We start from the raw sequence: 288,358 nt of genomic DNA, 5'->3' as shown, positions 1-288,358 counted from the left end.
GGAGTGGGTTGCCATTTCCTTCTCCAGTGCATGAAAGTGAAAAGTGAAAGGGAAGTCGCTCAGTCGTGTCCGACTCTTAGCGACCCCATGGACTGCAGCCTACCAGGCTCCTCCATCCATGGGATTTTCCAAGCAAGAGTACTGGAGTGGGGTGCCATCGCCTTCTCCGTGAAACGTTCCCTTGGTATCTCTAATTTTCTTGAAGAGATCTCTAATCTTTCGCATTCTATTATTTCCCTGTATTTCTTTGCATTGATCACTTAGGAAGGCTTTCTTATCTCTCCTTGCTATTCTTTGGAACTCTGCATTCATATTATGTAGTTTTCCTTTTCTCCTTTGCCTTTTGCTTCTCTTCTTTTCTCAGCTATTTGTAAGGTCTCCTCAGACAATCATTTTACCTCTTTGCAATTCTTTTTCTTGGGGATGGTTTTGATCACTGCCTCCTGTACAATGTCACAAACCTCTGTCCACAGTTCTTCAGGCACTCTGTCTATCAAGGAAATCAGTCCTGAATACTCATTGAAAGGACTGATGCTGAAGCTGAAGCTCTAATACTTTGGCCACCTGATGCAAAGAACTGACTCCTTAGAAAATACACTGATCCTGGGAAAGATTGAAGGCAGAAGGAGAAAGGGATGTCAGAGGATGAGATGGTTGGATCGTATCACTGACTCGATGGACATGAGTTTGAGCAAGCTTGGGAACTGGTGATGGACAGGGAAGCCTGGCGTGCTGCGGTTCTTGGGGTCACAAAGAGTCAGATATGACCGAGCAACTTAACTGATTGACTGACTAAGGGATTTTCAGGAGTCTGGTAGTGAGGGAGAAGAGTTGAGCACTGATTTCTGTTTTATGAATAGGTTTCTTGGGAATAGGATCTGTCCTATTTTCATGGACTATCTCCTGCCAGTTCATTTAAGTATCCCCTAGTTACACTCTGGGTCCAGTACCAGGTAGAATCACCAACTTGGTAACTCTGACATCCAGGAAGCCAAAAGATTGCTTTACCACATACAGATATATGCATTGATGAGGTCTGCTAAATGTTGTTTGATTTTGAGAGTTTTGTTCTTATCCCACACAGATTGATTTTATGGTAATTGAGAAATAAACAGGAGGTTCAGATATAAATGAAAATATCTTACCAACTTATATCTGATAGAGCTGGATTAGAAAATCCCTCTTGCTTCCGAAACCAAAATGGGTGACTTCCCATGTCTAGGCATGGAGACTTACATTTGGAAAGAGTTGGGTCTGCAAAGCACCATATGCTCTATTAGCTGCTTCACATTTTGCCACACACAGTAAGCTCTAAAGGAAAGGTCACACATGGCTTAGTAACCTTGAGAGTATTGACATTGAGCATTAGAAAAAAGAAATGTAGATCAAAGCAAGTCAGACTCCCACCATCATGTCCATTATATAAATCACTCCCCCCTCCAAGGAAAGGAACAAGTTAAAGGTCAGAGAAAGATAAGTGGTCTCATTGTAATATTTTTGAGAGAGTGGAAGTTCCTTATTTGTGAAGGGAGTAGGACATGGGAAAAGGGGCTAGACAGTTTGCCTTGGGATGGGAATGAGGATGATAACTTTTAACAGATTAATCTGAATTTATCCTATGAGCTGAATGTTAATTTTTTCAAATTAATGATTATAAAGCTGGGCCTTATCTTATAATTTTAATAGTACTGCTCATTGCTTCTGTCTTCAGAATATGCATAGATTCCTTCCTTTAGGAGTACAGTGGTGCCCTTAAAGAAATCGTGAAACATTTGAGGAAATAGACAAGTGAGTAAACGGCTTCAATATACATTGGAGAGTGTTAGAAGAGAGGAATGGGAAAAGAGTCACCGAGGTGTTGCTACTGAAATAGAAACTTGAAAGATGAATAGGAGTTAAACTGTCAGGCGAAGAGAGCAGAAGACATTCTAGGCAGAAAGACAGCAGAATGCCCAAAGGTGTCAGAAAGCTACCCTACTTCAGGGACTCTGGGTAATGAGTGTGGTTTGCCTGTAATTTAAGGGACACAGGAAAAAATGTATTTCTTCATCTGCCTGAATTACCATATTGCCACTTCCTTCCTAAGACATCATTTCACACTTTCGTGTAAATGACTGATACCCTCTTTCCCCTTCAAGATGAAAACAATAACAAAAATAAAGCAATACTATTCTTTAATGCCTTTTTCCACTTTCACAAAAAGAAAAGTACAATCTATCAAGGTCATGTTTCATTTCTTGGTAGTCTTTTCCTTCATATCTGTCTTTGGGGGGAAAAGTTTTCTTATATGTATAGTTTGTTTTGAGAGTAAGCCCAACTTACTCTTACTGTGTGTGTGTGTGTGTGTGTGTGTGTTTTAATTGTTTAATTGTTTTAATTGTTCACTGCTCTGTGATACATGCAGAAGTTCTTTCTTAGGACTCTTGTTTGCCCAACTACACTTTAAATTCCACAAATTCATAAGAAAAATTGTCCTATTAAGACAAGCAGAGGTCATGAGTGTACTATGCCTGAGAATTCATAATATAGAGAGAAAACAGGGCAAAATTTGAGCATGGAGATTTAGGCAAGTGTCAGCTTTTTAAAAGCCTTGAGCTTTTCATAAAGAAGTCATTTGAAGGAAACAGCATGATCATATTCGTATCTTAAAAAAAGTTTGTGGGGAATGGACTTTAAGTGAAAAGACTGAAAATGTGAAGGGAGACTAATTATAAAACTGCTGCCTGTGGCTCAGCTGGTAAAGAATCCACATGCAATGTGGGAGACCTGGGTTTGATGCCTAGGTTGGGAAGATCCCCTGGAGAAGGGAAAGGCTACCCACTCCAGTATTCTTGCCTGGAGAATCCCATGGACAGAGGAGCCTGGTGGGCTGAGTCCAAGGGGTCGCAAAGAGTCGGACAAGACTGAGCAACTGAGCACTCATGCATGAGTAGAGAAAAATACTGAATTTAATTCTGGATATTTTTAGCTTGAGTCCCTTATGGGACAATCAGATCACTATTCTTTTGGAATATTTCAAAGCCAGTAAAAGGTGCTATAGGAGCAGATTCAATTTTTCAAACACTGACAGTTACTTTAGAAGTGGAACTGCTATGTAAGTGTATTTGGTGTGAAATTTTCTTTTGTTTTTGTTTTCTTTTCTTTTATAAAAATCAGTTACATATGTGGTTTTTATAACCTTACTATAATGCAACTTACTTTTGAGCCCAAGTTGTAGCGTAGACTAAAGACTCATGAAAGATGGGTATGCTTAGGCAATCAAAAATGAGATTAAAAGCCTAGGGTCAAAAATAAAGGAAAAAAGTTAGCTGAATAAAGACTATTTCAGTCAAACCTCCTCCACTTCCCTTTCATCTGCTTACTCAGTGCCATGCCATATTTTTATCTGTCAAGTCTCAGGTAATATTTCCAATGAAACATTGTTTCTTGACACTTCATAATGTCTTCCACAATGAGATAAAATTCCTTTACTGAAGTTCCATCTCCTTTTTGCAGATTCTAAAATAAGAAGACTTTAAATAATAGAAGAGAAATGCATTCTTAAATATATAAATTCAGAAAGTGGTCAGTCTCTTAGGATGTTATGAATAGCCTGCTTTCATGGACTATCATCAAGAATTATCTGAGAATTACTCTGAACATTAAATTGTAATTATCTATAAGAATAACGATGAGATCTTAAAATACTATATTTTTCTTCAGGGGATTAAAAATAAGCAAATGGATGTACATTACAAATCTCTTCATCCACATAGTCAAGGTCATCAACCACTGTAGAGAAGCTATTCACAGCCATATTCTTTTTGGAAATATTGCATTTCCAAAAGGAATAAAATTGTTGTCTTACAGCTTTTTCAGACTGGGTTATGGGTGATATTCTCAGGAGACCTCTGCTTGGCAGAACAAGTGATGGTTGTATTGAAGTTTATCAAAATGCGCAATGGTCTAAAACATGGAAAATAAATAGAGGATGGCTATATAGTGTAGAATCATAGGAAAGTTTTAAATTCCTAAATAATAATTTTTAAGACTATAGAAACTTTTTACCCTGAAAAAACAGATAAATTTACTATGTTATTCCCCAAGCCTACATTGCTGTCTTCTACAGATCCAGTTTCTATAAATATGTAGTATATTGGAAATGGCCAAATAACAGTCTTAATTTATAAATTCAATGTTAAATAAATATTTGGATATCATGTAACAATCATATGCTAAAGGAGTAAGTTTTAGATTAAAATCTATTCCATTTCATAAGGCATATGAAGTGATATGTTCATTTAACAAGTTTTTAATAAAAATAGAAATACATTTATGTAATAAAAAAGGCAGTGAAATAAGAATTAAGTCTTCCTCCCTCCCCATCCACCCGTACCCATATTCTGCAGCCTCCCCAACCTTCCTCTCTACCAGTCTACCCTGAAGGACCTACTGTCATCAATTATGAGTTTTTTCATATACTCTACTGGAAAAATCATCCAAATATACAAGTATATATCATCTATCTATAGATCATTCAGAGATAGATCTACCTTTTAACACTAATATAGGCACATCATCACTCATTATGAAGTTTAATTGTGTTTTTAATTAATATATCTTTAATATTGTTTCATATTAATGAATAAAGAACTACATTTTTTTCATAATGAAAGCATGATGTTCTATTATATAAATGAACAATGATATTAGAAATAGCCTTCTCCTAATGATTGGGCTTCTCTTGTGGCTCAGCTGGTAAAGAATCCTCCTCCTATGTGGGAAACCTGGGTTCTATCCCTGGGTTGGGAAGTTCCCCTGGAGAAGGGAAAGAAAGGCTAGCCACTCCAGTATTCTGGGCTGGAGAATTCCATGGAATGTATAGTCCATGGGGTCGCATAGAGTTGGATACGACTGAGCAATGATTTCCTAATGATTATATAGGTTTGGCTAGAAACTATACTAGCCTTTGAAAGCTCAAGAGTGGAATATTCACTTGCTGTTCAGATCAGTAGCAATTCCACTTCACTTCTCTGAATAATTTTATAGGTAAAGGAAGAGTCCCCTCACCCTTTTCCTCCAAAATATAGGAGTCTCGGATACTCTGCTCTGCCTTGGGGAGTTTTAATCTTACAAATACTGACTTTCAAAAAACTTAGATCCCTGGCATATTAAATTTAAAAAGTCATTGTAATTACAGTTAGATATTTCCTCTCTCTTTGTACTTAATCTGAACCTTCTAAATGTTATATATTGAACATAATATTCATTGGGCAACTTTTTTTTATAAACAATAATAAAATAAAGAATTTCAAGAAGATTGCAAGGTCAGGGGAAATTCTTGATCAGAGGAAGTTCGTGCATCTGACTGCTCACAAGAGTCACAGATGCCGTGGGTCAGCTTCTGCCTGTTGCTTAATAGACTGGGATTCTTGAGTCAGGAACTGAATTCCTGAGATAAATAATCTGTGGGAATTTCTGTGTCCTCAGATTCTTTTTTGAAGACCATCAGCAAAAATGATTTACCATAACAGAACTTAAGGAGAGAACTGGTTTCAAAAGTTGACTCAGTTCCTAAACTTCTATGTCATGAATCCACAAAATCAACGCCCACTATCAGAGCTCACAGACCAGTAAAAATATCACAGACCTGCTCTTCCCCAAACACTTTTCAGAAGCCCCACAATCTGCTTTGTAAAGATCCTGGCTCCTCTAATTTAATAAAACGGAATCTCTGTGGGACAGTGTGTTTCTCTGACAATATTTTTCTACATAAATTTTCCTTTTTATTCTCAGAGAATTAATCATTAAATAGCACTTTATTGAAAATAATACTGAAACTTGATAGTATAGGCTTCTATTTTGAAGGATTACAGATGGAGAAAAAGAACTTGGTGTGTGTGCAAGCACATACCTTTATTTAGGGAGGAATGAATATTCCTAACCACATAACCAATTCAGTACAGCTAATGCTTGAAGTATGTCCCCTTCCCAAAAAATTTAGCTTTCCATATGTTTCATGTTGAGCCAGACTATTAGAATTCAGCCTGGGTTTCCTCACCTAGGATTCAGTTGTTCGTTAATTCTTCTAGATACCAATGGTTTTCTATCTGGCAGTGAAGTGTACTGAATTCAAAGCTGAAGGTTGTGGACCTTTCCTGGCTCTGTATCCTGTCTCCACACTTCTGTCCACTGTTCTCCTATGTAGAGAAAGTTCTCCTAATGTCCAGTATTTGTCTAGAATTCTGCTGCATTACTGAACCCACTAGGCTAAACCACCTGATATTAATGAACACATATATTCATGGGAGCTTGCTATGCCCATCAGGCACTATGAATTGGGCAGCCTATGCATGGAACAGTTTGCTGAGGCAGTTATCTGTGGCTGAATGAATTCGCCCAGTTCCTTCCATGCCTTAATCTTTGATGAGATATTGATTATCCTTTCCTTAACACCTTGCATTATCCCAGATATAGAATGTAAAGTTCTGAATTTACCTGAGTTACCAAATTTACATTTGAGGAAATTCTTCATAATAATTAGATCTTCCTTTTCTGACCATCAGTCATATCCAGAGTTGGCAGTATTCCAGTTGATAAAACCATGTTCTCAAGAAAGCTGTTCTTGATCGTGTAAGACAGGACTGACTGCCTTCCCTGTTTCTGCCAAAATACCTTCTATTTATGCCAGTTGGCCCTTATCACATTGTATTGTAACTGACTGTCAAAACTGTACTCTGCTCACTGTTAGAATCTAGCGTCCAGCACAACACCTGGCTTGTAAAATGCTCCATGAATATTCACCAAATGAGTAAGCGAATGAAAGCTGGAGTCAAAGAACAATCAGAGAGGGATATATGAACAGAGAGGAGTAGAGGTGGGACATAGCCACCACAGATAATTTCTCTCAAAGTATGTTTATGTTAGAAGTTAGTCTGACACATAACCACAAGTAAACCTTGTAGAAGCCTGTCCATATATGGCAATATGGTAAGTGATGAAGTGCAATGGATTCTGAGATAGAGAATGGGGTGAATTTTGAGAGAAAATGTGTTATAAAGAACAGTTGGAGAAGAAATATAAATGCACTTTATCACAGATTGTTTTAAAGGCATTAACATGCAAGATGGCAAAATGATATTTAAAGAACATGTAATCTTATGTGATTTGTGTGTGTGTTTCTTTTGGAAGTAAAACTTTAGTGAAAAAAGTATGATATAATGTTAACTGGAAAACAGTGATGCAAATGTGTGAATGATCCAAATACCTCTACCACAGCAAAAACATATGTGCAGTGAAATAAAAGGGAAACGTCTCAAAATATTAATAATATGTTTGGTAAAATAATTATGGGTGGCATTTTTAATACTATTCACTATTTTCCAAATTTTATTACTAAGTGTATACTGCCTAAGACATTTCTTTTCTTGCACAGGTTAATCTAGTGAACAAAAGAAAGTAGTTCCCATAGCAACTAGACAAGTTGAAAGTCTCTTTTTTTGAGTAAACATAATTTAACTGTTGACTCTTATCAACACAAAAAGCAGTAAAACTTCATTTAAATCAATTGTTAATGCTAAAACCAAGCATATCATTATATCTTTAAGATAAGTACTATTTATTATTACCAAAATAATTTTGTTAATGTTGTAAGTTGCTTGCAGGCAGAGACCTGCATTTTTTAATTTTTAAATAACAAGGGTCTCCAAGAAGATGGGGCACCAAAACACAGTGAATAATAGTTTTCATCTATCTTTTCCCATATATAAATGCACAATTATGCAGACATGAACATAAACACATAACACAGTCATACTGCTAGTGTCATATATGAACACAGTGCTCATTTCAAGAAGAGAGACAGTGTATAAATGGGATTTAGCTGAGCAAACAGACTGTACCATACCCATACTCTGAGTGAACATGTTTTATATGTATATGTAGATACTCTGTGTACAAATTTATCTGTGTATGTGAATAGACAGATGTATAAGATCTAAATATATCATAAGATATATCAGAATAAACATTTCTCAACTTTTATCAAAAAATAGTCAAGATTTTTGTTGTTTTTTACTACCAAATTTGGTTTGATTTTTTTACTACCACAATTTTACATTGCACCCACTTATTTTTAAAATCGAGTTACAGAAGCTTTAAAATAAAATTCTAATTATTTATATAAAGATAGAACTATTGATTCTGGTCATAATATCATAACTATAACCACAGATAATATCATTTCAGGCAAATGTCACTTGAAATATGGTCTTACTTGTACAGCATTTTGCTCACCAGCAAAATTACTAGAACATCAATTAGTAGAACATCCTTCCTTTTAATTAGTTTTAAAAATTGTAAATTTCCATTCTGACCATTCATTTACAGAAAAAAAAATTCTTGAATTTTAATGGCTTCTGTAATGCATACTCTGGCTTCAATAATTAAGTTTCAAACTGACAAAAATTAATGGGTTTTATAAGGGAATATCATAGAAGTTAGTTTTTAAAACACATAGAAGAAATAATGTAATGATATTAAACTTTATCTTTGAGATTTAATTAGAAAGTGCATGAATATCAGGATATCATAGTTAATCCATATAAAATTCAGAATTTTACTTTTAGCTTGTGTGGTTAATATTTTATTAAATAATTTTTATGAAACATTTTGACAGTTGGCTAACAAACTTCTGAATTTTATTCTCTTCACATCATAGAAGTTTCTTATTCATGTAATAGTGTGATTCTAGTTTTTATCATTTCTACATCAGCGACTTCCCTCCATCTGATGTTTCAAGGGCCCTGCATTCTTCCACTTTATGTCTCTTCACCTCTAATATTTTTATAGGAAATAGCAAATTTCATTTACACACAATAACAAATTGGAACTCATATATAAATATAAATCCAGTAGTAAAGATTTTGTTTAAAAAAGTAAAGTAATATTGTCTGCATCATGAAGTAACACCTTGTGCTTCTTTGAAAGTCTCATTTTTGAAGTTTTCATATGTGAAATTATTTCTTCATTAGTGTTTTCAAATGCTTACAATATTAGAAATTGTAATGCTTACAAATATTAGAAATCCAATTGCTATATCACACGTTTCTATCATGTAAAGAAATAATTACCAAATGAAAAGTCAATTTTGTCTATTGGCTAATAGTTCTGTTTTGATCATTTTAACCTAAGGACTTTGATAATCTCCATCACTGTGCTTTAGATTTGAGCTAATTTAAGAAAAGGTTGCTACCTACTTGACGATTGAGTTGCCAACATTAGGCCATTAAAAACATTATTTTGGAATGACTAAAAATTTGCAAAAATAGTTGCAAATTTGCAAAAATTTGCAAAAATAGATGCTGAAGTTCTATTTTTTAACAGACTGGTTAGAGAACAATTAACACACACAAACTGAAAATAGGGAAATCATTATTTCTCTTTTCCGTGTCTCCACATTATCATTTTTTATTCTATAATTGATCTTGACCAACTAATTAATGTCACTTTTTAAAGGGTTTGTCATTTTCTAGTGTTTGAAATCCATTAAGTTTGCATTTGGCTGCTTTCTGCAAAAACCCAAGCTATAGGGGTTTAATCAGTTAGATTGTTCATTTTTCTCATATAACCATTTGTCTGAGGGTAGCAGAGAAGGCAATGGCAACCCACTCCAGTAGTCTTGCCTGGAAAATCCCATGGACAGAGGAGCCTGGTAGGCTGCAGTCCATGGGGTCGCTAGGAGTCAGACACAACTGAGCGACTTCACTTTCACTTTTCACTTTTATGCACTGGAGAAGGAAATGGCAACCCACTCCAGTGTTCTTGCCTGGAGAATCCCAAGGACAGGGGAGCCTGGTGGGCTGCAGTCTATGGGGTCGCACAGAGTCGGACGTGACTGAAGCAACTTAGCAGCAGCAGCAGCAGCAGCAGTCCAGACTGATGAGAGAGGTCTGTGATGTCATCAATTCCCCCTTTATTTTCTGCCTCCACCATATGAAACATATATGTTTCCATCCTCATGGGCGTAAGCTGATATTATACCTCTAGTCATCATGTCTGTGTTCTGGGCAGGAAGCAAAGAAAAACACAAATACCAAAAGTGCTTTATCATAGCAAGCTTTGCCTTTTTATTGAGAAATGGAACCCTTTCCGTAGGGTCCTCTTCTCTCCGTAGGGTCCTCTCCCAGTACATATAATCTAGTACTGGATCTCAAAGCCACTTCTAGCTGCTAGGGAGTCTGTTTTTAACTGAAAATATTATTACCTTAAAAACAAGAATCAGAGTTCTCTGAAAAAGAAGGATTCAAGTAGTTAGGGTATTTTGTTTCTTAAGAACCATATTTAACATTTTGACAATTTCTTATTAAATTTTATATGTAAAGTTAAGATAAAAGCATGCAGACACATCTTCCTGAATGAGAATAATTTATTATCCTCACTTTCCCTAGATATTTGCAAGTATATTGCAGAGTTGTCTTTGAATATATTGTCTGTTTTACAGAAATAATTTTTTGCCATTTTTAAACTTTTCTGAAAAAGCTAATTTAATGAAGATCGAACTTAGATTCTATGAAAACTTAATTTTGATTTCTGAATAGGTTATTATGTCAGTCCTGAAATGGGCTTTATTGCTTTAAATAGTATTTGCAATTTTTATCAAAATCCTTTGTATTTGTATGTCTTAGGCTATACGTTTTGAAGAACCTGCCATATTCTGACTGCTTACATTCAAATGTGCCCAAATGTTCACAGTGTAGTGAATTAGTATGTAAATACAAAGAATACACACTATTATTTTATAATTCCAATTTATTGCCTTTTAACCTGCCTTTTTCTGGTTTTATTCCATAAATAAGAATGAAAAAGTTAGGTTTACATTTCATAGGATCATCATGATTATATTTTCACAAAGATAAAAATATAGATAGTCCTGCAAAATTCTGGAAAACAGTAGTAGATGAAGATGATGTGGGGCTATGTGCTGAAATTTACAAAGAAGATGCAATTTTGAGATAATCTCTACATTTAGAGTGTATGTCAAAATAGGCCTTACCATCATTGCTGAATGTGACCTAACTACACACACAAGCCCGATCTAAGTACTTTTTATATGTGGTCAAGAAGTTAGTGTTTCACCTTATCTTGATGCTGGAGTCTTGATTCAGACTTTAAGAAGACTTCTTTGAATAAATATAAAAAATAAAACCAGAAAGGAGAAAAGTTTTGATCAATAAGACATGGTACTTCATTTCTGGTTTGTTCACTGAAGATTATTTCTTGAAAATACAAAAATTGACATGATCTAGCTCCAGGTAAAGTCTCAAAAAAATTATAATTACTTTTGGTTCATGTTTAATTATTCTTAGGTAGGAAAAAGTGTATTTTCAGTGATTAGCCACCTATTTTTAGGTTCAATTCTTTATATAGATGCTTTCAAAGATTTTTCCTTATAACTAATACTTAAATATTATTTGTTAGCTTGGGTAAGAGTTCAACTTTGGAATTATGAGAAAACTTCAAACTTGGTCATTTTATTAACTTAAATTCTCCTTGTTTCTATTGAAAAGTATACTATGTATTGGTCTACATTTAAATAGACTTAAATGTGTTATTAGTGGTCATTAGTTTTCCTACATGTTTTTACATGTACAATAGAAAGATAATAATACCATTTATTAAGTATTTTCAGTATGTCAAGTCTTGGGTTAGGTACTTCACATAAGTTATTTCATGTAGTTCTCACAGTAGCTCCATGTAATAAGTACCATTTTTAAACCCATTTTCCAGAAAAAGAAAACCAGTGCTGAGAGGACTAGGACAACATGGCCAAGGTCACAGCTTATAAGAAACAGGGTCTATAAGAAACTATAAATTTACAAGTTATAAGGAAACTGTAAAGTGTATCCCTAATCAATCTAATTTGATAGTAAAACCTTTAAGAAGTCTGGAGAGGTGAGTGATGAAAAACGTGGCTAATAATTTTAAAATTATCTCCATCTGTTGATATATGAACTATATTATGAAAGTTTTGCTTAATCCTAATCTGATGCTGGGAGGGATTGGGGGCAGGAGGAGAAGGGGATGACAGAAGATGAGATGGCTGGATGGCATCACCGACTCGATGGACATAAGTTTGGGTAAACTCCAGGAGTTGGTGATGGACAGGGAGGTGTGGTGTGCTGTGATTCATGGGGTCACAAAGAGTTGGACACGACTGAGCAACTGAACTGAACTGAACTGAACTGAATCTTAAGAAAAGGACTTAAAGGAAATGATTATGATACAGAGAAGGGTGTTTGGTTTTTAAATCATGAAGACAAGCCAGATAATGTTATCTCCAATGATATCATATTTTAATTAAAGTTTACACTAAGGTGGTTGTTGTAGAGTTTGCTAAAATTCATGTCCAACGAGTCAGTGATTTCATCCAACCATCTCATCCTGCCCTGTCTTTACCAGCATCAGGGTCTTTTCCAATGAGTCAGCTCTTGGCATCAGGTGGCCAAAGTATTGGAGTTCAGCTTCAGTAACAGTCCTTCCAGAGAATATTCAGGGTTGATTTCCTGTAGGATTGACTGATTTGATCTCCTTGAAGTCCAAGGGACTCTCAAAAGTCTTCTCCAGTACCACATTCAAAAGCATCACTTCTTTGGTGCTCAGCCTTCTTTATGGTCCAAATGCTAAATGATTTGAATTCTAAAAAAAATCAAGGAAATATGCATAATAGAAACTGTTCTGCAGGTATGAATGTGTATTCCTACAGACTAATACCTTTTTCTGATCAGGCGACTTTGGGAGCACTCTGGATTCTAGAAACAGAGGGAAAGGAAGTAGCATACAGATGATCTATAGGAATTCTACCAGCTAAAGAGAAGCTATTTTATTTGCTCATTCTTAGAAGTCCAAATATCTTCCCACCAGATTCTAAGACTAGTTCTAAACTGTCACATCCTTGTGTAGCCTTGGGTTTGCAAGATCAGTAAGAGGACAGGGGCTGCTTCAGCATCCTTCATCTTAGGTAGGCAGCTTAAACTGGTACTGAGGCAGCTTGACAACCAATAACTTTTGCTGCAGACCTTAGCCTGGGGAAATATTTAATTTTGTAGATGTCTGGATTGTTTTCCCATGTTACGGAAAGAGTGGAAAACTGGAAGCTTTGTTCCTTGGGTCATTTGCCCAGACTAGGAATCAGGATATTAAATTCAGATATTCAATGCCCTTTTGACTGAACTGCCTTATCTCTGACTTCTATTCCTCTAAATTGGAATTTGCCAATATGTGAATGTCACAGCATGAAATACAAAATAGATTTACAGCAAAAAGATTGGAGATTGAGTTCACATTTTTTAAGTGTTGAAAAATAAAGGGGTAGACTAGCAAGGTTTGTTGTTGTTCCGTTGCTCAGTCATGTCCGACTCTTTGCCACCCTTGCACCATACCAAGCTTCCCTGTCTTCCACTGTCTCCCAGAGTTTACTCAAACTCATGTCCATGTACTCTTGCTTAAGAAATCTGATGGACAGGGGAGCCTGGTGGGCTGCAGTCCATGGGATTGCAAAGAGTCGTACATGACTGAGTGACTAACACTTTTTTCTTAGTCACTCAGTTGTGTCAGGCTCTCTGTCACCCTTTGGACTATAGACCAGTCTGCCAGGCTCCTCTGTCCATGGGTTTTCCCAGGTAAGAATACTGGAGTGGGTTGCCGTTTCCTCCTCCAGGGGATCTTCCAGACCCAGGGATTGAAATCTCTTCTCCTGTGTCTCCTGCATTGCAGGCAGATTCTTTACCCACTAAACCATCAGGACTTCCCATTAATCATCAGAGGAAATGCAAATCAGTACCACAACGAGATGTTACCTCACACCTGTCAGAATAGATATCATCAAAAAGACAAGAAAGAATAAGTGTTGGCGAGAACTTGGTGAAAAGGGAACCCTCATGCGCTATTGGTGGGAATGTAAATTGGTGCAGCCACTATAGAAAACAACGTGGAGGCTCCTTGAAAAGTTGCAAATAGAAACATCATATGATCCAGCAATTTCACTTTGAGTATTTATTAAAAATAAATACAAATACTAACTTGAATAGACATCTGCATTCCCATGTTACTGTTTACAGCAGCCAAGACATTGAAGCAATCTAGTGTCCACTGATGGATGAATGAATAAAGAGGATGTGGTATATATACACAGTGGAAAACTGCTGCTGCTGCTAAGTCACTTCAGTTGTGTCCGACTCTGTGCGACCCCATAGACAGCAGCCCACAAGGCTCCCCGGTCCCTGGGATTCTCCAGGCAAGAACACTGGAGTGGGTTGCCATTTCCTTCTCCAATGCATCAAAGTGAAAAGTGAAAGTGAAGTCACTCAGTCGTGTCCGACTCTTCGAGACCCCATGGACTGCAGCCTACCAGGCTCCTCCGTCCATGGGATTTTCCAGGTAAGAGTCCTGGAGTGGTGTGCCATTGCCTTCTAGTCTTAAAAAGAATGACACCTTGCCATTAGGGCTTCCCTGTTGGCTCAGCTAGTTAAGAATCCGCCTGAAATGTGGGAGACCTGGGTTTGATTCCTGGGCTGGGAGGATCCCCTGGAGATGGGAATGGCTACCCACTCCAGTATTCTGGCCTGGAGAGTTCCTGGGCTGTATAGTACATGTGATCGCAGAGTCAGACACGACTGAGTGACTTTCACTTCACTTGCCTTTTGCAACAACATGGATGGACCTGGAGAGCATTGTGCTAAATGAAATAAGTCATGGGAGTTCTCTGGTGGTATAGTGGTTAGAATTCTGGGCTTTCACTGCAATGACCCCAGGTTCAATCCCTGGTTGTGGAACTGAGATCCTGCAAGCCAAGCAGTGCAGCCAAATAAATAAATAAATAGATGAATGTTGGCATGCCCAACTTTTTAGAAAAGATGTCAAACAAGGGAAGACAAATCCTGTACGATTTTTTTCTTTTTTCAATTGAAGCATAGTTGATTTACAATGTTGTGTTAATTTCAGGTGTACAGCAGTGATTCAGTTTTATCTTCTTTTCCATTATAGATTATTACAAGATATTGAATATAGTTCCCTGTGCTGTTTTTTTTTTTAATATAGTAGTGATCTTTTATATGTGAAATTGTTTAAAAAAAAAAGAAAACAAACAACAAAAAAAGACAAGCTCAAATCATAGATACAGAACAGACTATTGGTTGCCAGAGGCAAGGGCTGGGGGGTTAAAGAAGTGGGTGATGGGAGTCAAAAATAGAGTAAAACTTAAAATATGGATTCTTCAATGGCTAAGTGGGTAAAGAATCCACCTGCAAGGCAAGAGACATGGGTTCTATCCCTGGGTTGGGAAGATCCTTTGGAGAAGGGCCATAGCAATGACAGAGGAGCCTGGTGGGCTACAGTCCAAAGGGTCACAAAGAGTCAGACATGACTGAGTGACTAAGCACAAACATACATAGAGTTTTCACTGCCATTAGCCAATTTTGAAGTGTTCACCAGCCATGCGTGCTAGTGACCGCCTTACTGGACAGCTGAGGGAGACCATTTCCATCCTTGCTGAAAAGTCCAATTGGACTAGTATAGTGAAAAGAGTACAGATTCTGAATTTAGACAAAACTCAATATCAAAATCAAGTTCTTCATCTATAACACTTATTTGGGAGCTGATTCATTTGAGGCACAACTTCAATTTTTAATATAGAAATATTGTTTTCTGCTTTTTGTCATTGTTATTAGGATTAAATGTTGTGTCTTAGATCAGGAAAGCCCAGTTTAGGAAGGCAGTATTGTCAGAGAGTTTGAAGCATAGACCCTGGAATCCAAAGAACCTGAGTTTGAATCCAAGTTCAGCTACTTACTAGTTCTGTGATTTGGGCAAAATACTTAATTTTCTAAACATTAATTTTTTTTAATCAAGTTCACAGAAACCACTTTATAGGGGTTTTATATGAATTATGGGATTATCTGAGAAAATACAAGTATAATACTTTACATCAGTTCAGATCAGTTCAGTTCAGTCGCTCAGTCATGTCCAACTCTTGGCAACCCCATGAATCGCAGCACACCAGGCCTCCCTGTCCATCACTAACTCCCGGAGTTCACGCAAACTCATGTGCATCAAGTTGGTGATACCATCCAGCCATCTCATCCTCTGTTGTCCCCTTTTCGTCCTGCCCCCAATCCTTCCCAGCATCAGGGTCTTTTCCAATGAGTCAACTCTTCGCATGAGGTGGCCAAAGTACTGAAGTTTCAGCTTTAGCATCAGTCCTTCCAATGAACACCCAGGACTGGTCTCCTTTAGGATGGACTAGTTGGATCTCCTTGCAGTCCAAGGGACTCTCAAGAGTCTTCTCCAACACCACAGTTCAAAAGCATCAATTCTTCGGCACTCAGCTTTCTTCACAATCCAACTCTCACATCCATACATGACTACTGGAAAAACCATAGCCTTGACTAGATGGACCTTTGTTGGCAAAGTAATGTCTCTGCTTTTTAATATACTATCTAGGTTGGTCATAACTTTACTTCCAAGGAGTAAGCGTCTTTTAATTTCATGGCTGCAATCACCATCTGCAGTGATTCTGGAGCCCAAAAAAATAAAGTCCGACACTGTTTCCACTGTTTGGACATGGTAAATATTAAAAAATACAAGGTAATAGGTGTTAAAATGTTAGTCACCTATCGTACCCAAGGCAAATCTGTATGCGACAAAGAACTTCCATAAATTCCATAAACAAAAATGTAAAAACTATAAAATGCTACCAAGTACAAAAGTAGCAATAATAGTTGTCACTGCTATTATTGAGTGAGATGTTCTATTAATTCAATTAGGTTGCTACTAAAACATTTTCCTGATATCAATGTTTTAAATAATGCTTTTTATTTCATAACTAGCTTTACCCAAAAGAAAGTGAAAGTGTTAGCCACTCAATCATGTCCATCTCTTGGTGACACCGTGGATGGTAGCTGGCCAAGTTCCTTTGTCTATGGCCTTCTCCAGGCAAGAATACTAGAGTGGGTAGCCATTTCCTTCTCCTGGGGATCTTCCCAACTCAGGGATCGAATCTGGGTCTCCTGAATTGCAGGCAGATTTTTTACTATCCGAGCCACCAAGGAAGCTTTACCTAAGTGAGAATAAATTAATAAATAACCATTAAATTGATGTTAAAATAAACTTAATAAAGTAGGATTTCTCTGCTGTAGTGGTACTTTTAAGTAAACTTTACTGACAGAATGTGGTCCACTGGAGAAGGGAATGGCAAACCACTTCAGTATTCTTGCCTTGAGAACCCCATGAACAGTATGAAAAGGCAAAATGATAGGATACTGAAAGAGGAACTCCCCAGGTCAGTAGGTGCGCAATATGCTACTGGAGATCAGTGGAGAAATAACTCCAGAATGAATGAAGGGATGGAGCCAAAGGAAAAACAATACCCAGCTGTGGATGTGACTGGTGATGGAAGCAAGGTCTGATGATGTAAAGAGCAATATTGCATAGGAACCTGGAATGTCAGGTCCATGAATCAAGGCAAATTGGAAGTGGTCAAACAGGAGATGGCAAGAGTGAATGTCGACATTCTAGTAATCAGCGAACTAAAATGGACTGGAATGGGTGAATTTAACTCAGATGACCATTATATCTACTACTGTGGGCAGGAATCCCTCAGAAGAAATGGAGTAGCAATCATGGTCAACAAAAGAGTCTGAAATGCAGTAATTGGATGCAATCTCAAAAAAGACAGAATGATCTCTGTTCATTTCCAAGGCAAACCATTCAATATCACAGAAATCCAAGTCTGTGCCCCAACCAGTAACGCTGAAGAAGCTGAAGTTGAACGGTTCTATGAAGACCTACAAGACCTTTTAGAACTAACACCCAAAAAAGACGTCCTTTTCATTATAGGGGACTGGAATGCAAAAGTAGGAAGTCAAGAAACACCTGGAGTAACAGGCAAATTTGGCCTTGGAATACGGAATGAAGCAGGGCAAAGACTAATAAGAGTTTTGCCAAGAAAATGCACTGATCATAGCAAACAGCCTCTTCCAACAACACAAGAGAAGACTCTACACATGGACATCACCAGATGGTCAACACTGAAATCAGATTGATTATATTCTTTGCAGCCAAAGATGGAGAAGCACAGTCAACAAAAACAAGACCAGGAGCTGACTGTGGCTCAGATCATGAACTCCTTATTACCAAATTCAGATTGAAATTGAAGAAAGTAGGGAAAACCACTAGACCATTCAGGTATGACCTAAATCAAATCCCTTATGATTATACAGTGGAAGTGAGAAATAGATTTAAGGGACTAGATCTGATAGATACAGTGCCTGATGAACTATGGAATGAGGTTCATGACATTGTACAGGAAACAGGGATCAAGACCATCCCCATGGAAAAGAAATGCAAAAAAGCAAAATGGCTGTCTGGGGAGGCCTTAAAAATAGCTGTGAAAAGAAGAGAAGCAAAAAGCAAAGGAGAAAAGGAAAGATATAAGCATCTGAATGCAGAGTTCCAAAGAATAGCAAGAAGAGATGAGAAAGCCTTCTTCAGTGATCAATGCAAAGAAATAGAGGAAAACAACAGAATGGGAAAGACTAGAGATCTCTTCAAGAAAATCAGAAATACCAAGGGAACATTTCATGCAAAGATGGGCTCGATAAAGGACAGAAATGGTATGGACCTAACAGAAGCAGAAGATATTAAGAAGAGGTGGCAAGAATACACAGAACTGTACAAAAAAGATCTTCATGACCTGTATAATCATGATGGTGTGATCACTGACCTAGAGCCAGACATCCTGGAATGTGAAGTCAAGTGGGCCTTAGAAAGCATCACTATGAACAAAGCTAGTGGAGGTGATGGAATTCCAGTTGAGCTATTTCAAATTCTGAAAGATAATGCTGTGAAAGTGCTGCACTCAATATGCCAGCAAATTTGGAAAACTCAGCAGTGGCCACAGGACTGGAAAAGGTCAGTTTTTATTCCAATCCCAAAGAAAGGCAATGTCAAAGAATGCTCAAACTACCACACAATTGCACTCATCTCACATGCTAGTGAAGTAATGCTCAAAATTCTCCAAGCCAGGCTTCAGCAATATGTGAACCATGAACTTCCTGATGTTCAAGCTGGTTTTAGAAAAGGCAGAAGAATCAGAGATCAAATTGCCAACATCCGCTGGATCATGGAAGTAGCAAGAGAGTTCCAGAAAAACATCTATTTCTGCTTTATTGACTATGCCAAAGCCTTTGACTGTGTGGATCACAATAAACTGGAAAATTCTGAAAGAGACAGGAATACCAGAACACCTGATCTGCCTCTTGAGAAATTTTTATGCAGGTAAGGAAGCAACAGTTAGAACTGGACATGGAACAACAGATTGGTTCCAAATAGGAAAAGGAGTTCGTCAAGGCTATATATTGTCACCCTGTTTATTTAACTTATATGCAGAGTACATCATGAGAAACGCTGGACTGGAAGAAACACAAACTGGAATCAAGATTGCCTGGAGAAATATCAATAACCTCAGATATGCAGATGACACCACCCTTATGGCAGAAAGTGAAGAGGAACTAAAAAGCTTGTTGATGAAACTGAAAGTGGAGAGTGAACAAGTTGGCTTAAAGCTCAACATTCAGAAAACTAAGATCGTGGCGTCCGGTCCCATCACTTCATGGGAAATAGAGGGGGAAACAGTGGAAACAGTGTCAGACTTTATTTTTCTGGGCTCCAAAATCACTGCAGATGGTGACTGCAGCCATGAAATTAAAAGACGCTTACTCCTTGGAAGGAAAGTTATGACCAACCTAGGTAGCATATTGAAAAGCAGAGACATTACTTTGCCAACAAAGGTCCATCTAGTCAAGGCTATGGTTTTTCCAGTGGTCATGTATGGATGTGAGAGTTGGACTGTGAAGAAGGCTGAGCGCCGAAGAATTGATGCTTTTGAACTGTGGTGTTGGAGAAGACTGTTGAGAGTCCCTTGGACTGCAAGGAGATCCAACCAGTCCATTCTGAAGGAGATCAGCCCTGGGATTTCTTTGGAAGGAATGATGCTAAAGCTGAAACTCCAGTACTTTGGCCACCTCATGCGAAGAGTTGACTCATTGGAAAAGACCCTGATGCTGGGAGGGATTGGGGGCAGGAGGAGAAGGGGACGACAGAGGATGAGATGGCTGGATGGCATCACTGACTCGATGGACGTGAGTCTGAGTGAACTCTGGGAGTTGGTGATGGACAGGGAGGTCTGGCGTGCTGCGATTCTTGGGGTCACAAAGAGTCAGACATGACTGAGTGACTGAACTGAACTGAACTACTCTTGAGTATGCTATGGTGTCTACACAGATATTGGGCAGTTTCTATACCACATCTCAGTTTTGAAGGATGACTTGCACTGTAGATTTCATGACCACAAGAGTTACATTTTGAACAATGCAAGCATGGGATTATTTTATTTTTAGATACTTCTATGCATGTACATTAAGTTTACTCCACAGAAAGTCCTTCAGTGGCTTTAAATTTTGTTTGGAAAATCCTTGAAACTTAAAAAGAAAGATTTCCATGTGTTGGTTGTTTTGTGGTTTTACCACCATGATTTTTATATGTGATGATTCTTTAGAGATGGTATTTAAATTTTAAACTATGTACTTTCATATCTTTTAATCTGTAAATCTTTTACACTGTATATACTTTATTAACCGTAATTGTGTGTGTGCTCATGTACATAGTAGCTTAGAGCAATAAACTATATTAGAGAAACTTAAGGTAAAAATGAAGTGATTATATGCTTAGTAAAAATTGTAATATTTATATAGTTTATATAAAAAATATTTAAAGTGGAAGACAAAAGCAGCTTTAAATTGTAAAGTCTTACTAGAAAATATGGGCAAAGCATTTCGTAGGGTATAATTATTTACAAACACTATTTTGAAAACAGTATTTCTGAAAAAAAGAAAAAATTCTGTGGTGTTAGCAATTCAATATCATAGTTTCTAGGTTGACTAACATGGAAATGAATACAATCAATACTATGATAATAACTTTCTTAGCTTAAGTTGGAACACTCATGTTTAATGTCCTCCAGAAACACTTATTTTCTGAAATGAAAGATTACTACTGCAGTAAAAGCCAACTTAAAGTTTCCCAGGGCTACTATTTTAGTACTGACAGTATATATTATTAAATAAGATAAACTTCATCTTTATCCAGTCTTTGGCCAGTTTATGAACTACACGTCATCTTTGAGTAGAGAAAAGCCCAAATTTTAAACAAGTGTCTGTTCTCATTGCACCTAGATCATAATTTCAAAATCCTGCTCTTATTATTTGTCAGTTTTTTAAGTGAAGCATTCTTAAAAGGCAGAGGAGGAAGACTTCATAAAATCTTATTTTTTGGCTCTCTTTTCAAAAAATATCTCTGAAAGATCATTATATAATACATAAGAAAGTATTTTTCCTTTATAGACTGAAGTTAACAAAAAAAAAAAAAGATAGAAAAGAATGAAACAATTCATTAAATATATCAATTAAACATCATTTGTGTCCAAAACCCTGATGTTAATCACTGTAGTCTATACAGTGGTAAATAAGAAAGAGTTCCTGGACATAAAAGGGTAGTCCAGAAAAGGAAAGTAGAATTTGTACTTGAAGGGCAAGAAGTAATAGGAGGAGAGTGTTATAAAGTCCTGGAAATGGTAAACATGAGGAATGTGCTGGGTATACAAAATATTTCAGTTTGGTTGGAATACAAAATGTTAGAGAATGTTTGAAGTTAATTGAGAAAAGATTTATGACTCAAGATCATAGAGAACCTGCATACTGGGTGCTATATTGAGTAGAAAGTTAAGAATCCTAAAATCATTTGGTCACAGAAGCAACAAGAAGAGTGTTTTTGGAAGCCAGAAAGAAACAGGAAGGCAAGAAGAGATTAGATCTGAAACCTAATTGGGTGATTTGCAATAGCCCATAGACAGAGTGGGGTAGACCACAATCAGGAGGATAGTGGTAATGGCATTGAGAAGGCATGTGGAAATGTGCTCTGGAGATAGAGTCAGTAATGCCTGGCAAACAATTAGATATGGGTAGCAAGAGATTTCCCTGGAATTCCCTGGCAGTTCAGTGGTTAGGATTCTGTGCTTTCACTGCCAAGGGTGCAGTTTCAATCCCTGGTTGGAGAACTAAGATCCTGTAAAATTTCTGTGTAGCCAAGTTTTCTGAGCTTCCTGGGTAGCTCAGACAGTAAAGAATCCTCCTGCAATGCAGGATACCTGGGTTCAATCCCTGTGTTGGGAAGATCCCCTGGAGAAGGGAACGGTTATCCACTCCAGTATTCTGGCCTGGAGAATTCCATGGACAGAGGAGCCTGGCAGGCTACAGTCTATGGGATCACAAAGAGTCAGACACAACTGAGCAACTTTCACTTTCAGTTGAAAAAGAGAAAGAGAAGCCAAGGAAGTCTGACGATTTGGGCCTGGCATTTAGGAGATAATGGGAACACCAACAGAACGAGAGAATTCAGAAATGTTAAGCGTTCAGGGGTGAATTGATGTGTTGAAATGATGAGCTTAATTTTTATTCGTACTTTTAACAAATATGTATTGACATCCTATTATGTGACAAAAACCAATACATACTGGGGATAAAATATTGACATCCTATTATGTGATAAAAACCAATACATACTGGGGATAAAATATTGACATCCTATTATGTGACAAAAACCAATACATACTGGGGATAAAATACTGAACAGGAACCGATAGATTATATTTTATTAGGGGTGACTGCTGGGCTATTTGATAATACAAACAAATATAAACTTAAAAGTATAACAAATGTGACAAGCACTACCAAGGGGAGATACCTAGTTACATTTGAGGCTACAGTAAAAGGAATGCTTCTGGTGCCTCTAGGGGTTGCTACTCCCACTAGAATGACTGTTTATCTGATATCTGAAGACTAGGTGATGGGAGCCAAATAGAAAAAGAGAGCAGCAAAGGGCCTTTGAAGTTGAGTGTGTGTGTGTGTGTGTGTGCTGTAAAAATAACTGCTATCACTGCTACAGCACCTTGTGGAGAAAAGGAGGGACAAATGGGAAGATGGCCATGTCATGTTGCTGAAGTGGAGGCAGTGAGAGAAGGTGGAGGGTGGCGGAGAGTGGGGTGGCGGCATAGGTGTGATGTTGGACAAGAGGGTCAAGAAAGAACTCATCCATGCAGACCTTTGCTGTTGTTCAGTTGCTAAGTCATGTCCAACTCTTTGAGACCCCATAAACTGCAGCACACCAGGCCTCCCTGTCCCTCACCATCTCCCGGAGTTCACCCAAGTTCAAGTCCATTGAATCAGTGATGCCATCCAACCATCTCGTCCTCTGTTGCTCCCTTCTCTTCCTGCCGTCAGTCTTTACCAGCAGCTGTTTGTATCAGCTGCCAAAGTATCGGAACAGACCCTTATGGTTAAAGCAATAAGATGGCTTGAAAATGTTTAAGCGTGAAAGTATCATAATCAGGGAATGAGGTTGTAACACAGACTAGGAGGCAGGGGAGAAGTGAGCTTGTTTAAGAAATATTTCAGAGGTAAAAAGAATAGAACTTTATGATGGCTTGCAAATTGACCATTAAGGAGAAGGAAGGGTCGAGGCGAGTTTCTGTATTTTCGTATCATCCAATGGGATGGATGAGATGGACATTAGTGGACAAGGTCACAGAAGAGGAAGAAACTGTGAGCTAAATTTTGAACATATGCAATTTAAGGCACTAAGAGGATTTCCAAATAGATGTATTTGTAGCTATTAAAATTGAAGAATAGATGTTCTTGAAATAGGTGAAAAATGCAAGTGAAGACTAGAAAGTGACTGACAGGGAAGTGATAGTTGAAGCCTAATTATTAGAATGAATAAGATCCTAAAATACATTATAGAATGAGATGAGGGAGACCAAAGACAGAACTTTAGGAAATATCTACATGAGGAAACAGAAAGAGACAGAAAGTGGCAGAGGAGGAATAATCACAGAGGTAGAAGTAGAGCCTGAATAATGAAACACCATCGAGCTTCATGAAGATGTAATTGCCCACTGTTCATGTGTAATCCCTGTTATTTATTTAATGATACGAACAGTTTCAAAATGTGCAAACATTGCCTTTTCTTATCTTCTAGCCACCCTTTCCCCACCACTCCAACACACACACACACACACACGCACACGCACACGCACACATACACACTCCTCCTGCTGTTAGTTAACTATCAATAAATGGTTATGAAATAGGGTTCTGTTCCTCAATAGTAGGTCTATATTCAGACCAACACGTTCTTCCCATGTTTTATTGTGATCTAAAAAATTAAAAGAAACTGAAAATTACCTCTAGCATTAAGTATCAAGAGACTATAGCTATTATTTATCTCAGATAATATGTTGAGATACTGTGGCGTAGGGCCAGCTTAACTGAACAATGGATGGTATCAGCATGTAACAACAAAGTCGCGGGCTCACATGAAAACTATAAAAGGATACTCACTGTATTGTTCACGCCCTTGGAATGCTTCTTCCTTCCTTTCCTGTTTTGTTGCTGCCATAGGATGTCAGCTCAGATTTACTGTCATTGTTGTCATTTGGCCAATGAATATCATGAAATGTAGTGGGCACTTAACCTTGGGTGAGTCCATGAGCAGGCAGTCTGAAGTCTGAGTCCTCTAAGGAGGTTATCACGTTGACTGAATGCTCTTGGAATACAAATGCGACGGTGAGGTTTGTCTTTTTTCATTGCCAAGGGAAATGCACACTTCAGAATTGCTTTCCATCTTATACGAAAGTTATAGCTTTGAAGAATATAACCTGCCTTCTCACAAATTTTCAAAACTCACCTATAGACTTAGGTAACATCCTTATATTTCATAAAAGCTTCACTAAAAACAGAGACCTATTTCCGTGGGAATAAACCTAAGGCCAGGTTTCTTAACCTTAGCACTGTTGCATCTTGGACCAGATCATCTTTGCTGTGGGTGTTTGTCCTGTGCCTTGTTGGATATTTAGCAGCATCCCTGTTAACTGTCATCTACATGTTAGTGGCACAACTCTCCCAAGTTGTGATAATCAAAAATATTTCCAGACCTTGTCAGTGTTGGGGGATGAAGGACCCCTTCCAGGGCCCGAAACTGGGCTCTTGTCTAACACTCAGAAATGAATTGTCTGAGGAGACACATGTGCTGACAAAGCAAGAGACTTTATTAGGAAAGGGCACCGGGGTGGAGAGCAGTAGGGTAAGGGAGCCCAGGAGAACAGCTCTGCGGCTTGGTTTGCAGTCTCAGGTTTTATGGTGATGGGATTAGTTTCTGGGTTGTCTTTAGCCAATCATTCTGACTCAGAGTCCTTCCTGGCAGTGCCAAAATGGGTGCCAGAGAGAAGGATTCTGGGAGGTGGTCAGACATGTGGTGTCTCCTTTTGACCTTTCCTGAACTCTTCCGGTTGATGGTGGCTTATTAGTTCTGTGTTCCTTACCAGGACCTCCTGTCATAAAACAGCTCATGCAAGTGGTTATTATGGTGCCTGGCCAGGGTGGGCAGTTTCAGTCAGTGTGCTTCCCCTAACAATAGGTCCCTGAGGCGGGGCAGGGGTACAAAATCACCTCAGGTTGAGAACCACTGGCCTAAGAGAAGTGCCTTAATATAAAGGAAGAATAAATAGATTCTGTAAGATATACATTGTGGAAACATAATTTCCCTTTGTCTTTCTGTCATTACAAAGTATAATTGTACCTACAGGATAAATCTATGGATAGTAATAACTTCTTAATCTTTTCTGTCCTAACGAACAATTGGGTAAACAGCCTGAGGTAGTATTTTTCCTGTGGTGTTTTACGTTTTATATACCAGTTTCATTCATTTCCTGGAGAAGGAAATGGCAACCCACTCCAGTGTTCTTGCCTGGAAAATCCCATGGATGGAGCCTCGTAGGCTACAGTCCATGGGGTCGCAAAGAGTCGGATACGACTGAGCGACTTCATTCATTTACTCGTTCAATAAGTATTTGCCAGGCTCCCTCTCTGCTCCAGTTGTTAGATGTTAGGAAAGAAACAATGAGTGAGATGAACTATGGTGCTGCTGTTCTCAGAGCTTAAATTCGAGTGACAGAAAACACAGTGCACAAATAAAACGCAGAGAATCAAAACAGTTCGGTGTCATTGAGCAGGCATTGGTAAACTATGCTGACCTGCTTTTGCAGATAAAGTTTTATGGGAACAGAGCCACACTCATTTATTTACATATTGTCTATGCTGCTTTCCTGTTGCAACACCAGTCAATTAGTTGTAACTGTGAACATGTAGCCAGCAAAGCCTAAAATATTTGCTATCTGGTCCTTTACAGAAAAAATTTGCAGACTCCTGTAAGAGTGTGAGCTTGGGGGGCCATTTTTGATTAAATAATTGGAGGACAGTTTTGATATTGAGATTTATGATAAATATGTATTTGATCTTTGCCCATCTTGGCAAACAGCTCCCCATACTCTTGGAATTTCTTAAGTGATTAGAGCTATAAAGGTGTCTTTTGTTATTTAGAACAAGCCCCTTTCTACCACACCTGGTTATTTATGTTAACGAGGAGACTTTGGAAAATCCCGAAGGAAGGGGCTGACTGTTGGGGGAACAAACCGAGTAACTAGACACGACTAGATCCGCTTCAACCATATAACCCCACTTCTCACCTGTAAGATGGGGAGAGGGAATAGAGAATGACTTAATCCCCAATGGCCAATGATTTAGAAGTTTCAAGGAGCTCTGGATTGGTGAACAAGTTTATTACCCCCGAAACTCCACAGGGACAGAAGCTCCTGTGCTCTGGACACTTCTGTACGTCGCCCTGTGTATTTCTTCATCTGAATGTTCATTCATATCCTTTAATGTTCTTTGTAATGATAAACAGGAAATCTAATCAGTAACAGTTTTCTTGAGCTGTGTGAGCTGCTCAAGGAAATTAGTAAAACCTGAGGGTAGGGATGCAGTGGGGAATCATGGGAAGCTCTGATATCTAGCCAGTCAGGAGCACAAGTATTAACCTAGATTTGTGATCTGTGTCTCAGGTGGGGGTGAGGTGGGGTAGTCTAATGGGACTGAGCCTCTAACCTGTAGAATCTGATGCTAACTCCCGGTATATGGTGTCAGAAGAAATTGAACTGTAGGACAGCCAGCTGGTGTCCATCACAGCTGCAGAATTGCTTGATATGGGGGAAAAAACTCCTACACGCTTAAGAGTACATAAGTATTGAGTGCGTAGTAGAGAAATAACAAGTAAGTTTTTCCTAGACAACAGCATTCTGCACAGATGACATTTAAACTGATAGCTGACTAGAAGGCATCCATTCTGAGAAGATGAAGTCGAAGAAGAGGCAAAAGGAGAAACTGGAATGAAATCCCTAAAAATGAGCTAGCATGGGAGAGGGATGTGTCTGACTCTTTGCGACCCCATGGGCTATAGCCTACCGGGCTCCTCTGTCCATGGGATTTTCTAGGCAGTAGTCCTGGAGTGGATTGCCATTTCCTTCTCCAGGGGATCTTCCCAACCCAGGGATTGAACCCAGGTCTCCCGCATTGTAGACAGACGCTTTACCATCCGAGCCACCAGGGAAGTGGTGGGAGAGGGATAGGAATGGTCTAAGATGAAATCTGAAATAACTGGGGCCTGATTAAGTAGGCCTTGAAGGTAATACTAGAGATGAGGGTTTTTACTCCAAGTAAAAAGGGAAGTTGAATGAGACATGAGAGTTTTGTGTGATGTGAACTGTCACATTTTAACAAGATATTCTGGCTGTTTTCTGCAGAAATAGGATATAGGAAAGGAAGGAAGATCAATTAGGATGCTCATAGTCAAGCCAAAAGACAATGGTGTCTTTGGCTGGACTGTTAACAACAGAGACAGAGAGTGAGCATGAATTTGGAGTAAGTTTTGAAAGTAGAATTTACATGACTTGCCAATAATGAGGATTTGAAGGATGAAGAAAGAAGCAGTGTCAAGAGTAATTTCTAGATTTTTGTCTCAAGTATTTGCATGAGTTGCAATGCTGTTTATTAATGGTGGGGGTGAGGGACTCAAGGGAGGAAGTGTAACCAAGCAGGACCCTATGGGGCCTTCTTGGGGAAGACCCTTCCCCCATATCCTCTGCTTTAGCTCTGCTCTGAAGGACCTAGGTAATAGCTTCTGATGACTATTTCCTGAGTATTGCAAATGCTAAAATACCACCAAATGAAAGAAATTAACTATTCAATACTTGAGGATCATAAGCATATAGCCCCCAGACCTTCTAGCACCTAAGGATTGATGACCATCAACCAAAAATCAGAAAACTGTACATGAGCTGATCACACACTGGGACACTCCTGTCTCACCTTGCCTTTGAAAATGTTTTGTTGAAACCCTTGGGGATTTCAGGGTTTTTTGAGCATGAGACACCTGTTCCTCTTGCTTGACACAGAAGTAAACCTTGATCTGCTCCAACTCACATGTTTCAATTTGTTTGGCCTCACTGTGCATCACAATGAGATATGTGAAGAACTCATTGAATAATGATAATGAACACACAAACTTGTGTTCATTAACAGAAGTAGCGTTGAGAGTCTATGATTATCAGAGGTTCCGTTTCAGGTTTATTAAACATTAAAGTGGAAATATTAAATACATATTTGGATATATGTGTCTAGTATTGCAGGGAGAGGTCAGAGTTGGATGTAGGTATTCAGAATGGATATATGGATGGTATCTAAGTCAATGAGAGTAGATGCTGCTGCTGCTGCTGCTAAGTCACTCCAGTCGTGTCCGACTCTGTGCGACCCTATACACAGCAGCCCACCAGGCTCCCCCGTCCCTGGGATTCTCCAGGCAAGAACACTGGGGTGGGTTGCCATTTCCTTCTCCAATGCATGAAAGTGAAAAGTGAAAGTGAAGTCGATCAGTCGTGTCCGACTCTTAGTGACCCCATGGACTACAGCCCAACAGGCTCCTCCATCCATGGGGTTTTCCAGGCAAGAGTACTGGAGTGGGGTGCCATCGCCTTCTCCGAGAGTAGATGAGGTTGTTTAAAAAGATGTTGTAAATGGAAAACGGCAGGAGGTGGATAAAGGAGAGAACGCTAGTTAGTTCCATATTAGAAATTATCTATAAGAGAAGGATACAGTGGAAGACAAGGAGTAGCTGGACAAGCAAAAGAAAAACTAGGAAAATTGTCATCTTGAAATTTTCATTCAACAAACAAAATACTCCATCATCTTGTAAGACCAACATTTATGTTTTCACTTTACAAAAAACCTGAAGGTTAATGCGATTGGGTAGCTGAGTAGAAGGTAGTGGTCATTAGTGTGAGAGCTAATTTCAGATCTTACTCACCTTATTTCTTATAACCACAAGATACCTGACGGAACACTTAGTTGTTGTCCAATTATCATCTAGACCTTTCTACTCCACTCTCACTCCATTGAGACTCGAGTGAGGCCTTCTGTTCAGCTCTTCTACTTTCTGGCTCTACGAACTGTTTGGGGGATGGATTTTTTATATAAACCAACCTAATCAGAGTCTTCTCTGGGAGCTCCCTCAAACAGTGGGCAACAGAGAGACTTTTCACAGGGAAAATAAGCTGTGAGAGTGAGAAAAATTTAGAACTGCCAGTGGCGAACTTATTCCCATATGGGGAGAGCTTGCTTACAAGTAGGACCAACACAATGGGTGTTTGAGCACATGGAAACCATGCAAGTCTGAGCCCAAAGCACCATTCCCTATACCCTCTTTCCTTCTAATGTTACTTAAATGGATTTGAATTAGGGTTTTACTACTTGACACAAAAAATTTTGAATACATACTTTTTCTTGTTGACTTTTTATACCAGCATACCTCCCTTTGTACATAAAAGGTGCCCAATAAATGTGCATTAAATAAAATTGTAATGTCAATGTTTAATGATAGTAACATTTTGATTTAAAATTAAGCAATCAATTTAGCTATTTAACATATATAAATTAAATAATTTTGAAAGCTTTTCTTCCCATTACGACTCAAAAGCATTCAGTGATGGGAGAAAAATAGCTTCAACCAAAATTGTTGGTCTACTAAAAACATCAACATTTTGAGAATGGAATAGCTTCGTTTCATTTTGATTTAAGACCACTCTCTTCTTTTCCTCCCCTTTGATTTTATAGTTTTATGGACAGACAAATATTTTGAGGCAACGTTCTCCTGATGGTTTCATTTGCCTTTCTATCCAATCTTTAAAAGTTTACTATCAAATTAACCCTCTTTCTTCCCATTCCTGCCCTTAAGGTCCTCATCATAAGTGTTTAATATGATGCTTTTTGATCCTTAAATTGAAAATAAATTTCTAAATTTATAAAAAAAAAAAGTTAATGTTATTATGATTGTTGACATAATGTTACCATTATTATTATACCCAGCTGTTGGCCTGAAAATTCTGCTTCTGTAAGCCTGTATCAATATACTTTCAGAGAAGATAATTAGAGGTACAGGTAATTCATTGTTTAGAGAATGGAATAGGATTTTCAAGTATTTCTCATTTCATCAAGATCATAAAGAAAAATCTTATTTCTGTATCTAAGGGTAAATACAAAGACCATTGCCTTGGAACCATTATTTCCCTTCTGAAATTATAGACACTGTTTCCTTTTTTATTAACAGGGGAGAGTAATCGACTAATTTCTGGGACTATTTTTAGGGCAAAGATAATAAAATTTTAACACCCTATAGAATCTTCACTTATAAGTGCCCATCTCCAGGGCCTGTTAATATTCTGATTCTAGCTACCATAGCTTTTATACTTCGAATGTCTTTACATCAGAAACTATAAATCTGGTTTCTGGCTATGAACAGTGTGGTTTCCATTGATGTGCAAGAACCACAAACCTCTACAATCAACTTTAGTCCCTATATAGCTCAATCCCTCTGCAGCTATGTCTTTTTTTATCTCATAAAAAGTTATTAATTCAAGCTCTATTCACACTTCTTCTGGCCTAATCTGATTTAGTTTTTTTTTAACTTTTTATTTTATATTGGGTTATAGCCAGTTAACAATGTTGTGATAGTTTCAAGTAACAGCAAAGGTACTCATCCATACATATATACACACCCATTTTCCCCCAAACCAAACTCATTCCATCAAGTCTGCCCCATAACATTGAGCAGAGTGCTATTTGGTAAGTCCTTGGTTATCCATTTTGAATACAGCAGTATGTATGTCCATCCCAAAGTCCCTAACTATCCCTTCCTCCCATACTTCTCTCTGGCAACTATAAGCTTGTTCTCGAAGTCTGTGAGTCTGTTTCCCTTTTGTAAGTAAGTTCATTTGTATCATTTGTTTTTAGATTCCAAATATAAGGGATGCCATGCAATATTCTCCTTCTCTGTCTGACTTTTATTTTTAGCATGTTGGGTTACTGATTAAAATTACACTGAAATAAAGAACTTTCTGTCAATCTCTGGAACCCTCTCTAATTTTTTCACTATTTGGAAAAGCTAGCATGTATTAACGGAGAAGGCAACGGCACCCCACTCCAGTACTCTTGCCTGGAAAATCCCATGGGCGGAGCAGCCTGGTAGGCTGCAGTCCATGGGGTCGCACAGAGTCAGACACGACTGAGCGACTCCACTTTCACCTTTCACTTTCATACATTGGAGAAGGAAATGGCAACCCACTCCAGTCTTCTTGCCTGGAGAATCCCAGGCATGGGGGAGCCTGGTGGGCTGCCGTCTATGGGGTCACACAGAGTCGGACACAACTGAAGCGACTTAGCAGCAGCAGCAACAGCATGTATTAAATACTTATTTTCACACATATTGTGCTGTAATGGCTGTGCTTAACTCCTGTTCTAGTTTAACATGGATTTTATTATAAAAACATCATTAAGACCTCTTTTGAATGAATCCCACTCTCCATTTCAGACTTCAAGTAAACATTTTTGTTTCCACAGTGATAGGCTTCCTTAACTAGTTAACTGTTACATATTAAAAGCAATTCTAAAAGATGATGCTGTGAAAGTGCTGCATTCAATATGCCAGCAAATCTGGAAAACTCAGCAGTGGCCACAGGACTGGAAAAGGTAAGTTTTCATTCCAGAATGAATGAAACATTCATTCCAAAGAATGTTCAAACTACTGCACAATTGCACTCATCTCACACTCTAGCAAAGTAGTGCTCCAAATTCTCAAAGCCAGGCTTCAACAGTATATGAACCGTGAACTTCCAGATGTTCAAGCTGGATTTAGAAAAGGCAGAAGAACTAGAGATCAAATTGCCAACATATGCTGGATCATTGAAAAAGCAAAATAATTCCAGAAAAATACCTACTTTTGCTTTATTGATTATGCCAAAGCCTTTTTGTGTGAATCACAACAAACTGTGAAAAATTCTTAAAGAGATGAGAGAACCAGATGAACTGACCTGCCTCCTGAGAAATCTGTATGCAGGTCAAGAAGCAACAGTTAGAACTGGACATGGAAAAATACACTGGTTCCAAATCGGGAAAAGAGTATGTCAAGGCTGTATACTGTCACCCTACTTACTTAACTTATATGCAGAGTACATCATGTGAAATGCTGGGCTGGATGAAGCACAAGCTGGAATCAAGATTGCTGGGAGAAATATCAATAACTTCAGATACACAGATGACACCACCCTTATGGCAGAAAATGAAGAAGAACTAAAGAGCCTCTTGATGAAAGTGAAAAAGGAGAGTGAAAAAGTTGGCTTAAAGCTCAACATTCAGAAAACTAAGATCATGGCATCCTGTCCCATCACTTCATGGTAAAGAAGGGGAAATACTGGCAACAGTAAGACTATTTTGGGGGGCTCCAGAATCACTGCAGATGGTGACTGCAGCCATGAAATTAAAGGATGCTTGCTCCTTGGAAGAAAAGCTATGATCAACCTAGACAGCATATTAAAAAGCAGAGACATTACTTTATCAACAAAGGTCCATCTAGTCAGAGCTATGGTTTTTCCAGTAGTCATGTATGGATGTGAGAGTTGGACTATAAAGAAAGCTGAGTGCCAAAGAATTGATGCTTTTGAACTGTGGTGTTGGAGAAGACTCTTGAGAGTCCCTTGGACTGCAAGGAGATCCAACCAGTCCATCCTAAAGGAGATCAGTCCTGGGTGTTCATTGGAAGGACTGATGCTGAAACTGAAACTTCAGTACTTTGGCCACCTCATGCGAAGAGTTGACTCATTGGAAAAGACCCTGATGCTGGGAAGGATTGGGGGCAGGAGGAAAAGGGAACAACAGAGGATGAGATGGCTGGATGGCATCACTGACTCAATGGACATGAGTTTGAGTAGGTTCCGGGAGTTGGTGACAGGGAAGCCTGGCGTGCTGCGATTCATGGGGTTGCAAAAAGTAAAATACAACTGAGCGACTGAACTGAACTGATGAAAAAGCACAAATCTAAAATATCTATACAGAATTAAGTATATTCTTCTCAAATCCTTAGTCAGCACACCTCTTTACGTGCTATGTATATAGTTATACATGATAGATCACAGTAGTATCATAGAGGCTACCTTAGTATTAATAAGCCATAGTCTATAAAATGGCTAAGTCCAACTACCCTCCGTAATGAGACCATATTGGCAAGAGGCTTCATATCTGAACATATTTTTTTTTCAGATTTAAGAAACTTAGAGAAGTTTTAAGTTTATACCAAGATTGAGAAGAAGGTACAGATATTTTCCATATGATCCCCTTGCCCCCATATATGGATAGCTTCCCCCATTATCACCATGCTCTACCAGAGTGGTACATTTTTTACAATTGATGAACCTACATTGACACCGTAATCACCCAAAGCCCATATTTTATCAAAATATCTTACCTATTTACATGTATTTATTATTTTAAGGGAAAACAGATAAATTGGAGTGTAGTCAGAGAAGAAACACCAAAAGGTGAAAGGATAAAAACCAGATACTTGAGGACTGACTTAAAGTCATTTATCCTAAAGACTAGAAGGTGCAGGGGACTCTATGCTGTTAAATTAATATACTGAAGAGCTTTCAACAAAAGGAAACTTGTATTTTTCTCTATGTTCCCAAGTGACAGGATTGAGGTCACTGAGGTATCTCAGGGTACATAGGTTGTGGCTCTGTATAAGGAAAAGCTTTATTCTCACATTCAGAAGCTTTATTCCCACATCCATGTGGGAATGGGATCCCCCCTTAATTTGTTTAACCAAAGGCTATTATATCACTAAGTGGGGTTGTGTATATTGAGTTGAAGCATTGGTGTTTTTAATCTAGAGATTTCTTCTATCATATTTCCCCATCTATTAGACTGGTAATTATTTAGCCAGATATTGGTAGATATTGTGAATAGAAGAAGACAGTGAATCTCTGTGAAAAAGACCTCATTAAAAAAAAAATTTAATCATTTTTTATTGAAGTTTAGTTGTTTTACAATGTTGTACCAATCTCTGCTGTATAGCAAAGTGTCTCAGTTATACATGTATAGATATTCTTTTATAAATATTCTTTTCCATTATGGTTTATAACAGGATATTGAATATAGTTCCCTGTGCTATAGAGTAGGATCTTGTTGTTTATCCATCCTATATATAATAGTTTACATCTCCAATCCCACACTCCCAGTCTTTCCCCGCATCCCCCCCATCCCCACCCTTGGCAACCACAAGTCTGTTCTCTGTGTCTGTGAGGCTGTTTCTTTTTTTGTGGATAGGTTCATTTGTGCTATATTCTAGATTCCACATACAAGTGATATTATTTGGTATTTGTCTTTCTCTTTCTGACATACCTCAGTATGATAATGTCTAGTTGCATTCCTACTGCAGCAAATGGCATTACTTTGTTCTTTTTGATGACTGAGTAATAATACTCCATTGTATACATGTACCACATCTTGATCCATTCATCTGTTTCTGTACTTGATCTTAGCCAAAAGCCCAAGAAGTGATCCATTCATTTGTTAATGGACGTTTAGGCTGTTACCATGACTTAGAGCGTGTGACTAGTGCTGCTATGAACATAGGGGTATACATATGCAAAAGACCTCTTTTATCGCCTAAGATAGTCTCAAGCCTCAGTTCAGTTCAGTCGCTCAGTTGTATCCGACTCTTTGCAACCCCATGGGCTGTAGCATGTCCAGCTTCCCTGTCCATCACCAACTCCCAGAGCTTGCTCAAACTCATGTCCCTCAAGTCGGTAATGCCATCTAACCATCTCATCCTCTGTCATCCCCTTCTTCTCCTACCTTCAATCTTTCCCAGCATCAGGGTCTTTCCAATGAGCTAGTTCTTTGCATCAGGTAGCCAAAGTTTTGGAGCTTCAGCTTCAGCAACAGTCCTTCCAATGAATACTCAGGACTGATTTCCTTTAGTATTGACCGGTTGGATCTCCTTGCAGTCCAAGGGACTCTCAAGAGTCTTCTCCGACACCACAGTTCAAAAGCATCAATTCTGAAAAAAAAAACAAAAAACAAAAGCATCAATTCTTTGGTGCTCAGCTTTCTTTGTGTCCTGTTCATTTTCTACCAATAAAAAGACTTAATTGTACATGTTGTAATCTGCATTCCACAATAACATTGATTTCCTACTGCTGCTGCTGCTGCTGCTAAGTCGCTTCAGTCGTGTCCAACTCTGTGGGACCCCATAGATGGCAGCCCATCAGGCTCCCCCGTCCCTGGGATTCTCCAGGCAAGAACACTGGAGTGAGTTGCCATTTCCTTCTCCAATGCATGAAAGTGAAAAGTGAAAGTGAAGTCGCTCAGTTGTGTCTGACCCTTAGTGACCCCATGGACTGCAGCCCACCAGGCTCCTCCATCCATGGGATTTTCCAGGCAAGAGTACTAGAGTGCGGTGCCATTGACTTCTCCGTCTCTTTCTGCTGTTGACATTCAATTCAAACAATCCTATTATTTATCCTTTTATGTACATTTAAAAAATCAATGTTCACAATTTTGATTGCCTTCTTAGCAATCTTTTGGTGACCTGTGAGAGTAAGATGCGGAGAAGGCAATGGCAATCCACTCAGATACTCTTGCCTGGAGAATCCCAGGGACAGAATAGCCTAGTGGGCTGCTGTCAATAGGGTTGCACAGAGTTGGACATGACTGAAGCGACTTAGCAGCAGCAGCAGCAGAGAGTAAGATGGAAATTGAAAAGAGGTCATTTAGAGAGCAGGTGCAGGGGAAAGAAGAGTAGGAAATCAATTATGTTCATCACCTTAGTCCCTTCCCAGAGGATGCCTTCCAAAATGCTATCTTTTATTTTTGAATTCATTTTTCTTCATACTTAGATGTAACTGCAGCTATTAAGAGAGCTTTTGATCTATATTCCACAGATAAATATTACTCATGTGTTTTCCTTTTCATTACTATAGAAAATATAAGCTGCACATATGTCCTGGCTGAAGTCTCTTCCTCTTGTTCTTGCCTCCTAGCCATGAAACCGTATTTTAAAAATATGCCTGGTTTCACACTAATAACAAAAATTAAATAGCAACATGAAGCCTTTGTGATCTTCCTTTGTAATAACAGAAATAGATATTTTCTTCTGGTCAGAAGGCAAAACAAGAACAAGATGTGACAGGGAGAATAAGAATGGAAGTGGTCTAAGTGACTTCCTTCTGGGGAGGTGTCTGATGTGGTGGTGATGGTGGTGGAGGGGTGCGTGTAACCAAAATCATCAATCCTACTACCCAAGCCTGACACTGAGTAAAACACTACCCGAAGAGGACATCTTTATTACCCTGGAATAAATGTAATTATTTGGAAAAAGATAATACTTTGATCTAGGATGTAGGAGAATGGGGAAGATAGAGAAAGAGAGAGAAGTGTAGCTACCCTCAAAAAAATTGAATACAATCTGAATACAGGGTGTACAGTGGAGGTACACTGACATTAAAGAGCACAGATAGATGCGTCCTAGAAACTTGAGATTGGTTAAGTAAAGTGGATTTGTTCAGATGGGCCACACGAAGGCGTGTGTGTGTGTGTGTGTGTGCGCGTGTGTTGCGATGCTGGTAAATGTGAATGGGGTAACACTGTGTGAGGATGGAGTGCTCAATGGGAGACCACTGATAATGACCAGATGATTTCCATCATATTCAGGTTCAGTTCTTATTGAAAAGACTGGAAATCTAGTTCATAAGTGGTGTAGTCTGATAAGTCTCTTGAAAACTGCAGACAGTTGATGGAAAGAAGAGTTTTGATGATGAACTTAACACTGTTGATGTTTTTAGATGATCATATGAGAGAGGTTGGGCTTGATTAGTATTCCTTTTGATTCTTCAACATGCAGCATCCAGTTAACAGAAATGAATGTGTGTTAGTTGCTCAGGCATGTCCTACTCTTTGTGACCCCATGGACTGTAGTCCGCCAGGGTCCTCTGTCCATGGGATTCCCCAGGCAAGAATACTGGAGTGGGTTGCCACATCCTCCTTCAAATGGAAAGGAATACTGCTGGTGAATATATGCCCTTTACCCATAGGTCAAGGAATTAAAATGTCACATAGTTGGGCATGCAGATGGCAACCACTCTAATTCTTGCCTGGAAAATCCCCATGGCAGAGGAGCCTGGCAGGCTACAGTGCACGGGGTTGCAAAGAATCGGACACAACCGAACCGGTCAGAAAGAATCGGCACAACACAGCACAGCACAGGGCATGCAGTAGTCCAGAAGGTTGTCCTTGGTGTATTCTGTTTCTGTATGCCTTCTCTAAAGCCACTTTCTTTTTATGTGATTATTGTATCATGAAAGGGCATGTACAAAGTTCAGTTCAGTTCAGTCGCTTAGTCGTGTCTGACTCTTTGCAACCCCATGAATTGCAGCACGCCAGGCCTCCCTGTCCATCACCAACTCCCGGAGTTCACCCAGACTCATGTCCATTGAATCGGTGATGCCATCCAACCATCTCATCCTCTGTCATCCCCTTCTCCTCCTGCCCTCAATCTTTCCCAGCATCAATGTCTTTTCAAATGAGTCAGCTCTTTGCATCAGGTGGCCAAAGTATTGGAGTTTCAGCTTCAACATCAGTCCTTCCAGAACACCCAGGACTGATCTCCTTTAGGTTGGACTGGTTGGATCTCCTTGCAGTCCAAGGGACTCTCAAGAGTCTTCTCCAACACCACAGTTCAAAAGCATCACTTCTTCTGTGCTCAGCTTTCTTTATAGTCCAACTCTCACATCCATACATGACCACTGGAAAAACCATAGCCTTGACTAGACGGACCTTTGTTGGCAAAGTAATGTCTCTGCTTTGTAATATGCTATCTAGGTTGGTCATAACTTTCCTTCCAAGGAGTAAGCATCTTTTAATTTCATGGCTGCTATCACTATCTGCAGTGATTTTGGAGCCCAAGTTGTTAGAATATACAAATGGATAAAAAGTAAAGCCTTTTGGGCTTTAAAATGTCTTTTATAATCTGGGGCAACTCATACATTTACAAGTAGTAAAATGAATTTAATAGCTTTGTTTTTTAATGTTTAGTTATTTTGTGAAAAACACATAACCACAAATATTTCAAAGCAATATTTTATTAATGTGAGAAAGTATATTATTTCCTATTTTACTTGAATTGCTGGAATATAAAATTTTCTACAAAAGAAATATAGTATTTAAAAACATTTAACTATACATAAAATTATCTTGAGTGAACTAAAATGCCATGTATAACAATGTGAAAATTTTACACAAGTGCATGCACACACACATGACCAAGTGGAATAATTTCTTTTGGGGTTGGATTATTATGAGATGACTTTCCTGGGAGGTTGAGGCATGTGCCCTGTTAAAAAGATAACTCTGTTCTTTTCTATGCACTGTTGCTTCCTTCCTGGCCCATCTCAAGCCCAATCGTTGATCATCTGTACTACTCTTTCATCAAAAGCCTTGATCTCTTTCATTCTTGTATTGGGTTGGTCAAAAAGTTTATCCAGCTTTAGGTAAAACTAAGATACATTTTTCATTTTCACAAAGAACTTTAGTGAACAGTGTATTCACTAACTGAATGAACTTTTCAGCCATCCCAATATCTCTGCAGCATCTGCTCAATCAAAGCACAAAACTGTTTTGAAGCTACAACCTTCCTTTCCCAGAGCCTGGCTGGAGAAACTTATAAATCCTGCTAGGTTGCTCAGAGGGTAAAGCGTCTGCCCGCAATGCAGGAGACCTGAGTTCGATCCTTGGGCCAAGAAGACCCCCTGGAGAAGGAAAAGGCAACCCACTCCGGTACTTTTGCCTGGAAATTCCCATGGACGGAGAAGCCTGGTAGGCTACAGTCCATAGGGTCACAAAGAGTCGGACACAACTGAGTGACTTCACTTCATTTCAGGTTGGCACCACTACCCAATGCCTTATCTTCAAACTCCACTGAATCTTTAGAATAGATTCTCAGTCTTTTATTTAATACTTGTCCTTTTCCTTAACTCAAAATCTTCATCATTCTCAAGTTTCCTTCAATCCGAGAAGACAGTTATGTCTGTTACTTCATCCAGTAGAATTGGAAGCCATCGAGCATAGTTGGCATCAACTTCTTACCATCTCTAGAAATGTATTTGTAATAAATCTATGCCTACATAGTTTTATAGATATCATTATTTATATATTTCCCTGTCTTCACTTTTTTTTTATTCTCAGAGGTCTTTTTAAATTTTGGGGGGTTCATTCTTATAGGATAATGTGTCCTTTAATCTTTCTAATTTATCCTATAAGAATGAACCAAAAAAAATTGGTTCTCCCATTCCTGTCACGGAGAAGGCAATGGCACACCACTGCAGTACTTTTGCCTAGAAAATCCCATGGCCTGAGGAGCCTGGTGGGCTGCTGTCTATGGCGTCGCACAGAGTCGGACACAACTGAGCGACTTCACTTTCACGAATTGGAGAAAGAAATGGCAACCCACTCCAGTGTTCTTGCCTGGAGAATCCCCGGGACGGGGGAGCCTGGTGGGCTGCTATCTATGGGGTCGCACAGAGTCCGACACGACTGAAGCGACTTAGCAGCAGCAGTAGCAGCATTCCTGTCAATCCATTCTTTGATTAACATTGTTCCCACCAAGGTCCCAAGTGATCTCTCAATTGCTAATGCCATTGGATATTCTGTAATTTTTTTTTTTTTAATTGGACCTCTTCTGGATTGTTGTTCGCCCCATGGAAACATTGTACTTCCCTGGTTTTTAGTATAACCACACTCAACTGGTTTCTTGTGTGATCTTTTTTGTGTGTGATTTCTTTTTTCTCTGCTTTTCTCTGAATGTTGATCCTCAAGGTCCAGCTCTCAAGTCTGTGCTCCTCTTATCCCATACAATCTCTCTTTATGACTTAAGTCTCAGGTATTAGTCATTTGTCAGTGTTGCCAAACCTCTGATTATATATATGCCATCATCTAACTAAATTATCCTTCAGTTTATTCAATGGATGTCTTATATTTTTTATTTTTAGAAATCAAATTAGTTCTCCCTTTTCCCTAACTAGACTGTCTTTTGATATTCTTTATGCTAGTTGTTGAGGCTGTCTTTTGCCGAGTTATTAGACCTGAAATATTGACCATCACTCCCGACTCTTCCGTTTTCTGCACTTTTCCTATTTCTGTAATTATCAGTGACTACAGAAATCACTAATCTGGTTAATTAACTGATCTGCCTCAGTTTCTATTTAGGGTCAATTGGGAAGCTTTAACATTATCCTAGCTCAATTAAAGAAGAAACTCTGATATTGGGGCCTGGAAATTTGTTTTTCTAATGGCAGACAGGAATAAAAACTGCTTTTCTCTATACTTCTCAAATATGTCACTCACTCATCTTTCATCTCCAGTTCCACTGTCTCATTTTAGGTCATCATCATTACTTATTGCCTGTGTCCTGACCAGCTCCCTGCCTCAGTCTCATCCTTCTGCAATCCATTATCAATCTGACCATCTGTGTGAACATTCAGAAATATAAATGTTAAAGTGCCATTTCCTTTGCTTTTCTAATGCAATACACTCTCCCCTGGTCTAAAACACTTAATGACTTCCCATCAAAAAAAGGATCAAACCCAAGTACTTCAACTGGGTACCTGAGGTCTTATTTTAATTTACTTATCACTTGACACATTTTTGCCTTTTATTTACCTTTCTCTGCTTCCCACAAAATGGTCCCACTTATTCCTGTACATAATGTGCTTATTTTCTTTCTTTTTTGCCCTTGCTCATGAGGTCTCTGACTAGAATACCCTTTTGTGTTTAACTTTAATCCTATTTACTTTGCAAGTCTTGACTTTGTGATCACTTTTTTCCAAGCTGGCTTAAGTGGCTTTACTCAGTTTCTTGTGATGATCTCTGCCTGAAGAAATTACTGTTATTTTATTGCTTGATTTTATAATAATCTTTTATACACCTGATTTTTTTCCTGAAACAATGACTGGTACTTGATCATCTTTGTATTCCGTGGGGTCTAGCATATATCAGATGCTCAAAAAATATTTATTGAATAAATGAGTCAGTGAGCAGTTAGAAGTTATAGCTGATAAGATAAAGATGGATGCCTAATAGATCTTGTGTCCTGAAACAAGAGATTTAAATTAGAAAAGGATAATTATTGTACACTGAGAATAGGAAACTTTGAAACCAGTAGAGAAGACTTTCTGTAGGGTTAGAATATGTTAGATCTTTATTGACATTATTAGATTTACTCCTGCAGATAATTTATTCGATTTATACATTCATTTTGAGAATCAGTAGTCTTTATTTGGCTTTTTTGAGAAGAAAAAGGAATATATAACCGGTATGTATTAATACTGGTCTGATTAGCAGTTATATTTCCCACACAATTGTTTTTTATACTACACATTAATGTCCTGTGAATTTGAGTTTATTGTCTATGTTTTTTAGGGTCCAATCACCTTGAATAAGTTTGCCAGTTTCCAGATTTGCCAAACTTAGCAATGTGATCAGCACTGCGATCCCCTTCAGCCTTGAAATTCTGAGTTTACATTTTGTTTAATTTGAAAAATAATTCCATTGTTGTATCTGTGGTATAAATCAAAAGGTGTAAGGACTGTAGATAAATTATTGTGACACATTCTATCACATTTCACATTATTTACACAAACTCTTGAGGGAAAAGAAAATTATCCATGTTTCTCTGAATCAAGGCATTATTGGAAAATGTACTGTGAAATAAAAAGAATGCAATTGGGGTACAAAAGAATACAGACTGAGACAAAGCAGTAGGTTTATTCATCACACATATGCTTATATCATATGTACCCTGTATATTTAAATGTCTCATATACATCTCATATATCAACAAATATCAGTTCAGTTCAGTCACTCAGTTGTGTCCGACTCTTTGCAACCCCATTAATCACAGCACACCAGGCCTCCCTGTCCATCACCAACTCCCGGAGTTACCCAAACTCATGTCCGTCGAGTTGGTGATGCCATCCAGCCATCTCATCCTTTGTCGTCCCCTTCTCCTCCTGCCCCCAGTCCCTCCCAGCATCAGGGTCTTATGAGTCAACTCTTCTCATGAGGTGGCCAAAGTATTTGAGTTTCAGCTTTAGCATCAGTCCTTCCAATGAACACCCTGTATGTTTATATGTATATAAGCATACTATATAAAACATATATATGTTATTCTGGTATTTCAGATTTTTATTATCTCATGCCACCTGCGATCTCAAGTTGTTTTAAGAACTGATCTAATAATCGTAAGTTTATTTCTTGAACAAGACCTTTGTAATAGTATTTGTTGGTGTTCTGCTAAACATTTATTCACTTCTTTCTCTTTAGAAACAAAACTCAGTGTTTTAGCTGGTTATATTGTTTTCTATAATAAAAAGTACATTGCTTTCCAGACATTTTAGCAACTGAATTTGGCCATGAGACTGAATTCTGGACTTAAGCTATTAAAGAGAAATATTTGTGGGAGTTCTCTTAAAATTACTTAAGGGAAATTGATTCAGGGAGGAGTTTGATATACCCTTCTACCTTTCTTCTTAGCTTTTAACCTGAAAATAAGTGGTGATAGCTAGAGCACCAGTGGCCACTTTGGAACATAAGGTGATCGGAGGGTGAGAAACAAGGTGTTGGGATGATACAGAGGAAAGACAGGAACTTGGGTCCTTGAAAAAATTGTGGATCCATTATCCTTACCTGTACTTCCTAGCTTCAGACATTTTCTAGGTGTAAAAGAAATAAGATTCCTCTTGTTTACAGCATTGTTATTTATTGTTGCTTTTGTTGCTAAACAAGAATTTCAGTTGATCCCAAACTAGTATTCAGACTTAGGTAATATCTGATAAGTTCATAGATGAGCATCCCTCACTGCTAGCTACTGTATGTGCTATTAAGGAACGATGGAAATCTATTCCCCTTAACAAGGTGGCAGTGGTGGTTTAGTCGCTAAATCGTGTCTGACTCTTGCGATTCCATGGACAGAGGAGCCTGGCAGGCTACAGTCCATGAGACTCTCCAGGCAAGAATATTGGAGTGGGTTGCCATTTCCTTCTCCATAACAAGGTAGGACTTGTAAACCAAAATATGACTAGGTAGTAATCCGCTTATCTATCTCTAACCTGTGAATCTGTATACCTGGGGGATTAATGTTTTGTGTTGTGTCATTATGATTTTGAGTTGGAGGGGCACTGTAAATCTACCCGGTAGGAAAAGTAACATCTTGTTTGAAATTGTGAATAAAGTGGACTCTCCATTACACAGAAATAGGAAACCTTATACTTTCTATACAATAACCTTAAACAGTCAATTCATTCAACAAATATTTTTTGAGGGGCTATTTATAGATCAAATAAGTTACAGGGAGACTTTGTTATTTAGGCAACTGGTCTAGTATCACATGGGTCACCTGTGAATTTGAAGAAAGTAGAAAGAAGAAAAATTGAATCAAATGGAAAAAACTGTAAATGGTTTCCCCAATAGGTGTCTTATTTTTAATTTTTTTCTCCAGGTTTAAAGACAGGATTCTAAGCTGAATTTTCTCAAATGGCACCAGCCTGTGAGTACAAGCATTAATGTCAGGTATTAATGCTCAAATAACAAGGGTTCATGTCTGCCATTATAGTTTCTCAGCACCTCTGCCATAGCATCTCCCAGTTTTTTTCTGGGAGTCCTGAGGGAAGAGTCTCACATAAACTTACAATCAGTTTGTTTATATAATTCACTTCTTGGCTGTTATGGTGCATGGAAGGAAGGCTCTTTGTTAGGAGTTACGCCATTCTCCCTCATGCCAGGATCCTCCAGAAGAACACTCCTCCCCTATAAAGGGTGTCACACCCAAGTTCTCTCTAGGTCACAAATATCCATGTTTCTGAAGAATAGCAATTCACCTTAAAGTGCATCGTGTTTGAGATCGACTTGTTCCATGTAGAAACGAGCAGTGTATTTCTCTAGCCAATTCTGTCACCTTGAAGTACTAACGCTTATGCTCTGAGTATCACAACGTCTCCTGTGAAAACATTTCCTTGTGCTTTTATTTATAGCCCTCAGCATGCAGTACTTTATTATATTCTCTCTCTTCTGTCTTCATTGGAAGCATCTGGGATGTAAAGTTTCATCCCAGTAGGTCTTTATTCTCCCACAGACATCAACTGCTCATGCTAATAGTTTGCAGGGAGGGCTATCACTCCGTCAGTTCATCAGTTCAGCTCAGTTCAGTCACTCAGTTGTGTCCAACTCTTTGCGACCCCATGAATCACAGCACGCCAGGCCTCCCTGTCCATTACCAACACCCAGAGTTCACTCAGACTCACGTCCATCGAGTCAGTGATGCTATCCAGCCATCTCATCCTCTGTCGTCCCCTTCTCCTCCTGCCCCCAATCCTTCCCAGCATCAGAGTCTTTTCCAATGAGTCAACTCTTCACATGAGGTGGCCAAAGTACTGGAGTTTCAGCTTTAGCATCATTCCTTCCAAAGAAATCCCAGGACTGATCTCCTTCAGAATGGACTGGTTGGATCTCCTTGCAGTCCAAGGGACTCTCAAGAGTGTTCTCCAACACCACAGTTCAAAAGCATCAATTCTTCAGCGCTCAGCCTTCTTCACAGTCCAACTCTCACATCCATACATGACCACAGGAAAAACCATAGCCTTCACTAGACGGACTTTTGTTGGCAGGGTAATGTCTCTGCTTTTGAATATGCTGTCTAGGTTGGTCATAACTTTCCTTCCAAGGAGTAAGCGTCTTTTAATTTCATGGCTGCAGTCACCATCTACAGTGATTTTGGAGCCCCAAAAAATAAAGTCTGACACTGTTTCCACTGTTTCCCCATCTATTTCCCAGTTCATTAGACACAAGCAAATCCTGAATCCTAGTTCTGGTTCAAATGGGAGCCCTACTACACCAGAACTTAACTTGGACTCAAGATGATTTAATAAAATACCTAGTGGAGAATGAAGCTGTAATTTATTCGTAATATTTATAATATATAAAATAAATTATGTGTGCATTGTGTATATGTGTTGTATATATATCTATATATACATAAAACCATATCCCACAAAATTTGTAATTTGTATCAATGTGATATGCTTGTACCATAGTCAGTGCTATTTTCTTACTAAGTCATCTCTTTCAGTTGCAAAGCTAACACCAAAAGAATGCCACATGCTATAACATGTATTTTATTTATTTTGCATTTATCTAGATATGAATATGAGTATAGAATTAGAGTATATGAGTATGAATATGAGTATAGAATATGAGTAAGAATGTATATACTTAGTTGTAATGTTTCCTTAAGCTACTCTTTTCCTACGTCCTGAAAAATCTTTTATATATATATTCTTTGGGGATTTATTTAAATCGTGACCCAAGTTTGTTTTTTTTTTTTCCCCTTTTGGAGTCTCTCTAGTAAATTTAGCTACTGTCACTGTGAGTAAAGGAGATATGCATGGGTGGAAGAGATATGGAGAAGCCAGTTCTTTTGCAGATAAACACAATGTGAAAACAAGGAACTACTCTTTAATTATTGGCATAGAAATAATGGCAAAGAAACAAAATTACTTCCTGAACCACATTTTATCACCTGACCAGCTGCAAAGATAACGTTTTGCCTGTTTTAATCAAATGAAAACTTTAACCATCTGTATTTAGGGCTGTAAAGAATGTTAACAAGAAGTCAGGATCCTTGACAGTCATTATCACTAAAACGGTTATTTAACTAGAAAGTGGTTAGAACCACTGAGAAACATCTTATCAGGTTCACTGGTTTAGAGAAATATTTTTTAAAATTAACAAAGTATTACAACATCTGAGAAACCGAAGGTGTAAAGTTTATTCCACACTGCCACTGAGGTGGAAAACAATTCTGAAGCATAACAATCTAGAGCAATTATTAGTAGCACCTGTGGTGGGGCTGGAGCTAATAGAAGACATTTATTTAATCTATGATCTTGTTGAAAGAAGGGCCCCAGAACAGTAGCTTTTTCTTTGTAAGACTGGTCAGATATGGGCTTTTCTAAAGACATTGGGGGTGGAGCCACAGATAGATTACAAATGCTGGGAGAGAATGGCAGACACAGAGTAAAGGTGACTCAGACAAAATACAAAAGCCGTTTCCTCTTCAGTCATTTACACAGCAACTTGCAGTAAATAAAAAGGTGCAGTGTATACATTAGCAGTTCCTGTAGTCTGGTTCTTCTACTGCCCTGGCATGATTAGTGCAGACAATTTGGCCTGCGTTGTCAATTGTTTACTTTTTCATCAACCTGATGTTTGATCAGCAATTCCTCCAGAACTAAAAGCAAAAGGGAAACACGTTCAGAAATTAAGGAAGCTTTGGTTGGCAATCAGGTGTTAACCCTAGTCTATTCTGTGAAAGGCTTATACTTCATTTTAGAAGCTGAAAGACTGTGTGCTGTTTTTTGCTAGTCCACAAGAAGCCATGCTTTAGACCCGTTTGGCTGCTGTCCCGGGTAGAAGTTTGGCAGCCCTAAGGAGATGAATTCTTCAGCCTCGTATCCGCCCAGAGTAAAGAAGCAACACCCTCTCAGCCACTACTCTGTTGCTATGAAACAAAAGACTAGGAAGGTGAGCGAAGCAGGAAGTCCCGCCTTTTAGCCAGAGTCCGCTTTGGCTCCGTTTCCCAATGCTCACGCCCACCCGCCCACTCCTTATTGGTTAATTCCCTAGTGCTTTGCATCTTTTCTTCCATTTCCTTTACGACTTTCGTTCTCGGGTGAATCCAGTCCCCTCATTTGTCTCCGAATCCTTTTCCATTTGGGACGTGTGGCGAGAGGGCCTTCCTCTGGGGCCATTGTGTACTGTGGGAGACGTGGACCGGGTGGTAGTGCGAGGAGGACGGGCGCCTCCCGTCCATTGGCGCCGCCCGCTGTCGGGTAGGGCAGGGCTGCGCTTGATTGGCCTAGCCCCGAGCGGCCCCGCCCCCAACCCCGCCCCGCGCCTGGCTCTCTCTGTGTGTATCCTACAGGGGTGGGGTGGCCAGCGAGTGGTCTCCTCCTCCGGCTAGTGCTGCTGCGGCGTCCCGTGGCCTCCCTGAGAGTCGGGCGGGAGGGGAGAGCGGGCGTGGATTGGTTTTGACGGTAATTGTTGCGTTTCCCCACCTCGGTGGCCGGCGTCTCTGGGTCGCTCCTTCCTTGGGAGCGGGGCTTTTACGGTGATTACACACACCCTGCCGGGGCTACCCACGCACCCTGGGCTCGTGCGCGTAGAGTCGGACCCGCTCACCCGCGTGTCTCTACGGCGCCGAGACGCCGGGAGGGAAGGGGGTGCCGGGGAAGCTCGGCGCTGCTTTCCGCCCAAGGGGCTTGGGGCAGCCCGACGCGGGCCTCCGAGGAAGAGGGGACAGCCCCGGTTTCCAGCTGCTGTCGCCGCCGCCGTCACACTTTGAAGAGGGGTATTTAAAGCCGGGACCCGGGCTGGGCCGGGGAAGGAGGAATAGGGAATCAGGGGAGCCAGGGGGCTGGGATTGCAGACAACCCAGCGAGGAGCGTCCTCCGGGGAGCCGAACGCGGAGCGCCCCAGACGCACGGGGCTGCGGGTGCCGGAGCGGGAGGGGTTCTTCGTCCTTTCTCTGTCCACCTCCCCCGCCCCGCCAAGCTGTGGTCCGAGAGTGGCAGGGGAGGAGCCTGAGCCGGGAGGCACAGATGTCCCGAGACAAAGCTTTGGACCCCCTACCCCCACCCGACTTGGATGAGATGAAACGCAGGAAGCCCAAGAAGTGAACTCTCTCTCCTTTCTGTGCCCGCTCTTGTCAGTTTCTCACTCTCTTTTAAAATGGGCTATTTGTCTGTTGGTTCGTTTGGCTCTTCACTTGGGAACAACTCCTCAACCGCGTTGTTTGAAGAACTGTGTGCTCGTGTGTTCATGAGTCCGAACTTGTTGGTTTTAGCCGGGAAAATCCAAGTCCTCAGCCTTTGATGACAACAGTCGTGCCCTTTCTGCTCCTGTAGAATAATCTTTAGGTTTATATAACTTGGCGAAATCACACAGTGAAAGTGCAGTTTTTGAGTGAGGCTTCCAAAGTGTTTTCTAGGGGCTTCAGTTCTGGTCTTTTAAATTGGGGTTAAGTCAGGGAGAGGGGGAAACTGATGTGTTCTAACGTAGATAGAGGAAATCTAAGTTTTTATTACTGTTGTTGTGAGTTATGTATTAATCAAGCCTTCACTCTTTGCCATGTGAGAATGATGCGTCTTTAACTCTTAGTGTTCCGAAAACAGATCTAAGGTCATTGCTCCTAAACCTGTGTGTTGTGTGTAAAGATTGTGAGTGAAAAATTCACACGGTATTAAAAAGTTGAATCTGGGACCCTGGATTTTGTTCTCAGTGATGGAGGAGGATGTAATGGGTACAAGTTAACCTGTTTGCTGTTGCATAAATATTTTCATGACCAACTAACTTTTTTTTTCTTTCTTTCAAAGAGCTAAGATTCCAGATGGCAAATTCTATGAATGGCAGAAACCCTGGTGGTCGAGGAGGAAACCCCCGAAAAGGACGGATTTTGGGTATTATTGATGCTATTCAAGATGCAGTTGGACCCCCTAAGCAAGCCGCAGCGGATCGCAGGACAGTAGAGAAAACTTGGAAACTCATGGACAAAGTGGTAAGTTCTGTCTGACTGTGTCTGTACAACAGCAGGGTTGACCCTGGATGTGGTTTTCTCCAGTTTTGTTTGTACTGTCATTTAGTAATAATTATTGGTATGGCAACAGTATTTTGATTCGGATTGACTGTGTTTCTTATATCTGCTCTGGGTGTTTTGAAAAGTTGAATTCAGAGCCAAGACTTTTTTTTTTTTTTCCCACCTTCTGTCCTACTCTTCAAGGTTCAAAGTTCCTCTATATGACTCAGATATGCAAAGCTTTTACTGTTGGCTGCTCTTTGTTGGTGCATGGCATAGAATCTTTTGGAAGTGTTTGTTCTGTCTTATGTAAGGTTGTGTTGCTCTTAGATAACAAAAGAGTGCATACAAGTAATTTAAGAAAAGTCTCTGACATCCACAGTGTGTGATGCTGAGAATGATTACTGGGGAAAGAACCATATTAGTCTTAAAGTGAGGAAGCAGTATTTGAGAGTTTCCATTTTCATCTTTGAGAATTCATCTTCATTAAGGAACTTTTTGGTTGTTAATGGTAGAGTCACAGTTTGTTTCATCTATTCCATTTTGAAACAGGAAACCTTTTTGATTGCACATTGTTTATTGTGAAAGGAAAATTTATGATGGAGGTGGTGGGACTGAGAGTATCAGAAACCTCTGTGGTTTTTGCATGTTGCTTTCAGGTGAACTACAAGTTACAAGAAGAAATGGTGCTGGATGTCAGTACCCAGACAAGTCTAGGCAACCTGAATACTTTACAGAGGTCTGCTGAGAAAACTGTAGCTGTCACTGTCCTGTCTTACTAAGTGGGATTATGAAATAAATATGATTAAGATGTAGCTTGTTTAGTCGCTAAGTCATGACCATATGGACTGTAGCCCACCAGATTCCTCTGTCCCTGGAATTTCCCAGGCAAGAATACTGGAGTGGGTTGCCATTTCCTTCACCAGGGGATCTTCCCAACCCAGGGATCGAACCCCAGTCTCTTGCATTGGCAGGTGTGTTCTTTACCACTAAGCCACCAGGGAAGCCTAAGATGTAGCTTGCTGCTGTGCAAAATTAATAGTTCTGCTTTTGCATCAGTAGTACTGTAAGCTATATAATGGTAAATATTTGTAGCCCTTTATAGTTTCATTTGATAGATATTTGGGGCTAATTATAAAATTAATTGATGCAGGGCTCTTGATATCTTTATATCTGCAGAAATGGAAGTTTTAAAAAAAATATTTCTTTGTAGCTGTGTGCTAAAGCCTTCATGAAGTCATATTATGAAGAGTAAAAAGTAAAGCAGTTACCTTTACTTTTTTCGTAACTTCAAATATTTTCCACGAAAAGCCACTGTTGGAGGTGGTAGCAATACTGGAAGGGGATAAGATTTACTTTATTTTTGTTTATCCTTATGAAAAGCACAGATGGGTAGATGAACGATAGGCCTGGCATTCTATGGCTGGTGGCACTAAAGGAAGAGCCAGAATATTTTTGTCAGATAAATATCCTTAGTTTTGGGCTTCAGTGTGACCTATTTAAGCTTCTGCCAATTATTCAAATTGTGATTTTAAAGTACTTCAGATAGAATGATGTCATAGTGTTAGAACATTGCAACTTGCTGCTTGAGGTCAGGTTTTCATTTTAACATTGGATACTTAAGAATGAGGAGCATGCAGTTGGAAAAATTGTGTATATTTGGCGACACAATACTAGCTGTCTTTGCTTTTCTGAGGAGTAAGCAATTTAAGGTCACTCATGCTTGTATCACTAGTTGGGCGTAAGAGAAGGAGAGTCAAAGTTTTTCTTTAACTTATCTGTTATATGAGTGGGCAAAAATGGGTCAGGTTCTACCAGGGAGATCTCCTCTCTCCCCACCCCCTTCTTTGAGTGGTCAGAGTTTGTACAATTGTAAGTAAATATTAGAACATCAAATGAAAAAGATCTGTATGAGGAAGTGGTAAAATATGGTTAATAGAGTCATTATTTTTGAAACATTAAAAAATGTGTGTGTAATTTTGGCCTGTAACTGATTGTTGACCTAAGTTTTATTCTCTTTTAATTATTTCATCATGGGTTATGGTAAAATAGATGGCTTATGGGCCATCTATTATGGGTTATGGTAAAAAAAAAAAAGGCTTCTGCCATTGTTTATTTTATTAACCCTTTTGTGGGTTTGCGTTTAGCTTCTCCAACTGAGAATCTTGACTCAAGAGGAAATCTATTACCTGAAGTCTCTACTTAGTGGAATGTGGGTACAGGTATTGGCAAAGGTGCATTGTATGGCTTTCTCTATTTGTCTTCATTATCTGTCAAGGCTGAATATTGTTGTGTTCGTTTATGTATGCATTTGTGGGCATTGTGGAGGGAAACCATGTAAATCATTATGAAAGTCCAGTACGTTTATTGCTACTCTATCTCACAGTAATGAAAAAGCACTGATAGTTACTAATTGGAAGAATATTTTATTTAATTGTATAGTGTAGAAGAACCCCCCACATGTGTTTATCTTTCTGCTTGTCAGTGGTGAAGGAAGTGGTTCATATAATGAACACTGTCCTGGTGATTACATCAGGAACTTTATTATTAGTCCAAAAGGTAATCCCTTGACACATTGCCTAACTGTTTTGTAAAATAACTGCCATAGCCGGAGTTTAGCTTGTGAATAACAATAGTAACTTTCAAATCTAACTGGTAGTTATGTAGAAGACAGGGTTAAGTATTCAGCATTTTTCTTTATAAAACCTCTTCAACAAGGTCAAATCTTTGAAGTGTAAATTTGTAAACAAGCTCCAAGTACAGTATGTCTTAGCTACCTACAAAGTAAAATAACTTATCTCACGGGGCTTATGAAGCAGTCTTAGACTGTAGGGGAAAAACCTAGTAAGTGTGTAGTTACACCATTCCCTAGCCTCTAGAATTTAAAACGGTCAACTCTGATTCCAGTTCTAGCTAACTGTTATGTTTTCAGAGGGCACGCTTTCTATGCAAGGTCACTGAGAGTAGGAGGGAGTAATTGCTCAGTTGTGTTCCTTGTAAGATATAAAGTGTTTTGAAAGAAAACATTAGTGACACAAACTTAACGTGGTACATTTATTAGGAAAAGAGTAGTAACATATCCCAGAGCATCTCATTTATTTTAGATATCTTTTCTGGTCTTAGCTCCATGTGTCAGTGGAAGTCAATAGCTGACCCCAAACTGTTCAGATCAGTGGATGCCTCTCTGATACAGAGACAGAACTATTAGTCATGAATACACAGTGAGGTTCATATACACCTGAAATGTGGAGTCTGTTCCAAAACTCTCACAGAGTTGGAGGTTCTTAAACACCTAAACATTTATTGAGGACCTACTGTGTTTCTATGAAGTCCTTGTTACCTGGAGATGCAAAGCTAGACAAGATATAAATCTGCCCTAGACCTGTCAAGAAAGCTCCAAGACCATCATCAGAGCCAGGTATGTAGGTGGGTAATTGCCATGTCACATGGAGAGGTCTGTAACACAGACCTATACAAAGTACAGTGGGAGCCCGGTCAACAACATCTGCCTTGTTTTTCTTCTGGTCACTTCTTAGACTGTTGTCTCTCTGGGTTCTGCTGGCCACTGCCTTTATAGGAAAGGCATTATTGTATTCTTGTTGAAAATGCTGTGGTGAGGGTAAGGAAATGATTGCTAATCAGTGTGTAGGAGTGATGATTTATTAATGTGAGGTTCCTGAGTATGGTTTTCACAAGCATCTTAGCCAGGTGATGGAAAGTGGAAGAAACAATTTTCCATCTAATAAATACTAAATGTACTGAGCATACATGGATGTTCAGGAAATTAAAAAATAGTTAATTGATGCCAAAGAGCAAAACAAGTTGAGTACCTGCCTATATTTTTGTCTTGCTGTCCTTGTCATTTATTTGAAATTGTATTACTGACAGAGTTTTAAAAGCATTTAAAAAGTGATGATGTCAAACAGCCTTTTCCTGCCTTTTGTCCTTGGTTCATTTAATACATTTTCAAGCTTGGAATTTAATTTATTCTCTGTCTTTGTAATCTCATTTCAACTATAATATATTTTAAAGCTTTTCAGTCAAAATGTCTTAAAATACATACAGCTATTAAAAAATAGTATTCTTTTCTAAATTAATTTACTCATACCTCTGAAAAATATTGCGCATAGACTAAAACTTTATTTTCGGATGCTGATTGTTTGTGTTTGATGGATTTGAGAATATCACCGTCCTTGGGCTCTTGGAATAAGGAATATCATTTATTTGAATTATTCTTCACATATTTCATTTTCCTCAGTGAGGTTGTTCTCTATTAGCTGGATCATGGGCCCAAATAGACTTGGATAGAGGATAACACAATACATATCTGGCTTATTTTGTTTAGTACTGAGTTAGATTTTTGAATTTGTGCTTAGATAAATGAAGTGATCCCAAAGTTTGCTTCCTGTCCTTTCTAGGTAAAACTTTCGGATAAAGTAAAAGATGTAAAGGAATCTTCCCAAGAGTTCCCTGGGTTTATCCTTGTGATATAGAGCATACCTTTAATAGAGGGCTTCATTAGTTAGTAATCATTTAACTCCTATAAAATTATAACCATTCAGATTTTTGAATCAACTTCTTTCTTTCAAATTTGCTTTCTATGCTATTAGTGATTTCATCATTCATTAATTATATGCAAAGTATGGAAAGATAGACAATCATAAATAACCATGTTATCTTGGAAGATACAGTAAGTGCTGTAATACGGTGTAAATAAGGATGGTATCATCTGCTCAATGGACATGAGTTTGAGCAGAGTCCAGGAGATGGTGAAGGACAGGGAAGCCTGGTGCGCTGCAGTCCATGGGGTTGCAAAGAGTCCGACACGACTGAGTGAACCACAGAGTGCTGTAACGCAGTATGTGAGTATCGTTTGCTAGGGTGGAAAGTTGGTGTAGGCAGTATGGTGTGGTATACCTGGTAGTATTATCTAGCTGTTCTTTAGAGGATGTTTTGGATTCCAGTGAGGTGGAGGACACAGCAGGCTGAAGGAGTGATGGGTAAAGGGAGATGATGGAGTGAGCGAAGGAAAGTTAGAGAAGCTTAAAGAGACTTTGAGTGTTTTGTCAAGGAATTTGGACTTTTAGTTAGTAGGCAGAGGACCATTGAAATGTTTGAGCAGAGTGAGAGAATGTCAAGGCTGTGTTGGTCAGTTACTCTCTTGACTCTAGAAAGGATGAGTTAAGAGGGGGAAAAAAACCCTTTAAAGGTAGAAATAATGATCAAGAGAAATTAAAACAGACTGGGTAAGAAATAAGGAAGGGCTGTGCTAGAAAATTGATAGTAGATATAGCCAATGTTGGTTCAAAAGTGGGAGACATTTTGGAGTAAAACCTAAGGTCCTGGTGACCCTTCAGAGATAGAGGATGAAGGAGAAGTTGAAGTGAAAGTGGCTCTTGAGGTTTTCAGCTTAGTTGACTCTAAAAGCAGTGATGCCCTTAATGAGATAAGGAACATACGAAGAAAAAGAGGAAGCCTGGGGCCTGGTGCATGATGTTTGTTTCTTGGCCATGTTGAATTTGACATGCCAGAGTGAAATATCCATTTTGAAGTCAGAAAATTGAATATGCAGTTAAAGAAAGAAATTAAAACTAGAAATGTGTGTTTGGTAGATATGCCCATAGAGGTGGCATTTCAAGCTGTAGAACAGCAAGAGATTTGGAAGGCAGACTAGAAGGTGAGAATTGGGGAGAAAAAGTCAGAGATTGGAATTTTTGGCTGTATCACTTGTGGATCTATAATTAGATGGTGGTGAAGGAAAACGAATTCTACAAATAACAGTGATGGAACAGATAGGAAAGGAATGAGAGCATATTGATTTCCTGGGTAGAGAGAGCTTTGTAAGGAAGTAATTTCAACATCTAAGAAAACTAATAAGCTCAAATGGAAAAATCCAAGCTGAATGAAAATTTAATAAATCATTACATTTCTTGAGTCAAGCCATTGTTTATCTTTCCATGTCGCATCAATGACAGCTAGATTGAAGTGACAGCTAGATTAAATTCAGTATGTGAATTCAAGAAAATTGTTCTAGAACTGGGACAACTAGTAAAAGAAAGTTATGATAGCTTGAGGATTTGAGCAGAGCATAGCCTTGTGTGTGTGGATGCTATCATAGAGGTTCATAGAATTGAGGGGAAGGAATATAGGTAGGGAGTGATTTAAGATGGAAGAAGAGGTAATTGATAAAGTAGTATTGTGGATTACAGTGTAGGAAGGAAAGGCTCAGAACAAGTAGAAGGGCAATGCTTGGTAGATAACTAATTTATATGTAGATAAGAGGGAAATGAGGAAATATACAGTGAAGTTATGGAGGAATTTGTAAATTTTACTTAGGGTTGTCAGGAAGTGTTTTAACTCATATTTGTAATATTTAAACCATATTTTCAAATTGCATATTATAAACAATATAGTTTTCCAGCAGTTAACTGCGTATGTAAGTAAAAAAACTGAAATGGAAATCAGTCCTGAACCTTTATATTAAGATCACCTTAAAACATCCTGCAACTTAAATGACACCACAGTATTACCTGTGTCTACTCTGCTTGGGCACATATTTAAGATTTTTACAAATTTATTTGAGAGATTCTGATTTTCTCCTAGTCATTAAAGAACTGTTTGGAAAATATTTGACTAAATTTTTAGCTGTTTAACACATTAATATTTAAATAATTGTTAAGCTCACACTGTTTTTCAATAGGAATTACAAAAATACTACTTAAGTATTCTACCTTTCAAAAGATTCCAGATCAGCTGAGTACCGATGTACTGATTCCATGTGAGGAGTAGTGACTCGGTCTTATTTGCTGCTATTCTGCCCAAAGCAGGAGACTTTGTAAGGATTTCAGGTAGTATAATAAACTTTAGAAACTAATTATGGGCTTCAGCAATGGTTCAGTGGTAATGAATCTCACCCACGGGAGATGTGGGTTCAATCCCTGGACCAGGAAGATTCCCCCTGGAGGAGAAAATGACATGCCACTCCTGTCTTCTTGCCTGGAAAATCCCATGGACAGAGTAGCCTGGCGGGCTATAGTATGTAGGATGGCACAGATTTGGACATGACTGAGTGTGCACATGTCTACACACACATGAACCAAATGAAAGAACTCTTAGTGATCCCCAACAAGGTGGCCAGTGTCCCTGGTCTAATTCTCCTACCTTTGCAAAACCTGCAGTGATTCTGCTGTCTTGTGGTCTAATATGGAAGGGGAAGAAATCCTAAAAAGTTGCCAGTGCCCACTGCATGCCAGGTGTTGTGTTGAGCACTTTACTTTTCTTCTTCTGAGACTTTGTAACATCCTTAGAAGTTTCCATGGTTTCCTGAAGAAGAAACTGGCCCAAGGTTGTAAAGCTAGCGAATGCCAGGGCTAGATCCCAGGTCTGATTGATTCTCAGGCCTGTGTTCATGGTACGAAGATTTAAGCATGTATGACTTATGCTCATGATATGAAGATTCAAGCATGTTTGACTCTTCCTCTTTACACAAGAAATAAAAGGACCTTTACCTCTATATTTGTAATGACCAAGTTCTTCTCCAAGCTTTGTACTCATGTCGACAGATTTATTCAATATAGATGGGGATATTCTTTTTGTAATATTACTTCCGAGAGGTTCCTCCTTACTTCGTTTCTTTCCTCCATATCTTCCTACTTCCCTCCATTGAAATCTTTATTTTACACCTACTATATGCAGGGTCCTATATTACATGATGGAAATAGACCAGTGAGACAGATACACCCTTCACCCTTAAGAAGTTCCATTCTCATATGGAAGGATAGTGAACAAATGAAGACATAATTGACCTCTTAATACAACTAGACAATTATTTAATGGTGCTTTTTAATATATTAGTCTTCTAAAGAAAACTTTGAAAACCATAAAAAAAATTGGTGGTTTGCCCAGATCCTACTATGAGTAACTTCCAGATTCATAACAAATCATATGCTAACCTTCTGGTTTTGCCCAGTTAATACTCTATGTAGAAAGAGTTCTATTTTATTTTTCTATTTTTTACTTTTTATGCTGTACAAGTTCTTATACGTTTATATACTTAGTGGTGATTTGCTGAGATAAAATGTAAAGAATCTGAAGAACTCATAGATACTTTTTAATCATAACAACAAGCTTTTAAGTAACTGCAATAAGGAATCTCTTAGAACAGTTAGTTACCTGGGAAGCACAAATAAGGATTTCTTTCAGACTTCCCATACTATCTTTAAAAAAGGGGATATTTCACTTTGAAGGTATAATACTTGATTTAATACAACTGAGTGCTCCATGAAGTGAGGTGTGTTTTATAATGAACGTCTGCTGTGGTATGCACCCAATTCCTTACTGTTGAAGTTTCCATTTGCTTCAGTAAAATTTCTTTCATAGATTTCAGGGACTGGTTTGAATCTTGTTTGCAGGAAATATGTTTGCTGACCTAATACTTCTTTGTTACCTTTTGGCTAGAAATATTAATTAAAGCACAGTCAGGAAACTGTTTAAATGCGAGAATGTTCCAAAAATAATTAACGGCTTTGAGAATTTGTATAGCACTAGTAAATCCTGTGTTTACATTTGTGTCTTTGCATTGATATGTTTGAATATGTATTTTATATATCTGAATACATATTCATGTATTTATTGAAATACCTAGTGTGTAAAATATATATAAAATGTATTTTTGATGTGTGTGGGATGATGTATATATAGACATATACAGAGAGGTCTACTTAAAAATCTTTAAACACATTTCAAGAATTACATCAGGCAGCTGTCTACCTTTAAGGAGAAAGTGCCTCACTTGTAAGTTCAGAAGGCAGGGTTCTGAGCAGTAAACTCCACTAAGTTCCATTTCTGTGTTTAAGTGTTGTCATGTCACAAGGAAGTAGTTGGTCTTGGTGATCTCCAAAGTCTTCTTTAAAGCCCTTTGAGTCACTGACTATAATGGAATTTTTAGCCCAGTTCCAACACTAAATGTTTTACCTTTCAGTTCAAAAGCAAAGAGTAATGAACCAATCCTTTTATGTACCAGTTGGTGCCTTAAAAAGTCCATCATTTTGTAATGTGACTGTAGATTTGTTCTCCGTGAAAGTTCTTCTGTGTTGGGACCTGCTGTCATTCTAGGGAGCAACTTAGACAGTTCTAGAAGACATCTAAGTCATTTGAATCTGAACTTGAACCTTGTGGTGAGCTTGATTTTTCTCCTTAAAATACTGTTTTTATAAGAGCATTTTTTTTGTCCCTGGCTTTCACAGTTCCTTGCACATAGAGGGCACTCAATAAATATTTATTGAATTGAATTTGACCTGCTTAGAAGAAGTAGTCCTGGCATAAGGTTATTCATTTTCTGCAGGAGCTGTCATAAACCACAGAATTTAATACTAATCCAGCTGATGAACTGCACACTCAGCGGCATCTGGTAGTAGTTCAGCATTTTATGTTGCGCTTGCCCAAGTGCAGGTTTAGAAAACCGTGTGGCCTACAAGGGCTGAACTGCCTCTAGCCTATTTCAGAGCTCTTCATTCCACTCACCACGGGCTTCCTCTGCGTCCACCTTTTAGAGTGATTGCATTGACTCCTTTTCACACACCCTGCTCTCTGGGGCCTCTCAAGCCTTTGCACATCCCTTTGCCTGGAATATTCCTTTTGCAAATTTAGGTATGCCTTTCATGGTACTGCCACATGGACATGTCTGCTTCATTCCTCCTCCAGCACTTTGTACTCTCCTCCATTATAGCGCTCCCATTTTCCTGTCATTCTTTTTCAAGCCACCGATTTTTTTCACTAGAAATCTCCTTGAGGACAGGTCTTTGATTTATTCCTTGCTGTATTCCCTAGGGCTGGAAACAATGCCTGTTGCACCAACGTTTGTAGAATTAACAAATGGGTCCTGAAGTTCATGTAAATTCACAAATGGAATAAAATAAAAATGTAAATGAGTTTAGCCAGGAATCATTAATTATATGCCCAATTCTAATTAAATTGTGATATAGTTAAAAAGAAGACCAGCCTGAGATTCATAAGATGCAGACTCTTGTGTTGGATTAATGATTTTTTAATAGTTCCTTAATCTTTGTAGTTCTTAGTTTCTTTATCTGAAAATGAATGGATTGGACAGGATCTTTACTAAGATCCCTTAGAGCAAGAATTACATTGCTCCTAAGTTAATTATAGAGAACTAGGTCTCTTCTGCCAGACTCTTTAAGGCAGGAAGTATGCTCTAGTCATCTATAATTTCCTGGCACTGAGCTCAGTACCTGGTATATAGTAGTTATCAAACAATTTTACTGAATAAAGCAATAAATTCTCAGATGGAATTAGAGTTTAAATAAAGCAAATGAGAAATAAGTTCAGGTAGCGAATAGGAAATGAAAAATCTGTAATGTTTAAAAGAATCTATTAAACTACAGTAATTTGCAATGTCTGAAAAAAATACCTGGGAGAATTTTTTTATTTATCAGTTAAAAAATTCACCAGTTAGAGGAAATGAATTTAAAACTGCCTGGTCCCCTAACTGCAGGTTAATAATTTATCAGTCTGGTGACATGTTGTACCATGTTGCTAAAATTAAATTACCTGTTGTAGGATGTTGTTGGTGATACTTCTGAAATTTGTGTATATTTGTGATACTATCTTTTAGTTTTAAGAATTGAGAAACGTTCTTGATTTAACCAGGATTTGTTAAGTCATTGATTTATTTGAGACTTCATCAGTCTTTAGGGGGGAAAACAAAAACAATTATGTATAATTCAGTCATGAAAATGAGAAAGTAATATAATATTTGTGTGTCAAAATATATATAAAGAATTTCAGAATCAAATCAACCAACCATTTATACATCCATTTATTAGTTATGTACTGCATGCTGGATAATCTTTAGGAGAAGGGGACGACAGAGGATGAGATAGTTGGATGGCATCACCGACTTGATGGACATGAGTTTGAGCAAGCTACAGGAGTTGGTGATGGACAGGGAACCCTGGTGTGCTGCAGTCCATGGGGTTGTACAGAGTCGGACATGACTGAGCGGCTGAACTGACTGATATGCTGGATAATTATTTTAGGCACTGTGTACAAAAAGGAGGGAGATAAAATGCCCATTGTTAATGTGAGAAATGTTTGTCTTAGGAGCTGATGCTTGATAGTTTGAGTCAGATTTTTCTCCTCACAAAAGACGATATGGTTATTTCTCAAGAAAGCAATTGAGAAAGTAAGTTTAAGAGAGCTATCTTCATTTGTTGTTTCCTTGATTCATTGTGTTTGTAGTTCTCGAAAATATTATTGTTCAACTCTTTTTCATTTAGTCCCAGCACTTTTTTGAGTACCCAAAAGTGCATCCATGTTTTGTGGAACCTGACATTTAGAGTGGTCTTTTTAAAGAGGAAAAAAATACAAAATTGGATATGAAAGTGTATTTTTTTAGAACAATAAAAAGTCACAAGTTATAAATTAAAAAAAAGTTAAGTCCACAAACATCAGAGAAATAATCTAGGCTCTGTATACTTTATGCTTTGACTCTCTACATTGCTCACATATGCCACCAGTCCCAGGTACCAGGAAATTTGAACGTGACCTTTCTGCTCCTGTGCTGGGCTGGTCAGCATCACAGACACTTGAAATATTCCCAAAGCCATTCTTTTATCACAGCTGCTGGTTTGATTTAACTAGTTTCAGAAGTGACTGTGTTCTTTACATTCATTTTCCATTAAAATCAAACTAAATGTATCTTCAACCCAAATTTGCATTAGCCAGACTCCAGACATGTCCCCCACCACTTCAGTGCCACCCAATAGAAGGCTCAGTTTGACAGAAGGGATGTCACACTGGGAAAAAGACAGAAATCTTAGCCAGTTGTGTTTAAAATACCTTGCTCTTGAAAACTTTGCAGAAAGATCTATGATGAAAGCTTTAGAAGGGGGCCAAGTATCTGAGGGACCATCAAGCTTATGGTTCACGAGCTTCTCAGTAAATCTGCCTTTAGGTGTACGTTTTGCCTTTTGTTAAAGTGGGCATCTTTATGTATACACTCGTGCAATTCCCAGTGGTTACATTTAAATGTTTAATTGGATGGCTCTTTATACTGAGGTTGGAGGGGTAAGAATGAGATGGGTTAACTTACTCTTGACTAAATCACATGAATGTGTACCAGCGAATGTAGTAGTAGAATTACAGCCTTTTTTTTTTTTTTCTAACATAAAGTATTTTCAGTTCTGCACGCAGCCCTGAATGCCCCAGTGGTTGGGTGACACCTGATGGAATGACTGAACCGTTATGTAGCAGGTGTTTCTAAGCCTGGGATGTAATGTAAAGAGGTGGAAAAGACTTGTTCTGACCTGACACCCATTTACTACTTAATAATCTGGTTATTAAAATCGTACCTGTTTTAGTCTCCTCAGTGTTTGGGAAAAGTATACCAAAACATAAAATCATTCAAATCGCTTTAGTTGGGAAATTAATATCTGAATGTGAGACATTAAGATAGGCCAGCAGATGAGGCCTGTTCCCTCATTTTTGTTTAAAAAAGAGACTGTTAGTGATGTACAATAACACGTTGGTGTTCTGTTAAGCTGTGAACAATGGGATATTGGAGAGAGGATGAAAACTTTGGGGTTGAAAGTAAAGGTCTGACAGAGAAACTGAATGAGAACAAAAGAAAATAGGATTTAATTGTCTGAGAACAGATGGGAATTTAATTCTTTGTAGATTGGTGATTATAGTTTTAAAGTCAAAATTTGTTTTATGGAAAGCAAAGAAATAGTACATAGTTTGATAATTTTTCAGTTTTTCTGTGAAGAAAGTGTTGCAGTTCACATGAAAATGTTTTATTTCTGTCCTTGTTTCTTTTAGGTCAGACTGTGCCAAAACCCCAAACTTCAGTTGAAAAATAGCCCACCATATATACTTGATATTTTACCTGATACATATCAGCATTTGAGACTTATATTGAGTAAATATGATGACAACCAGAAACTTGCCCAACTCAGTGAGAATGAATATTTTAAAATCTACATTGATAGTCTAATGAAAAAGTCAAAAAGGGCAATAAGGCTCTTTAAAGAAGGCAAGGAGAGGATGTATGAAGAGCAGTCGCAGGACAGGTAAGAATATTTCAGATTTTATTTTTCTTAGTGTTAGTCGATGTTGCTTTTTGTTTCATGGTTAGGATAAATGTCACCATGTGTGTGTTTTAAGGGAAATATTGCATTTGTGTATTTGCTTTTCACATTATTTAAACCTTGTAGTTTCACACAAAGTTTGCACAAAATTATCTGTGTCAGTAGCTAGTTCATGAGACGGTGTTCTTATTTTTCTGAATAGGCATTATTTTTCAGAGAAGTTTTAGTTTGCAGAAAAGTTGTTCAGAAAGTAGAGTTCTGTTTACCTCCATCCTCCAAGTGCCAGTTTCTTCTTAACAGCTTGCCAAGAATGGTGCTTTTGTTATACTGATGAACTGATTACTGATACAGTATTATTAACTAAAGTTCATAGTGTCTGTTAGGGTTCACTCCTTGTGTTGCATGGCTCTATGAATTTCCACAAATGTATAATAAGGTCATGTATCCATCTCTCTAGTATCATGGAGAATAGTTTCACTGCTCTAAAAATGCCCCGTGCCTGACCTGCTCATTGTTTCCTTACCGGCCTGCCTTCACCACACCTCTTGAAGCCCTAGCAGTTGTCATCTTTTTAGTCTATTGTTTTGCTTTCTTCAGAATGGCATATAGTTGAAATCATGTAATATGTAACATTTTTAGACTGGCCTCTTTTACTTAACAGTGTGTATTTAAGGTTACCCAGTGTCTTTTCATAGCTTGATAGTTGATTTCTTTTTATTACTGAGTGATATTCCATTATGTGGATGTAGTACAATTTGTTTAATCCACTCATCTATTGAAGGAGATCTTGGTTGCTTCCAAGTTTTGGCAGTTATGTATAAAGCGGCTATAAATACTGATGTGTAGGATTTTGTGTGGACATAAATTTCAATTTCAGCTCATTTGAGCAAATACTTAGGAGCATAATTACTTGATATTATGATAAGCCTATGTCAAGTTTTGTAAGAAGTTTCCAAATTGTTTTGCAAAGTGGCTGTACAGTTTACATTCCCACTGGCAGTGAAGAGTTTCTGTTGCTCCACTCAGCCAGCACTTGGTATTGGACAGTGTCTTTAGGACAGAGTCTTGATTGGATGCGTGGGTGTGCTAGATATGAGTGGCAGATGTAACTTCAATTCCTATTCTTTGTTAAGCGAGAAGCTGGAGTGTTGATGCCTGGAATAACATCAACTGAATCCTCATTTCATAGCCAGAATTTTTGACTTGGAGATTCTTCATTAAAATTTGTTGTTTGGCTATTTCAACATTAAATTTCATGATCTGTCTTTAGCCGAATAGAAAAAATAATAGCGTTTTCCATTTCTGGGACATTTATATCTAGAATACATCTAGATAGTGATCGTCTATTTATATTTCTGGACTGTAAAACAAATATTAATTAAAGTATATAATGTCTTAATATAGTTGAGGTGAATTTTAGTTTAAGACCCTTAATGTCTTTAGATTTTAGTTTCCTTAGATATTGGAAAAACTTCTAAGAAATCTCTATTACAGGTCAGAAACAGTTGCCTCCTTTAGTCTAATGAAATATATATAAGATTGTATAACAGAAAATTCAGTTATCTATGTATGTAGACACTGAAGTTGTAAATACCAGCCAAACAAATACACAGAGTGAGTAAAACCACCAAATTTAAATGTAGGAAAACCCTCTGCCAAAGGTAAAATGGCATGAATGTTTACTTATTTATAATTTGCTCTCTAAATTAGTGATGAATCCTAACATAATCATAGGAGTCTAACCAATTATGTAACTGTGGGCTCATCACTTAATATTATTGGACCACAGTTTACACATCTTGAGGGTGGTGAATCTTCCAGTTAGTTAGTTGCCTTTTTAGCTTCAAGCTCTGAGACTCTGTCCAGGCCTATTAATGGGAATTTGAATTGCCACAGGGTTCTGGAAATAAGGAAGAGAACTATCATAGTGTTGGTTTCTTACAGACTTTCCAAAAATGGTCCAATGTTATGGAAAGGCACATGTTTGTGTTTAAAACTGTATTTTTACCTTGTAGTTTTGCCATTGATCTAATAAAACTAAGTTGTTTTAGAAATATCTTTCTACATCTTAATCAGATTTGGTAGCCCTGAAATTCTTAACCTAGCAGTGCAGTCCATGAAATTTTACTTTTTAGGTTATCAGGTCAGTGAGAAAGTATATAACTTCTAGGATCTAGGAATTCAAGTGGATACAGTGTTTTAATTGGATGTAGTAATATTTAATGGGGTTAGCTTTATTTCACTTTATATCATTTTTAGAAACTTGAAATATTTTTTAGCTCAGGAGATGTCTTATAATTACCATTTCATACATAAGTTTTGATTTTTTTTTTTGGCTTTTTATGTGTGAACATATCATGGTGAAATTTTATAAATTTCGATTGATCGTGTATAGATTTCCATAGATGATGACAGATTGCATAATGTTAAGTGATCATATTGAGGCAACTCTGTAAATTCTGTGTTTTAAGTATCCAAGTAAATTTTGTCTCTGTTTGAAATTCAGCCCTACGCTTACTAGCTTCTGTGCTGGTGTAGCATACTTCTAATTGGATTTTTCTTTCATCCGTGTTCCATTTTCTGATAATGTTCAATGGCCACTGTTTATGCAAAGCTTGCATTTGATAGATGTCTGATCATAATTGTAATGATGTACTGTCCTTGGTACACTGTAGCAAGATGCAGATTTTCTATTTGTGTTTCTTTTAGTGGTAATATATTTTTAAACAATTCATTCTGTATTCCATTAGTTTTTCAAATGTTAACTGAGGCTTAAGCATGCCATTGTACTTGGAGCTCTGGGACGTCTTACTCTATAGAATTTGAAAGAAACTTAGAATCTTCTCGTGGTTGTTAGGCATTTGAGTATTCTGTTTAGTATTATGACTCTTACCTAACATGTATGATACATTGATTATTGGGAATATTATAAATTCTCTGAACAATATATATTTTTTTAATTTTGTAAATAATGTTGCTAGGGACATCAGTATTTTTAAGCTAAAAATGAAGGACAGTTATAGTAGAAATAGTAATTTGGAGTTCATTGACAAAACCAGCATTTCCCTGAAAGATTCTATACTTTACTGAAGAAAATTGTCCTGAATGAATACATGAATCAAAATTTTATTTTAATGTTCCTGTTGTATCAAAAATAAACTTCTTTGTGGATTTCTTTTAAATATAGGGATTAGTGGGGAAAAAAATCAGTCATCAGTTTTGAACCAGCTGTGCTTTAATTGATTGCTTAAATATCAGCAGCCTGAATTTTTAAGACAGTTTCACATAAATGTGATAAATATAATAACAAATAGAAAAATAAATAGATATAGCAAAGGGCATGCAGTGTATTCCATGTGTAGAGGGTGAGAGGTAGAAATTAAATACATTTATTTGCCATGGAAATAGATATTAAGAGCACATAGTCCAAGCCTCTTGCTTTGAGAATGGGTGGAATAGTGCTTTCTGGTAGAAGCCTGTATGCCTCACGAGTTTTATAGTAAGCCTCTTTCTGCTCCAGAATCACTTTTTCCCCATATCCCCCCTCCCCAAACATTTGAACCTCACACTGAGTTGGTGCTTTCTGAGCAAGGTCTACACCATTCTTAACTGGCATTTCTGGTAAGAATAATTCACTGGTCTCTGGCACACATGGTGTTTGCAAATGTGGAATAGGAGTTAGGAGTCATGTAGAGAAGGGACAATTTATAGTTTCAAGCACAGAGAAGAGGAGAAACTTTATAACACGTTTCTTAAGTTTTAGTGGCAAAAGTCAAAGTGGGTGTGAAGTAGTTACAGGGTAGCTACAGATGACAACTGTGAAATTGACAGAAGATGCCTCTCTTCAATGATGTGCCTGGCAGTTTAATCAACTGATCATTTTAAAAGAAAAAGTTTTCTCTCTCTTTTAAAAAGTTATGTATTAATCACCTGTTCTTCACACCCTGGTGTCAGGCACTGTTTTTGTAGAACACCCAGAGGTGATGGCATAATGATAATCAGATTTTCCATGTTTTAGAACTGCTTCAGTGAACCAGAGTGCTACAACCCATTTTTCCCTCCTACACTCTGGTTTGTAACCACTGAAACAAAACCAGAAGTCAACTGAGATGGAAAAATAGCTCTGTGTTTGATAGCCGATCTGAGAAGAAAATAAAGGCCCTAAAAAAATTCATGCCAAAGAGTAATACATAGATGTTGTTTTATTATTAATATCATGTGAAAGCCCCTGGGCCATTCTTTATGTACATGTGTTGTAGAAAACAAATCATAGTGTGCATAGCTAGTATAATAATAGTCATTCCAAAAAAAGATTTTTTAAAATGTATTTGACATTAAAAAATTAATTCTAGAAAATGCTAGCCTTTGTTTAAAATTCGTGCAGGAGCATCAGGCAAAAGTCTTTTTCTCTCTTGACCATTTGGCTGAGCAAAGAAAAATGTATAACCTACTTCATTAATAAAGTGCCTTTCTCCTTAAAGAACCACAAATCACCATGCTTGATGTTTATGCCTGTTGTAATTCATGAAATAGTGTACCAAGAACATTTTGAAACTGATACACTAAAGATAAGTTGAATCAAAACAACATCAGCTACAACAACAGCAGCAACAATAAGGGCAACAACAGAATACAAAGCTGCAAACCAACCTGCTTGCCTTCCTCATAGGGCTGTATGACAGCATTGCTTTGGCCAAAGACTAGTGTTGTATTAACTGAAGTGTTTACATTTGTATAAACATGAGTACATGTTAGCAGTGTTGAAGTTCCTCATGGGTTTCCCATCTCACCATATAAAGATACGGACCTTTGTGTTCTGTGTAGTAGTTTTAATTATTGCTGGACCTCACAGGTTAGTGGCCTTGTTTATAATCTCTCATCAAGTTCCACGTTTTCTCCTGGGCAGCCCTGTGCATTGTGAGAAGGCCGTGAGGGAAGAGTGCAGGGATCCCGTGGTCTGATACCATTTCTCCTCCAGTGTTCTTTGTGACCTTGGTTGCTTTTCTGATTGCAGTATGTGTTTTCCAGTCTTTTCTTGTTTTCTGGATATTCACAGTATTTGTTGGTTTAGACATTTCAACGTCAAAAAATGAGGCTGTGGTTTGTTTCAAACTAAATGTCCCTGTTGCTCCATTAGTCTCTTAAATATTTTTTCGAATCCAATAGTAGTTTCTAGTAAAAAATGCTATTTTTTGTTATGATAATAATCATTTGCAGGAGAGTTAATCTTAGGAAAGTTATGTCGTCTGTAAATAATGTGCGGTATTAAATGCATTCCATTTGTTTCATGAAATATCTATTGTTTAATGATGCAAGAAGGAATGGTTTATACTCTTTTAAGAAAACAATTTTATATTTTAAATATTAACCTAATCTTTCTATTTTCTTTTTTTTTTTAAACTAATGGTGAAAATTTCAATTCTTTTGCATTTCATGAGAACAAGGGACAAGCTGCAAGTAGAAAAATATGATTTCTAAATAAGTCAAAATAGGTTGTGGATAGATTTTTGAACATAAATATTTTAATATAAACATACTCCATTGCTATTTAATTTTTTATATGTGTCTGCATTCTAGGCATGTTTTCCTTTTCAGTGTAAGAGTAGAGGAAGGGAAAGATTAATTTGTGATATTTTAAAATGATGATATATAATTTGGATACAGAGGAAAATAGTAATCAGTCCAAGTGTGTCTGCCAAGTAGGAAATGGAATTTTCTCTAGAAAAAGTGAGCATCTTCCTGAGATTAATTTATCATCAATGAATAGTTTATTTAGTCTTGATAAGAATACTTTCATTCATATTTCAAGGATCTGAGAGACATGAATATACTTTTCTGAAGTTTGGACATGAAGGGGCTTTTTTCTTTAATATGCTATGAATATATAGGCCACAAGAAAGTTGTTTAGATAAATCTTTCAAAGTTAGACAAAAGGAGTCTGTTAGAGTGGGCAGGTCAGAGCTTGCAGAATCTTTGACTGTTAAGGACTTTTTGACCAACTACATCCATGCTGCTTTTGCTAACTGGATACAAAGTAGTTTATTTGTTGATTTTCATACAAGTCAAAAGAGAAAGGGGTTTCTTCAGCAGTTTTCTCTTTGGGATATATTTTCAGAATGCAAAATAATACAACTTATTTTGCTATCCAGATACTCAAATTTAAAGCTGGATCTAGTGCCCACTTTTTTTTAAATTTTAACCAAAATGTTTACATTTAATCCATTTATTTGGTATTTATTTACTTTCTTTCCCCAGCCCTCTATTAACACCATTCAGTCTATAACACCTGGTTTATTAGGTATTAAGCATTTCATTGCAATTTATTTAAATTCCTTCCAGGCCAAAATATATATTATATACACATATTTTGATTTTAAAATTGGAGAATTTTTACTTGCAGTTGATTAAAATTTTTGAGTAATAACCATTGTATCATAAGACAGTAAAGCCAACTCACAAGGCTCAAGAGAACTTGGCTTTACGGTTGAACACCTTTTATGTTTCTCAGTCTTAAGGCAGCTTATTAAAATTGATGTTTTCCTTTCAGTAAATATCCGGTGACATTCAAATTTGATAATTAAAATCCAGAAGCACTCAAGAAAGAATGCCTGTTTTCAGTTTCATGATAACAATACTCCCACAAAGAAGGTTGATGAATGATGTGTTTCAAGTGGCAGATTTGTTATTTATTGATAGTTAAAGAGCGCTCCTTTGGCAGTTTTTTACAAAACTAAATTGAAGTTTGTTTATAAAACAGAAAAGCTGCAGTGATAATTCTATAGCCTGAAGAATGCTTGGAAATCTTGCCCAAGAAGCATTTCTTTCTTTCTTTCTTTTGGTGATTTAATGTAGAAGTGGAGTCTCTGGGAATCCAAACAGATTAGCATCCAGCACTAATTGGTTAGGTCATAAAATAGTCCTCATGTCTCACTGTTTTGAAATAAAGTGCTTCAGGAGTATTCAGTTTTCTAAACCCATTTTTAGTATTAATCTTTTGTCTCTTAAAGATCATTATTGTTAGAGCATGAGTTCTTGTTGGAGTTTTCATTTATGCATGAGTTGTTTATAGATAGATGTATTAGTTGTAGCAGGTTACACTTACGGTCATTGCAGAAGGTGCCCATTTATAGATTTAAATCATAAAGATTGAGACTGGCTATCTCATTTGGTAGAACCACTGAGGAAGACATTAAACTCAAAGATAATTTAGATTTATTATTGAAATGTGTTACTTTGAACATCTGATCATGTGATGTGATCACATGTAATCACATGTGTGACTGTATTAATTTCCTAGGGCTGCTGTAATAAACGACCACAAACAGAATGGCTTAAATTGCAGCATATGTTGCCTTAAGTTGATTCTCTCACACTTCTGGAGCCTAGAGTCTGAAATCAAGATGTCCAGAGGGCCATGCTCCCTCCAACCCTCTAGGGCAGGGTGCTTTCGACTCCTGCAGATTCTGGTAGCCCCAGGCACTCCTTGACTTGTGGCCATGTAACTTCAGTCTCTGCCTCTGAAGACTGTCATTGTGTGTATGTGTGTGTGTGTATGTCTACAGATTTACCTCGTAGGAAGGCACCAATCACCTTGGCTCAGGACCTAGCCTAATGACTCTATCTTAATTTTATTACATTTATAGAGAAATAATATCCAAATAAGGTCACATTCCTAGGTAGGGTTGAGGCTAGGATTTCAGTATATATTTTTAGAGGGCACAGTTTACCTATAACATGGATCAAATATAGCAGTGTAAAATTTTTACTATGGAGGTGGAAGAATATTTAAACTTACTACAATATATGTCATGAAAGAGTGAAAAACTGCTCAGTAGAGGATAATGCCAAACAAATTACTGAAAATTATTTTTTGAAGGATCTGTAGCTCCAATAATTTTTTTTTTCAGGTTTATAATGAAAAGCACTGTGAATTAATTTATTAATTTTTACACATTGAAAACTATGATGAAATTTGACTTTAATCAATAAAAAATTATATAAGTTGAAATAAGTGAATTCATAATTACTTTTATTTCAATGTATAAAATGCCATCTCAAGAAATTATTAGTACTATGAGTATGAATATTTAAGTTATAATATTAATAGCCCTAATTATCCCTTGATTAAGAATCCCTGTTTTATTCTATTATTTTGTGATAAGCTCTGGAGGATTAATTAAAGTGGTTAATTATGACTTCATTATCATTAATTCTGTTTAGGAAGTTTTCTGTATTGCAAATTAAAAAAAAAAGATGTGGGAGGTGTTTTCCATGTTGGTGGCATAGAGGCGGTTGTACTTCATGTTCACTTTGTATCTTTAATATCAGTGGTAAAGAATCTGCCTGCCAATACAGGAGACCCAACAGTCATGGGTTCAATCCCTGGGTCGGGAAGGTCCCCTGGAGTAAGAAATGGCAACCTAGTCTAGTATTCTTGCCTGGGAAATGCCATGGACAGAATATCCTGACTGGCTACAGTCCATGGGGTTGCAAAGAGTCAGACATGCCTGAGCGTGACTGATTCTGAATTCTGAAAAGTGTGTTACAAGTATGGTTTCAAATTAAGATTTTAAAAAATAAACTCAAGGATATTAGTAAAACAAGGGTAAATCATTTCTAAAAATGACAGGTTGAGTGACTTAAAACAGGGGTCAGCAAACTACAGAACTAGACAGTAAATATTTTAAACTTGCCAGATGGTCTCTGGCAAATAGCTCTTCTTTATTATAGGAAAGCAGATATGGACAATATGTAAATGAATTGGAATGGCTGTGTTCTAGTAAAACTTTATTTAGAAAAATATTGTGGTAGACTAAATTAGCCCTGGGGGTTTTGGTTTGCCAAGTCTTGGCTTAAAGTAGGGTTTAAATTTTGTCCAGGTTTTGGATAGTACAATTTTAAAAGCATTCTGTCAACATAGGCTGAGTATATAAGTTGCATAAATTAGGAATGTGTTTGGATGAAAGTAGTAATATGTGAGCAACAGTTGTTTACATATGTAGGGATGTGTAACTCTCAGCATGCTGTCGGAGACCCAAGCTCTTTCTGGCTTTGTAGTTTACTTCTTTAGTAAACTACAATGAGTTGGGTTCATCCTCATTCTAGTCACCTCTCATGGTTGTAGAATTCCTGCTGCAGTGTCATATATTTTTTGCCTACAACACTGAGGAAGGAAGAGTACGGCTACATACACCTGTCCTCTTTCTGCTGTCGATCAAAAAGCTGTTCAGGAACCTTTCTACCAGCTTGCTCCCTCCAAGCAGATTCTCTTAGGTCTTTTTAGGCCGGAGAAATTGTTATATCCAGAACAGTAGACGTAAATTTTTTCTCTTCTTGTTGGCTTTCTAGGGGACGATATTTAAAATTGAAGAAAGGAAGACTAAGACAGTTTCATCTTGAACTCATTATCCTTTAAAAGAGAAAACAATTGTTTTCTGTTTTCATTGAGTAATACCTCATTCTCTTCTAAACTTTGACAACTGCAAACTTATGTTCAGACCCACGTAATTGAAAGCGAGTAATTAGTTTCAGTAGGTAAGGAAGAATGAAATTCTGTTTTATAGGCCTTGTATTACTATCTTTGTTATCAAACATGCCTCAGAGATGAGCGCTAAGTATTCCAATTCCATTTTCTATATGGAGAAACTAAACTGATTGGAGGTTACATGACTTGACAGGAATTGTATATATTCAGATGTGTGATGTGTTTCTAAATAATGTCTTATTACCAGTCAGCATGTGTGAGCCTGCAGCTGTCGGCAGCTGAAGGGTATCAGCTTTGTAAGCCCTTTTCAACTTTCTTTCAGGAAGACTCATTTGAACAATTAGCACATTTTATACTTGTGAAAAGGAGGTATTTCCTCATCTTTATTAAGCCATTATTGATATATGTCAAATGCTCAGAAACTTTTTTTTTTTTTTACAAGACAGCATATATTAATTAAATTTAGGATTGTTTGTTGAAAGCTGCGTTTCTGAAACATGCTTTTTTGTTGCATTTATCTGTGAGAGAGTGTGTGAGAGACAAAAGTTGCCTGTGACTTAAAACTTTTAATTCCTTTGAGGAAATAGGAGAGGTTTACTTAAATATTTTTGGCTGAAATATATTAATGAAGGTAAAATGTTAACTCATCTTCTACATACTGAAAACATTTCAGTTTTTGTTCTGAAGGCTTTTTATGGAGTATATTGATTTTCAGTATAGGAACAGCATGTGGAGCTGTTAGTTTTATTCTTTTCCAGAAAAATTTAGAAAATTTTAATTTGACTATAGATCTCTGTTCTTGTCAGCCAGGTCTCACATATCCAGTTAAAGTAGGTTTGCCCGGATTCAGTTAAATTTAGTTAAATTCTTCAATATTTAGTTAAATTCTTAAATTTAGTCAAATTCTTAATTCTTATTAATTTCTTTAATACGAAACAGCAGATTCCCTTTAACCATATTTTTGGTGTTTTTTTTTTTTTTCCTCTGTATAATTCTAATTTTAGTTTATTCTCCAGAGTTGGATATGTAAGATTTTTATTTTTTTATAAAGCAACTGAAGTAAAGTTGGTAATTTGTCACAGTCTTTTCTCCACTTTATCAGTATATGGTAAACTACAGCCCGTAAGCCAGATCCAGCCTGTGCTTCTTTCTGTAAGTAAAATTTCAGTGGTACGTGGACATGCCCTTCTGTGGCTTCACTGACAGATGTCAGTAGTTGCCACAGAGACTGAATGGCCCACAAAGCTGAAAATATCTACTGTGTGAGCCTTTACTGAAAAAGTTTACTGACCTTTGCACTGTTGATATAATCTTTGATGGTAGTCTTAGAAACTTGGCATTTTTAACTTGAACGTTTTTTTCTTCCTCTTGATTTTTGTTCTGTTCTGCTGCTGCTGCTAAGTCGCTTCAGTTGTGTCCGACTCTGTGCGACCCCATAGACGGAAGCCCACAAGGCTCCCCCATCCCTGGGATTCTCCAGGCAAGAACACTAGAGTGGGTTGCCATTTCCTTCTCCATCTGTTCTGCTAGTGATGCTTTATGCATTATTGATCCTTGTGATATTCTGAGGACAATAAAATGTTAATGGAAGGGAGTCAATGATCAAGAGCTAAATCTTTATTAGACCCCCATTTTCTGTCTTGTGTCAGTATGATATATTTAATTTGTATATAGTTTTAATGTGTGATAAATTTAAACTTTTTTCATAGGGTATTTTTTGAAACACGAGTTACACAAGATCTATTATTAATGTCTTTATGCAGTCATCTAATCTAGTGGCTTCTGTACACAGCCCAGACCAAATGATGCATTCTCACCCCCTAGAATGGCTAAGTATAGATCCCTGACTTTCTGCAGTACCTCTGCCTTTACCAGTTGAATTCTAAATGTATCCACATTTTCAAAAAGTGCCCTAGTTATTTCCGATATTCTGCCTGCTCTTAAGATTCCCTAAGTCAAATCGTCTCAGTTTATGTGTACAGTCCCCTGGGATCATTGAGATGGCACAGGTGAGGCTAGAAGAAGCCCAGATCTGTTCAGGACTCCTTTTGCTTTACTAAACTTCCTTTATCATCACTGTAGGTAGATGACCTGGAGAAGGCAATGGCACCCCACTCCAGTACTCTTGCCTGGAAAATCCCATGGATGGAGGAGCCTGGTGGGCTGCAGTCCATGGGGTCGCTAAGAGTTGGACACGACTGAGCGACTTCACTTTCACTTTTTCACTTTCATGCATTGGAGAAGGAAATGGCAACCCACTCCAGTGTTCTTGCCTGGAGAATCCCAGGGACGGGGGAGCCTGGTGGGCTGATGTCTATGGGGTCGCACAGAGTCGGACACGACTGAAGTGACTTAGCAGCAGCAGCAGGTAGATGACCACTCCCAGTTGTCACTCAGGGTCCCAAGACAGGTAAGTTTCTGAAAGGCTTTTGAAAGAGTTTTTTTGGACAAAAGGGATTGGAATTCTTTTTCATATTCTTGGCAGATTGGCCTAATCACTGTCCTTAAAATTTACCTTCACATGCAGCCTTTTAGCTTGCTAATTAATTCCTCTTCATCTTCCTATGCACCCTCCATTTCTGCAACCTTTTCTATTATTATATAGCTGACACTCCCACTCTGTCCCATCCCTATCTTATTTCCCCATTTTCTGATCACTCCAGTATCTTTTTTCTTCTGATATTTATCAAGACCTTTCATATGACCCTTAGCCACATATTGTCATCTTTTTAAAATAGTGATAAGACAGATCATTTAAAATGCCTCAATGTAAGTTGTTTAAAAGCAAAAAGCACTCCTGTGTTTCTCCCACAGTATCAAGAACAGTGCTTCAGACTTGGCCAACACTCATAAAAGTATAGGATTGTTTCTCTAGAATTGGTGTAAACTTATTTGAAGGTTCTGATTTATTCCCTGTTTATGAGCTACTAGGGCCTAGAGACATGAGAAAATGAAAGTGTTACATGGTGTGGGGGAGGCCAGTGAAGTGTCCAAAGGCTTAGTTTTTAGAATTTGTAGATAAACTCTGAATGTAAGCTTCTTCAGACTTGGCAATAAGTGCCATTGATTTTAGAAGGATAACTGTCCATAAGCACAATAATACCACTATTATTTATTATAGATTGGTTGTATTTTACAGCAATTCTTAATTCCTCTCTTTCTTTTTTTTTTTTTTGGCGGTCTGGCTTGTGGGATCTTAGTTCAATCCCTGGATCGAACCCGTGCTCCCTGCAATGAAAGTGCAGAATCTTAACCACTGGACCACCAGGGAATCCTCAATATTTAATTCTGTGTATATGCAAAATGTCCTTAATGTAGTGATATTTTTGGATAAAGTTGGTAAAATTTCTTCAGTTTGTAAGCACTCTAATGGAGTGTCTTTATGGTCACCCTTAGTACCTGACATAAACTCCTGAAAAACCCATTGTGTCACCATTCTGCTTGTTGCTGCAAATTGCACATGGCAATGAGCATGTTTTTACAGCTTTTCTATTGACATACTAGCTCTCCATCTGAACTCCTATGAATGTTTTCACTTCCTCTTCCTTTACCATTTCTTCAAAGACTGTTTTTGTTTTTATGCTGTGTTGTATTTATGACCCTGAATACCCAGAACTTCTCAGCAACTGGGGAATCCTCCAGAAATCTATGTTCTTCACATGAATAGTCCAGTTTCGTTTGATATGTATTATTGACAGAAGTGCTTTATCCTCTTTACAGCTTGCTGTGCAGCAGATGGTCGTTAAATCATTTCACGACTCTTCAGGGAGTGCATAAATACATGTGCACAAATGAAAAAAGTCTTTATTATGGTGGTCATCTTGTGCTTTTACTGATGGAATTCCCTGTTACAGATAAGGATTTTCAAACTTGAAAATTAGTTTTCAATTTTGAGCTAGGAGGTGTTTTTTTTTGGCATTTATATATATTTCCTTAACTGCCATTTTTTTTTCTTCCCTTTTAAAGGGCAGGGTTGGGCAGTTAGATCTGGAATTCTTGCTGTATAAGCGGAAAGCTTTTTTCCTTTTTTTTTTTTGGCATGAGCATACCAGCTCAAGGGACATCTGAGACATTTTGAATACGTAGACAGGGCTTTTAAAGAAAGGAATTGCTGTTCTCTTACATCAACCATGCAGACTTAGAAACAGACTTTAAAAGAAAACAGAGACATGTGTGTTCTCACTGTGTATTATTACTGCGCCCCCTCACATAGCTGTGAGGTTTTGTCAGCAGTTTGTTTTGACTCACTGTACCAAGGTGGGGGTGGTTTTGTGTGTTTTTGTAAGTTAACTAGTGTGGGATGTCAGTAATCTCAACTTTACCATTTTGATTGGCCATGATCCATCCATTTCTCAGGCCATATTTTAATACTGAAACTTGCCTGAAAATCTTTGTAAATACTTTTCCTCTTCCTGTAACTGTGGAAGTCCTTAAGATTATAACCTTTGTTTTCTGTTTTCTGTTGCCTCTGTGATGCTTTCATAGTATCTCCTCAGACTAATTTAGGAACCTCTTAAGTTGTTCTTTTCAATTTATCTTAATAGTTCTTCTTACATAATAAAATTTAATGTCATTTATTTTGTCAAGATTGGGGACACTCCCAAATTTACTTTTCATTTCCAGGGAGGTGGTTTTAGGCACAGATAACCATGATAAATTATTTTGATCCTGGAAGAGGAAGTCTTTAGTGGCATCTGAAGGAGAGGACATGCCTCCTGGACTTGACCGAATGGGTCTTCTGATCTCAGAAACCATTGACAGAGGGAAGGTGGCCTAGGCAGGTGTGTCTTGATGCTTTTACTCTTTCCTAAGGGAAGTGGTGCTCCAGGAAGTTGTGCAGTGTGGTGGTTCTAGCACATCTTTGGCATGACTTTAAGGCTGGAAAGTAAAGTCTTGTAAATGAGACACAAAAGGCAAACATTATTTTCCTCTAGTCACCCAAAATACCCATTTCATTTAAAGATAGTGTAGATGTCTTTTGTCCCTGATAACTTTCCATTATGTAACTGCTCTTTATTTACTTCCCGTGCTATACACGTGGCATCATTCCCACACCAAGTTGAGAGTCTTCTTAGTATGCATGTATGGTAAACTGTCATTTATGTGGGAGTAAAATAACTAGAATTCTTCTCGCATTTTCAGCACTTGACATTTAAGAAAGAGACAGATGGCAAGTAAACAAGGTGAGAATGGGACTTTATTTGCTGTCTTACAATCTCAGGCTACTGTGAAGAATTTTAATTAGATGTTATTTTAGTAAGTTTCCAATTCACTGCAGGTCACTGAAGCTTTGAAAGAAGCAGAATGTACACCCAGTATTTAATATATCAACAGTCTACTGCATGTAGTTGAGAGTTCATCTGGAACTAGTAGGTTATATCCTTAAGGGTGTGAAAATTTTCCTGGGTCTCAGTATGCCTTAGAATGAAAGTATTTTTCTTTGTAATTTTAAATAATATTATATAAAATTTCTGGTTGAAGTTCAGAATTAAGTTGGTTTAAATGTTTAAAAATTCCTAGTGATGTCTTACCTCTCCTTTTTAGTAAGGTCATGTTCATTTTTCTTCATGGTGATTATTTTTAATTTTCCATAGCTCTACTGGAGATTTTCTTCACTATGAGATAGTAACTGTTACAGATAATTCACAATTCAATTCTTCGGTTTTCACAAAGAATTTCTGTGAAATATGACCTTGACCTAAGGTTTTTTTTTTATTTTGAAGATAGTTTTTAGAATGATTTATTATAGGAAAATAATTCATGTATGATGCTTTCTTAGGTTATTCTTTGTAGAATTACATATTTCTTTTCACCTATACAAATAATGTGAATATCTTGAATAAACATTTGCTTCTCACCATTAAAGTAAAAATAAAGAGCCTTGGAAAATGGCTGGTGCTGAGAGTTCATGGAGGTTAACAAATGATATGCAGAAGGCAGACTGTCCTTCGGTTGCAAAGTGTTACAATTGGTACAACTCACCAGCATTGGAGATAACATGTATTCATAGTTTAATTGGTAAATTAGAAAAGCTTCCAATGAAAGTTTCAGAAGATGACTTTTCCCCTTAAGATTATAGCACTTCTGAAGAATGTAGTAAAGATTGAAAAGCGACTTTCTTAATTTGTATACACTTATAGAAGATAACATAATTTCGAAAAAAGAGTGCATGCACTGTGTGTGTGTTTTTAACATGATTGAGTCTTTTTTGTTTCTCATTTTGGGTTTGTAATTCACTTATACAGTGAATTTCCTGCTAAAAATTGTAAATACGACATCATATCAATATTATATAGCCCTTTCCCCTCATTTAGTTATTTACCCTTCTGGTTTCTCTTCAGTTGTTAGGAATATGTTTCCTTCAGCTCTTTTGTTGACTTTTTGTTTGTTTGTTTTGTCTTTTAAATTTTATTTATTTTTGGCTTCTCTGGGTCTTTCGTTGCTATGCAAGGCTTTTCTCGTTGCAGAGAGCAGGGGCTGCTCTAGTTGTGATATGTGGGCTTCTCACTGTGGTGGCTTCTCTTGTTACAGAGCACAGGCTGTGGGGCACGCGGGCTTCAGTAGTTGCAGTTCTTGGGCTCTGGAGCATAAGCCCAGTAGTTTTGGTGCTCGGGCTTAGTTCCTCTGTGGCATGTGGGATCTTCCCGGACCAGGCCTTGAACCCCTGTCTCCTGCTTTAGCAGGAGGCTCCTTTACCTCTGAGCCACCCTGGAAGCTCCTCTTTTGTTGATATAAGTAGCACTTAGCATTGCTTATCTGAGTAGTACCACCTGCTGTGTATGACTTTGTAAAAAAGTAGTTTTTTGGTTTCTGAGTGAAAGATTTAGGACAATTACCATCAGAAAGTTTGCTGTACCATTGAATATTACAGAATTTTAAGAACTCTTTCTCCAGATGAAGTCAACATGGTAAAAGAAGTACGGAGTACTGACCTTCTTATTAAGGCTTGATTTTGCCTATATAATCTTTTCTTTTATTATTAGAGGTTAACCCAGTCCTTAACATTTTGTTTTCAAATTCTTGAGCTCATTTTACTGTACAGTGAGGATGTTTTGTTTAATCTAGTTTATAAGGAGGTAGAGTTAAAGATCTCTTTTGTGGTTAAAAAAAAAGAAAAAATCAGTAGTAAAACAAAAGGACTGTTTTAATGGATACTTTGAGGAAGTGTTTATTTTGGACCTAGTAATTTTAAGTCTAGAAAAATAGTAAATTTTCAGCCTTTTTTTTTTTAAACATTTCATTTAATTATCAAGTTTTAATTCTTTTGGGATACTGCTCTTTAGTGATTGTTTTACTTATGTAAAGCTTAGAATTTTCATCTTAAAATTTATGCTGCTACAAAATTACAAAAAAAATTATCTGAGTTGTTCATTATTGGTATCAGTAGATTTAAAAGAGAAGCATATCAGATTTTTGAAATTTTGATGAGTAATAAAATTATTTGAATTATAAGGAAAATGCCTAAGAATGTGCATCTTTTGTTTTTAAGTCAGAATTAATCTCAAACATTTATACTTATAGTACCCCTGGATACTGAAAACAAATCTTAACAGCATTTCTTATTCAGAAAGCGATACTGATTACAACCAGAAAGAAAATATCCTACTGTATGTGTGAAAGGCAAAGGAGTTATAAAAAGAGTAAAAAAATCACTAGTTTTTATCTTGCACTATTGTTTTTAACTTTGTCTTTGGTTTTAACTGGTCATGGAAAGTAATAAACCTGTTTGTCCCAGAGAAAGGTGGTTGATCTGCTTTCACTATTCTTCTTGAAGCAAGGATCTGGAATGTTCTCCAGAACTATCATGCTGAATGAGTTGTCATTTCTGTTCAGTTCAGTTCATTCATTCAGTCCTGTCAAACTCTTTGTGACCCCGTGTACTGAAGCACCCCAGGCTTCCCTGTCCATCACCAACTCCTGGAACTTACTCAGACTCATGTCCATCGAGTCAGTGATGCCATCCATCCATCTCATCTTCCGTCGGCCCCTTGTCCTCCCACCTTCAATCTTTCCCAGCATCAGGGTCTTTTCCAATGAGTCAGTTCTTGCCATCTGGTGGCCAAAGTATTGGAGGTTCAGTTTCAGCATTAGTCCTTCCAATGAATATTCAGGACTAATTTCCTTTAGAATAAACTGGTTGGATCTCCTTGCAATCCAAGAGACTCTCTAGACTCTTTTTCAACACCACAGTTCAGAAGCATCAATTCTTCGGTGCTTAGCTTTCTTTATAGTCCAACTCTCACATCCATACGTGACTACTGGAAAAACCATAGCCTTGAATAGGTGGACCTTTGCTGGCAAAGTAATATCTCTGCTTTTGAATATGCTATCTACGTTGATCATAGCTTTCCTTCCAAGGAGCAGGCGTCTTTTAATTTCATGGCTGCAGTCACCATCTGCAGTGATTTTGGAGCCCCCCAAAATAAAGTCTGTCACTGTTTCCATTGTTTCCCCATCTATTTGCCATGCCATGATCTTAGTTTTCTGAATGTTGAATTTTAAGCCAACTTTTTCACTCTCCTCTTTCACTTTCATCAAGAGGCTCTTTAGTTCTTCCTTGTTTTCTGCCGTAAGGGTTGTGTTATCTGCATATCTAAGGTTATTGATATTTCTCTTAGCCATCTTGATTCCAGCTTGTACTTCATTCATCCCAGCATTTCGCATGATGTACTCTGCATATAAGTTAAGTTAACAGAGTGACAATATGCAGCCTTGACATACTCCTTTCCCTATTTGGAACCAGTCTGTTGTTCCATGTCCAGTTCTAACTGTTGCCTCAAAATCTATTCTCATTATACAGTAGTATCTGGTAGAAATGAGTGGATGTGATGGCTATAACCTTGAGTAAATAGTACGCAAAGCATTGTTTATTCATATGAGTGGTTTACCTTTTATATTTCTTCATTCTTTGCTTCTCTAGCCCCATCTTAAATTAGCCTTCCTCAAGTCTTTTTGCTCCATCCACATCCCATCTTTCAGTGTTCTAGGCCTGCAGAAATGTTTTCTACTATCTATCTAACTCTTGCTCATCCTTCAGATTGTAACTTAAAATGTCATTTCCTAAGAGAGGCCTTCTTTGCAGATCTCACTAAATTATTCTGCATATTATTTTCTGTCATGGTCCTCTATTCTCTTCTTTCCAGATTCTAAATGAACTGTATATAAGGTTCCTTCTTGTCTTTGCCACTTTCTCCCCAGGGCCTACTCTGGTTCCTGCATATTGTGGATGCTCAATAACTGTGTATTAAAGGAATGAGGGGGTGAATATACTCTAATACCAACCTAGATGCTATTTAAGCAGCATCATGGAACTTTGCAAGCATCATTAAATCTGTGCACAGACAGGAGCTGTTGTTAGTTTTTATTACTGTTCAGTTTTGTTTTCTTTCTGGGGATGGAATCAGAAATTTAGTAGTAGTTAAGCTGGAGAAATTTAATTACATTGGGTTTGTTAATCTGGTATGGTCCAGAGTTATTTCTTTTAATCAGCTGAGGATTATGTTTTCATGTGATGTTTTAGAAAGGATGAAAAGGGCCTTGCAGCCACATGCATCACTCTTTTGCCTGCTGATCATAATTAGAAACAGGGTCCAGAGTATGTTTTAAAATAAAACCAAATAGCACAGAGACATCAGATTTACAAGTGAAACTACTTTCTACATATTTAATTATTTGTTGTACTTTACTTAAATGCTTAAATTAGCATATGCTTAAAATTAGCATATTTAAAAGTTGTATGGAGAAGCAGGAAACTGGAGCTTGATGTATCCATGCTATATTTCTTCTTAATGCAAGTTACATAAAGTTTCAGAATCCCTGTGACAGAAGCACTGTTGGGTGGTTTCTTGGTTATTACTCTGAAGTTTATGAAATACATGAATATACGCAGGTGTCTTTGGTACACACGTCTCTTTCTTCATGAGGCAGGTGAATAGTATTCAGGTGTTTATACCTTTTTGAAATAATTGTCATCTTTTTAAAAAATAATTATGTATCATGCCAGATTATTTTTTTTAAACAATTTTTTAGTTGTTCCTTTTTTCCAGTTGTATCAATCCAAAACACTTTAGCTTTTTGGCTCCATCCTACATTTCTGAGCCATATTCTGTACTTTCAACCATTGTGCAGTATCTCATATGATGGTGTTCCCTTCTTATAACTTTGTTTGGCTCAGTTTGAAATTGTTAAAAAATATCATGTTACTCACTTACTTAACTCTTGAATAACTTTTAAACTTTAGCCTCACTTGCCTGATTTCAGTTTCTGGATTTTGCCAAGATCTTTTCTACCTTGTTGCCTCTTCAAATTGCTTCCACTTCCTGAAAAGCTCTTCCTCTGAGTCTTCACATTTTTAGAGTAAGGGCAGAGATCCAGGTGTAAGTATCACCTCCTTAGATGGGTCTTCTTTGACTACTCTATCTAAAATAGATTGTCCCACTCAATAAGTATTTTGAGTGTTTGATTGTTTTTTTCTTTTCCCAAGTGTTTTACCTATCTTTAAAGGAATAATTGAAGTTCTTATTTTTGAAACATTTTCTGAATAGTGAGTGCTAGCATGTGAGGTTTTTTTTTCTTTTTTAAACTTTCTGCTATTTGTCAAAGCATTGTAGTTGGTAGTGTAGAAGCAGAGTTCAGTCTTGGTTCTTCGATGTATGAAACTGTTAATATTTGAGGGACACTTAGGGTCCTCAGAACTCACAGGAGAGTAGCTGAGCTCACCTGCCGGTCAGGGAAGAGTTGGGTGAGGAGTTATGTAGGAGTAGCAGCTAGATACAGGCTGCGATTGTGTCATGGAAGATGTCGTAAAGGAGTATGGGAGGTCACAGCTAGCTCGGGAGTGTGTGAAACCATACTGTGTTGGGGTTCTGAGGTGTTAGGTATCTCAGCAGGGTGGGCTTCTGGGGATTTTGGTTGTCTTTTTATACTTTTCTCTTTCTCTAACCAAGCTATGAGAATGGTTATGTTTCTGATGTAGGGTAGAGGGGAGAGTATATATCAAGAAGAAAAGGAAATTAATAGTGTATCATACAGTTTCACATTTAAATAACTTAAGTTTTGCATTTTGGGTATTCATTGTTAGCTGTTCATTTTGAAGTTTGGTGTTACTGATTAGTACGTTTGGTGCTTCACTCATCGCTTTGTACTAGATCATGTGCCCTGTGCACGCAGGGGATTCAGTGAGCATCTGAAAGAATAGACTCAGATTTTGAGAACAGAAGATGCCCTTTAAGTTTGGTGAGTTTTCTTCATTGTGGCCTAACTCAGTTTACACTAGACACTTACACTTTCCATTAGGCTCCACATGAGATAAGCATTTGATTATATGCAGATGTGTATCTTACTCTAAAACAGTTTTGTCTTGGAAATGATAGAGCCAGATATTTTTCTGCCTTATAACTTCAACTTTAAAATTTATTCTTAGCCTGCAGGATTGTTTGTTTGTTTTGAAATAAACTTTCATAGACAGAAATGGTTCTTTAAAAGAAAAAAAATGTAGTTCTTATCTGTGTCCTCTCACAACATAATCTGATTGATCTGTCTTATTATTCTATGATGTTTTATACGTTTGATACTGTATCAAGGTTACCAATACAGAAAAACTTTCAGATTGTGTTGCTGATTCAAGGGAAGTGTAATATTACATACAGAGGAAAATTCTTGAATAGGGAATGTTGCTTCCTCTAGGAAATGAAGTATGAGGATCTAATGTCTGTCATGTAAACAAGGGCCAACCTTATTAGGCAGTTTTGGATACCCATTCAGTGGCTTTATTGGAAGGCTTTTCCTATCATGATTCTTGAGGATTTATGCACTGATTATACCACACAGTCTAACCAGTTGTTTTGATGTTGACAGCAGTACGTTATGGGGGAGGAGGAGAAAGTACAGATTATAAGTGTACATTGTTGCTCTCTTATTTGTTTCTTAACATCTAAAGCAGAAGAATTCCTCAGTAAAGGTTCCAGTGAAAGTGGAGGCAGGTCAACCACATTTGGTTGTTAGGGTCCTTGAGTCTATAGGTGTGCTAACTAAATGTGAAATGAGATATATCCCTTTAAGTTAAAACTGTCAGTATGTGCAGATACTATTTCAAATGCTGTTATTAGGACTGTATTGAGTTAAATTTCCAGCAGTGATAAATAAATTTGCAACTCCTTGTAATGTTTTTCAATGCAGGAATTTCTCTTTGACAGGGATAATCAATAAGTGTGAAGAAATGTTTCCAAAATAGTAATAGTGTATCGTAAAAATATTTGTGTACTATGCTAGATTGATAGGAAATTTTATTTTACATTATTATTTTTTTTTAAATTTTATTTAATTTTTGGCTGCCCTGGGTGGGTCCTTGTTGCTGCACACGGTTTTTTCCCTAGTTGCGGAGAGTAGGGGCTACTCTTGTGGTTCATGAGTTTCTCACTGTGGTGGCCTCTCTCATTGCACAGCATGGGTTCTGGGCTCACAGGGCTTCAGTAATTGCACTCATGGGCTTAGTTGCTCTGCGGCATGTGAGATCTTCCAGGACCAGGGATCGAACCTGTGTCTCCTGCACTGGCAGGTGTATTCTTATCCACTGTGCCATCAGGGGAGTCCAGGAAATTTTAAGTGAAAGTAAATGCTAGCTAACTTTGAAAGAATTTTCATTTTAGAATTTAGGTTCCCCCTAAAGATAGTTGGGAGAATTGTGAAATGACACAGGCTTAGGAATTACTAATTACTACTGATAATGGGTCTTCCCATAGAAACTGAGAATAAAGAGAGAATTTTGATTTTAGAAGATCTTCCATATCATGAAGATAGCTACAGTTTTTGTGTGTAGGAGTTAATCTTCCGCCTTCACTGTGAAAAAAACAACTGTATAGAAAAACAGTATTCATTATACTTATTTCACCTGAGTGTTTGATGTTGAAGTGTTTGTCATAAGCACAAAACCAGATTGAAAAGGTTACTTCTGTTTCCTGAAGTAGGCATATTTCATGAGCCTTATAAAAATAATATTTAAAAATTTTATCATTAGAGGATATTGCAATGTCTCTTTAGCAGTTACTGTATAAGAAGATAGGAGAAAAAAATTGAACCCTTAAATTGTTCTTTGTTTGCAGGAAGGCAGTAACATAAAAAGGATTGGAGCAAGTTGTTCATGTTAAATTTTCTGGTCTAGAAATTTGGCATAGAAGTTCCCTAGAAGCTTCTGTTCCATTGTGGTTAAAATGTTTTCTCACCTTTGTGAACGACCTCATTACTGCCGATGTAGGTGAGATGTTGAAATGTGCCTGGAGAAAGTGGTGTAAAACTTCCTTTGACCTTTTCTGGACTCAGGGCTGAGATACTTTAGACCTGCTGCTTATTTTTAAAATCAAGTATGTTGTGTTTAGATGGTAAAGTTGATTTAAGAAACTTCAATTTGTTTTATATATAATCATCTTTTGCTTCTAAATTTATCACTGAAAGAAAGGTAAAGAATACTTTGCCTCAGGATCAAGAGTAATGTTACTTAAATTTATTGATGCGTAGTTGTTTATTTTCTATTCTATGCTTAAAAAAACCCCTTGAGACTAAAATGAGAAAATACTCATTTTGGTGGTGATAAAAGTGTTTAGTATTTCATATAATCCTGCTTTTAATGTAGTTTGGCATCACTGTTAATTTTTTTTTTTTTTCATGTAAGGAAAGACAATCTAGTTTGGCTTATTTCACTCAGTGAAACGTCATTTAATGTCTAATAAAAATCATTTTGGAATTTCCATTGCCATCTCTATTAAAGACAGCTGCTAATTATTCAGAAAACTCATTTTGCTACTTTCTTTCATAATGCATTCCTCCATTTTCATCCACCCATAGTAAACAGTATTTCCTGGGCTCGTGTGGACCTGATAGTTCCTTGTGAGTAAGTTCTGACTAACTGGATGTGAACAGAAGTGAGGCTTCTAGATCATGTCCTTAAAGGGAGTCCATATGCCCTCCTCTCCCTCTTTTCCCGGCTCGCTGCTAGCTACAGTGGGTTGAGTCACCTTGGGCCACATGGAGGGGAGCTGTGGCATAGGAATGACCCAGCTCCAAGAAAGAAGGAGCCCCAGTCAATGACTGCGAGCTCTCTCGCAGACAAGAACTGCTGTAGACTTTTAGGTGAGAGGGACAGAAACACCAGTGGAAGCTGCTGCTATTCTCTGTCTCTGTCACACCCAGCCAAAACTAGATGCCAAAAATCACCACTCTGCTGAGAGTAATCATCGTTTCTGCCACATTCTTTTGAGATTGTTTCAAATTTGTATAGTAGTAATAAGTGAAGTCATGGCCATATGAAGTAGAGCTTTATTAACTGTGCCTTGCTTAGCTAAAAACTAAGCATAGGATTCATGCTAATGAGACTCTTTAATATTATATTGTTGTGATTTATAATGCACATTGACTTTACGTTAAACGGATTTATGACCATCCCGAGTTGTTGGGTTTTATGACACATTGAGGGTTTCACAGGATATTGTCTGCTGATGATCCAGATTTCCTGTGTTTTGTCTTTGTATCTGCTCTCCTATACCTTCCTTCCTTTATTTTTGTTCCCAGGTCTTTCTCTTCTACTTCTCTGTTTGACCCGTGTCTGGGGAAGCTTTTGGTGCATGCTCTGCCTGCCCGGTTCACCAGAGCTCCAGGACCTTACTAGAGACCAGGTGCCTGGCCCTGATCCTGAACACATACACACTGGTGAAATTCAGCTACTTGCCTGGGGAGTTGGCGGGCTTCTATTATAATGGATGGAAAAATGCCCTCTGCTTTGCAACCTTTTAGACTAAATAATACCACTTACAAGAAATTATGAATGTTATAGGAACCACCGTCTGTGTGGGAGATGAGTACGAGGAAAAAAAAATGTTTCAAAATGATGAGTGTGAAATTTTCAGAAAGCATTGTTTAGTTTGTCATTTTCAGTCCAAAAGGCAACTTACATCTTTGCAGGGGAGATGGGTGGAGCTTCATTGAATGATCTGGTTCAGTTTCAAGTAATTTAGTTATGTTTCATTATAATATTAAAGTACTTTGTCCTTGCAAAGTAATCATGAATTATGTGTGAAGCCCTAGGTGGGGAAGGTTTGAAGGAGGACAGTGTTATAAGAACAACCCAAATCTTCCTGTTGATGTCCTTTCTCATCTCTTATATTTATGGCTCTGCCAAATTCCATCGCATTCTGTATGCATATATATAATTGCATGCAGATACCAGGCATCTTTCATTTTAAAGAAAACTAGGGGATGGCCACATGTAATCTTCCTTGCTTGTGATTCATTCACATTTTGAAATTCAGTGTATATAGGAACGGAAAAGAAGGAACATTTCGTTCCACATCAACCTGTACAAACTTTCAAGCACTGTGGTCTATATCCTGATCCTTGAGCAATATTGAAAACCTCTCATTTTGCTGGAGCAGCTTATAGACCAAAACTCTTCTCTTCATGTTCAGAAAGGTTTCCTGTCTAGGCTTCCAGAGTCTTCTGACTCCCGTTGCAGTCACATCCTTGGAGATGTCAATATTAGTCTTCATACTGTATTCTAGTGTTTAAATGGGACTTTGCCGTACAGTCTTTTTGACATTTCAGATGCAACTGTTATTCTCAGCTTGTTGACTTCACTATCAGGAACTCTTATCGTTATTCTGCTCAGCTGTGTGTATCCCTGCCAAGTCCTGCTACCCTCAGGAATCTTTAATTCCAAAATCTCATTCTGCAAACTCACCCATAGTCCTGCCTCTCTTATTTCCTTGTACCCATAAAATCTTCTCTTCACTTTTAATGATATTCTCCATTATTCCCGTTCCGCTCTCTGGTCTTTTGAACGTCTTCAGGCTTCTTTCATTTCCATACCCATTTTGGATCACACTGGTCATTAGCTAGACAGATCTGAGTTCAAACTCGAGTTCTCCAAGTTATTTATGGTGTGTTGGTATTAATAATATGGCTGATTCATGTTGATGTTGGGTAGAAACCAGCTTTATAGTACTATAAAGCAATTATCCAATTAAAAATAAATACAAAGGGCTCTCAAAGAATAGTAATTTACCTAGCTTCTCTGCATCTCAAAATTCTTACTTGTAAGAAGGATATGATAATACCATCTTGTGGAGTGGTTGAAAGTATAGTATATAGAAAAATTTTGGTTAACTGCCTAATATAGTTCAAGGCCATTAGTTGTTATTCATGTGAGCTGCTTTTATCTTTAATATTAGTTAAGAGAATGATATATGAAGAAAAGGTGAATGAAGTTGGGGACAGAATAATACAAGAGTTAAGGAGTATAGATTTGTATGTTCTTCAGCAGTGAAGTAGCACCATTTAAAATTCATGTGAAAGGTTTTCCCCAAAAAACAACAGTTTGTGTGATAGTAATAAAGACTAGAGAACAGAGTAGGAGGTTTGTTGTATGATATTTCCAGGTTAGCATATCTGTTTCATATTTTATCTTTTAAAAATATAGATCATGTTTTCTACTGTACTGTTACATTTTGTACCCCATAGTTTTCTTCTTTATGGCTGACTTAATAGAGAACATTTTATGTATATAGTAAATGTGAGTTTATTTCTGTAGTCAAGGGGATAATGGGTTTCTTCTGACGTACCTACTGTCTTGTTGCACTAATTGAATTGTACGATGAACTTGTGTCTCCATAAATAAAACTAGGGACTGGTCATGCTGGAGCCATTGAAATGCCTAAGGTGCTTGACTTTAAGTTTCCAAGCCATTTGGATTTGTTGTTTAGGTGCTAAGTCATAGCAGTCTCCTCAAGAACATCAATCTTATTAAATTGATGTCTAATCTCTGAATTTATATGTTATCAAAATACTTTCAAAGGTGCCATTCATATTTGAAATGAAATATGAATGAAAAGACTGGGGTTCCCTTGATGATGTCGTACATTGTTTATTACACTGCAGAGTGAATGCTTAACATCAGCCTAGGATGGTGATGCCGTACTTTCTTATACTATTGTTTTCACACATTTTCGTCAGGATAGGTCAGTGAGAAAAGATAAGAATTTCAACTAATGGCAAACACTTTGTACCTTTTAATAAGGAGTTGTTTTTAATATGAAAACTGAGAAAAGAGCTGCATGGCAGCTCAGTTGTTAGCTTATTTTACCCTCAAACTTTTATGAATTCATTCATTTATTAATTGGTTCCTTAATATGATTTGTTGAACACCTACGCTGTCCTGACCCTGTTGTAGTTACACAGACTAGTTATGAATTGTTGAGCCTGATTCCTCTTCCATATGGATTAGAGAGTAGATAGAAAATATCGGAAAACCTGAACAGTATCTGCATTTTGCTTTGAATGTTTTTTTTTTTTTCTGTTCTCCTTTTCCTTCTCCCTTTCACCCTTTTCCTCTCCGTCTCCTTTCCATCCCAGCCCTTCCTTTCTTCCCCATCTCAGGGCTCAAGTTGATGAGGAGAATGGGACCTTGGAGGGGAAGATTGGTTTAAGGAAACTATTTTCCAACCATGAGTTTGAGTCTCATCACAGTGTCTGATAAGCCATTAGCTGCAAAACTTTGAAAAGAAGAGATAGCCATGACTGACTCGGTCCCTTCATTCCACTCTTATCTGGTAAAGGACACTCAGGGTGCCAGTTTTCCCCAGGCTTGAAGATTCACTGGTAACAAAACTGTGCCTTCTGTCCTCGTGGAGTAGACATTCTACTGGGAGAGACAGACCACAAAATCAATCTATACAGCATGTTAGAATCTCACTTAGTGATATGTTCAAGAAAAAGAGTAATCTCTAGGATAAGAGGCTACGTGGTTACACTCTAGGATTGTTGGCGTGGCTCTGTCATTTCCTAACACTTTCCCAAGGTGTGTGCACAGGTCCTCTTCCTGTGAGGCTGAGAGGGAGAAGGTAGATGAGTGAAACCTCCCTCTCAGGGCTGGTGTGAAGGGGAAGAAGGCTGGAGGCTCATCCTGTTCTCACTGCCTCTGCCACCCCATCGTGGTTCCTGTATCAGGCTGAGCTGTCAGCTTCTCCTCCATTTCCACCACCTGGATGTCCCCAACTGGTATAAAAATCCTCTTTTCAGTTGTTAAGCCAGTTGTAAGAATGGGCTAGCTGGCGGGCACTAGGGAAGGGTACAAAGAAGAAAGGGGCCCAGAGAGCAGAGGGTGGAATTCACTCAAGACAGCCTGAGTCTACATCACAGTTGCCCTGAGCCAGTGCTGTGTTTGTGCTCTTCAGCCCTCTTAAGGTGACGGAAATGCATGGCATTTGGTTTAGGTTCTGTTGATTGATTGACCGATAAGTATAGTTGATTTACAATGTCGTGCCAGTCTCTGCTGTACAGTATGGTTTAGGTTCTTGGTACATGTTTGTTGACTATAGCAGCCTTGCTTAGACAGAAGAACACCAGCCGATTGTCCATTGTACACATATAAACAGGGGAGGTGTTTGACATTTGATTTCTAGGCTGTGGTTACAGTCTCCACAAATTGTACCCTTTGCAAGGCCCCTGAAACATAAACTTGGCTTTTAACGAAAGAAGATGTGGCTATCTCACATTCATCCCTGAAGAGTGACTAGGGTCTTAGAAGATATTCCCGGGGATTTGAGAACCCATAAATGTGGAGTATGAAGAATACAGGAAGAAAACACTACTAGGCTTAGGTTTGAAGATTCCCAGTTAACTACCTGCTTCTCTGAAGACTGATGATAGGGAGAAGAATCATGAAAGAGGGGGAGTTTCAGGGAACCTCTGAGTTCAAAGGGTAAAGTAGGAACAGAGACCATATAGGAAGAAATGGGGAGAAAGAAGCTTACTGTTTTTTTTTGTTTTTTTAAGAAGAAAGTGAAGCGTGGCAGGGAGATGGAGAGTCAGCTATTTAGCAGGGAGATGGAGAGTCAGCTATTTAGAATTAGTAGTAGGGCCAGAGCTGGGGAGGGGGAGGCATTGAGGAAGGTGGGTAATAGAGAAATGATAATCCTGGAAGCTCACAGGTACCCTGCAGGGTGCTTTCTGCCCTGAGCCGGGGAGAATTTCCAGGCTCAGAGTTTAGGAGACCTTGGCAAATTAGAGCTCAGCACTAGAGAAGATCAGTTGCAACTTGAAACACAGAGGGTAATTGTGACCAAGACAGAAAAGCATCCTCCTTTCAAAGGTCAGGACTCAGCCCACGGTGGGCAGTCAAAGAGTAACCCAGTCGGAAAGGCAATCATAGCCCAATTTCAAAGTGTGCTGATGGCTGAAGGTTTGAGATAGACTGACTGATTTAGAAGTAGGATAGAAGCTATATAATCACGTAACCTGAAACCTTCCGTGTGTTCCTTAAACTGGTTACTTTGAACTCAAGATATTGGTATAACATAAATGGCAACCCACTCCAGTGTTCTTGCCTGGAGAATCCCAGAGATGGGGGAGCCTGGTGGGCTGCCGTCTCTGGGGTGGCACAGAGTCGGACACGACTGAAGCGACTGAGTAGCAGTAGCAGCAGCAAATGTAGTCTGTGGATCTGAGATGTCTGTTTTGAACTGCTTTGGCCCAGACAGGGGCCTGGGGTACCAAGAGCAGTGCATATCCTAGGGGTTCTGTCTAGAGGGGAGACCGTCCTTCCCCTACTTTACCCTTAGTGGTGTGAGCAGAAGGTCTCCGAGGGAAGCAGAGAAGAGGTCAGGCCAGGGAGCCCTCTGTGCTGTGTGGTTTTGTCAGTGACACTGATCATAGCCAGAAGCAGCTGTTTCAGTGAAGTTCAAACTTGCTGTCTGTTTTCAGTAGAAGCAGGAAGAATGTCAGGGGAAATGTTTGAATTTTAGGGCCTTTTATAAGGGCCTAAGATAAAACTGTTTAGGCCTTCCATCCTCTGTCATTTCACTTATCAAATTCAAGCACAGCCTTTTAATTTCAACACACTTAGTTTCTGGAGATGAATAGGGCATTGAACGGGTTCTATAAACAAGTACATATTTCTGAGGCATAAACAGGAACACGAGCAGCACAAACAGAGCATGTCAGTAGGACAGGGGCTGTGATGAAGGAATAAGGCTGCAGCCCTTTCTCTGCTCCAGTCTGGGGAAGCAACTCTGTTGTCCTTGATTTAAGGAGCAGTGAAGTTATAAATCGGAAAATGCTGATGTACCTACCCACCATTAGTCAGGTCTGCAGACAGTGCCACAGGGAGATGATATATGAGTAATATTATAGGCTGATTAAACACACGTTGCTTTTTAAAGAAATCACAAGATGAAATGGCAAAACAAAATGGATAGAATTGTTAGGGTACTAAGAATAGTGGAGGAGACTCTGAAGAAAATTTATACTTCTATCACACGGGAGGTCTGTTTTTTCATCCTCTGAAAAGGTCTGTTCACTCAATTTTAGATTTAACTTGTTTCCCTGGGTTCTGATTGTGTCTATCAGATGTGACAGAGTGAGAGCATTATTTGGGTTCACTCTCAAGAGGATGAGATCCCATTCATGGTACCCCAAATTGAGAGCCCCAGCTCATTCCAAAATTGACCAGCCATGGAAGGACTTAGCATCTTTGCATGCTCATCCTGAGCACAGGACCTGAGCTATTGGAGTTGTTAAAGAATTATCATGCCTGAGAACTGTCAAGGCATTTTGTTTATTTCATATTCATCACCTTTTCTTGAGCAGTTTTCCTGTGCCTCTTGTGTTTAGAGATACTGTTTAACATTATCCCATTCAGAAGTGTAATTTGTTGTTAAATAGGTTAAATGCATGTGACTTCATGTGTGTATGTGTGCAAGCGCCCCCCCCCACTGTATTCATAGATAAATACATGTGAATAAGATAATTATAAATTAAACTTGTAATTTAGCAAATCACAGCGAATTCGTTAAAGAAATTATCTGTCAATACAGTGAAAATTTATTGATACATTTGTAAAAATAGAGTTGTATCTCTATTTGCTAGTGTAGAACGATTTTTAAAGGTTTTACAGAAATAAAAAGAACACAAAGCAAGGGGCAACAGCGTGTTTAGTATGATAACATGATGTGAACAGGAATATATACAGACTGGTTCACATCTATGCTTGTTTATATTTGACCATGAGAAGAGGTAAAATGGGATGGAGTCATGACCTTGGAAGTGAGAGGCTCTGTTTCTTAGTAGAGAAGAAGAAGTTGAGTAAAGATACAGAGAAATATTGAAATACTGAAAAATTAGTTGAGGAATAAAAGAAGGGAAGTTAGGGCAAATTCTGTGTGTGTGTGTATTTTAAATGCACATTTTAATTCGTGGGACTTTGGAGAAAGCTGGGTCATTGGTCGGATGATTGCAGCACCTTCTTGCATGTTCAGGTAAGAGTACAAATACATGCTGGGCACTTGCATGCTGAAGTGCGACTCAGCATTGTAAATCAGTTTCTTTTTTTACCTGCCTTGCAGAAATTTTCTTTTCTTTTTTTCTTTGCAGTAACATTTATATGAATCTGTATTCACTGTGAAATTTCAGCATCCGGTCTGTAGACTTTTTTTTTGTGATAGGATACTGCCTATTGGTAGAACTAGAAATGGCTTACTGGTTAGTCATTTTCTCTGGTATTTGACCTTTAGGAGGGTGAATGTGTAAACCTTTGAAACTGTTTGGCTCTGAAATATTGATGGATCTCTTAGGCAGATAAGTATTTGAATAGTATCTTTAAGGGACTAGGATTTTGAAGAATGTTAACCAAGCACTGAAATTATTTTGTGTTCGTATCTAAGGGACAGCAGAATGACTACCCAGATCACTTTTCTGAATCCCATAAAATTAAGAAAATAGCTGCTGCTGCTGCTAAGTTGCTTCAGTCGTGTCCGACTCTGTGCAACCCCATATACAGCAGCCTACCAGGCTCCTCTGTCCACGGGATTCTCTAGGCAACTGGAGTGGGTTGCCATTTCCTTCTCCATAAGAAAATAGAAATGATGGAATATTTAATTCTTATTTGGCATTTATAGAACAATTAAATGTTGGCAATCACTTCATGTCCTACCTTTAAGGACCTGGTAAAATTTAACCTGGATTTTATGAACTTCCATTAAAATTGTTGGATTATTGGGTTTGAAAGTAAAATTTCTCTTCGCCCAGTAGAGAACAAAATGGAATGGGGAGTAGCAAAGTTGGAAAACAAACTTTCTAGGACTTTTTAAGCCATCTAAATGCTCATCTTATCAGTTCTGTTGATTTTCTTGGTGGGACAAAGTCTGGCTTTTCTGTATGTATTTTCTTGATTTTTACAATAAAAGATTCTTTAAAATCATCCTAATGAATTTCTTTCTGTAATTCTTGAGGTTTCACCTTTTTGTGTATGTGTGAGATTCATGTAACTTAGTTTTGATATTGGGTTTAGAACAAATGAGTTGATGTTCTCTCTATAAGAACAAACAGGTTATTTTCCTGTGTCATTGCAAGAACAAAGAAGGGGGTGAGTGGGATAGTTGGGAGAGAACTGCTTACTGATGGGATGAACTTGATATCTTAGCCATGCGTTTATATATGACATTTTTTTTTCTTAGAATCAAATTATATGTCATTTCCCTCACTCCCTCCCCAATCTTGCTTGTACTACTTTAAACTTTTTCTGCTGGCTGCTTCTTTCTAACTCTAAGAGCTTGCATCTCTGGATTTCATATATAAAGATAACATTTTCATCTTAGAAATATTTTTTCTATATAATAATAGGAAAATAGTGTATCAACAGAATTTTGGATTTATGTGATATTCCATATGTAGGGTGAGTAAAACTGAAAGGAAACATGGTATCCATTTAAAGAATTTTGCAGTGGAGTGATTTAATGACAAGTTGGGATGGTACTGTATTTCTAGAAATGAAAACTGAAACTTTTCAGGAGCAAGGAAACAAAGACACAAGAAATGCAGCAACAGCAAAACCATACTATTGATTACTTCTGGCCTAAAGCTGAGTTGTAAAACCCCTCAGGCGTGTAGAAGCTAGTATTAGCTACTTCCACCTTATGTGTTTTTGAGTCTGTTCATTTGATTTTTTGTGAAACTTCATGCCTCCACTTTAAATATTTATGTTTATACTTTTCAAGTGGTTTCCACAATGATTGACTACATATAGCTGATGTATGAGTCTAGATGTAGTTAAGTTATATCTAACATTTTACCTAGTATGTTGGAAGCATATTGGCTACATGTAAGTAGAAGGCTGACAGAGGTTGAGATGGTTGGATAGCATCACTGATTCAATGGACATGAAACTTGGCCAAACTCCGGGAGATAGTGAGGGATGGGGAAGACTGGCATGCTGCAGCCCAAGGGGTCACAGAGTCAGACGCAACTTAGCGACTAAATAGCAACAACAACAAGTAGAAGGATTTCTGTTTCGCAGATTGACAGGTGCAGTTGTGAAGTTAAGTCAGAGAGAGTTAAGTTGAAACAAACTTTTTCATTTTTCTTTTGCTCTTGAACATAACAGGTTTTTCTGAGGATTTTTTTAAAAGTTAGTAGCACCAAGAGATTCTCATTTTCTAAATTTAACTCTCTGGTCTTTAATTTTTCTATGTCCTACCCTATACTTCATGAACAAAGGCTTCCCAGCTGGCTCAGTGGTAAAAAATCCACCTGTCAGTGCAGGAGGTGCAGGAGATGTGGGTTTGATCCCTGGAGTGGGAAGATTCCCTCGAGGAGGAAATGGCAACCCACTCCAGTATTCTTGCCTGAGAATCCTATGGACAGAGGAGCGTGGTGAGCTGTAGTTCTTGCAGTTGGAAAGAGTCAGACACAGCTGAGTGACTAAGCATGCACACACACGTACTCCACGAACTGTTAATACTTAAGATCTTAAAGTGAGAGAGTAGCTTAAAATAACTGTATATTTTATTGTTTATGATCGTTTCTCACAATTAACCACTTTTCTAAACTTCTCTGAGCTTTTTGTAATTATTAAATAATTCATAATTTCTGTTGTGTTTAGAATTAAACAGTATTTGCATTAAATTCAGTGCTGATGCACAGTTGAATTTATTATTGCCTTAATTAAGAAAAAGTCTATTTCTCCACATTTGTATGATGTACAAAAACTGTGTAGTCATTGTGCTTTATTTTTAAATTGCTTTCTTACTTTCAATAGAGAACCCATTCCATTACCTTTTCAATGTCTTTCCAGTTTCCTTAACTACAGTGTAAATCAATACCTGGAGATTTTATGTCTCAGCCATACTTTTGTCAGTATGGGAATATAATCCTAATAAGTTGTTTGTTGATGACGGTCAATCTTAAAATTAATGGCTTATTTACTGTATTGAATTATTATGGCTTTAAGTGTTTTTGTGTTTAAGTGTGGTGTCTGATTTTACAAGATAATACCTGTAAATACATTTTTATTATTACTAATTTATTAGTTTCCATTTTTTGTAGTAATTTTGTCTGAAATTTTTTCAGGATAAGTTTTCATTAAGTTGACGGAGTTAGTGGTATTGTGACATATTTAAATGAAAACACATGGATTTCTGGAAACCACGCTATTTTAAAAAGCTATAATTTAATTCAGCCTTTTAAAACAATAGTTGTTTATTTTCATAAATGTATTTTTATTCCTGGAAACAAGTTTCAGCATAATGATTTAAAATGATAAATTGATAGACATAACACATAATAAGGCAAATCAGATTTTTATTGGCTGTGTTCCTTGCTTTCTGTAAATATCTATATATCTTTCTATGTAATACTTTAGACATCCAAAATGCTTATTAAAAAAACAGCTTTTTTCTCACATCAAGCTGAAAACTTGCATCAGTCACTTTTCTGCCTACCTTTATTGCTGAACTAGTGGTGCACACAACTCCTCAAATTCTCCTGAACAATGCCTTCTGTTATTTCTTGGATTGGGGCTTGTTATATTCCAGTTTCCAGAACTTGCTGTAAGGTTTCCTTTGACCTCATGGTTCACCTCAGTGGCTTGGCCTCTGCTGCACCACTTACTGCTTTGTGAAATATTCAAGACTGGTTTTTAGTAATGTTTATCTGTCTTGATTCCTTTCTTACCTCTAAACTATTCCATTGGCATGCCTTTTTTGGAATTCCTAAATGCTGGTATTCCCCAAGGCTCAGTCTTCAACTCAAATCTACGTTTTTCTTGGTGATTTCATTTAATTCTCAACTATCTTTTTGTCATATTTATGGTTTTCTTGTCTCTAATCCTTTCTGTTCAAACTAAGTGCTTGTTCCATATTGCCTATAAATACATATGCTTGGAAGTCATAACACTGACTCAGATTAATGGGCCTGAACTCCTCCTCATGCTTCCTGGTCCTTGCTTCTGTTAGTGTCATCAAGCTTCATGTCATCTATGACTACTAGTCCTTTTTATTTATTTATCCTATTCATGTAGTCCTGATTTCTGTTGAATCCTATTTTAAAAATAATCTTTGCTGCTGCTTCTTGTTCCCTGTTCTTGCAAATGAGTAATTTCAGCCTTCCCTCACTCGTGGTTAGATCACTGTCGATGGCTGGCCTTTAGTATCTGGTTCCTCCATTGTGCTAAAGCTAGGGGAGTCTTTTTTTAACACTCCAATCCCCATTGGAGGCATTTGCCTTTGTTGCACACGATTAAACATCTTCTTTGTAAGCTGGTTTACCTATCCAGTCTCATTTCTCACTACTTCAGACTTGTCACCATCTCTTTTTTTATTTGTTCATTTTCTTAGAAACATGTCATGCTCATTCTTGTCTCTTTGCCTTTGGTCATGATTTCCCCTCCCACCCATTTGGGATTTCTTCATCATACCGACCCATTTCCTGTTCCAATTCTTCCATGAATCCTTAGACCTTTCTGATTTCTTATTTTCCTGAGAGAATTTTAGCTCTTAAAAGCTGGATACTGATGTATGCCAAAGTACACTTTATTTTACATTGCTGTGGTTGTGGTAGACCTGTCACTTCAATTGGAAGTTGGATTTCTTTGGAGAAGATCATTTATTTCTGGTATCCCCTTCAGTGGGGCTTCCCTGGTGGCTCAGACCATAAAGAATCCGCCTGCAATGAAGGAGACCTGGATTCCATCCCTGGATTGGGAAGGTCTCCTGGAGAAGGGCGTGGCAACCAACTCCAGTATTCTTGCCTGGAGAGTCCCCATGGACAGAACAGCCTGGTGGGCTACAGTCCATGGAGTTGCAGAGTTGGACACGACTGAGCGACTCAACACAGCACAGCACAGCACAGCAAGCCCTTCAGTAGTGCTGGGTCTCTGTTTTGGTGCTCAGTAAACCTGATGGTTGATTTAATTGATTAAGGAGGTGATAATTCAACATTCATATAGACTTTGTTTCTTAAAAATATTTAGCTGGATATTGGGTGAACAGACCATGTACTAGACAGACAAGTAAAGAAGAATTCAGTTTATGTACAATTGACTCCTGTAGCTACTTCTAAAAGATACTTTCTGCCTGTTTTAAATTTTTTTCCTGGAGCGCTTTTTTTAAAAAATTGTTTTTAGCATAGGAAATGATGAATAGTCTTTGTAAGAGTTCATTAATGCACTTGGAACCCTAGGTGTACTAAAAGAATTTAACAAAGAAAAATTAAATTTTGAAGGAGTGAGAGCTTAAGTGCTAAATATGAAGATTGGGCAAACATGTTTAGATGAAATTGACAAGTTTACTTGATGTGACTTGGAGGTAGTCAGCTTGCTCTTATTAATTATATAGGTTAGCACAGTGGAAGTCAAGACTGTCAGAGAAGTCAAATGACTACCATGAAATCTTTGTATGTTTCAGTGGAATGGATAAAAATTATCTATTGATATTCCATTGTAATATAAATCTACCAGTAGTCTTTATTCCAGTGGTTTTTCTTGGCATTGTTTGAATGAGATGGATGCTTTTATTTCTCTCTCCTTTCACTACTACACTCAAAGGAAGGAAAGATATTTTTATCAATCATTTAATAAACGCATGGATGTCTACAAGTGTATAAGGTATATTCTCCCTAGATTTAAAGCTCATTGATATCTAAAGGAGATATCAATCTGGAAAATAATGTAGGTATACAAGAGACATTATGATTTTGTGTAGAAGGGTGCTGGTAATTGATTTTAAAGAAATACAAAGAATAAACTCTTGAAGAGGGAGAGATTTCTTGTGGCAGGCTCGCTTGATGGTGCAGAGTTTTGTGGAGACCATTTGATTTCGTCTCATGATGAAATTTCATCTCATGAGGAAATCAAATCAGCATTTGATTTCAGATGAGATATTGGTGGGTAGAGGATGGGAGATGGAGGGACTGAACTGTGTCAGCCACAAGTACAGCAGACACAAGGTTTGTGGTGGTTCTGGGGCGGGGAGGGTAGGAAATTTGGCTTTGCAGGTGGCCGATACCAAATCTTGGAGGTCCTTGAATCTTAAACTAAAGAATATGTCTCATTTACATTAGGACGTGAGAAACAATTGAAGAGCAACGATGTAACCAAAAGTGTGATTATGAAGATTGGACACCACTGTGCAGAGTACACTGGAATCTGATGAAGTTGATAATCAGAACATTCAGATACTGCTCTGCTAGTGCTATATGACATAATTGATGCCTACATTTATGATGGTGGCAATGAGAATGGGAAGGAAGGGATGAGCCCAAGAGTGATTTCAGACGAATCAGTGCCTTGGTGCCACATCCCTTTACACTTCTATGAATCTATTTAGTTAATTTTTTTTTTTAGCACTTATTATGTCTCTGTGTGTGCTGAGTCATGTCTGACTCTTTGTGACCCATGGACTGAAGCCCACCAGGCTCCTCTGTCCATAGAATTTTTCAGGCAAGAATACTGGAGTGGGTTGTCATTTCCTTTTCTAGGGAATCTTTCTGGCTCAGGGATTGAACCCAGGTGTTCTGCATTCTCAGGTGGATTCTTTACTGCTGCGCCACCAGGGCACTTACACATTTATACTATTCTCCTCAAATGTTGTCAGTGGTGGAAGATACTTCACTGATTAAAAGATTTTACTAATAGCATCACAGTCTGTTTATTCTCGTGACAAGTAACTTAGATTTGTCACAACATTTAAATCAAGTTAAATATAACACTTTTATAATAGCACATAAAACTTTGAGATAATTTAATCCTGTCCAAAATCCTTTTGATTTTGAGTCTTGCTCCATAATTTCTCAAATTCTGGGGTGTGACTTTGAGTTTAAAGCCAAAGATGATCTTTCTTTTCATTTTCATTAGAATTAAAAAAACAAAAAACAAATCCAGAAGTGCCTCACTGAACTTCATTTTAAGGCAAACAGTATTTATGTTTCATTATACTGTCAATCAACTTTTTCTATCCTAGGATCTTGCTTCACGGGGGACTCTAATAGGCTTTGCAGGCAGAATGTAAGACAGATTTTGTTTACTGAAATGCTCCCATTGATGAGAAGGAGGAAAAAAGCATATTTCCCAGGAGAGGGGAAAACAAGCAAAACAGTCCCAGTTTTCTAAAAGTAGTTGAATAATACCCAACTTGGAGTTCTTGTTATTGATTTTTTTCCCTTTTTTTGGTATAGGCTTACCAGTTATCCCTTAGTAATTGGTTCTGTATGTGTAGCTGTTTACTTGTGCCTCAGATGGAAGTCTTCCTTTACAAAATTATTTATTTTCTAATATTTCCGTGACAAACTATAAATGCAGTACTCTTTTTGGCCTTTGGGGACATAACCTTATGGACCTTGAAAGACAAATTTGCAATTGTTATTTGAACTAATATTTTCATAGTCAAAATGCTGATGTTTGGGAGGAGTAAAAATGAAGCCTTCTTATAATTTTACTCAGTTTTTTACTCTGTATAAAAATTATGTTATAAATAAAGTGGTTAAGAAGAACCTACATGTATCTAGTTAAAACTCAGAATAATCAAAGATACTGTCTGCGAAGTGGGATTTTTTTTGTTCTCACAGTTGTCTTTACCAATATTTTAAAATACTTTTCCCCACACAACAAGCCAGCAGAGATATGCTCGAAGAGACCCATGTTGTTTTGTTTGATCTCATTAATTTGACTTCTTCCTGCTTTATGTTTGCATCACTCAGAAAGAATGTGTTATTATATAGTGAAATGTTTGCCAGAGTTTTTCTTAATCATTTTATCATCCTTCTTCCTTCCATAGAAAATGATCTACCATTGTTTCCTTCTTGAATTTGATGAGCCAGCTGAGTTTTACCCATTTAAAAATAATTGTTTTGGTAGGTTGGTTTTGATAGTAGTTGAAAAGTTTTTGAAAGTGAAAGTGGAGAGTGAAAAAGTTGGCTTTTTCAGCTCAACATTCAGAAAATGAAGATCATGGCATCCGGTCATCACTTCATGGGAAATAGATGGGGAAACAGTGGAAACAGTGTCAGACTTTATTTTTTGGGGCTCCAAAATCACTGCAGATGGTGGCTGCAGCCATGAAATTAAAAGATGCTTACTCCTTGGAAGGAAAGTTATGATCAACCTAGATAGCATATTCAAAAGCAGAGACATTACTTTGCCAACAAAGGTCCATCTAGTCAAGGCTATGGTTTTTCCAGTGGTCATGTATGGATGTGAGAGTTGGACTGTGAAGAAGGCTGAGCGCTGAAGAATTGATGCTTTTGAACTGTGGTGTTGGAGAAGACTCTTGAGAGTCCCTTGGACTGCAAGGAGATCCAACCAGTCCATTGTGAAGGAGATCAGCCCTGGGATTTCTTTGGAAGGAATGATGCTAAAGCTGAAACTCCAGTACTTTGGCCACCTCATGCAAAGAGTTGACTCATTGGAAAAGACTCTGATGCTGGGAGGGATTGGGGGCAGGAGGAGAAGGGGACGACAGAGGATGAGATGGCTGGATGGCATCACTGACTCAGTGGACGTGAGTCTCAGTGAACTCCGGGAGTTGGTGTTGGACAGGGAGGCCTGGCGTGCTTCGATTCATGGGGTCGCAAAGAGTCGGACACGACTGAGTGACTGATCTGATCTGATCACTGTATTATTTGCTTCATCCTTTAAAATGTGATTTTCCATTTAATTCTCTCAATACCTCTGAGATATAAATGGGCTTGGTGATTTTATTTACATTTTATAAATAAGAAAATTGATAGGCTGTCAGCTTAAGTGAGCTGTGTAAGATGACTAAGTTGAAATTAGAAATTAGAGGACTCTGAAATTAAGATATTGATTTCATTTAACTTAGTTGTCAAGGGGAAGCTTAGCAGTCTCCTGTGTACATTTTTTATAGAAGTGGGAAAAACAAAGAAGAATAATTCTTTGGTAGGTCTCAGATCAGAATCATACCCTGTAAGGGCCTCCCAGGTCTGTCCCTTGTTACCAGCCCCTCTAGCTTCATCTTGGCAGCAGCTTCTTTTCTTTGGGGCATCCATGCTGACTCTTTTTCTAGTCCCTTGGAATTGCTCTGCTCCCTTTTACTACAGAGCTTTTGAAAATGTTTATTTCTCCCTGGAGCAGTCATTTTTTTTCTTTCAGTATCAGTAACTCCAATTTATTTCTCAGATCTGATCTTTCTCAGGAGAGACGATTCAGACTTCACCAGTTGGATTCTTTTGAATAGTCTTTGGTCTGGTTGCAGTGGTAGTTTCATTTGCCTGATAGTTTGACTCCTGCCTTTCTTATACTGATCTGTTAGTTCTCTGAAGACTTCTATGTTTGTTTTTATTCACTCTTGTACCCTGCAGTGACTGGCATAGACACTGAGACGTAATGGGTGCTCAGTAAGTATTTTTTAGATGAGTGGATGGGTTTATGAGATTAACTTTGCTGAAGTTTCCACCGTAACCTTTTAACATTTACAATCAACCAGTCATCCTTATCGGTTTCTGCATTTACTTATGAGTGCCACTAGCAGCAAATCAGTAGTGTAGCTAATACTAGTAGGCTTAAGTCGTTGGAGAATAAGTTCAAATGGCAAACAAACAAAATTTTAAGAAAGGGGAATGGAAGAAAGGGAGGGAAACAAAATAGAAGAAAAAAAGGAAGTGATTTTTACAGGGTTACAGAATTTCAGAGCTAGATGGAACATTGGGATTTATCTAGGCAAACCTTTTTTCCCCCAGATTTTTATTTTTATTTCATCCAGTTCATCCCAGTGTTAACATTTTGCATTACTGCAGCACAGTGTCAATAGCAGGAAATTGGCTTCATCCATGGAGCTTGTTCAGATTTTTCTATTTAAGGACACACTCATTTAAGAGAGTGTGTGTGTGCACTCTTGCATATGTGTGCATAGGTCAGTCATTTTTAACATGAGAAAATGGGAACTTATAGACTTGTTTCAGTGACTTGCTCAAGGTCACCCAGCCAGGAGACAAAATAATTTTTTAACTCCATGTTGCTATATGTCCATCAGCCATGAGTTCTAGCGTGGAATTCTGCAAGTATCAGGATTGTTCATTAGCATTAGTGCCAGAATTGGACTAATTTCCCTATATTGAAACATACTAACTATGCCTCTTAGCCAATTATGTTCATCTGGACTCAAAACATTTAGGTTTATCAACTTGGATCTGTGTCAAAAATTGGAATTGAAGACCTACTTTTGTTTTTACCCAGCAGGAGTCCTCTGGTATTCAGGGAAAGGCCTAATTAAGGTTTCCGGAAACTACCCTTTAATCAGTTGGATTCAAATAAAAAAGAAATGTTTTTAATCACATATGTATCTGCTAATGCTTTTCTTCTGTAAGTAATTGCTTTGATAATATAAAGTAGTAATAAAAGTGGAGGCTTAATGGATTTTAAACATCTGGTTTCTGAACTATATGTTATAGAAAATGCATTTTTTAATGCATTAAGCAGTGTTTTAAACTTACACCTATGAAGTGCTTAAAGTTTAAAACTGATCATTGGGCAACCTCAGCATTTCTTGGAAGTAGCAGGCCTTTAATCTTAACAAAAAGTATAAAGAAATTATGAGTTTGATTTGATGTTAGAATCTGATATAAAATCAAATTCTTCCTGTGTTGCAAGCAATTCTATTTAATCATCTCTACATTTTATGATTACAGAAAAATGGCTTGTAACTATAGATTATTTTCTTAAACTGGATATCTTTGATTTGAGTAGTTAGTGTTTTACCATTTGGCATGATGGAGACAGTGTTTAGGCTTCCTTTGATTTTCAGTTTTGAGGTTTAAAAATAAAGTTTTAGTAGGTTTGGTTTATTTCTCCCCTAAATTCAAAGTACACCTATACAATAGCTTCTAATTTTTTTAAATTTCACTAGGATAGGCTTCTTGGTGAACTACAGAATACAGCTTGTCTTTTAAAATGTGTGATTCTTCTGAATTTAAAATAAAAATATTAAGCTGCTGTAAATAAATCTAATTCACAGAAAATAATTCTGTGTGTTTCAACTGAATGTTTTACTTTTTTGTAAGAAAAACATTTTAAAGAGTTTGGGCTAAGAAACTTTTAGTAATAAAATAGAGAATACTGTATGGAATAGAATCAGAAATATAAATTATATCATTAACTTCATTGAATAAAAATGAGGGAAAAGCATTTCCCAATAGAAAATGTCTTTGGATTATCTCTGTTTCCAGGCAATATTGATTTTAAATGGGCATAAATCCATAGCAAAACCAGTCTCACTTAATTTGTAGCACTCCCAGCAAGACTTAAAGCATATTTCTAGATGTACTTGGTGTAACATTAGCTCATAATTCTTTTTGAAGCTAGTGCAGGAAAAAAAATTTTTTTTTTTCTGGTATCTACAAAAATATCTAGGAATTTTAGACTTGCTATTTTTGATATGGTATCTAATGCTTTATTAGAGACTACTGGTTCCCTGTCTCTAAATGTCCCATCTTCATTTTTTACCGAGTCTTCATTTCAGGTGAATAACAGACATTAATATCACATGTCATTTATCATTGCTTTATTTTGTTACAAACCATTAAACAGTGTATGTGGCCTTTGCCCCATCTGAGCCCTATCTGTTTGAGAAAGAAGTTAAGCAGCCAGAATTTGCAAAGAAAACAGTAGGAACAGTGTTTGGCAGTTTGCTGTGTCTGCCTGGGGTTTGTACACATTCCTATCTCTAAGTCCTTGATTTTATGACTCACATAACTGAAAACAACAGTGAGCTAAAGCAGACATTTTTATTAGATATGTTAAAATTAAAAAAGAAAATACAAGACAGTGATGAGATTATTATTTTTTAATTGACTGTACTTTTTTAGGTTCACCGCGAACTTGAGGGTAAGGTACAGAGATTTCCCATATACTCCCTGCCCTCACACATGCATAACCCCCACCATTATCCTCTCCCACCAGAGTGGCATGATTTTTGTAACTGATGAACCTACACTGACACGTCATAATCAGCCAGAGCTCATAGTTTACATTATATAGTTCACTCTTGGTAGCATACGTTCTGTGGGTTTGGACAAATGTACAATGACACATATCCATTATTATAATTGCATAAAGGGTATTTTTACTGCCCTAAAAATCTTCTGTGCTCTGCCTATTTATCCCCCTTTCCATCTCTGCTCCTGGGTGCCAGCCCCTAAACCCCTAGCAACCACTGATCTTTTTTACTATTTCACTAGTTTTTGCTAATAGGTGATTTTTGCCTTGCTATTCTTGACAGACTATGTATATGCTTAAAAATAAGAAGTCTGAAGGCACTGTTCATAGGCTTATGAGGAGCCATTACAAATGGCTATGCAGTAGAAACATGGTACTGAGCTGGTTGTGTGTCCTGCGAACACTGTCAGCTTTTAGGCTTTGACATAGAAGTCAAATGACTATTGACACAAGTAATATTTTTCAAGTAATAGTACTGCTTTCCTGTCATTTAGTTGGACTGTGTTAATAGTTTCCTATAATTTAACTCAAGTTTTATATATAGTTATTTCCTGAGTTCTTTGTAGATGGAATATGTGTTGCTTATATATATATATGTGTATATATATATATATATATTTTTAAAACTACCTCTGATTTTGTTGTAGCAGAGTATAGTAAAACCAATGTCATTTTTGTCTGTTTTCATCGGATTCTCCATCCATTCACATATCCAAGTATTTTATGTACATTCACTGCTATATCACTGTTGACCAGAAGTGTGGTTGGTAGATGACTCAATAAATATTTGATGAATGAATGAATGAGTGAATCTACTTAAATGGTAGGTTATTTTGTTTTTTCATTTATCTGTTGGGAGATAGCATTGATTCTGATCTTATAATCTAAAAGCTACAAGGATATTAGCTAATACTTAGTTTTAGAATATTTTTCTTAGTTTACTTTCAGCAATCCTAGTATTTCAATATAGTTTAGCCTTGGATTTGTCCTAAAATGATTTTTTAAATTGTCACATGAAAGCATTTGCATCAGTAGTTATTGACTTCTTTAAAGAAAATAAAACCAGCTAAAGAAATAATAATTTAATATTTGGAAATACTGGAAACAATATTTACTAATTGTTCTTCTTTAAACTACTTTAAACTGAATGGATGTTATTGTTGGTGGGTAAACAAGTGAGATTTAAGTCATAGACTCTGTGAAAAGTGTCTTTAAGACCAGCTAGTCAGCAGTTACTCTGTACAAGGCATGTGGGGCAAAACAAAAAAATAGAAATTGTGACTTCCTTGTGAAGCTTAGGAATATAGGTGGGCAGAGTGCAGTGACATAAAGTTGAAGATGGAGTTATACTGCATGATCTTCAAAGGCCTTTCCAACGCGATATTGATGTATCAGAGTCTACTTTAGAAGCGGTAATTTTGAGTAGCCTCTGTATTAACAGCATAATCCTGAGGTGGGGGGACCTCTGACTTTTAAAAAGCAAATAAGATTTTTTATTTTTTGGTTTTGTTGTAAACTTTATTATGCTTTGTGCTATCTGTCTATGCATCTATGCTGTTTTCCCTTAATTGTGTGTGTTTCTCTGAACACTGTTAGGTAATTTCAGAAAAAAAACTACGTGTGTGTGTGTGTGTTTGTGAACACTGTTAGGTAGTTTCACAAATAAAACTCGTGTGTGTGTGTGTGTGTGTGTATGTGTGTGTTTTGTCGTGTCTGGCTGGCTGTGACCCTCTGGACTGTAGCCTGCCAGGCTCCTCTGTCCATGGCATTCTCGAGGAAACAATACTGGAGTGGGTTGCCATTTCCTCCTCTAGGAAACTACATAAGAAACTATTAAACGCTTACTAGACATAGACAATTCCTCGCAATTCTTTACAAGATTATGTTGCAAGTTAGTACAATAATTGAAAGTCGCTCTGTCCTGTCTGACTCTTTGCGACCCCATGAACTATACAATCTGTGAGATTCTCCAGGCCAGAATACTGGGGTGGGTAGCCTTTCCCTTTTCTAGAGGTTCTTCCCAACCCAGGAATCAAACCCAGGTCTCCTGCATTGCTCTGAATTACTGATAACGGAAAATATTCCTACCCGTCATAATTTTTAATGAAAAGTAGAATATTTAGGAAAGAAAGTGATTAATCTTTCTGTAAAATTTTATATAGTTAAATTTATTCCAGTGATATTTAGATTTATAAATAGAAATTTACTTAGAAAATGTAAAGCTTTCTCTAATGGTATTCTATTATATATATGAAGGGCTGTTATAAGTATTAATTGACTTATTAAAGATTTAGTTAGATATTTGTTTAAAAATATGGTTGGACAGTGAGTAAGCTTAAAATAATCTGGATTTGTTTCTCTGAGTGGCTTAACCAAAATGCTCAGTAATTCATATGGTTCTACTTTAAGATTTGTCATGAAAATGAGTTCCTTCAAAATAGGGTTTAAAAAAATTTTTTGGAAGTTAACAGGAATGTTTTACACAAATTCATATTTAGTTTCTTCTGGTTAACTTAAAATTTAGTTTCTAAATGCGTCTATTATTGATTTATATTTTAACAGTTCTCAATTTTTTTTCTTTTTTGCTCTATTTCTATTTTGAAAATTTCTACTCATTAAGTTTTAGCTTAAAAATACCCTGGTATAACATGTGCTGTTTTCTGTGGCATATCTTTTTTTTTTTTTTGCTTTTCAACCTGCTATTTGGCAAAGCCTAGTGAGGGGTTTAAGGCTCAGCATATCTTTGTGACCTTTAAAAAGAATATCCGCTTGTTGATAACAGATAAGGATCTCAGACTTTCTATCTCTGCCTTTTGTGAGATGTTTTCATGAGTCAGTTCATTAGACCATATGAGTAAAGTATCAAGTTCTACTTTTACTTTGAAGTGGAGTTGGTGAATAGTTGAGAACACAGGTAGCTGCCCTTGGAGGATTGTGTTCATTATCCTAAAATTTCATTTGCACACTAACATGGTTATGTTGTAAACAAGGTGTCTATCTACCTGAATGTATAGAGAAGCTAAATCATTTATTCATTAACTCAACACATGCTATACATAATGCCATGTTAAAGTGAGAATTTAAATCTCTTTGAATTTCTGATTTTTTAAAACCTGAAATTTGATTCACGTTGTTCTTCATTGAGCAAACATCCTATTGAGTCCCTGCAGTGTGCAGATCGTGGGAATCAGCACTGTAGGAACAGTGTGCTTCACATGATCTGCTTCCTATTATTAATATTCTTTGGTTTGTTTCTCCCTTTCTCCCTTCCTTTCTCCTCCCCCCTTTACATTCTTTCTTTCTTTTTTTTTTCTTTTTAAAAACTCACAGCAGAGGAGAGAGAAATGTGAATATAGTACAAGGGAAGAACAAGTATAGATGCTGCACTGTTTATGCTGCACAAAGGGAGTATGGGACTTCAGAGTGCAGACAGTGATGAGTGCAGGTTCGGGGACTGGAGGCAGCTTCACTGTGGGCTGAGTGGGATTTTCCAGCACCCAAGTGCGGGACGGATCTTGCAGTCTGAAGTATGTGTAAAGGCCTGGGGTTCTGATTGTACCTGGTTACTCCGGGGAATTCTAAGTAATAGTATAAAAAGTTCAGTCAAATATTTTAAGAAGAGATGTAATGAAAAATGTAGCTAGCATTGTCTGTTCAGGCCAGAGAGAATGGATACCATGCTCAGAGCTGTGGGCTTTATAAAAATTATACTGTTGACATTTATTCCAGGAGGTGAGTGAAGTGATATGACCTGTGCTTTAGAAAGGTGATCATGGGGAAAGTACGTAAATATAGCAGCAGGGCTAGATTGGAGCCGGGGGCTTACATGGTTGTCCTTTGTATATGAGATGGGGAGGATCTGAACTCTGAAGAACCATTGTGTGGTAGATACGGAAGTTACTGCATGGTGAAGACCACCAGCTGACTAATACACCAACTGGGTATTGGTAGTGGAGGGTTGTAGAAATGAAATGCTTTCTCACTATGAAGTGAGGATAGAGGAACAGCTGTTCTACAGTAGAGGAATATCTAAGTGGATTCAAAGACAAATGAAAACTGAAGAAAAATGTAAACAAAGCCATAGATACAACAAAAGGTGGGATCAGATGAGTTCAAAGGACAATGCTGTCCAATAGAAGCACAGGCATTTTTACATTATCTAGTAGCTATTAATATATTTTAAGTAAGAAGGAGCAGATGAAATTAATTTTAAAAATGTAGTTTGTTTAACCTAAAATGTTATCATTTCAGTGTGTAATCAAAATAACAAATTCTTAATATTTTACATTTTTCCCCATACTAATTGTTGGAAATAGTGTGTACTTATTTGCACTCACAGCAGATCCCAAGTTAGACTAATTACACTTGAAGTGCTCAATAGCTTATGTGCCTAAATACTGTCCCCATAGGAAAATGAAGGTTTAAGAAGATTTTTCCTTAGGTCATCAGCAGTTTATACATATTAACAGTGCTGGAGGCAGGGACTTTAATGTGTAATCAGAGTCCTGTGTGAGAACCACTTATTTCTAATTAATAATTAATATAGTGGAATCATATTTAAGAGAAGACCCTTCACAGGTTCTTGGGTGAATGGGTGAAATTTCCAGCATTAACCTAGTTAGTCTAGTAACTATTCCTGGATTCAAATATTTTAAAACCAGCAGTACATTTTTTGGGGGAAATGTAACTTAAAATAGTATAATGAGAAAACAAGTAAGTGGCCACTTCGAGGGATATAACATCATAAATTTCAGTTTGTTCCATTATCTTTAAGAACATGTACCCAACTTTATTAACTTTAGTTGTGTGAAACAACTTCTAGATTATTTTAGTTTCCACTGAGAATGCACCCCATCTCCACATCCCCACCTGCAACTCATTGGAATAAAAGAATAATAAAAAGTAGCACTTGAAAGAATTCTGGGATGCAGCTGAGGAGGGAAGAGCCACACTCTAGTCTGGGCCGCTTGACCTTCCACTCCAGGAAGATGGAAGGCATGAACAGAATACTTCATGTTGGACTTGTTTTTACCGAGCTTTGAAAATCTCGAGGCGGTGCTTCACTCCATGAACATAAGCTGAATGTCTCTATGAAACCTTGTTACTTTGAAAGTAGATGTATTTAATAACAAATAGCAGTTATAGTGGGGAATCAGACATGCAAACTGCCATACAGAGGTAACTCAGTGGGGGCTTAAAAAGTGAATCTCAAGCCTCCTAAATGTTCTCTCCTCAAATGCTGAGCCTAAAGGAATAAATAGAGGTTCCATAATTAGTCTACAAATTGTGTATTCTAAATCTCTTGGGTAATTATCACAACTAAAAATTACACATTACAGTAATCACAACTAGCAAATTACCTGGAATTGCTTGCTCAGTGAATATCTTCAGTAACCAAAATTTGTGCATGAAATAACTGTGCATGAGTGCTATTTATAATGAAGTGCTTGCTAGCATTGGCTGATGCGAAGACTTGGCTGATTTCTCTACTTTTAATCAGTACCACAGATTTAAATGTAACTTGCCTCAGTATCTAAACCAATGACCTGTCCTGTTTTTAGAATAAAGCAGTTAAATTGGTGACATCAAATGCTATATTAAAATATATACATTTGTTGTTGTTCAGTCACTAATTCGTGTTCAACTCTTTTCTACCCCATGGAATGCAGCTTGCCAGGCTTTCTTCTCCTTCACTAAAATATATACAAAGACCTATATATATTCCAAGAAAATATTAACTTCTTTCATATGTTAATATTTGCTAGCTTCATTAATTTTTTCCATTATTAAAAGCAAATTTTAGTGTCTTCTAAATGTTTTAGGGAACAATTAATTTAATGGTAGGATCCACTGATACTGTAACGTGTCCGAGCTGCTTTATCTGGTCAGTTTCTTCCAGGAATGTGACCAAAGGTATATCTAGATGGAGCCAGCTAACCATCTCCCTCTTCTTCCCTCTTTCTGACCTTCCCTCCCCACACAGAGGGACACATGATTGGTTTTTATTTGTAGACTCTTATTGAGATTTGAACATTTTTATCCTCTTTTCATCCTGGTTGTGAATCGCTTGGAAATTCTGTGGTACTTGCCCTGGTGACAGACGTTAAAATCTGGGACTTTAAAAGTTTGGTAATTGGCGCCTGCACATAATAAAGTTTTCACTTAAGTTTTTAGTTGACAGCTCTGAAGGGCACTGGTTCCTAATCTGGTAGAGGCCTATGAAATTTTTTTTTTCCCCAAAAAGATGGATGTAAGGTCATGAACAGTTTTGCATAACGCCATGGAGGGATTAGGGAGACTAAGAAGCAAACTGGGAACTGTTTCAGCTGGAGAGGATTGGATATAAGAAGGAAACAGAACCATTGAGGTAACTGCGAGTCGTGTCTGTGCGTGTGCCTGTCAGCTGGAGAGGACTGGATATAAGAAGAAAATGGAACCATTGAGGTAACTGCAAGTTGTGTGTGTGTGTGTGTGTGCAGGATTCCAGTCTAATGTGGGTAGGTGTGGGGGATTGAATATAAGAAGGAATCAGAACCATTGAGGTAACTGCACGTCGTGTGTGTGTGTGGGATTCCAGTCTGACGTGAGTGGGTATGGTGGTTTCTCCACGTATGTGGTGTGTGTTTGTGTGCACGCACATGCAGGAATCCAGTCTAATATGGGCGTCTGTGGGTGTGAGAGTGTCTCCTTGAAGTGTTGTAGATTTGTATCTCCAGTGGCTTGCTTACAGAATTACCTTGAAAATTATTAGTATGATTCAGCCAGTTATTTTTGGCAGATTGCTATTTTAATCATCTCTGATTCAGGTGTGTATATTTCCCTTTATGTATATGAAGAAATCTGTTTCTGTTCCCTTTTACAACCCAGACAACCTCCTCATCTTACCCCATACATCCTGGCATCTTTTAGGATTCTGTTCTGGGCTACAGCTGTAAGGTGTCCTGTGACAAAGGTGGAGTCCTGAGCTTTTCACCACTATGAAACATGTTCTTGTGTAAACGGGATTCTTCATTCTTAGCTTTAGGTATTTTAACAAATTGTTGTTGTTAGCACTAGGTTAGCTTAGAGTTGTACCTTGCCGTGCCCAAACAGTAACAACAACACCGTTCAAGTTCAGCAGTGGGCCAGGTCCAGCCTGTTTTAGGAAGTCCCCTGGCTGTTCACTGTACCGCCCAGAGGGGAGAAGAAGACCACTATATGTAAATGAATTCAGTGATGTGGTTAAGCACAACAAAGTTCTTTATTAAATGAAAATTAAAATTGTTCAGACCTGTCTTAGTGTTTAATATGTACTTAAAAGGCTAAATGACTAATTTGACTAGTCATTTTTTAGAGGATTACTCATTTTTAACCTTTGAGTTCATTATCCTTTAAGTAGCCAAACATATTTTAAATTGTCTGTAATACATTGAAGTATTAAAAATATGATATGCTTTCTTATTAAAAATACTATCTTTTTCCACTTTTATAAGCATGGCATTTAACATAGTGATTAAGTATCATTTAATCTCCTATACCTGGGCTTTGAAAGCTATTAAAGTTATAGACCATTTATGCATTAATAATGGCTGCTGCTTCTTTTTATGTTATTTTCATGGCTGTTTTAAAGATTACTTTTATTAATAACCCAATATTTCAGTGCCAAAGAAAGGGTAAATCCTCTCTAAAAATTAGCTTTCAACCTGCTCAAGTCATGAGTGATTAAAAAAATTTTTTTCATGAAAATGCGTTAGTTACACATTCAAGAAGTCTTCAGGGTTTTAAATCTTTTCCCAGGTTTTTTTTTTGTTTTTTTTTTTAAACATGCCGAAGTAACATTCTCTCCCTCTCTGTCTCTAAGTACTTGAATAAGCCAAATGGATCAACGTTATTTTCTCATAAAGTATGCATTTGACTGTCCTTCACAATTTTGGGGCTTATTTACTAAATTTGACTTGTGCAGTAGTTTTCTAAAGCCCAAATTATGTCTTTACACTTGCTCTTTTTATTTCTATGCCAATATGCTATAATTATAATTTCCAATTTCCCAGTGAGTCAGATCATATCAGGGATTTCTTTTAGAATTATCCATGGATGTCCAAAGGACGTTACTCGGTTTATAGTTTCAGGTTGGGGTTCATGGTTTTATGTATATTTTGTTTTTCTAGAAATTTGTATGTAATTTGAAGTTTTTATCAACATACCTGTTAACGCCAGATAAGAGCTTATCATTGAAAGAATTCAAAAGTTGATTTTTCTATAAATTGAACGTGTGAGTTGTGACAGTGTTTCCCATCCACAGTGACCCGTTAGAATCATCTGGAGAGCTTTCAAAGTGGCGCTAGTGCCTTATCTGCTCTGAGACTCTGATGGGCCTGGCCTGAAGCAGGCCCTGGTGAAGATCGGCCCTAGAACTCCTCAGGGGACTCTGATGAGAAACCTACCTTGGGAACCACTGAGTGATAGAAGGCACCTCCAGATCCTCCTACTCAGTTTTCAACCTTGGCTGCACATTGATGTCATTTGGGGAGCTCCCAGCAACTCTGCTCTGTGGGTTCCACCCCCAGAAATTTTGATTGAATTGTTCTAGCATGTTGCTCAAGGCATGTGCTTTTATAAAACAGCCAGGTAATTGTAATACAAAGGCATTTTAAGAACTGCTGGTCACCAACTCCTTTTTTTTGTTTTTTTCAGATGAGGAATCTGAGGCTCAAACCAAAGAGATTAAATGTCATGTCCAAGATCCACTGAACAGAACCAGTATTCTCATTTTTAGACTAGAAGTCAAATGTTTTTACCATTACATATGTTATTTTTATAGAAGTGTAGGTTTTGGTATGTCAGAAGGACCCACAAAATCATGTTCCTTGGCTACTTACTCCAGAAAACAACAAATATTTTCTCTATTTTAACACTAGAATTGTGGAAGTTCACAGCCAAGATTCAGTCACGACCTCAGTTATGACATAAGAAAAATTAAGAGCTAAGAATTAGACATATTCATGTTTTCTAGCACTTGTGCACATTATCTGGAAGGAAATTAGGCAAAGAGATAATCCAACTGAAAATAAGTTAGGGCAGGTTAACCCCATGTCATCATTGCGGTAGCAGGCGTTATAGATGATTGTGTTTGTAAAATAACATGAGTGGTTCTTTAGGAGAGTCTATGCAGTTAAAGTTACAACTATAATACACATTACAAAGTGTACTTTATCAATAACATTAGTAGCAAAGATGGAGATTAGAGCAGCTGTTAGAAATATAATTTTCTGTATGTCACAAAAGGGGGAAGAAATATTGACAGAATATAGGCTAACTGTGCAGTCTCTTATTTGAAAAACAAATGTGTATTTGATACTCTTAGGGCAGAGGGAGAGTGTTAAGTTGGCTGTTACTCTTCAGCCCACATCTCATTACCTGCCAAACACACCAACAAGCCTTTCTCTCGGTGCACCTGTAGCCCTCATAACACCTGAACCTTACTTTACTTACTAATGTTCCTTTAGTCTGTAGCCTAGTGCAAAGCTTGTGCATGAAGTGTTTAAGAAGTATTTGTTGAATGAATCTTGGAGACTGTAAACTCTCAGGGCTGTGTTTGGCAAAATGTGATCTGCAGAATTTGCAGCAACTCCTGGGAAACCTGATGAAAAGGCAGATGTTCAGTCTCTACCACAGAGTCACTGAATCAGAGACTCTGAAGTGGGGCTCAGTCATCAGTGATTTAAGAAACCTTCAGATATCTGAAGTTCCCTGTTACGTGGTGAGGATTACCAAACCTTTTTGTGTTCTTCGAAGGATCTAGAATAAAGAATAAGATCGTAGTATTTACAAAGCAATCAGGTACTATGTTGGATGCTTTACAGATATTATTAGGGTGTTTAGTACTTAGAATCTCTATCAATTTGCTTTTGCTGCATAGAGAGCCTAGTAGCTTAAGAGAACAATTATTATTTCTCATGACTTGTAGGCTTGGCTGGGTGGTTCCTATGTTGTGGGCTACTCAGCTGAGGCTGCATGGCTTAAGGTGGCTTCATTTTGTGTGTTTGGGACCTCAGCGGGGTTGCTGGAGCTTCTCTTCACGCATCATTTGTGATAGCCTAGGCATGATCAGGTGATTGCATAATGGTTCCCAGCAGCAGGAAAAGGGACCCACCAATTCACAGGAACTTCTAGACCTGTTGCATTTACTAATGGCTGATTGGCCTAAGCAAGTCACATGACAAAGCCTTGATTAAAGGGGTGGAGCAAAAGATTCACTTTTTGTGGAAGAAGTGGTCAGGTCGCAAAGGTACCTACATATAGGGATGAGGAATCTATAGCTGCTTTGTAACTTAGTCAATAAGTGTTTCTTGATTTGTTTGTTCTTCGTAGAATATTAATGGTCTAAAGGTGCAAGATAAATATCCTTTGAAAACAAAAGGATGTTTTAAAAGAATTATCTTTGTGATTATTTTTTAACATCTTGGACTTCCCTCATGGCTCAGATGGTAAAGAATCTGCCTGCAGTGCAGGAGACCTGGGTTCAATCCCTGGGTTGGAAAGATCTCCTGGAGAAGGAAATGGCGACCCACTCCAGTATTTTTGCCTGGAGAATCCCCATGGACAAAGGAGCTTGGCAGGCTGCAGTCCATGGGGTTGCACATCTTACTTTTTTTGTAATGGAGAACTGTTTTATTCCTGCTTTTGGCAGAAATAGTGTCTTTGCAGACAGCATTTTTAAAAAATGTGGATCTGTAACAAAAATGGGTATAATAAATGACAGGTTCAAATTCTGAAATATTTCAGTATAGCATACTTCTTGTTTTCCTCTAAAAATATGATTATATGGATGTTTATTTTGGAGTCTTGGCGAAGATCTTCCTTGAAGTAGGTTTATCAGTTACAACAATAGCCTTAAGAATATACATACCTGATTCTGAGTTGGTAGTGTGGAGGGGTGTTTGGTATAGACACCAATTAAAGGTATGCAGTAAAATCTCAATTGCTAGGAGGACATTTTTTCATGTGGTGCCACCTCAGACCTCAAAGCTGAACATTTGAAAATATATTTGATTCCTGTTTGGATTATACATACCAAGTATATATGTCTTAGTTGCTTAGTCGTGTCCAGCACTTTGCAAACCCATGGACTGTAGCCCGCCAGGCTCCTCTGTCCATGAAATTCTCCAGGCAAGAATACTGGAATGGGTTGCCATTCCCATTTCCAGGGGATCTTTGTGACCCAGGGATCGAACCCAGGTCTCCTGCATTGGAGGCAGATTCTTTACTGCTTGAGCCACCAGGGAATACATACTCATTATAGAAAATTTGGTAATATGAGTATGCAAAAACAATAAAATTAAATAATATGTATGTAATCTTATCACCCAGAGATAACAGCACAAATGTTTTTTTGTGATCAAATGCTGAAATACATTTTATTTTTTGATTATTCAAGTATTTTAATTGTGGATGGGACTCGTCTGAATTTATAAGATACTAACGCTTCACAATGGAACTATTGATTTATTTCACAAATGTGTACTAATATGCCTATTTTATGTAGTTAATAAAAATGTAAAGACTGCCACAAGGTAGCATTATCATACTTGGATGTCCTTTTTTATAATGTCTATAGTAAATCCTTGTTTATTTTTCCCTACCCTCTATTTTGCTTAATTTATTTATTTTGTTAATTCCTTTTTGGTATTTTCCCTTTAAAAATTTTATCAGATGCAGCGACTTCTTTCTTTTTTTGTTCTTCCTCATTATTTATCACGTGTTATTTTCTCCCACTGCTGTTTTTCTTTCCTAGTTTCCCATCTTTATTCAGTTCAGTTGCTTAGTCGCATCCGACTCTTTGCGACCCATGGACTTCAGCACGCCAGGCCTCCCTGTCCATCCCCAACTCCTGGAGTTTACTCAAACTCATGTCCATCGAGACAGTGATGCCATCCAACCATCTCATTCTCTGTTGTTCCCTTCTCCTCCTGCTCTCAATATTTCCCAGCATCAGGGTCTTTTCCAATGAGTCAGTTTTTTGCATCGGGTGGCCAAAGTATTGGAGTTTCAGCTGCAACATCAGTCCTTCGAATGAATATTCAGGATTGATTTCCTTTAGGATGGACTGGTTGGATCTCTTGCTGTCCAAGGGACTCTCAAGAGTCTTCTCCAACACCACAGTTCAAAAGCACAAATTCTTCAGCACTCAGCTTTCTTTATAGTCCAACTCTCACATCCGTATGTGACTACTGGAAAAACCATAGCTTTGAATAGATGGACTTTGTTGGTAAAGTAATGTCTCTGCTTTTTAATATGCTCTCTAGGTTGGTCATAACTTTTTTTCCAAGGAGCAAGTGTCTTTTAATTTCATGGCTGTAGTCACCATATGCAGTGATTTTGGAGCCCCACCCCCACCCCCATTAAAGTCTGTCACTGTTTCCACTGTTTCCATATATTTGCCATGAAGTGATGGGGGCAGATGCCATGACCTTAGTTTTCTGAATGTTGAGTTTTAAGCCAACTTTTTCACTCTACTCTTTCACTTTCATCAAGAGGCTATTTAGTTCTTCTTGGCTTTCTGCCATAAGGGTGGTGTCATCTGCATATCTGAGGTTATTAATATTTCTCCTGGCAGTCTTGATTCCAGCTTGTGCTTCATCCAGTCCAGCATTTCTCATGATATACTCTGCAATTCTGTTAAATAAGCAGGGTGACAATATACAGCCTTTCCTGATTGGAACCAGTCTGTTGTTCCATGTCCAGTTCCAACTGTTGCTTCTTGACTTGCATACAGATTTTTCAAGAGGCAGATGAGGTGGTATGGTAATTTCATCTCTTGAAGAATTTTCCACAGTTTGTTGTGATCCACACAGTCAAAGGCTTTGGCATATTCAGTAAAGCAGAAATAGATGTTTTTCTGAAACTCTCTTGCTTTTTCGATGATCCAGTGTATGTTGGCAATTTTATCTCTGGTTCCTCTGCCTTTTCTAAATCCAACTTGAACATCTGGAAGTTCATGGTTCACATACTATTGAGGCCCAGCTTAGAGAATTTTGAGCATTCCTTTATTAAAGTGTGTGAGATGAGTGCCATTGTGTGGTAGTTTGAGCATTCTTTGGCATTGCCTTTCTTTGGGATTGGAATGAATATTGACCTTTTCCAGTCCTGTGGCCACTGCCACGTTTTCCAAATGTGCTGGCATATTGAGTGTAGCGTTTTCACAGCATCATCTTTTAGGATTTGAAATATCTCAACTGAAATTCCATCACATCCACTAGCTTTGTTCATAGTGATGCTTTCTAAGGCCCACTTGACTTCACATTCCAGGATGTCTGGCTCTAGGTAAGTGATCACACCATCGTGATTATCTGGATCATGAAGATCTTTTTTGTACAGTTCTTCTGTGTATTCTTGCCACCTCTTCTTAATATCATCTGCTTCTGTAGGTCCATACCATTTCTGTCCTTTATTGTGCCCATCTTTGCATGAAAAGTTCCCTTGGTGTCTCTAATTTTCTTGAAGAGGTATCTAGTCTTTCCCATTCTATTGTTTTCCTCTATTAAGCACTGATCTCTGAGGAAGGCTTTCTTATCTCTCCTTGCTATTCTTTTAAACTGTCCAGCAGAACAAAACTCATCTTTATTACTCTGGTCATTTTTATACATTTCATTTTTCCATCCAGACATTTTGTTTATTACATCTTGATGGATGATCAACAAATTATCACCCTGGAGAGCTTATTTGTGTGTGTGCATCTTTCTATATATATATTCAGAAACTGGGTGCTTCCTGGCTACTTAGCCCTACCACTATGTGGTATTCTTCTGAGGAGTCCAACTTAATTGGTTTTTGTGTTTTTTTGTAATTCCCTGCTGCTACTGCTAAGTCACTTCAGTCGTGTCTGACTCTGTGCGACCCCATAGACGGCAGCCCACCAGGCTCCCCCGTCCCTGGGATTCTCCAGGCAAGAACACTGGGATGGGTTGCCATTTCCTTCAATGCATGAAAGTGAAAAGTGAAAGTGAAGCTGCTGTCATGTCCGACTCTTTGTGACCCCATGGGCTGCAGCCCACCAGGCTCCTCCGTACATGAGATTTTCCAGGCAAGAGTACTGGAGTGGGGTGCCATTGCCTTCTCTGTGTAATGCCCTGCTGCTGCAGTTGCTGCGTCGCTTCAGTCGTGTCTGACTCTGTGCGACCCCATAGACGGCAGCCCACGAGGCTCCCCCATCCCTGGGATTCTCCAGGCAAGAATACTGGAGTGGGTTGCCATTTCCTTCTCCGTGTAATGCCCTGCTGCTGCTGCTGCTGCTGCTGCTAAGTCACTTCAGTCGTTCCGACTCTGTGTGACCCCATAGACGGCAGCCCACCAGGCTCCCCTCTCCCTGGGATTCTCCAGGCAAGAATACTGGAGTGGATTGCCATTTCCTTCTCCAATGTGTGAAAGTGAAAAGTGAACGTGAAGTCGCTCAGTCGTGTCCGACTCTTAGTGACCCTATGGACTGCAGCCTACCAGGCTCCTCCGTCCATGGGATTTTCCAGGCAAGAGTACTGGAGTGGGGTGCCATTGTCTTACCCAAATAAAATGAAACCAAACCATAAATGCCTCCTTAAATTCCTGACCTCCATACATGCACACATTGACTAACAGTTAAGAGGTTTTGGCATCAAGGCTGCAACTGTTTGTTTGAAACCTTGTATTTTTGCATAAACGCATGTCACTCAAAATAAGCTGTAAGGGGGATGAAAGGGTAGTTCTTGGGTTTTAAAAGAGGAAGTTTCCTCCTTGCCCCTAATCTCAATCTCTAGCATCTGGTTCTGACTACAGATGGGTGGAAAAAAAAAACACATTTAAATCCCCATTCAGCCTGCTCTTAACCCCCAAACAATTTGATTTGTAATAACATTTCTATTTTTATTGTCGTCTGTAGGGTCAGATATTTGGTTAATGACTTGTAACAGGAGATCTGAAAGTTTTACCTAACGCCTTATTTCTCTGAGTGTTCGTAATGTAACATGCCAACATTTCAAATCTCTGAATAGGGTTAAATTTAATCATCCTTTTAATGCAACTGAAGGAAAGAACTCCATGTGTTTTTGTCTTGTTTTAGAGATGACAAAAACCAGACACATTTAATTCATCTGAAGGCATTTTATTTTTATTTTTTTAATATATTTTAACTTTTGCATAGGTATTACATTCATAGGAAGAGGCTTCAAACGGTGTTATGAAATATCTGTGTATTTTTAAAACTCCACTTAAAAATTTTTTTTAACTAGTCCTTTATACTTCTTTGTTCAATATAACTAGTTTAAATTAGCATTTTTGAAAAGGAAATGTTTCATAATTCCTTGAGATTACTCTGGAGGTTAGCTTGTATCTTGCATGCATGCGTGCTAAATCATTTCAGTCATGTCTGACTCTTTGCGACCCTATGGACTGTAGCCCACCAGGCTCTTCTCTCCATGGGATTCTCCAGGCAAGAATACTGGATTGGGTTGCCATGCCCTCCTCCAAGGGATCTTCCTGACCCAGGGATCAAACCTGCATCTCTTAAGTCTCCTGCAATGGCAAATGGGTTCTTTACCAGTAGCACCACCTAGGAAACCTAGCTTGTATCTTACAAGACCTGAGTGTGTGCCTGCTTCTTACAGTGGGTGTCACCTTCAACTTTGGGGTGACCAGAATGAGGTAGTCTGGATCTGCTTTACATCTGGCACCTGAGTGCAGCTCAGTAATTAGTCCTTGCTGTGCTTTTCCCATTGCAGTGGCTGCAACCGGGGTAACTGCCTTGCTCAAGTTTCAGTAGGTTAGTGAAAAGGAAAAGGCTTCCACTTACCATTATTTTTTTCTGCTTCAGTGTACAGCATTAGGGGATGCCTGAGAAAGGATTCATACCAAGAAAATCCAGTTGTTCTCATATCTGAATTTATAAACTAGAAACTTAAATTAGGCCTAAGTTTACCTGCATTGTTTTCCATATTTACATTAGAAATATAAAAGTACTTTATGGGAAAATGGAATTTTTATTGAAATCTTGAGTTTATTATGAAATTGGATCTTTCTTTGGAAGTTAGATTTATCATAAACAAACAGACAAAAGTATTATGACACCCATGATGGCAGGTTGAAAAAATGATGAGACAGCTTTCTTTCTGATATTAGCTTCAATTTATGGACTCTGGCAGATTCACACTTTGCCCTAGGGTTGTTAAAATCTAACCTAAGGCATACCAAAAATTTTGAGAGTTGATTTGAGCAAAATCAATCGAAATCTGGTATCATCCAATGTAGCAGAAAAAAAGGAGTTCTGAGGAGCTGTTCAGAAGGAAGGACTTCTACAGGCAGGCAGGGGCAGGAACAAGCAAGTCATACTAGGCAGAAAAAGTGGGTTGATTGTTGCAAGGTTACTTTCATTTAGGGGATGGCAGGGGTCTCTGGCAGATAACCTTGCTAGTGCTGATCAGGTGATTCTTGATTGACTTGTTTAAGTTTCTATTTCTAGGTGAGCCAAAACTGTAATTTTCATGTTGGTGACATGGGATTTAGCATAAGCAACTCCACTTTGGGGCTGTTGTCTTGTTTTTAATAGGGGGTAAGCTTGGACTGGAAAGTAGCCTGTGGGGAGATACATCTCTTGTGGTTATAAACTTAAATTGCAAGGAGTGAATGTGAAGAAAAGAGGAAAAATCTCTTTCTCTTTTACCCAGAAAGTGGGGGAAAAAATATATATGTATTTTACATACACATTCATCATATCTATTTGCATATTTATGGATATCTGTGTGCACTCAATATGCCAGCAAATTTGGAAAACTCAGCAGTGGCCACAGGACTGGAAAAGGTCAGTTTTCATTCCAATCCCAAAGAAAGGCAATGGCAAAGAATGCTCAAACTACCGCACAATTGCACTCATCTCACATGCTAGTAAAGTAATGCTCAAAATTCTCCAAGCCAGGCTTCAGCAGTATGTGAACTGTGAACTTCCAGATGTTCAAGTTGGATTTAGAAAAGGCAGAGGAACCAGAGATAAGATATGTTGGATCATGGAAAAAGCAAGAGAGTTCCAGAAAAACATCTATTTCTGCTTTACTGACTATGCCATAGCTTTTGACTGCATGAATCACAGCAAACTGTGGAAAATTCTTCAAGAGATGGGAATACCAGACCACCTAACCTGCCTCTTGAGAAATTTGTATGCAGGTCAGGAAGCAACAGTTAGAACTGGACATGGAACAGCAGACTGGTTCCAAAGAAGTACGTCAAGGCTGTATATTGTCACCCTGCTTATTTAACTTATATGCAGAGTACATCATGAGAAACGCTGGGCTGGAAGAAGCACAAGCTAGAATCAAGATTGCCGGGAGAAATATCAATAACCTCAGATATGCAGATGATACTACTCTTATGGCAGAAAGAGAAGAAGAACTAAAAAGCCTGTTGATGAAAGTGAAAGAAGAGAGTGAAAAAGTTGGTTTAAAGCTTCAGAAAATGAAGATCATGGCATCTGGTCCCATCACTTCATGGGAAATAGATGTAGAAACAGTGGAAACAGTGTCAGACTTTATTTTTTGGGGCTCCAAAATCACTGCAGATGGTGATTGCAGCCATGAAATTAAGACGCTTACTCCTTGGAAGGAAAGTTATGACCAACCTAGATAGCATATTCAAAAGCAGAGATGTTACTTTGCCAACAAAGGTCCGTCTAGTCAAAGGCTATGGTTTTTCCAGTGGTCATGTATGAATGTGAGAGTTGGACTGTGAAGAAAGCTGAACGCCGAAGAATTGATGCTTTTGAACTGTGGTGTTGGAGAAGACTCTTGGTAGTCCCTTGGACTGCAAGGAGATCCAACCAGTCCATTCTAAAGGAGATCAGTCCTGGTGGTTCTTTGGAAGGACTGTTGCTAAAGCTGAAACTCCAGTACTTTGGCCGCCGCATGCTAAGATTTAACTCATTGGAAAAGACTCTGATGCTGGGAGGGATTGGGGGCGGGAGGAGAAGGGGACGACAGAGGATGAGATGGCTGGATGGCATCATCAACTTGATGGACGTTGGTTTGGGTGAACTCCGGGAGTTGGGGATGGACAGGGAGGCCTGGCGTGCTGCAATTCATGGGGTCACAAAGAGTCGGACACGACTGAGCGACTGAACTGAACTGATGTCCGATAGTTGTTAATATAATATGAATAAGTAAATACTGAGAAGTGAAATCTCATGGTAGAGACTTTTGGGCCTTGGTTCCTTTGGCTCCACATTATGCTTGAGAGTCATCCTTACTACACGTTGTTGCCGTTTATTCATTTTCATTACTGTTTAGTGTTCCGTTTTATGACTATTCCATTCTTTATCCCTTCTGCTATTAATGGTCATTTGACTAGTTTTGGCTTGAGTAATAGTGCTGTGAAGGTTCTAGAACATGTCATTTGGTGTACATATGCTTGTATTTCTGGCTGATAAACATATCAAAGAGTGAAATTTCAGATTTATAGGTTATACATGTATTTTGTCTTAGTAGAATATATATGTATATTTTTAACATATTTTAATACCTTTGTATGGTATCTGTTATCAACTTTTTTGGTCATTTAAAAATGAGTTGTGGCTGATCAACTGGTTAGCTCACAAAGTATTGCCTATTTGTCTTGAGGACAAAACATATGTATGGTTTCAATATAAGTAGGAGTTCAAAGATTCAATTCTAGCACCTAATTGGTCTGTGACATTTGACCTGTCATCACCATTTCAAGTTATAGTTCCATTTCTTTAAATGAGAAGGCAGAGATAATTATATGATTTCTAAGTTGCCTTCATCTCTACATATCTGTGATGATTTTGAAATGTCTTAAAACAGTGTTACATAGGTGTGCTTTTGTGATAACTGCTAACTCAGGTGGAAGGAAACTACCCAGTAAGATTGATTTGTTCAGATATTTTTAAAAATTAAGTTAATAATAATTAAATTTTCATTTTTAGTTAAATTTAAACTTTTCATTTTATTAAAATTAATTAAAACTATTAATTTTCATAACGTAGTACTGGAATATGCAGAAACCTATTTGGTTTTTTTAGTACACAACAATGATTTTTAGTGATAGTCTAACTCATGTAAAACCCATGTAAAGGAAAAAAAAATCATTAACATTGGAACAGTTGTCAAGAAGTTAACAGAAAATACATAAAATTAATTTATGGCACTAAATTTTACTCTCCAAATAATTTGATAATCTGGAATTTCATGTCCATAGAATCTTTGTATTTTGTATTAAACTTTCATTTGAATCCAATGAATTAAATAAGGTTGTCTTCAGTTTTAGTTTTAGTGTTGGCTCTGTATATTTTAATAATCCATTCTTTTTCTTCAAGGCCTTTCCCCATGTATAATTCGTATTTGCAAGTCATTTCCAGAGTAGGAAAAAATGAACTAATATTTCTTAAGTGAATTGTAACTACTTATGAGCAGTCCATACTTAATGCATTTTTGTGAGAAGTTTCCTTTTCACTTTTTGTTTCATTTCTTTTTCAAAGCTTGTAGTGTGTGTCCCTAGCTCAGTGCTTCATCTGTGATTAGAGGCATGTGAAAGTACCTCGGGCTGAAACCTCTACATTCTGCATGATTGGACTGCTTCTGATGGGTTCCACTTATCTGTGGCCTGGAATTGGAAGTTATAGTAAGCATTTTAGTGAGTCTTTCAGGAAGTTAAATTTACCCATTTAAAAGGAATAATTCTTTATGTTCTGAAATTATGTCCCTCTTGTTCTTGTGGTGTGAAGATATTTCATGTCAAAAGATGATAATTTTAATATTAATACTCTTTTGGTGAAAATGGAATCCTAGGTTAGTTTTCTCTATTTTTGTTTTGAGTGTTGTTAAACATTTCAAGAAAAATTATTTTCGTATATAAAGGTGTCTGGGAACAAGTTGTTTATAAAACACCTTCCTCCATGAACCTTTTTATACTGAAAAGGGTAGCTTCTATGCATCAGCTTTTGAGAGCCCCTTTGTTACCTTTATCCTTCATTTGTTACTCTAGGTTGATCTTGCAGGGTGCTGCAAGCTCTCATGCTCTGCCCAGAGTCTGTCTCTGCCTTTCACTTTGCTTCTCTCAGGTGCCAGAATGGAGCAGCATCACCCAGGCTGCTCAGCTGCTCCTTTCAAACCCCAGCACTCCTGGCCTTGTTCCAGCCTCTAGTGTTGCATTCATCACTCCACCACAGGCAGTGCCAAGATCTTTCTCTCCCTGATTAGAGGTTCTCATGATAAAATTAGTCAGCCGGGCTTGATTGACGTTTTCCAAGGATATTTCTTCTGGTGGGTAGGCAGGCAGGCCCTGATTGCTTTTTAATTATTAAGTTACAAGGAGATATATAGCAGTGGGCAAATTCTGTTCTAGGAGGAAATAGCACCCTTAATGGCATTTAAAGAAGGTGTTTTTTATTTCTCAGCTGGCAGGTCTTTCTTTTTTTTCCAGTCTTGCTATTCTTAAGGAGGTAGAACCAAACATAGCAGATGAAATCCTTGAATTTAGGGATCTCAAAGGGTAACACTGATAGAGGAAGATGATTGAAGGGAGAATAATTTGCTCCCTTCTCACATTAGGCATAGATGAGCCACAGTTACACTGAACTAGTGATGTGTGTGGTTGTCTTCTATTTCCTGTAGTAGGAGGAAGCAAGCCTGCTCCCTGACCTCTGACAATGTGTTAACCAATCAGAAGAACTTAGTTCTTCTTCCAGGGTAGAGATGTGGGGGCTGAGCTGGGGTGTGGTGATGAGGTTATTATCAGTCTGATGTTGATATTTACAAATGGGAATAGTACAGGCTGTCCTAGGTTGGAACCATCAAGGATTAGGGGTGAGTTCTTTAGGGTTATTGAGCAAGAGGGATGAAAAATGAGAGTCCCATCAGCAGTTAGCCTTGTTGAGATCTGTCCTGGAAGAGAAACTAAATCACTCAAAACAAGGATGTTCCAGCCCAGTAATGATGACTGTGACTCCCAGCATGTTGGCAAAATTACGGGAAGCACTGACGGATAGTATGTGGTGAGGGACAACAGAGTGGAATCTCTTACACGAATCTTTAAAAAAATACTTGGACCTCAAGGGTGCTTTAGATGCAGTTTTACATAGAGGCCTTCCCTGATGGCTCAGCAGGTAAAGAATCTGCCTGCAATGCAGGAGACATAGGAGATGCCAGTTCGATCCTTGGGTGGGGAAGATCCCTTGGAGGAGGACAGGCAACCCACTCCAGTATTCTTGCCTGGAGAATCCCATGGACTGAGGAACCTGGGGGGCTGTAGTCCATAGGGTCACAAAAAGTAGGACATGACTGAGCACAGCGCAGTTTGGGGCCTATAGTGCTACTGCAGAAAAATACTTAAATACTTTACATAGAGGCACCACAGTGAAAAATATCCTTTGAGGTTCCTGCTAACAAAGTGCTTTTCAGGTATTAAACATGCATATGATCACCTGAGGGGCTCATCAAAGTGCAAATTCAAAGTCAGCAGTTCTGGGGTGGGGCCTTAAGGTTTGCATTTTTGACAAGTGGTGGAGTGATGTTTAACTGTAGTCCAAGGGCCGGATTTTGAAAAGCATAATTGTTAGATATTTATTTTTGTTCTTGCCTGGGACTAGACTGCCAAACTGAAATCTAAGGCTCACTCTTATCATACATTCTTCTTCATATTTAGCTTTTCTTTTCACTTGACTATGAAAAGGCTATTGACATGAAGAAGATAATAACTTAATTTTTCCTGGTGGTATGTATATTATGGGTACTATTGGAAGACCAGTGATTAATAATAGATATTAACAGGATCCAAATTAAATCTACCCCCAACATACTGGAAGTTCTTTCTGATCAGAAACCAAATGCTAGGCTGTGCATTGCTATTTTCAGACATCTCCATGCAGTACCTTATTCACATGTGTGTTGTACCAAACAGATGTCTGAGAAACAGATTTTTGTGACAGATTTTGACACAGGAAATGCAGCAGGCTCCATAAAACTTAATGGAAAAATGTATTGCTTAACTACAGTCCATTTTTAAAGAACAGATTGCAGTGCTTTTCAGTGGAATCAAATGAGTCTTCTCTTAGGAGCTTTGGCACAGTCTCCATACCCAGAGAATTAACTCTTGAGAATGTCACCTGGTGGAATGGTACTTCAGGGGTTATTGATAATGTTGTGTTTGGGGGTTGGAGTTGGTCAGCTCAGAGTTCTACTTTAGATCATGGAAAAAAAGGTTGTATTTCTTTACGACACTAAATATTTATCTGGTGAATCATTTCTGGAAGTGAGGGAATTACTGTGGTATTTTGAAATGGGAACACATCTTCTCAGATGTGCATTTGCAGTGTGATCTATGAGTGGGTTTCAAATGGTAATACACCAGGGGCGGAAAGTCTGCCAGAGTAGAACATCTGCTTCTAAGACATAGGCTTCTGGAGCATTCCTCTCTGAGAGCTCTTTTCTTTTGCTTGTTTTCTCAATTTGTTAAATCTAGATTATATTTCATCAATGACACAGGAAAGAAACCCTCAAAATTCAATTACTGTCTTAACAACAGAGAAATCTTCAATGAAAGCTTTTAAATTTGGCTGAAGATGTGTTCCTCCTTATTAAATTATAGCTTTGATACATTTTATGGAAAGTGGTTTTGTTTTTCAAACTCCCCTTGGCTGTAGTGCTGCCTGGTGGAGTCATGGTTGGATATGCAGGCCTCTGCATCCTTGAACAGCCTGGGTAGGTGATGGGCTGTGCTGGTTTAATGCACAGGGCTACATGATGAAGTGATATCTACAGTGTGGTCTTGCTGCCCTAGCCATCTCTTTCCTGAATACAGATCACTTCTGACCCTGCAGTGTGTCATATTGTGAGGCCAGTCTACACCCACATACTTTGGTATACCAACCTTGCTGCTTTTACCTGGCATGTTCTCTTGCTTTTTTCCTGCTTCTGAACCCTTTTAAAGAGGGCCAGAGTTGAGTACATTATCCTATGGGCTCCTGTGTTGGCTGAAGAACCTTGAATGTATTATACTTTGTTTGTACAATTACACCGTATTGTCGCTGTGCATTTTTATATCTGATTATAAACTCCTGGAAGGCAGGGATGTAGCTGGTTTTCATCTTATTAACCCATTGCCTAGTGTAGTGGCAGATTATTACAGAGCCTCAAAAATATAATATTTACTAAATGGAAAAAACTTTATTTTAAAGTCATTGGAATTTCATATGTGTAGATCTCAGTTTCTGTACATATAATATCATTCTGAAAAATGGGGAGAACTTACTTTTGTGCCATTAAGGTAGACTTTTCAAGAAATAGCATGTTTCATCATAAGTGATATGCCAGAAAATGAAAAGATTAATTGGTGCTGCTTTTACAGCCTAATCTTTGTCAATTATTTGTAGTTTTTCTTTGTCTCTTAGTATTTGGTTCCTTAAGAAATACTTGATTAAGCAGGAAATAATTATACAGGAAATAAAATTTTCTTAAGTTAATGCATGATTCTTCTTTCATCATTCTAATATTTAATTGAAATATTAAATGTGATTTCTTTAAATATTTGTAGTTTCTTTTTTCTATTAAGCTTTAAATGATAGGTATCACCAGGAGAGGCATAATGATTGATTTTCATGATTAGTGTATAAATTAAAACTTACAGTTCTTGGGTACAGTAGTACATCTGTTGAATAACCATTTCATTAAATTTATTTACATGGTACAATGATATGTTTAACAGTATCCTTAAATGTCTTCTAAAGATTACTATATTGATGGTTTAGGTACAGCTGGAAGCCAAAATAATTATTCTTTAAAAAAAAAAAGTCATTGTGTATACTTCAGTGTTGATAAGTAAGGGATTATTAATAGCTCTTGACTTTTGATCAGAGACCCCAGTGAATAGAACTAGACAAGCCAAAATCCAGAATGATTTCTTATCTAGACACATGTCAAATCTAGTTAATGTTAAGTCGTATTTAGAAAATGTGATTTAAATGGCAGTTCAATTAAAAAGACTGCTATACAGTCTATAAACATTTCAGATCTTTGCTTACATTTTATGTACGTATAATATTAAGGGGATTCTCTACCTTTGACTGAGCATTTAAGACTTGTAGAAATTAAGTCTGTTGTCAGTATAAATCAGTGGATTAGCCTAATGGTATTTTCACACTTCAGTTCCTTGTGTGGTTATCTAAATAAGTATGTTTTGGAAATTAAATTTCTTCTGATCCAAATCTGAGTAGGCTAACTTTCCAATTAGTATAGTCCAGATTTCTTCCAAAAATCTCTTTTGGTTAGTTTGTTTTAGTATCAAGTAAAATATAGAAGATGTAAAATTTGCAATTTCCAATGTAAAAATACTTTAAGTAGGAATAAAAGTTTTATTTTAAATAGTGTTTGATTCTTTATCCATAAGTTATGTACTTACATTGACAGAAGAGTGTCCCAACCTTTCAACTGCTACTGTTGATGACAATAATGATAATAATAGTAAGTTGGTAGCACTAATAATACTAGTAAAGTTTATCAAATGCTTGCAGTGGCTTATATTTACTGCTGTGTATCAAACCACATAAAATTTAACAGTATTATTTGTTAAGATTCCGTGGTGTTGGGTTCCGTTTTCTGTGGTCTTGGCTGGGGTGTTGGTTGCCCTCACATGCCTAGCATTTGTTGCCCCCTTGTACCTGAGGACTCACTAGGGCCTTTCCACGTGACTGCTTGGGTTTCCTCACAGCATGACCACTAAACTCCAAGATTGTTTTCCAAGATGCAAAGGCAGAAACCACAGATCTCTTAGGGCCCAACCTCAGAATTTACACGGTGTAATTTCTACCACTTTCTACTAATCAAAGCAAGGCGCAGCCTAGCCCAGGTGCGGGGTGCGGGGAACAGACTCCATGATGGGAGAGGAGCAAAGGCAGTTTGACTGTCTGTAATCTTCTGCAAATCCTGTAAGTGCTGTTGTAATTCATACTTTAGAAATGAAGGGTTAACTTAGTACGCAAAGTCTTTCAGACACTGAGTGATTTAAGCTCACGTTTAGGTTAATTTGACTCTAGAGCTGGAGCTTTTAACTCTTGTAATGTTTGATCTTCAGAGTGTGGATAGATTAAATGTGTTTGTCTTTCTACTCCAAAGCCACTGTCTAAGGGTGGTTTTATTTATGTGGTGGTTATTCCATTGCAATCAAGACTAAAATAGCAGAGAGAGTTGATTCATATTATTGATCAGCCATCATGTGGTAAACATAAGTCTCTCTAAATTAAGATATTTCTAAACTCTCGACTGAGATGAAAGTTAAAATTCTTAGATGTGATATTGTAGTTTGCTTACTGTTGGCACATTTCCTTATCAAGAACAAATAAATAAAATCAACTTTTAAGCCATGTTTCCCATTGAGCATACTCTGTTCTAGTAGTCTACATTTTTCGTATGGTTTCAATATTCTAGTGTTTATTCATTAACATGAAGAGCAGAGCTTTTAAGTTGCCTTTTATGTATGTATTTTTTGTAATTTCTGCTGCTTTGTGGTTTAGTTTTGGAAGACAATGTTATTTAAGTATTTTACTTTGTTGAAAAGGAAAGAAAACATCAGCGATGCCTATTATAGTAATGAAAAAAATAAAAATTAAGGCTTCCCAATGTAATTTCAGTTTTCTATGTTAGATTTTTCTATCCTGTCTTTAGGATTTCTTCAGTCTCAGACTAAAATATATTGAGAAAAGTCTGTAAACTTAAAATGATATATAACACCTTGTACTTCATATTAATTGTAGGTTGTGAAGTATGTTCATAATTTTTACCTAAAGCCTATGGGCTTTGTGAGCTATCTAGTCACCTCCTACAAGCCAAAATAAAGGTGATGACAACTCCATGGAATGTTATGGGGCCTCAGATTATGTGCCTATAGTCTTCTCATTTTTATAGAGGACAAAACTTTGGATTAGAGGCTTTGAAGTAAGAGACAGGCAGTACTGTGTCTAGAGCTTTGTGCTCCCATACTATGCTTTCCTCCACCATATTCCAGTATTTCCTTCATGAGACTTGACATTGGGAGTGTAGAAACCACTTGTCTGCAAGGTCCTATCACCACTCTGGGAGCAGAATAAGCTAAATGCAGTTTAACTTTGGCAAATTTAAGAAAACCTTAGATCTTTATTTTAACTTAAAACATATACCAATTGTTGCTATACTCAGAAAGTTTAACAAGTTTTTATTCATCCATTAGAAAAGGAAATGGCAAGCCACTCCAGTATCCTTGCCTGGAAAATCCCGCGGACAGAGGAGGGCTACAGTTAATGGGGTCGCAGAAGCATTGCACACTGCTGAGCAGCTAAACAACAGTGGGTCTGGGGAAACTGTACAGCTAACATCTGTTCCAGCTATGTTCTGCGATTATTTCACCTGTTTCTCATTTTGAAAGGAAAAAAAAAAAATCCCAATATAATCAGTCTCACTGCTTAGAAAAGCACAGCATTTCTTTCTGAGGCTGTAGATCTAAATTAGCCCCCTTCTCTAGAATCATTATCATATGTCTTGTCCGTGTCTGGTATGCTGAAGGGAAAAGGTAGACAATTGAATGCTCTGGTCATATGTCACTATACATTTCTTTATGCTATCGAATGACAAGGATTATATGTGGTGTGCTAATTTATCTATAATAACTATCAGGCAGTCTCTTGCTCCCGAAAATAATTCAACTTGAATGGTGTATTTTTTAGATTATCGTAAAGGTAGGAGATAATGTCACCAACTAGATTTAAAAATAACGAGACTTAACCAGAATGAGATGATTTCCACATTTAGTTTGTCAGTAGCTGTACTCTTTGACCTTTGTATTCCTTGCCTTATATCCTAAAAATGAGAAATTATACTATTGTGCCAGTCGTGAATATTCTCTGGTAAAGGGGTTAATAGTTTCTAGAAAATTGGAAGTCAGTGCTCAAGTAAAAGGTTTGAGGTGACTGTGCACCAGAGATAGCTCTGGACCTGAAGTCAAGCTTTGCCGCCGGGATGCCACTGGGGCCTGTCAGAGGTCGGGTTGTTGCACTGGGTATGGAAATCTAGTCACTCTCTCTCCTTCAGGCACCTTGCAGATTTGCCTGAGAAAGTCAGTATAATGGCTTGCAATATTTTTGAAAATAGGAATATGTAAAGAAAAAAAATAGAAAAACCATTTATAAACTATCCAGAGATTACTACTGTTTATGTCTTTTACTGTATAGTCTATATTTTCTGTTTGTCTGTATTGTGATACTTAGCTTTTAAATAGTACTTAGTACTGGGCATACTATTTATTGTCTTGCCTTTTTCACTTCACACTTTTCATAGAGCATGTTCATGTGTGTGCACACACAGACACACACACACACACTCTGTGTTATCATGTGGTATCCATATCAGATTGTACCGAAAATAAATGAGAATTCTTGGCAAAATAAAGTTTATTTTTACATTTGCCTCAACCATTTGAATAAAGATAATTTCAACCCTGGGGAAAAGATGAAGTAAATGTCAGGTTTGTAGTTTTCTTGTCAGTAATGCACAACCTGAGCACCAGCAAAGAGATGAGCTATCTCTCTGCTCTGTGGCTCATTTGTCTTTCACTTATTCCGTTTCTGGGGAGCTGGGTTGACGTGGGACAAAGGTGTCAAGGAGGAAACTCTAGAGCCAAAAGAGGAAGTAACTGTCAGGGAGCAGGTAATGTGATGGGAAACTGTGTTTATACTTCCTCAGAAAGTATGACAAATGTGATCAGTTTACTTGGGATTCTGGAAACTTCACATTAATTTCCTTTTGCTTGCTGTTGTTATATTTTGTCATTCACAAAGGAGAAAAAGATAGAGAAAAGATAGTGGAACTCACTAAGGTTTTTTTTCTTTTTCTCACTTAGTGTCAAACACTAGATTTTTAATTCTCTCTTACAGCAGCTTTCGGTAAAGTTGATGTTTCACTCTGTAGTGTTCTATAAACTGTTTTTTTGTACTGCTGCTATCGATCTGTTTAGGTCAGGAAATTCTGATGTACTTATTCTTTAAATATTTTAATGGTCATTAGCGTTAAAATTTATTGGGTATCTATTATTTGTAAGAAGCTGTTACAGGTATAGTAAGACTTTCTTCTCCAACAAAGACCTTTGCTTTGATCGAGGTGAAGTGCAATATGTACATAAAATAACTGTGGTGCTTTTCAGAGAGAACTTTCTCCTATGGCAGGTGGTGTGAAGCGGTGGCATTCTATTTAATTTATTGGCTGCACTGGGTCTACGTTGCTGTGCATGGCCTTTCCCTGGTTGCGGTGCATGGGCCTCTCGTTGCAGTGGCTTCTCCTGTTGCAGAGTGTGGGCTTTAAGGCACATGGACTTCAGTAGTTAAGCACTCGGGCTCAGTTGTTGCGGTGTATTGGCTTAGTTGTCTCACAGCATGTGGAATTTTCTCAAACCAGAGACTGAACCCATGTCCTCTGCATTGACAGACAGATTCTTAACCACTGGACCACCAGGAAAGTCCAAGTGGTGGCATTTAGTAGCCTGCTAGATGACATTCCAGAAAGGGGGATGGAAAAGGTACCATGGCCACACTAGCTTAACGTAAAGCTGGTGCAGACGAAAGTGCAACAGCTGAGACGTAGGAACTTTGAGTCAGTGAGGAGGAAGAGGTGGCTTAATCCAAAGTGTAGATCAGAAAGGGCAGGAGGCCATTCAGATGCCCAAGGAGGAAACAGAGAAGTGGTGTGAAGAATGATGGAAGGTAGCTTGGTCCCACGGACAGGAGAAATCCTCGAAGAAAATATTATTGTATCAATGTCATTCTCCCAAATCTTCCCACCCTCTCCCTCTCCCACAGAGTCCATAAGACTGTTCTATACATCAGTGTCTCTTTTGCTGTCTCGTACACTGGGTTATTGTTACCATCTTTCTAAATTCCATATATATGCGTTAGTATACTGTATTTATGTTTTTCCTTCTGGCTTACTTCACTCTGTATAATAGGCTCCAGTTTCATCCACCTCATTAGAACTGATTCAAATGTATTCTTTTTAATGGCTGAGTAATACTCCATTGTGTATATGTACCACAGCTTTCTAATACAATTATGTAAAGTTTAAAAATAAAATAAAATTAAAAAAAAAAGAAAATATTATTGTAGAAAAGACTTAAACTGTATTCTAATAGAGTATTCTGTTACTCTATCCTACTGAGTAAAAGTAAAAGCTATCTCTGAAATGTGAATGTGACAAAAAATAGAAATAGTGGTGTAGGGAATGTAGCAAGTAAAAATAATTAAGAATTTTCAGTAGAAACAGTAAGTGCTGACTTAATTGATATAATTCAGATTGCTACTTCATTATAATTTTTATGGTGATCTGAGAAAAGAACAAAAATGAATCTATTAATAGATTTAAAAATTAAATTGTTTTTCATGGCCAAGTTTATTTGATGATGAGACTGTTCTTTTATCACATTACCCCAGGACATAAAAATATAGTTTAAACTTCCAATGTTGCTTTTTCTTTTCAAGAAGAGCCTAGCCAAAAAACAAAAAACAAAAATACACAATGAAGTTCTACTATGATTGCTTCTGGTCGCTTCTATTTGAGTCATTGTCATGACAGCTTTCCACATAGTTCACAGAAATTTCATTGTATTTTATGTTAAATAGGAATGCAGGAATAGATATGTTTTTCTTTTCTCTCTCTCATGTAATAGAATGGTCTACATTTTTAAGAGTTCTTAAAAAAAAAAAGGTTTCATAAAAAAGTACTTGTTACCCTTTAGGTTTAATCAAAAGGAGTCCAGCGCTAAAGACGAAAGTTTTTCTTTTTTGAAGTAGATGTTGTTAAGCTTTTAAACCAGATGAAAGTATTAGTGATCATATCATACTGTCATGGTTTCTCATAATAAATTTTTCATATAAAATTATTTGTTGAAATTATCAAAGAGATAATCCTATGTTGGCATAGCTGCAAAGTTAAAATAGCTGACATTTAAAAAAGATTATATGGGAAGCTTTATTGAATGTATTGAGATAAGGCTTATTGTAGTTATTTTTTTTCATGCAAACTGCTGTCATAGTTGTAGGAAATTTCAAAATCCATGTGAAAGACCCTATTCACCCTTGGAATTATCTAATTCCTTCCTAATTCACCTTTACTGTACTGTTCCTACCCACTTCAGGGCTATATTCTGGTCAGAACTGCATCCATCACCCCCAAAGTTGTAGACTCCTCTGTCTCTCTCACTGATTACTACCTTTATTCTAGTTCTATCTCAGTTTTATTCCCACCACATTGTTCTGTGCCTTTGGCAATTTCTTAGTCCCTTAAATTCATTAAAACTATATGAATACTTGATGAATTCATCAAGAGTATACGACATAGTCTAGTAGACACTTAGGATATGCAGAATAAATGAATGGATGAGTCAAATACTCTTTCATTATTTGCCGTGGAATTATAAGAAGCCACCATGACAACCGATGATCCTAATATGAGAATGATGATTTTTACCTTATTGAGATAGCCATCAGTTTAAATGACAATAGTATTATATGGGGAGATTAAAGACTAGGATATTTATACTTTTAAACAGAGGTGGTAGGTAGAATTAATAATAATAATAATGATTATTTACTGAGAGTTACTAGATGCGTTAGGGTCTTACCTTTATACCTTATATACTCCTCACAAGACAGGCATTTTTATTTAAAATTTTTAGAGATAAGGAAACTGATTCAAAGAGAGAGGTTAAGCGACTTGTTCACAACTACCAGCAGAGTAAGGATATGCACTCAGTATGTACGGTTCAAGGACGGTTTCTTTAATATAGGGTAGCTGAAGAATTAGACAGAATGTCTTCTTGGTATCTCCCAGGAACTTGTCAAAGGATGTTACATTTGAATGTGATGGGAATATTTCATGTTTTAGTTGTGTTTAGGTAAGACATTTGTAAATTGTCCATTCAAAACTCTTTATGTCATAAAGCAAATTCATTTACCCTGAAAGCATCACCCTTATTTTGTGGGATAGTGTCTTGCACTTACTGGACCTATGTAGGCAACATGTTTGAGATTATACTGCAGAGATCAAAGAACGCCTAGGGTTCATCCTTCCCAGCCACAATTTTGCGCTTGGTCTCCCTGGCCTTGTTAGTGGTGGATGATTTATCTTTTAATGAAAGGGATAAAACCTTCCTTGGTTACCTATTTCAGTGAAGCTTTTGGACGGACATAGTTTGCTAAATTCTTTTAAAGTGAGCAGTTCAATGAAGTAACCTGGAGCAGCTTGAAAAATTACCCTACTGCTTGTGTCTCAGGTTAGAAAGTTTCTGCTCACACTTCTCTTATGTCTTGGGTTAGACTCTGGGGCTTGGTCTTTTAAGATTGCTTCATATTCCTTGTAAATTGATGCAGTCACTATGGAAAACATTATGGGGGTTCCTTAAACTAAAAATAGAGTTGCCGTATAATCCAGCAATTCTCCTCCTGGGCATATATCCAGAGAAAACCATAAATCAAAAAGATACATGTACCCCAGTGCTCCTTGCAGCACTATTTAAAATAGCCAAGACATGGAAGCAACCTAAATGTTCATCAACAGATGAATGGATGAAAAAAATCTGGTATATAAACATAATGGAATGCTGCTGCTGCTGCTAAGTTGCTTCAGTCGTGTCCGACTCTGTGTGACCCCATAGACGGCAGCCCACCAGGCTCCCCAATCCCTGGGATTCCCCAGACAAGAACACTGGAGTGGGTTGCCATTTCCTTCTCCAATGCATGAAAGTGAAAAGTGAAAGTGAAGTCACTCAGTATTGTCCGACTCTTAGCGACCCCATGGACTGCAGCCTACCAGGCTGTTCCGTCCATGGGATTTTCCAGGCAAGAGTACTGGAGTGGGGAGCCATTACTCAGTCATAAAAAAGAATGAAATAATGCCATGTGCAGTAACATGAATGGACCTAGAAATTGTCATATTAAGTGAAGTAAGAAGTAGAAAGACAAATATCATATGATTTCACTTATATGTGCAATCTAAAATATGGCACAAATGAGCTTATTTACAAAAACAAAAAAAACCCAAAAAAAACAGACTCACAGACATAGAAAACAAACTTATGGTTATCAAAGGAGAAAGGGGGTTGGAGAGGGATAAACTCGGAATCTGGAATTAGCAGAGACAAACTGCCCTATATAAAATAGATGAACAACACAATCCTACTATATAGCACGGGGAACTAGATTCAGTATCTTGTAATAAACCATAATGGAAAAGACTATGGGAAAGAAAACATATAAATGAATCAGTTTGCTATACACACAATATTGTAAATCAACTATACTTGAATAAAAAAAAAAAAAGATTTGCTTCTTATTCCTCTTAGTTGTGTTGAAAACTTTAAAACATTTAGGCAGGGGAGTGGATGAGATCCAGTTTTACTTCAGACTCTCAGGAGTCATCTTAATAATAGTCTCTGTTCCCAGGATGAGGAAATGAAAGGTGAGACATACATATAATATGTATATGTCTATCACAATCTTCCAGTTTATCTCCTTCTTACCGCTGGTGGCCGTAAATTTGTTTTCTGTATCTGTAACTCTATTTCTGTTTTGTAGGTAAGTTCATTTGTAGCCTTTTCAAAGATTGTGAATGCAGATAGTTTTCTGTATCATCTCTGCCCTCTCCTTTGTCTTTTTTCCTCTCTCCCTCCCGCTACTTCAAGGCTTCTTTATTTTATTTTATTTTTTTAATTTTATTTTATTTTTAAACTTTACATAATTGTATTAGTTTTGCCAAATATCAAAATGAATCCGCCACAGGTATACATGTGTTCCCCATCCTGAACCCTCCTCCCTCCTCCCTCCCCATACCATCCCTCTTCTTTAATATATTAACATATTTACTGGTTTACCCAGTATTGACATCTAGAAGCTACTTTTTGGTTACCTGGTATATCAAAATACCTTGATTTCAAAATTATTTCTTAAAAACAAAATCTCACACCGAACAAATTTTTTAAATGGCTTGGGGATTCCTACTATATGGATTTCCCTGGTGGCTCAGATTAGAGCGTTTGCCTACAATGCGGGAGACCCGGGTTCAGTCCTGGGTCGGGAAGATCTCCTGGAGAAGGAAATGGCAACCCACTTCAGTATTCTTGCCTGGAAATTCCCATGGATGGAGGAGCCTGGTAGGCTACAGTCCACAGGGTTGCAAAGAGTTGGACACGACTGAGTGACTTCACTGTAGGGGTGGCAGAAAAAAATGACTTAACTTGTGATTGTTAGTGGGGGATTAATGTGGTAGTAATTAGTCAAAATAAAGTATCTCTTATATTGAAAGTCAAAGTGTTGCAGAATTTCTTGTAAAGTTATATTTAAGATTATTGAGTTTTTTTTGGTTGTTGTTCACTCACTCAGTCGTGTCCAACTCTTTGCAACCCCATAAACTGCAGCATGCCAGGCTTCCCTGTCCTTCACTGTCTTCCAGAGTTTGCTCAAACTCATGTCCATTGAGTTGATGATGCCATCCAACCATCTCATCCTCTGTTTCCCCCTTCTCATCCTATCTTCAGTCTTTCCCAGCATCAGGGTCTTTACCAATGAGTCAGTTCTTCACATCAGGTGACCAGAGTGTTGGAGCTTCAGCTCCAGCATCTGTCCTTCAATGAATATTCAGGGTTGATTTCCTTTAGGACTGACTGGTTTGATCTCCTTGGAGTCCAAGGGACTCTCAAGAGTCTTCTCCAATACCACAATTCAAAAGCATCAATTCTTTGATGCCCAGCCTTCTTTATGATCCAAATTTCACATTTGTGCATGACTACTGGGAAAACCATAGCTTTGACTATATGGACCTTTGTTGGCAAAGTGTTGTCTCTGCTTTTTAATATGCTGTCTATGTTGGTCATAACTTTCCTTCCAATGAGTAAGCATCTTTTAATTTCATGGCTATAGTCACCATCCACAGTGATTTTGGAGCCCAAGAAAATAAGAGTCTGTCACTGTTTCCATTTTTCCCCATCTGTTTGCTGTAAAATGATGGGACCGGATGCCCAGATCCAGTCAGATAAATATTATTTCCTTAGTTGTTTAGTGAGAAAGATACATATTCTCAATTAGGATGCTTCAAATCCTTTTTAAGTAGTCATCACTTTTGGTCATAGGATGAGCAGCAATCAAGTGGGCTTAGGGAAAATTGGCAAGGTATGGAAAAAATATCCTAATAGGAAAGAAAATTCATCTGCAAAGAAGGTATGTAGTTGTTGACTTTATTCCCTCTGTGTCTAGATGATTAGAGGTGACTGTATTCTTGGATTTCAGTTTCAAAATTGGAAGTTATTTATATTTAAATTGGTATATAAAAGTGCATAGTGGAGTGGGGAATTAAAGCTTATAATGTAAAGCAAAATATAGTAAACAAACTCCCACACAGTCATATAAAAGACAAACTCATTTGTTGTGACAGTAAATTTAAATGACATCAGCCGAATTAGCTGTAAGTTATTTTCATTTCTTTGTGTGGATTGCAACCTCAGTAAATCAGTCTTTCAGATAAAGGATTTCAAGAATAATCATTTACATATGTATGATATGCATTTTTTAAAAAAATTAGAAAATATATGTTCTGGTATATGTGAAAAATAAGGTAACAGAAAACTTGCATTAGCATGTTTTTAAGAACTTGAATTTCCATTTCTTTAAAGATTAAAGGCAAAAGAGATGTTTCCATTGCTTTAGTTTGTATAAAAAGTCAAATAGAAATGTAATCTTCTTGTAGGAAGAAGAAAATTGAACTATACACACAGTTTATAATTTAACAGTGATTGGTTGTATAGGTAGAAGTGATACTAGGGCTTCTAGACTGAAGATTATAAAGTATTGCTATTTCTGTTTTAAAGCTTAGTGCCTACATAGCCAGTGGATCAAATATCCAAGATGGATAATCACTGGTATTGTGCTTCAGGCTTTAGATCTAACAAATAAAAATGAAAAACATTTGGATATGATTAAAGAACAAAGAAACAAGGGGATGGATGGAGAGCAACCAATTCAGAAAATAAGGAACAGTTGGTTTACCCTAATTACAGCCATCCTGATTTTTCTTTTTTGTTTGTGTGTATCAATTGGAAGTTTTGGTCAGAAATTAACTCTTTTGCCTAATTATGGAAATAAATTCGTTGCAGCTTTTCAAAAGTGACTTTATGTTTTTCCTTAAACTCAAATTTCAAAAGACAGTTGCAGTTTGTATTGGCTTCATTGGCCACAGTTCTTTCCTTTGATAAAGTTCATCAGTTCGCTTTTCATTTCCTAAGACTGAATCCTTATATCAACCATCATCTAAATGAGGATGTGTTGACATAAATGAGAAGAACAAAGATTCAACTAATTAAGGGAGTTTTACCTTTGAATTAGGCTGAGTTGTACGGAAGTGTGACTGAACCTAAGAAGATGGTGAAACATTTTGCATCGCCCAACCATAATGATTTTGCAGATTGTTTCTTGTTGTCAATCAAGCACTATAATAAGGCCCAAGTTCTGACCCTCATAAATTTCTTTCTCATAAATAATAAAGGATATGGAAATTGGGACTTTCTGGTTTTTCAATAGAGATGAACTTTTTGAGATGTAAGTTACTTTATTGCTTTCTTCTTTCCTACTTTTCCCACTTTCTATCACAAGTACTTTTATTTATTCTGTGTTCATCTTATATAGGATACATGCTTCTTTTCATTAACTACTGAGAGGTGCTTACTATATAATCTCTTTGGTATGTAGCATGTCTTTTTGTTTGTTATTTGGGAGTCATTAAATACAGATACATGCATAAAAATGAGGCAGATAGCCACAATTTTCAATTTCAAAGTCCTTCTGAAACTTTGTATGGCATTATATGCATTGCAGATTTGATGGCTTTCTCTGTTTTTCCTCTGTATTTACTTGCCTCCTACCTGCCCTTGACCCCTCAACACATACACAAAAGCAGCTAAAGCTTCAAAATGGAAAGATATTATGTATGTGCCTGTTGTGTTCTGGGGATTCTGAATAAGCAGGAATATAAAGAGGCAAGGTCAGCTGAAAACTGAGAAGTTCTTTTGTATTTTATCTTTCAATTGCTTCCTTACTATTGCAGTAACAGTTTGGGGCTGATTAATACAATATATGTTGTAAACCTATGAAAAGCTTGGAAGGAATATAGATGATACTATTAAAGTATGAATCATGATTTGAGACATGCTGTAAATCACGTCAAAACCCCCAGAACTTAACATGGAAGTTAGAAGAGACAACACCTACATTTCCCTCACTCTAAACCATTTTTTCCATACCATAACTTTTTCTTTCTAAAACAGAGACTTGATCATTTCCTTAATCTTTTAGTCCACTTTGGCTCCCCATTCCTTATCACAGTAGTTTTTTATGGACTACCTTGGAATTACCTAGAGAGCTTCTAAAATGTGTACATATCTGAGGCTTATCATCAGAAACTAATTTTTAGATAGAAGTGGCAAGTGTATTTGACAAAATCTGTTCATTGGTTCAGATGGCTCTTTGTCATGTCCCATCTAAACTTTCTCATCCCATCTCAAGCCATCTGTTCCACTCACCTTCTGCTCTTCTTTAGCCATGCTAAGCCTAGATAGTATCCAAATAGTTCTGTTTCACACTTCTGTACTTCTCTATACACTCTTCCTACTATTCAAAATTCTTTTTTCCCTCCTGTCTTTCCCCTCCTTTCTACTCTGAGTCTTTCATCTGTCGAACAACTGCTTATCTTCCTAGATTCTCCGTAAGTGACACAATTTTCCTTATTACCCCATGTAGAAATAGTTACTCATTTTTGATTAACATTTATATTTGATTATGAGTTTTCTAGGTGTCCATCTCTCCCATTAAATCCATGTAATTTATCTTGTTCATGTTTATATTAAATGAATACATGGGTGATTAATAAAAACCCTGTTAGGAATTTAAATGTATAGTTTCTATGAACATTGTTCTTAAGGGCTTTATTGATTTGACCTAGGTTGGATAATTTCATTTTTCATGATATATATTCCCATTGAAACTTATGTGCCTATATATTTATTCTTCTCTTCATTTTTCCTCCTTTGTGTCTACAGACGAAATCTCACAAAACTATCCCTTATCTTCAGTCACATGTTGGCAGAAATCAAAGCAATCTTTCCCAATGGACAGTTCCAGGGAGATAACTTTCGTATCACGAAAGCAGATGCTGCTGAATTCTGGAGAAAGTTTTTTGGAGACAAGTAAGTACAAATCATTTTATAATTTGGATCCATATTTGAAGAATGAGGAAACCTGTCTCCAGTTCCAAATGGTATAGATTTTGCCTGAGTATTTCTAGAATGTTCTTCAGTGTTTTCGATAAGTACTTTTTGATTGCTTTTTTTTTTCCTGTTTAGCCACCAAAAATATACCTTAGTAACTGAATAATTTTGTTATTACCAAGTAGATATTATGTATTTATTTGATGTGCACTCATTGAATTAAATAGTTTGCTCTAAGAAGCAGAGGTATGTAAGATACAGTATACACGAGAAGCTCATAACTTTATAATTCAGTGAACATAAAACACATATACAAAGTAAAAGGTAGAAAAGGAAAGATACTTTAAAAAATGGCATAAATAAATTGTTCTGACAGTTCAGAGAGGGCAACGGTTGCTTCAGGATTGCAGCCATCAGACACTACTTCCTAGAGGAGGTGAAACATAAACTTGATGAAGATCTGAAATTGAAATGAGAAAAGGCCTTTATCCCTGGGATTCAGGTTTTCTTTGTGTCAGTGCACAGAAAGTAAACATGTACAGGCAAGATACAGAAAAGAGGATAATGCTATCACAAAGTTGCATTATCTCACAAAACAGCTAAAGGTATTTTCCTTTAGGTGTTTTCTATCCAGACACAAGCTCAGGTGAGCTTGGTAAATAATAGGAATTAAATATCTGAAGTCTGCATAACTTAAATAAAACTTGGAAAACTTTTATCAGGAATCTCTTGGTAAGATGATCAGGACATGAGCATCAGGAGGCAGATGGTTTCTTTAGTAACCTTTTAAGGGTCCCTCAGTATGTCTTGCTGGAGAAGGAAATGGCAACCCACTCCAGTATTCTTGCCTGGAGAATCCCATGGACAGAAGAGCCTGTGGCGGGCTACAGTCCACGGGGTCGCAAAGAGTCGGACACGACTGAGCGAGTTCACGTTTTCTCAGTGTGTCTTGAGTGTAGGCAGAACCCTAGCTTAGAGTTAAAAGTGATTGCTTACACTCAGACTGTTGTGTTCTTTTTGTAGTTAATTTCTGTATTTATACATTAGCTGATGAAATGACATAAAACGTTGGAATACACAACTGTGAACAATCTGAGTCCTCTGACACTGATGAATTAACTGTAACGTTAGGTTTCCCTTATTTTTCTTCATGAAGTGCTGTGTTTATCTATAAGCTGCTATGTGATTAGGGCACATACAGAGCAATGCACATTTGATTAGACATACATTTTTTTACTTCAAAAATATTAAAGCCTTTATCCCACCTCTTAAATAAAAAGTATTCTGAATTATTTTTAAGCACTACTGGAGGTATACTATTTCTACATTTAACCCTGACATTCTGTATTCCAGAGATCTAGCTATTTGTAATGCTCCTATATCCATTCACAAATGAGGACTTAAAAGAAGAAAACATTTATCCTCCTCTGAATTAGCCTAACACCCAAGAGTGTACTAATTAAATATTTGTGAATAGTAGAAAGCAGAAAGGGATTGCAGAGTTCTGAAAGTAAGAATTGAGGACTTCTTGAAGTTACAGCTCATATATTAATACTCTGAGCTTAATCCAAACAGTCGGTATCCTTCAACACAAACTATCTTAAAATTTTAAGAAAATCTATCAGATGAATTGCTTGTGGTATTTCTTTTTGAAAACTGAAGATTCTGGTGAGTTATAAAGTTGTTTGCTAGTCAGAAGGCCAGTGAAAAATGGAAAGATTCCTCACGTTTTTCAAGAGAGGAGTTTGTTTTGCCAGTACCTCAAACCACAGAGAATTATGCATTTGAGACATCTTTACTTCCCTTTATTTACAACCATAGACATTAAGGGGCTGAAATTTCTGTCCAGCTGCTGTGTGAGTGAAATCACTTCTAAATCAATTGGGGGATTCTTGAAATGCTGATGAAACATGCTCCCTACCACCCAAAACCCTTGTAACTTTGTCTTCTCCTATCTTTGCTTACTTGAAAAAGCTTCTTAATTTGTCTTTAAGATTTTTACTTTTGGGATGAGAGCTAAACTTAAAGCTTCTTCTGGAACGCAGACATATTTCTGTAGTAATCAGAATTATGGTTCTTTTATTAGATCATTGGAAAAACCATCTTTGTATTCTCTGTGGGTTTTCACCTTATAGTTCCACGGTATTTTATTGAATTAATGGATGAATGAATGATGTAGCATTTTAAAAGGTTGAATCCTTTTATCTTTTTTATACTCTAATACTAGTCCGCATTTTTGCATAACTGGGTTCTCATTCAGAAGTGTTCCTGTTATTTATCTACATATTGAGGGCATATGACAATGCTTTCATTTGACCTAACTAGTGCCTTTAACGGAGAAGGCAATGGCACCCCACTCCAGTACTCTTGCCTGGAAAATCCCATGGGCGGAGGAGCCTGGTAGGCTGCAGTCCATGGGGTCGTGAAGAGCTGGACACGACTGAGCGACTTCACTTTCACTTTTCACCTTTCATGCATTGGAGAAGGAAATGGCAGCCCACTCCAGTGTTCCTGCCTGGGGAATCCCAGGGATAGGGGAGCCTGGTGGGCTGCCGTCTCTGGGGTCGCACAGAGTCGGACATGACTGAAGTGACTTAGCAGCAGCAGCAGCAGTGCCTTTAAACCTGAATGTATTATTGTTTCATAAAACGGAACTATTGAGTGGTTAGTTCTACAAACAGCCAAACAGATTATGATTTTCATAAACCAACTTTAACTTAAGGAATATTATTGTGACATTTTCCCCAAAAGGGAAATAAGAAAAAGTCAATAAGAACACAATGTTCAGATGGAGTTAAAATTGGGGAAAAGTTACTGTTCAAAGGAATTTAGGAAAATCCTAAAGGCAAGTTTAGCACGCATACCTAAAAACCAGGCAGCAGACAAAAATTTTGAGGTATCATGTGCCTAATGCTTCATTTCTGTGCTTCTTAATCTTTTTGAAGTCATGGTAAGGCCGGCCTCTCTGCTCAAGACCTAAGCACAGCTGCCAAGAGGTTCCGCCTATCAAAGTCTCGAGGGGATCAGTAATACATCATGTGTCAGGGTAAACTGGTTGGGAAGTTCTGTAGTTGTTAGATTTGGGGAAGTCCTTAGTTGGTAGATTTTTATGTGAGGTTATTGAATGTTTTAATAGTTGAGTTCTGCTTTTGCTTTCTTAGTCTATTGACAGGAGATAGTAGAAGTATGTAGAAAAAGAGGAGTGGCATTATTGAGTGAATGTTTCGAAGTAAATTCTGCTAAATGAGACCAATACCAGACTGAATGTTTACCCTCTGGGTTAGTAGTTTATGACCCAGAAACTTTCAGCATGAGGCTCAAAAAATTAAGGAAAAGATTCATTAATGTGATTAGACTCTGGGTAGCAGTCATTTTTCCAATAAGCAAGTCAGGTAGAAGTTTCCAGGCTCTTCATGCTAAGCATTTCTTGATGTTAAGATTCTGACATGTGGTTCCAACCAACTTGAAGATTTTATCTCTGGCATAAAAGTTCTCACTGACCCCTCAGTGTTCCTCTTGCTCTTGATTTTTGTTCCTTATTATACTGGATCTTTTAGTTCTTAAATCCCCACAAGCTCTTGCTTATCTCCATATTTATTATTTTTCTCCATATGTATTATTTTTCATTGGCTTCTTTGAGGTTATTTGTCTGGTTATCTTCCCACTGGAGTATAAGCCCCGTGAAATCAGGCTGATTTAATCAGTGTTTGCGGTTCCCAGAGTAGTTCAACACAGTGTCTCACTTGGGGACACTCGGGAGAGTTGTTTAATTCTGAGGAGTTGTGGAGTGGAGGCATGTGTGTGAGCACGTGCACGTGGGCAGACAGTGCTTGCTTGTTCTGGAGGCAGTGTCTGAGTTCCAGCTTGCAGCTAGGCCATCCATGTTCAGGTTCTGACTGCAGCATTTGTGAGCATTATCCCTTTGGACAAGCTGCTTGGTTTTTCCATGTATCAGTTTATTCATCTATAAAATATAGATGATAATACTGAAAAATGTGGATGATAATAACAAGAATACCTACTGTGTTATTGCAAAGATTAAAAGAGCTAAAATATACCTATCAGGCAGGTAGGACAGTGTCTGGCACATAATAAGTACTCTGTGTTGTGGAATAATTAAACAGTTTAAACCTTTAATCTTGCTCAGTGTCCCAGGAATATATTTACTGTTAATTCTACAAATACTAAAACTAATATTCAACTTTACACGACAGAGATGCCATGGTCTCTAGAACTCTAAAAGCAGAAATCCAGGAAAAGTTAATAAAAGTTTTCTAAAATTGTGTATATGCTATGTAAAAGTAGGGTAGAGTATAAGAAACTGTCCTGCTGACCATGTGGAAAAAAAAATGCTCTGTTTAAAATTCAGTTCATTACATCTACCTTTGATTTCCTGAGGAAGTTGTAGGGACCTTTTGGTTTCCTGTGTTTTCTTTTCACTTTTAATTAGAAACAAATATGCCATAAAATACATTTTTTAGCATACTAACTAGATCAGTTTTCCCTCTAATCAAAGAAAAGGCAACTTAGTCATATTTAATTAAATAATGCATAATAGAAATGAAGAACTGATATAAGGAGAAAAAATAAACTGAAATATTAGTTCTTTTTTAAAAAGAATTATTAAAAAAAAACCTTAAAGAGCTTCTATTTAATATTTCTGTTATTTTGTCACCTCCTACTGTTGCCTATTTTAAAACAGCCAAGTGTCTTTATATCATAAGGAAAATAAAATGACAGGGCTATTTTGTTCAATTCATTGCAGGAGGATCCCAGAGAGAAAAAGCAAATAACATGTGAAATTATAATTTTCTACCTCTAAGCAGTATGTATTCAAGTTGGGGGATACAGTATATACAAAGATGATAAATAACTTAAAATCAGTTCTGTCCTATTACAAAAGTGCTTAAGAAATGTCACAAATAGTGAATTGTTTACTAGAGTGATCAGAATTGTTTACTTGGGCTCCATGGAGGAACTGGTGTTCTGTATGAGTTGCACATGTGTTAATAAGGAGGAGGCAGAGGAGCATGCTCTGAGGGGGATGAAATTTTCATGGTGTCTGCTGTCTTTCCAAAAAAAGATGCAGAGTAACTTGAAGTTTCCATAAATGGCATTTTTATTGTTATTTTCTTTTACCTTCTTTTCCTCACTATGAACTCCTCAGTAAGTGACATTTACTTCGGTGAAGTCACCATGAACTAAGTTCTGGTTCTTAACCTTGAAACATGGTTTCATCATGAGTGTGTCTATAGACTGGGTATATATTACTGAGCTTACAAACTGATCTATAATACAGAATGATACTTTGATTAATTTACAATGGTCAGTGCTACTGTAAAGCAGATGGGAATGCTCTCATCACTTCAGATAAATTATATGTGGAGCCATATCATATCCAGAACATTCTTTGGTGAACATGGAATCTAAATATGGTGTGGTACTGTAGAAATTCCCCTGCTTCAAGGTCCAAAGTACTTAAAATTGTCACTCTCTCTTGGACTGTACTTTGAAAGCTCTGTTTGTTTCTGCCTCTTTGGACTTCTTTTTCCCATAGACAAAGTTACACCTTTTTTAAATTGAAGTATTTTTTTTTTAATTGAAGTATAGTTGATTTACAGTGTTGTATTTCAAGTGTATAGCACAGTGATTCAGTGATACATACATACATATGTTTTTATAGATTCTTTCTCTTATAAGTTATTACAAAACATTGTGTAGTTTTCTGTGCTGTGCAGTAGATACTTGGTGTTTATCTAAATAATAGATAATAATGTATACATGTTAATCCCAGACTCCTAATTTATGTCCCCCCTTTCCCATCTGGTAACTGTAAGTTTGTTTTCTATGTGTGTGGGTCTGTTTCTGTTGTATAAGTTCATTTGCATCAGTTCTTTAGATTCCACATATCAGTGATACCATGTTATTTGTCTTTCTGGCTTAGTATGATAATCTCTAGGTCCATCCATGTTGTTGCAAAATGGCATTATTTCCTTCTTTTCTATGGCTGAGTAATATTCCACTGCGTGAATATACCACATCTTCTTTATCCATTCAACCTTTGATGTACATTTAGGTTGTTTCCATGTCTTGGTTGGGCTTCCCTGGTGGCTCAGATGGTAAAGAACCTGCCTGGAATGCAGGAGACCCCAGTTCAATCTCTGGGTCAGGAAAATCCCCTGGAGAAGGCAATGGCAAACCACACCAGTGTTTTTGCCTGGAGAATTCAATGGACAGACTGGCAGGAGTCCATAGGGTCACAAAGAGTTGAACAGAAGTGAAAGTCACTCAGTCATGTCCGACTCTTTGCGACCCCATGGACTATACAGTCCGTGGAATTCTCCAAGCAGACTGCTAGTGACTTGCCATTCCCTTCTCCAGGGGATCTTCCCATCCCACGGATCAAACCCAGGTCTCCCGCATTGCAGGCAGATTCCTTACCATCTGAGCTGTAATGCCTCCTCCAATTCATTGCAGTCATTACCTGGACCTCTTTACTTATTTACATTATCTGCCTAGTTTCCAGATACTTGAGTTTGTTATGTCTAAAAACTGTGTGAAGCCATTTGACTAGTTAAAGGGGACCAGGGAGAATGCAGGGGACAGATTCTTAAAGAATTCTGATGAATTACGTATGCACCAGGGAAATTTAAGGAAGTGGAGGCATCACCAGAAAAGTAGGCTTAAAATGTGGGGAGTGTGGAATTATAGATGCTAAAGGAAGGTAGGATTTAAGGAAAGAAGGAGGGAGATTAGCCAGATCTCCAAACTAGATAAAGCCTAAAAAGTTTTCATCAGATATAGGGACAACAAGGCATTTATAACTCAATTTATTTTCTCTTTTTAACATTCTGCAAGTCTTCTTTATAACCAGAGTCTTAATAGGCTCCTCTTGTTGCACTGAATAGGCACAGTGGATTTTGCTATGCACTCAGTTGGTAGATTAATGGATCTGGCCTCCTTTTAATACCATGACTGCTGGTGAATTACATCTAGCAGCCCTAAGAGGAAGAGTCTGAAAACAACGTCTTTATTTTGAACTTCCTGAGATCCCCTTGGGCTTCCCTGGTGGCTCAGCTGATAAAGAATCCACCTGCAGTACGAGAGACTTAAGTTCAATCTCTGGGTTGGGGAAGATCCCCTGGAGAAGGGAAAGGCTACCCACTCCAGTATTCTGGCCTGGAGAATTCCATGGATAGTCCATGGGATAGCAGAGAGTCAGACACGACTTAGCTCCCCTTGGCCTCTGAAGTTAAACCTGTTTATATCCAGATTTTGGCTACTTATTTTACTTCTCCATCTTGAGAAGTATTTTGTTTTTAGGTTTTTTGTTTTTTGGGGTTTTTTTTTTTTGGCATTTTTTGCCAAATGAGAAAAGTTTGCTGAGGCCATTAATGTTTCATGAATAATTCTGAGTATTAAACCTATCATTATAAATTTCAAAAGTTGTATTTCTAAACTATGATTTAAAAAAGTTCTCCTGTGCATGGCCCTGGTTTTTTTTTTTTTTGTTAAAAAAAAACAACAAAACAACAGACTTCGCATTTCTCCATCTCTTAGTTTTAGTCACCTGCAGTTTGATTTAATTAAAATCATTTTAAAGTCACTTATATTCTTGTTCTCAGAAGTCTTTATATTGTATTTGGAGAAAGAATTGTTTTCTTAATGAATTATTTAATAATGTGTTCCTGAAATCAAAAAGGTCCTGATTCTCAGTCCCTCTGCACGTGTATTCCCTTCTCTGTGGGATGGTTCTGCCTTGATAGGCGAAGAGAAATGTTTTCTCCTTCTGAAGCAAAGAGCATGTTTGCTTACAACCTTGTAACTTAAAAATAGTTTTCTCTGCAGATCCAGGGACAAGTATACTTAGTGACCATTATGAAGTATTTGGGCTCCCTAAAACCTAGGTTCCTCTTCAGTTACAAAAGTCACTTTGTGAATAGGTGTCACTGCTCTTTGCATCATCTGGTGGGAATTAGAGCTCAAGGAGCAAGTTCAAGAAAATGCTGGTATGCTGACCACTGCTTCCTATGAGTAGCAAAGTCTGTTGACTCGGATGCTCTGACCCACAAATCCTGTATGTTCTGCTAGCATCCATGCAGATGTGATAGGCTAACTTGTTATCTTGCAAATAAGGTAGAATCCTTACAAATAGCTGTGAAAAGACTGGAAGTTAAAAGCAAAGGAGAAATGGAAAGATAAACCCATTTGAATGCAGAGTTCCAAAGAATAGCAAGGAGAGACAAGAAAGCCTTCCTCCACTATCAGTACAAAGAAATAGAGGAAAACAATAGAATAGGAAAGACCAGAAATCTCTTCAAGAAAATTAGAGATACCAAGGGAACATGTCATGCAAGGATGGGCTCGATAAAGGACAGAAATGGTATGGACCTAACACAAGCAGCAGATATTAAGAAGAAGTGGCAAGAATACACAGAAGAACTCTACAAAAAAGATATTCACAACCCAGATAATAACGGAGTGATCACTCATCTAGAGCCAGACATGCTGGAATGTGAAGTCAAATGGGCCTTAGAAAGCATCACTATGAACAAAGCTAGTGGAGGTGATGGAATTCCAGTTGAGCTATTTCAAATCCTGAAAGATGATGCTGTGAAAGTGTTGCACGCAACATGCCAGCAAATTTGGAAAACACAGCAGTATCCACACGACTGGAAAAGGTCAGTTTTCATTCCAATCCCAAAGAAAGGCAATGCCAAAGAATGCTCAAACTACTGCACAATTGCACTCATCTCACATGCTAGTAAAGTAATGCTTAAAATTCTCCAAGCCAGGCTTCAGCAATACATGCACCATGAACTTTCAGATGTTCAAGCTGGTTTTAGAAAAGGCAGAGGATCCAGAGACCAAATTGCCAACATCCGCTGGATCATAGAAAAAGCAAGAGAGTTCCAGAAAAGCACCTATGTCTGCTTTATTGACTATGCTAAAGCCTTTGACTGTGTGGATCACAATAAACTGTGGAAAATTCTGAAAAAGATGGGAATACCAGACCACCTGACCTGCTTCTTGAGAAACCTGTATGCAGCTTAGGAAGCAACAGTTAGAACTGGACATGGAGCAACAGACTGGTTCCAAATAGGAAGAGGAGTATGGTATGTCAGAAAGTGAAGAGGAACTAAAAAGCCTCTTGATGAAGGTGAAAGAGGAGAGTGAAAAAGTTGGCTTAAAACTCAACATTCAGAAAACGAAGATCATGGCATCTGGTCCCATTACTTCATGGCAAACAGATGGGGAAACAGTGGAAACAGTGACAGAGTTTATTTCTTTGGGCTCCAAAATCACTACAGATGGTGACTGCAGCCATGAAATTAAAAGACGCTTACTTCTTGGAAGAAAAGTTATGACCAACCTAGATAGCATATTCAAAAGCAGAGACATTACTTTGCCAACAAAGGTCCGTCTAGTCAAGGCTATGGTTTTTCCAGTGGTCATGTATGGATGTGAGAGTTGGACTGTGAAGAAGGCTGAGCGCCGAAGAATTGATGCTTTTGAACCGTGGCATTGGAGAAGACTCTTGGGAGTCCCTTGGACTGCAAGGAGATCCAACCAGTCCATTCTGAAGGAGATCAGCCCTGGGATTTCTTTGGAAGGAATGATGCTAAAGCTGAAACTCCAGTAATTTGGCCACCTCATGCGAAGAGTTGACTCATTGGAAAAGACTCTGATGTTGGGAGGGATTGGGGGCAGGAAGAGAAGGGGACGACAGAGGATGAGATGGCTGGATGGCATCACTGACTCGTTGGACGTGAATTTGAGTGAACTCCGGGAGTTGGTGATAGACAGGGAGGCCTGGCGTGCTGTGATTCATGGGGTCGCAAAGAGTCGGACATGACTGAGCGACTGAACTGAACTGAACTGAAGGCTGTATATTGTCACCCTGCTTATTTAACTTATATGCAGTGTACATCATGAGAAACGCTGGCCTGGAAGAAGCACAAGCTGGAATCAAGATTGCCAGGAGAAATATCAATATCCTCAGACGTGCAGATGATACCACCCTTATGACAGAAAGTGAAGAAGACCTAAAGAGCCTCTTGATGAAAGTGAAAGAGGAGAGTGAAAAAGTTGGCTTAAAGCTCAACATTCAGAAAACGAAGATCATGGCATCCAGTCCCATCACTTCATGGCAAATAGATGGGGAAACAGTGGAAATAGTGGCTGACTTTATTTTTCTGGGCTCCACAATCACTGCGGATGGTGATTGCAGCCATGAAATTAAAAGACGCTTACTCCTTGGAAGGAAAGTTATGACCAATCTAGACAGCACATTTAAAAGCAGAGACATTACTTTGTCAACAAAGGTCCATCTAGTCAAGGCTATGGTTTTTCCAGTGGTCATGTATGGATGTGAGAGTTGGACTATAAAGAAAGCTGAGCGCCGAAGAAATGATGCTTTTGAACTGTGGTGTTGGAGAATACTCTTGAGAGTCTTTTAGACTGCAAGGAGATCCAACAAGTCCATCCTAAAGGAGATCAGTCCTGGGTGTTCATTGGAAGGATTGATGCTGAAGCTGAAACTCTAATATTTAAGCCACCTGATGCGAAGAGCTGATTCATTTGAAAAGACCTTGATGCTGGGAAAGATAGAGGGCAGGAAGAGAAGGGGACGAAAGAGGATGAGATGGTTGGATAGCATTACCGACTCAATGGACATGGGTTTGGGTGAACTCCGGGAGTTGGTGATGGACAGGGAGGCCTGGCATGCTGTGGTTCATGGGGTCGCAAAGAATTGGGCACGACTGAGCAAGTGAACTGGACCTGGAACTGACTCTGCAGTTCTTTAGAACCACGTTCTACTGGTGAAGAAATTGTGACTTAAAAGCAAAGAAAGCTTTATAAAACAATTAGTATTTATTTTTCATTAATAAATTGCTAATGATTCATCTTCCTGTTTTCCTTATTCTGAATGTTGATTATCAGTAGGAAATGACAGTAATAGGTTTTCTGTGTAACTTTGTTCTTGCCTTGTTTATCTGCAGTCATTAGTTGTTTCCCTTAAATAAAAGAAATTTTGGGGAGCCTACTTATGCCCAATATTATGTATGTAGTTTCTCCTGTGAGAATTTAGAGGTGTTATTGGAAATTGTATATTTTTTTGCCTCAATTTAGCATATATATCTAGCAGACTTTAGTCATTGCTTGTTGATGGAATTGGCCTATGTAGAGAGATTTTAGGGGAATTTTTTCATATTATTACCCAGAAAAAAACATCTACTTCTGCTTTATTGACTACACCAAAGCCTTTGACTGTGTGGATCACAGCAAACTGTGGAAAATTCTTAAAGGGATGGGAATACGAGACCACTTGACCTGCCTCTGAGAAATCTGTATGCACGTCAAGAAGCAACAGTTAGAACTGGACGTGGAAAAACAGGCTGGTTCCAAATAAGGAAAGGAGTACATCAAGGCTGTATATTGTCACCCTGCTTGTCTAACTTATATGCAGAGTACATCATGAGAAACACTGGACTGGACAAAACACAAGCTGGAATCAAGATTGCCGGGAGAAATATCAATAACCTCAGATATGCAGATGACACCACCCTTATGGCAGAAAGTGAAGAGGAAATAAAGAGCCTTTTGATGAAAGTGAAAGAGGAGAGTGAAAAAGTTGGCTTAAAGCTCAACATTCAAAAACTACAATCATGGCATCCAATCCCATCACTTCATGGCAAATGATGGGGAAACAGTGGAAACAGTGACAGAGTTTATTTCTTTGGGTTCCAAAATCACAGCAGATGGTGACTGCAGCCATGAAATTAAAAGACACTTACTCCTTGGAAGGAAAGTTATGACCAACCTAGATAGCATATTCAAAAGCAGAGATATTACTTTGCCAACAAAGGTCCGTCTCGTCAAGGCTGTGGTTTTTCCAGTAGTCATGTATGGATGTGAGAGTTGGACTGTGAAGAAAGCTGAGCGCTGAAGAATTGATGCTTTTTTACTGTGGTGTTGCGAAGACTCTTAAGAGTCCCTTGGACTGTAAGGAGATCCAACCAGTCCATTCTGAAGGAGATCAGTCCTGGGTGTTCATTGGAAGGACTATTGCTGAGGCTGAAGCTCCAGTACTTTGGCCACCTCATGCGAAGATTTGACTCATTGGAAAAGACCCTGATTCTGGGTGGTATCCGGGGCAGGAGGAGAAGGGGACGACAGAGGGTGAGACGGCTGGATGGCATTACCTACTCGATGCACATGAGTTTGGGTGAACTCTGGGAGTTGGTGATGGACAGGGAGGCCTGGCGTCCTGCGATTCATGGGGTTGCAAAGAGTCAGACACAACTGAGCGACTGAACTGAACTGAGATTGTTAACACTAATGAGAAGATCTTTGGTCGTACTTTCTAATTTTATGGTATATAATTTACTAACTTTTAAAAATCTGACCTCAGTAGATCAGAGGCATCTTGCTATGATCCATGTATTATGAACCTACCAAGTATCATTGAACATGTAGAGCAAATATTGTGAAGAAGAGTCTTGCTTTATAAGGAAAAGAGCCAATACCCAGAATTTCAAGCCTGCATCTTTCTGATTTTCTGTGGTCAGTGAGTACTAAGTGGAAAATTTTTATATGAAATTTTGACATATTTTATGGATTATATTTACAGTTTCTCTTTCACTAATTGTATTTTCAAAGTTGGGAAAGAAGTCAAATTGCAAATTATAAAGGAAAACAAAATATACTTTCCTTGTTACAGTAAGTTTACTATTTATTATGTTCAAAAGTTAGATTATGAGACGATATTATAAATCACATCTCTCATGAGGGAGTTTATTTTAAAAAATCAAGCATAATACTTAATAACCTATTATTTCTGCAATCTTATAAAAATGTTTGATTCTATGTTTAAGTTTCAGAACGTGAGCATGTGAATACTTGTCGCTTATACATGGCAGTAATGCTTATCTATGCTGTAGAGAAAATGTTGTAAACATTTTTGACAATGAAAAAAAACTATCAGAAATACCGAGCATCTTGAATCTTTCTGTATGTGAGTAAGGAATTTTTACTTATGAGGATGATAAGTTAGATCTAATCACACATACTCTCGGTAACCCTGGTTACCATCCTGTCTACAATGAGTTGTACGGCAACTATTAGACCACAGTGATTTTGATATCTTCTTTCTGTGGGTAGCTGGAAAATAATTGTTTTTTTTAGTGATGGAAGAGTAAAAGGTATAATAGCTTATTAACCATCTGTTTTCATTTCCATAAACAAATAGTCATTTCAAAAGAAGATTGGATTTAAGGAAAAACTATATACAGAATATCAACAGACTTAGGATCACGGTACTCATATTTTATGTCATGAAAATCCAAACATACCAAATAGCTTATGAATGTTTTATCTTCTGAACAAAAGCAACTTAAAGGTAGCGCCACTGAACACATCTCTGATCAAGGTGAATTTTCTGAACAAAATTCAGACGAAATTGAAAATAGTAATGGGTTAATATAGTATAATAGATTTTTGTTTTGTCTAAAGTGAACATGAAATATCCCTGAGTTAGAATGGATTTTAAACAGCTGCTATCACACCACCATCAGTACCTCAGCAACAAAACCAAAAATCAACAAATGTTAATTTCCTTGTTTATATGCTGGCAGGTGCTTTGTCCATTCCTACATCTCTTACTCTATTTTAATCTTAGAATTTTAATGTAAACTTTTTTTTTTAAGTTTAGTATATTGGCTTAGCCAGAAAGTCCATTTGAGTTTCTGTAACATCTTACACTATGAAAAAAATCTGGCTTTCTTCACTCTTTATTATATTTATGAAATTCATCCACATTCTTGCATATAGCAAGTCTGTTCCTTCTCCTTGCTCCATTGTATGGCTATACCACAATTTACATACTCATTATGTTGGTGTTGGACACTGGATTCTTCCTCTTTTGGATTATTCTTAGTAGTGCTGCTATGGACATTTTTTGTACATTTTAAAAAACATGTACATTTCTCTGTTATGTATATCTAGGAGTGGTATTGCTGGCTCCTAGTTTATGCTTAATTTTAGCTTTATTAGCTTTTAGAAACCACCAAAGAGTTTACCAAAATGATTTGCCACCCTCATCACCAATGAGGAGTACCTGAAGTTTCCTGTTGTTATATATCCTTCCCAACATTTTATAATATTTGTCTTTTTAAAGATTTTAATAAGTTACTCTGGTGGGGATGAGTGGAATCTCATTTGGTTCTTAATTTGCATTTGAATGATAATAGATGAAGTTGAGTACATATTTGTGTGTATTTAGAATAATTTGATTTTTTGTGTTTTTGACTATAAAAATTATTTGCCCAGTTTCTGAGTAGTAAGTATTAATATTTAAAAATTTTTATGTATTATAGACGTGATTCTTTTATGTTTATTGCTCTCCCAGTATGGGACTTTTTCACTTTGTTAATGACATTGTTTCATGAACGCAGGTTTTTAGTTTACCTTTTCCTTTATCCTTTGAACATTTGAGGTCCTGTTTAAAATTATTTGCTTGTGCCAGTGTAATGCAGATACTCTCTTCTGTTTCTCTCAAAACACTTTATTGCTTTATCTTTCATACTTAGGTCTAAGGTTCAGCTCAAATTGGTTTTTATATGAAATTAATTCAGGATCAAGATTTATTTTCTTCCATTTGTATATTCATTTGACCCAGCAACATTTATTGAAATCATCATCCATTCTCTACTACTGTTTATAGAGTGTTGTTACATATCCAGTGTTCAGATATGATTGCATTTATTACCAAAATTTGTTCTATTGTCTTTCCTGTGCCAATACCATGCTGTCTTAACTAATGTAAGGACCATAAGCTTGCCAATGTTATTCTTATGGAAGTTTGGCTTGATTTTATTTGGCACTTGGCATTTCCCTATGAAGGTTAGAATTAGTCTGTCAATTCCTACTATGAAAATGTTTCCTGATTGGGGTTGTAATAAATCTATGAATCAGTTTGTGGAGGATTGACCATACAACTTTATCATACTGAGTCTGCCAGTCCATTAAGTCATTATATCTCTTTATGTCTTATACATCTGATCATGTACGTGTGCATGTTTATGCTGTGCCTTTGCTTGTACTTTGTTAGCTTTTTTACTGTTTATTTGATATTTTCAGATGCTCTTGTAAATGTTTTATTTTCTTATTATGTATGCTTATATACAGAAATACAACTGATATTTGTATATTGGCTTTATATTCAGCAACCATGTTGATTTCTGTTATCATAAGTTTAATCCGTAAACTTTTTTGTGTTTCTTAGATATAAAACTATTTCATTGGCAAATACTATTTTGGTTTTTGCTTTTAATTGATTATTTCTGATTATAAAATATACTTCAAACAGTTTTAGTATATCTTTTACTCCTTTAAGCCATTAGAGAATATTAGAGATATTCTTAAAAACCTGCTTGTAATCCTACCATGATCTGTTGTTTGTTGTTCAGTTGCTAAGTCATTTCTGACTCTTTGCCACCCTATGGACTGCAGCATGCCAGCTTCCCTGTCCTTCATTGTCTTCCGGAGTTTACTCAAACTCTTGTCTATTGAGTCTGTAATGCCATCCAACCATCTCACCCCTGCCTCCCTCTTCTCCTCCTGCCCTCAATCTTTCTCAGCATCTGAGTCTTTTCCAATGAATCAGCTATTCACATCAGGTGGCCAAAGTACTAGAGCTTCAGCGTTCGTCCTTCCCATGAGTTCAGTTCAGTTCAGTCACTCAGTCATGTCCAACTCTTTGTGTCCCTATGAACCACAGCACACCAGGCCTCCCTGTCCATCACCAACTCCCAGAGTCCGCCCAAACCCATGTCCATTGAGTCGTTGATGGCATCCAACCATCTCATCCTCTGTTGTCCCCCTCTTCTCCTGCCCTTAATCTTTCCCAGCATCAGGGTCTTTTCAAATGAGTCAGCTCTTCGCATCAAGTGGCCAAAGTATTGGAGTTTCAGCTTCAACATTAGTCCTCCCAATGAACACCCAGAAGTGATCTCCTTTAGGATGGACTGGTTGGATCTCCTTGCTGTCCAAGGGGCTCTCAAGAGTCTTCTCCAACACCACAGTTCAAAAGCATCAATTCTATGGTGCTTAGCTGTCTTTATAGTCCAACTCTCACATCCATATATGACCACTGGAAAAACCATAGCCTTGACTAGGCAGACCTTTGTGGACAAAGTAATGTCTGCTTTTAGTATGCTGTCTGGGTTGGTCATAACTTTCCTTCCGAGGAGTAAGTGTCTTTTGATTTCATAGTTGCAATCACCATCTGCAGTGGTTTTGGAGCCCAGAAAAATAAAGTCAGCCACTGTTTCCCCATCTATTTGCCATGAAGTGATGGGACTGGAAGACATGGTCTTAATTTTCTGAATGTTGAGCTTTAAGCCAACTTTTTCACTTTCTTCTTTCACTTTCATCAAGAGGCTCTTTGGTTCTTCTTCACTTTCTGCCATAAGGGTGATATCTGAGGTTATTGATATTTCTCCTGGCAATCTTGATTCCAGCTTATGCTTCCTACAGCCTAGCATTTCTCATGATGTACTCTACATAAAAGTTAAATAAGTAGGGTGAGAATATACAGCCTTGATGTACTCCTTTCCTATTTGGAACCAGTCTGTTGTTCCATGTCCAGTTCTAACTGTAGCTTCCTGACCTGCATCCAGATTTCTGAAGAGGCAGGTCAGGTGGTCTGGTATTCCCATCTCTTTAAGAATTTTCCACAGTTTATTGTGATCCCTTGAGTAGTCAGGGTTGATTTCCTTTAGGATTAACTGGTTTGATCTCCATTTTGTCCAGGAGACTCTCAGGAGTCTTCTCCAACACCACAATTCGAAAGCATCAGTTCTTTGGCTCTCAGCCTTCTTTACAGTCCAACCCTCACATCCATACATGACTGCTGGGAAAACCATAGCTTTGACTATACTTTGTCAGCTATACTTTTGACTATACTTTGACTATACTTTGTCAGCAAAGTGACGTCTCTGCTTTTAAATGTGCTGTCTAGGTTTGTCATTGCTTTTCTTCCAAGGAGCAAGTTGCGTTTAATTTCATGGCTATAGACCATACTCAATGATTTTGGAGCCCAAGAAAATAAAATCTGCCACAGTTGCCACTTTTTCCCATCTATTACCCATGAAGTGATGGGACCAGATGCCATGATCTTAGCCTTTTGAATGTTGAGTTAAGCCAGCTTTTTCACTCTCCTCTTTCACCCTCATCAAGAGGCTGTCTATTTCCTTTTCACTTTCTGTTGTTAGAGTGGTATTATCTGTATATCTGAGATTGTTGATATTTCTCCTGGCAATCTTGTTTCTATGTCTAGACATCATCAGTTAAAATTTGTGTTCCAGATAGTTTTTATCATTGAATCATAAAGGACATACCTTTTTTTCTTTTTGCCTCACTGTGGAGCTTACGGGATCTCAGTTGAATCCCAGGCCCTCAGCAGTGAAAACACGAAATTCTAACCACTGGACAGCCAGGGAATACCCAAGGCCATACAGTTTTAAAAATGCTATTTCCATTTAATGACACAGACAATTTTCTAGAACAGTAAATGTTTTTTCCATATAATTTTTATTTGTTGTAAGATATTCTACTCTATGGATATATGTAGTATTGTTACTTCTGAACATACTTGTTTTAATTTTTTGGTATTATGGACAACAGTGTTAAAGAGACATGAATGAGTCTTTATTGCTGTGTATTTTATTTTAAACAATTTCCTTTTTCAAATCCTTCGAAGTAGGCTTTCTGAGTTAAACTGTTATAGGTTTTTGAAACTTGCTGCCACAATGCCTTCTAGAAATGCTGCGTAAATTTTCGTTCACACCAGAAGTACACGAAAGTTCCTGTTTCCACACACCCAACCTTTGTTCAGATTCACACTTTTATGATATGGATTTTTTTTCCAAACGAGTTAAAAATAAAACCTAAATAACCTTTTATGAACTTGTGGTTTAAAGGAAATGTTTTGTCCTTTTTTCAAGTATCAGTCTGCTTACATTTTTGTCTTCTGTTCCTTATTCTTTTGTGTTAAAACTCTAGGATTTTAAAATTTATCAAGTTATTGTCTCTCCCGACATTGTGTGAATAGACTAGCTCCTACCCCCCAACTTTAAATTATTAAACCATTTCTGAATAGTAGAAGGGTGTTCAGTTCAATTCAGTTGCTCAGTCGTGTCTGACTCTTTGCGACGCCATGAATTTGAGCATGCCAGGCCTCCCTGTCCATCACCAACTCCCGGAATTCACTCAAACTCATGTCCATCGAGTCGGTGATGTCATCCAGCCATCTCATCCTCTGTCGTCCCCTTCTCCTACTGCCCCCAATCCCTCCCAGCATCAGTCTTTTCCAATGAGTCAACTCTTCACATGAGGTAGCCCAAGTACTAGAGTTTCAGCTTCTGCATCAGTCCTTCCAAAGAACACCCAGGACTGATCTCCTTTAGAATGGACTGGTTGGATCTCCTTGCTGTCCAAGGGACTCTCAAGAGTCTTCTCCAACACCACAGTTCAAAAGCATCAATTCTTCGGTGCTCAGCGTTCTTCATAGTCCAACTCTCACATCCATACATAACCTTGACTAGACTTACCTTTGTTGGCAAAGTAGTGTCTCTGCTTTTGAATATGCTATCTAGGTTGGTCATAACTTTCCTTCCAAGGAGTAAGCGTCTTTTAATTTCATGGCTGCAGTCACCATCTGCAGTGATTTTGGAGCCCCCCAAAATAAAGTCTGACACTGTTTCCACTGTTGCCCCATCTATTTCCCATGAAGTGATGGGACAGGATGCCATGATCTTAGTTTTCTGAATGTTGAGCTTTAAGCCAACTTTTTCACTCTCCTCTTTCACTTTCATCAAGAGGCTTTTTAGTTCCTCTTCACTTTCTGCCATAAGGGTGGTGTCATCTGCATATCTGAGAAATATTTATATTTCTCGTGTCAGTCTTGATTCCAGTAGAGGGGTGTTAATTGCAGTCAAATATCTAGCTTCCTCCTCTGTGAAGCACTCACTTACCCATGATAGACACAGTTTAATGTCACAGATTACATATTCTTCTGTATTGAGTAAAGATGAATAAAAGATGATTGCTGTTTGCCAGGACCTCCATTCCTTTGGATTCCCATAGCACATGAATGTTTTTCTATGATAACCTTAGTCACATGGCACAACATAATTTACTTATAAGTCTTTGCATTTATTAGACTGTGACTTTATTTATATTTTCATTCTGAACCTAGCCAATGCTTGGCACATATAAGGTCTTTCTTGGGTGAATACCTTAACCTCTTTAAGTCCCAGTTTCCCCATCTCTGTCATGATGATAAATATGTTATCTGCCTAACATTGTTACTATGAGAAACTCAGTACTTAATTTGGAGATTGGCAGATAGTAAGTCAACAGTAAATGGCAGCTCTCATTTTTATTCCTATTGTAACTCTAAAGATCCTGAACTCATATTATTATTATATTGAAATCAAACATTATTATATTACCCATTGGTCTTTTGTTCATTTCTTTGTGGATTGATGGCTACTTCTACTTTTCGTTGGATTTTAAATTTAATTCAATTCGTAATTAAAATGATTTATAATTGTAAGTGGCAACAGAACAAATTTAAAGTACTTCTGGAATGGTGAGAGCTTGAAGCTTAGTTGGCCCTTTTATATTCTATTCCTTTTCTCTCTGCCTCTTCTGTTTTCCTAGATCTCTGCGAGTACACTGAAGTTTCTGTGTATCTGTAAAACAATAATTTGCCATTAATATCTTCTCTCACTAGCTAATCTCTAGGGGAAGAGGTGGTAGAAACCACCACTCTGTGGTATTGCTACAGTTTAATTAAAGGTGTGAACAGTCATCCTCTGCCTTTCCCCCTGCCCCCACAAACCTCAGGAAAGAATGTGGTGGCAACTTGAAATCTTCTTTAAAAAGTTTAGATCCTTAGTGCAGCACTGTTAGAGCTTTTTTTAAAGAAACCATTGTACTCTGTGTCTCTTCTTCCCATCACGGATATTTGGCTCAGCTGATCAAAGGAAAGGTCTCTGTTGTATATACTTTTATATGTGGTGAGTTAACCAAATAAGGCCCTTTCTTTTTCAATCCTGTTACTACCCTTAATTAAGGTTCTGATGAATGCCTGTTTGTACTTTACACTTATCACAAAGGAGCTTGGGAAAGTCTTATTTGCACAAGTACTGTGGAAATGTAACTTGCCCCTTTGTGAATTTTTGTTCCAAAGTAGTAAGTTAGACTACAGCATTAGATGTTTGCACAGTTTTTAATAATTCACTGTGTGATATCACTGGGTATTCAAAAGACTTATGATTTGCATGCACCTTAAATACTGGAAGGAGGATAATTTTTTTATGGTAATTGATATCAAATGGTGTCTTATTTGGCCAATCAATTTGTTTTTTATACTATATACACAAGACAGAATTCTCTTAACATTTCCGTACAGAAGAGAAAACACATACCCTTCTTAAATAAGTAGTTCTTTGTTTACTATTTAAAAAATTTTGAATATTATGGTTCATGTCCCTTTTATGTGTTAAATATTTGAAACTTTAATTTGGAAAAGAAAACAGCTTCTTAGGCACTGCTTTTGAGTTAATTGTAATGAAGTTGGACATAATTGCATACTTACACTTCACCGTAAATAAAAAGCCTCCTCATATTATCAGAAGTTTTCATTGTTATTTTAAAACAGCAGCATCTTGTTAACCTTAATCAGAGCCTGACGTGTGTTTCTTCTAAATGGCTTCTGATGTGGTGTCTCTCTTCAGTTCTCTGTGGTTTCCTGTTTTTTTCATACATAGAGCAAAGCCTTTTGATGTATTCAGCCTCATTTTTTTTAATGGCATATCAAACATAAACTTTCTTATATATACAGTATAGCATTGTTAGGCTGTCTCAGCACTCACTTACTCATCTTGCCACAGACCGTTCCTTCTCTGGAATTCCTCCAGCACTTCCTTAATGCCCCTTCTGTAGTCTTTAGCATTACAGATTTATTTCTACCCTGAAAGTGTGTGTTCTTCAAGGGCAGAGATAGTATCTTGTATTTCCATAATTGTATTTCTCCACAGTGCCCTGCCTTAGCAATTAATAGATACGATAGATCAGTGACTTTCAAAGTGTTGTCCCCAGCAACATCAGCATCACTTGGGAACTTGTTAAGATTGTAAGTTCCAAGGCTCCACCTCAGTCATACTGTGTCAGAATATCTTGGGTTGATCAGTTTCTGTGCTAACAAGCCTTTCGGTGATTCTGATGCATGCTCAAGTTTGACAGCCACTGCAGGAGATAATTACTGAATGAATACGAACCTTTTACCTTTATGGTGATGCTTCACTGGAAGGATTAGTATCACACGGGGCCAACTAATTTAGTCCATTCTGCTTGAGTCTTAATTCTCAAGAGATACTAGTAAAGAAAAATCTTTATTTAAATATTTGCAATCTTAGAAGAGAGTGTATATAGCTTTTATAGCCATCCTATTATGAAAACTGGTCTTCTCTGGTGGCTCAAATGGTAAAGAACCCGCCTGCCAGTGCAGGAGATGTGGGCTCAATTCCTGGGTCAGGAAGATCCTCTGGAGAAGGAAATGGCAACCCACCGCAGCATTCTTGCCTGGGAAACCCCATGGACAGAGGAGACTGATAGGCTTCAGTCCATGGGGCTGCAAAAGAGTCAGACGTGACTCAGTGACTAAACACAACAATTATGAAAACTGCAGCTTAAAATTTTCAACATATGAATGATTATTTTCTTCCACTTGTTCAGAAATAGGCATTTAACATTCCCAAAGGAGGAAAAGTGAAGAACAAATAATGAATGTTATTCATTTTCATGGTGGACAGGAGGTGGGTGAATGTTGGAAACTGGTCAGGTAGAGAATGAGTTGGGAGACTTTCCCCTGGGTACCATTCTATGCTCTTCAAAATTTTTGAACCATGTAAGTATATTACCTAAAAAATGTTGATACAAGGGTTTTACTATTAAGTTGATCAGTGAGTGTTGAATAAATAACTTTCCATTTGATACCTAGTGGGGTTGGTTAAAAATTATTGAAATTTCCCTTTGCATTAGTATGAAAGGTTAAATAAAGTGGTTTTCCATCTCTTTAGAACATATCAGGATGGTGGCAGAAATATCTTGATGACTTTCTGCCTGAACTTTCTTATGCAATGAACAAAGAATTCTTGCTATTATGTGAACACATCATCCTGTTATTACTTTAAGAAAATAAAGGAAGAGTTCAGACATACAGGACTTTGATCTAATACCTTCTTTGGAAGCATTTTTAGAAATATCTTGATAGTCGAGGACTGTTTGAGAGAAAAATTGATCTGCATTTTGGTCACATTCTTAGCAAATGAAAAATAATCCATTTAGCAAAACCCATTACCTATGTTCTGAATTATAAATAGTATTCTCAACTATTTGTCTTTTAGTACAAATACAATTATATTAATGTTATGATTGAATTGTGCTGTTTCACTGGAAGGTATGTCTTAAATGACACTTGATTCAATTACTTTTTTTTTTCTTGCACAGAACTATTGTACCATGGAAAGTATTCAGACAATGCCTTCATGAGGTGCATCAGATTAGCTCTGGCCTGGAAGCAATGGCTCTAAAATCAACCATTGACTTGACTTGTAATGATTACATTTCAGTTTTTGAATTTGATATTTTTACCAGGCTATTTCAGGTAAGCTTTGTATTTGCTTAATCCTGCGCTCTCTTCTACTCTCTTCCTTCTCTGCGTATGTGTGTCTTTTGCACATGCATGCATAATGTACAGATATATGGGAAATAGTCTCATTTTTGATAGTCTCCTATTTAAAAGCAGACTTCCCTTGTGGCTTAGCTGGTAAAGAATCTGCCTGCAATGCGGGAGACATGGGTTCGATCCTTGGGTTGGGAAGATCCCCTAGAGAAGGGAAAGGCTACCCATTCCAGTATTCTGGCCTGGAGAATTCCAGGGACCATACAGTCCATGGGGTCTCAAAGAGTCAGACACGACTGAGCGACTTTCACTTCACTTCATTTAAAAGCAAGTTGTTGGTCATTGCTCTAAGTTTAGAGTTTAAGTTTGGGATATCTGGTGTTCTGATAATAAGCAACTGGAAGTTAGTAATAAGCAATAAGCTTATTGCTTATTATGTAAAGGAGCTTTGCTTTATAAAAAGTCCCTATTTAGTTTCTCATTTTACTTTGTTGATCATTCTAGCCCAGTAACTGACAGAATGCAAGTTTTACAGGTGGGCATTTGCTGAGGTTGTATCTCAACAGCTGCCTTTACCTCCCACACCCATTAGATGAGAAGGGAAATAGCAAGCTTTGGAATAAATAGCAAACTTAACCTCTTCTGTATAGGCGATTACTATGATGTATACTGATTCTACAGCTAGCTTTGCTCTTTCAACCATATGTTATAAACATTTTTCAATGTCAGTAAATATTTCATCAGTGTAATTTTCAGCTTTCAGTTGCTACAGAATATTCCATCAAAATAGTCTGTTATTAATTTAGCATATCTCTTATTTGGGAAATTAGGTTTTCTTGTTTTTTTCCCTGATATCAGTGACTTTGAGATTAACCTTCTTTTCCTATTTATTGTTTTTGTTTTTGAATCATTCTTTTATGATTGTCTTCACATAGCTATTCAGAAGTAGGTATCATATAATAAAAGCTGGGTATCATCATTTTGTGCCTTTGTATGTGTAGACAGAATTACCCCAAATATGAAGACTTGCAATTTGCTTTGAATTTGCTTCTGCCATTAAATTGCATATCATCTCTGAAATTCAAGTGGTCATAAAATGAGAATCGCACCTAAAATCCCTGGTAAATTATATAGCAAGTGAGGTTTAATTGATCAAAAATGAGGCTTGCTTATATTCCAACACAGTTTTTCTTTCTTTTTTTATTTTAGTCTGCAGTAAGATTTATTCTGTTTGAAACATACTTTCAACAAATGTTAGAGTATAATATTGGTTTTCATGTTTCTCATGTTGTAAGAATTTTGCTTTTCTGATTTATGACTCTGCTTGGTACTTGCCTGCAAGGATCGGGTAACTGATTTATGTAAGAAAACAAGATTACGTGGGATTAACTTTTAATTTATAAAAGAACCCATTAACAGAGGGCAAATTAACTCTTATCGACAGTACTTACAGAATACATTTTACTTTATTACAGCTTTATAATCGTAATTCTACCTAGATGTATAGAATAGAAAATTAGATAAGTAACTGCAGAAAGTACGCTTTTGGTTGTTTTCAATTTACAGTAGTTTCATGATTATTCCCTTGGTATATGTATGTTGTCAGTTAATGTTTTTCCAACGACTTTAAGATACATTTTAGGAAAAGGCTGTGTTATCTGATACTGATTATTTTATAATGGAACTTGTCCTTTCTTTAAAAGTTTTTGATAATTTTACATATACTGACTGAACATGATACCAAGACCTTCTAATACCAGGCACTCTGCTTCTTCCCCTTGGGAAGGAAGAAAACTAATTTTTTTTTTTTTCTCCATACGTTAAACCTAACTATTTATTCTAGAAAGAGTGTATTTTTTTGTGGGGAGCCTGGATGACTTTCAGTCAGAATGTTAAATACTAGGAGGCCTCAGAATTATATATCAAAAGTATGATGGCAATTTAATGTTGGTTAAACACTTACCCAAACAGCTGCTTAATGTGTATACATATTTTCTTATAAGCTGTTTCACTTTAAAATAGCCAAGTAATCTTAACACTCTAAGGTGCATATATCTTCTTTATGCTCCAGGGGATGGGAGAGGAAAAGAACCTTTTAAGTAGAGCTACTGTGAAAAGTATTAGGTAACAAAACAAAACAGCGCCAGTGGACCAAAGTATACCTGGTGTCTTTGAAAACCCAGGCTTATAGAAGTAGCTAAAGAACTCTTGTTAGCCCCTGTGTTTTTCTAAGATTCTTTACCTCTCCTCATTTCATTAAGCTTATACTGTAATCATGTATGTGTTTTAAAATATAAAAAAAATTGGTTTTGTGTACAGAAAGTGGATGTATTAACTTTTACTGATCTTTTATTTTTGTATAACTTTAAAAATTGAGTAATATTTTCCTCTTATAGTTGTGTAGTCTATATTTAAAATGTAAGTTTTATGGTTACTATTACTGCACGGACATATATTCTGCTCTACTTGTGATATAGATGGTAAAGTGGTTGTGAATTCTTCTAGCGTTAAACTGTTGGGGGTGGAGTATTTAGCAGAGTGGGATCTGAAAGTGGTCAAAGGACACCTTCAGGATTGGGCTTTGTTCTAGAGATCTAGCATCAGATTTGAAGAAGGTGTCAGTTGCGGTGAGGAGATGGAGTTGAGACTTGTCTAGGACATGAAAGAAGAAAGCTGGAGGATTCTGGTCTCCCCTTCTTCCTTTCTTCCCTCATCCTGATATTTTGCCAGAACTTGGACAGTGCTGTGAGTCCCTGGGAAGATCTTGCAATGGCTATGTTCCTCCGTCTGCCTGTTACCTTATCCGTCTCCCCTCCAGGTAGTTCAGAGATGCTGGGATTGTCGAGTGCTCAAGTCCCAGATTGGAAATATGGGCTTTTACATTCTTCTTTGCTCTCCTTGGGGCTGTTGCTCCTTCCTCCTTCCATTTCCCATTCTCTTCCGTAAGAGAAGATGGGATTGTTGAGAAATGGGGCAATAAGTGGGATGGGTAAGGTGGCAGGATAAGGAGTGAGTGATTTGGGGCTATATATAGTAGTGCCTATGGAATGTACACATTGTGGAATAGGGAGAAAAAGAGGTGAAGGAAGTCATCTTTCGCAGTGAGGATTGAGAGAGAATCTGGGCAGCCCAGCCAAGGTTCTGCTCCCAGGGTAGGTTGTAAGTCAGTAAATGAGTGTTCCTGAACACGGTGACCTTTGAGAGAATGGAGGAACTAGTCTTTTTAAGATACTTCATTAGTTTCTGTAGTCATTTAAGCATCTCCAAATAGGGGCTTCTCTGGTGGCCCAGTGGTGAAGAATCTGCTTCCCAATGCAGGAGCCACGGGTTCAACCCCTGATCTGGGAAGGTCACACATGCCATGGAGCAACTAAGTTCGTGCACCACAACTGCTGAGCCTGTGCTTCACAGCAAGAGAAGCCATCACGATAAGCAGCCTGTGCACCGCAACTAGGGGGGAGCCCCCACTCGCCACAACTAGAGGAAAGCCCACACAGCAGTGAAGACCCAGCACAGCCAAAAATCAGTAATTTTAAAAAGAGAATCTCCAAATAATGTTGTGTTTGGTGTGTGAAAAAAGATTTCCTATAATCTAACAACAAATTGCAAAAATAATCACTCTTCAAAGCACTTTATTTTGCCCACTTTATTTAGCCATTCTTTGGCAACATACTTTAAACGCGCACACACAAAATACAAAACTACCACGTGTTTCTGACTGTGGGTTTCATTCTCAAATAAAATAGTGCACAGACTTCCTATTAAGTATATATATTTGCAGTTAGAAGCTAGGCCTTGGAATTATTACCAAGAAATGGTTGCTATATAGCACAGCATTTGGCTCAAAACTCCACTTGTATTTGGTCTGTGCATGGGCTGTCTATAAAGTTCAGCATTGTTTTTAAAAAAAAAAAAAACAGCTTTCATTAATTTGTGTGGATTCTAATGGAAGTGACCCAAATATTTTATATTCTTTTCATCCTTGTCCTTTATAGATGAGGAAGCAAAACAAAACAAACTCAGTGACTCCTGATAGTTATTATTCAGTTTTTTTTAAAACACATGCTAATACTCTTCCAAGTATTGTTTATGTAATTTTTAGTCATCCCTTAAGAAGAAAATTAAAAACATTTTTTTTTTCAAGTACATAGACAGAACCTCTCATAAGAGTGTTCTCCAGAGCTCATTTTTCCCCAATTAGGTATTTTAGTATGATGGGGAAATACCCTAAAGATTTTTCTTGTTATTTCGGCAAAGGTTAAACTCTTCATTACTAAATCATTCTTAAATCATTCTTTCCCTTGTTATCCTCCTCTCAAGGGTATAATCCTAAAAGAATTCCGCCTTGTAAATTTGAACCTTGCTTAACAATAACAAGGAACAAGTCTCAAAACAAACAGAAGTAGGAGCCCTCCACCAGTAATCGAGTCTAGGATAACTATTTTGACAACTTTCACTTGGCAACACAGAATACTTTTTTTTTTTTTTTTTCTTTTACATAGAAGATTTGAGTTAATAATTTGGCACATTAGATAGAGTATGCTGCCAATTCATTGGGATAAATGTAGCTTCAGCCTTAAAGATACAGCAGAGATAATTCATTCAACACCCTCAAGCAAAGTTGTTTATTACTGGCTGCCTTTTTTCCCTTGCCATGATTTGGAGGGACAACTAATCCCATTAGAGAGAGTGATAACAAAGCCTCTGTGTGTGTGTGTGTGTGTGTGTGTGTGTGTGTGTGTGTGTGTGTGTGTGTGTGTATTTCTGTGAAGGATTTCTGTAGAATTCACCTCTAAACTGAACCTTTTCTGATTTTCTAATTGTACAAGGATGAACCAAATGTTAGAATTGTAGTGTGTTACCATGGGAGTCAAGGCTTTGTAGACAAGTCAGTTCAGAGCAGCTATCCTGGTTGCTCTGCTCTGATGCTGCTTTAGTGCTGGTCTCCCTTTGGGAAGCAAGACAGGCATGTTCCTTGTTCTTATGTAGCTTAGGGTCAGTGTGTGGACTTTGCCAAATCACTCACATTCCTTGATAGTCTTTTGTTCTACAAAATGTGATATCTAAATGTTAGAGTAGTGAATAAGACAGACACACAGGGAGATGAGGCATAAGATGAGAAGTAGTGATTTCGGTCTGAGAAGGCTATGTTGAGGAAAAGATGTTTGAAGAGGAAGGAGTCACATACATATTTGAAGAATTCAGGTAGAGGGATCAGCAGATTCAAAGGCTCTGAGGTGAGAGAGTATAATTATGTTCAAGCCAGCAGCAAAGTGATCCACGGATCTAGAGGAAAGGCAGAATGTGAGAGAGTCACAGCAGATGGGGATACAGGGGAACTGGGTCTCAACCCCGTAAGGTCCTTCTAGGCCATTTATAAGAACTTTGGCTTTTAGTCAAAGTTAGAGAGTTTTGAACCAAAGAGTGATGTGGTTTATGTTTCAAAACGATTGCAACTGCTGTATTGGGAATAGAATATGTGGAAAAGAGATTATGTGGTTTTCCTTTTTGCTTTCAATATTTTTTTCCTAAAATCTGTTTTCTGCATAATTATATTTCTCCAAAATTAAAGTAAGTAGTTTTATGTTTGCTTTTGGATAATGTAAGTTGACCTAAGCCATGTAAACTCATATTCACTTTAAAAATATCCAGAAGAATTTTAGTATGTGTATTAAATAATGGCTTGGTGTGTAAATGATAGTTGATATTCTCTAGGTAACCTTTTAATTTACTTATACTTTTAGCCTTGGGGTTCTATTTTACGGAATTGGAATTTCTTAGCTGTAACACATCCGGGTTACATGGCATTTCTCACATATGATGAAGTAAAAGCACGGCTACAGAAATACAGCACCAAACCCGGAAGGTAAGACTTTTTGGCAGTATGTGATGAATGTAAAGATGGAAAGTCCTTGGTGGTTCATTCCTAAGTAAATCAGTTATACACATGGGTTGAGGGGAGGGAAATGCTAATAGACCAAAACAGTGCTTCCTAATTCAGTTACTCAAATTGGTATGTTATGCTTGTTCTGAAACTTAATATTCATAAAGTGAAAGAGGATATGGTAATAAGTAATTTGGTGAATTTAGAGAGTAAGTCTCAGAGTTTAAAATTGGAATAAGATATTAGCATATTAACTCTTTTCATGACGTGTTTGTGTATAAAATTGTTTATTTGAGTACTTGAATACTGTGCTAATGACAAATCAGTTTCATGTTCATTATTTTAGGGTATTTTTCAAGACATTCAGTTTGGTTCTATGATAATCACGTAATTACATATAAATACATATTAATGCATATAAGTACATTTAAGTGTACAGATACATGGTGAATGTGTAGCAAGTTCATAAACATAGAAACCTGTTGCTAGCACTCCCAAGCAGTGTCATGTCCTTGAGAACTTCTTCCATAATCCCTCATGCCGGTGTTGAAATCGAATGAAACTCACAGAGTTTAGCTGTGTGATCAGCCTCTCTGGCTTTGTCTAAGAGAGCAGACCTTATTAATGGCATATCTGGGATCAGAAAATCTCTCTCCCCTGGTGCAGACATTTTCCCCATGGCCAGTCTAGAAATGGACCAGGCACGTAGTAGGCATTTGTGCTGTGGCATGCAGTCTGCTGGATATGATGGTCATGACACTTAAAGTATTTAGTAGGAGACACCATCCCACTGTCCATGAGAGCACTGATGTTCATATAGGGGTCATTTCATTTTAGAAGTTGAGTATTTTTCAAGTCTGCCTTTTTCTTCTAATACCGTTTTTATTTGATTTTTAGTGCAAATGTCATTTGTCCTTTAAGAAAGTCTTTTCAAACAGTCAGTTATGGATGGTTTCTTCCCTCTTTGCCATAATGGAAAAATTTCCACCTCTTATATTTCTAAGAATTTTATTGTATATTAGAAGGCAGTTGTAGGAACAGAAAGCAGTGTGGCTCCTGTGGAGTCATGGGTGTAGACTGAGAACTGGTTCTCAATGTGACTACAAGAGCAGGTCAGATACTGTGCACATTGACAGTGGCTTAGGTGAGTCATTTTGTTTCATTCAGGGATCTCTCATAACCAAATTTTTCCGTAACTTTTGCTCTCTTGATTGACATCAAAGTATCCTCTTGTTCCTGGAGTATGATTTGAAAGATATAATACCATTGGAATCATTCTATCATACAGATTTAACACAGAAGTTATTTGGGAAATTATCTCCAGTTCTAAAAAAAATAATAAAGTGAGTCCTTTTTGTGTTCTCTTGTTCAAGATCATGGAGATAATTAATGACCGTGTTGGAAGTATTAATAAAAGCCAGAACTCATCACTATTCGAATAGTGCTTTTAAGATAGTGCTCTCTGAAAGGATGTCTTCTTTTCCTTCCCTTCTTGCCTTGTATCAGTTATTTCTTCTAAGTTTTCCTTAATGATGAAATGATCAGTCTGTGGTAAACTGTTGTATGTATGTGTAATAGGGTATTTAAAATGTGTTTAGGAAAATTCAGTGAACAGCCAAATGATTTTAATAAATATTTGCTGGAGTTGTCCTTTCTCTCAGAAAATGGTTCATCTCTTTACTTTCATGGTAAAGAAAATAGTTGGCTATATTTCAAGGACATTTGAGTTCTTAAGGTTGTACTTTATTTGGATCCAACTGACAGTCATGTCTGTGTGGAATTCTTTAGATGATTATGATTAAGGATGCTAAGTGAGAGGTTGATACTTATTTTTCAGCTTTCTAGGAGAATGTTTTTAGACTTCTTGAAAAGTCCTTTCCAACAGTCCAAAACCAGTATGAAAATCACTTCTTCCTTTCTTTAAAGAGCCCAGTTTTCTTCAAAGATGAAACCACATTACAGTACTTGATATCCAAATTAAGTAAATCTAATGACTGTGTAGCTGTTATATATGCTAAATTATCTGTTAAAGTTTTTATTACAGTACTTGTTTAATCAATAGCTAATGTAATTAACAGATGCTTATTTCTACCACATACATATAGCAATCAGGGTACTCAAATATAGCTTAAGTTGGCCTACTTTCAATCTGCTTAAGGTGTTATAAAATCCAGATATGGATATCATGAATAAGATTGAGTGTAATACACTTAAATTCAGGGAAATGCTGTAAAATGTAGTAAGTTGATAAGATAATTAGCTAATCATAGTAAATAATGAATTTAAAACCAAGTCAGTGTCTTCTGACATTGTCATTAATTTGTTTTTTATTTTAGAACTATTTTTATTTCCTATCACAAGACACTGAACTTGACAGGATTAGAGGGAGACCATGAACTTACCTAGTTTGTTTTCCCATTAATATAGTTCAGCTCTTTGGTCTTTTGTTTAAACATGAGTGGCTGTAATACTTGAAAGAAAAGTATTATTTTAACTTTTTAAGAACTAGAAGTGCATAATTTTAAGATGACAAAATAATGTATTGAATTCCATAGTAGACTGGCTCAATTTCTGTCTGAGCTAGCCAAATTAATTTTTACTTACTTTATTTTTACTTTCCAAAAATGTCACAGCTGTTTCACACCACCAGCACTTTCATGCAGAGCAAACCTCTAATGATGATGATGGTAAATTATTTGATGGTTTACAACTTCAATTATTTTTTCACAGAACTCTAGGGATATTTAAATGGAATTACTATCATTATTTCTTTTGCAGATCAGTAAATGGAGAAGGAGAAAAGTGTAGAAATAAGTTTCAAGATAGAAATCCTAAATGATTTTGTTTATTTTGCTTAAGAAAAATCTACCAATTGTTGGGTAGTAGTTAGCGAGCAGACATTTTGAAAGTGTTTAAACATAATTTTCTTATGTTTCACAGCTACATTTTCCGGTTAAGCTGCACCAGGCTGGGGCAGTGGGCCATTGGCTATGTGACAGGGGATGGCAATATCTTACAGACCATACCGCACAACAAGCCCTTATTTCAAGCCTTGATTGATGGCAGCAGGGAAGGATTGTGAGTATGAGACATGGGGGTTGGAGTTTTTATTGTTCACAGATGTGGAAGGTAGAGGCTCCTTTTGATGGTTGGAATGGACAGTGAGGCTGATGGTCTGACTGGTTTTTATTTTAAAACTAAGAAATGGATGATCCTTAGATTTTATTGTTCATTTCTTAAAATAGTCAATTTAAAGTAACCTAATTATTTGATTTTTTTTTTTAGCATGGTCTTCACAACCTTCAGATCTCAGTATTTCCTTAGAAATGTTAGAAAATACTGTACAGTTGGAGAATGGACACAGCAGAATGATTATTTGACTGTTCCCTATCTAGCTCTGCTCCTGTGCTCCCAATTTGTACTCTCAATCAGTATAGGGTCTTTTAATCCTGCTGTTGGGATCATGGGCAGATTCTGATAGGCTCTGTTCTTGGACTGTTAGTAAAGTTGCAAAGAAGCTCCCTTTGTGGGATTGCCATAGACAGCTCACAAAAGCAACCCGCCCCAAAGAGCCATCCATCTGCTCTTCTGTCTCAGAAAAATACAACTGGCTATTAAAGGGGCCTGGAATTTCATTTCCCTGGGGAGCACTGTGCTCCTATGTCTCTGAAACATGCCTTCCTTCTCTCCTACCCTCCTCTTTCGCTTCCTCTCTTTTGTCTTTTTTTTTTTTAATTAAAGTATAAGTGAGGTACAATGTTAAATGTTACAGGTGACCAGTATAATGACTCACAAGTTTTAAAGGTTATACTTCATTTGCTGCTGTTGTTCAGTCACTCAGTCATGTCTGACTCTTTCCATGGACCGCAGCACGCCAGGCTTCCCTGTCCTTCACTCTCTCCTGATGTTTGTGCAGACTCATGTCCGTTGAGTCAGTGATGCCATCCAAACAGTTCATCCACTGTTGTCCCCTTTTCCTCCTGCCCTCGATCTTTCCCAGCCTCAGAGTCTTTTCCAGTGAGTCAGCTCTTTGCATCAGGGGCCAAAGTATTGGAGCTTCAGCTTCAGCATCTGTCCTTCCAGTGAATTTTCAAGGTTGATTTCCTTTAGGATTTATTGGTTTGCTCTCCTTGCTGTCCAAGGGACTCTCAAGAGTCTTTTCTAGCACCACAGTCCGAAAGTGCCCATTCTTTGGCGCTCATTCGGCTCCATTTATAGTTATTGTAAAATATTGACTGTATTCCTGTGATAGAAACCTGAGAGGGGGAAGTCTACCAGAAAGAGCAAATAGTTTCCAGTAGCAAAATTTTATTTTGCCAAAGTAAGAACAGAAAAAAGAAAAAGTGATGGGCTCTATGTGAATGGATAGAAGTTTTGAATTTTAAGAAATAGTTATGTAAGAATGAATGGCAAACTGGTACTAAAAGTCTGTATTTCTCCTTTTTTTTAATTATAAATTTGCTATTCTGTTATTTATACCTTACCTCTGATACATCAAGGATTCATATGTGTGGCTTTCTATCCACTGTAACAGGATTTTTGTCTTGAAGAAAATGTACTTCAGAGTTTTAATTTATAAAAAGAGATCACAAGTGGGCCAATCTGTGAATGGACTAATTTTGATATATCTTATTATGGGCTTTTCTGGTGGCTCAGAGGTAAAGAGTCTGTCTACCAATACAGGAGACCTGGGTTTGATGCCTGGGTCCAGAAAATGACCTGGAGAAGGAAATGGCAACCCACTGCAGTATTCTTGCCTGGGAAATCCCATGGTCAGAGGAGCCTGGCTGGCTACAATCCATGTGATTGCAAAGAGTCAGACATGAAACAACAGCAACAACAAAAGATCAGTAAAAACACAGGATATCATCTGTCTGACTGTTTCCAACTATCAGGGTCATTTGTCCATTCCTTATAGTTAATCTGATATTGTGGGACATAAGTGATAAAGAAGTTTACTTTGAAAACTAGCCAAGATTCCTTATTCCTTCAATGCCATTGGAAGGGACTGAGCAGCAGCAGCAGTGTTGAAGACCATAATCATTTAATTGCTCCTATACAGAATTTTTAAACCTGTTCTCTGGCAAAATTATTGTGTTTGTAATCTTTTATTTCTGAATTCTCCCTAGAATTCAACATTCTTGAAGTGTGGTGAACAAGTATAAAAAGAAAGTTACCAACTTTTGTTTATCACTTCTATAACATTTGTAGTGTTTTATCCTACCCCTATAATGATGCTCTAAAATTTTTATCACAGTCATATGTAGTCAACTCCTTTTCCTAAATCTTAAAAATACAACAACAACAACAAAAACCCACTCACTGATTTTCTCCTTACCATATGAAAATTGTCTGTCCTCTAGGTTTATTTTTTCCTGGCTTTCTTGTAGAATTTTAAACACTAACATATTTATAGACTGTTTATGGATAAATATTTTTTGTTCCTTCACATAATAGTTTTAGTATAGTTTTGCCTTTTATTCACCACTGTAGTATTATATTCTTAAGTTATCATTCAGAAATCTAAAACAAAAAGTTAATAAACAAAATCACCGGTAACTTAATGAGTTGATGAAATCCAGCAGTAGTATTATTCATTTCCTAATCTATTATAGGTGCTTGCCAATATGATCAGCTTCATTTTTTAAAATGGATTTCTGAATAACTAAGCACTGGTTTAGCACAGCCAATGGCATGATAACTTTTAGTTCTTATTTTACTTCTCTCTAGTCATGGAACCTTGTGTTTATAAGCCATTCTGTTGGTAGCTGCGTTTGAAATGAATGAAACCTAGAGTCGTGGCCTTTGTGTAAGTGCACATGTGTATGTGTGCCAGGGTAAATGGAAGGTGAAACAGAAAGGGAATGGGCAACTAGGGAGCGAAAACACCACAAAAATGTGTGGATAACTTTTATGAGAAAATTGTGGGCTTTAATTCTATTTTTGTTTCCTAGTGGTACTAAGCCTGGTGTAAAATGTAACATTAATTGTGCTTCATGTGAAAGACATAATAATTGCAAATAGGTGTATATTCTGAGTATTTTGGAATAGAACATGAGTAACCAGTGAAAGTGTTAGTCACTCAGTCATGTCCGACTCTTGTGACCCCCATGGACTGCAGCTTGCCAGGCTCCATAGACTTCTCCAGGCAAGAAGACTGGAGTGGGTGGCCATTTCCTTCTCCAATACATATAGTAAAGGTATTTAATTGAAAATGATTGCTTAATGACTGAGTCCATGTTCATTATATATTTCTTTTATTTCCTAGATTTTAAATTTCCTAAAAATAACATTGTAATATTATGGAAACAGTGATAGAATAAATTCTTGATGTAAGATACATAAAAAGGAAACATTTAAATGTGTGTTTAAATTTAGAAGAATCTGATTACATAACCTTAGAGGCAATTAAGACTTGTATATAGTTATGTAAATAAAATTTCTGTTTATAATCCAGTTATCTTTATCCTGATGGGAGGAGTTATAATCCTGATTTAACTGGATTATGTGAACCTACACCCCATGATCATATAAAAGTTACACAGGTAAGGACAATTTCTGGAGACATGTGTAAAATTAATAAGTATTTGTGTTGCGTTTGAAATAACATTCTAAATAATTGGTAAAGTCATGTACAGATATTTAATGCAAAATATATTTAAGGAATTCTAAGAGTGTTTGAAAAGAAATTATAGAACTTTCTTCATTTTTTTGATAAAAATCTCTTGTTAATCTTTCTGCTTCCAATATAATACTGACATTTATGTGGGGAAATAGATAAATCTATAGGTAGGCAGATTGATAGGAAAGGAGAGATATTTAGCTTTAGAAAACTTCAGGGAAGATTAGAATAATTGTATGCATTAGTTTTTAGAGTCAAATGAGTAATTGAAACCTCCTGGAAACAATAATTGTGTTCTTGTAAATCCACTGTTGGCACCCTCATAGGTTATGACTCGGGGGTTAACTTCGTAAAGTCTTTCTCGAGGGTGATACTGAATGTTACCAAAACCTAAACATGTTTGACTCTAGATTCCATATACATATTATTTGAATATACACACAAAGATCTCTACACCAGGATGTTCACTTTAGCATTTTTCTTAAAAGTGAAATATTCAGTTCAGTTCAGTCACTCAGTCGTGTCCAACTCTTTGCGACCCCATGAATTGCAGCACGCCAGGCCTCCCTGTCCATCACCAACTCTCGGAGTTCACTCACACTCATGTCCATCGAGTTGGTGATGCCATCCAGCCATCTCATCTTCTGTCGTCCCCTTTTCCTCCTGCCCCCAATCCCTCCCAGCATCAGAGTCTTTTCCAATGAGTCAACTCTTGGCATGAGGTGGCCAAAGTATTGGAGTTTCAGCTTTAGCATCAGTGCAATTACAGTATACCAAATACCTATATTCAGTCTTAGGTTAAATACCATAGTATACTCATACTTCATTATCTTGTAAAGTCTTTAACAAGAGGAAGGTAGCTCTGAACACTCACATGGGAACTTCTGCATCTTGTTATGTAAAAAAGTTATGTAAAGCTTAATTATGTAACATTTGATTTTGTAAAATGACATTATGTAACTTCAATTTTATAAATAAAAATTACCATATGTGAACATGTGAATGCACTTTAAAAAAATAAAAATGAAAAACACAAATTTGGCAACAGTCTTTGAGAGAGAACTTCCAATATTATGTAGCTGTAGTTAAATTTTTTTTAATTTTATAATTTGGATATTTTGCACTTTGTATAATAATAAAACTAATAAAACCAAATGGTAAGTTTTAGGGAAAACAGTAGATAATTTTTCATTTCTACTTCTTTAGATTTCTATGGTTATGATATTTAAAATATACTTGTTGACATGTGTAGTCTTTTGGGCAGTTTTAAAAATTTAATATATGAAAGCCATTTAAAAAGTTATGTACTGATTCTATGTTTTCTAACATATGTAAAGAGACACAGAAGACAATTCCTCATTATAAAGCCATTGTTTAAAAATTGTTTTAAAATTCATATTCAGGAGTAGTATCATTCTCTTAAACTACTCATAAATATTTGAATAGCTTACCTCTTAGGTTGCATTGGCTTCTGCAAGTGTGATTGTATCTTATTTTAATTTTTTTAATAATTGTAGATTGGCCCATTGAATTGCATAACCAGTATATGGGCTACAGTCTGTAGGGTCACAAAGAGTTGGACACAACTGAAGTGACTGAGGACACACACACACACATAGATACTTATCTAGTATTTTAGGGATTTCAGTGATATATATGATACTTTGGACTTCTTTTCCATCTTGATCTACTCTTTCCCTTAATTTATTTTAAAATTATATAGTCATACATATACCATGGTAGACAGAATTTATATATGAATGAGTATGTGGGTGTGTGTATCTATGTGTTTATACATATATATTTTTTCTCACTGAGATTGTAAGATCTTTCACTAGGCTAGGAATTAAATATTGTCATTTATTCATCCTGTCCAAGGCCATGTATGTAGTACGTACTTACTAGACTAACACATTGCTTTATTTAAACAAATTTTTGTTTCAGTAACTCCTTTTCTTTGTATCCCTATTAAGTAACAGTCTCTGTTCATACTTTCTTTATACTTACCAGTATATCTGAATCTTCTTTGTGACAGAGACTTTTTCATTATTTGAACACTGAGAATTTAATTATGCCAAAAGCATCTAAACTAGTGAATAAAGAGAATAGATTTTTAATAAAACAGTTTTTGGTAGCTGAAATGATTAGGTTTTTGATAGTATTAGACTGGGAAAAGAGTATGAAAATAGGGATTTAATATAGAATTTGAGGAAAATAATTTATACTACTGAGCCTCAGTTTTTTTTTTTAATTCAGTGTATCTTATTATACTTTGCAGATTATATGACATAATAAATGTGGACAACAGTACATAGCATGCAGAAAGGCCTTGGCAAATTTTCCGTCCTGAAATTTCCTAGATAGATGTCTAAGAAATAAAATTGTCAGCTGTATTGCAATTTTGACATTAAAATTAGATGAGTATGTGGTATTTACAGAGAAAAGTATTGTTTTTTATTGCATTTAAAACCATACGTTTGTCTCTTAAATCATCCTGTTGATGCAGGTACCTTCCTAAAGGAACAGTACAAAATGTTAAATAATCCAAAGTATTAAAAAAGTTTACACAGTTGCTGATAAAATCTTTTTAATTTTATGGACCAAATTGTGACTACCGATTTAAAACATATCTTAAATGGTAGTTTGATCTGACAGGATCAAGTGTGAGGAATTTACTGTAAGTCATGGTATTTGAGAAAATTCAGTATTATCAGTTCATGCAAAAAAATACATTAATGTTGCCTTTTTTGCTCCCCCAATTCCAGGAACAATATGAATTATATTGTGAGATGGGTTCCACTTTCCAGCTCTGTAAGATTTGTGCTGAGAACGACAAGGATGTCAAGATCGAGCCTTGTGGGCACCTGATGTGCACCTCTTGTCTTACAGCCTGGCAGGTATAGTCAAGATTTAGTCACTTTGATGTCTTCCTTATATTCCCTATGAATATGTCTTTTTTCAGTTTTCTTCATCTTAAGGATTCAAAAAGTCACACTGGTAAGTGTTTGTTTGAACGGTTGGTTTTTAAAAAAACCTCACATGTTTGAATCTTTCACTTCCATAATTTGACTTTCTGTTGGGTTTTCATGTTTTCCTCGTGCTGTGCTGTGCTGTGCTTAGTCGCTCAGTCATGTCCTACTCTATGTTACTCCATGGACTGAAGCCCTCTCTGTCCATGGGGATTTTCCAGCCAAGAATACTGGAGTTGGTTGTCATGCCCTCCTCCAGGGGATCTTTCCAACTCACGGCTTGTACCCAGGTCTCCCACATTGCAGGTGGACTCTTTACCGTCTGAGCCACCAGGGAGGCCCAAGAATTCTGGAGTGGGTAGCCTATCCCTTCTCCAGGGGATGTTCCCCACCCAGGAATCTAACCAGGGTCTCCTGCATTGCAAGTGGATTCTTTGCCAGCTGAGCTTCCAGGGAAGCCCTTTCTTTCACTATTATTTATTTAATATATAAAATTAAAATAACTTAATCTTACAATATTAATCATAAGTAGTTCTGCTTCTATAACACTACTTATTTCAGAATATCACTTACCAATGTTGCAAACTAACCGTATTTATTTATTGTAGCCAAGATTCTATTTATAGTAGATCAGATTCTCAAGCAAAGTAAACCCTAGTAGATAAATCTTACTTTGATGTTTCAACACTTCTCTTGAGGAGGTATGGCTCCTGTCTCACGAATGTCTCCAATTGCTCTGTAAGGCTAAAACAGGAGAATCAGACAGAAAGTTTCCCAAATGTCTTTAGTTCCCAAAGTCACTAAATTTTCCAATTTACAAGGCAAAGCTGCCTTCCATTCTGTAGGCATTCAATAAATAGAAATTGATTTGCTGTTTTAGAATAAGACCTAGAAAATAATTGGTTTTCCCAAGGGCTTCTTTAAAATATTTCTTTATCTGTAATGAAGGTTGGAGATTTTAAAATAGATCTTTGGACAGATTTCTAGTTTTGAGTATTTGGAGGATTCACAGAATATTTTGCTCAAGCACTTTTTTAGCTCCTCTGTTTTAACACAGTCAGTGTTGAAGTCAGTAATGTTGATTGGATTTAGAAAACAAATCATTAAACTTTCAAGCCTGTAAAAGAATTTGGAATTGAGCGTTATCATGAGTATCCGTATTTCTGAACCTTCTTTCCAGCCCAGAACCTGTGTATTTCCTCAGGAAGGATGGCCTCAGGGGATCTGGACAGGGCAGTGCAAACTCATAGGAGCATTGATGTTTGTTGAGCTCATTACTTGATGATAGAATATTAATGATTTTCACATTTTTGCAATCTTATGAAGAGGGCCTCTTTTTACCTTTGGAGAACTTTTAAAAATGGATGAAGAAAAAGAGGAAGAAGTAGGAAATGAATTACAATTGATTTACATTTACAGAGCTGTTTCTGAGCTCCCAGACGTCTTTCCTTCGTTAGTAAAGATTGTTCCACCTCCCTACATGGCTCTCTTTCAATATGCATTTGATTTATATTTTACCTGAGGTTTTCCTTGCCCTCATTTCCCTTTATCCCTTCATGATGCTTGTGAATTTTGAGTAGTACAGGGAGAAGTTGGAGGAAAAGCAATGCCCAGTATGGCATCAGCAAACTCAACATAAAGTTACTTGCTGTTTATGTTAACAAATAATAGTTCTGCAGACATAGCAGTGCCTTTTTTAAAAAATAAATGTTTCAATAAATTTAATTACACAGGTAGAAGATAAAACTGTCAGTTTGCAAATGGATTTCAAAGGTACCAGTAGAAAATATTAGAGATGTTATTAACTCAGTGCCTGGCTGACAGGGAGGGGACCACTTTAAGATTATTTGCTTTACCTGAAACCCTTTAAGTATTTCAGGGCAAGTATTAAACTGACAGAGGCCAAATATGTTTGTCAAGCCCTTTAGACTGAGTTACGTCTTCGGTGCAGTAGTATGGTTCTTACAGGTTTGAAGAAAGTAAAAGTTTGCTTTTCTCCCTAAAGAAAACCAGAATTTTAGGCTGGTACAGGCTCCCAGTACTCTACCTCCACAGGTGCCCTGCATACTTCAGCCCCTTCTCTATGGTCCTGGGCTTGGAGCATACAAATACAAGCATAGACCTAGCATCTTCATCTTGAAACTTAGCATTTGGAAGTTCAGAGGAAGTTCCCACTATGGTGGCAGAAACCTTTGGTTAGTAAAGATTATCATTTATAGTGTCATTCAAAATAGCTGTTTACCTTGTGGTTTATAGTGTCATTCAAAATAGCTGTTTACCTTGTGGCTCAGAGTAAGTGAAAGAGTAGAGCTGAATGTAAAACAAAGAGGTTTTACTTATTTTAGTTTCTATATTCTTCTTAAATGAAATTAATCTTTTGAAACTCCAGGGCCAGTGATATGTATTTGATCTAGTGAGTCTGTGCACTACAGTAAGTTTGTTACGTGCAAGGACATAGGGGTGTTTCCCAGTATTCATGGATGTGTTATTAATCCTTCGCCCTTTACATCACCACAGCTTTTCTATATTTTATTCTGTAGTCTCCAAATGGTACAGTTCCTCTTGCTTGTAGCTAATCAGTTACTTGATTCTCTTTATGGTTTTTCATATTGATCTAATGGCCTTATATTAAGATAGGTTCAGTCAATTTGTAATTGTTAATATTTGAAATTTTTTCTTTTCTTTTTTTTTTCTTAACTCTTTAGTACTTAGTTTTAGAGATTGAGGAAGTACATAAATTGTCAATTGCTAAAAATTGTCTCTGAGTAAAGTTTTAGGAGAAGCTGTGTGAAAAAGTAGTAATAAAGTAGTAGTTGAGTAAGTTAAGTAGGGAAAAAAAAATTGACAAATTCGGAAGTGCTTAGAAAGTTGGAATAATCAAAATAAATCACACTCATGTCACTAGTGAATAATATTATTATAATATTATCGTAGAATTTTGTATATAGGTTAATGAAAAATATGCAAAGGCAGGATTTCAGCATCTTTAAAATTCTTCCCACACAGGATGTTTAATGATTAATAAGCATTTTTCTGATACGTTTTTGTATATGTCTCTGTAATCTGCATGTTGTTCTTGTTTAGTCTCATAGTGAAAAGTGAAAGTCTCTCAGTCATGTCCAACTCTTTGCGACTCCATGGACTGTATAGTCCATGGAGTTTTCCAGGCCAGAATACTGGAGTGGGTAGCGTTTCCCTTCTCCAGGGGAATCTTCTCAACCCAGGGATCGAACTGCATTGCAGGTGGATTCTTTACTAGGTGAGCCACAGGGAAGCCCACGTTGTGTCCAACTCTTTGCAACCCCATGAACTGTGGCCTGCCAGACTCCTCGTCCATCGGATTTCCTAGAGAAGAATACTGGAGTGGGCTATGTCCTCCTCCAGGGGATCTTCCCAACCTAGGATGGAACCAGTGTCTCTTGCTTTGCTAGGCAGATTCTTAAGATCTTCCCTGGTGGCCCAGATGGTAAAACATCTCCCTGCAATGCAGGAGACCCAGATTCGATTGCTGGTTTGGGAAGATCTCCTGGAAAAGGAAATGGCAACTCACTCCAGTACTCTTGCCTGGAAAATTCCGTGGACGGAGGAACCTAGTAGGTACAGTCCATGGGGTCGCAAAGAATCCGACATAACTGAGCGACTTCACTTTCACTTTCGTATGCTAGATAATATACAGAAAAGAGAAGACTAGGACTAAGATTGTGCTAAATTGCTTCAGTCATGTCCAGCTGTTTGTGACCCTATGGACTGTAGCCTGCCAGGCTCCTTTGTCCATGGGATTCTCCAGGCAAGAATACTGGAGTGGGTTGCCATGCCCTCCAGAGCATCTTCCCAACCTAGAATTGAACCAGTGTCTGTTATATCTCTTGCTTTGGCAGGCAGATTCTTAACCACTAGCACCACCTGGATGTCCAGAACTAAGATGCCAAGTTAAAAGACATTGATATGGAAGATCAGTTGTCAAAAAGCCTTTGTAATGTCTCAGTTCTGTCCATTTCTCTTCTGAAATGTATATGTAGTCTTTTCAAAGACTCTTCAGTATGCTCAAGATCTGTGAATGAATTCTAAGAATTTCAAGCCTCAGCTCCATTTGTTCCATTCATTAGCTGCTGAGTAATTCCCTTCAGCTTTTCACATTTTGTTTTTTTGCACTTTTTTAGCCAGGAAGACCAAGTTTCTATTTATTGCTTTTTTAACACCAATAGACATGCAGGTGATCTCTGGTTCAAGTTTTCTCTATGCCAAAGAGAACTGTTGTTGGGTCAACATTTGGGAATTTCAAAGTGATGTTCAGTAGTCTGTATCTCAATAGGAATTTAGTCGTTAAAGAAGCTTCAACTTGTGAACATTTTAGATAATCTGAATATTTCTACCTGTACATATAGATTTCACTCAGTGCCTCTTGCTGCCAAACAAAAAATCTGTTTTGACAGCTTTCATAGTTTTGTATGGACTGCAGTATTTGACAATCATTTAAACACATTATTGCAAAATACCCCTGTTATTTAATAAAAACAAAGGTCTTATACAGTGAATCTAGTTAAAACAGTTAACAGACATCAGCTATACTAAATCCTCACATGAGTGAGCTGCTCACTGAATTTAACCTAATTGACTGTCAAAATGAGGACAAATGAACACAAGTATGGGACTTTTCTATAGTTTTATACTGTGCTGTCAAACATTGTATATAAGCTTGTAGATGTAATTTGAAATGTTATGTGTCTCTCTGGATATGAGTACATGTAGTAATATGTGGTTTTTTTTTTTTTTTTTAACTTTTTCCTTATTCAAAATGGTAAAGGGCTAGAATGTATTTTGTGACTTTAAAGCCAGTGTTTTTGTTTCTATATGCTTGTTTTTCTGAGAGAAAAAATTGAGTTTTCAAACTTAATTGGGCACAAAAATAATTTGATATCCCTTAACTTGCTTGATACAAGCTGACATGGAATGACAGCCATCATTCTCTAGTATCTCAAAACCCTTGTTATTTATTTAGGAAACAATCTTTGAGCATCTTCTCTGTCCGAGGTTCTATACTAAAGACCCAGTCCAAACCCGCAAGACGATAAAATTAGATAATAAAAATTTTATAGAGGGGCACAGTACTAATAATCACTTGAAATGAATACCCTGTTATCTTTCAGATTTAATTATGGATGGGGAATATTTTTGTTACTTTCTGCTACTTTGGTTGGGTATATTGACACGAAAAGGATTTTAAAAGCTGCATGTCTGCCAAGAAGCTCTGATAAATCAGAGTCCAGTAGGAACTATTAAAACCCAGACCATAAAACATTTTGTGTTCAACCATTGTGAATCTTTAGCAAGTCGCTCTTCACTAACTTTTCCTTCCACTTGATGCCCTACTTTGGTTTAATTGAAATTCATTGGAGACTTAAAGTTTATGTAATTAATGGAAACCTAAGACATGCGCAGTAGATGTGTCAGTCAGTTCTTTCAAGCTGCAAGTGGTTACTCTAATTGCTGTCATAATGGCCCATTAGTCATGCCTCCAAAGAGGTGTCAGATACTTTCTCCTTCTGAAACATCTGTGTTATTTAATAAATTGAATAAGCAAGCCTGAGTTTGCACAGAATACTAAGTAAGCTTGAGTAATCACCTCTCTAGAGGCATTCTTTGAAGCAGTATCACTGTGGGTGAGGCATTTCTGTTCTATCCTTGGCAATGAAACTTGGGAGAGTTTTCTTTCACTTCCACACTGTTCCACGAATATTAACAAAACATTTTCTTCTTTACCCTGAACTCCTCCATGTCTTCTTTTTTGTAATAGCACATTATGTGGAAGTGATGTTGCAGGGTTACTACATAAGGTGTTAAGTAAGGAACTGTTTTTATTTGATTTTTCATTTCAAGAGTATAGAAAATATCTTCTGAGTTCATGAACAGGACAGACTGTAAACTATATTCTTCAAATTTTCCTTCCAAAATAAAAAATGGATATATATATATATATATGCCAGTTGGATATGCAGCCTTGTTTTTAATTACTGCCAAGGACTTTAATTCAGTTAAAAATAAAATTAATGTTTTCTTCTAGTTATTCCTCCTGCATATTTTTTCAAAATAATTTAGAGGAAAGATATTGGAATATTCAAAATGCTTCATAAAAAGTCAATAGATGAAAATTGATAAGCTCTGATTTTAACATGACGTGGTTAAAGAGATTTATATATGTCCCATATTTAGAGAACATTATTGGGGAAGAAATATGTAACTGAGAGTTGAGAAGTCAGCTCAAAGAACCACATTCAAGGCACTAAGAAATAATCTTTTAATATCTCTTCCTTCAAAAGCAACCAGGCTTCAAATTTCTAGCCTTAGTGAAACTTTTTAGACTTAGAACTACAAGTACTTACTACATGACAAAATGTTGAAACTCCTCTTTCACTTGAGAGTCATATAATGGCTGTGGTTTCCTCAGCTATCTTACCTCTTTTGTTTTGTTCCTGAGATGATTTTTGTAGTAATTATAACAACCAGAATTTGCATAGCACTTTGAAAAGCTTTGAATTAATTTTTCTTACTTTACCTTTCAGATATCCCTTAAAATGTGCATTCTTTCATTATACCCAACAAATAAGATGAAATGGCTTACCCAGTGTCACACAGTTAGCGTTTGTGGGTATAGGATTCTAGTCCAAGCCTCCAGATCAGAATGTCTATGTTCCTGATAAACTGTTTTCATGGGCCTCCCAAATTAAAGCTAGAAGAGTCTAGATTCATCAATGTCATTTCCACTTGCCCATCATAAAAGAACATCAAAACTAAGGATCTCTCTCTCTCTGTTACTTATTCTAATATCATCAACTGTCCTCATTCATTCTTTTTGTTTTTTAGTTTATTTTTTCATTGAAGGATAATTCCTTTACAGAATTTTGTTGTTTTCTGTCAGACGTCAACATGAATCAGCCATAGGTATACATATATCCACTCCCTTATGAACCTCCTTCCCTATCACACCCCTCTAGGTTGATATAGAGCCCCTGTTGGAGTTTCCTGAGCCATACAGCAAATTCCCATAGGCTATCTGTTTTACATATGGTAATGTAAGCTTCCATGTTACTCTTTCCATACATCTCACCCTCTCTTCCCCACTCCCTATTGTCCATAAGTCTATTCTCTATGTTTTTTTCTCCATTGCTGCCCTGTAAATAAATTCTTCAGTACCATTTTTCTCTATTCCTTATATGTGCGTTGCTGCTGCTACTGCTGCTAAGTCGTTCAGAGTCATGTCCGACTCTGTGCGACCCCACAGACGGCCTCCTACCAGGCTCCTCTGTCCCTGGGATTCTCCAGGCAAGAACACTGGAGTGGGTTGCCATCTCCTTCTCCAATGCATGAAAGTGAAAAGTGAAAGTGAAGTCAGTCAGTCGTGTCCGACTCTCGGTGACCTCATGGACTGCAGCCTACCAGGCTCCTCCGTCCATGGGATTTTCCAGGCAAGAGTACTGGAGTGGGGTGCCATTGCCTTCTCTGATATGTGCGTTAGAATATGATATTTATCTTTGTCTTTCTGACTCACTTCAGTCTGTATAAGTTCTAGGTTCATCCACCTCATCAGAGCTGACTCAAATGCACTCATTTTTATGGCTGAGTAATATTCCATTGTGTATATGTACCACAACTTCTTAATCTATTCATACGTTGATGGGCATCTAGGTTATTTCCATGTTCTAGCTATTGTAAATAGTGTTGCAATGAGCAATGGGATACATGTGTCTCTTTCAACCCTGGATTCCTCAGGGTATATACCTAGGAGTGGGATTGCTGGGTTATATGGTGGTTTTATTCCTAGTTTTTTTTTAAGGAATCTCCATACCATCTTCCATAGTGCCTTTATCAGTTTACATTCCCATTAACAGTGGAAGAGGGTTCCCTTTTCTCCACACCCTCTCTAGCATTTATTGTTTGTAGACTTTTTGATGATAGCCATTCTGACTGGTGTGAGGTGATATCTCATTGTGGTTTTGATTTGCATTTCTCTAATAATGAACGATGTTGAGCATCTTTTCATGTGTCTGTTAGCCATCTGTATGTCTTCTTTGGAGAAATGTCTGTTTGGGTCTTTTTCCCCCTTTTTGATTGGGTTGTTTTTCTACTATTGAGTTGTATGAGCTGCTTGTATATTTTGGAAATTTATCCTTTGTCATTTGTTTCATTTGCTATTATTTTCACCCATGTCTTTTCACCTTGCTTATAGTTTCCTTTGCTGTGCAAAAGCTTTTATGTTTAATCAGAACTCTCCACCATGACCCATCCGTCTTGGGTGGCCCTACGTGTCATGGCTCATAGTTTCATTGAGTTAGACAAAGTTGTGGTCCATGTGATCAGATTGGCTAGTTTTCTGTGATTGTGGTTTTTATTCTGTTTGACCTCTGATGGAAGAGGATAAGAGTATATTTAATATCTGTAATTGTGTTGTCTCTGAATGTTTATTCTTTAATTCTTCTAGGTCTTTGATTCTTGCATTTTCTCCATTTTGTTCGCAAAGGTTATGATCATCTTTAGTATCATTTTTCTGAATTCTTTCTCGGGTAGTTTCCTTTTCATTTATTTGGACTTCTGTGTTTCTAGTTTGTTCCTTCACTTTTGTAGTATTTCTCTGTCTTTTCATTTTTTTTTTTTTTAACTTATTGTGTGTGCAGTCTCTTTTTCCCAGGCTTCAAGGTTGAATTCTTTCTACCTTTTGGTTTCTGCACTCCTAAGGTTGGTCCAGTGGTTTGTGTAAGCTTCTTCTAGGGTGAGATTTGTGCTGAGTTTTTGTTTGTTTTTCCTCTGATGGGCAAGGCTGAGTGAGGTGCTAATCCTGGCTGCTGATGACTGGGTTTGTATTTTTGTTTTGTTTGTTGTTTAGATGTTGTTTAGATGAGGCATCCTGTACAGGGTGCTACATTGGTAGTTGGGGGATGCTGGATCTTGTATTCCAGTGGTTTCCTTTGTGTGAGTTCTCACTATTTGATACCATCTAGAAGGCAATGGCACCCCACTCCAGTACTCTTGCCTGGAAAATCCCATGGACAGAGGAGCCTGATAGGCTGCAGTCCATGGGGTCGCTAAGAGTCGGGCATGACTGAGTGACTTCACTTTCACTTTTTACTTTCATGCATTGGAGAAGGAGATGGCAACCCTCTCCAGTGTTCTTGCCTGGAGAATCCCAGGGACAGAGGAGCCTAGTGGGCTGCCGTCTATGGGGTCGCATAGAGTCGGACACGACTGAAGCAACTTAGCAGCAGCAGCAGCAGGGTTAGTTCTCTAGTAGTCTAGGGTCTTGGAGTTAGTGCTCCCACTCCAAAGGCTCAGGGCTTGATCTCTTCAAATCTTTATGCTTATGGTAAGTTTTGAACATATATGATGAAAATTTTCAAGAATGTATGCAGTGGATTCTCTGTTTAATTTCCAAGTGTATCAGGGCTGGCTAAGAAGACTCCTTAGGTGGACACCAGAAATGCCATTGAGAAGGGAAGACAGCACTGAAGCCTCTGGGTTCCTGATTACCGTGTATAGCTTAGAGAATCCTACCCAGTGCTCTGTGGAGACCTGTGATTGTCTCTTGTAGCCATCCTCGAAAACAGCCAGGGTATTAGATGTAATCTGTGCGGGGTCTGTGGCAGGAGGTGTGGGTGGGAGGCCACAGCATATGTGGGAAGTCCCCATATATATGGGGGCCACCGGGCTGTCTCCCGCAGTCCCGGAGGCAGTTTGTCCAGTTGTTTCAGACTCCCGGACTTTGGCTGCAGGGAGAGCCAGTTTGCTTCCTCGTTCATTCTATTTTAAAATAATTTTAGTTACGTATTTTTGGCTGTGTTAGATCTTTGTTGCTACAAGGGGTTTTACTGTAGTTGTGGCGGGTGTGGGCTACTCTGTATTGTTCTACACAGGCTTCTTATTGCCGTGGCTTCTCTTGTGGCTGAGTATGGGGGTCTAGGGTGTGTGAACTTCAGTTGTTGCAGTGCATGGGCTCTAGAGCACAGGCTCAGTAGTTGTGGTGGATGGGCTTAGCTGCTCCAGTGTGTGGGATCTTCCCAGACCAGGGCTTGAACCCATGTCTCCTGCATTGGTGTGCTATGCTAAGTCGCTTCAGTCGTGTCCGACTCTGCCACTCCATAGATGGCAGCCCACCAGGCTCCCCCGTCCCTGGGATTCTCCAGGCAAGAACACTGGAGTGGGCTGCCATTTCCTTCTCCAATGCATGAAAGTAAAAAGTGAAAGTGAAGTCGCTCAGTCGTGTCCGACTCTTAGCGACCCCATGGACTGCAGCCTAACAGGCTCCTCCATCCATGGGATTTTCCAAGCAGGAGTACTGGAGTCGGGTGCCATTGCCTTCTCCGCCTGCATTGGTAGGCAGATTCTTTACCACTGAGCTACCAGGGAAGCCCTCATTCTTTATAACAAGAATTTGCTGAATTTTTGTGGAATATATTGTGTTCTGAAAATGCTTAGCCTGGACCCAAGGGACTGTCAGTATGTGTATGTGTATTTATCTACTTAGTTAGTTATTTGTTTATAGTCATTTCATGTTGTAAAAAAAGATTTATGGTAGCTTCTAATCTGTGTGAAGTATAGCACGGTGATATACATTAGAAGTTACTGAGATGGGAAACACACACGCACATAAAACCAGTAAAAATATAAAATGCACTCCAGAGTGGGACTCATGAAGCACTATGTATTTTCTAGGACCCTCACTTTATACTGTACTTGCAGGAAGGCATGAAGTGATTGACCTTAAAGTATGCCTCCAAATAATTAATCATCCAGAGGGCAAAATAAATTGTACTATATGTTATATTTATCTTTAAAAAAATAAAAGAAAGTATGTAAGAGATAATATAGAACTGAACAATATTTAAACAAAGAATATGGAAGGTGACTGATATATAAACTTACAGTATTTATTGTTGCCAAATGAATCTTAGAATTTTATCATGAGCATCTTACATAGTTTCAGAGCATGTAGAACTGGCTGTTAACTTTCTGTCTCTTTTGGTTTGGTAGGATTTATTTGAGGAAGTGAAATCTACTGAGTAAATCAGAATGGATGGAGTCCAAGTACTTCCTCTTAACTTTCTCAGAAAGTGACTTTTTGGAGCTGATAGAAGGAGTTATTTTTTGGTTCTTCTTCATTAACATATGTTCTACCATCTTATGTTAAGTGTATGTTGACAGAAGCGTTATTTTAATTATTAAGGTGCAATTCTGATAATTTTTATGTCTGTTGAAGACACTCTTTGTGTTTAATCAACCATCTGACAGAAACAAGGGTGAAGTACTGAAATAGCACCCAAATTTGAGAATTTGAGTACCAAATTTGAGAATATGGTCAAACCTAATTTTCATATGACAGTCGTCAGTTTGTAGAGAAAGTAGTGGATGAAATCATTTTGGAAGAGGCAAGTTGTGTGATCTGTGTTTGCAAATGAAAATTGAAGTACATTGCAGCTGGATTTTGATCCTAATAATTAATGTAAACTCTCAACAAAGATAAAGCTTAACAGAAAATATATTTTGTGACATACACCCATAAAGCAGTTACTCTTACATAAGTAATTGTATAGCATTATACTTGAAGATAGGAGAGATGGCCAAATACCTAAGTTCAGTTTTAGATGAACTGTTCCCAGTCTTTTTCTTGTACCATCAAGATACTGTTATTGCATATCACTTTCTTTTTTTTTTCTTTTTGCATATCACTTTCTCCTCTTTCCAAACACAATCTTTTCAGTTATCCTTTATCAGGAAATAGATCACATAAACTGGAAGTTATCTTTAACCAGACAACATGCAAACTGACCTTGGAGGTTCTAAGGAATCCTTTGTAGGAGAATGCAGTTGCTTATTCATTCTAGCCACTGTGCTCAAAAGTAATATGATTTTAATTATTTAGATTGGATAGATTAATTGTAGTCATGATAACTGTATGTTAGGTCTTAAAAGATTTCCTGTTTTCTAGGTGCTTATACTAAAACATTTACAAATGATTTATGTGACGTGTAAGCCATGTTACCAGGGCTTCCCTGGTGACTCACATGGTAAAGCATCTGCCTGCAATGTGGGAGACCCAGGTTTGATCCCTGGGTTGGGAATATCCCTTGGAGAAGGCAATGGCACCCCACTCCAGTACCCTTGCCTGGAAAATCCCATGAACAGAGGAGCCTGGTAGGCTACAGTCCATGGGGTCACAAAGAGTCAGACACGACTGAGCGGCTTGACTTCACTTTATGTGAAGTGTAGGATTTACTTCAAGATTATCCAAGGGTGGAGGGAGCAAGTGAACATATAGCTTAAACAGGATTGAGCATTAATTGATAATTGTTGAAGTTGGGAGATAGGTACATACAGATTTATTACACTTTTCTCTGTGCTTCTGTTTATGTTTGGAAATTTCTAATACTTTTTAAAAAATGTCTAAATGAATGAAGTGTCTACCTAGGCCCCAGAGTATTGCTTTCCACCCTTCATGCCTTAAAGACACAGGGAACATCAGCTCCTTTATACTTTAATTATTTACTTAGTGGCATTTAGCTTACTTAAAGAAAAAAGCTGTATACCCATTTCCCCCACAACCTACTCCCCCCATCGCCCACTCTCAGCCTCTGGCAACCACCAGTCTGTTCTCTGTATCTGAACTTACTTTTCTTTTGAATTAATTGATTTTTAGATTTCATGTGCAACAGAGATCATATTGTATTTGTCTTTCTCTGGCTAATTTCTTGGGCTTCCCTGGTAGCTCAGAGGTTAAGGCATCTGCCTGCAATGTGGAAGAGCTGGGTTCGATCCCTGGGTTGGGAAGATCCCCTGGAGAAGGAAATGGCAACCCACTCCAGTATTCTTGCCTGGAAAATCCCATGGACAGAAGAGCCTGGTGGGCTGTACTCCATGGGGTAGCATAATGCCCTTGAGGTCCACCCATCTTGTGGCAAATGGCAAGATTTCGTTCTATTCTGTGGTGAAATTACATTCCATGTACGTGCATGCCACAGTTTTTATCCATTGGTGGACACTTAGGCTGTTTCTGTATCTTTGCCACTGTAAATAATGCTGCAGTGAACACAGGATGTGCATCTATCTTTTCTAATTAGTGTGTTCATTTTCTTCAGGTAAATATCCAGAAGTGGGATTTGGATGGATTGTATGGTCGTTCTATTTTTGGTTTTTTGAGGAGCCTCCATACTGTTTTCCATAGTGCCTGCATTAATTTACATTCCTGTCAGCAGTACACAAGGGTTTTCCCTGCCCACATCCTCACCGACACTTGTTGTTTCCAGTCTTTTTGCTAATAGCCACCTAAGTGATGTGAGGGGACGTGTCACTGTGGTTTTGACTTGCATTTCCCTGATGATGAGTAACACTGAATATCTTTTCATGTACCTGTTTGTTATGTATATATCTTTGAAAAAATGTCTGTTCAGATCTGTCCATTTTTTAATCAGATTGTTAGTAGTTTGTTTTTGTCTTTTGTTTCCTGTTGAATTGTATGAGTTCTTTCTATATTTTGGATGTCACTTGCAAATATTTTTTTCCATTCAGTAGGTTATCTTTTCATTCTGTGGATGGTTTCCTTTGCCATGCAGAACCTTTGTAGTTTGGTGTAATCCCACGTGTTTGTTTTTGCTTTTGCTGCTTTCAATTTCGGTGTCAGGTTAAAAAATTCATGCCAAGTTTTATGTCAAGGAGCTTACCACTTAAATTTTCTTCTATCTAGAAGTTTTATGGTTTCAGTTCTTACTTTCAATTCTTTAATCCATTTTAAGTTAATTTTTATATATGGTATAAAGTAACAGTCCAGTCTTTATTAATTTATTTATGCCATGTGACTCTCTTATTTTCCTAACACCATGTATTGAAGAGACTGCCCTTTTCCCACTGTATATTCTTGGCTTCTTTGTTGTAAATTAATTGACCATATATATCCATGGGTTCATTTCTAGGCTCTGTTCTGTTCAGTGATATGTGTTTCTTTATGCCAGTTCCATACTGTTTTAATTACTGTAGATTTGTATTGCTCTACTTAGGGCCCAGAGTACCAGTTTCCATCGTTCATGCATTAAAGATGCAGAGAACATCAGTTCTTTTGCATCTTGCTCTTTTATATTAGAACTATCTATTTGAAATTTTCTTATGTAGATCTGTAGGAAAATTCCCTGCAGGAACACAATATGGACCCCTTTTGACTTTTATAATTAGGGGATTATACCTGGATGATAACCTATATTGAATATGTACTTACAGTTCTTATTATCAAAAGATAGGAGAAAGGTTGAGTTTTCCTTAAATATTTGCTCCTGTGTTAGAAAATATCAGTGTAAGATGGGAGAATTAAGTAACAGTTTTATTATCTGTAAAATGATGGAGCAGATAATTGAATTGCCTTGAAGCCCACCAGACCTGAGCACATGTGGCAATAACCATCAGAGAATTTTGTAATAACCTGTCTATATCTCTTCAACTCTTTTACCATTCCAAGTTTCTTTCCCAAATTATGTAAGCAGTAGATGACTAAAGAATTGTAGTTTTTTTTTTTTTAATTAACCAATCCAACAAACATTTGTTTTTCTTATTTTGACAATTTGTTTGGGAAAGGAGATGTTCGGTTTGTTAATCAGAGTAAGCCTTGGGAAAGAATAAACCCACCACAGAAATCTACCACAGAATAAATCTACCACAGAATCTGACACAGAATGTATACTAACTCGTACTGTGAGAGGAGAGCGGAAGTGTTACTCCACCATTGATTAGAGTATCACTGGAGGGCAGGTAGATCACCACGTTCCCATCAAACCAAGCAGACGGGACAGTCTTAAGTACTGAATGGTTTCTTTAAAGATGTTAGCCCTTTTATTCACAGTCTCATCTCTGAAATGATGCTCATTCATGCCATTTCTGCCTTTAATATGATCTTGTATTTTTACTGTTTTTACAGTAATAAAGTACTAAAGTCAGAGTATAATACAGAAACAAAAAGATGGTGGTGAATGTCATATACCATCTGTCTCTAAAAGTCAGGCTTATCTGCAGGGCTAGAAAACAGTCATCGTATTTTCCTACCAATTGTGAATTCTTAATGTAGTTAGTTTTTTAGAAATGAAATTGGGAGATTTTTTTAAAACTTCAGTAATTAACTAATAAATGAATTTCTGGCCCCAAAGTATTTGCACAGATCTTTTTGCATTATCTACTTTGGAAGCAAGATGAGGGACAAAATATGTTAACTCACATATTACTACATTCCATATGGGCTGTGTCAGGGTGACCAGCTGTTAAGACAGTTGTGCCTTCTAAATATAAACTTAATTTTTCCCACTGATTGCTTATAAATCAGGACTTCAAAAGACCTCAGCAATCAAAATGGAAATATTTAGCCATAGTTATGTGCACAGGAACTTTTTTCAGAATTGACTTTGAAAGGTACTGTTCCAACTGATACTACCACTTTTTTTATGATAGAAATTTTTATCAAAATGTCCTCTTTATCAAATGTTTAATTAGGACTGCTGCCTTTTGGTAATGAGGTATATGAGTCAATTTTGAATTTTCTGTAAAGTTTGATACATTAAAGTTGTAAATGAACATTCAGTAAAGCTAGGCTCTTTTTCTTTGGCAAATCAAAGGTTTTGTTAAAGAAATTTTTCTTTGAAAGTTTGAAATAATGAGCATTTATTTTGTTGGCTCTGTGTTCTACTCCACCACCATCAAGATTGACCTTCCCCCAACCTTACTGCCTATCTCAAAACCCTGTTTTTTCCTCCTAACTTCTTTTTTTATTTCTTTTTTTTTTTTCGTGTATTTTATTTTATTTTATTTTATTTTTTATTTTTTTAAATTTTATTTTGTTTTTAAACTTTATATAATTGTATTAGTTTTGCCAAATATCAAAATGAATCCATCACAGGTATACATGTGCTCCCCATCCTGAACCCTCCTCTCTCCTCCCTCCCCATACCATCCCTCTGGGTTGTCCCAGTGCACTAGCCCCAAGCATCCAGTATCGTGCATTGAACCTGGACTGGCATCTCGTTTCATACATGATATTTTACATGTTTCAATGCCATTCTCCCAAATCTTCCCACCCTCTCCCTCTCCCACAGAGTCCATAAGACTGTTCTATACATCTTTTTTTTATAGTTGTATAGTTTTCCTATAGTTGGCCTCTTTCTGTTTTGTTTTATTTTTGAACAGAGACCAATCAGTACAATTTTTGTGTTTGTTCAGGAGTCAGACGGCCAGGGCTGCCCATTCTGTCGCTGCGAAATAAAAGGAACGGAGCCCATCATCGTGGACCCCTTTGATCCGAGGGATGAAGGATCAAGGTGCTGTAGCATCATCGACCCTTTTGGAATGCCGATGCTGGACTTGGACGATGATGATGACCGGGAAGAGTCCTTGATGATGAATCGGTTGGCAAATGTTCGAAAGGTAAACTAGGAAATATAGGTTTTTTCCATGTGTTGTGTGGACATGAAAAAGAAATGATGCTGTCACAAGTAGGGTATGATTGAATTTGCTTGGGTTTGAGAAAGAAAGATTCCAGAATCAAAAGAAAGGTGAAGATATAAGTAATGTTGAAAGGCTGTTGGAATCATTGGGTGAGAAAGAACTAAACTACTCCCAGTGCTCTTCCTGGTTTTAAACTCCAAAATGAGAGATGGTGAGAGCCTTCATATAGAATTAAACATCATCTGATGTTTAACTGGCAGTAGCATATCCATGAAGAAAATCGAAGAAAGGAAATTATTAAAATTAGAAGTGATGATATTACCTTTGTGAAGTTACCATAGTCTGGGGTTTGCTTATCAATATTGCTCTCGAAGGAAATTAACTTTGTCAGTTCACTGGGAATGGATACTACTACACGGTTTATGCAACCAAGCCCACAGGGACTAGTCAGTGAACCAGAATGCCAGTTGAGTAATTAACAAACGAGAAATGTAATGATCCAGAGAACTGGACTCTGAGCTATCAGGCTATTCTCTGTATAAAAGGATACATGAAATTCAGCTTACACTCAGAAGTGATTGAGTGATATTTGCTCTTAAAATTAGAGAAATGGTAACGAGTGGTATGAAAGGGTTGGCACACACAGTCTGAAGGTGCCCCCCTTCCGTCTGACTCAGGGCAGGTGTGGCTAATCAGTCATGGTCCTCGTCCCTGCTGGGTTCAGACTTGGCCTGAATGGCCTTGTAGAACCTCTGCTCTAATTTGTTAGGATATGGCAGGTAATATGCAACTTGTTTGCCATCTGTGTAGGTAGAGTGATGATAATGTGTGATGGCACCAGACCATGTCTGCCATATGCATCTGGGTCTCTGAGTTAGGGAGACACCTGGTACAGGAAACAGATGAGGTGATTGGGGGGTTACTGCTTCTTTAGGGCTATGTCAAAGTTTATTTCTTGGCCCTCCTGCATTTTGTGTTCCAGTGTTCCCATGCTTACCAAGTACTTGTCCTTAGGATTTATTTTTACTCTATTTTTGATTGGAGGATAATTATTTTATGATGTTGTGTTGGTCACTGCTGTACAACAGTGTGAATCAAATTTAAGTAAACATATATCCATCCCCCTCCTGAGCCTCCTTCCCACCCCACCCCCCATCTTACCCCTCTAGGTCATCATAGAGCACTAGGCTGAGTGCCCTGTTACATAGCAGCTTTCCACTATCTGTTTTACACATGGTCATGTAGATATTTCAGTCCTCTCAAATTTCTGCATATGGAGATAAGATTACCACCACCAGAATGGCTACTCTCAAAGTTTGCTTTGGTATGAGATGATTTTTATTCTTCACCTCACTGGTTTTTCGTAAAAATGTCATCATTTAAGAGAAAGTACTCTTGATTCTGTCTTTTAATGCTGACAACTATATTCAGTTTTGAAGTTTGTGATACCTTTAGCCCAAGAGATGGAAGAAAGGAAGTAATTATTCCTCAGTTCCTCAGTAACCCTACGTAAAGGATGAACAAGAAACAAAAAGCTCTAACTGAAACAGGGAATTGAGACTTAAATTTTAAGATGAACTCCTAATCAGTATTTTCTACCAGTATTAATATGTATATGAACAAAACTTCTCACATCTTTTATTCTCTCACCTTGAAGAGGAAGATACCCTTCTCATTTTTCAGATAAGGAAATGAGGCTCAGGGTAGGCTTCTGATGTGCTGCATTAGGAAGTTGTGGAGCCAGAATTCAGTTATGTCTGTTGGATAAAAATGCAGTGATGACCAACACTTCATATGTAGCTCTCACATGCAATGTGATGAAATGGTTTCTACCAAGTCAGATTGTGGACTGTATCCTAAAATATTTGTCATATAATATTATTTTAATGAAGTAAAATAAAGTAGTAACATGATTTCAGTGAGCTTACAGTGTTCTAGGTTCTTAAATCTTTGATCTCATTCGGTCATGATACCAACCCCATAGAGAAGCTACTGTTAATGTGCTGTTTTACAAAGGAGGCCATTGAAGAAGGAGGTCAATGACTTGCCAAAGATCCAAGTGATACTTTAAGCAGAACTGGTGCTTTATTCCAGGTCTTCCTGGTACTTAAAACTTTAGTTGTGCGCCATCATGCAGTACACCTCTTTTGTCCTCTTTGGAACATGTCACACAAGTTGTACTTGATAGTGCATAAGTACCTGTCTTCTGCAGTTCTTTTCAGTTTCATAATATAATGTACATCACGAATAACCAGAAATTCAAAATAATTTGAATTGTGATCTGTTGGCATTAACCTATAAAGTTACTTATGCCATAACTGGTCACTAAAAACCTAACTAATTCATTTAGGCCCTCCTAATTAGATGTATAAGTAATTATTATGTTGGTTTCCAATATACTCATTGTATGTGGCTATTTAAATGTTTCTAATTAAGATTTAATAAATTTAAAAATTTTGTCCTTCAGTCACACTCAGCATATTTGGCATGCTTAAGAGCCTCTTGTGTCTACCAGCTACACTGTCAAACTGTACAGATGTAGAACATTTCTATACATATCAAAATATTTATTATAGATAGATATAATAGAAATACTTAATAACCAGTAGATAATTTTTTTGGACAGCATTATTAGATCATTCCTCCAGGTTCTTATTAGAAGAAGCTAGGTCTTATTGCAAAAGACCTTTCCTTTTAATTTAGGAACCTAATGGTCTTAGCTTGGTCTGAATATTTGACTATGATCTAGCACTAAAATCATTAATCTATGGCCTGTATTTGTTTTCCTGTGAGCTAATGATGATTTTACATTTTAAATGGTTATATATTTAAATGATTTTTTAGATACCTATGTAATTTCCTTGATTAAGGTTTGTAAAGCCTTAAGTATTTACTCTCTGGCCCTTTAAGAAAAACATTTCCATCCCCAGATCTGGGACACTTTAAAGCATTTAAAGAATGCTTATTGAATGCATGGATAATAGGGGCTGACAGAAAAGTATTTGAGACAAGTACAACAGCTGAAGTAGTTCCAGTGAACTAGATGGTAATGTTTTCTAGCTAGGAAAAAGGCATTTTCAATTTTCTTTACTAAATGGGCTTTCTACTTTCAGTGATTCATGTCAGAAGACGGGGAAAAGGGCCATAAAAGTAATTCTTTCAAGAACTTTGTACACCTTACTGGTTGGGAGAAAATGGTATTTACCCTACATGAGTTTGGGAAAGGTTGCAGTTTCAGCCTGATTTCCACTGAATTAAGTTGACACTGGAGCTTTGTTTCAGTAGTGGCGCTGACGATTAAAGGGAATCACTGGTAACATGAAATGAGCACAGAACAGTCAAAGGTGACTCTGGTGGTTTTCCCTGGTCTTTCACACACTCTCAAACCATGCATGTTGTGTTCTCTCTGGCACGCTGGTGAACTTTCTGTTGAGGGAGCTGAGATTTTTTGACAATGATCTTCTCTTTCAATTCAATTCAATTCAATTCAGTTGCTCAGTTGTGTCTGACTCTTTGTGACCCCATGAATTGCAGCACGACAGGCTTCCCTGTCCATCACCAACGCTCAGAGTTTACCCAAACTCTTGTCCATAGAGTCATTGACACCATCCAGCCATCTCATCCTCTGTCATCCCCTTCTCCTCCTACCCCCAATCCCTCCCAGCATCAGGGTCTTTTCCAATGAGTCAACTCTTTGCATGAAGTAGCCAAAGTATTGGAGTTTCAGCTTCAGCATCAGTCCTTCCAATGAACACCCAGGACTGATCTCCTTTAGGATGGGGCTGGTTGGATCTTCTTGCAGTCCAAGGGACTCTCAGGAGTCTTCTCCAACACCACAGTTCAAAAGCATCAATTCTTTGGCACTCAGCTTTCTTCACAGTCCAACTCTCACATCCATACATGACCAATGGAAAAACCATAGCCTTGACTAGCCTTTGTTGGCAAAGTAATGTCTCTGCTTTTGAATATGCTATCTAGGTTGGTCATAATTTTCCTTCCAAGGAGTTTACCCCAAAAAATAGAAGACTGTTGCTGCTCTCAGAGTTTATTGTCCCAGAAGTCAGTAGTGTTACTCAGCAAAGCTGTCACTTCAGTCAGTGTCATTTCTTTACTTTCCAGAAGCAGTTAGATTGAAGAAACTTAAAGAACTTATAATTATTTGTTTTTAAATTGAGGAATCATGTTTCAATTATATGTCTTTATGTGCGCACTGGCCTGCCTCTTGTCAGTTAAACAGATTGTGAATTTTATAATATTTCATAAATCACTGCCACTTTACTTTCAGTAAAACCTGAATTTTACTGTAACTACAAGCATCAGTTCTTTCTGAATAATTGGGAAAAACAGTGTTATGATATTATGTTCCATAGCACTTTATAGATACTTTTGTTTCAAGAGTTACACTAAATTGTTATGTTTTATTCAGAGGACTGTCTTCTGCATTAGACTGTTCTTAAGGCCAGTGCCAATATCTTATTTATCTTTGTGTTTCTTAGTACCTAGACATATATTAAGTGAAATAATAAATGCACATGCATGTTCACATGATCTATGAGGGCAGTGGCCTGATTTTAAGCATCTTTTTCATTCCAGTCTTAAGACTTGGCTATATCTGTGCAAAATACCAAATTACAGATTTTATGCAGTTCTGTCTTCAGCTAAGGTTATAAACAAATACCACAGATCATTTTGACACAATAGCTCTTCTACTTGATTTTCTTCCACTCTGTTATCATTCTGTTGCCTCATTCATTCTTTAATTTATTCATTTTAAAAACATTTCATTCTCTCAACTCCATGAGTGACGGTCAGTCATTGTCCAGCATAAGGAATTAATTCTCTTTTATCTGCCATTTCAAATACTCTTCACCTTTCCCTTCTTTTACAACTATATTATGAAATTGTTCCTGTCTGTCTGAAGCATATTACATTATTCAAATTAGTAATGCTTCTATCAAAGCATAGAGAACCTAGCTGTTTGTATATTCCTGTTGTCATGGTGATATGTGCAGCTGGAATTTATAAGTAGTAGCAAACTGAACATATAGAATGTATCTTTATTGTTTGTTTTATAAGTTTATTTCGTAATGCTAATCTTGCAGAAGCAAGAACCTATAAATCTATAATATAGTGTGTTAGTTGCCTTTCTAGATATAGGCTATTTTATGAGTTTCACTAGAAGCTGTTTTAGGTTCTGCTTGAAATTGTACCATTGCTTGAGTTCTCAAGCTGTCTAATTTCTAGGATAATTGGATCTGAGTGAGCCCTTAGAGGAAGTCCAGGGTGTGATTGGTAAGATCAAATCCTCTCTGACTTTAGTCAGATCAAAGCTAAGAAAAGGTATCTGTTGCTAGGTCAGAATTTTATTTTATTTTGCCAGAGGTGTAAAGAATCTCCACAGTTCCTTAGCAATTACTTTGACAGAACATACTATTTATAAAATACATAAATTACAAACAAATGAAGATTTGGTACAAATACATTGATAGACTGACCTAGTATGTGAACCAAGATTAGTTTCCTTGGTCTTAAACATTATATTATCTTAAAACAATATTTAAAATTTTAGTGAGTGACCATGTAAGAGGAAAATCAGGTGTGACCAGATGTCAAAGGAATTATTATTCCTTTATCTTTTTTAATACATCCTCCTAATGTTCCCATCACTAATTAAAATACATATTGCTAATTGAAAACTTAATATATCATTTAATTCTTCCTTTTCCTAATGTGTGAAGAAAGGATCCATAGTACTCCTATTCTGAGCAAAGAATTCATGTGTATAGATCACAGTGGTTTTGCAGTGTTCTTAGGGTGGTATGACCTTTTTAATGTGACTTAGATTCCAGCCACAGGGCTCAAGTCCATGCTGGAGCAGTAAGGACAAAATTTACAATGAAAGTGAAATTCAAAAATAACCAGACATTTGAAATGTAGACCATGGTTTTCAAGTATGGGTGAGTTCTACCTTCAGAAATATGTGGGGACACTTTCATTGTCACAGTGACCGAGAGGTCAAGGGAACCACTGACATTTAGTGGCTGGGGTCAGAGATGCAAGCATCCTCCAACCCATGGGACAGACCCATCGAGAAAAAATGACACTGATGCACGCTAGCGGTTCTCATCTCCTCCCATGCAACACAGGCAAAGTCCTGAACGACCGTAAGCAGTCCACAGTCGCAGGTTGTTGTTTGCCGTGTAATTGCATTCTGTTTACTCATTTTCTTAAAGCTCTCCATGCAAATGAGTAGCATTTTCTTCATTAGTATGTGAATATCAAAGGAAAAAACTACCTTGTTCAAGTGTAATATGATATAAGGGACCTTGAAGACCCTGTCACGCGTTCCTCAGAAGTAGTTTGAATGTGTGAAGAGGCAAGCACTTGATCTTGGACTTAGTTTTGGGTTGGCCTCCTGCGGTGTAGACTGTGAGCCCTGGAGGGCATGCTTTGCTCTTTTCATTCTCAGAGACTTGCATAGTGCCTAACACACAGTGCAGGCCTTTGGGAAAGTTTTGTTTTTTAATTTTTTCATTGAGTTATCAGCGGTGACCCTGTTAACTATACAGTCCTTAAGAGAGCTGTGGTCCCTGGTGTGCAGCACGCTGGGTTCATGTTCCAGTTCTGCTCCTTAGTATTTGTGTGCCATCATTGGTTATTTAACTCCCTATGCCTCAGTGACCTGGCCTGTGAAAACTTTAGGGTTGAGACTCAATGAGTTAATTAATGTGAAGCCATTAGAACAGTGCTGGTACATAGTACATGAGTACATAAGTATCAGTTATTATTAACATTATTCTTTATATAGTGTTATTCAAGACTCCTACAATTATTGCTGTACTTCTGAGAATTAACTATTAGTATTTTTGAGATGTCTATAGAAGTATTTTTTCTTTTAGATACTATCGTGTGTCATTGTTTAAAAAGAAATAGACATTACAATAGGATTGGTTTGGCAAGAGGTTGGCTGTATTTCTGTATTAATGTATACATAATTAAGATATCATGGGCCACATTAAACTTACCGTACAACTACCTTGTTGTACTAACAGTCACTAAGTACAGTGACTGTACTTAGTGTACAGTTACTAAGTCATGTCTGACTCTTTGCAATATCATGGACAGCAGCACGCCAGACTTCCCTGTTTTTCACTGTCTCCAAGAGTTTGCTCAAACACATGTCCATTGAATCCGTGATGCCATCCAACCATCTCATCCTCTGTCGTCCCCTTCTCCTTCTGCCTTCAATCTTTCCCAGCATCAGGATCTTTTCCAATGAATCAGTTCTTCGCATCAGGTGGCCAAAGTATTAGAGCTTCAGCATCAGTCCTTCCAATGAATATTCACGGTTGATTTCCTTCAGGATTGACTGGTTTGATTTCCTTGCAGTCCAAGGGGCTCTCCAAAATCTCTTTCTCCAGCACCACAGTTTGAAAGCATCAATTCTTTGGTGCTCAAGACTTCTTTATGGTCCAAGCTCTCCTATAGTACGACTACCTTGTAGGTTTAAAACTCAGAAAATGCAAAGTTGCCAACATATCAGCTGAAATATTATTTTAAGGACTAAATAATTTAGATAAGTTTACAACAGCCTTATTTTCTAAAGAAGTATATTCAAATGATTAGGTACAGGTAGCTCAATACTCTGTAATGACCTACCTGTACGGGAAAACAATCTAAAGAGTGGATATATGTATAACCGATTCACTTTGCTGTATAGCAGAAACTAACACAACATTGTAAATCAACTATACCTAATTCAATAAAGTTAATTTTAAGACATGATCAAGTGCATATTCTCTCAAGTAGGATGAACAACTTAAGTAACTAAATAGCAATTGCTTATTGTTCAAAGCAACTACAGTTAGCAAGCAGTAGGGCTTTCACATGAGGGCATTTTTCAGTGGCTAGATAGAATTCCCTTAATTCCCAGGATGTTCTTGTTCCTTAGCCATTTTTATGGAAATATTTCTGAATTATATGTCACTCTTCCCTGACTTCTCAAAATTGGTTATGCAGCTGAATGAACCAAAGGGCATAAGAAGCCACTATAATCAACGTGACATACTTCTTAAGGCTTACATTTTGCTACAGGGTTTAAGGGGAAGTTGCACACAGACAGTGGAACCATAGCTTTGAATTAATATCACATGTATATTTGGATCAGAATGCAAAACTCATATAAATGTTTAAAGTAAAATATGAAACTTCAAAGAAATTTCAGGTTTATGGAGGCTGGTCACAGGCTAGGAGATTATGTCCCTCTTATAAAAGGCACTTCAGGGAGAAGCAGTATAACTCTAAGTAGTTAATAATGTTTAACATTTTAATGGAGAGGGCCCTTGGGGTTATTCCACTTGCGAGGCTGTTTGCACTTCTTTAAAGTAGACCCTATTGGCAGTTTTACTGACTGTCTCCCTGTCAAACCTCAAAGACATGTTAGCTCTTAATCCAGTCAATATTCCTCCATATGTAACTTTCTAACCATTTTCCTCCTCTTCATTGCTCATAATTTTTGTATCTAAAAAATTTACCGAAGCTATTAGTGGAATGTAAATAATAATAATAATGTAAAATAGTAAAACTCAGTTTACACACAAATGTAATATCTATATTCTTAGTAAGTTAGCAAGGTGCTTATTTCTTGTTACTGTTTCTAGAGGAAGAAATGCAGAATTTTTCTTTTGAGATGACTTTTCTTTCTTTGATTGGTTTTGTTTTTTAGAAGACTTTTAGAGCAGTGTTAGGTTGACAGACAAATTGAGGGGGGGTATACACAGATTTCTCATGTTCCCTCTGCCTCTCCACACATGGGTAGCCTCCCCCTATTATCAACACCCCCCACCAGACTCATACATTAGTCATAATTGATGAACCTACATGGCTTATCATTACTGTCTAAAGTCCCTAGTTTATAATAGGGTCACTTGTGGTGCTGTCCGTTCTGTAAGTTTGTGGAAATGTATAGTGTCAAATATAGTATCATGTAGAGTATTTTCATTGCCCTAAAAATCCTGTGTTCTGCCTATTCATCTACCCACCAACCCCTCCAGCAACCATTGCTCTATTTACTGTCTTGATAGCTTTGCCTTTTCCAGAATGTTATTGTAGTTGGAATAATACCGTATGTAGCCTTCTCAGATTAGCTTCTTTCACTTGAACGTGAACTTGAACATGAAGTCGCTCAGTCGTGCTCCACTCTTTGCAACCCCATGGACGGTAGCCCACCAGGCTCCTCTGTCCATGAGGATACTCCAGGCAAGAATACTGGAGTGGGCTGCCATTTCCTTCTCCAGGGGATCTTCCCAACCCAGGGGTTGAAGCTGGGTCTCCCGTATTGCACGCAGACGCTTTATCCTCTGCACCACCAGGGAAGCTCTTTCACTTAGTAGTATGCATTTAAATTTCCACTATGTCCTTTCCTAGCTCAATGTGGCTCATTTCTTTTTGTACTAATAATATACCATTGTTTGGTTGTACCACAGTTTGTTTATTACCCATTCACCTACTGAAGGACATCTTGGTTGCTTACAAGTTTTGGCAATTATGAATAAAACAATTATAAACATCTATATGCAGTTTTTTATGTGAACATAAGTTTTTAGCTCCTTTGGGTAAGTATCAAGGAGCATGATTGCTGCATTGTACGTTAAGAGTATGTTCAGTTTTGTAAGAAACCACCAAACTCTTCCAAACAAGAATAAGATTTTTGTTTTTACCACCTCCTCATGAGCATTTGACGTTGTCAGTGGTTTGGATGTCATAGTGATACCTCGTTGTTGTTCTAGTTTACACTTCCCTGATGACATATGATGTGTAGTGTCTTCTCATATAGTGATTTTTCCATCTGTATTATCTTTGGTGTGATATCTGATAAGGTCTTTGGCTCATTTGAAAAATCTGATTGTTAGTTTCTTATTGTTGAGTTTTAAGAGTTCTTTGTATATTTTAGATAACAGTCCTTTCTCAGACATATATTTTCCAAAAATTTTCTTCTAGTCTGTGGTGTTTTTTATTTACTTATTAGTTTCTTTCACAGAATAGAAATTTTTCATTTTCATGATGTCATGGATGGCAACTTTGTGTGATCATCAAAGTCATCTCATCTTTTAATATGGGACTTCTACCATATTATCTTCTAGGAGTTGTGTAATGCTGCATTTTACATTTAGGTTTGTGGCCCATTTTGAGTTAATTTTTGTGAAAGAATAAGGTCTGTGTCTAGAATTTTTTTGCGTCTGGCTGTCCTGTTCTTTAGCACCACTTGTTGAGAAGAGTAACTGCACTACATTGTGTTACCTTTGCTCTTAGGTCAGAGATCAGTTGACTGTATTTTGGAGGATCTATTTCTATGCCATTAATGTATTTGTCTGTTCTTCTGCCAATATCACAGAGTCTTGATTAGTGTAGCTCTTTGGTGGGTCTTGAAGTCAAGTAGTGTTGGTCTTCCAACTTTGTCCTCCTTTGCTCTATTGCCTATTCTGGGTCTTCTGTCTCTATCTCAACTTCAGAATCAGTTTGACGACATCTAAAATATTACTTGCTGGGATTTTAATTGGGATTGCATTCAATCTGTAGATCAAGTCGGGAGCACTTTTCTTTTTCACTATAAATTCTTCCCTAAATTCCTACATATTGAGATTTCTTGAAGTGCAACTCTGGATAAACAGTCTAGGTATAAAATGACCATATTGTTACTCTTATACCATGTTCCTCATGTAAGCATTTGTCATCTAAAAAGGAACAGTGGTACAGTACTCCAAAACAGACAACACAGTTCCTTCGGGTGTCTGTCTGAGCATTTTCAATATACCCTTTTAATATCTTGGCAATTCACCCAATTAAAATCAAGACCATCCCATTATTTAAACATATTAGGCATTTGGTAATTACTTAAATATTAAATTAGACATTACACATGACACATGGGTATGTGTGTGTATAAATATTTCTGTAATGGATATCTTCTGAATAATATACTGCATGGGTTATTAAAATCTTGATTTTGTTATGTTTACAAATGACTATGAATAAAGAATAACCAAGGGAATAGTTAGAATGAAAATAGAATGTTTTATTTTAATTTTATTTTATTAGGATATTTTACTTAGAATATTATATTTTCTATGATAAGTTTTATCAGTGTCCTTCATTAATTTTCATGTATTTAGAGAAATGTTGTCCTTTTATCATCCTTATAATACTTGTATCTACCTTGCTCAGATATGAAAATTCATTAAGTAAAAATCTTCTTAGAAATACTATAAATTTGACTTTGATTATCGCTGAGATTTCAGAACTCTCATCTTATTAGTGATTGGAGAGATTTTCTCTTATCCTGTTTTTAATAATAGCCTGGCAGGGTTTGAAGTTTCTTACCAGATGTTTTCCTATTTCCATAATAATGGATCTTATTAATAAGGCTTTTACAGAATCTCTCTTTAAAAGGTGTGGATAAAATGAAGAGTGACTAAAATACAATGAGTCCTCGATTATTTCTGGTAATTGCTGAGCATGCTGAGATGAGCTTTTAACTACTTTACTTCTTGAGCCTTTTCTCTCAGGATTTTCTGTTAAAATTGCAAATTCATATTTCTCTATTTTTTGTGATAGTTATTCGTCTCCTATTCTAAGTGCTAAAGAATTCTGTAAATTTTGTCAGAAAAATAAAGAAGAACATTTTATCATTTTATGAAGCAAGGGTTTGGAGAAATTGGTGAACATGTAGACACATAAAAGAACCAAATGTGGTCTTTAAATTTCTAGAACACCAAGACTCCAGTTTCTTAAAGGCAGCTCATCAACAACCAGTATTAAAGAACTTAAGAGAAATTGTTAGTTAGACAAATAGGCTGGTGTGATGATAATATCCCAAAGAAAGGGATAGCCTGGTGTGCTGCAGTCCATGGAGTCACAAGACTCAGACATGACTGAGTGAACTGAACTGATGATAATACAGGCAGGAATCAAGGTGCCCAGCTTTTATATTTTAAAAGGAGTGGAAATGGGATGAAGGGTGGAAAGAGCATATATTCTGAAGTTCTGAAAACAAGGGTTGTTTTTGTTCAGTCATTCAGCTGTGTCTGACCCTTTGTAACCACATGGACTGCAGCACGCTGGGCTTCCCTGTCCTTCACCACCTCTTGGAGCTTGCTCAAGCTCGTGTCCATTGAGTCGGTGATGCCATCCAACCACTTTGTCCTCTGTTGTCCTCTTCTCCTCCTACCTTCAATCTTTTACAGCATCAGGGTCTTTATAATGAGTTGACTCTTTATCAGGTGAAGTTGCTCAGTTGTGTCTGACTCTTTGCGACCCCATGGACACCAGACTCCTCCATCCGTGGGATTTTCTAGGCAACAGTACTGGAGTGGGTTGCCATTTCCTTCTCCAGGGATTCTTCCCGACCTGGGGATCGAACCCAGGTCTCCCTCATTGTAGACAGACGCTTTACCGTCTGAGCCACCAATGAATTGGAGCTTCAGCATCAGTTCTTCCAATGAATATTCAGGACTGATTTCCTTTAGGATTGACTGGTTTGATCTCCTTGCAATCCAAGGGACTCCAGAGTCTTCTCCCACACCGCAGTTCAAAAGCATCAATTCTTCGGCGCTCAGCCTTCTTTATGGTCCAGCTCTCACATCTATACACTACTACTCGAAAAACCATAGCTTTGACTATACAGACCTTTGTCAACAAAGTAATGTCTCTGCTTTTTAATATGCTTTCTAGGTTTGTCATAGCTTTTCTTCCAAGGAGCAAGCATCTTTTAATTTCATGGCTGTAGTCACCATCTGCAATGATTTTGGAACCCCCGAAAATAAAGTTTCTCACTGTTTCCATTGTTTCCCCATCTACTTGCCGTGAAGTGATGGGACTGGATGCCATGATCCTCATTTTTTGACTGTTGAGTTTTAAGCCAGCTTTTTCACTCTCCTCTTTCACCTTCATCAGGAGGCTCTTTAGTTACTTTTCGCTTTCTGCCATAAGGATGGCCATCTTCATATCTGAGTTTATTGATATTTCTCCCTGCAATCTTGATCTAGCTTGTGTTTCATCCAGCCTGGCATTTCACGTGATATACTCTACACGTTAATGTAGGTAATGATATACAGGGTAATGATATACAGCCTTGGTGTACTCCTTTTGCAATTTGGAATCAGTCCATTGTTCCATGTTCGGTTCTAACTGTTGCTTCTTGACCTGCATACAGGTTTTTCGGGAGGCAGGTAAGATAGTCTGGGATTCCCATCTCTTGAAGAATTTACCAGTTTGTTGTGATTCACACAGTCAAAGGCTTTGGCATAGTCAGTAAAGCTGAAGGAGATGTTTTTCTGGAATTCTCTTGTTTTTTCTATGATCCAACAGATGTTGGCAATTTGATCTCTAGGTTCCTCTGCCTTTTCTAAATTCAGCCTGAAAATCTGGAAGTTCTCGGTTCACGTACTATTGAAGCCTAGCTTGGAGATTTTTGATCATTACTTTGCTAGTGTGTGAGATGAGTACAATTTTGTGGTAGATTGAACATTCTTTGGCACTGCCTTTCTTTGGGGTTGGAATGAAAACTGTCCTTTTCCAGTCCTGTGACCACTGCAGAGTTTCCCAAATTTGCTGACATATTGAGTGCAGCACTTTAACACCATCATCTTTCAGGATTTGAAATAGCTCCAGAAAAATTTGAGAATAACTAAAATCAATATAAAGGGATGGAATCATTCAAATCAGCTAACTTGTAACTTGAAAGGATGATTCCATCCTTTGTAGTTCTTACAGTTGCCTCTATATAAATGATTTTCTTTATACTGTGCAATAAATTCTGTACAGTTAATTCTGTGTCCACATCCTACTTTCCACTTCCTACTCTCCTAGTTAATCTTTTCTAGCTTTCCATTTACTTGTTCTAACCTAACACAGTGGACAGAAAGAGAGAGAGTAACTAAAAAGGATTTCATGTAAGGCTGTGGCAAAAAGGGTATGATCCTTTTAAGAAACCCTTGATTAGTATGGCCTTTTATTATACTAATTAATTTTATTTATTCATTAGAAGATTAAAACCAGAAGTGCAGTAGTAAAGTCTCTTCTTTAAAAATAAAATTTCTGCTATTAAAACATTTAAAAGATAAAGTAAGAAAAAATTTTTCACTACTGTTAAAACAGATTAGAGATTCACTATCCTAATACATACAGAGCTCTTTCAAATCACTGAGGGGTAAATAAAAGAATATGATAAATAATGGGCAAAGAATATAGCATGAGTGGGCTTGTGAAGCATTGTATAAGACTTCTTTTCTTTTTAGACTTTCAAAGAGGAAGAGAAAAATATAATTGATTGACCTTTAATGTGACCATCTACTAAAAATGTTCATAAATACTCATAGTTAGCATTTGAATTTTCCCAGCAATAAAAGTTAAAACAGAGTTTCCCTATTCTAGTTTCAGAACTGTTCATAGAGACAACAAAAAGGCTTCAGCAAAGAAAAAGGCATTATTATCTAAAGGGTATTAAGACTCTCTACTCTTACATGGGAATTTTACTGTTACTTAGGAGAACTCTGGAAAATGAATAAGTTATGATAAATTTAGACTACATAATCAATAAAGATAAAAAAAATTTCTTTCTTCACTACTAATATACCCTCCATTAAATCCTTATGACTAAACCAACTTACAGATACTATAATGCTTCAAAATAAAGTGGTCTTTCAGGAGGACAGTATAAAATCACTTTGAGAGTGTAGTATGAACTATTCTTAAGATTTGCTTCAGATTACATTCACAGTACAGTGAAGAGGGTGCTTGTCTGGAGGTGTACAGATGGTCAGGATTACTGCTACACCACACACCTTGGTTTGGATGTCTGTCTGAGGATTTTCAGTATATTCTTTTAATATCTTAACAATTCACCCAATTCAAATCAAGTGCATCCCATTACTTAAAAATACCAGGAATTTCAGTTCAGTTCAGTTGCACAGTTGTGTCCGACTCTGTGCAACCCCATGAGCCGCAGCATGCCAGGCCTCCCTGTCCATCGCCAACTCCCGGAGTCCACCCAAAACCATGTTCACTGAGTCAGTGATGCTATCCAACCATTTCATCCTCTGTCATCACCTTCTCCTCTTGCCCTCAATCTGTCCCAGCATCAGGGTCTTTTCAAATGAATCAGCTCTTTGCTTCAGGTGGCCAAAGTATTGGAGTTTCAGCTTCAACATCAGTCCTTCCAATGAACACCCAGGACTGATTTCCTTTAGAATGGACTGGTTGGATCTCCTTGCTGTCCAAGGGATTCTCAAGAGTCTTCTCCAACACCACAGTTCAAAAGCATCAATACTTCGGCGCTCAGCTTTCTTTATAGTCCAACTCTCACATCCATACATGACCCCTGGAAAAACCATAGCCTTGACTAGATGGACCTTTGTTGACAAAGTAATGTCTCTGCTTTTTAATATGCTGTCTATGTTGGTCATAACTTTCCTTCCAAGGAGTAAGTGTCTTTTAATTTCATGGCTGCGATCACCATCTGCAGTGATTTTGGAGCCCAGAAAAATAAAATCAGCCAATGTTTCCATTGTTTCCCCATCTATTTGCCATGAAATGATGGGACCAGATGCCGTGATCTTTGTTTTCTGAATGTTGAGCTTTAAGCCAACTTTTTCACTCTCCTCTTTCACTTTCATCAAGAGGCTCTTTAGTTCTTCTTCACTTTCTGCCGTAAGGGTGGTGTCATCTGCATATCTGAGGTTATTGATATTTCTCCTGGCAATCTTGATTCCAGCTTGTGCTTCTTCCAGCCCAGCATTTCTCATGATGTACTCTGCATAGAAGTTAAATAAGCAGAGTGACAATATGCAGCCTTGACGTACTCCTTTTCCTATTTGGAACCAGTCTGTTGTTTCACGTCCAGTTCTAACTGTTGCTTCCTGACCTGCATCCAGATTTCTCAAGAGGCATGTCAGGTGGTCTGGTATTCCCATCTCTTTCAGAATTTTCCACAGTTTATTGTGATCCACACAGTCAAAGGCTTTACCGTAGTCAGTGAAGCAGAAATAGATGTTTTTCTGGAACTCTCTTGCTTTTTCGGTGATCCAGCAGATGTTGGCAATTTGATCTCTGGTTCCTCTGCCTTTTCTAAAACCAGCTTGAACATCTGGAAGTTCACGGTTCACGTATTGCTGAAGCCTGGCTTGGAGAATTTTGAGCATTACTTTACTAGTATTTGAGATGAGTGTAACTGTGTGGTAGTTTGAGCATTCTTTGGCATTGCCTTTCTTTGGGATTGGAATGAAAACTGATATTTTCCGTCCTGTGGCCACTGCTGAGTTTTCAAATTTGCTGGCATATTGAGTGCAGCGCTTTCACTGCATCATCTTTCAGGATTTGAAAGAGCTCAACTGGAATTCCATCACCTCCACTAGCTTTGTTTGTAGTGATGCTTCCTAAGGCCCACTTGACTTCACATTCCAGGAGGTCTGGCTCTAGGTGACTGTGAGTGACCACACCATCGTGATTATCTGGGTCTTGAAGATCTTTTTTGTACAGTTCTTCTGTGTATTCTTGCCACCTCTTCTTAATATCTTCCGCTTCTGTTAGGTCCATACCATTTCTGTCCTTTATTGAGCCCATCTTTGCATGAAATGTTCCCTTGGTATCTCTGATTTTCTTGAAGAGATCTCTAGTCTTTCCCATTCTATTGTTTTCCTCTATTTCTTTGCATTGATCACTGAGCAATGCTTTCTTATCTCTCCTTGCTGTTCCTTGGAACTCTGCATTGAATGGGTATATCTTTCCTTTTCTCCTTTGCTTTTCGCTTCTCTTCTTTTCACAGCTATTTGTAAGGCCTCCTCAGACAGCCATTTTGCTTTTTTGAATTTCTGTTTCTTGGGTATTTGGTATTGCTTAAATGTTAAATTAGTAATTAAAGCAGAAGTCGAGTTCTGATGGTGACAGTGGGCCGCTGACTCTGTCAGAATTCTCCTTCCTTTTCCAGGTAATTAAGGAAGCACGCAGATAGTTGTGGAAGAAAAACGCGTGGTGGAGCAGAGATAGTCTTTGCAGTGAATGCAACTTGTCACTTGCTAAGTCATGTCCGACTCTTTGTGACCCCGTGGACTGCAGCATCCCAGGCTTCCCAGTCCTTCACTATCTCCTGGAGTTTGCTCAGACTCCATTGATGAATTGATGATGCCATTCAACCATCTCATATTCTGTCAGCCCCTTCTCCTGTGAATGGATCTAGCACTGAAAAATTTCTCTCCAAGTAACCAAAACAATGACATGCTCTATATTCTATGTGTGTGTCTGTATATATGTAAAACTTACATAAGATAGCTTTGTTTCTTAAATCTTTTTTTGTAAAGAATAATAACCAGATCAGTTTCGCTAGTTCTCAAATAATGTAATTTATCCTTAATGGGAATTGGGTAGAATTAGTTGTCTGGTGACCTCTCCTGATCTGAGTTGCTATGTATTGTGATGCTGGTAGTTTGACATCAGGATTTTTTTCTGTTGTGTGATCATTTTTGTTGGTTTTACTCCGTCAGGTTCAAATTCATGACCATCTGAGGCTACATGGCTTTTGGGGTAAACTGTTGTTTTACTAATAAGAGTGACTAGCTGCATTAAAATCAGGTTATGACTCTATTTTTTCTCCTTCAATTAAGTAACAGTTGAATGTTTTGCCTTATCACAAGGTAAGAGATATAAAAAAAGAACCATGAAATGAATAAAAAGAAAATGTTCTTAAAATTTACATGTGAAAGTACATCAACATTTATTGACCTATTTTTCAGTTATTTGGCAGAGAGTAGAGAGGCAGAGAATTGATAGTTTAGTGATGTCATGCCAATATTCAGGTATACCTGAAGTATGGTCTGGAAGCTTCTGCTTAGACATGCTTTTTTTAAAAAGCAAGTCCCGACTCCTTTGATGTGGGCTTCACGTAGTAACTTTGTTGCAAAGAGTAGAGTAAGGGAAAGGGTAGAAAAAGTAATTTTATAGTGTAGAAACCCTGACAGTCAATGCCTTAACCAGGTAGTCAAGGTCAACCTTGATGTGATGTGATTAAAGTGTTAGTTGATCAACATGGCCTTCCTCCCAAAAACCCATAAGGCTAATCTAGTCATGAGAAAAAAAATCAGACAAACCTCAATTTTAGTAAATTAAAAAAGAAAACCTTCCATGATGTAGCTTAGTGTGGATGTGAACACAAATTTATTATCTCATCTCAGTTAAGGAAATTTCTTGCTGTTGCTAGAGTTGAAATTAAATTGACAGTTGACATTGACTACTCTTGTAAAGGTGAGTAATGTTAGGAGACAAATGGCTTAAACACAAGCTTCAAATTCTTGATAAATACTCACACTAGGAAACAGATGAATATCAAATCATGTTAGATTAATGTTAAGTATCAAATGTAAGCCTAGATCTCTAAATAAATAGGTAGCAACCTAGCCTTGAAAAGAAAACTGCTTGGTATTTCAGAATAGAATATTGTTTAATTAATTAGGATAACTTTTATGTCAAATATGGAAATCAGGGTATGTCTGATGCACACATGTACACACACTCTTTTGAAATAGAAAGGGTTACATGAAAGTGAAGTCGCTCAGTCGTATCCAACTCTTTGTGACCCCATGGACTGTAGCCTACCGGGCTTCTCCGTCCATGGAATTTTCCAGGCAAGAATACTGGAGTGGGTTGCCATTTACTCCTCCAGGAGATCTTCCCAACCCAGGGATTGAACCAGGTCTCCTCCATTGTAGGCAGACGCTTTACTGTCTGAGCCACCAGGAAAGTATACGTACATACATAACATACAAATCAGAAGGATTACATACATACATACAAATCAGAGTACTTATTGATGGCTTTTTGCTGCTCTTTTATCTACCAAATAACATGGAAGCCCTGTAATAGTATAGAAATCTATCAGTGTTTTAGAAGTACAGAGTTTCCTAGGTTTAATTGTTTTTCAAGAAGAACATTTAACTTGAGGATTTAATTTCCATGTGAAGACTTAGGGGGAAATATTTGGTCTTAAAGCTGTTTATTTTAAATATACAACTTAAAACTGATTTTATTCATTAAAGTAGGTTATACGTTAGATAGTATACATGTTTTATATGGAACAGAAAGATTTGTACTCTAAACCAAACACCTAAGAAAATTCTATAACATAGATAACCAAGAGCAATGTGCATCACTGCATTGTGTGTTTCTGGAGACAGGTTTCTAGAAGGCCTGCTGCATTTGATTGTCTTTAAACTGCACTTCTGCTGCTTTTTTCCTAGGCCCTTTGTGCAATATGTAGGAGAAACTAATCTGTTTATTCTTTACATAATACTGCCCTTGAGGGAACAATGTATGCTCTTTCCATCTATTAATCAGAGTAAACTAAGTGAGTTTATTTTAACAGATGTTCAATGGCAGATACATTCTCAAAACCAAGTGTGTTAAGAGCTGAAGGGTACACACTTCACCCATCACATAAGCAGCATCGTTCTCTTTTTATATTCTAGTGCACTGACAGGCAGAATTCCCCAGTCACGTCACCTGGATCCTCTCCCCTGGCACAGAGAAGAAAGCCACACCCAGACCCGCTCCAGATCCCACATCTAAGCCTCCCACCGGTACCTCCCCGCCTGGACCTAATTCAGAAAGGCATAGTTCGGTCTCCCTGTGGCAGCCCAACTGGTTCACCAAAGGTAAATCAATATTACTAGAAACACAGATAATAGTTTTATGTGATGATTATTGATTGCTCAGGTTTTTAAATCTCCATTAATCATATTTCTTATGCTCTCGTTTATGAGCTACTTTGATGGGTCTCTCATTTTGTGTGTAGCAAATCCACTGTCATATTCCTTGCCTTTATTACTGTAAGAGTTGCATAATTATTCAAAGAAAGCACATGTCTGTAACAGCCCCCTGATTTGCTAAAATAAACAGTAGAGTAAGTATAGTTATTCTGTAAAATGGATTTAAAAGGTCATTATAGGCATAAATTGCATGTTCTTATTAAGTGATATTTTGTATTCATTTTCATAGTGTCTTGACAAGAAAAATGTTACGGAAGTGTATTTGCATAAAGGCTTAAGATGTGATAAATTATCACCCATGTTTCAGGGTGACTCAGAAGAGGGAATTGTATGTACCTTTTATATATGAAGGGATTAATTATAAAGAATTACAGTATTTGCAAAGTAATTATATTACTCTTTAATATTAAAGACATAATTCTATCTGTACATTTAAGCCCACAGTTTATTTTAGTTCTGTGCAGATTTTTTTTTCCAAATTTGATAAGGGAATATTTTGCTTTATTAAATATAAGATTTTAAACATTAATCCCATTTGGTGATATGCTCTACAGTGTAAAACTAGTTGGAAACACAGTGTTTTAGTAATACTGGATTTTTCTACATTACAATTAACATGGTTTTAAGATTATATTAAGACTTTTTAGGATGTTTCTTAGTCAGAATTATGTAAACACAACACATTCCTTTTTTCTGCAATATTTTCTAACAATGAAAGCGCAAATCATTTGTCAGATGAACTGTGTAAATGAAAATAAAGCCTGTGAAAGTCACATAGATCAGTTTAGCAGCTTATACCTTTATATTTCCATATAAGAATCAAACTGATTTTTTCCCCAAGGATCAATACAATTCAAATAAGGTCTATAAGTAATGCTGCTCTATTATTTGTGATTTTTCATTTTTCTGGGGTGTGTGTGTATGCTCAGTCACGTCCGACTCTTTGCAGCCTCACGAACTATAGCCTACCCAGGATCCTCTGTCCGTGGAAGCTTCCAGGCAGGAATACTGGAGTAGGTTACCATTTCCTTCTCCAGGAGATCTTTCCCAGCCAAGGATCGAACCTGCGTGTCCTGTGTCGGCAGGTGGATTCTTTACCACTAGCGCCACCTAATGACTGATAAAGAACCAGAGCACATCTTGCCCTTGTCAGTTGCTTTGTATTACAGAGGTGAAAACAAAAATAACAAAACCAGCATTTTCTGCCTTTCAGAGATGTTGCAAATCAAGGTGCTCTTGTAAAAAGTAGAACAACAACTTCTTGATGGTTTCTGCTGTCTCTCTTAAATCATAGAAACGTGAAAATAAAATACTTAATGACATTATTTTAATGTCAACTGGTCAGAATCATCATATAATTTGGATATTCTGCTTTTTTCCCTGTAGTCCTTATTATCCTAAATTTTGAGTTTACATATTCATTTTTTACAAAGAAATCTTAATGAGATATATTTGAGTTTTTCATAATTTTTTAAACTTTCATTAATTGGTGATAAAAGAAACTCATTAAAAGAAGGCACAGGAATCTAGTAAAGCTCTATTGTGGCTTAGAAAACAAAAGCAATAATATATTAGTCTGGAAGATATTTCAGTGCATGGAACATCTTTTCTTTTTTCCTCTTGTGTTTCTTCAGTCTTCTCCTTGCATGGTGAGAAAACAAGATAAACCACTCCCAGCCCCACCACCGCCCTTAAGAGACCCTCCTCCCCCTCCACCCGAGAGACCTCCCCCAGTCCCCCCTGACAACAGACTGAGTCGTCACTTCCATCACGTGGAAAGTGTGCCTTCCAGAGATCAGCCCATGCCTCTTGAAGCCTGGTGCCCGCGGGATGTGCTGGGGACTAATCAGTCAGTGGGATGTCGTCTCCTTGGGGATGGCTCTCCGAAGCCTGGAATCACGGCAAGTTCCAATGCAAATGGAAGGCATAGTCGGATGGGCTCTGACCCAGTGCTTCTCCGGAAACACAGACGCAATGACTTGCCTTTAGAAGGAGCCAAGGTAAGAAATACACAAAGCAGAAGCTAAACAACCTACTTATAATCTTCTGATAGGAGGTAGTATAAAAGGTTGGGCGGTGTTTTTTTGTGTCTAGTGTGACATTTCCATGCAAGTCTTTATTTATCTGCAAGTTATAAGTAATCAGAAGCTTATTAAAACTTGAACCTAAAAGAAGTCAGGAAGAAGTGTCTAAGTAATGATTTAAGTTTCATAGGAAGATACTAGACAGTTTGCCAGAGGTTTAGTATACCTTCTCTTATTTCATCTGCAGAATATTTTCCCATTAATAAATTATCATGGGAGAATCAGCACTTTTTTTTTTAACTCATCTGAAAAAAAGGGAAAAGTGTGGGAAAGTGTGCTAGTCACTCAGTTGTGTCCAACTCTGCGACACCATAGACTGCAGCCTACCGGGTTTCTCTGTCCATGGAATTCTCCAGGCAAGGGTACTGGTGTGGGTTGCCATCCCCTTCTCTAAGGAATCTTCCCAACCCAGGGATTCAACCCGGGTCTCCTGCATTGCAGGCAGACTCTTTACTGTCTGAGCCACCAGGAAATCCCAGCTCTTCTATCTTTACTGTCTGAGCCACCAGGGAATCCCAACTCTTCTAGTTCCATCTAATTTGAAAAAAAGTTGTATTATTATAGCATATCGTCAGTCAGTCATTGGAATTATTGTTGCCTGGGAGAGTATGTATACCTTAGACAGGTAAATTAAACTTCTCACATACATCAAAACACCAGGTTTTTTAGTTCATTGTTACAGAGCAAGCTCTTTCTCCGTAATACTGAAAGAGACCCTCACACATACTGAGTTTTAACATGCTATATATTACCACTGTCAGTTACATGTACAGGAAAGAATTTAAGCACACAGAAAACCAAGAGGCAACAGCAGAACTCATTGAGTTTAGACCCCTCAGTGGGCCCTTGACAGAGCTGTCCTGTCATGTTTCCTGGTATTTGCTTCCATGATATTTTTGACTCTGGGATTAGATTGTCACCATCTTCCTGCAGCTGCAGAAGGCTTTGCCTCTTTTGAAGACTGTAATGTTAAAGTGTTCCTATCTCTTTTGATCTTACGTTGTTATTTTAGGGGAGTAGACTGTTCCTTCCAGATAACAGTTTGTAGTGGGTGAGTTAATCAAGAAACAAGTGTGAAAAATGGCTTGTACTAAATTCTTCTGTGTATGTGCACATATGTGTGTGCATGCACATGTGTGAAGGAATACTTTGTATAATATTATTAGTTTTCTAATAATTAAATATTATTAGAGTGGCCAGGATAGCAGGAGTCAAACTATCTACTCTGGCACTCAAAACCAAGGGGAAGAGTGGTGACAGTTTGCAGAAAGTTTTTGTTCGTGCCTCCTGTGGGTACCTTCAGTCTTTCATCTATTATAAATATGAGGATCTTTAAAGGTTTTCTCCAAGGTCATGTAAAGGTGATGTAAATGGAAGAGATAGTACTTGTAAAAGCATTTTTATAGTATTCTCTAAAAATGGAGACTTTATCCTCAAAAGTATATTTCTACAACCTAGAATCTTGGTAAGAATGACTTGTCTTTTTTTCCAGGGATTTTTTTTTTTCCCTCCTTTAGTGTCTATTACTTTTCATTCATACATGGTCACACTTGACTTCAGGAGAATGTTCAGACAAGCTCTGACATGAATAGTTATATCTTAGCAACATATTACAACTTATTTCCTGAATGAACTTGAGAAATACTTAAAATATAATAATGATACTATCCAGTTCATTGAAGACCTCTTGTTTCAGGGTTTTTCTTAGATAATATGTTATGTAATCTTAACACTAATATACTGTTGCCCTTCTAAGCCCTAGAACATAGGCTAATTTTTCTATGAATGGTGGTGGTTTTTTAAATTAGAGTTATAATTGCTTAGGTTATAGGTAGGGAATTTTATTTTATTATATTAACTATAGATGTAATTAACTATAGGTATAATAACTTTAGGTATAATAGTGATTTCAGCTATAAAGATTCCTTTACATGTTTTTTCTGTGAACTTTCATGTCCTGGTCTTTGATACATGTTAATATCCCAGAGGACATTGATTAAATTGCAAACTTTCCCTCTTATTGAAAGCTGGATCTATTTAGTTCTATCTAAATAATCCTAATTAAAATTCTTTAGGGTCTAATCTCATATGCTGTGTGTATTAGCATTGCAGTGCTTATAGTCTCAAAGTGAATTACATGTTACAACTAGACTATTTTAACCCAAATTAGACGTCTAAGATTTCTCATTTCAGTCTAGCTGTCTGACTTTTAAGGCAGATTATAAAGGAGGATTTATATATAATGTATTAAATGCCATAAAACAGAGCATGTCTGCCCTTAGTCTCCTTTTTTATTATCTTTTTAAGGAAACATAGTTCCACTTTGGTAGACCACAGAGCATGTAACAACTGACATAAAGTAGAAAAAGCCTAATTCTTCTCATTTCACTGTTGGGAGATGTAACAGTCTGACTTCAGCAGATGGAAGAATGAGTCCATCTAGAATCCTGTAGTCCGTTTCTGCATGACCTTGGATTGAAGTTTGTTTCTCATCTTACATCTTTGTAGTTCCTCAATCCAGACTGATTTAATTACTTAATATATATTTGTAAATACTTTCTACATGCATGACTTTCCAAGTGATCAGGATAACCAGTTTCCCAGTGTTCTCTCTCCTTTCAAATTTAACAAAGTGTTTTTGTAGAAGAGTATCTGTCCAACTGCTTTAGGCAGAAGTAAAAATGATAAGGCAAATCTGATAGCTGCATTTTAACAAAAAATCTCATCAACACAGATCAACCATGCTCTGGAATCAGGCCAGAATTTTACTTCCTGCTCTAGAACTTACTGGCTTTGTGTGTACAAGCAACTTACTACATCCTTGCCCCCAATTCCACTTACTTCCCTTACTTTATGAAATGAACCAATAATAGTACCTCATTTCTAGGGGAATAGTTATCTATTCCCTCCAGATATCTAAATCTCCATATCCCTTGGTTCTGGAATAAAAACAAACTAGGTAGGGAGTTCATTTTCATTTACAATAATTCTCCTTATTTTTGTTTATAATTTAAAACCAAATCATTATCTCTTTCTCCCCTTCCTCTCTCCTTTTATTCAGCATAGTTCCTAATGAATATTCCAAAGGCACTCTATAACTGGTTGCTGAGTTATTACAGTGCTGAAACTGATGATGGAGGTGAAAGAGTCTGCATGCTGGAGTTGGCAGTGGGCACGAGTCAGGCAGGAAAGGGCTTGGAGGATGAGGACGATCATGGTACACTAACAGTATGAGAGGGTTTTTTTTTTTTTTTTTAATGTATTGTTCCAGCACTGGCTTTCAGCCAAAAGTTGAACGTTAATTTTTGTGGGTGTGTTTAAAATAGGAATTTTTACTCTTTTAGACAAGCAGGCATTATACATAGGTAGTCACAGTGAGAGGGAGACAAAGGAGAAGGGAAGAAGGACTGGAGAATGATTTTGATTTAAGAAGACAATAGATGGGGAAACAGTGGAAACAGTGTCAGACTTTATTTTTCTGGGCTCCAAAATCACTGCAGATGGTGACTGCAGCCATGGAATTACAAGAAGCTTACTCCTTGGAAGGAAAGTTATGACCAACCTAGATAGCATATTCAAAAGCAGAGACGTTACTTTGCCAACAAAGGTCCGTCTAGTCAAGGCTATGGTTTTTCCTGTGGTCATGTATGGATGTGAGAGTTGGACTGTGAAGAAGGCTGAGCGCTGAAGAATTGATGCTTTTGAACTGTGGTGTTGGAGAAGACTCTTGAGAGTCCCTTGGACTGCAAGGAGATCCAACCAGTCCATTCTGAAGGAGATCAGCCCTGGGATTTCTTTGGAAGGAATGATGCTAAAGCTGAAACTCCAATACTTTGGCCACGTCATGCGAAGAGTTGACTCATTGGAAAAAACTCTGATGCTGGGAGGGATTGGGGGCAAGAGGAGAAGGGGACGACAGAGGATGAGATGGCTGGATGGCATCACTGACTCGAAGGACATGAGTCTGAGTGAACTCCGGGAGTTGGTGATGGACAGGGAGGCCTGGCGTGCTGAGATTCATGGGGTCGCAAAGAGTCGGACACGACTGAGCGAGTGATCTGATCTGATCTGATCTATTAATGAAATGCTAAGTGTTACAATGTATCCTCACCCTGCATACATTGTGTGCAGTTTTTAAAAACTGTTTTTAAAAACATATTATCCTGGGAATAAAGGGTATAGGGACTTAGATACTTGGAGGCTGATGTATTATCTTCAAGTAACCCATCAGTGTCTCCAAAGGTAAGAAGATAATGTTTTTGTGTCAAATAGTAACAACTATCATTTAGACTTGTTTTATTAAAGGAAATGTCTCAAATATCATCTTCCCTTTTTAAAGGTAAGAAAACTTAGATGCGTACTAAAAATTTAAAGTTAAGTGTACATATGGAACACCATAAAGGGAATTCATAAAATGGAACATTCTGTAAATGCAGTGAGGACTCGCTCCCCTTTGCCGTGTGTCCTCTGTCGGTGTGCCAGCCCCTGTCATCCATTAGAACTATTTGCACTTTTTATTTGCATCTTCACTAGATAAATGGTGACGGCAGCAAGAATAAATTAAATGCTAATTGCTCTTTTTGCTAACTGTAGAGAGCTCTAAGGGGAAAAAAGCCCTCTAATTCATAGTTAAAATGGAGTGTAAGAATTTTCTGTGACTTTCATTTACTCCCCATTCCCTTCCCCCATCCCACCTAGCATAATCAAGTTAGCTAAGGTACTACTTTCCTTTTAACATGAAACTTGCAAGCTAAGAGTTATCAGGTTGCTTTATTTCATTGGTATGAGATTTCTTTCCTATAGGACTGTTTCTATTCCCTCAAATTCCAGCCCCATTATAAACCTGTTCCTTAATTCATATTATGTTGGCTAGATATTTGTTTATTATTGCTGGTTTGTTTGTTTTAATTATCTGAAGTAAAAATATTTTGCACTAAATGTTTTAAGATATTGGGAACTTGAAATTTATCTGCTTATGTATAGATACTGACACCGTGTCCAACTGTCTTTATTTGTTCCTCTTAAAAGATTAAGAATGCTACTGTTTCTTATGTGATTAAACACTATCTCTGACTTGTCATGTTACTTCAAGTGACATCATTCTAAAATGACCCTGTGCACAAGAATCTGATGAAGATACTGCTAGATAAATACATGGAATGATTCCTCTTTTTGATATTGTGGCTTTTGCTATTTTGGTAGAGAGGCACATGTTTATAAGAATGACCTTAAACTTATCTGTGAATCTCAAGTGTCATCTTTCAGAAAATATGTCCTCTGTGTACAGTGTTACAGTTTTAATCTAATGTTGTTGGAGGATAAATTATAGCATGTCTTCGGTTTTGTGCAGGTGTAGGTTTACATGTGTGGGATGGGGAAAAGGAGGTTGTGTTTCAGATTTTGTATGTTAAAAAAGCTTTTTCTTTATTGTGCTAGCAGCATCAAATAGTGTTTTCCCTACATCTTGAGGGCACCAAATGCTTTAATGTTAATTTTTAGGCGATATCTGAGCCATAAGAAAACATTTCAAACTTCAAAGTTAGGATGAAAGGCATGTAGAAAAATATTAATTTTAATATTTATTAAAATATTAATAAAATATTAATTTTGCAGCATGTAGAAAAATATTAATCTAGGGTAACCTAGTTCAGTTCTGTTCAGTTGCTCAGTCGTGTCCAACTCTTTGCGACCCCATGAATCACAGCACGCCAGGCCTCCCTGTCCATCACCAACTCCCAGAGTTCACTCAGACTCATGTCCATCAAGTCAGTGATGCCATCCAGCCATCTCATCCTTTGTCTTTCCCTTCTCCTCATGCTCACAATCCCTCCCAGCATCAGAGTCTTTTCCAATGAGTCAACTCTTCGCATGAGGTGGCCAAAGTACTGGAGTTTTAGCTTTAGCATCATTCCTTCCAAAGAAATCCCGGGGCTGATCTTCAGAATGGACTGGTTGGATCTCCTTGCAGTCCAGTGGACTCTCAAGAGTCTTCTCCAACACCACAGTTCAAAAGCATCAATTCTTCGGTGCTCAGCTTTCTTCACAGTCCAGCTCTCACATCCGATAATAAATTTTGTGATAACTCAGATTATACTTCTTCCACAAGTATACATTCCCCTTAATAAGTATTCTTATTCCTTCAACCTCTTTGAGTTAAATGAGTAGGATATTCAAGACATGGAGGAGAATACAAAACAAATCAAGCAGAGTCTAGTGAGGATGAGACAGATATACAGTTACCTAACAGATGAGGCATAGCAGAAGCATCTAGAAAATACAATGTGGGGTCTCCAAGGAGGGAAAACATTCTAATTGAGATGCAGAGTAGAAGAAGGACTAAAGAAAGCTTCATGAAAGAGAGTCACTGGTTACTGGCATTAAAGATCAGTAGGTAATGTTTGTGTAGACAGGACAGGAAGGAGTAGCATGTGAGTGGGAATATAAGCACAGTGCAGGAAGTGAATGTTGGACAGACTAGTGCATACAGAGAGTGAGTACAGGAGATCAAACTATGGCAGTAAAAAATGAAAGCAATTATGAAGTATCTTATCTTCTATACTATGTTATTTCTAATTTGGTAGACAAAACAGTGCTTTTAAAGCTTTTTTGGCACAGGAATGATAGGATCAGAATATTTTTGTTGTTATTCAGTTCCTCAGTTGTGTCCGACTCTGCGACTCCATGGACTGCAATATACCAGGCTTCCCTCTCCTTCATTATCTCTCAGAGTTTGTTCAAATTCATTTCCATTGAATCAACGATGTTATCTAACCATCTCATCCCCTGTCATCCTCTTCTCCTCCTGTCCTCAGTCTTTCCTAGCATCAGGGTCTTTTCCAGTGAGTGGGCTCTTTGTATCAGGTGGCCAAAATATTGGAGTTTCAGCTTCAGCATCAGTCCTTCCAAGGAATATTTAGGGTTGATTTCCTATAGGATTGACTGGTTAGATATCCTTGCTGTCCAAGAGACTCTCAAGAGCCTTCTCCAGCACCAGAGTCCAAAAGCATCAATTCTTCAGTGCTCAGCTTTCTTTATACTCCAACTCTCACATCTATACATGACTACTGGAAAAACCATGGCTTTGACTAGATGGACCTTTGTTGTCAAAGTAATGTCTCTGCTTTTTAATATGCTGTCTAGGTTGATCATAACTTTTCTTCTAAGGAGCAAGTGTCTTTTAATTTCATGGCTGCAGTCACCATCTGCAATGATTTTGGAGCCCAAGAAAATATAGTCTGTCACTGTTTGCATTGTTTCCCCATCTATTTGCCATGAAGTGATGAGACCATATGCCACTTCATTTTTTGAATGTTGAGTTTTAAGCCAACTTTTTCACTTTCCTCTTTCACTTTCATCAAGAGGTTCTTTAGTTCCTCTTCGCTTTTTGCCATAAGGGTGGTGTCATCTGCATATCTGAGGTTATTGATATTTCTCCCGGCAGTCTTGATTCCAGCTTGTGAGTCAACCAGCACAGCGTTTTGCACGATATACCCTGCATATCAGTTAAATAAGCAGGGTGACAATATACAGCCTTGACGTACTCCTTTCCCAATTTTGAACCAGTGTGTTGTTCATGTTTGGTTCTAAGTGTTGCTTCTTGACCTGCATACAGATTTCTCAGGTGGTCTGATATTCCCATCTCTTCAATAATTTTCCACAGTTTGTTATGGTCCACAGAGTCAAAGGCTTTAGTGTAGTCAATGAAGCAGAAGTAGATGTTTTTCTGGAATTCTTTTGCTTTTCCATGGTCCAGTGGATGTTGGCAATTTGATCTGTTCCTCTACCTTTTTCTAAATCTGGCTTGTACATCTGGAAGTTCTCAGTTTGTGTACTGTTGAAGCCTAACTTGAAAAGATTTTGAGCATTACCTTGCTAACATGAGAAATGAATGCAAGTTTGCGGTAGTTTGAACATTCTTTGGCATTGCCTTTCTTTGGGGTTGGAATGAAAACTGACCTTTTCCAGTCTTGAGGCCACTGCCACGTTTTCCAAATTTGCTGCCATATTGAGTGCAACACTTTCACAGCGTCATCTTTTAGGATTGAAATAGTTGAGCTGGAATTCCATCACCTCCACTACTTTGTTCATAGTGTTACTTCCTAAGGCCCGCTTGACTTCACACTCCAGAATGTCTGGCTCTAGGTGAGTGACCACACCATCTTGGTTATCTGGGTCGTGAAGATCTTTTTTGTATTCTTACCACCTCTTCTTAATATCTTCTGTTTCTGTTAGGTCCTTACAGTTTCTGTCCTTTATTGTGCCAGTCTTTGCATGAAATGTTCCCTTGGCGTATTTGTTGGTTAAAGGGATTTTTAATGTTTAAAGTTTTTCACTGATCTGTACAAAAATTAATATCGATTTAGAAATTTCTTGTCGTAGCAAAATCTAAAAAACTCTACCTTGTTCTTTCATCCATAGTCATAACCTATGATAAAATTAAAGATTTATTGATATTTTTATCATAGTTCATCTCTAGTGTATTGAATGTAATGAGAAATCAAAAACTAGCACAGGGCGTTTTTTTTTAGAGTGATAACTTGAATGATATAAAATTTATACTGTGTAGCTTTGAATTGCAAACATTGATATATTTCAAATGGATTCTTTAAACATGTTCCTTTTCTTATGTTGACAAGGATGAATGTGGCTGTTTCACTTCTAAAGCTTCAGCATCATTCTAGAATATTGAGGCAGGGGGAAGGAAATTGGTAGGTTACTCATTGGGTTACTAGAACTAGTTACATCACATCCTTTTTGCCACAGATTAGCCTGTACCATTTATATAGGAACTAATACATAGTTTGGGAGAGAGCTAATCATTACTTAAAGGTCTTAAAATATATTTAATCTGTCTCTTCAAGGTTATTCTTTTTTTCCTTTTAAATTGCTTTAATTTCACATTATTGGATTAGTGAAGAGCAGTTGTTCAGTTCCCATAATGTGACTGAGCAACCTGGAAATCAGAATTCCTGAATTCTGAATAATTAAATTCTGGTTGTTGTATCTTATAAGCAAGGTAACATAAGTTTTGGTTTGTGTTGTTCACACACTGAAAACTATGTTTAATGTTGCTTGCTCTTTGAAAGTCAGACCAGGTCTCTAATTGCCAGTAGTGCTGAAGCTTTGACCTTGAAAGAACAAAGGCATTTCTGATTATACTCCTGTGTTATTTTGTCAAGAACTTTAGAAATGTTCTGTTAACCCCAGAGAGATATAATTTATTTGGGAGGAATTGAAACAAGAATTGCACCCACTGCTACTTTTTTCCCTTATTAAATCCTTACAGAGAGTGCTAACTTTTCAACAAAAACTCATCATGTTTGGGAACTTTTACTACTTACTTATCTAGTTGATCTGTATCTGATTTATAGAAACTATAGCATCTCCCCTCAGTGTGTTTAAGAATTATGCTGTATTTTATTTTTTCACATAACTAGGTATTATTTTGGGTAGCAGCAGATAATCACTATGGTTCTTCTAAGTAAATTATATGATATTTCACTTGTTCGAATAAGCTGAAATGATATATTCTTTTCAAAATTACAGAATGTCTAAGAGCTGCTATTGTTTTAAGGTCCTCCAGAAGTTAAAATTCTAAGCTAACCCTTTGATTTCCTTTCAGGTCTTTTCCAACGGTCACCTGGGAAGTGAAGAATATGATGTTCCTCCCCGGCTTTCTCCTCCCCCTCCAGCTGCCACCCTTCTCCCCAGCATCAAGTAAGTATTTCTGGATTTGGAGACCAATTTTCCATGCACAAAGTTGCTGTCCAGAGTGGTTTTGAGGTTCTCAGTACGAAAAGTACAGGGTGAATAGAAGTGCATCGATGAAAATGAACCAGCTGGATTTTTAAAGTAAAGCAACAGAAATCAGATCCTTTCTGATTCTTTGCTGATAACGACAGCATTTTTGAGACTTATCTACACTCTGAGATTACGCAGAAACCAACAGAGAAATAGCTAAGTCTTCCCTACATCCAGATGGAGGCTCCAGTAACACAGTGCTCCCCTTCCCACCCCTGTCTCTTCCTCAGAAGTGTCACATTTATGCCAGCTACCCAGTTTGACATTGTGAAATGATGTTTGGTTCCTCCAGTATTCTCATTCCTCAAATCCGTTCAGCCACCCATCCCTGTTGATTGTTCTTTTGAGTTTTTCATATTCATCTAATCTTCCCCATTGCACTAGTTTTGGCTTATAACAGGCTAGCAGAAATAACCTTCTACCTGATCTCAGAATTAACATCAATGGATTTTAAAGCTAGAAAAATTAGTTTAACCAAATGTCTCATTTGAGAAATAGGGACACAAGAAGCAACATCAGATAGTTAAGTGATAGTGTCTACCCAGATAAAACCTGGAGAAAACCAAATCTCCTGATTGCCATTCTCCTCCTCCTTATATTAAATCCAGCTGCTTGTCTCCCATCCAATATATGTTATTCACATAGCTGATTTAATTTAAATTCTGCTTTCCACAAATCACTTTCCTACTCAAAACTCAACATTGTTCTTTCTTTCCTTTTACATTAATTCTGTGCTCTCCTGCTATCAGTAAGATCCACAGAATTCTACTCAACTAAAATATTGTTCAGGAATTCCTAATGCTTGCCCTTTAATCTTGTCTTGATTTTTTTTTTGGTTTTGTGCATCCATACAGTACCCTCCTATGCACCAGATTTTCAGAATCTTTATTCTCAAGATCCATGTCTCAGGCTCCACTTCTTTATGAAAACTGAGACTTCTGTTATAGTGATGATAAAAAGACTGAATCTCATTCCTCTTCTTCCTCAAGTGTATTTTTTACACATTAAATTATGAACTTTACTGTTTTCTGATATTAAAGTGCCTTTCCACATTTAAAAGATTATAAGGTTTTAAGGGCAAAAACTTTTTCTTGTAATCTCTGCTTTTCCCTTAATACCTTACAACAATTGTTATTTAGTGAGTATACTAAGAATGCTTTGTTGCTTAACTCTATCATCTGCCAAGTCCCTCATTTCTAATTGAACATCTTAGAGCATCTTCAGTCCTTCTTCTGCTGGTCACTGAATGCAAAAGAACAATAAGCTAGCTAGATACCATGCCTGCATGTTAAGTCATTTTAGTTGTGTCTGACTCTTTGCAACTCCATGGACTGTAGCCCTCCAGTTTCCTCTGTCCATGGGATTCTCAAGGCAAGAATACTAGAGTGAGTTGCCGTTTCCTCCTTCAGGGGATCTTCCTGAACCTGGGATCGAACCTGCATCTCCTGTATTGGCAGGCGGTTCTTTACCACTAGCACCAACTGGAAAGTCCATACCAGCTCCCAAGAAATTTACAATCTGCTTTAAAATAAAGTTAATATACATAAAATCACAAGAGAACATCATGCAGTAAATTGAACGAATCTAACTTGTTAGTTTTTGTACATGCTTGGAGAAGAGTGCAGTATAGACTTTGTAAGTCAAGGATGTTTTTAGAGAAGTTGGAAATTTACTGAGTCATAGAGGATGGGCACAGTTGGGAAGGAGTGTCCATGAGGAAAAGCCAAGCGTGTGAAATTGACATCATTTAGGGGACAGTGGGGAACTAAGCTAATTGGACCATCCTCCAGTGGCTGGGTTTCCTGGAGCTGCCAGATATGTAGAAGACATGGAAGTTAGAAGCAAATATACATATTCTGTGTAGTGGGCTCTACATTAGTAATAACATATGATATTATAGCCCCAAATGAACTCTGGATATATGTATACATAATTAAAACATCTAAGCTCAATTACCTCTAATTCAGAGAACGTCAGAAAATGAATTACATGAAATCTGGCTACAATTAGAGATTAAAATTTTGCATTCTGTTTATTAAATTCATATTGGCAAATGGGATAAAAGGCAGAGGTTACAATTTGCTTCATTTATATTTAATATGAAGTGTTTGTTTTTCCTATAAATAAAGAACAACAAATTCATAGTAAACTACATTTAATTGATATTTTTATAACATTTCATTTTGTATTTGTAGGTGGATATATTTTTGTCCCATTTACTCTTGATTTTTTTCCCTCAGAAACAATGTAGCTGCTTTACTTAACAGAAAAATACTTTAACAGTGCATCCTTAATAGCAAATTAATTTCCTATTTTGCATGCTGCAAATTAACCATAGTTAAAATTACAAGTGTTGGCTTTTAATAGCATGTTTATCTCTCCATTTTATTATTTACTCTGACATATGGGTAGCAATTATTCATTGTAGAAAATATGGAAAATATATAAAGGAAGAAAAAAATTAAACAGATACATAAATACAAGCATATACATACCCCAAATATCAATCAATGGCCAGCGTCTTAATATTTTATTTTATTTTTTTACTTTTTTATATGATTTAGATTATATTGTAGAGATACTTTCATGCTGTCCTTTGTCAGTATTTTAATAAGCATTTTTCTTAATTATTTATGCTACACTGTATTTATTATGAAACCAGGATGGAATTCTGAGGTGAATATTAAAATATTAATAAAATCAGACTTAGTCCCAGAGGTGACTCCAGTATCAAGTATTTGTCTATCTTTCAACAAGGGAACTTCTCTGAGCCTGACTTTCTCCATCTGATAAATGAAGGGATCTGTTTATCTTAAATGGTGTCTCAAATCCTTTGGGTTTCCCTAATGGCTTGGTGAAAAACCTGCCTGTAGTCCAGGAGGCGCAGATTCAATCCCTGGGTCAGGAAGATCCCTTGGAGGAGGAAATGGCAACCCACTCAGTATTCTTGCTTGGATAATCCCATGGACAGAGAAGCCTGGCAGGCTACACAGTCCCTGGGGTTACAAAAGAGTCAGATACAATTTAGCAGCCAAACAAAATTAAATCCTTTAGAACTTCAACTTTTTAGGTTTCATGCAGTGGTTTTCTAAGAGAAAGTTATCTAAAGTATTAATTACAAATGTATACTTGGCAACTTGAATGTCCATTTATATTTAGTTAGTTGGTTGTATCCCATTTTTGAAGCCAGTGTAAATTGGATTACTACTCTGGGTTTTTTTATTTGCTTGCTTTCTTTTTGGTTATTTCAGCTTCATTAGAGTGTATAACCAGAGTACAATGAGTATAGATTCTCAGCTCTGGAGGGTTGTAGAATAGAGGTCTTAGCAAAATGTCATCAGTGATATAGGGATGTTGGATATTCAAGTCCCTGTTTCCAAGTTAGTGTCTTAGTGCATGGCTCAAAATTATGCCATAGCAAAATAACAGACTGCTACCCAACATAGGGGCTTCCCTGGTGACTCAGATGGTAAAGAACCTACCCAACACAGACTTTGGCCGGGCCTCCCACATGTTGAAAGCCCCAATGGTGAATTCAGTAATGTCACACCTAATGTCTACTTTTTAAATCTATACTGTGTTATTAGTATTTACTGAAATGTAATTGTCAAATCATTTGATGTTACTCTGATTCCCATTATATTGATGGAAGAGGTTACTCTGTGATAGTGTTTACTTTCTTGTAAAACAGTATGATTCTGTGACTTTTATGGTGTAATTTATCTGGTGACCTAGAAGAATATATAATTAATTTTTAAAATATATTCTCGTGAAAGCAAGCTGAAACTACTAGTGTGTGGTGTGCTTAGTCGCTCAGCTGTGCCCAACTCTTCACAACTCCGTGGACTGTGGCCCACCAGGTTCCTCTCTCCCAGGCAAGAATACTGGAGTGCCATGTCCTCCTCCAGGGGATCTTCCCAACCCAGGGGTCGAACCCAGGTCTTCTCCCTTGCAGGTGGATTCTTTACTGTCTGAGCCACCAGGGAAGCCCAAGAGTACTGGAGTGAGTAGCCTATCCCTTTCCAGGGAATCTTCCCAACCCAGGAATTGAACCAGGGTCTCCTGCATTGCAGGCAGATTCTATAGCAGCTGAGCTACAAGGGAACCCCAACTAGTGTGTATAGATTTCTTTATTTTTTCCTTAAATGTTTCTATTTAAGATGATTGACACTTAGCTATAAATTCTTAAATAAATGCTTGTAATGTGGAAGGAAAGTTATGACCAACCTAGATAGCATATTCAAAAGCAGAGACATTACTTTGCCAACAAAGGTCTGTCTAGTCAAGGCTATGGTTTTTTCAGTAGTCATGTATGGATGTGAGAGTTGGACTGTGAAGAAAGCTGAGCGCCGAAGAATTGATGCTTTTGAACTGTGGTGCTGGAGAAGACTCTTGCGAGTCCCGAGGAGATCTAACCAGTCCATTCTAAAGGAGATCAGTCCTGAGTGTTCAATGGAAGGACTGAGGCTGAGGCCGAAACTCCAATACTTTGGCCACCTCATGTGAAGAGTTGACTCATTTGGGAAAGACCCTGATGCTGGGAGGGATTGGGGGCAGGAGGAGAAGGGGATGACAGAGGCTGAATGACTTCACCGACTTGATGCACATGAGTTTGGGTGAACTCTGGTCCATCACCACTCTGGGAGTTGGTGATGGACAGGGAGGCCTGGCGTGCTGCGATTCATGGAGTCGCAAAGAGTCGGACACGACTGAGCGACTGAATTGAACTGAACTGAATGTGGGTAATTGTAATTTAGGGGAAGAAGGAAAAATTTATGTAGATTCTTTTCATTGTAGTGTCAGGTTTTATCTTGAGATAATTTGATTTTTCAAATTAAATAGAAACCTGAAACAATTAAAAATATTTATTTTACTTTACACAAGATGTTGGCCAATAAGCAAAGCTATTATTATGGGTATTAATGGAATAATTACTTCAGGTAAGATAATGTTCTGAAATGCTGAGGAATATCATTTTTTAAAAGAATATTCTTTTTGTTTCTTGTCCTTTATGAATAGACATTTTGTACTTTTGACTTACTAAGCTTTTAAATACACAATATTAAATTGAATCAATATTACTTCATAGTTTTGTAAGAAAGGTTTTTTGTTGTGGGAGGTGGTGGTGTTGATCATTGTTATAGATTTTTTTCTAAACAGATAAGGTGCTAATGTTTTCAGTTCAGTTCAGTCGCTCAGTCGTGTCCGACTCTTTGCAATCCCATGAACCGCAGCACGCCAGGCCTGTCCATCACCAACTCCCAGAGTCCACGCAAACCCATGTCCATTGAGTCGGTGATGCCATCCAACCATCTCATCCTCTGTCGTCCCCTTCTCCTCCCGCCCTCAATCTTTCCCAGCATCAGGGTCTTTTCAAATGAGTCAGCTGTCCGCACCAAGTGGCCAAAAGTATTGGAGTTTCAGCTCAAACATCCATCCTTCCAATGAACACCCAGGACTGATCTCCTTTAGGATGGACTGGTTGGATCTCCTTGCAGTCCAAGGGACCCTCAAGAATCTTCTGCAACACCACAGTTCAAAAAGCTCAGTGAATAGTTTTGCCTTACTATTCTGTTTTCATTCAGTTGCATGTACTGACTGGAGATTCAGAGTCAATTAGGTAAAGTCACACCCTCATTGGAATTTGTGGTCTAGTTAGGGAGAACGGCAAGTAAACAAATAACCATAGTATATTGTCAGGTTGTGGTAAGTGCTGGAAGGAAAAATAAACCAGGGAAAGAGATAAATAGTGATAAGGAAGGTTTATATTTTGGTTGAGGTCATCAGGAAAGGTAATAACTGAACAGAAACCTGAAAGAAGGTAGCAAGCATTGAAGCTGTCAGGGTGAAGAGCATAAAGGGGTAGAACTCAAGTACAAAACAGTGAAGCAGGTGAATCCCTTTGGCATATCTGGAGAAGAGCAAGAGGGACAGGAGGGCTGAAGTTGAGTACAGTAGACAGGAGCTAAATCATATATTGCCTTTAAGGCCATGGGAGAACTCTGGTTTGATAAGTTTTAGGAGCCATGAAGGGTTTTGATCAATGTTGTGACCTGATGCTGGTTTGTGTGTTTAAAGAGTTTCACTCGGTGCTATGTGAACCGTCTTTAGGACAGCAGAAATGGGGGCAGAGAGACCAGTGAGAGTGTAGTCAGTCGGAAGTCATCTGATGCGCTGAACCAGTAAGAGATGGCCAGGGCTTTGACCAGAATGATGGTGATGGAGTTACATGGCCCACCATCCAAGAGTACCTGTTAATAAATTGGATGTCTGTGAGGTATGATAAATCAGGGATGATTCTTACATAGGTTTTTTCATTAAAGAAACTGAGTGAATGGGTTGGTGCCATTTATCAGATGGAGGGAGACTGGAGAAGGAGCAGGTGTGGGTAGGGGGCAAAGGTGGTAAATTTAAGACTTAAGGATTTGTTGAGTTTCAGGTGCTGATTACACACACACGTCCAAATAGTGATGCTGAGGGGAAAGTTGGACATACTATCGAGGCTTTAAACTTTATATTATATATAAGCAAATTCATGGGAGAAGGGATATTTTTGTTTTGTTTTGCTTGGTTTTGATTGGGGAGTTAAAAACAGAGAAGAAATTACTAAGCCACAGGAGCTATTAAAGCAAACATCACATGGTAATTTTTAAAAGCTTAAGGGAAAGAAGCTTGATGGAAATTTTTCATCTTATATACAGTGCGTACCAGGCTTCATTGTTTATAGTTAACGGCAAAAGAGCAGAAAAACATGTTCTGTTATTGTTCACTTGAGGATCTGTGTAGACAGTATGCATGTCACTTTTACCTTAATCCTGTTTATATTTAACGATAAGGAATCAATTTCATTGATTTACAGATAAGAAAAGATGGTAGAAAACTTTAGATGGAAGATCAAGATGTAATTAGCAGCTGCTCTTTTTCTTAACCCTAGTGAGTGAACAGTGATGCTCTTGTTAATTTTTGAACCTGCTTTTATTCAAGTAAAAATATTTTCAGTATTTGTCAAGGTGATACATTAGTATTGTTTCATTTTTGTTTGCTTTACCTTGGGTAGATGGAAAGGTGCACTGTTATTGAAGATGGCAGTTCTTTGTAAGCTACAATCGACCTAATGTGTAAGGAATGGTATCACTGGGTCCTTCTTTTCAGTTTGTTCACAATGATTGCTGTGGCATTCTCTCATTGATGTATTATGTAGAAATGTGTGTGCATTTGGTTTTGACCTACTGCTATAACTCAGTATTTGAAACTCAGACTTTATTTTTTCTGCATATTCCTATTGATTTATAAATTTTGTTCAAATCTCCTGCAAAGCAGCTTGACCATCCTAACACATGTTTTCTAATGTTTTGTGGTGGATCCCTAAAACCTACTTGTTGACACAGTGATGAAAAGAATTGAGGGCTGCAAGTATATCATTTTAAACTAGTCTCAACAGAAAGAGAATATGTGGAAAAGGTAAAAAACACTATGGATATTATCTTTCTCCTTTTTAGTTTTATAATATCTAAATTCATACAGTATTGTAATCTCTCTCTCTCCTTTGAGGTTAAAATGACATTTGGAGGATGGCTATAATCTGGGTGTGGGGATGCCACTAATTTCACTAATCTTTCGTTTTCTCTGAGTGAAAGCTCAGATGAAAACTGATATTAACATTAATCCCAGTAGTCTGACAAATTTACTTGTAATTTACTATACAATTGATTTATGCTCACAAATAATTAGAAGTCTTAGACAAAAATGTGAGCCACTACATTCTATTTAAATATACAATCTAAACTATATTCCTCATACTGTCTTTTTTTGTCCCACAGTGGCATAGTTTATCATATATTCTCCATTTCCCCATGAATATATTGATCTGTTCATAGAGAAGGCATGTGGTTAGAATGAGATTTTTGTTTTCACATTAAGCACAGGCATCTTGACGTATTCCACCACATTCAAACATTTCTTGTTTCTGTCAACATTTCTCTGTAGGCGCAAATAGAATTAGATAAGTAATTTGAAAGCCACTAAGGATATTAAGCATATTTGTGAAAGATGCCTACCTGCAATATTTTAAATGAGTTAAAGTGAATTTACGGACTTTAAATGAAAATTTTCCAGTTGTTAAAGCATAATTTTCATACAGTGAAATTCACCCTGCTTTATTAGTGTACAGTTTTGTGAGTTTTGGCAAATTCTGAGTCATGTATTCACTACCACAGTTCAGAACAGTTCCTCACTCCAAAAAAATCCCCCAGGCCCTGTGTCAATTTCTTCCATTACCCAAACCCATGGAAATTATCGATCTGATTTGTGTCCATATAGTTTTGCTTTTTCCAGAAGGTCATATAAATAGAATCATACAGTTAGTTATAGTCTCTTTTGAGTTTGGCTTCTTTCTACTTAACTTAGCACAGGGAATTTGACATTCATCTAAGCTGTCAAGCGTACCAATAGCTTGTTTCTTTTTTTATTGTCCAGAGTAGGTATTCCATTGTAAAACACACTGTGGTTTATCCATCCCTCTACTGAGGGACATTCGAGTTGTCTCAGTTCAGTTCAGTCGCTCAGTCGTGTTCGACTCTTTGCCACCCCATGAATCGCAGCACGCCAGGCCTCCCTGTCCATCACCAACTCCTGGAATTCACCCAAACTCGTGTGCGTCGAGTCAGTGATGCCATCCAGCCATTTCTAGTTATTGGCAGTTATAAGTAGTGACACTTTTAATATCATTTTGAAGTTTTTAATGTTCAGCATTGTTAATAGAAGACTAGATTCTCAAAAAAAAAAAAAAGTTTTCTAAACATTTATCTTCTTGATTTCTAAAACAGTCCTTTTGAAGTGTTAGGAATGCATATTGAGCCTAGATAAGTTAACTTAAAAATTAACTTAAGATTTGTTTCTCCAACTTAAAAGCAAGTTAGTGAAAGTGTTTATACTTAAGGCTTACATTTGGCCTAATAATATACCACCCTGATTCTTCTTGATGTCATAAAAAGAATCCTCAAAATTAGTATGTATGTTTATAGAGCACACTCTGAGATGCTGGGGAAATATTTGGCTTACAAGTGGCACATATGTAATCCTCATTTCAAATACAGCTGGATTATGTGTTATCACTTTGCTGGGCTGTGATTTCTCTGAGTTGGGTGTTTTCTCATTTAGGACCAGGATAATTAGTATAAGACCTATGGACTAAGATATATGCCAGGCTCTGAATATTCAACTTTAATAAAAGATATTTTTTAAAACCTTGCCTTCAGAGATTATTAAAGCTTGTTACATGTGGAAAATAAGCAAAATAATATATTTCAAACATTTTCTACATTATAAAGGGATGCTAAAAATAGCTTTCTTTCCCATAACAGTTTGGTCATGTATCTCTCTAGTAGCCTCTCATTCTTTTTGTCTGAAAGCCGTGAGTGTTCTGTGGGGCACACCACGCCAGATCTTGGTTGACTCAGGGTCTACCCTTAAGCATTTTGCAATTAAGACAGAAAAAGAAGGAAGACATAGATGACTATATAGAAAACACAGTGTCAGTGAATGAACATTTACTAAATACATGTAATAGAAAAGATTAAAGTTCAAAGAAAGTTACTGTTTTGTGGGGCAATGTCATAGGAGGTTCATCTATAAACAGTAAAGATGAATGTTCCTACTTTGCTTTGGTTCTGGAAAAGCTAATGAACTAATCAAGGTATCAGGAACTGCTCAAATGAAGGGAAAAAGTACTTGGTAAGGGTGATGTTTGAGGTATAAGTTATATAGGTGAAGCCAAAGGGCTCTGCAGACGGTCACCCCTCTGATTATATACCTCTGAAATCAGGAATGTCGAAGGCTGTAGAGGAGTGTATCTGTGAGCCTTCAGTTCAGAATGCAAAAATCACTAAGAAAAGCATTAGAAAATACATTGTTGTTCTGTTTCAAGTGTGCACATGCAGAAAGTGGATGTATTTCTCACTAAAGGTTTAAATAGCACATGCTGAATTTAACAAGAGGTGCAGGCTGTGGGAAGGATGGGTATGTATCTTCAGTACTGTGTGTCTTTGTGCATTACCAGTGTATTAACTCAGAAATGACAGCCACAGTGCAGAGCACTCTGTGAATGTATGATGATAATATAAAGGGAATGAAGTACTGGCTGTAAATGGAAAGATGGTTTACTTGGCAGCTTTAACTTGGAACCAGCCAAATAAAATTGCTCTATTTTATTCCTTTGGTATCCTAAAAATGTCCCATGAGCTAAATCAATGAGTGAACCTTCCCCCATGTCACGTAAATTACTTTCTCTACTACCAGAAGTAAACATACATGATAGTTATCAAAAGTTCTTAAACTTAATTTTACCAGTTATCTGATTGCAAGTAAAATTGAACCTATATTTTGAATGAGTTTTTGAAGGCAAAAAAAACACAAAATTCCCCAAATAATTACAAATAGTGTAATAATTTTCATAAATTAAGATTTCTTTTGTGGTATTTTATATACAATAAAATTTTATAGACAAATTTACAGGCAGATTTTATATGAAAATTATCTATTTGTACCTTTCTCATTTTATTAATATTTTAATTTTCAGTTCAGTTCAGTCGCTCAGTCGTGTCCGACTCTTTGCAACCCCATGAATCACAGCACGCCAGGCCTCCCTGTCCATCACCAACTCCCGGAGTTCACTCAGACTCACGTCCATTGAGTCCGTGATGTCATCCAGCCATCTCATCCTCTGTCGTCCCCTTCTCCTCCTGCCCCCAATCCCTCCCAGCATCAGAGTCTTTTCCAATGAGTCAACTCTTCACATGAGGTGGCCAAAGTACTGGAGTTTCAGCTTTAGCATTATTCCTTCCAAAGAAATTTTAATTTTATTAGAGTATAATTGATTTGTAGTGATGTGTTATTTTCAGGTGAACAGACTAATTCAGTTATATATACATACATCTGTTCTTTTTTAGATTCTTTATTAACACTTTATTTTGTAGAGCCATTTTGATTCACAGCAATATTCAGGAGAAGCTACAGATATTTTCTGTATAGCCCCCACACGTGCCTGAAAGTGTTAGTCACATAGTCGTGTCCAACTCTTTGCGATCCTATGGACTGTAGCCTGCCAGGCTTATCTGTCAATGGAATTCTCCAGGCAAGAATACTGGAGTGGGTAGCCATTCCCTTCTCCAAGGGACCTTCCCGACCCAGGGGTAGAGCATCGGTCTCCTGCATTGCAGTGAGATTCTTTTACCGTCTGAGCCGCCAGGGAAGCCCCTACACATGCCTACCCATCTTCATTTTCAGTGACCTTCATCATAGTGGTCAGTCATTTCAGTCGCTCAGTCATGTCCGACTCTGCAACCCCGTGAATCGCAGCACGCCAGGCCTCCCTGTCCATCACCAACTCCTGGAGTTCACCCAACTCTTACATCCATACATGAGCACTGGAAAAACCATAGCCTTGACTAGATGGACCTTTGTTGACAAAGTAATGTCTCTGCTGGAATAGTATTCTTATATATTGGCTTATTTTTAATTAGAATATTACACTGATATAAAAAGTCTGCATTAAAAATACAATAAAGAAGAGAAATAAAATCTATTTAGAACTTTATTAAGATGGTGATGAGTGGGATATAAGGATATCCAGGCCTTTTTTTTAGATTTAGATATGAAGCAAATGCCACTCGAAGACTTTCCTTAAAATATATTTAAGCTAACTCTCTACAACTAGTTGGATAGCTCAGTTGGTAAAGAATCTGCCCGCAATGCGGGAGACCTCGGTTCGATCCGTGAGTTGGGAAGATCCCCTGGAGAAGGGAAAGGCTATCCACTCCAGTATTCTGGCCTAGAGAATTCCATGGACTACAGTCCATGGGGTCACAAAGAGTCAGACCCAACTGAGTGTCTGAAACACTTCACTCCACAGTAGGTTTTAGCAGTAAAATATTAGATGCCCTTTGCTTTTCATTTTCTTCAGGATACTCCATCTATTGATTTGCAGCTAAACAGTGCAGGGGGTTGGGGGGGAACTACTTTGATTAAATTCTTTATCATTGAAGAGAAAATCAAACAACCAGATTTGATTTCAGAAATTGTACATTCTTATGTGATAGTACACTGCTTCTTTGAAAACTCTTAAATCTTTAGAATTAAGCTGGAACAAGCAGAACATTCCTGACATTAATGAGTTTTGAATATTTGGTTAACAAATCTTTTTATTTTATACGATATATGCCTCAATTTCCTAGGGGAAAAAAATTCATTGTTCATGAAAGTATGTTAGGACATAGAAAGTATGTGGACTTTTTTCATTTCTTTTGCTAACAGAACCCTTTCTGGCCATTGTGTTAGCTAAATTTATATCCATGTTTATAAGAATTTGTGAAAAGTTAATGTTTGAAATCCCTGCTCTAATTCCCATCAGATCACCATTTCGCAGTCCGTGTACTCAATGGCCTTCATTTGGGATGTACATCTTTCTAGGTTATACCGTGGTAGGTGTAACCCTTAGGTTATTAGCTGTGCTCTGGCTGGTGACAGTGGACTCCTGTCACTGCATCACTGTGCTTTGATTTCACCCTGAACTGTCATTTTGAATCCCAAGGTCGCTCAAACAAACAAGAATTCAAAAATCAGTATTGAAAAAGTCTTCAAAGACGGGCAAAAATAGACTTGAAAATTCATCTCTGAACTTCCTAGAGACTCTGATATATGGTTGAAATTTGAGAACCTTTAGGTTTTTCAGAGTGTCTTCTTTTAATGGGCAGGGAGAAAAAGTCTTAAACTTGTTTTCATTCAAACTAGTAAGGAGAAATAAAAATGAAAAAATTGTTTGTCTTAATGGCTCAAATACCAAAGGCCTCTTGCTCCCTCTACAGAAGGTGTTGCAAAATTGCAGTCACAAAGATTTAAAAAAAAAAAAAAAAAGACATTAACAAGTTTATCTTGAGGTTCATGATTCACAAAATGTTTTGGATCCATATGTACCTCCAGTGTCTTGCAAACTGGTTGGTTGTCCTAAAGTTTGTCACAGTAGGTTTCTGTGCTTCTACTTTGGTGTTTTCATTGGTGACAGCAAGGGTTTAGAGTAAACTCCATTAATAATAACTGTTAAAAAAAAATACTTTTTTCTGGGCTTGTTAATTGACTTTGTTTATTTACTCACATGAATGAGTAAAATGCTTGAAAAAATTTCTTTTTAGGTAATTGTTTTACATATTTTCATTCTTTTTTATATAGCCAGGAAATTTGCACCATGAAAACAATGGACTCCACTTAAAGACTTAAGTTCTTTTATTATCTACTTCTAATTGTCCCAGTCATTTTTAGATCTTAGTTGTTGTTGGGGCAAAAATTAACAATCTGAATTGTAACTTCACAGGAGAAAGAACTGTTTCATTAGTGAAACTGGGTTTTTTTCAACTGTACATAATACAGGAGACTGAAAGTTGACCTATAAATACTTAATGTATAAAACAACCATCTATGCATATATATCATCTTAATTTATAAATTTAAGTTGAAACAAAATGTTAATATTTTACTAACTTTGATGTAAATAGTTTTATGCCTTCACTTACAACTCCAGGACCTTTTCATTTTATTTGATAGGTTACTGGTTTCTCTTATTGTGCCATTTTGAAGTTATAAGTATGAAAATGCTTTTATTTCATCAATAGGGTCTTAACAAAAGATTAAAAATCCTTTTCATTTGTATTTAGTATAAGAATAGCCCTTAGGGATGTTACCCTGTAATTAAAAAATGAACCCAAGTGACAACATAGATTCTTTGATTTAAATAGGTCACATCAGAGTTGCCTGTCCTAAATTATTATGCTAAAACTAGACTGGATTTTTTTTCCCCCTCTGGTAGGTGTACTGGTCCACTAGCGAATTCCCTTTCAGAGAAAACAAGAGACCCGGTAGAGGAAGATGACGATGAATACAAGGTTCCTTCATCCCATCCTGTTTCCTTGAGTTCACAACCATCTCATTGCCATAATGTAAAACCTCCTCCTAGGTAAGACTATGGGCCATTTTTTGTCACCTCACATCTGGATAAGCATTATCATTTATGGTATTTGTTTTTAAACTGAATCACATCTGTCTACTGAAAAACCTTTCCTTTCTTGCTCAAAACCTCTTCCACCTATAATACTGTTTTTCTCCATGACTTTCAGAGAAAACAAAACGATGCAGATTTCTATTTAACTAGGAAGCCCTCTGACTAAATTAGTTGACTAAAAGTCTGATGGAATAATTTGTTGCCCCCCCTCCACAAAAAAACAAATTGTACTCTAGTAAAACTTTGCTGTAGGGTACATATAGTGGTGATTTTCATGGATTTTCAAAAGTAAGCTATTTTCAATGCTTTTTATCACTTCTAAGCACATATCTCATGAAGAAATGCTGTTGCTTAGAAACTAAGTTATTATACCAACCTTCCTTAGAATTTTTCTTTATAATATAAGGACTAGTATAACATATTTATTTTCCTTCTTGGTGTGCTACCTGCTTCAGATCTCGAAGAATTGAAACAAATTATTTCACTTAACTATTTTTATCAGGTACTATTTTACTTTCCCTTGGATTAAACAAGCATGTGAGGAATAGTGTTTGGCTTTCTTTTCTTCTTGTCAGCTGTTTATTCTTCCTCCTATGGAGACAGCCTCGGTCTTTGTTATTAAAAATGGGTGGTGTGTGTCGAAATATTAGATTGTCTTTATGATTCTGCATTTATATAATTGAATTAGTAAATCATAATCTAATAATATTTCACTTTTTTTTTTTTACATCTGACATATTAACATTCAGTGAATGCTCAGTCATATCTGACTATTTGTGACGCCATGGACTGTAGCCTGCCAGGCTCCTCTGTCCGTGGGATATTCCAGGGAATAATACTGGAGTGGGTAGCCATTTCCTTCTCCAAATATATTTAGTACTCAAGAAGTCAAATCTCAGTTTCAGACTTCTTTCCTGAGCTCCAGTTTTCTTTGTATAATTACATCCCTGGAGCTCTGCCTGGTGTATACAGAAGAGGGCTCAGCTACTGCTCATATCCCAGCCTTCTTGCCTTGCAGTATCTCCTTATTGACTGAAGAATAGGAGAGCTGTTGAACACTTCAGTCATCTATGTCATCTTTACTTATGTGCCATTTCTTTTTGAGGTCAAGTCAGTCAACAGAGTGTTTTATGAGTGGAGTGTTCCTTTTTTCCAGAAGAAATATCTAAAAAAAATGTTTTGATGCCTTTCTTCAAGTATTGTACTATAATACTTGGAAAAAGAGAAGCAAATTTCCATTTAAAGCATAGATCTGCCTTAATGAATTACATGGTTAGAATTATCACAGTTCAGCACTCTGCACAATTATTAACCAGGGTTATTAACACTTAGCCGTCCAGCACTTCATATTTCAAAGTGTTATTTGCTCAGTCATGTCTTTTGTTACCCCATGGACTGTTGCCCGCCAGGCTCCTCCGTCCATGGGATTCTCCAGGCAAGAATACTGGAATGGGTTGTCGTTCCCTCCTCCAGGGATTCTTCCTGACTCAGGGATCAAACCCAGGTCTCCCACATTGCAGGCAGATTCTTTACCATCAGAGCCCAGAAGATCCTGGGTTGGGAAGATCCCCTGGAGAAAGGGGATGGCTACCCATGCTAGTATTCTTGCCTGGAGAATCCCATGGACAGAGGAGCCTGGTGGACAATAGTCCATGGGGTCACAAAGAATAGGACATGACTGAGCAACTAACACTTTCACTTTCACATTTCACAGTGAAAACCAAAGTGTTCTTTTGCAGATTGCTGGCCTTAAGGGCATTTATTGGTAAAATAATATCATTGAGAAGACAGAGAAATAACTGAGAGATAATAATTTATTATGTTGCTGCTGCTAAGTCGCTTCAGTCGTGTCCGACTCTGTGCCACCCCATAGACGGCAGCCCACCAGGCTCCCCCATCCCTGGGATTCTCCAGGCAAGAACACTGGAGTGGGCTGTTATTTCCTTCTCCAATGCATGAAAGTGAAAAGTCAAAGTGAAGTCGCTCAGTCGTGTCCGACCCTCAGCGACCCCATGGACTGCAGCCCACCAGGCTCCTCTGTCCGTGGGATTTTCCAGGCAAGAGTACTGGAGTGGGGTGTCATTGCCGTCTCCGAATTTATTATGTTAGAAGAGCCATATGTCCACTGCTCTTATTAGAGAAAAAAGTTATTCCTTAACATCAAATATCTACTGTTAAAATTTTCAGTTCCCTTGGCTCTTAAAAATTTGTAGTAATTTTAAAAACTGAAGTAAGATGAGATTTTGTTTTTGGTCTCCTTGGGATCTCACTTTTTTTCATCACTGGGTAAGTAAAGGGTGTAGTTTTAAGACTTTAAATTTTAATTGTCACATCATATTGGATGAGACTTTTGGTGACAGGCCTCTGAAATCCTGAAAATAAATTTGATTTATGACCACCATTACCATCTTTCTACAGTTATAGAGGAATAATAAATGTTGATAATCCCTAAATTTAATTGAAGTGAATTTTTTATTTGATTGTTCTTGAGAGCTGATGGATGAAGTATCTTCTTAGGTCCTCTACAAAGCACTCTAAACTTAGACACCTTTCTTTCTGCATTTTTCCTCTCTTTGGAATATCAGGAGAAGTAAATTGTCAATATATAGAAAATGTTAAACTGTAGATGAATAATTCAGTTTCAGTAAAAATCCATCATATTATGAAAATACATGGTAACTATTTTTAAATGAACCATCTCTGTCCCCTTAAAGAGATGTGGCCACCAGAGAGAAAGGAAGTGAATTTCAGATGAAGCACTTTGCAATAACTATTCCAAATGTCCAATATCTCCTCCATTATATATGTACTTTTACTTTGCCCCAAGAATTCAGAGTAAATTGAGGAAAAGTAAAATATAAACTCTGCTTTCTGTAGCTCTTTGTGAGCAGAGTGAGCAGATAGTCTGCTGCACAGTTATATTCTGAAGACAAAATAAGCCCAGTGCTTCTCTTCCTGTGCCTTGGACTTATCCATTGTGTTCAGTTTGATTCCAAAGCATTAAAGCCAACAACAAAAATACCTGTTTAGTAAGTATTGTCCTTTTAGAGACACCCAGATTAAAATATTTGTTGTGTACCCAAGGCCTTGGCTAAAGTCATTTTTCTACTTGACAGAAATACCAGAGTTTTGTTCATGGCAATGGTGAAATTATGCCCCAGGCTCTAGTTCTTTGAAAATGCCTATCTGAATTTTCATGGACTTGCTGAATATTTAATAATTCTCCTTCCTTGATAATTCCCTGATAGCTCAGTTGGTAAAGAATCCGCCTGCAAGGCAGGAGACCCCAGTTCGATTCCTGGGTCGGGAAGATCCGCCAGAGAAGGGATAGGCTACCCACTCCAGTATTCTTGAGCTTCCCTGGTGGCTCAGCTGGTAAAGAATCTGCCTGCAATGCGGGAGACCTTGGTTCAATCCCTGGGTTGGGAAGGTCCCCTGGAGAAGGGAAAGGCTACCCACTCCAGTATTCTGGCCTGGAGAATTTCATGGACTGTAAAGTCCATGGGGTCACAAAAAGTCGGACACAACTGAACGACTTTCAGTTTCTTTCCTTTCTTGATAGGTTCCTGGTTTTTATAAGGAAAGCTTAAATTACAGAAATATAAATACACTGTTAAGTATCACTAATCAATAATGAAGTCACTGGGACTTTTACATATTTTTGCCTGCATATTACATTTTTTTTCTTCAAAAACTTGATAATATGGAAATCTTCCAAAATTATATATTAATTCCACAAGTGTTTAGGGTATGAACAGTTTTGTGGCCCTTCTAATTATTGGTTGCAGTTTTTTTTTAAAAAAAGATTGTCTTCTATGGAATATTTACTTCTGCTTTGTAAAGGTATTTGAGTAATAGTATGTAGATAACATTACCTGCACTTTTTCCAGAAAAGTCAATGAATTATACTTATTTTCCAACTTTATCATATGAGCAAGGTTGCTGGTTCCCATCATCTCCACCCCCAAATGACTTTTAAATGGAAAGCAATGACCCTTACGATTTTTGTCCTTTGATTTCTGCTCTAGATCTTGTGATAACGGTCACTGTATATTGAATGGAACACATGGCACATCCTCAGAGATGAAGAAATCAAACATCCCTGAGTTAGGCATATATTTAAAGGGTATGTATAAAACATTCTCTTTGTATTCTACATCTTAATGGTCAGAATTTAAAGGCAAAATTCCATGCCATTGTTGTACTGAAGATACATTAAGATTTTGTGTTATCCTCTAGGAGATGTTTTTGATTCAGCCTCTGATCCAGTGCCATTGCCACCTGCCAGGCCTCCAACTCGGGACAATCCAAAGCATGGTTCTTCACTCAACAGGACGCCCTCTGATTATGATCTTCTCATCCCTCCATTAGGTTGAAACCTTTAAAACAATTTCAAGCAAACCACTCTGCCATCTCTTTCAATTAACATCTGAATTATCAGAATTCAGGGTTCAATGCAGTGCAGACTTGTTGGGTTCTGAAATTGTCTGAATTAGAATGCAGATTAGAATCTCCAGGTGATGGTGGCTCTCAAGTTCATGTGACCATTATTCCATTTAGATGATTGAAACAGTGCTGTAAGTAGCTGGCATTGGTCAAGGTTTTATCAAGTTGTCTCTTCATGTAAAACATCTTCTGAGGGCACTGTTCATTCCTTCAGGTGCTTGTGCTTCTTATGGATTTGGAGTATTCTTCTGAGATTCTCTTGAAGTACAGTTCTTACTGAATGTGTATTTACTTTTTCTTTCAGTATATAATGACCCATTTCCACTTAGCTAATTACATTATGGGGAATTATGTATTTTATTGCAGAGAGCCAAAAACAAATTCTCTCTTATAATCATTGCAGCTAGAAATAATCTGTTTCAAATTTTACTATGAAGTACACTTAATGTGTGTGTGTGTGTGTATGTGTGAAGGTACCCACAGGTGTATATGTATATAAAAGTTGTCTGGTGTAGGTGTCTGTTTCATTAATTTTAGGTAGGAAGCTTCTCACCCTATTTTTAGAGGAAGACAACTTTTAGAAGTTAAAGCTTCACAATAATGTGTCACTATAACATAAAATAATGTATGGTGAAGGTTCTTTTGTGAGCTTATTTGAATTATTAGGCTACTGGAAATGAACTTTTCCATTTTTTTTCCCCCAAAGACACCATCACCTGGTATTTCTGGTTACGCAGTTGAATGTCCTGCTTCTATTCTTCTGCAGTTGAGTGCTTTACTATCGCCTACATGGATTACAAGGGCCTTCTTTACCTAGTCTTTTTCTTTTCTTCTGCTTCTTCCTCTATGCTGGTTTTTTACCTGTTACCCAAGTCTTTATGATTAGATCAGCATTGTCCTATAGAACTTTATGTGGTGACATAAAAGATCTGTATGTATGACTGTAGAACTGAATTTTAGTTTATTTAAATATCTGTATGTAGATGGTTACTACCATATCGGACAATGCAGAGAAGCATTCCAACCTTCATTTTAAAATTATTTTTAATTGGAAGGTAATTGCTTTACAGTGTTATGTTGGTTTCTGCCATTCAGCAACATGTAACTCATCCTTTGGCTTTTCATGTACATCTCATATTTTATTTATACTATTCACTCAACCTAGAAGATACCATCTTTGTATTTGATGTAGTGTAAGGTTGCTCAGTTGTGTCTGATTCTTTGTGATCCCCCTCTGTCCATGGGATTCTCCAGACAAAAATACTGGAGTAGATTGCCATTCTCCAGAGTGTATTTGATGAACAAATGTTTTTGAGCCCTGATATCACAGACCTTCCTGTTCTTGGTAACACCTTGCTGAATGCCACTTTCTACCTTCCTCTTCCCTCTTACAAGGCATCTCTTTCTCTCTGTGTGTGACCTATGGGACTTTCACCTCTGAATCATTTGTGAACTTTTTTTAGAACTCTTTATGGAATCTAAGCTCCTCAGGTCAAGGCCTTATGATTTTGATCTTTACATTATCCATGTGCCTAGCATGGTATACAGGAATATCAGGGTGGGGAAAATAATAGTAGGGGCAGATAAAGGATTTGAATAAATAAGATAGTGTGGGAAATAGCTAAAGGTTCAAATGATACTAAGAACTAAGCTCTCTCTCCTATACTTTCATATATTTTACATTAGAAAAGTTTCTCTAATGATCATTAGAGAAGATATTCGGAATATTTTTCCCAAGGCAAGCTGGATGAGTGGTGAAACCATTTGTAATTAAATATACCTTTATATTCAAGTCAATATATTTAAATCCAGAAGAATATTTGTTACTATAATATGTAGGTATTTATACTCCATTTCATTCACAAGTATTTGCGATTGCTTACAGAAATACATATACTGCAATTTTATTTCTTAAACAATCAAGATGAGGAAAAATATGAATAGGAGATAGTAAGATGTGGCAAGTGAAACATAAGTAGACATAAAAATCTGCTGCAGTATTTTATAGTTAGAAAAGGCGGGAACTATGCAAATATAAGTAACTAGCTTTGGGACCACCACAAGAGTTATTTCCATATTTAACTGTGTCTCTCTAGAGATATCTGGTAAGTAGAAAAAGATGATATTCCTCTACTGCAGGTACATTTTCTGTATATTTTGACAATGAAATATATGGGGAGCATTAGCTTAAATGAATTAAAATCCAGTGGAGCAAACTTTAAAAGATAATTTAAATTATTGGACATTAAATTTGTGTGCATGTAGTGATTTTCCAGTTAGACTGTGAACTCTTACTGTTACACAGAAATTCTGTTTTGATGATGTTGATCTTATAATATTTAGTTCAAACCTCCAGTGTCTTAATATTACAAAGGTTACACAGCTTTTTAACAGAAAGCCCTGAGAGAAGAAGTCTGCATATGTGTGTTTGTGTGTCTGTACTTCTCTCCAGACCCCCCACAAAATAATCAGCTCCCATTACCAAAGTTGGTCAACTGCTGTATAAACTTACTGCAGGCGAAGTTCTTTATAAGCAGTAACAGAAGATTATTAGTTTTGCCTGAAGTTCTGCTGCTGATACTGACCTTTCTTTAAATGCAGGCGAAGATGCTTTTGACGCTCTGCCTCCGTCCCTCCCACCTCCCCCACCTCCCGCAAGGCACAGTCTCATCGAACATTCGAAACCTCCTGGCTCTGGCAGCCGACCATCCTCAGGACAGGACCTTTTCCTCCTTCCTTCAGGTAGGAGAGAAAACCCAAGCAAACCTTTCACTTGAAGTGAAAGTATTTCTAAGATCATACTGTCAAATAAGCATTAGTAATTCACTGATTTCTAGCTCTCAAGCTGAAAAATCCTGGGCGGAAAATAGCAGTTGGGTGGGTTTGTCAGTTGTTTGGTTTATTGCCAAAAGGATTTTTAAAAATGGTGAAAGCAACAAGGAATCACAGAATTTAGAAATGTTGCTGTATGCTACAAATAACACCTCTATGCTACAAAAGGCATCCCTGAGAACCAGAAGGGCTGTGTTTGAGCTAATAGTGATGGGGACAAATTTAGACTCGCTCCTAATTCTGTGTGGTATTTCTAATAACGTGTTTAAAATTTTTTACTAAATATGCTTTAGGGTCATTTTTTATTCCAAAACTCACTATCTTCGTAAATTATACTGCTGTAATATTAGTAGGTATGTTTTTTCTGAAATATCTGCATTTGATTGTTGTGTTACTGTTTCTAATGCCTCAGTGTATGTACTAAAATTATTGGTTGAGGAAAATTAATATATAGCTTTTTGTAAAATCAAGTGAGGAGTAGAAATAAAAAGACTTAGTAAACCATCCACTTCACTAGTCACAATTATCAGGGAAAAAAAATTCTGTTATATTGAATCTGCTGATATTAACTGTTCCAGTCAGCCCTGTTGGTGATACTGTGATCTATACTCAAACGTTTGCTTCCTCAGTTTGGTTTGATTAAACATAAGATAAAGATTTTCTTTCTTAGCAACTGCTTTACATATATGTATGAGATAAATCATGAAAGCCTTTTAAGAGTACTAACTTTGTCTTTTGACCACCTACATGCTTCATAGAAAACTTCGGGATCTTAACCATTGTCATTCACCTTTTACACTTTTCTCATGGTTCTTTTTTTCAATTTGGCTTGATAATTTAGAAGTTTGAAGCAGTTTGTACATATGACACACAAAATTATAGACATATAACTTGGAATATATAATAGCTTCAGTTCTAAAGGCAGTTTATAGTTTATGTTCAAGGAATAATTTTGAGTTTAATTTTTTGTCACTAAATACTGAATTGTCCTGTGTCACTCACCCTGTGAAATGCCTCCCTGACCTCATGGATCCCATTAATTTACTGAATGCTACTAGTCTGAGTTACATTTAAGCCCATTGAATGAAAGCTAAGTGCAGTGACTTCTTTTAAAATTAAGCTTTCTAGGAATTAGAACATTTTACACACATGCTTTTACCTGTTTCAAAAGAATCAGTTGTAATATATTTCAGTTATCATAATTTGATTGTTTGTTGCGCTTTGTAAAAATCTTCAAAAATTTTTTACTCATAATTAATTACGAGAAAGGAATACTTCAAAATGAAAAGTCACCTTTTTTATTAGACAGAATGAAACTTGTATAAACTGTTTTATTTCATGCATAGCTTTGCTTGACTGCCAGAGAGAGACTCAGGAACAGTTATCCTTAGCCTATGGTGTGAGGCTAACATGAGACCAGAGCAGGGTCTTTTGAAACTGTTGACTCACTCTTGACCTGCTTTTGGGTTTTCCTGATGGCTCAGAGGGTAAAGAATCTGCCTGCAATGCAGAAGACCCAGGTTTGATCCCTATGTTGGGAACATCTCCTGGAGACGGGAGCAGCTACCCACTACAGTATTATTGCCTAGAGAATTCCATGGACAGAGGAGCCTGGCAGGCTACAGTCCATGGATTCGCAAAGAGTCAGACATGACTGAGCAACTAACACACGCACTTGACCTACTTTTATACACGGAAGTACTGTAATTCCATTCCAAATAATATCGACATCCCTTGATACTAAATACTTGTAAGAAGAAAAAAATGCAGCTTTCTTCCCTGTTTCCAGTCATTCAGTTCAGTTCAGTTGCTCAGTCGTGTCCAACTCTTTTGCGACCCCATGAATCGCAGCATGCCAGGCCTCCCTGTCCATCACCAATTCCCGGAGTTCACTCAGACTCACGTCCATTGAGTCAGTGATGCCATCCAGCCATCTCATCCTCTGTCGTCCCCTTCTGCTCCTGCCTCCCATCCCTCCCAGCATCAGAGTCTTTTCCAGTGAGTCAACTCTTCACATGAGGTGGCCAAAGTACTGGAGTTTTAGCTTTAGCTTCATTCCTTCCAAAGAACACCCAGGGCTTATCTCCTCTTGAATGGACTGGTTGGATGTCCTTGCAGTCCAAGGGACTCTCAAGAGTCTTCTCCAACACCACAGTTCAAAAGCATCAATTCTTCAGCACTCAGCTTTCTTCACAGTCCAACTCTCACATCCATACATGACCACTGGAAAAACCATAGCCTTGACTAGACGGCCCTTTGTTGGCAAAGTAATGTCTCTGCTTTTCAATATGCTATCTAGGTTGGTCATAACTTTCCTTCCAAGGAGTAAGCATCTTTTAATTTCATGGCTGCAGTCACCATCTGCAGTGATTTTGGAGCCCAAAAAATAAAGTCTGACACTGTTTCCCCATCTGTTTCCCATAAAGTGATGGGACCAGATGCCATGATCTTCGTTTTCTGAATGTTGAGCTTTAAGCCAAATTTTTCATTCTCCTCTTTCACTTTCATCAAGAGGCTTTTGAGTTCCTCTTCACTTTCTGCCATAAGGGTGGCGTCATCTCCATATCTGAGATTATTGATATTTCTCCCGTCAACCTTGATTCCATCTTGTGCTTCTTCTAGCCCAGCGTTTCTCATGATGTACTCTGCACAGAACAGATTTCTAGTCTGTTGCTAGTTGCTTTATGAGATCCAATGAGTCACTGTTTTTATTCATTTTTAAACCACATGTATTAGACTTCCTCTTTATCAAAAAAGTATTTTAATTGTTCTTAATGGAATATCATAGAACACGAAGGTTTCTTTCAGCTTATAAATAAGCACTTGACTATATAATTCTGCAAAGGATTAACACATTATAGTGTCTAAAAAGTGAAATAGAAAATCATAAAATCAGTTTCACTCTGAATTGAACTTCCTAAAAGAATCATTTATAAATACTAAACCGAAGTTTAACTCAGTAGTTGTAAAACCATATAAGGTAAATAAAGGTGATTGCTAAATTTAAACAGATATATGAGCATTTTACTGCCATTTAAAACTTTAGATCAGTGTAATGATAAGCCTTTTCTGGCATTATGAAGATTTGGTTTCCTTGAGGAAATCAGTATCCCTAATTAAAGACAGAGGTTAGATATCTTCATGATGTTAAGTGCCTCTTTAAACCAGCCTCTTTATTGCAGCATTCAGTGCCCTGCACACCTGAGTCAGGCCCACCGTTCCAGCCTTACAAGCCCACTGACTGCTCTAAAATAGTGGTTTTTAAACTACAGGGCCCAGTGTTTCTGCAAAAGAGCCTTAGGGCTCCTATACGATCAAAAAGGGGAAGTGAAGCAGGGACACAGCTCTGATGCTGCTTTTATCTGGTTTCCATTGTAGGCCTTCATGCAAGATTTCTTTTGGTAAAATAGGAATACCCACCCCACGATACATGAGCCATCTACTCTGGACAAGTCAGTCATATCTTAACAAAACCTGAAGAGTCCTCAAAAAAAGCTTTATGCTTTCTTGTCTACAAACCAGGGCTACTGCTAGCACATATATGCTTTTATGTGCATTACAAAAAGACATTTCTTTTGTGTTGGTGGGTTGAAATAGGCATGCCTCCCTCTGCTTTGTGCCAGAGCCAGTGCTCCAGGAACAAAGCCAAGGCTGTAGTTATGTCTGCTCATTCCCAGTACTGCGTCTTTGTGCAGTGCACAAAATACACAATGTATCTGGCAGCCCTTACTGAACCTTTCCTCACTGTATTTCTACCTGGAATCTTTTGAAGTCCGTATCCAATCTGAAAGTCACAATTCAACTCTGAAAGCTAGCCAAAAAAGCTAGCTGTCTTTATTAGAGATAAAGGAGAGTTTTTCACTGGGATCCAGAAATGCAATTGCATAAGTAAAGTACAGAGAAAGCTCGGATCATTAGCAACAGTTACTGGGAATGCTTTAGGGGTTTGGTTGCCTATGACCTTTATGAGGCACACCCATGACATGGTTTCCGAGGGTGTTCATGCCCTTTGAGGGTTGCCCTCACAGAGTTCAGGTCAGAGATCCAGTGAGGTGAGGTCCTCCCTGGGGCACAGCCAGTGTGGAGACTACGATGTCTGAGTGTTGAAGGATTCATGGGGTAGAACAGAAGGATTCATGGGGTAAAACCATGAATTGTGGTCTTGAGACCAGCAGCATCAGCATCACCTAGAAATTTGTTAAAAAATGCCAGTGCTTTAGACCTACTCAAGACTTACTAAATCAGAAACTCTGGGAGTAGGACCAAAAGTCTGTATTCTGACAAGCCTTTGGGGTGATTCTGATGCATGCCCAAGTTGGAGAAACCCGAGACTAGCTTATTCCTGGAGGAATGGAATGCAGCCAGCATGAGAAAGGGAAATAAAACCACACCATGTGAACTATGGTACATCAAAGGAGCTGACGGTGTTTTAGCCAAGAGGATCGAAGATCTTGAATATATAGAGTTGCCTTCAACCACTGTATTTGTGAGAGAATGATTAGATTTCTTCCATGTCTCCTCAAATGATCAAAGACTGACCAGTGAGAAGAATTAGGAGTGAAAAAATGCATTCCTCTTAAGCTTCCTGAATTAATAATAATTCATGTATCTCAGATGGGTACTGAATTCTCTAACACTGGAAAGCTTAATCAGTGACAAACCACTACATATGGGGATTTTATGAATATGAGTTAAAGAGTGAGGAGTTTTGTTTCACTTCAGTAGCTCTTTAAACCCTATTACAAGCCTATCAGTTACATCTAGCATTGATAGTCTTTTAAAACTTTCAGAGTATTGGATCAATCTTTGAGATAAGTTTTGGGCAGTATCTTTGACATAATTTGGGGGCAGTCCAGAGGAAAGATGCCATTGTTTTAACTGTTCAAATTGCCTCTTTTCCTACACTTGAGTAAAAGATTGTAAGTATTTCAGATAGTGGGGAAAAAGAATTAAGAAAATTGCATAATGCCTCCTCCCAGAGAAAACCTCTTGTTAGGTTTCCTTCTTGCACAGCATTATTTTGATATCTCTTTCTGCACTTTAAAGTGCAGAGCAAACCTTTTCCTCCCAATCTTTCCTCAGTTTTTAATAATCTCTTAAAATAAGTGTTAAAAATTTTCAGTTTAGCATTACCATACTATAAATCACAGACAGTAGTGTCCTGCATTTTAGAGTAGACTAATCCCATCATGTTTATTCATTCATTTCTGAAACACTTATTACTACATATAATGATACACTGGCTATGGTATTTTCACTTTGTATGTTTTAATCCTAAGTGTGGATATAAATTTTTATTTTAGTGGATTTTTGAAGAATTTATTTTTAAAAACTATTGATTTTCAAGTTTGGTAATTATTGTGCTCTCTGTGGGAACTGTATCATATGTATTTTCCCATTGACGCAGGAACCCTTCCAACATTACAATTTGCTGCAGAAGCCCAGTTTACCCTGTACCTGACCAGTAGCCAAACTTATCATGAAGCATCATAGTGATTCAGAATCGAATTAAATATTCCATGCTATTTATGTTCACATTTTATTGTACCCAGTGACTTTTTAGATGCAATAGATTAATGGTACAATATCATACTACTGTATATTATGTAGTCTATTTATGACTCAGTAATCAGTCTGGAATCTAATATTTAGCCTTAAATAGATGATTAGAAATAGCTTAGGTATATCTAACAAAACTATAAATTTACCCTTAAGGAAACAGAAAAGTTTATGTATTGTAGAAGACAGTCTGTTCTCTGACCCAATAATAAATCTGTGATGTTTTAGAATGAACAAGAACTAAAAGTAAATTTTATTGAACATTTAACTGTAAATCTTTGGAAATTTCCTGTATTTATGCAGAAATAACCATATTTGGTCCCTTTGGTTAGCCTTCCAAAATCAAAAGATTAATATTTGTTGCATGGAATTTATCTTCTTACTCCTTCCTAAAATGTTTCAGCAAAATTAATGAGGCTGATCTATTGACCTTTCAATTATTGAAAACTCAGAATCTAAGACTCATTTTAATCTCAAAATTAATGAAAGCAAATTAAGTAGCCTTGGTTAGGTTAAAAAAAAAGTCTCTAGCAAAGCTAGGGATAATTATTGTATTCAAATAAGGAAAGAAAATAATGACTTCAACTCTTGCCTTACATTATCTAGTCAAACTTTAGTCTGAGTATGCATTTCCTTCTTAAATTATCAAATTCTTACATGTTTTTTAATATCAAACTCAAATGAAATTTAAAACAATGAAATATCTGTTCTTCTTTAATAGTTAACGTTTTAGCCTTATGTTAGCAATACAAATTTCACAGAATTTGAATTTATGAAAAATCAGAATCTAAATTAGTTTTTGGTAGTTAAAAGTAAATATCTATGAAGTGCAGGCTGTTTACCAAGCAGTGTGCCTGGTACCGTGTTTCTGTTAGGAGATAATAATTCAAACCAGTTGAGTATAAGATAAGGTCCCTGTCCTTTAGATGTCAAGTCCATTTTACAGATTATGTCTGCCTAATGCTTGAGAGAGATTAATTGATATGATAATACTATAACAGGCAAAATTCAAAATCCACTTTTTCTTGTTGACTTTACCACAGTTTATATTTATTGTACAGGACAAATTGGGGCATAAAATTAAAATTAGAAACAGTTTTTATCATCAAACAATTTTACCATCAAATAAGAGATCTGAAAGATAAAAATTAGTAGTGTGCATCAGTTAGGAAAAACAGGGAAAAGCATTTTTGCCCAAGTGATGAATAAATTTGAAAATATGCAGGCAGATTAGAAATGGTTACTATCAGTCATGAAATGTTTTCTTTCTTTCAAAACTTGATCTTTACAGAGAATTTCTAATTGTTTTCTTCAGCCAGTTGGCAGAGATAATAGTTTTAATCTGAAAATTACCTTTATTTTTAAGATCCCTTTTTTGATCCGGCAAGTGGCCAAGTTCCTTTGCCTCCTGCTAGGAGATTACCAGGTGAAAATGTCAAATCCAACAGAGCATCACAGGACTATGATCCGCTTCCTTCATCTTCAGGTGAGTTGGCTAACAATACTAAGAATAATACTTACATTTGCATAGTGCTTTTTAGAGCACCTTTCATTCATTATATAATTTAACGAGTGCTGCCAGCCTAAGAAAGTATTTTTATCACCTCTGCATTTGCTCATAAAGCATGTATTACGTGAAGAATGCCTATAGAATTGTCTCACAGAAAATATTAAACTAAGCCTTAATATTAATTTTGATCTGTCAGTAAGGCATGTTCTGTGCCTCAAAAATCTATTCATTCTCTAACTGAGCTCATGGGAAGATCCAAGGCATCCAAGTAAGTAAATACTTCATTCTCTAACTTTTGTTTTGCCTTATCAAATATGAGAAATGGGAAAGATGTCTATATACACTGAAATGTTGCATTCTCTTATTTTTCCATTAAGGAAAAAAAAAAAATCTCTTTAGAATTACTATTAGCACCAGACTGTTAATTTTCAAGCTTATTTAGGACTATCATGCAATGTTCAGCTGCCAGTCAGTAAGTGCTGGGGTGGTCAAAGAGTTGGTTCAGGATTTTGGTACGATGTTTCGGAAAACCCAGACTTTTTGACTAACCCAATAGAAGGATGTACCATTTCAGTAAGTACAAGTCATACTCATAGCCATTATTAATGAAATGCTGCTGATCTGCTTCTTCAGGATGCCTTCCTTGACCCACCATACCTAAAATAGCTCCCCCTACTTCACACAGTCACTTTCTATCCCCTTCTTTTGCCTTATGTTTCTAAATACCACCTTCCATTAATTTGTTTGCTTGACTGTTTATCTCCTCACTTGAATATTAATGTTTTAAAGATATATCATGATTTGGTTCACTGCTATATCCCCAAGTGTCCAGAGGAGTGCCTAGCACATTTTTTTTTGGATGAGTGGCTGGATACAAGGGAGGAGGGAAGAGTAACTGATAGATGTTATGCTGAACATACACATATTAAACAATTAAAACAATATATTTGTCTCACAATTAGAAGCATCAGAAGTTTTTCCTATGTAAATTCTTGTCCTATATCAGTATTTTTTTAACTATATTTTGACATTTTTTTTGAAAATGTCAAAATATAGTTAAAAAAATACTGATATAGGAAGTACAATTGATTATAATATGTTACTTTCAGGTGTATAACAAAGTATTATATAACTGAGTATATATATGTGTGTGTGTGTGTATATCAGTTCTGTTCAGTCACTCAGTCGTGTCCAACTCTTTGCAATCCCATGGACTGCAGCATGCCAGGCCTCCCTGTCCATCACCAACTCCAGGAGTTTACTCAAACTCATGACAATTGAGTCAGTGATGCCATCCAACCATTTCTCATCCACTGTCGTCCCCTTCTCCTGCCTTCAATCTTTGCCAGCATCAGGGTCTTTTCCAGTGAGTCTGTTCTTTGTATCAGGTGGCCAAAGTACTGCAGTTTTAGCATCAGTCCTTCCAATGAATATTCAGGACTGATTTCCTTGAGGATGGACTGGTTGGATCTCCTTGCTGTCCAGTGGACTCTCAAGAGTCTTTTCCAACACCACAGTTCAAAAGCATCAATTCTTCAGTGCTCAGCTTTCTTTACAGGCCAACTCTCAACATCCATGCATGACTACTGGAAAAACCATAGCTTTGACTAGACGGACCTTTGTGCCAAAGTAATGTCTCTGCTTTTTAATAAATTGTCTAGGTTGGTCATAGCTTTTCTTCCAAGGAGCAAGCATGTTTTAATTTCATGGCTGCAATCACCATCTGCCGTGATTTTGGAGCTCAAAAAAATAAAGTCTGTCACTGTTTCCCCATCTATTTGCCATGAACTGATGGGACCAGATGCCATGATCTTAGTTTTTTGAATGTTGAGTTTTAAGCCAAATTTTTCACACTCGTCTTTCACTTTCATCAAGAGGCTCTTTAGTTTTTCTTTGCTTTCTGCCATAAGGGTGGTGTCATCTGCATATCTGAGGTTATTGATATTTCTCCCAGCAATCTTGATTCCAGCTTGTGCTTCATCCAGTCCAGCATTTCTCATGATGTACTCTGCATATAAGTTAAATAAGCAGGGTGACAATATACAACCTTGACATACTCCTTTCCCAATTTGGAAAAGTCTGTTTTTCCATGTTCACTTCTAACTGTTGCTTCTTGACCTGCAATACAGATTTCTCAGGAGGCAGGTCAGGTGGTCTGGTACTCCCATCTCTTGAAGAATTTTCGACAGTTTGTTATGATCCACACAGTCAGAGGCTTTGGCATAATCAATAAGCAGAAGTAGATGTTTTTCTGGAACTCTCTTGCTTTGTCAATGATCCAACAGATGTTGGCAACTTGATCTCTGGTGCCTCTGCCTTTTCTAAACCCAGCTTGAACATCTGGAAGTTCACGGTTCATGTACTGTTGAAGCCTGGCATGGATAATTTTGAGCATTCTTTGCTAGCTTATGAGATGAGTGCAGTTATGCAGTCGTTTGAGCATTCTTTGGCATTGGAATGAAAACTGACCTTTTCCAGTCCTGTGGCCACTGATGAGTTTTCCAAATGTGCTGGCATATTGAGTGCAGCACTTTCACAGCATCATCTTTCAGGATTTGAAATAGATCAACTGGAATTCCATCACCTCCACTAGCTTTATTTGTAGTGATGCTTCCTAAGGCCTACTTAACTTCGCATTCCAGGATGTCTGGCTCTATGTGTGTGATCACACCATCGTGATTTTGTGGGTTGTGAAGATCTTTTTTGTATGTGTATATATATGTACTGTGTATATATAGTATATCTGTGTGTGTATGTGTGTGTGTATATATATATATATTCATCTTTAGATACTTTTCCATTATAGGTTACTACAACATACTGAATATAGTTCCCTGTACCATGCAGTAGGACCTTGTTTTTTACCTATTATATATATAGTACTGCTGCTGCTAAGTCACTTCAGTCGTGTCTGACTCTGTGTGACCCCATAGACGGCAGCCCACCAGGCTCCCCCGTCCCTGGGATTCTCCAGGCAAGAACACTGGAGTGGGCTGCCATTTCCTTCTCCAATGCATGAAAGTGAAAAGTGAAAGTGAAGGCACTCAGTCGTGTCTGACTCTTAGCGACCCCATGGACTGCAGCCCACCAGGCTCCTCCGTCCATGGGATTTTCCAGGCAAGAGTACTGGAGTGGGTTGCCGTTGCCTTCTCCAATATGTAGTACTATATATCTGCTAATCCCAAACTCCTAATTTATCCCTCCCTGCTCCTTTCCCCTTTTACACCAATTTGTTTTCTATGTCTGTGAGTTTCTGTTTCATAAATAGATTCATTTATATCACTTTTTTCAGATTCCACATATAAGTGACATCATATGATATTTGTCTTTGTCTGATTTACCTCACTTAGTATCATAATCTCTAGATCCATCCATGTTGGTACAAGTGGTATTATTTCATTCTTTTTTTATAGCTACATAATATTCCACTATGTATGTATGTGTGTATATATAGTCTCTTCTTTATCCATTCAGCTATTGATGGACACTTGGGTTGTTTCCGTATCTTGGCTACTTTAAATAGTGCTGCTATGAACACTGGGGTGCGTGTATCTTTTTGAATTTTTTTATCTTTTCCAGATATATCCCTGGGAAATGGGTTGCTGGATCATATGGTAACTTGATTTTTCATTTTTTAAGGAATCTCTATATTGTTCTCCATAATGGCTGTACCAGTTTATATCCTCCCCTACAGTGTAGGAGGGTCCTCTTTTCTCCACACCCTTTCCAGCATGTATTGTTTGTAGACATTTAACGATGGCCATTCTGACCTGTGTGAGGTGATATATCATTGTAGTTTTGATTTGCATTTCTCTAATAATTAGCAGTGTTGAGCATCTTTTCATGTGCCTCTTGGCCATCTGTATGTCTTCTTTTGGAAAGTGTCTCTTTAGATGATCTGCCCATTTTTTGTGTTTTGTAAAAGTTGATCTGGATGAATTGTTTATATATTTTGGAAGTTAATCCCTTGTTTGGTTTCCTCTAGTTTTATAACACCTGTCTTCTATTTAGGTCTTTAAACTCATTTTGAGTTTATTTTTGTATATGCTACTAATTTCATTCTTTTATATACAACTGTCCAGTTTCCCAACACCACTTATTGAAGAAACTGTCTTTTCTCCATTGCATATTCTTGCCTCCTTCGTTAGAGATTGACCATAAGTGTGTGGGTTTATTTCTGGGCTTTCTGTCCTATTCATTGATTCCTGTTGTCTGTTTTTGTGCCAGTACAGTACTGTTTTGATTCCTGTAGCTTTGTAGTATAGTCTGAAGTCAGGGGGTGATTCCTCCAGCTCCATTCTTCTTTCTCAAGATTGTTTTGACTACTCAAAGTCCTTTGTGTTTTGATACAAATTTCAAAATTATTTCTTCTCTGAAAAGTGCCATTGGTAATTTGATAGGAATTGCATTCAATATGTAGATTGCTTTGGGTAGTATAGTCATTTTGACAATATTTATTCTTCCAATCCAAGAACAGAATATATCTTTTTGTTTACATCACCTTCAATTTATTTCATCAGTGTTTTATAGTTTTCAGAGTATGTGTTTTGCCTTCTTAGGTAGGTTTATTCCTAGGTATTTTATTCTTTCTGTTGTGACAGTAAATGGGATTGTTATCTTAATTTCATTGATACTTTATTGTTAATGTATAGAAATGCAACAGATTTCTGTATATCAATTTTGTATCCTGCAGCTTTACCTAATTCATTAACAAGCTCTAGTAGTTTACTGGTGGCATCTTTACAATTTTCTGTGTATAATAGCAAGCTGTCTTCCAAAGTGACAGGTTTTTGTTTTGTTTTTTTTTACTTCTTCCTTTCTAATTTGGATTCCTTTTTTTTTCACTTCTCTGCTGTGGCTACGACTGCCAAAGCTATTGTGAACAAAAGTGGCAAGAGTGGCAGCCTTGTCTTATTCTTGATCTTAGAATGCTTTCAGGTTGTCATTGTTGAGTGTGATGTTCATAATGGGTTTGCCCTGTATGTTCTTCATTATGTTGAGGTATGTTCCCTATATGCCTAAGTTCTTATCAGAAATGGATGTTGAATTTTATCAAAAGCATTTCTGTATCAAGATGATCATATGGTTTTTAGTCTTTAGCTTGTTAATCTGATATATATCAAATTGATTTATGGATGCTGAAAAATCCTTGCAATCCTGGGATAAATCCCACTTGATCATGATGTATGATCCTTTTTAATGTATTGTTGAATTCAGTTTGCTTTCAAGCTCAAATATCAGCTCACAGATTTGTTAATAGTGAGCAGTTGTCCATTCTGTAACATCCAATCAAGGTAGATAGCTGCTTTGAGAATTACTAACACAATAGCTCTGTACTTGATGACACGCATGGGAGATACGTAAAAATCCCTCTGTAGCTTCATAAGTTTTCACACTTGAATATAACTCGGAAAATTTTACTAACTTTTTCAAATTTTGGTCCATGCTGTCTTTACCAGTTTACTTCTAGCCAGTCCAATATTTCAGATATATCCATGGATACCCACTGAAACACTATTTTCAGTTGAAAGGGAAGATTTCCAGAATGATAGAAAAATGTGAAAGTCAGGAAAGACAGTATCTAACTACACACACACACACACACATATAGTTAGAGAAAGAAATGGCAACCCACTCCAGTGTTCACACACACACACACACACACACACACACACACACACACACACACACACTCTCTCTCTCTCTCTCTCTCTCTTAGAGAAGGAAATGGCAACCCACTCCAGTGTTCACACACACACACACACACACACACACACACACACACACACACACTCTCTCTCTCTCTCTCTCTCTCTCTCTCTCTTAGAGAAGGAAATGGCAACCCACTCCAGTGTTCTTGTCTGGAAAATCCCAGGGATGGAGAAGCCTGGTGAGCTGCCATTTATGGGGTTGCACAGAGTCGGACACAACTGAAGTGACTTAGCAGCATATATATATATATGAAAATAAAGCAAATTCCTTGAGATGTTAAAGTACAACTTTGAGAACAGTGCCTTGACTGATTTAAAAATAACATTCTGTATCACCAGCTCTGTATTAACAGAAACATATTCTCAAGTTACAAAAAGGATTGTGGCCTAAACATTCTATTTTCACAACTTTATAGTTTACACCATAGCATGCAGGTATTATTGAGCCCAGAATAACATCATTTACATATATGATTTCAACTGGTAGAAATTTCAAGGAAGAACTCTGAGTGACAAACCCGTTGAAACATCCCCAGATAGGCATTTACCAGAAGCCTGAACTGGCTTTTTACCTGAGTGGAAAAACTAGTCTTGATATTACTTTGAGGGTCTCAGCTAGCTGTAACATCAAATATTTCAAGTGACTCCTTGAACTCTCTTTACAAACACAGTCAAACTACGGAAAATAAGATACTTTTTTTCTAGCAAGATACTTGTTCACATGCTCCTTCACAGGGCTACCAAGCTGTCCACTAGTTTATTTCATACTAGGAGAGGGACTTAGCTTGCCTTCTGGATTAGATCTTTCCATCAAAAACTTGAGACTGGATGATACGTGCCTTTGGGATACTAACAGCACTTATTTGCAGTAGCATTTTTATACCATTAAGGCCTTTTTAAGATGACTGTTGAGGATTCCAGTATAATTTGCTGCATCTTATAAATTCCATTTCTGTTTTTTATGGTGGTCTAGTTGATGGTGACCAATTTATATGTATAAACTTTATGAAAAGAATATTTCTAATTCCAAAATTTTAATTGATTTAAAAGTATTTTCCTTATACATTTACCTAAAAAAGATGTGTGCGTGTCTTCATATACAAAGAGCCTTCCAAATGTTTTATTCTTCCCCCTCCAAAAGTTTATAACTCTCTAAAGTTCTTAGATCTAACAGTATTTAATGATATGAATATGTTATAATGATAGTTAATAAGTGGATTTTACCAGCTTGTGTTAAATTCATATATACCTGTATATGGGTGACATATATTAGCAGAATTATTATTTTGCTAATAATCTGCTTATTTCTTCACGTGGGGTTCATGTCTATACTAGCTATGCAGGAGCTTTTACACATTTTTCAGTTCGCTTTTCTCTTGTTGTAACACATATGTGCTACAGTTTGAATACCATTCTTTAAAAACCCAGGGAATCCAGCTGACAGAATACAAGGTCATAATGATGATGTGTTTTTGCTCATGCTGATGAGTACAGCTGAGCTTTTTAATATTCTTAGTATTTAGAAGGACATTTAAGGCAACACTTAATGCTAGAATTTCAGCACATGACTTGTATTAAATGTGTTTGTAACAGATATTATTACCAAGTATACCTGCAAAGTAAAGGATGTCTCATAGAAGGAATTGATTCCAGTACTACTTTTCCTTCATTAGCTTAAAGGAAAAGTGATCAGATGTTGAATGAATTTTATATTAAGACCTCAATTGGAAACTATGGCTTCATTTCACATAAGAGTTGGAATTGTGTATTGTTATTAGAGATGTTTTAAGATAGTGTTTTTAAGGTTTTATGTTCCAACAAAGGAAATTGCAGTGTTATAGAGTTTTACTTTAGTTCAGCTACCTAAAATGTTTTTCCTTATACACAGCTTCAGGTTTAAAACCACAGAACATAGTGTTGTTTTTCTTACAAACATAATACTAATACTTCTATAACAATTTTCTGAATGTATTAAAAAAGTTATAACCTAGGCTCTGTTTTTAACAATCATAATTACCTACTATAGTGTATGTGAAGATATTTGTAATTTAGTAAAAACTGTGTATCTAAAACATGTCCTTCTAAAATTAGAGAGTATATCGATAGTGGTAGCAATTCAAGTTTACATAATGAGTTTCAGAAATAATTGATCCAACTTATGTGTCAATAATAAAATGAGATTTATGTCTTAATGAGTTATTTATTTTTAATACTCAGGTATTGTTATACATGAACAAATATGTATTCCAAGATTCTTCATGTCCATCCCAAGTGTTGTCAGTGAATTACTAAAAATAATCTTAGAATTATATCTCAAACTTTAAAAAAGATTATGTACAGTTTAGCACCTATAATTTTAAATATAGATAACAGAATTTAGTTTAATATATTTTCAGTAGTTTTTATTATGGGATAAAGATCTAGCCATAACTTAAATGGGGGAGAGACAGCAATGTTTAGTAATGTACCCAAGGTCTCAAAGCTAGTAAATGATAGGATTTGACTCAGTAAGTATGCAGCCATTTATATTGTTAGGTTTAAAAACTTAACTCACCCATTCATATAATAATGATTGCTAAGCTGAGTTTGGAGATACCAATTAGAAAAATCAAAAACAGTAGCGAAGAAAGAGGGTACTAAGAAATCTAAAATTGTAGGAGAGATTTCAAAACTGCATTATGATCACATGACTTTAGGGAGCTACTGTGTGCTTTCTGTACTTTTTTAAGATTCTTGAGTTTAAAAAGCTCAAGAAGCTCAAGATTCTTTAAGATTCAGACTTGTAAAAAGCACAGTAGACAGAATCTTAAGCTTTGTTTAAAATTATTAAAGTAGTACATGGACATTAGAGAATAAAGTAGAATTTAAAGAAGCAAAAGTCACCTGGAACCATGTCATCAATAGAAACAGTATTGCCATTTTGGAGCCCGTCTTTCTAATGGTTGACCATGCACACATTCACACAGTGGAAATCATACTCCACAGTATAATATAGTATCATACCTTTCTTACACATCATTAAACTTTTTTTGAAATGTCAACATCACTTTAAATTATTGTATGATAGTCCATCGTTTTGATATAGTCTCACACTAGCACTTCTCAAATCTTTTTCCCCACCAAAGAGCTAACTCTGAATGACAAGGGGATTACGTCTTTAACTAAAAGTGGACAGTCACATGCAGGGAATTGCCTTAAAAATCTTTGTTATTTCAAAAATGTCTACAAATTTTACTTTTTACTTGGTATGTCTACATTTCCATCTTTAAAAACGTTTAAGTCTCTCATATCCTTGAGTAAAACTAGTGACCAGGAAGATGTACTGTTTGTATCTGGTGGCTCCTCATCTTCTTGCACTTACTTGGATATTGTTGCCCTTGCTCCTAGGAGTTCAAAAATACCATGAGCATGGACAGTGACCCCAGAATAAACACATGTGTTTCCAATCACATTTTTAAGTATACATGTATTCAGGTACAGAAATCCCCACAGAGCTTGTAAAATTCACAGTCATTCCAGTGTACTACAAAACTACAACATAACTCCTTTGAGGGAACTCTAAGATGGGTTCATCTGCTCCTTTCCTTCATCTACACATTCCAATGTAAGGACCTGGTGTTTCCTCTTTTAGACACTGTGAGAAAGAAGTGGGGACAGAGAAGGCTGAAGCCCATGAATTTTAGGAAGAGGTGTCTAGAGAGAGGGGTTGGCTTTAAGTGATGTGATATAATTATCAGCATGAAGCTTTTTTAACATTTTTTTTTTTTTTTATTCTTAAAGGTTACACTTCAAGTTGTAAGAGATCTTGCTTGTTGGTATCTTGCTTAAAAGTTTATAAGAGCTCACTATAAATCCAAGGTTTTTTTTTCCTGTTCCACACTTGAATCCCTATTGATTTATAGTAATTGCTCTTCTATACAGCATTTGAGTACAGTGGTTACCATTACAGATGTGAATTCATTGTCTTCTCTTTTTCAAAGTCTCCTCAGCACATACACCAAGCATTACATTAATTCATATACTCCCTGAGAAGAGATAAGTTACACCTCTAAAAATGGAGACAAAAAAGTATATTTGCAGAGTGAGAATTATAAAAGCAAACTGCTTACTTAGCTGCAAGTCACTCTAAATCTTAGTGGCCAAGCAGAGATGAATCTAAGTCTCTGAGTGGTGCTCCTCATTGACATCCTCACCTGGAAAAGTTGTAGCTGTCAGTTGCTGGTGCAGAGCTACACTATACAATAAAGCAGTCAAACAAAAAATTAAATTCCAAATTGAATAAAATATTCAGCAATAAATAGAAATTTATATATAACAGGTGGCAAAAAGTCACAACATATCTTCCACTTACTTCCATTCATGGGCTCTAATACATGATACTGTTCAACTCAGGGCATCTGTAAGATTCCAAAGACATGTCAGGTTAGGGTGGCAAGGACTAGGGTTAAATAAGCCGGTATATACGAGAGTTTTGTATTTTAAAAAAAAAATGTATTTGTGGACGCACTAATCTTTACTTCGGAGGTTTGTCCTTTTTACTGAAAATATATCCAAAATCTATTGTGATTCTTTCCACAAGTGGTTTGAATCATTTCCTCAAATATCATATCTATTGATATTTGAAATAGACCAGAGATACCTTAACTCCTCTAGTTTTAATTTAATCATTTTGTAGGGTGTTTCATTTTCCCTAACATTTGGTTTAACCTAACTTGGGCTTCCTGAATTATGCTTAGTTCTTATGATTTTTTAAGAAGAGAATAACTTTCTCAAGAAAAAATTATCATCTGCATGTTCCCATTACATGTGGCCAGTATTACCTACAGCAGCTTCATAGAGCGAATAGATTTCTTGGGGGATTTTCTTGGTGATAGATGTCATATTTTTTAGAGTCATCTACTGAGATCAAAGACATGTGTTTATTAAGTCTAAAATCTAAAAGTTCTAAAACTTAATTTTTTATTATACCATGAGATGTCTTGCTGTTACAGCATCTTTCCCAGTTGAGTAGTCTACACAGCTATACTTATCAAAAATGCTTCATAGTCATGTGCCTTTCTCAGTATTGTAGACAGGAATAAAAGAACAGTATTGGAAAAATTCTTCAAAAACTACAAGGAATTTAACTTTGTATTTAATTCTAGGTCCTTTTCACACCAAAAAATAAGCCAGAACAGACAGTATTTCAATGTATAAATTCCGTGGTAACTGATTAAAGGAAGTCTTGCTAGAATCTTTAATAGTTTTTTGGAAGGGATTAGAAGCATAATTTATTGTCCATCTCTGCATGACATTAATGGAAATACTTAATAGAAAAATAAATGAAACCTCAACAGTAAGAAGTGCAATTTACTAGACCATAATAATTTGAGATGTTTAGTTGCAGATACACAAAACAGCAGACTTTACCAAGAACCAGAAACTAATGTGTGTTCTTATGTCTAAGTAGAATGAGCTTTATCTATAGCTATAATATTTTTTCAAACTAGATATTATTCTGTAAGAAAGAAACAAAAATAAGACTATCATCCAATTTTGTGTAGAACTAAATATTTTCATCCTGGAAGCTTTTGTGTATGTTGATAGTGCTAGAATTGCAAATAGAATTTTTTTTTATTACCTTCTCAGACAAATATACTTTTGAGAAAATGTGAAATAATGTATCAGATGATTCTCAGATTTACATTTATTATTGAAAATATCAGCTTACAGTGTTTGCAGACGCCATCAGGAAAGTTGGCGGAGTAGAGATGAGGAAGGACAGGACGAGCACAGGAGTCATGAGGCATTTGTGTTCTAGCCTCACTTCTTCGTTTGTTTAACTGTGTCCCTGAATGTTGCACTTGTCAGTCATCTAAGAAAAAAGGGATTAAATAAATATTGATGTCTGTCTTGTCAAATTTATGCCATCAAACATTTATGGGTTTAAGACAACTTTTAATCTCTTTTTAAAATCTAGGCTTTTGATAGTACATTCCATGTACAGATAAATGGAAATCTGTGATAAAAGTGCCCCCTTAAGTTACTGGCCCACTTCCTGGTGATCTGCATGGTGGTGGCCTATATTTTCTTTGTTCTTAATGAGATTACTTTCCATTTTTGGACACCAGTGTCATTTGGTTTAACTTTGGGAAACGAATACCAAGAGACTGACCTGGAACCCAGTTCTCCACTGTTTCTGCTGGCTTTGCTTTTTTTTTTTTTTCCAAGCTAAGCTTTCTACATTGGAATCTGGATGAAGTATTTCAGCAAAGCACCAACCTATTGACTAACGGCTGTCTGAAAGCATCTGCTATTTCATTATTTCCCCCCAGCATCAGTAAGGCCTCACTTTCCAGCATTCTAACTGGAAAAATATGCTGCAAAGTGTATTTCTCAGAAGTCTTGCTTATGACATGGGGTGGGACGTAGGACCTGATGGGGATGTTCTAGCAGGAATATCATTGAGCTTGTAACAGTTTCTTTCAGTAGAAACTTCCCAGGAAATTATCTCCACCATAGTAGAGAAGGGTTACTGTATTGCCAGAGTGAAAGCTTTTCTTTTTCAGTTATTTTTTTTTCCTTCTATATCTTTTATTTCATCTGATTTAAAGAGTAATATGTAGAAGTGGGAAGACATTTGTGTTAATTTCTCAAATTTCCAACACATCTTATCTTTGTTTTCCCGACATTCAAAGTAGACACAATATAACCTATTCAACCACAGTATATAAAAATGGTTTTTGTAGAAACAATGAAAAACTGTTTTAATATAAAATAATGAAATCCTACTGATGTATAATGTCTTTCTTTTTATCTCTTTATTTAAATACTTCTCTTTAAAATCCACACAGATGGTTCACAAGCACCAGCCAGACCTCCTAAACCACGACCCCGCAGGACTGCACCAGAAATTCACCACAGAAAACCCCACGGGCCTGAGGCAGCATTGGAAAATGTCGATGCAAAAATTGCAAAACTCATGGGAGAGGGTTATGCCTTTGAAGAAGTGAAAAGAGCCTTAGAGATAGCCCAGAATAACGTGGAAGTGGCCCGTAGCATCCTTCGGGAATTTGCCTTCCCCCCTCCAGTCTCCCCACGTCTAAATCTATAGCAACCAGGATCATAAAGACCAGAAGGTGAAGCAATCGCTGACTATCCCAGGCGTGTGGAGAGAAAGAGACGGGATTCAAGAGAGAAGCTTTCTCCTCCTCACGTGGCATCTTTGAGAAGAGAGGCTTGGAAGTGGCTGCTTCTCAGAAGACAGCTGCTGCTTGCTCAGGATGCCAAGGGCTGCGGCTTCCTTCCTCTTGCTAGCCATACTTTTAAATCAGGGTTGAACTGACAAAAATAATTTAAAACGTTTACTTCCCTTGAACTTTGAATCTGTGAAATGCTTTTCCTGTTTACAAGTTGGCAAAGTTGCAGTTTGTTTTTTACTTTTGTTTTCAGATTTTTGGTTTTTTTTGATACCTGTACTGTGTTCTTGATCAACCCTCTGTGCAGTGGTCAGGTCTGCTGTAACATTTCCCACCAGCTCCCTTGCTGTGTGCGTCAACAGTGAAGTCACATATTCATTGTGATCACTCCCATCCCAGCCCCCTACCCAGGTCCAGTTTCATTTCTCCCATTTACAAGATGCTTTAAAGGTTCTGATTTTCAGCGTATCAAACTAATGCAAAACAAGTGCGTGGCCTTCACTACTGAGTGTTCTCTTTGGAAACCATCACTGTTGAGAGATGGGGAAAATCTGAATGTATAAAGCATTTTTGGTTAATGAACTGCCTTTTATAAGGGATTTTCATATAATATAGACAAGCTTCCCTTTTTGGTGTAAGTTTTGTGATCGTTAATCTTCCACACTCTCATCTTTGTCATCCTCGAGGTGTAATGACTATAAAAAGAAAAAAAACAATAATAACCTGAAATATTGGAAAGCAACTACTGCAGAGGTGGGAGAAATACACTTGCAGATGACAGCGCCATGCTAAAGTTAGATCACGAGGTCCCTTGGTATTTATGCCCGCATTACCGATGAGGCATACTGAGTAAGAGGGCCATCTCCCAGAAGTGTATTAGTAATTTTCAGATAAAATTATGAGCATACCTTTCCCAAAGTGGAACAGACTTCATTTCCTGTTTGAGTGATTACACTCTGGTACCTAACAAGTTTAGGAACCAGTTCATCTTGCAGTGGAAACAGTAAATCTTTGATGCACTGTTAAGTGCTAATGCTACTGTGGCAACGTTGTATTTTTTTTTTTTTTTTGCAAAATTCTTAATAATTTTCTACCATCAAATTAGAGTTCATATTTAATTTTTAGAGTCTCATTCATTGCTCCACGTTGTTCCATCCAGTCAGGTGAAAGAAATTTATATAGTTTTGCCTTTTTTGCAAAATGAAAGTAGGTTCTTCAGAAACCACATTATTACTTTTAAACCTACAGATATTTATTGGGCACCTGTGATGTGCTCTGTGCTGTCAGGCACTGTGTTCTTAAAGCACAAACCATCACAAAGTGATTGCATTGTGGTATTCTGTTATCCTTTATCCGCACTTTGGATGGTCAGAAAGTGTCTCTGCTAGACAAAAGCATGGAAGGTTTCCACCAGCGCTTCAGAATTTTCAGGCAGTCGTCTTTTTAAATTATTATTTAGTAAAGAATTGAGACAAAACCAGGTCTGTGTTAAATGCTTGACCCACAGGTGGTTTTCTAAATGTGTACTGCCTGCGGGTTTGTGCACATTTCTGTTACTCGTTTACCTTCACACAGTGTGATGTAAAAAGATGCATCTGATAATGAGTGCCTCTTTGGGATTTGAAAGCATGTGACCAAACGTGTAGCAGAGCCAAAGGAAACTAAGTCAAGACTTGTACAGTCCTTGTGTTGACCCGGGGAGGGAAGCAGCACATTTCTTTGCGAGCTGACACGTGCCCTGACTTGACAACTTGGTCTCCTAACATGAGGTCCTTGAGGAGTCATAGGCCTTGGGTAGTTTGTGCTCATGTTTTAATTTCTTCATCTGATTCTGAGCTGGTTCATGTCCCTGGAAGAGAATTTTTAATTTGCCTTAAATGTTCTTCCTGTAAGTATATGAGGGCAGTTTTTTATACTTTTAAAAATTGCATTGGCTAATTCTCCATCGCTTTATGAACTCCATGTTACAGCATCATGATTTTTCATTTGTTTTTATTAGTTTCTGATGTCATGCTGAAATAGCACTGTGTTTTGGGTTTGTTTGTTTGTTTTATGAGTTGCTGATCTTCGGTACAGTCTAAAAGCCAAAAGTTGCCACTTCATTGTGATAACATTGTATAACATTCTTAATAGATCAGGGAAGGATGTAAAATGTGAGTGTTAGAAAGCATAGTATAATCTCATTCAAACAATCTTAAAAAATGAGTGAACATTTCCAATGAAAGTGAGAAAAAAAATAGTGACAACATAGTAAGTTTAGATCTGAAATTTTTAAAATCTGTTTTGCAAGAAAACTTACTAGCCTGCACGAAAATCTCTCTGTACCTAGTTCTCAATAGCAACCATTAGTTTTCCCGTGAAAAAGACCAAATCAAAAATTTGTATGGAATGGAAAGAGTGGAAACTTTCTATCAAACACTGTCATTGAAAACTTACTGCTACCTATTACTTAACTCAAAAAAGATTTTTTTTGAGGAAATAATTAAAAACACAGTTTTTAATCATAAAAGTGACTAGCCATTAATGGCTGGAAATGATCCAGGTTTGGTTTCACTGTGATCCAAAGTTTGACATTCCTCTGATTTCTCAAAATTTGGTAATATGATTATTTTTAAAGCCAGTACAACATGCTATTTATATAATTAAAACAGATCGTGGCCAACATTAACCTGCTCTCCCCTGTGCCCTAACATATTCTGGGGCAGAAGTACTTACCTTTAAAGATAATCCAGTAAATTATCTCCATCATTAATCTCTCTTTCCCCTTTGATGTCTATAATATCTATCCTGGCCAAATTTTCTAGAATTGAATCAGCAGAGCTTATGGTCAACTTGAACTTCTTTCCATAAAGGTGACCCCTCCCCGTCCATATTCCCTTGCCTGTATTGCAAATAGTCTTAATAACAGAACCCTAATTGCCCATGAACCTCAGAGGGCCCATTGGTTAACTCAATATTCCACACACACGAACACTTGCGAAGATTTCTTCATAATGTGAATTTTTCTCTTGTTCAATTCCAGAAGCATTTCTTACAGTTTGGACATTATTTTTCCTCTCAGATCTTCAACTTGAAGCTTTAATTTGCACTGAATTATCTAACCCAGTTAAATTTTTCAGTTTTTTTTCTCTTATGCTGACAGATTTGAAAGCAAATCACAGTATGTTTTCAACAATACAGGTACTGCCTGTTGACCTGGAATTTTAGTGCTTCTAGGAAGAGTTTGCAGAAAATGACAGCAGTTGAGTGAAGGGTTTTCTTCTCAATTACTATTTTATTTTTAATGCCTTTTTAAAACTTGTCTAATGTGGCAAAATAGCTATGTGTTCAATTAATTTATATTTTATTCATCCTTTTTCAATTCTGGTTATTATGTAAACTCCAGTACAATTTTATCTGTTCTTTTAAGGTATTTTATAAAATGAATGTTAACAAAAGCAGAGTTGGTATATTATTTTTCAAATGAATGCAAACATTTCAGAGCAGTTCTATGTTGTATTTTTTATCTTCACATTCAGAGCTAATGGTCAACATTGTATCAAGTACCCATCCCAAATGATTCAATTATTAAATAACAAAACCATATCATTTAAAGGTATTTCACATAGATAAGCTACTCCCATGCCTTAGAACTGAAAAGTCAAAGTTATATTAAGGCTCTGAGTAAGAAATATCAAATTCGGGAAAAGCTGATTGTCTTCTAATGACATACCATATAATTGATATTTCTTAAAAGTAACATCTGTTCTTTATATTCTTTAAATTCTTGATTATTCTAATCATTTGTCACTGACCAGTACATATCAGGGAGAGGACAATGGAGACAAACCATGTTAATAACTGCTTTTATATCAGAAACCATAACAGAATGTTGTGAAAATCACTGGTACATGCATAGTAGTAATAACTAACTATACTTTCAAAGAACACATAATTAAATGGGAGCTGCAAGCACATAATTCCAATACAGAGAACACTGTACGGAAGTTATCACATTGTACTGGCATTATGTACATATGGTAAGTGCTAAGAACCCAGGTCTCCTGCATTGCAGGCGGATTCTTCACCAGCTAGCTGAGCTACAGGGAAGCCCCGGAAGAACTATGTTGGGCCCTTAATATATGCAAGGAACTTAGCGTTAAAGCATGTAACAACCATCATGCCTCTTCTAGGACTGTCAAAGTAGGGTGTGATATGTTCCTTCTGAAAAGTCAGAGAAATAATAAGACTGAATAGCATTTTGTTAGCCTAAAGAGAAATAAGGTTTTTGTTGTTAAGAACTCAGGAGGTAAAGCTTTTCAAACAGGAACAGCACACATGATAGAACACTTGTTATTTAGACAAAGGTGACAAGTAGTAGGATGCTTGGAACACAGAAGGGACTAGGAGGCCACCTTGATGACCGAAGGTGAAGGGCCACGCAGCGTCTCAGATCCTAGGAATCAGGTTAGGAATCACTTGCTGGAACTCAGATGATAACATCCATGAAAATGCTTAGAGATTGGGGTGTATTTAACAGGAATTGCCACATCAAATTATAATCTGGCTATAAACTAAAGGGAAATTTAATTTTCAGGCCTCTCTTTTATGTCCCTCTTGATTTTCAAGAGAAACTTGGGTGGTATTCTTAATTACCTATTTTTGCTGCTTTTTCATCCTCACTACCACCACCCTCTTTGGGGTCTTAATTTTGACTCCCCTAGAATTTTTAATAGCCTGTAATTGACCTCTGTGGCTCTATGCAAGGCAGACTGAAGTTTCTGAAATTCAAATTCAATGTGCCGCCTCCATGTAAAACCCCTGAATACTCTATGGTAGAGATCCCTTGTCTGCATTCCTTTTCCTACTCACCTCCTGTCCTAGACCCTCTTCAGTTCTGCTGAGCTGGCAACTGTCCACATAGGCTCTACATCTTTATACTTGCTAGTTCTTCTGACTGTTCCTTTCCCCTTTTCCAGCCTAGCCAACTCATTCTTTAAAATCTACCTCAAGTATTTCTTCTGTGAAGCATTTCTCATCTTATCCCACAGTCTGAGTTAAGCATGTCATCGTCTACATCTCACATAGTACCATATTCTAATGCTTATAGTGTGGTTTTTGCAGTTACTTCATTCCACAGATGGCCCCAGCTAGACTGAACTTCTGTAGTAGAGGAAGCATGTCTAATACATGTCTATGTCCCAAGCTCCTACTATAGAGCCCAGCACATACTAAACAAAATGCTTCAAATAGATGAAAATGCACTCTTAAGCAGCCAACAGTGGAAACAGTTCTGAAAGCTCTGCAACTAGCTCCCTGCATGCAGTGCCATCTCTTTGATTGTGCTTTCTTCATCCATGGACCAGGACATAGATAAGTCTACTCACTAATGCGATTACAGTAGAAGCCTAAGTTTTTCTTCACTGTATGGATGGGGAGCAAAATTAATTAGTAAGAAATCAGATTCACAAAAGCTAGATTTTAAAATTTAGAGATAAATTTTTAAATTTATTCTTTTTTAGTAACTTAAGAATACTTAATTCTTCATAAAGAGTTTATGACAAACATGTCCAAGAAACTACTACTCACACATTCCCATGACGTAACAGTGGTTAAGAGTGCAGGAATCTTAACTCTGGAATCAGACTGCCTAAGATCAGTTCCTACCTCTGCTCCAAGTTATATGACCTTAGGTGTCCTAACCTCATTGTGCATCCATTGCTTCATCAGTAAAATAAGAATAGCAGCTAAACCTACAGTAAAGGATTTATAGGGGGCTTGTGAGTCAATATTGATAAAGAACTTAAAATGTGTCTAGTACCATTGAATGCTCAATAAATGGCAGTTCTAATTACCGCATTCCTTAAAGAACTTAAGCCCCATTTCATCTCTTAGGATCTGCAGAGTAGATGGCAAAGAAGCATGTCAGATCTATCCTGTTACGTCATATAGCAAAAGGTAGACAACAAAGGAACAAGATTGTTCTGGCTAAACTGAGAAAACTTATAACTCTGAAAGGTAATGAGCTACACATTCTGTTGACAAATTGTAGAGTTGAGTTTTTTAACATAAAACATTTACTATCATCATGTGCTCTTCTGTACTTGGTACACAAAGCCCAGTACAATGAAAGTAGAGATTAGAGACGATAGTGGCTAAATCACCATGGTTACTCTGGGTTCCTCAAGAGCTACATTCTCCCACATTGATACCCCCACCCCAGACCAAATATTCAGAAGCTCTCATCAATAGATGAAAACTTTTTTTAAAGTTTAAAATCTAGCTCAAGCACAACAAATAACTTTGTCTTTGGGATATAGAGAAAAGTGGCATAATTAGTGGGTTCCTTTATTCTCTTCATACTAAACCACAGGTTGAAGAAGACTTTTCCTAGAATGAGGCTAAAGCCCCAGTACTGAAAGCAACAGGTATTAACTAAATGCCTCCATATTCTAAAACCCACCTAGCAAACCTCTGCAGGACTCATTCTAGGAGCAGCACTCTCATCCACAGCCCTCAAGATATATACACAGAAGATGATGGACTCAGGGGCTGGCCTGGGAGAAGGGAGTAATGGGTGTGATGTTACTGACTGAATCCACCCCTCCCAAGCCAAACAATGTTAAGTCCAGAAGAGAGTCAATTACAGAGATTAAGAAACTCATTGCATTCCACTGAGTATCTGCTTACACAGTGGACTTACTGATGTGCCGTCTGTGTCTGAGCAAAGTGAAAACAAGACAGTGAAGAGAGACTGGCAGCGAATCACCTGAGAAGGAGCCTCACTGTTTGCAGGGTGAGGATATATATTCTTACAAGACAAGCAGACCCCTGTTGAGGCAGCTGACCCTGAGCCATCTTGTCACAAGAACACAATACCCCAAGTACAAAAAGACTATGATTTGTATTCCACTGGACCAGGCATGAGGGAACCCTGCCACTGAATATTTTCTGTCAGATAGTAACAGTGAAAAGGAAAAAAGTTAAAAGCAGCAACAGAAAAAACATACAAGGGAACCCCCACAGAGTTGATTTTTCAGCACAAGTTTTCAGTAGAAGTGCCATGATATATTTCAAGTGCTAAAAAGAAAAACTACCACCAAGAATTCTCTATTTGGCAAGGTTATTACCGAGAATTAAAGACAGAATTTCCCAGACAGGCAAAAACCTTTTTAAGAGAGTCCATCACCACTAAACCAGCCTCACAAGAGATGTTAAAGGATCTTAAGGAAAAGAGAAGAGGGTACACCCAGAAATAAGAAAATATTTAAAGGGGAAAAAAGTTTCTATCACTTATAGGCAAATACATAGTAAAGGCAATGGATCAACCACTTAAATAGCGAGTATCAAGGTTAAGAGACAAAATCAGCTATCACTACTAGGAGTTAAGGGATATAAAAAATAAAAAGATATTAAATATGATGTCAAAAGCATAAAATATTGAGGTAATGTGGTAATAAAAAAAAAAACCTAAACCTTTTAGAATGTGTTCAAACTTAGGTGACTACCAGCTTTAAACAAATAGACGGACATGAACTTCATGGTAACCACAAAGCAAAAACGTATCATAGATACACAAAAAATAAAGGAACCTATATAACATTAAAGAGAGTCAAACCACAAAAGGGAAGATTTAAAGAAGAAAAAAGAATTACAAAGGCAACCAAAAAACATTTAACACAATGGCAGTAAGGATATACTTATTGATAATCACTTTAGATAGCAATGGACTAAATGCTCCAATCAAAAGACACAGGGTGACTGAATGGATAAGGAAACAAGACTCATACACACTGCCTACAAGAGACTCATTTCATTCACTTTATGACTCGTTTAAAGACACCCAAAGGCAAAGTAAAAAGATGGGAAAAGATATTCAATATAAACAAAAACAAAAAGAAAGCTAAGGTTTAAAAAAGAAAAAAAGCTCAGATAGCCATACTTAAATTAGACAACTGTCTTCAAAATGAAGATTATAAGAAAAGGAAGAGCATTACATAATGATAAAGGGGTCAATATGAAGATTCAGAAATACTTATTCACCCAACACAGGAGCACCTAAGTATATAAAACAAATGTTAACAGACATAAAGGGAATAAAGGGAGAAATTGACAGTGAAGCTCTATACAGTCAGCAAAAACAAGACCAGGAGCTGACTGTAGCTCAGATCATGAGCTTCTTACTGCAAAATTCAGACTTAAATTGAAGAAAGGAGGAAAAACCACGAGGCCATTCAGGTACAACCCTAAATCAAATCCCTAATGATTATACAGTGGAAGTGACAAACAGATTCAATGGATTAGATCTGACAGACGGAGAGCCTGAAGAATGATGGATGGAGGTTTGTAACACTGTACACGAGGCAGTGACCAAAACCATCCCCAAGAAAAGGAAATACAAGGCAAAACAGTTGCCTGAGGAGCCTTACAAATAGCTGAGTAAAGAAGAGAACTGAAAGGCAAAGCAGAAAGGGAAAGATACATCCATCTGAATGCAGAGTTCCAAAGAAGAGCAGGAGAGATAAGAAAGTCTTCTTAAGAACAATGCAAAGAAATCCAGGAAAATAACAGAATGGGAAAGACTAGAAAATTAGAGATACCAAGGGAACATTTCATACAAAGATAGGCACAATAAAGGTTAGAAATGGTAAGGACCTAACAGAAGCAGTAGATACTAAAAAGAGGTGGGAAGAATACACAGAATTGTACACAAAAGGTCTTAATGACCTGGATAACTAGTATGGCGTGGTCACTCATCTAGAGCCAGACATCCTGGAGTGTGAAGTCAAGTGGCCATAAGAAAGCATTACTACAAACAAAGCTAGTGAAGGTGATGGAATTCCAGCTGAGCTATTTTAAATCTTAAAAAGATGATGCTGTTATAAGTGCTGCACTCAATATGCCAGCAAATATGGAAAACTCAGCAGTGGCCACAGGACTGGAAAAGGTCAGTTTTCATTCCAATCCCAAAGAAGGGTAATGCCAAAGAATGTTCAAACTACTGCACAATTGTACTCATTTCACATGTTAGCAAGGTAATGCTCAAAATCCTTCAAGCTAGGCTTCAACAATATATGAAGAACTTCCAAATGTTCAAGATGAATTTAGAAAAAGGCAGAGGAACCAGAGATCAAATTGCCAACATCTGTTGGATCATAGAAAAAAAACAAGAGAATTACAGAAAAGCATCTGCTTCACTGACTACACAAAAGCCTTTGACTATGTATCAGAACAAACTGGAAAATTTTTAAAGAGGTGGAAATACCAGACAATTTTATCTGCCTCCTGAAAAACCTGTATGGAGGCCAAGAAGCAACAGTTGGAAACAACAGTAGGACCTGGGACAATGAACTGGTTCAAAATTGGGAAAGGTGTCCAGCTAGGCTGTATATTATCACCCTGCTTATTTAATTTATATTCAGAGTACATCATGCACAATGTGGGGCTAGATGAAGCACAAACTGGAATTAGGATTGCTGAGAGAAATATCAACAACCTCAAATATGCAGATGATACCACACTAATGTCAGAAAGGGAAGAGGAACTAAAGACCCTCTTCATGAAGGTGATAGGCAAGAGTGAAAAAGCTGGCTTAAAACCTAATATTCAAAAAACTAAGATCATGTCATCTGATCCCATCACTTCATGGAAAATAGATGGAGGAAAAATGGAAACAGTGGGAGACTTTATTTTCTTAGGCTCCAAAATCATTATGGACAGTGATTGCAGCCAAGATATACAAAGATGCTTGCTCCTTAGAAGAAAAGCTATGACAAACCTATACAGCATACTAAAAAGCAGAGACATCAGTTTGCCAACAATGGTCTGTGTAGTCAAAGCTATGGTTTTTCCAGTAGTTATATATGCATGTGAGAACTGGACCATAAAGAAGGCTGAGCTCCAAAGACTGATGTTTTCAAGCTGTGGTTTGAAACTGTGGTGCTGGAGAAGACTCTAGAGAGTCTGTTGGATTGCAAAGAGATCAAACCAATCATTCTAAAGGAAATCAGTCCTGAATATTCATTGGGAGGATTGATGCTAAAGCTGAAGCTCCAATACTTTGGCCACCTGATGGAAAGAGCACTCTCATTGGAAAAGACCCTGATGCTAGGAAAGATTGAGGGCAGGAGGAGAAGGCGGTGACAGGGGATGAGATGTATGGATAGCATTATCAACTCAATGGACATGAGTTTGAGCAAAATCTGGGAGATAATGAAGGAGAGGGAAGCCTGGTGTGCTGCAGTCCATGGGGTCGTAAAGAGTCAGACATGACTGAGTGACTTTCACTTTCACAAAATAGAAACAGACCCAAAGATATAGAAAACAAACTTATGGTTATCAAAGGCTAAAGGAGGTAAGAGGGATAAGTTAGGAGTTTGGGATTAATAGATACAAACTACTACATATAAAATAGATAGAGTCCTACTGTAGAGCACAGCAAACTATATTCAATATCCTGTAATAAACCATAACAGAAAAGAAAAAATACCTTGAAAATGAAAACAGAAATACAACTTTTCAAAATCTATGAGATACAGCAGAAGCAGTTCTAAGAGAAAAGTTCATAGCAATGCAGACCTACATCAATTAAGATATAAGAGAAAGCTCAAAGAACATAACTTTACATTTTAAAGAATTAGAAAAGAAAAACAAATAATCCCCCAAAGTTAGTAGAAACAGGAAATAATAAAGATCTGAGTAGAAAAAGATAATATCAATTAAACTAAGAGGTGGCTCTTTTAAAAGATAAAATTGGCAAACCTTCAGACAGATTCTTCAAGAAAAGAGGGCCCAAATAAAATTACAAATGGAAGAGCAGAAGGTATCAAAGATATTGAAGAAATAAAATTAATCCTTGAACAGTGCAAGAGTTAGTGTACTGACCCTCCACACAGTCAAAAATCTGTGTACAACTTATAGTTGGCCCTCCTTATTCATCATTCCTCCATATCTGTGGTTTCACATACAAATTCAATCAATCATGGGTCTTGTAGTACTGTAGTATTTATTATTGAAAGAAATCCACATATAAATGAACCCATGCATTTCAAACCACTGTTTTCAAAAGTCAATTGTACAATTATAAGAGACTACAAACAAAGATATGCTAACAAACTGTACAACCAAAAAAACTGATACATTCCTAGAAACGTAATTTTCTAAGACTGATCAAAAGAAGAAAAAATAGAAAATCTGGCCTGACCAATTACTAGGAATGAAATTAAATCAGTAATCGAAAAAAGCAGAAGCTCCCAGAAAGCAATGACCAGGACCAGAAGGCTTAACAGGAGAATTCTACCAAACATTAAAGAGGAGTTAATACATATCTTTCTCAAATTGTACCAAAAATAATCACAGAGAAGGAACCACTTCCATACTATGAGACCAGCATCACCATTATACCAAAACCAGACAAAGATCAGACAAAAAGACTACAGGCCAATATTCTTGATAGAGATGGATGCAAAAATTCTCAACAGAATATTAGCAAATGGAATTCAACAATACATTAAAAAGGTCATACACACATGAGCAAGTAGGATTTATTCCAGGGATCCAAGGTTGATACAGTATTCATAAAATCAATGTGATACATCACATTAACAAAACAACAAACTCACAGCTAAATCATACTCAATGGTAAAAAGCTGAAAGCTTTTCCCCTAAGATCTGGAATAAAACAAAGATGCTCACTGTCCCTACAGGGGACACAGGTTCAGCCCCTGGTCTGGAAAGAGTCCAAAGCCTTGGAGCAACTAAAGCCTGTGCATCATAATTATTCAGTCTGCACTCTAGAGCCCGCAAGCTACAACTAGTGAGCCCACACGCTACAACTGCTGAAGCCTGTGTGCCCAGAGCCTGTGCTCTGCAACAAGAGAAGCCATCACAGTGAGAAGCTCATGCACCGCCACAGAGAGTAGCCCCTGCTTGCCACAACTAGAGAAAGCCCACGTGCAAAGACCAGCACAACCAAAAGTAAATAAATAAAAATTTGGAAGGGAACAAGTAAAGCTGCCACTGTTAGTACATGACATACTATATACAGAAAACCCTAAAGACTCCACCAAAAAACTATTAGAACTAAACAATATCATTTATTTGACATAGTGACTTGATATTTTTATATATTACAAAATAATTACCACATTGTACCACTACAATACACAGATTTATACACTGAAATCTGTTCAGTTTTATACACTAAAAACTATCAGAAGGAAAAATTTAGGGAAAAATCCATTTAACAATTGCATTAAAAAAAATAGCTAGGAACAAATTTAACCAAGATATGAATGACCTATACTCTGAAAGCTATAACACATTAATGAAAGAAACTGAAGGCAATATAAATAAATGGAAAAATACAGCATGCTCATGGATCAGAAGAATTAATATTTTGAAATATCCATACTACCCAAAGAAATCTATAGATTCAATGCTATCACTATCAAAATACTTGAGGCATTTTTTAATAGAAATAGAATAATCCTAAAATCTTAATGTAACCACAAAATACCCCATATAGCCAAAGCAGCCTAAAGAATAAACAATAGAGTTGGAAGTATCACACTCCCAGATTTCAAACTGTACTACAACACTATAGTAACCAAAGCAGCATGGCATCAAAACAGACACACAAATCAATGGAGCAGAACACATAGGCCGAAAGTAAACCCACACTTATATGGTAAATTAATCTCTGATAAAGGAGGCAATATATAATGGATATAGGATTCTACATATAATGAAGAAAAGACAGTGTCTTAAATAAACAGTAAAGAGAACTGACAGGTGCATGCAAAAGAATGAAAGTAGATTACATTTATACACCATATACAAAAATAAAGATCAGTCAAACACTTAAATTGAAGACCTGAAATCATGACACTCCTAGAAGGAAACATAGTCAGTATGATCTTTTGCATTGGTCTTAGCAATATTCTTTTTGGATCCGTCTCCTTTAGGCAAGGGCAACAAAAGCAAAAATAAATGGGACAACATCAAACTAAAAACCTTTCACACAGCAAAAGAAAACATCAGCGAAATAAAAAGGCAACCCACTGAATGGAAGAAGGTAGCTGCAAATGATATATTCCATAAGAGGTAATAACCAAAACATACAAAGCACTCATGTAACTCAACAAAATAAATAAATGAGCAATCTGAATAAAAACGGGCATAGGACATAAATAGACATTGTTTCGAAGAAGACATACAAATGGCCAACAGGTACGTGAAAAGATGCTCAATGTCACTACTCACCAAGGAAATGCAACTCAAAACCACAATGAGATAGCACCTCCTACACCAGACAAGAGACAAAGTGTTGCTGAGGATGTGGAAAAAAGAGAAACCTCAGGCACTACTGGTGAGACTGTAAATTGGTATAGCCACAATGGAAAACAGTATGGAGGCTCCTCAAAAAATTCAAAATAAACTACCACACAATCTAGCAATTTCACTTCTGGGCATTTTTCCAAAGAATACAAAAACACTAATTTGAAAAGATATATGCATCCCCCCATGTCTACTGCAGCATTATTCACAACAGCCAAGGAATGAAACCACCCTAAGTGCTCAGTGCTAAATGAATGGATAAAGATATGGCGGGGCGGGGGGGGGGGGTGTATACGAAATATTACTCAGCCATAAAAAAGAATGAACTCTTGCCATTTGCAACAACATGGATGGACCTAGTGGGTATTATGCTAAGTGAAATACATCAGACAGAGAAAGACAAATACCATATGATTTCACTTATATGTAGGCTCTAATACACAACACAAACAAAATAGAAACACACTCGCAGATACAGAGAATAAACTCACCAGAGGATACGGTGGTGGAAGAATGGGCAAAATAGGTGAAGGGGATGAAGACGTACAAACCTCCAATTATAAAATAAGTCACAGAGATATAATAACTTGGTATACTGGCAGGCAGTAACTAGACTCATAGTGGTTATCATTTTGTAATATATAAAATATCAAATCATTATGTCAAACATGTGAAGTTAATATTGTCAATTCAACCTCCATTAAAAAAATAAAAGACAATAACCTAGTGAGTGACCTCCTAAAGAACTTGGACATTAATTTAATGGCAGAGTTTACATTTAGGGACTTACTACATAGAGGAAGTAAAAAATGCACTACAATAACACTTGTGAAGCAAAAATAACTTTGCTCCCTTTGATGCTTCCTCCCCTGTCCCAGTACTGAATAATCAGAAACATAAATGTGAAGAGGAAGGGTAGAAAAGAGTAAATCTTGCACCTTCTTTTCTCAAATCCCTGAGGTTGAAGCCTGGCAGGGCTGGGATTCAGTGGACAGGATAGATTGAATTAGAATGTTAGTGACCAGACAAGAAAAAAAGAGAACCAATCATCAAAAGTAGCAATTGGAGAGAAAATATCATACATTATTATCTTCACAGCCCATTAGTTTCAAAGTGTTCAGTTAATGGATTACTAAAAATAAAGCAAAAGTTCTTTCACTTCAAAGAGATTTCCAAGGTTTCCTTAGCTTAAAGACAAAAAAAAAAAATCAAATGCAGGTGGCTATCTTTAGAGGGTCCTTCTCTGGGAAGATGCTGTGAGCTGGGTGGATCCATTTTCTTTCTCTGGAAAAACTTCCTGCCTGGCAAATTGAATCGTCCAAACCCTTGAGCTGCAAACTCTGGCTAACTGCCACCCCCATCTGCAACAGTCTCTTCACTGGAGATCCTCTCCTCCTTGTCACCCAACAGTTTAGGGTCCACTCTCATCCCCAAATCTCCCTTCACTGCAGACCTTCTTTCTCCTCCAGTAACTATGCAAAGCTCATGTGTTAGCTTGTTTAGGGAGTAAATATATGGGGCCTAAAATAGAACATCTGGCAGCATCTTACCCAGAATATCAGTGACAGTGCTGAAATTACTCTCAAAAAGAGCTGAACTTTTCCCTGAAGAAATGTTCCAATGTAAAATGCAAGCTATCTTTGCTGAAAATTAAAGTTAATCACAGACACCTAGGCCCTAAGGCTATTCAGACACGAGTCAAAAACGGCAGTACCAAGGTACTTATTTGTATGAATGTTTAATCAAGAGCAACTGGCAATATTATTTATCTGGAATTTCTTGCAAAATAAGGGAGACTCGATGGTCAAAAGCAAGACTAATGTATCTCTATTGGGCTTTTTAATCAGTGCTAACATCATTAAACATTTATACAGCACTCTGTGCTTGGGAAAGTTTTAGCTTTCGTTTTCAAGGTTATATGTTTCCCAAATCTCTTATGAAATGGGAACAATACACTTGGTATATTCTCTTTGCACACAGAGAGAATTCATAAGCCAGAGAACAAAAAAAATTTCCCTCAGTCAGTTAACAATTTACAAGAATAGACAGTTATAATCCATCAATTAGTCCCACTCTACACACTAGATATTAAAAACAGACCTAAAAATACTCAGGCAAGATCTCAGCAATCCTTCTGTGGACAAGAAAGGGAAATGAAAGTGAGCAAGTTGCCTTCACCTCTTACTGTAGCAGGTGTGGGCCAGGACGATAAACGTGTTTGCTTCCTTACCAGTTGTTCGGCTTTTTTTTTTTTTTTTTTAATTAAGAATGATTTAGTAATTGGTATACAGTATCAGCAAAGTAAACAGAGTCAGGTAGCTGAAGGTGAACTATGCACCGGAAGTTCTGCAAAGTGATCAGCGATTTGAGAAATGCAGAACAATCTGCATTTCAAAGTGGCCTAGCACCATGGGTCATTCCAGCTAGCCATGGTCAATGTGTATAAGTAGCTATTTTGTTAGTAATCTGCTGTGTATGTTAAAAAGAGGCAAAGAAAAGGGTATGTTACAGCATGCCATTTCTCAGCCAAAGTGGTTAACTGCTTGATTCAGTGAGAAGCCAATTAACAGGAAAAGGGAACAAATTAATATTCTCACAGGTTACATCAAAAAGCATCTGTTTCATTTGTGAAGCTCCAGTGTGTAACACAGAAGCACTTTTGGCCGCCAGGCTGTTAATCTCTGAGAGGCTATAAACTTGTCATGTTAAGGACACTGCAAATTCAGCTTGAATATACTTTGCTTTTCGCATTAATAGCATGTGAGGACACTTACACCTCTCATCATCACTTCAGCACCTTGAGAAGACCAATGTTCTTATTCTCCTCTCAAAGGACCACTATTATTTCAGCGCGTGACTTCTCAATCCTTTGTGATATTAACCCCTTAAATTAAACTCACTTGGAATTGAAGACTGGCTCAAGAGCACTTGCTTTCCTTTAGAGTTCCACCTGGAAAATTCAGAAGTATTCAAACCCTCCACTGTTGATTAAAATCTGTTCTGATATCATTGAGAGTCAAGCATTCATTTACTCAGAATGGCAGGGATTTGATAAAACATCACAGATAAAATGCTAAATCACAGCAGAGTTTAGCAGTGCTCCTGCTCTAATTTTGAGTTCTTTAGTTAAGTGAAACTAAGCATTCTCAGATTTTACTTCATGCCCACATTTCCTCACCTAGAGAGAAGTCTTCCGTCCATGGGATTTTCCAGGCAAGAGTACTGGAGTGGGGTGCCATTGCCTTCTGCAGTAAGTCCTCTACATAGGAACAAGTTCTATTCCGAGAGCACATTTGTAACAACAAAGTTAGCCGAGGTACCCAACTAACACAATCGGCTACATAGTACTGTACTGTAATAGCTTTATAATACTTTTCACACAAACAGTGCATTAAAAAAAAAACAAACACACAAAATAAAGAAAACATTTTTAATCTTACAGTACCTTACTTTGAAAAGTACAGTAGTACCAGCCATATCACCACTGCTTTTAACGCCTGCATCTGGACATCCTGGGCTTGAAATAAAGATACTGTACTACTGTGCTCTGTAAACTACACAAAAGCACGGTCACTTGTAGAGGATGCACACACCTGACAATGTATGCCAGACGCATGAACCAACCTACATGAGTGGACATCTGAACACAGGTTCAGTTCAGTTGCTCGGTCATGTCTGACTCTTTGCGACCCCATGAACGGCAGCATGCCAGCTTAACATCTTCTAAAGGTCTCACCTTGAAGGTTGGTATGTAGGGGGCTTACTATATGGCAGAGACACGGTAAAAATACATGGGCAAGTTTAAAAGACTTTGGTGATGCTTTCTACATTTTTTAAAGTATATATTCTTAAATTATTTACATGTTTTTATTTTTTTACAAAAACCAGGAACCAGAACCCTTTCATTGCTTGTTTATAGACTATTTTCTCCCAATCACTCTAATAAACTATCTCCACAGATTGTTCCACATCTCATCCAAGTTCTTAGAGGGCAATTCCAGAAACGTGGTCATCTCAGTGGGAAAAGCCCTGAGAAAGAGTTCTTGTCTCCAACAATATCCATCCATAAATTCAGAAGTAATTAGTTCATGATCTCCTTCTTGTCATATAAAGACACACGAGAAATGTTCTGCCCTCACTCAAGTCAGATGAATGACTGCCATTTTTTGTTTCTGAAACTCTAAGCAAGTCATATCATCTCTCCAGGCCCATTTCCTCATCTACAACACATCAAGTTTCAACTAAACTTTTTCTATAGATTCTTTCAAATCTACATATACCTGGGGAGGAGGGCATTACCAAAATGGCAATATGAGGGGCTCCTGATTTTCCCATCTTCCACAGATGTACTGAATATATAGCAGTACACAATCCAACCTCTCTAAGAGAAATCCAGAAACTAGCTGAGTGACTCCTACACATTGGACAGCTGAGAAAATCTAAACACATCTAAACTAAAAAGCTAATACACACTCTCGCCAAAAGCCCAATAATCGCCCAGCCCAATTCAACCCCAGAGAGAAACCCCAATTTCAAGCTTCTCCTTAAGTAGGGAAGGGGTTGATAAAAGGGTACAAACTTCCGGTTAGAAGCTAAATAATGTATAACAATCGAAAACAAAGATCATGGCATCTGGTCCCATCATTTCATGGGAAATAGATGGGGAAACAGTGGAAACAGTGTCAGACTTTATTTTTGGGGGCTCCAAAATCACTGCAGATGGTGACTGCAGCCATGAAATTAAAAGACACTTACTCCTTGGAAGGAAAGTTATGACCAACCTAGACAGCATATTCCATAGCGAAGACATTACTTTGCCAACAAAGGTCCATCTCGTCAAGGCTATGGTTTTTCCAGTGGTCATGTATGAATGTGAGAGTTGGACTGTGAAGAAAGCTGAGCGCCAAAGAATTGATGCTTTTGAACTGTGCTGTTGGAGAAGACTCTTGAGAGTCCATTGGACTGCAAGGAGATCCAACCAGTCCACTCTGAAGGAGATCAATCCATCAATCCTGGGTGTTGTTTGGAAGGACTGATGCTAAAGCTGAAACTACAATACTTTGGCCACTTCATGCGAAGTGTTGACTCATTGGAAAAGACTCTGATGCTGGGAGGGATTGGGGGCAGGAGCAGAAGGGGATGAGAGAGGATGAGATGGCTGGATGGCATCACTGACTCGATGGACATGAGTCTGAGTGAACTCCGGGA

General features: G+C 37.4%; 1 protein-coding gene across 12 annotated transcripts; it reads left to right on the top strand.

Annotated features, from left to right (window-relative positions):
• The first annotated feature begins 47,406 nt into the window (after positions 1–47,406).
• On the top strand, positions 47,407–273,270 carry CBLB (Cbl proto-oncogene B). 12 transcript variants are annotated; one of them, XM_005201316.5, is made up of 19 exons: positions 47,407–47,509; positions 48,848–49,029; positions 61,885–62,135; positions 141,998–142,144; positions 164,747–164,903; positions 170,666–170,787; positions 173,746–173,883; positions 177,263–177,350; positions 180,193–180,324; positions 196,630–196,833; positions 216,366–216,551; positions 218,300–218,665; positions 228,372–228,466; positions 242,406–242,552; positions 246,626–246,723; positions 246,837–246,968; positions 249,645–249,785; positions 256,801–256,920; positions 269,489–273,270. In XM_005201316.5, the coding sequence occupies exons 2-19, from the start codon at positions 48,862–48,864 to the stop codon at positions 269,746–269,748; spliced, it is 2,952 nt and encodes a 983-aa protein (XP_005201373.1). In that variant the 5' UTR covers positions 47,407–47,509; positions 48,848–48,861; the 3' UTR covers positions 269,749–273,270. The 12 variants fall into 12 exon arrangements, with proteins under 12 accessions (XP_005201373.1, XP_010799404.1, XP_024845506.1 ...); XM_010801102.4 differs by having other exon boundaries at positions 47,407–47,583; XM_005201317.5 differs by lacking the exon at positions 47,407–47,509 and adding an exon at positions 47,658–47,823.
• Positions 273,271–288,358: the final 15,088 nt, after the last annotated feature.

This window comes from Bos taurus, chromosome 1 (assembly GCF_002263795.3).
Source record: "Bos taurus isolate L1 Dominette 01449 registration number 42190680 breed Hereford chromosome 1, ARS-UCD2.0, whole genome shotgun sequence".
NCBI lineage: Eukaryota > Metazoa > Chordata > Mammalia > Artiodactyla > Bovidae > Bos > Bos taurus.
Note: the sequence above shows the minus strand (reverse complement) of the source record. Positions and strands in the feature narration are given on the sequence as shown.

Excerpts from the sequence above, each read along its gene's own strand:
- CBLB (XM_005201316.5), top strand. The coding sequence starts at position 48,862 with ATGGCAAATTCTATGAATGGCAGAAACCCTGGTGGTCGAGGAGGAAAC. Across the intron at positions 173,884-177,262 it reads GATGGCAGCAGGGAAGGATT|TTATCTTTATCCTGATGGGA; the intron begins GTGAGTATGAGA and ends TTTATAATCCAG. Across the intron at positions 256,921-269,488 it reads TCCGCTTCCTTCATCTTCAG|ATGGTTCACAAGCACCAGCC; the intron begins GTGAGTTGGCTA and ends AAATCCACACAG.